This window comes from Arvicanthis niloticus, chromosome 22, assembly GCF_011762505.2.
Source record: "Arvicanthis niloticus isolate mArvNil1 chromosome 22, mArvNil1.pat.X, whole genome shotgun sequence".
NCBI classification, from domain to species: Eukaryota; Metazoa; Chordata; class Mammalia; order Rodentia; family Muridae; genus Arvicanthis; species Arvicanthis niloticus.
In genome coordinates this window covers 35753469-36041826 of record NC_133429.1, presented here as the reverse complement: position 1 = coordinate 36041826, position 288358 = coordinate 35753469, and the positions used below count along the sequence as shown (strand labels likewise).

At 35.6% G+C, this 288358-nt stretch overlaps 2 long non-coding RNA genes across 4 annotated transcripts; both read left to right on the top strand.

The window, feature by feature from the left end:
* Window positions 1-109804: 109804 nt before the first annotated feature.
* Window positions 109805-250374, top strand: LOC143435713 (uncharacterized). 2 transcript variants are annotated; one of them, XR_013106177.1, is made up of 5 exons: window positions 109805-109895; window positions 241000-241210; window positions 244915-245006; window positions 248666-248961; window positions 250203-250358. It is a non-coding gene; the product is annotated as an uncharacterized LOC143435713 (long non-coding RNA). The 2 variants fall into 2 exon arrangements; XR_013106176.1 differs by having other exon boundaries at window positions 248666-250374.
* Window positions 250375-259404: 9030 nt separating this feature from the next.
* Window positions 259405-286003, top strand: LOC143436189 (uncharacterized). Of its 2 annotated transcripts, XR_013106368.1 has the most exons (6): window positions 259405-263331; window positions 267355-267496; window positions 269848-269891; window positions 271584-271869; window positions 277210-277359; window positions 284425-286003. It is a non-coding gene; the product is annotated as an uncharacterized LOC143436189 (long non-coding RNA). The 2 variants fall into 2 exon arrangements; XR_013106369.1 differs by lacking the exons at window positions 277210-277359; window positions 284425-286003 and adding an exon at window positions 274782-275997.
* The last annotated feature ends 2355 nt before the right edge of the window (window positions 286004-288358 follow it).

Below are 288358 nucleotides of genomic sequence, written 5' to 3'. Positions count from 1 at the left end.
CTATCCCATGGACAAACACCAATCTCTGACATTTATATTTATACATATAAATACTGTTACGATTGAAAACAGGAGCCTAGCATTACCTCTGAGATGCTGTACACAGCAGCTGCCTGAAACAGAACAGATATCCACAGCCAAACATTGGACTGAGGTAGGGGACTCTTATAGAAAAGTTAGGGGAAGGAGTAAAAGCCCTGAAGAGGATGAGAACCCCACAGGAAGATCCACAGAATCAACTAACCTGGATTCCTTGGAGCTCTGAGAGTGAGCCAGCAAGCAAATAACATGCAATATATATATTTCATGTAAGTCCCCAAACAACCAAAGCAGAGACTCTCACTAAAGATGTAGCCCAACTGTAATATTTGTTCCCCAATTGGCTACTTTGTCTGGCCTCAGTGGGAAAGGTTGTCCCTAATCTGGTGGAGATTTATTTGATATGCCTAGGTAGGAGGTTTTGGGTTTGGGGCGGTATGGGGCGATTCTCTCAGTGAAGAAGGGGAGGAAAGATAGAAGGAGGGACTCTGTAAGGAGGACGGGGAGATGGGTAGCATTTGGGAAATAAATAAATACATAAATAAATAAATAAATAAGCAAATAAACAAGCAAATAAATTTAAATGATAAAAGAAACCAAGAGGATAGAAAACACTAATAGAAATCTGTATATTTATGCCACAGTTCTTACCACACTGGATTCCTCATCCCTCAGTTTACATGTTTTATATCACCTATACATTAAAATATAAAATATAAAAATAAAAAATAAAACAAAAAATGGTGGTAAATGAGATGACTCAGTGGATAGTGCAGGTTTGTCTCCATGTGGGACCCCCAACAGCTAGAGCGGAGGCTCTCCCTAAAGCTATCTGGTCCCTAACAAGCCTGCTTTGTCTGGCCTCAGTGAGAAAGGATGCACCTAGTATGGCAGAGACTCTGATTCACCAGAGGGGATAGCCCCATCCTTTCAGGAGAGAGGGGGCAAGGGCGGGGAGGGTCTCTGTGATGGGGTGCAGGAAACAGGGCAGCATTGGATATAAATAAAAAACAAAATGGTCTCAGGAATGAGCTTGTTATCTTGTTAAAAAAGATTCAGTAAGGATTAAAATTTATTTTGCCAAATTTGCTTAAATCAAGGGACTTATAGAATAGACTTCTGGTATAGACACAAACCGAAAATTCAATGAAGATTCATATTCATATTTAAGCTGGGCATTCCCTTCTGTCCCCTCCCGTGTTGGGACTAATCACTCTACAGTATGTGGTTCAGAAAAGAGAAATGGTTCAGACTCTCTGAATGCCAGTACAGCGAATCATGCATACAGTGACGGAAAATGCATTCTGGGGAATAACATTTCTGTGGTAGGAGAGAGGCAACCCTGGCTAAAGTAATTTGACTTGGATCAAACCGGAACACTCACTCATGAGAGCATGGTGTGTGTTACTCCCATTCCTCATCCTTAGTTTTCAAGCATGAGCTCTTGCTTCTCACTCCAATCTATGTTAAATACTGGGATTAAGACTTGAAAATTATTTCTTACATAATTTAATAGACACCACAATATTCTTTGTTTTACAAATGCCCCGTGTTATTTTCGGTAATGTCTACTATTATTTGGCATATACACTCGCCCAGTCCTTCAGACAGTTGCATTACCTCAGCTGAGCAGATTACAGTAGGTGGCAGCCCATGTGGTTTGAAATCCACCATTACAACCTTACATGTTTATTTATTCAGGATGAATAATAAGCTTCATTTCTCAAAGGCAATGCACTAGAAAATATACATAAAATTTTGTCTGCTGATTAACCTAACAGATAATAAAAGAATATGAGTATCATAAAAATTTTAAAAGTGTAAACGAGAAGTTAATATGAGATATAGGATTTACAAATCAAAAGAGAGAAATCAAATCACACTCTTCTTTGGTTTTGCATTAGAGGTAAATACACAAAATAGCTTACTAAAACAATGAAATTGACTACATTCATTTTTTTTTTTCTGTTTTAATCTCAAGAGGTGAAACTATAAAAATAGCTAAATGCTTGTGGAAATATTAAGGACTCTATTTGAATTATTTTGAATTTGAATGTAATTTTAACTAATACTGTTGAGCTTTGGGGATAATTAGAATGAGTTTAGCAAAGCTGAGAACTTAAATAATTAAAGAGATAAGATTAATTTGAGGAGAAACACCATTATCTAAAACCAAATATTAGAATTCTTATTAAATGCAAGGCAGTATGGAGTGGAGAATGGTTAGAGTAAAATTTTCCATTTACTTAAAGAAAAAAAAACAGATTTTCTTTTGAATAAACACAAAATTCATTCCTACTGCATTAAATGTTTTGCCATGGATATCTGCTTGATTCTTTTTTAAAAGATTTATTTTAATATTAATTTATTATAGAATGTAGTAATTGTATGATTGCATCTCCAGTTCTTATATATTGCTTAAACAGTAGTCTCTTAATTTTTTTTCTTCTAAATCACTTTTGAATTGTCAATGCACATAGAGTATAAAAGAACGCCAATTAGTTTCCTGGAACATCTGTTTTCTGAAACACACTGCATATGTGCAAACAACTTTGCCTGAGTACTTCACACAGTAGGACATTCCAACACACTGCCCAATTCTCTCATTTATTCTCCTCTTCTTGGTCAATCTTTGCTACTCCATTCCAGTTCCAGCTTATACCTGCTGCTTCCTTTTCTGCTTTTAGCATTAAAATAACACCAAAATGGTGATCATCACCTGTGCATCTCGAAAGCTCTGAAACATTCTGCATAAGTCTGACTTTTGGAAAAATGACAAATAGATTAAAATTATTCACAGATAATTACAAATCACTATCCCGAGAAGCCTTGCTAATTATATTTTCATGAGCATCATTGAAGAGAGTATGTATTTTGATTTAGCTCTAACTAGTGTTTAGATTTATTTATTTAAAATTTTGACTCGAGTCTTTCTGGAGGGCAAAACATAGTTCATCATAGCTTCACTTTCTGCTACACATGTCCTGTGGTTGGGATTTTAAGTTCCTATCTTTTCCTCTTCTGAAAGCTGTATTTTCACATCATAATTATAAAAATTAAAAACTCGAAACTGTCTTAGATTTAGGCATCTGTAACACTATTGAAACATTCACCAGAACCCATTTTGTGACCAGGTCTACGTATCTACTACTTTAAACATCTTGGTTCATGGGCAGTACCTATTTGAAACAAGGAGTGAAAAATCTTTGAATTTTGGTAGAAGAATCATATGATGTACTTATTAATCTCAGTGGCATCTTTGTCCAGGGTAAAGAGAAAGCTTTTCATCACTAGGAAATAAATAGTATTTGATAAACTATGAAAATATGAAGAATCACTCTCCACTGACAATTAAACAACTTCTGTGTTCAGAATAGAGCAGCCGGCTGCACCGTGCATAAATACATAATCACTTTTCAAAGTCTGAATGTGCTGGCTGGCTTCCTTACACACCTGAATTTGGTGAGCATTCTGTGTGCTGTGTCTCTTTGTTTAGAACTCACTTTTTGTTTGGAGCTGGGGCTAGTAAATATGATCCTCTCCCCTGAGGCCTGCATGGTGAAGGTGCCTGCTGAGGTGGGTTTCTGCATGAGAACAGATTCTCATGAATAAGGATGCCATTCATTTATTACAGTTTGGGGGGAAATCAGCAGGTCTGAAAGCTGCCTACTTCAAGCTCTGGACAAGAATAATGACACGGGAGAAAAACTGGATCTAATTTTGAATAATACGCCTGAGGATCATCTCAGCAGGTTCCCTCGCCACTTTTTATTTTATTTTTGGGTATACTCTCTGAGATTATTTTTTTTTTACACAATTGTTACAAAGAAAGAGTTAGAGAATTGAAGTTGCAAAATGCAAATATTGCTTCTCTGTTTCATCCGGACCTCTCATTTTGGGAATTAATTTTTGGGTAGTGTTAAACATTGAAAACAAGATTGAGAAAACTGAAAATCCACATACTTTGTTTTTTCTAATGTTACATAAAACATACACAAAATCACACGTGTGTTGCTTAGTTGTAGTTTGAACAAAAGCTATATTTAAATTATTTTTTTTGTCAAAAAAATTTGTAAAATTATTTTGACCATTATTTCTGAAGGAAATTTTCAGGTTGAAATCACTGCTTTTGTTGACTTTAATAATGTGTATCATATGGATTACCTAGTCATATTTATGTAGTTTCTTATACATATTATACAGATCCAGGGAATGTAAGAATGTGAAAGAAAAGTAAAAACAAACTAAGAAATTAAGTACTGTGTATGTGGTATTCAAGAAGTCCCCTTTTATGTAGCAAAACATTTTTAGTTCTATTGTTATCCTTAAGAAACCTTGAAGGACAATCTCTAAGTATATGCATATTATTACCCAATTTCTTCAATTACCCCTAAACCCTAAATGAGTACTCAAAGACTTTTGTCAAAACCTCCAAGATCAGCTAGACCCAAGTAGACAAGAGATCCTACAGCAAAATGAAAAAAAAAAAAAAAAAAAAAAAGTATTGATTGACAAATACCCCTATGTATGTCTCTGCCTCAACCCCTTGTACATGGGTGGGCCATGTGAATAGCTGTCTGTAGTGGTTGATGAGGGGAATGACAGGTCTCATGTCCATGCATAAGGAGAGCTATAAGCAACTTTCATATTCTGAAGGACATTAAAGGATGACACGCATTCCGGAGAGGAGTTACAGATTGTAAAACAACAAAATTCTTTGTGTGATTGATAGCGCGTGAAGATACTGAGTTCGAGTCCAGACCACATAGTGAGAAACTGCCTGAAAAATTAAAACATTTGGAAACAAAATGAGATCTTTTGTAATCTGCGTGAGGAGAAACCTCTGCTACAGTCTTTTCAAAAATAGTTATCTACTCAGTTTGATGACTCAACTCTATTATATGTATATCAAAACCATGGAAGTTAGACATTAGCACACAGAAATGTTGATCAGATATAAGCAAGATAGCAGCCATAAGAAGTGACATCGTTCCCCATTTCATACTGTCAAAGCCCATTTTCTAATGTAGTATTTGGCAGAAAACTTCCATAGTCAGAAATAGATAGATTGGACTTTGACATCTGGCTTTCTCTGCTACTACTCAATTCTGTTCTCATAGTTCATGAAATGCCAATCCATTACATGTAAGAATTGCATCGTAGATGTAAAGAATGAATGATGATGTCTTCTACCAGGGTCCTTTACAGGAACAGGTGGTGGTTTGGATTTAGCCCAAGGGCTATCATTTGCAGCCCCCTTCCCAATACCATTATAATTATAATTATGTTGAAAGAAAAGGGTTTGTTGAAATGATTTGAATTCAGATGGTTTCAGAGAGTTTATAAATGTGCTCAGAAGGCTGTTTTTTGCTATGGGAAAGACATTTATTTGTACTGAGTATTCTCCATGTGGCAAGCAATCTGTTAGGTGCTTTATGTACATAATTGCATTTAATTTTTATAGTTTGGCATTTGAAGAGAAGAATATTGATACAGGTTAACTGAGAAGCCCAAGCTAACATTGTTAGTAATTTTTAGATGTAGGATTGGGGTCTATTTATACCTGACTCTGCAGTCTGAGTTCTTTTCATACCCTTTTAACTGTTACATTGAACAGACAACATTGAGTGGAATACTCATGATAAAAATTTTCTTCTGTATAATCACCTCTACAGATTCAATCTATAGGAGAATTATTTTCTTCTCATATAAAATTTAGGCAGATAGCCCAGATAAACTCCAAGATGAATATATATGTGTATTCCACTAAACAGTTTGATTCTTAAAATTTAGTGATAAATATGATCTATCCAGTATAAAAATAAAAGCCATAAGCTAAATCAAAGTGAAGTCATTAACTCAATTTTAATGTAGGCTTCAAAATACTCAGCCTTAGGAAGCTTTCCTATCTCCCTCTGTATCTTCATTTTTAAAATTATTATGAAATGCTATTGCTGATGTCATGTTGGGCTTGCAAACAGGAGCCAAGCATGGCTGTCCCAAGAGGTTCTACCAGCAGCTGCCTGAGACAGATGCAGAAACTTAGAGTCAAGCATTGGACTTGTCAGGTCAGGGACCCCTACAGAAGAGTTATGGGAAGGATTGAAGGAGCTGAAGGGGATGGCATTCATGGGCTGGTCTGTGGCCCCTGGCACATATGTATCAGAAGACTGCCTTGTCTGGCATCAGTGAGAGAGGATGTGTCTAATCCTATAGAGACTTGATTCTTCAGGGATGGGGGATGAGGTGAGAGTGTGAGGGAAGTAGAGGTAGGGTGGGGGTGGGTGAGCACTCTTTCAGAGGCAAAGGGGAGGGAGGAGATGGTGAAGAACTCTGGGAGGGGGAACTGAGAATGGGGGTAATATTTAAAATATAAAATAATTTTTTAAAAAAATGTTATATATTTCATGGATGTGCAGACATGCACTGGTCCCTAAGCATGCATGTGTCCCTCAGGAAACATTCACCTGAAGAGAAGAAAGGGGGAAGAGCAATATTTCTTTTCTGTGTATTGTCCCAGCTTCTCACTATTTTCAGTATGTCTTTTGATAACACTCCATCTACTTCTTCTAACCTGTGCAGATGTCGAGATAGAGTCTGCTGACTAGAACATTCTCAACACCCCTCTATGCTTTCTTTTCTTGCTCATTCCTCTGCCTTCCTATCCTTCCAGTTTCTCCCCCACTCTCAAATATGGTACTCATGAAACTCACTAGATTTCTCCAGTTCTAAAAATCACTTCAAACATGTCTCATTCGATGGGTAGAAAGCTAGAAGCATACCCCCTCTAGCTATATCCTGCCTCTGGCTCCTGTCTGCTGAAACTGTCTAGGATTTTACAAAGCTGTGTTCAGCCATCTGAATAGCTATCCCTGACAGTTTGTTCAATCCCTGCCCAAAATGTGTGGGGCAAGCTTTTGTCTCTTATTCTAGAGTGCACCTAGACACCATCAAACATTCCTGTGCAAATACACACAATTGTATTTATTGTAAAGATACTGGCTGTTTGGTTGTGAATTGAAAATTATTACTCTGGAATTATTTACAAGACCACTATGGATCATCGGGGACTTGGAAATCAATAAGTTTATTCTATAACTGAAATGATGGGTATTTATTCATTGGCTTGTATTTCAAATAACACTGGGCCTGATGTGTAAGTAAAATATCATCTACTGTAATGTCTGGTTTGAATTTACTATCTTTAAGAAAGTCCCATTTCTACTGTTTATCTAAATTTCAGGCTCTTTCTTATATTTTAAACTAATGTGCCTATCTTGCAGAACAAGATTAATGCTGAAAAAAATAGAAGAGATTTTACAGAAATCAACTGGTGGGGAAAGCTAATACTGTCTTTTTGCTGTACTTGCTTAAAATCTTCACAATTAGCTTTTAAAATAAGTCTTTATACGCCACAGAAACAGCTACATTTGGCCACTTCAGATGCATTTAATTAAAGATGCTGGGACTCTGTTCTGGATACCACTCTGACCATTGCGAAAATCCTTTTTGCATTTCTGGGAGTTTACCCAGAGGTCTGGCCATCTCTTATTGATGACCTTGAATCTTTGCATACAATTTGTTCACGTCCAGTTTCTTCTCCCTGGTTTCCATGACTCTTATTAGAATTGTCTCCATCCACATCATACCACTAAGCATCCTAAAATGACAGTCTTCAGAACATTTTAAAAACAGTAATGGAGGTGTGGAACTAAGCAGGAATTAAAAAATACATATATATCCAAAAGCTGTTTCAAATTGGAACATGATAAAGTGAAGCTGAAATGATAAGTGCATATCAGAGAATACGCCATGTCAGAGTAATGATGGGCTTAGAAGGAAACATTGAAATTGTGTACAACGACAGTCACACAAATTAAATTCTACCACTTGCAAATACAACCAAGGACACTAAGGAACAAGTCGTGTCTACGTCTAGTAAAAGTATAAGTTGGCAAAAACAACTTTAGGGAACAATTTGATGCTCTCCAGTGAAGACAAAAGTGATCTCACCCTGGAGTTCTGCAAATTTCTTTTTAGAAAATAAGACATGAACACATGCTCGAATGTGTGACAAGAAAAACTGTAAAATTATAACTGAAAAGAATCAGTCTCGGAAACAACAAAAACAAAGAAAACTTGAGACCACACTAATTTAAAAAAAAAAAGCACAATGAATTGATTAAAAGCAATGGGTTCAAGAATACGATCTGGACCACTGAGTTTTTGACCTTGCTGTTGTATAGTTTAATGCTGGCAGGTGAATTTTTTTCTTTCAATGTTCATTTCCATATCATAAAATACACAAAGTCTTATATAAAAACAATACTAAAGATATATACAATTAAAATTCTAATGTGAAGGCAAGCTAGACAATATGAATAGACACAGCAGAGATCTAAAATAAAGCACAATGTTCAAACACAACCATTCTAACCAACCAATAAAAAGAAATACATTCATGCTTCAGTTGTACAACACACAATTGTGATCATTGTCCTATGCTCACAGAGTGAACAGGCTAGGACATACTTGAGAATGGGTAAATTTTTTTTCTACATGTATTGAAAATATTTTAGTTAGTTGATTCTATATATGAGTTAATATTCAAAAGCTTTCATCAACTTCTCAAAAATTAACTTAAAAATAAGGAATGAAAAATTCTGAAATGATTCAGATAGCTGAATTAATTTGATGGTGTTACATTACAGTGTTTTCATGTATATACTTATATTGAGATGCCTTTAGATACAAATTTATCTATGTTAATAAATGTAAATCAATGCAGGTATCAGTTGGGAACTTGATTTGTGCTTAAATCGGAATTTGCATGTCTGCTGCATGTTCCTGCCAAAGGTTGGTTCTTTGACTGGTCAATAAAGAGCCAGCGGGCAATAGCTGGGCAGGGAGACAGAGGCAGGACTTTGAGGCTTCCCAGAGAGGGAATACAGGACAGGGAGAAGGGAGAATCACCAGGGCAGGAAGAAGGAAGAAGATAAAAAACCAAGAACCATGGAAGACAAAGAACAAATCCATGTAAGAATCAGGGAAAGGAGTCCCCAGGGGCCATTCCCCTGATTGGGTCTGGGATAGCAGGAATAAATTATAGATTTTAGGAAGTAATAATTGAAGAATATTGGAGAGGAATGTGTTAGCCATGTGGAGGTTCAGGAATGGCCCAGCCATTAAGGTAGTTATGGCATATTAATAATAAGCCAGCATATGACCCACGCAATCGTCTCACAAGCAAGAACGCATGCAGGCACCAGGATCCTTCTGCAGCAAGCGTTTATTGCAATGGAAAGAGGAAGACCCCGAGCCCTGAAAATGAGCTGCCTATATACACCCTAGAGCGGTGTGTGCACTTCTGATTGGCTGCTTGCTCATTACCTTGTATTACGCCCCGGGTTGGGAAGTGACTTGGCATGCTTTCACCATTTGCACATGCGCAGTCCACTTATAACTTGCGGGAGCACCGGATGGCAGCACCATCTTGTAATGGCCAATGTTGTCACCGCTCACCGTGGCTCTCTACACCAGCATGCGAGAGAGTGTGTGTGTGTGTGTGTCTTTCACTTGTAAATCTAGAGTTCTTGGTCAGATGCAGAGCCACACATGCATCCACCAGGAGCTAGAGCAGTTTTACAACTACCGGGCATCTTTGTGTCTTTCACTGGGGACTCGAGAGCATTAAGGCAGGAGGACTTGTGTCACCCCAGCCAGAAAGTAAAGAACTGGTTCGCAGTTTACCACTGCATGTACCCAATAATGTAAACACAAGTATATATTTCTACATACATATGCATACACATACAGGAAACCCAGAATAACAATATCAAATATAGATCAGCTATAGATCCTGTTGTTCTGGTTCAGTATTCAAAATTCTGGCTCTTTAAATTATAACCCTTTTACAATTATTGTATATTTAATCCATAAGGTCAAGTTTTATAATATATTCAGTTATTTACTAATAATTTTTCTGAAGAGGCATGAAGTATAATTAAACAGATGAGTGATAAAAATAATAAGAAACTGAATACATATTGATATGTATTAATTAGTAATACATAATACATTAAAATATATTTAATGATAATTCTTTAAGAAGCTTAAAACTATTGTGGAATCTTGAAATGCTTTGTTTTTTTGGTAAGCAAATGTCAATATATTTAATACTCATTGTCTATTGTGATGGTTTGTATATGCTTGGCCCAGGGAGTGGGGCTTTTAGAAGTTATGGCCCTGTCAGAGTAGGTGTGTCATTGTGGGAGTGTGCGGGGTGGGTTGGGGGGGGGGTTATAATGCCCGTGCGCACAGGTGTGGGTCCTGTTGGGCTGTGTTGTGGTTCCCACATGTTTGTCATGGCTCAGGGAGGCAGAAATGTGAGAATTTGACTGAGTTCACTCCACACAGCTGGGTGGATGCTAGGCTGAGAAGCCCTGGGGCTCCACCTGGCTGTGGAGAGGTCTCAGCCTGAAGTCCTGTGGGGACAGAGCTCCTGAGTGAGGGTCTCCGGGCCAAAGCAGCTGACCAGGAGACTGGTGGTCTCTGTCCTTGGGCTCCCAGATGTCGCTGGGAGCCATGAAAGAACTGAGACAGAGTGGGCTTATGGGCTGGACTGGCCCACAGCTGAGAGGGGGGAGAGGGAGAAAAACTATGGCAGCACCCCGTGGGGTGAGAGATTCTTGGTTATGGCACTTGCTTTCCTGGGTCAGCTAGCTTGCTTGAGTTGGCGGCCTCCGGCCTCCGTGGAGGGAACATAGAGAACTCCTCCATAGGCGATCAGACAACAGTTTGATAGTTGAAGTTCTTCTCCACAGTTTCCCACAGTGAGGCCCCAAAGACACAATGAAGTCCATGGTTTTAAAAGGTTTATTGTCATGGCGGAAAGTGGATCTAGCTGTACCCCCAACCTCCAACCCTCCACCCCATTTCTCAGGGCATGCCTGAGTTAAATAGGGACTGAGGAGGTTCTGGGGAGGAATGTTTAATTGGCTATACCCTCTGGCCTTTAGGTATCTCATTAATATGGAAATCTCTTGAGGCTCTGCCATATCCTCTATCTGTGGAGGGGCTGGTAGGGGTGTTGTCCTACGTGACTGAAAGGCACTGATCAATGGAGGTGTTTGGCCGAGTGTCAGGAGCCTGGAGTCAGAGAGCAAGGTGGAACACCTACTATCCCATTAGGGTCCAGGATTTGAGGCCTGTGCTCGACCAGGAACCAAGCTATCCTTTCATGGTCCCACAGGAGTGTGCTTTATGATCCTTATTCTAGCTGCCTGGAAGCCAGTATTCTGCTAGCAGCTTTCAGATGAAGATGTAGAACTCTCCTGAACTGTGCCTGCCTGGACCCTGCCATGTTCCCTTCTTGATGATAATGGACTGAACCTCTGAACCTGTAAGCCAGCCCCAATTTAATGTTGTCCTTATAACAACATTATAAGGACAACATTATAAGAGTTGCCTTGATCATGGTGTCTGTTCACAGCAGTAAAACCCTAACTAAGACATCTATATATTAAAATAGTTAAAAAATCATGTATCAGAATGAGATGAAAGACTTAAGGTACTTCCATTATAGGATACCTACAGTTTTGGGGCTGGAGTGATTTTCCTTGTTGCCTGCAGAGAATGTTTTAACCCCATAACTCAGAATGCATTTGCCCTGGCAATGCATTATTGTCTTGGTAATCAGTGGGTAATGCTGTTTTTTGTTCTGAACATCCAGTCAGCTTGTTTTGTTATAATGTGTTACTATATTGGATGTACTGAACCCCTGCCATAGTGAATTACACAGGCAGGCTCTCCATGCTATAAAAGTGTTTTTCTACTGGAGATGTTCATGAGAAAACTGAAAGTTTCTCAAATTAATTTCCCCAAATGCCCTGGGCCCCAGTCATCTCCACTTCTGTGTTCTCCACAGCTTCATAGCACTGTAGGACCAGGTGAGCCTGGGTGAGTCTGTGCCTCCCCCTATGGCAATATTTTCTTTTCACAGAGAAGTGGCCACAGTTGTATAATTTTGTGCAGGGAGTGGATGCCTTTGTGATTGACCAAGCTGTGCTGAAAGATAACAAGTACAGAAACTAAAAAAGTTTAAACTTTGGAAAACTTGGTCAACGTCTCAGTGGAATGCTAGAAGAAACAATTCTTTCCACACTGAAAATCTCTTAAGTTTTACAAGTTTTGTTGAATTCCAAAGAGCTCAGGACACTTATAAAAGCTTTATTAAACTTGATCTGACTTCCTAGCCTCATGGTGAGTATGTGAAGAACAGACACATGTAGACAGAATAGGGACAAAACCAACAAAAGAAAAAATAAATCATGGCCTCAATTATGGTCAAAACTTGTGTCATGGCACTGGTTGCATGTCTTAGCTTTGTCTGTTCCAAGGTACACACTGTCATTGAAACTGATAGCCTTATGACTATTTGCCATCGTATGTTAGGCAGAGTTCTTTGTGTAGAATTCCTTTTCTCTGTATCTCTCAGTCTCTCCCCACACCCTAGCATACATCTGAGAGGTGACTAAAGAGACAAACAATCAAACAAACAAGCAAACAAAAACAAATACAGAAAACTTCGCTACAAAGATACAGAGAAACTGAATGAAATGTGGACTGAGAATTAAAAAAAAACAATTATATACTGGAAGGCGTTGAATGGATCATGAAAAGTGATTCATGTTGGAGAGAAAAGGACATAATCCTCAAGTAATTGGATTTGTGTTTATCTGAGGGATAGGCTCAGAATAGATACAAATTAAGATATCATTCTCCAAGAGGTATTACCATTTCTGCAGGTTTTCCTTTGTGGTCTGGCCAACATAACAAGAATATTTATGCATTCAACAGCCTTTGAAAAGAAAGGCAGAACATGTATAATTTTATTTATAGGCATTTGCATTCTGTATGTTTAGCATTGTAGTGCCAGTGATCCCCCCAAACACACACAGGAGCCAATCTGATGCAACCCACAGTAGGCTCTTTATTCTATTCAAGCTAGCTTGCCACCCCCCCCCCCCCAAAGCACCACCATAACACAAGAAGGTTTTGGTGGTGGGGAAGCCCTGAATATATATGGGACAAGACTTTATAGTAAGCAGTAAGCAAGGAGTACCTGTGCAAACATCTGATTGGAAAACTACTGTGGCCTTTAATATAATTGGCTGGTGCTGGGAGTCATACCATAAACTTAATTTCTGCTCCCCTCTGCATTGGTGGCCATTGGGCAGAGGGTGGGCTTGAAATCTGAGGGTGCAGGTTTGCTGGGGAAATAGTCTGGGAACACTGGTCTTGTTGAGGGTGTAACCTGGAAATGCTGGTCTTGTTGGGGATTAGCCTAGAGACTGGAGCTAGACTCAGTTTTGCCTAGTTTGCCTGAGTTCAAACTTAGTTTAGCTTCTCTAAAATGGAGTCTGAACTTAAAAGATTTGGCATCTCAGCATTCCCCGTGCTTACTGTGTGTTCAGGGTTATATTCCTCCCATGTATGTCCATTCAGGGAAGAGGGAAACAGAGTAGTAGAACAGGATGCTGGAAATCTAGGAAATCTAGGTACTGCAGTGTGTTAAGTGAAAGAGCTATTTTCAATATCTTATCCAATTACTGAAGTTTTCAATTAATATTGTGGGTTGACTTGTGGTGTGCTTGAATAGTTCCTGAGAATAAGCTTTTATATATAATCTCAATAATGCCATAACTGTTGATAAAGTTCCGTGATATTTTTAAGGCTTATAAAATTTGAGATTTTATGTAATTATATAAGTCTAATACTGTATAACACCAGAGTTCAAGTAATTTCTTCGAAATACTTTATTTTCTCTCTTTGTAGGTAGGAGGAACTTAGCCAAGCAGGCACAGCCACAGTGATGGTGCACACATTACTGATATTTCCTCCCAGACCAACCTAGAATCTGCTGGCATGGGAATGAGAAAGAAACATAAGCACAGAGCCAATAAGAGACTGGGAGGGAGACATAAAGGTTTGCTCTGTTTCTGCAGTAAACAACTCTGCTTTTGCCATTTGCCCGGCTCCCAGAGTCTGTGTCATTGACTCTGTGCCTTATTATCCCTACCCAAGGGTTTTGGTTAGTAACATCTCTTATATAGAGATCTTATTTACTTTCATAGTATAAGTTTAAATATTAGAGCTTGAATCATGTGATTTAAAAAAATACACCACTCTGAATTTATAATTAATTATCTCAAAACCATGTAAATTGTTCATCTCTGCCTATTTACATGAACTGTATATTTAATATATTGAAATTCCTAGTATGGGAGTTTTTCATGAATCTAAATTATTCATATTTACCTGTACATGCATATAAGTATGTGTCAGAATATTTTATTCTATTTTCATCATCTGTTTAGCTGGTGTCTTCTCTGTCTTATCTTGTGTGTGCGGTGTATCTTCTACAGTGGTTAAGGGACTGACCCTTGTTTGGGGTGTCAAAGAAGCAAGCAAGCAAACAAACAAACAAACAATAAAACCTAGAACCTAAGAAAGTAAGTGCTAAAAGATGATTGTGAAGGTATACTACTTAAAAGTGCTACAAAGAAAATGAAAAAAGGGTTCTTGGACAAAATGTTGTAGTACAGTGGAGATGTATAAGTCTTCTCTGATGATGTCATTTCAGCAGATAACCTGATTTATGAGCTGAGCCCAAGATCTCTCAGACGTTGGACCACCAACAAAGGAGCATACACCAGCTGATATGAGACCCCCAACACATATACAGCAGAGGAATGCCGGATTTGGACTCAGTCAGAGAAGACGCACCTAACTCTCAAGAGACTGGAGGCCCCTGGGAGCTGGGAGGTCTGGTAGTGTTGGAGATGGGAGGAGAAGACATCCCCATGAAGATGGGTGGATGAGGTATGGGATGTGGAACAGTCAGAGGGTGGACCTGGAGGGGGATAAAATTTGGACCGTAATGAAGATTAAATTAAAAAAAAAAAAAGGAAAATGAGAAAAAAAAAGAGTTGAGCATCATGAGAAATATGTGGAAGAGATGTCAAAGCTGACAGAAGGACACAACCATGGATAACTAACGTTTATCTCAGGAAAAACTCTTTCAATGACTTTTAGCCAGTCTACGGCAGTCTTCCATGTGGGGCTTGATCACATTTTCAGGTTTGTTTTATTGTTTTTCATTCTGTGTACTTGTGCGTGTTGTGTGCTATTTATTTGACAGTTTTTAAATTGCAGTGTTTATTTTGCCTACCATACTTCATTAGTTATTGCTGTTATAGAGGTAAATTTTTCTTCTTTATTTCTCTTTAAGTCATTCCAGCAAGGAGCTTTTGGCTGCCATATCTGTAACATCAGATCCTTTCATTATCAAACAGAAACTAGGGATACAATAGAGAAACAGTTCCACAGAGTCAAGATTCTTGATAGAGAGTGAAATTACATGGAAGTGACCAATATTCCTTCCTTCCCTGAGCTCCTCCCTGATATTTCTAGACTCCAAGTCTGACTTTTTCTTGTGCTTACTGTTAGGTAGAGAATTGTACCACTTTGTTTGCCAATAACCTTTACCTGGCTGTACAGGTATTCTAATATTGCTTTTACTGAGATTTTTGTTATAGCAACACTAAGTCATTGTTTTTCTTATATTACAGTTTGCAAATGGAGATATCTTCTTTTTCATAGGCTCTCTCTTTTAGGATTATTTTCTGCAGTGATCAGGGTGTATGGTAATATTGTTAAAGTATCCTATTTTTATATTTTCATACTAAAATATACTGGAAGATATTCTTATTAATATTTAGTAACTTTAGAATAGTTCACTAACATATTGGAAACTTTCAGTATGAAAGTCAGTATAACAATTGGTTTGAACAGGACCCAAATATATTAATTTAGTCCATAAATCAGTTTAATCCACTTCTATATTTTCCAGGGAGAGAAATTAACTTCTTCCTCTGGCTATTTTCTGACTTTTCCATTACTGGACAAAAAAATAAAATAAAATAAAATGCTGTTAGGTCAAATAGATTATTTTGTAGAAAGATGTTATTGATGATCATTAGAAATCACTAGTACTCACGGGTGTGCATGAATGTCTCACTTCTCAAAATATAGACACAAAATTAGGTGGTAATGAAATAGCCTGAAGGAAAAGTTTTGTGTGAGCTATGAACAAAATGCTTACAGCCAAAGAGGCATGGAGGAACAGCAAAATAAGATATACAATGTTTTAAACATGTTGCACTTACATCATTAATTTATGAGCTGAATTTGTTTTTTCTAGGGGAAGAAAATGATGAAATGTGACTTGAATGTGTTATACAGACATCGAGCAGAGGGTCCATTTCTTTTGTTTCGCTTCTAGCTTTTATGTGGCCTCCAGGTAAGATGCCGTCATAAAATTCCTTCTGGGCCATTTTATGGTTCATGCTGTCATTTTTACTTGTTTATTAGAACTTTGTAAAATCTGCACTTGAATTTATCATCCATATTCTTTACTTCTTTTGGTGGATTGTTGAGTCTGTACTTCTTTATACAAATAGCATTAGGAATTGTTTTATACTGATGTATCAGATTAACATTGAAATTACACATACTACTGTTTAAAAAAAATTGGCCTTTCCTAGGGAAATGGCAGATTAGATCAGTTTCAGGTATCACATTCTATCAAAAAAATAACAAAAAGTTTGAAATTTTAATTAAGTTTGGTTTGTAATTAATGTTAAAATGCTATCTTATTCTGACATATTTACATTTTAATAAATCCCACGTAACCAGCTTTATTATTGATTTCCTTGGAGATATAAGATGCTTAAATAATTTGCTATATTTCTAATATCTAGTCTTAGTAAACTTGGGACTTGGATTCAAACAATTTTAGTATGAAATCCTTTCTTTTTCCATTCCAACCAAGATAATACATGAAAAAAAAGAGTGACATTTGATCAAAGTGACAGAGAAAAACTTGGCTCTTCTTGTAATTATTAGAAAAGAGGGGGAATTAAATCGAAAGAAAGAAATGTGTATTCCATAATCCAACTAATCCAGAGTGATGTGAAGCTCTAAAAGGCAGAAAGAATATATGCCTAAACCTAGAAATTAATGAAAGCGGAAACAATCAAATAAAAGCTGAAAAACTGACCAATAAAAGCAAAAGTCAGTTCTTTGAAAAGATCAATAAGACACACAAGCCTTTGGCAAATATGTTCAAGAGCTAAATAAAAAGAGAAGGCACAAAGGAGAGAAAAAGCTGTCAAGATGAAGAAAAGAGGTCATGACTGCAGGTGTAGAGGAGATTAAAATACTATTTTCAGAGAACACCATACACAACTTTATACTGAAAAAGTTCCAACCTAGACAATTTTGAAGAGAACTCTAAAATGCCAGCATTGACCCCAGAAAAAAAGGAAGAAATCTGACTAAAACAATAATCTTATAGAAAACAATAAAAGTGCCTGTAAAAGATATGCCTTTAGGAAGGTCATATGGTACATGATATTTTACAGGAACTTTTACACAACGTTTGAAGCAATAGGTGATTCCAGTCTCATAAAATTTATTTTAGAACATGGAAAAGCAAGAAGCTACATACTCTATTTTATATTACTTACATATCTGTGACAAAACTGGGTGGGAACCTTAGGGTAGGGAAACCAAAGAGCTATTTTTACAGTTGAGCATTGTGACAGTCAGTGTTAGTGTGTAGGAGGAACAGAACGTTCCTGATGCTAGGGTGGTGGCCACTTTCACATTCCAATAAATGTCAGTAAATAGTGAGTGGGGCGGCTGGCTTCAGGGGTGAGGGGTATTAAGAGTGCTCCCCTAGAACTGCTCCTGGAGTTTGTGGCCTTGATTCCTCACCTGCTTACCCACTGCCGCCAAGGGGGATGCCTGGCAGGACTGAGGACTCAGGCAACATTAATGGTCAGATTTACAATCACCTAGAAGAGAGATGTTTTATATGGACAGAATAGGTATCTATACATTTAGATGTGTGTGTGTGTGTGTGTGTGTAATAGGATTTAAAGAAAGACGACATCAATTAAGGGAGCAGAGAGGTATATAAGAGAGATTGGAGCTTGAGAAGTGAAGGAAGAAATGATGAAATAATGTTTTCATTTCAAGAAATAAAGAAACATTAATTAAAATTATCTTCAGTTAAATTAGTACTTTCTGCTTTTATTGTTGGTAACTGTTTTATGCTCTTATTCTTTGTAGAAAATTATGTCAATTTCTCTTTCATGTTACCCTGCCTTAGGAGTTTACTCTGCCACTTTTACTTACCCACTTGTTGTATCTTTTGCTAATTTTTGAAAAATAGCCACTGTGAGAAAACACTGTAAAACTTGTACCCTCTTATTTCATGACTACACTCAATTGTTAAATAAAAATGAAAGACTGTTTCACTGAAGTTTATATCTACCAAAAAGTGACTGTCTGACCTCAGATTTTGCCAGGTAATAAAATGTGAACAACTAACAAAGGCAACATGGTCAGCAGTAGCATGTTTAGAGGGAACTATTCAATATTTTCTTTGCATGTAGAGTTTTACCAAAAATGAAAGCTTTGGGAATAGGAGTACATTTCAGTGGCAGAGATAGACTCTGGGTTCATTTTCTGTAACTAAAAATTACATAACAAATGCTGTATGTGTGATGTTACACAACATTATATGTAGTAAACATTTAATTTTTGAAACAATATTTTGGGGGAGGTACAGTGCTGCTATTCAGCACAAGGGGTCTCGCTCCACATTCACTATGGAACCGAGGATGGTCTCACAGTCATGGTCCTCCTATAGTGTTCTGAGTGTTAGGATTACTACTATGTTAATCATAGAAAGTTCTAGACATATATTTCTAGTGTATATGCTCCATAAAATATTGGCCAAAATTTTTCATACAAGTTATGATTTAATACAGTATATTAATATATTTAAATAAACAAATGGCTAATCATGTATTACGGGTCAAATTTCTGTGCCATATACTAATGAGAAATTTTGAAATATCAGTATTTGCATTAGGCATTTTTACATATCAGTCCTTTTGAGTATACTTTTTGAAGAATATTCCCTCTTTTCTGATCTGTCTTCAGTCCCATCCTTTCTTTCCTTTCTCTTACTCTTTATTTATTTTGAGGCATGTATGTCAATATGTTTTATGCAAACTTCACTTTAGTTTACTATGGCACAATACACTTAGTTCTAGTCAGGTAATAGGCAACTTTACACTGTGGTTTTTCTTATTCACTTTTCTTAAATACAAGATGAGTAAGTAAATGGACATTTGTGGAACATGCAAAAAAAATAATTGTAATCCACTATGTGTTCTGTCAGGAAAGTTCAACCTTATCAAATGTCACAGCCACATAATCATCTTTTGTTAAATTAGTAATCAATCTGTGTCTGTTTTAAGGTCATCGCACAGCCAAAAGATTTAAATATCTTTCTTATGACCTCAAATATTAAATTCTGACTTCAAGGAATACAATTTTTAGTTAAATAAGTCATTTCCCATAGTTTTTGGACTAAATGTAGCCTAGTTACTTAGATTTTTAAAGTTATCCAAGTGTGAGCTGGAGGTATATTTCAGTGACAGAGTAAACAACCAAACATGTTCAGGGCTCTGTACTGCAAATAAATAAAATGAGTAATAAATAAATGAATCTTATGCAGTGGTTTTATGTTTTAAGTAGAAAAATATTAAAGATTTTTAAATAGGAATTATAAGCCTTTCTCTCAAAATTGAGGTATCCCACCAAGCTGCTATTCCATAGAGCAAATGTTCTGATGCACAGATCTCCACAGATCACTTGACCACATCATAGTATTCACTCCCAAAATCTGCTTGAAGTTGAAAGAATCGGCCCCTGTCATTACAGCCCATTTTGTTCCGAACACTGTCTCATTTGTCAGAGCAGCAATGTCATCTGGAAACAGAGCTCTGATGACAGAGCTTTTTTTGTTAGCTACAAAACTAATATAATTATCATCTTTTAAAGAAAATCTGAAGCTTTTTGTGAGTGAGATGTTTTCTTGTTTTTGCAGTGGTTTTACAGCACAGTTTTTTTTTTTAAGCTACATTTTTAATTAGGGATTGGCATCTTTTAAGTCTTTAATGAGAATAACCAGAATCCAGGCCTGACCTTCCTTGAGTTGTTCAGGCAAAACCCTGATGATAGCAATTTAGTCTTCCTGAATCAGCAGGGGATACATTCCAGAAGCTAGTAGGTTCCTGAGCCTCAGATAAAACTGAACTTTACATACACCGTACCTTTTTGTATGCATACATATGCCTGATTAGGCACATTAAGAAATTAACAGTTAGTAATAATAATTGATTACTTATAATAACCTGATAAAGGTTACGTGGATGTGCTGAGGTATACAGTATAAGCAGAACACTGGTAGTGAAGCACCATGTCATTTCAGTTCCAGGAAAAAGGTACTTACTCTTTCCCTTTATAATGTCCCACTCTCTGCTTTTTTAAACACATTACCACAAATTTCTTATGTTAGCTAACACAAGTTGAATATTCATATCAGACTTCTGAGGATGTTAGAAACCATGAAATCATCTACTTTCAGTTTACCAACAATGATTTCTCTGAACACATTTCTTTAGATGCCTTCAAGACAAATGTACTGTGTTGGCTAGTACTTATTTATAGTGGTTTGAATAAGAACAGCCCCCATAGGCTCATATACTGAAATGCTTAGTCACCAGGGTGTGGCAGTATTTGAAAGGGATTATAAGGATTAGGGGTGTGAGCTTGTAGAGGAAATGTGTTGCTGGGGGTTGGGTTTTTGTGGGGAGCGGGTGTGGCGGCCAGCTAAAATGGCACCTAAGCTTATGAATGGCACCTGCCTAATTTTATGAATGGCGTCTGACTTCCTCACACACCCAGTCAGAGCCAAGTCCACAGAACTACTCTGCAGACTCGCTGCCACACAGAATCAGGCCATTTGACGTGTGCCAATGGTGTGTGCCACGTGGCAGGCTCTCAGTGACCAGGCATGGGGATAAAAGGGAAAGTAGAACTGGGATCTGGGGCTTCCAGAGAGATATTGTAAAAAGGTTCCTGAGTAAACTGCGTTGGGAAGAATCCTGTGTTGTGTCCCTCCTTTCTGTGGGTCTGAACGGGTAGCGACAGGTTTTAAAGCTTGAAACTTCAAAGCCCATGTCAAGTCCAGTGACTCCCAACCTGCGGATCAGGATGGAGTTCTCAGCTACTGCTCCAGCCATTCGTGCTGCCATGATCCCCACCATGATGATAACAGACTAAACCTCTGAAACTCTAAAAAGAGCTCCCCAATTAAATTCCCCAAATTGCCTGGGTCATTGCATCTCTTTACAGCCACACAGTGATTAAGACAGTGCTCCTTGTCAACTTGACACCTGTGAGGGGCTGTCTTAACGCTGGATGATTAGCCTCTGAGACTGACTGTGAAGGATTTCATTGGCTAAGTAAATGGATGTGAGAAGATCCATCTGAATTATAAAGAGAAACATTTTCTGTGCAGTGGATCCTAGACTGCATGAAGTAGAGAAAGGCAGACAAGCAGCACGCATGCCTCCCTCAGTTTCTGATAAACTATGGATTGTAGCACAACCAGCTCTTCCAAGCTGCTGTTACTGAGGCTTTCCCATAGGCATAGACTATACCATTAAATTTCTCCTCTAAGTTCTATTTGTTAAGGTATTTTATCATAGCACCGGGATGGCGGGGAAGGGGACAAGTCCTGTACCCAGGTCTGTTCATATCCATTTTCTTATAAGGCATGGTAGTTTATATGAAACATTATTAATGGAAAAATAATGTTTGGTATACCTGAATGTTTTTAATTTTTTTTCTTTTTCATCAAATATCTGCCATCACTTGGCATTTTCAAATTTCCTTCATCATGTCTCTCATCATTCACGTGAATGGTATAAATAAGCATAGAAGTCAGCTTATCACTATTTCTTCTGCAGTGATTTTACTACCCTTTTGTCAATTTTATATAATTACTAAACACCACCAACAGCATTCAGTGTCTTGGTGACTTTGGAAGTGTGGTACTTGAATTCAATGCAACAAGAATTAATACCTTTCTGACTCCTTGTATAGCTCTGTTTTTCCTATATTCAATACACAGATATTGATTGAACATTTCATAGTATTAACTTGCATTTCTTAGACCATTCTACATTGGCTTAATTTTTTTTTTTACCAAAAAACTATTTCTGTAAATATGGCCAAGTAGATGTTACAACATTGACAAAGAAAGAAAGCAGACCCATTTAAAAAATTTGAATTTATAGCACTCTTTTAAAGTCTTCCACAGTCTTCTGATTTACATGTATTTTAGTCTTACTTATATACCTAACTTCCTTATATATTTACCTTATATACCTAAACTTACATACTTAATATATAATAGTTATTCGTCCTTATATACTTAAACTTTTCTTTGCCTTCTAATACATAAATACATAAATCTGGATGTTATCACGTTAAAATCCGTATTGCCCTGGGTATACTCAGTAATATTGTAAGTAGACATTCTAGCTTGTAAGAAATGCAAACTCCTTTGTTGCTTTTCCCTGAAATATTGACAACTCGATTGCTGAAATACCAGTTCCAAGGATTCTGCTGAAAGGCAGTTCCCCGTTTCTGTCTTCTTCACACAGAGTCAAGGACAAGTAGTTCACTCTGACGTAGCACACAGATTGGGACTCTTGCCCAAGCTTCCTCAGGAGCGATGTCTCATTATTCCTTTGCTTCATGCACTACAGTAGAAACTCATCCATATTAACCCATGCCTACAGACATATAGCATGACTTCAGGAGAATGGAAATGATAAGAATATAAACCATGTTCTACTTTGTTCTCTAGTGTCATCTCTTTCTGTCAGTTCGGTAATCTAGATTTAAACCATATTCTTCCTTTCTCTGTCTCTTTCACTGACCTGTCTAGAGATGACATTTAGAATACTCTCCTTTAAAATGTAGTGAAAGGATTTAATTCTATTGTTTTTCTCATGTTTATTTGCTTGTAAAAAAAAATAGCATTCACCCTATTGGTCGTTTTTGGGCCCACATCATCTCTGTAGGCACTACTGAAATCCATCCTATTTTAAACCTGAAAAAGAATTGATGAACATAATACATTTATGATGTCTGTGACATATATTTTATTTTATTTGCCAGAATGGGGACACTTTAGTCTCCAATACTATTTTTCTGTAACTTTGATGGAAAGTCACCATTTTGCAATTTGGAGTAGTTTGTAGTGCTTGCAACAACAGATAGGGCACAGATGACCATGATGTTCTATTGCTCCCTTGGCTTCTGGCATTTGTAGCCTTCTGGTTGCTGAGCTCACATCTCAGGTTATAATGACCATCCATGGGTAATTTCTGCCTTTGGCCATGTTGCTCTATTGGGAAGTATACCCAGAGGAAAGTATAATAAACGTTTGCAATAAAATCACATCCACTGTGTAGCTAGCTACCTCTGGACAGAACTCTATACTTTAAAAAAAATCCCCCTCTAAGTGAAGTACCTGGGTTTTTAAGACAGGAATTCAGTAGAGGGTCAGGGTAATGACATCTCAAGCTTTACTGTCTTGATGTCAAGTTTGTCTATGACTTGTTTTTGTTCCTGGAACTTTGTCTGGAGTCTTAGTGGATTTGTCCAACTTTGAAACTTTCAAATTCTGTCATGGCATTCAAGACTCTCTAAAGTGTTTCTGTCAACTACTTAAAAACAATTTTCACAACAGTGATGAAAACATTTTTCAAATTTTCCTGTGCTTGTTTTATGTTTTTGAAAGTTGGGGAGAAAATACCTGTGAAAGAATGTGTTGCTTGATTCAAAGGCAGGGATTCAAAGGATGTAGTGACAGGGATCCGAGGGTCCTAAAAGATATGGCTTTCACATCTCCTGGCTATCTTATCATGTGTTCTTAACTTTATTGATTGCTTTGCTTGGCACCAGTTGACCTAGCATGTCACCACAGTCAACACAAACATTTTTTTCCCTCAATAGACCATCATAAATACAATCCTTGACATTGCTGTGGAGTACTTCAATTAGAACAAAAGATCATAGAGCAAGAGATTATAAGAAGTTAACCTGAGATAGACCTTGTTACCCAACAGTTTCAACATTCCTTTTCATTATGAGTTTTATCTCCCTCCTTATCAGCAGCATATTATTATAAGCATATATATGCTTACATATATTTCTTCCTTGTTATATAAGCATCTATACTGGGAGGTGATATTTCTTCATTTATTTGATTGTAATTGGGATGTATACTCTATTGATAAAACCAGAGATAAATATTCACCAAATATTTCCTGTGAAAAACTTGAGAATCATATTTAGGAAAGATCTACATTATTTTCTGTCTACTATACATCACAGATATGGATGTTTTTCCCAAGAGACTTTCATGTATTGGTGGCCATCTTGAGAAATAATGAACAGGAATTTGAATGCTAAGCACAGAGCTTTGAAAGTTTTGACATCATCAAAGAGTTTTAATGCTAAATTAAATCATTTTCCTGAGCATCAACAATTTTCTACTTCCCACCGGTCAAGCAAATTACACAAGTTCCTTCTTGTTAAATGGATCTGACATTTGGCTGAACTCGGGCTACCTTGTAATGCATTACATCCCAAATTTATTGAAAAAAGTATTTAACATAATTAAATTTAGAGCTCTTCTTCTGAACTCTCATTATGTTAGCAAAGTTTTCCTTTTAGGTCTTTATCATTTCTTTTTCCATAGAAATAAGGTTGATGAGGCACCAGAATGGCTAATTCTGGCTCATTTAGGGTGAGCTGTAATCTGTCTGTACTACTTTCAGGTGTTCTTGAGAGAAAATCCTCTGTTGTAGTGAGTGGACATCTATGCATTCAAAACTTCAAGTGCAGTGACTTCAACTGTGGAGTGAGAGAAACTGTAACCTCAATCTTCACATAATTATAATCGTACAGATTTAGAAAGAAGGGTGCCTGAATGAAGCATGGATTCTAATTAGAACTGTGCCTTTTGAACTACTTTAAAGTACCTATCTTGAAAATGGAATCCATAAGAAAGCAAATTATCATTTTAATAACAATATTGTTGTAGACAAAAGATAAAAGTTTAACTCCTGCAGAGATTTCTATTTACTGTTAAATAAATGTGAGGATAAATTCACACACACACACACACACACACACACACACACACACAAACTTTCCTCTTTGATACAATCAGCTTTCCATAGAAAAGAACTCATAGGGGAGAAAACTATTGATAGAAGCTGTTATGTCAAGGAACAGTTATTTCAACAGATATAAAGTGTATAAGGCTGTTGTATCAGTCCTTACATTGGAGAGATCTGCATGCATTTTAATGTAACATCAATATATCATTGACTTCCTGGGAAGCTGGATTAAAAGAGGAAGAAATGTATTATTTTTAATGTATTAGGTAAGTTGGAACTTAGACCTTTGGTGTTACAGGAAAATGTTATAAAGTTTTTACCAGGAAAAACATCTGAATATTAAAGTATGATACATCACAATTTACTCAACCATTTGAAACTTTTTCTTGTCCATCTCTGTAGTGGTTTGTTTATTATGTACAATATGTATTTTAATTTTCAAGGCAGGTAATAAGAACATATAAAACATATTTTTGATATTCTTATCAGTTCATATATTGGATTCTGGTTGGCCTGAAGTAATGAAGTTCTGTGTCTCTTCTATGACTTTCTAAGATACATTTAGTAGAAAGTACATTGAAAAATGCATTTCTGACATAGGATATTTGGTGACCAACACTTATTGAGAGCCACTTCATTTTATTATAACTTCTATATTACTTTAAAATTACTCTCTTGGGCATATTTCAAGTAGTATAACACTGTCAATATTTTGATTTATTACCTAAGCCAATGCTAAGTAAGTACATGTTTGATTGTTTTAAGTCAATCTGCTCTAAAATATGAAAATGTTTTAAGTCAATCTGCTCTAAAATGTGAAAATAATTAGACTGAGGATACTCAAAATAATGCACTACTACACAATTCTCATGAACAGAATATTTTGATAACAGTTTCCCTTCCAATGTCACAGAATTTATTTGCAAGAGGTGTTCAGGTTTATTTGGTAAAGCACCATTCTTGGGAATTCATAGTCCCATTACTTGGATTAAGTTTTGATATCCCTTAATAATTTGTCTGGATGAATATCAGTTATGCAATGTTTGATCCATACTTCTCGCACAGGACATGCACAATGTGATTTACCTAAGGCCTTCAAGTACCAGATGCTGTGGCCATACACTGGTTCTTAAGTCTGATTGTCTCTCCCATGTGGCAATTAAGCATTTGCCCTATCCCACCACATGGTGTTTATAACATTTTAGAAATGATGTTAGCATGGATGACATATCCCCAAGACATCTAATTGTAATGCCACTTTAGTTTCTGCTTAAGAAAGAAAATGTTAGTTCTGTATTAAAAGAAACAAAATACCCAGAAAATATTTCCTGAATGGTTTGTGTACATAGCTACTTGGTAGAGAGCAATGGAATGAGGGATGAGTAGGTCAAGATACAGACACATACCCTACATGAATTAAATGGTCAGTGGCATTCAGTATATGTCAACAAGCAGAGATAATAGTTTTATCCATCTGAAGCCCCTGTCCATTTATAAATATCCTCCCCACAAGCATCTTCACCCTGTTTAAACTCTACCATCTATAAATGATTTCTTGGGGCTAAACTTTAAGTACATTTGTTGTTATTCCAGAGGACCCAAATTTAGTTTTCAGCATTCAGTTATAACTTCAGGATATTTGCATCCCTCTTCTGACCTTAGAGGGCATATACATACAGGCAATGCATGTGTATACACACACACACACACACACACACACACGATCATAAATGAAAAATAAACCTTGAAAAAGAACACAGACAACTCAAGATGGAATTTTAACAAAGTGTATAGCATGGGTGAATACCTTGGTTATATATCCATACAATAGAGTAATGCTAATAATAATGAGAATGACAAAATCAAAAAGTGGTTATATTGTTTTGCTAAGAAAACATTACTGGATTGTGTTGTAAGGATTCATTAAAGATATAAAATAATTGCACACTAATACTTCAACTCAATTAAAACTTCTGTTTAACCTTGTTCTATTTGTATATTGAAAAAGTGCATCTTAAATAAATGAATAAATGGTGCTAGTCTAACTCAATGTCTACATGTACAAAAATTAAAATAGACCTATATTTACTACTCTTCACAACATACAAGCCCAAGTTGATCAAAGACCTCAACATAAAACTGGACACACTAAATCACAAAAAGAAAGTGGGAAATACTGTGAACACCTTGGTAGACAATTTCCTGGACAGAAGACCAATGGCTCAGTCTCTAAGATCAACAATTGCTAAATGGGCCCTCATGAAACTGCAAAGCTTATGTAAGGCAAAGGACACTGCCAATAAGACAAAATGGTAGGCTGCAGAATAGAAAAAGATCTTCACTAACCTATATCTGACAGAGGATGAATTTCTACAATTTATAAAGAACTCAAAGAGTTAAACACCAACAATACAAATAACCCTATTTGTATTGCTATTGGGGGTGGGTTTAGTTGATATTGTTGTTCTTCCTATAAGGTGCAATCCTCAGGGACTAAACCACCAAGCAAAGAGTATACATGAATGGGTTTATGGCTCCAACTACCTATGTAGCAGAAGATGACCTTATCTAGTATCAATGTGAGGTGAGGCCCTTGGTACTGTGGAGGCTTGTTGTATAATGGAGGGGTGAGGGATAAGTGCATGTGGGGGGGAGGGAGGACTCCTCTTAGAGTCAAAGTGGAGGAGGGATGGGAGGTTTGAGAAAGGGAGACTGGGAAGGGGTACAACATTTGAAATGTAAATAAATACCCCCCTCAAAAACGGGGCACATGGCTAAACAGAATTCTCAACCAAGGAATCTTGAATGACAGAGAAGCACTTAAAGGAAAGTTCAAAGTTCTTAGTCATCAGGGAAATGCAAATCAAAATTACTTGGAGATTCCATTTTATACCCATCAGAATGGCTAAGATCAAAAACTCAAATGATAGCATATGCTGGCAAGGATGTGGAGTAAAGGAGACACTCCTCCATTGCTGGTGGGAGTGCAAGCTTGTACAACTACCTTCAAAATCATTTTGGTGATTTCTCAGAAAACTGGGAATAGTTTAACCTTAAAACCCAGTTATACCTCTCCTGGGCATATACCTAAAAGATGCTCCACCATCCCACACATCACTTTGCTCAACGAAGTTTATAGCAGCTTTATTCATAATAGCCAGAAACTGGAATCAACCTAGATGTCCCTCAGCTGAAGAATGGATAAAGAAAATGTGGTACATCTATACAATGGAATAGTTATTCAGCTATGAAAAACAAAGACATCAGGAATTTTGCAGACAAATTGCTGGACCTTATCATTCTGAGTGAGATAACCCTATTCCCAAAGGGCATACATGGTACATGCTCACTGATAAGTGGATATTAGCCATCTAATACAGGATACCCATGCTACACTCCACATAATCAAGGAGGCTGGACAGGAAGAAGTGTGCAAGAAAGGATGCTTGAGTCTCACTTGGAAAGGGGAATGGAATGATCATGGTCATGGAAGGCACATGGAGGGACGAAACTGGGTGGGAGAGAGATTGCTAGGGGGGTGGATAGTTCAGGATTTGGGTATAGGGAGGGGCATGGGGGCATCTTGATGGCCATGAGAATGAATGGAAATCTGTAACTGACAAGGGGAAAGGTAGAGGACATCTCACAGAAGAAAAGGAGACCTTGGACAGTGGACATTTCCAAGAATCAATGGGGGTTTCCTTACCTGTGCCTTAAAGCATTGGGGATCTACAGCCTGGGGAGGCTGCCTCCTGTGGCCAGGCAGGAACTCTAGTGTCTTCTTCAGGGTTTGTATTCCTGCACAAAACATCATGACCAAGAAGCAAGTTGGGGAGGAAAGGGTTTACTCAGCTTACACTTCCATATTGCTGTTCATCAGCAAAGAAAGTCTGGACAGGAACTCACACAGGCAAAAACTAAGAGGCAGAAGCTGATGCAGAGGCCATGGAGGGGCGCTGCTTACTGGCTTGCTTCCCCTGGATTGCTTAGCTTGCTTTCTTATGGGACCCAGAACTACCAGCCCAGGGTTGGCACCACTCATAACAGGCCTTCTCATACTTGATCACTAATTGAGAAAATGCCTTACAGCTGAATCTCATGGAGGCATTTCCTCAATGGAGGCTCTTTTCTCTGTGATAAGTCTAGCTTGTGTCAAGTTGACACATAAAACCAGCCAGTACAACTGACACCTTCTCAACTTGACACATAAACACATCACTATTAAGTCTGAACTCAAGCTTTTTTATTCATCCCCAAGATCTAAATAACTTTAAAATTCCCACAGTCTTTACAAATTCTTACATATTAAAATTTCAATCCCTTTAAAATATCCCATCTCTTGTATTTCAAAGTCCTTTTATAATTCAAAGTCTCTTAACTGTGGGCTCCACTAAAATACTTTCTTACTTTAAGAGAGAAAATTAACAGGGCACTGTCACAATCAAAAGCAAAATCAAACTTTAACCGTCCAATGTCTGGGACCCACTCGGATTCTTTTGGGCTCCTCCAAGGGCTTGGGTCACTTTTCCTGCTCTGCCCTTTCTAATACCCACCTCGTCTTCTAGGCTCCAGCTGCCTGTACTCCAGTGCTGCTGCTGTTCTTGGTGGTCATTTCATGATACTGGCATCTCCAAAACACTGATGTCTTCTGTTGCAACTGGACTGCACTTTCACAAATAACCTCTCATAGGCTCTCTTCATGATGCTAAGCCTCAACCTCTTTGCATGACCCCTTCAGTCCTGGGCCTTCAACTGGCACCCTCAACAATGGCCTTTCCTGGCCTTTCACAGCACCACGTTCTTCATGACCCATTCATATTTCAAAACCACTACAACCTGGGTGACTCTTATACATTACCAAGTCTGGCTGCCAATACAAGTTATAACCATGACTGTGTCTGGAAGACAGCTTCTCTATGCTCTCAGGAAACACTTCACAGAAGTTTTCACCTTAGTGGGGCCAGTCTCTTCTTAATCACTGGTAATTTCTTAGCTCCAGGTAACCTGTATCAATCATTCCAGTAATGCAAAAGTTTTGTTTTTCATATTTCTGGTATCTTGTTAATCACAGCTGATTCTTCACAATCAAAATTGCAATGGCCCTGAGAAGATTCCTTAATCTTCCCTTTGAAATTTCATAAGCCAGACTTTCATAGTCTGCACTGTTCTCAACATTATCTTCCAAGCTTCTACAAAGCATCCCACAGAGCTCTTAACACCCAATGGCTCTTCTAGCCCAATGTTCCAAAGTCCTTCCAAAGTTCTCCCCAAAACCTGGTCAGGTTGTCACAGGAATACTCAACTCTGCTGTTGGTACCAATTTGTCTTAAACAGGGTTTGTATTCCTGCAAAAAGCACCTTGACCAAGAAGCAAGTTGGGGTGAAAAGGGTTTATTCAGCTTACACTTCCACATTGATGTTCATCACCAAAGGAAGTCTGGACAGGAACTCACACAGAAAGGAACTTGGAGGCAGGAGCTGATGTAGAAGCCATGGAGGGGTGATTGTTACTGTATAGCTTCCCCTGGCTTTCTCAACTTGCTTTCTTTTAGAACCCAGAACTACCAGCCCAGAAATGGCACCACCCATAATAGGGCCTCTCACCCTTAATCATTAATTGAGAAAATGCCTTACAGCTGAATCTCATGGAGGCATTTCCTCCAGGAAGGCTCCTTTCTCTGTGACAATTCTAGCTTGTGTCAAGTTGACACACAAAACCAGCCAGTATTCCTGGGGAAGAAACAGGGACACCAACCCATCCACAAAACCTTTGACTCAAACCATATCCTGTGTACAAGAAATGCTGAGAAAGAGGGTAGAACAGAGACTGAAAGAAAAGCCAACCAATAACAGGCTCAACTTGAGACCCATCCCATGGAGAAGCACGAATTCCTGACACTATTAATAATACTCTGTTATTCTTGCAGACAGGAGCCTAGCATGGCTGTCTTCTGAGAGGCTCCATTCTTCTGTGATTCAGACAGATTCAGACATCTATAGCCAAAGAGTGGACTAAACTTGGGGACTATTATGGAAGAATAATAGGAAGAATTGAGACTCTGAAGGGGATTGGCACTCCTCAAGAAAACCAACAGAGTCAACTAACCTGGAATCTTGGGTCACTCAGAGACTGAACCACCAACCAAAGAAAATATTGGACCTAGGCCTCCCTGCTCATTTGTAGCAGATGTACAGTTTGGCCTTCATATGGGTCTTGAAAAACTGGAGCAGGGTCTATCCCAAAAGCTGTTGCCTACGTGTGGGGTATATTCTTCTAGCTGGGCTGCCTTGTCTGGCTTCAGTGGGAGAGAAAGCACCTGACCTCACAGAGACTTGAAGTGCCAGTGTCAGTGGGATAGGGAGGGAGCACCCCACCTGCCCAGAGGAGAAACAGAGTGGGTAGGGGTGAAGGTTTGTGAGAGGGGGTGACCTGGAGGGGGCAGTGAATGAGATGTAACATGAAAAAGTAAAAAATAATAAATAAATGAATAAATAAATAAATAAATCTAGATAATTTGGAAAATTATAAATACTTTCTGTGTTTTGTTATGTGTAGAAAGTTGATTAAATAAGATTTCTAGAAACAGCAAGAGTTCATTGAACCCAGTTAGCTCTATGTTAAATACATAAGCAAATAGATATGTTAGGAGTAGAATTTTTCTGTGTGCCTCATGTGTGACTGTGAAGGAGAATGTATTAGTCAGACAACATATTTGCATAATTTTCATTTCTAAAGCATTTATAAACTTTTAAGTTGTTTGAAATTTTAAAAGCTGTATCTAACTCTATTACTGAAAGTATTAGAAAATGTTTTCTAAAAATGATTTGCACTTGGGAAAAAAAAGATAGTCACTTATACACACAAAAAAATGGAAAGAAAATAAAAGAAAGATGATAACCCTTTATGGTAAAAGTCTTGGAAAGATCAGAAATTCAGGGCCCATACCTAAACACAGTAAAAGCAATATACAGCAAAGCAATAGCCAACATTAAACTAAATGGAGAGAAACTTGAAGCAATCCTGGTAAAATCAGGGACTAGACAAGGCTCTCTCTATCTATTTAATATAGTACTCAAAGTCCTAGCCAGAACAATTAGACAACAAAAGAGGTCAAAGGAATACAAATAAGAAAGGAAGAAGTCAAAATATCACTATTTGCAGATAATATGATAGTATACTTAAGTGACCCTAAAACTTCAACCAGAGAACTCCTAAACTGGATAAACAACTTCCACAAAATGGCTGGATATAAAATTAACTCAAATAAATCAGTAGCCTTTCTCTGCCCAAAGGATAAATAGGCTGAGAAAGAAATTAGGGAAATAACACCCTTCACAATAGTCACAAATAATATAAAATACCTTGGTGTGAATCTAATCAAGCCAGTGACAAATCTGTATGACAAGAATTTCAAATTTCAAGTCTCTGAAGAGAAAAAAAATTGAAGATATCAGAAGATGGAAAGATCTTCCGTGATCATGGATTGGCAGGATTAATATAGTAAAAATGGCCATCTTGCTGAAAGCAATCTACAGATTCAATACAATCTCCATCAAAATTTCAACTCAATTCTTCATAGAGTTAGAAAGAGCAATTTGCAAATTCATTTGGAATAACAAAAAACCCAGGATTGTAAAAACTATTCTTAACAATAAAAGAACTTCTGGGGGAATCACAGTTCCTGACCTCAAACTGTACTACAGAGCAATAGTGATAAAACCTGCATGGTATTGGTACAGAGACAGACAGGAAGATCAATGGAATAGAATTGAAGACACAGAAATGAACCCATCAAACTATGGTCACTTGAACTTTGACAAAGGAGCTAAAACCATTCAGTGGAAAAAGGACAGCATTTTCAACAAATGGTGCTGGTTCAACTGGAGGTCAGCATGTAGAAGAATGCAAATCAACCCATTCTTATCTCCTAGTACAAAGCTCAAGTCTAAGTGGATCAAGGATCTCCACATAAAACCAGATACACTAAAACTAATAGAAGAGAAAGTAGCGAAGAGCCTTGAACACATGGGCACAGGGGGAAAGTTCCTGAACAGAACACCAATGGCTTATGCTCTAAGTTCTAGAATTGACAAATGGGACCTCATAAAATTGCAAAGCTTCTGTAAGGCAAAGAACACTGTCAACAGGACAAAATGGCAACCAATAGATTGGGAAAAAAATTTTACCAATCCTATATCCCATAGAGGGCTAATACCCATTATATAAAAAGAATTCAAGAAATTAGACTCCGGATAATCAAATAATCCTATTAAAAAGGGGGTATAGAGCTCAACAAAAAGTTCTCAACTGACAAAAATCAAATACATCAAATAGAATCATTTAAAAACAAAATGTCAAGTAGACAAAAAAAGTATACTAATTAAATCATAATACAATACCAAAGGGAATATGAGAAAAATGAGAGTAGAACTTAATACAAACGTGAGGAATAATTTCTGCTTACTAATTCATTTGGGATTATTTCGTCCCATTGGGAAGATTTGGTCTATGATCTGAGAATTTCAGATAGTGATATAATTTTTATCTACTGGATAGGACCTGGGATGAATGTAAATTCACATTTATCAATAGATCTGGGAGCTGGTGATGTATTTTGATTCTAGATCACAGGCATGAGCCCCATGGGACACCAGTGTGTTTACTAGTGAAGCTGGAAGCCTGTTATTTCTTGCTATTCTGGATTAATCCCGTTCTGTCTGCTGATAGTAGCCTCTCTAATAATTATGCCTGATAGATATGATGACATTAATGGCTTACTTGGGAGGATTTTACACCATTTTTTACAGGCTTTGTTATGCTGTTCATCAGGATAACACTCAATGGTATTCGTGTAAGCTATGTGGGCATTTCTTATTCTCTTTCTTTGTTTCTTTCTTTGTTTCTTTGTTTTTTCTTCTTTCTTTCTTTCTTTCCTTCCTTCCTTTCTTTCTCCCTTCTCTCTCTTCCCCCTCCTTTCCTACCCTTCCTTTTCCTCCCTCTCCTCCCTCTCTCCTCTTCATTCTTCTCTCTCCCCATTTCTCTCTCTCTCTCCCTCTCTCTCTCTCTCTTTCGTTCTTTCTTTTTGGAGAATGTGAGGAATCTTAGGATGATTTGGGCTTTTTTCCCAGTGCATAGTTAATGAAAGACTTGCACACTGCAGTAAGATAAAGGTTTCATGTGTCCCTTTAGGATAACATTATTTTGTTCTGCCCTTTCTTCCTGTCCTGTGTGTTATGCAGCATCAAGTTTTTCCATAAAAAAATGAAGTTATTGTATCTTAATATAGTTATGGTAATCACATCTCTAATTAAGTGATATTAAAAAACACTAAAATTGTTTAGTCCCTTAAATTTTCAATTTCAAATGTAAATACAACTCTGTGTAGGGGTTTGCCAGTAAGCGAATCATGATAGGGATTATTGGTTGCCATTCGGTGCTTTTCTTACCATGGGCAAAGTAAACTTTAAGTGAAAGAAGATTAAGTAGCTTTGTGAAGAACACAATTGGATTTTTTTTTTTTTGAGTAGTTAGTTTCCAGTGGATATTTTGAGTTCTCTTTATCACTATTTTTAACACCTTTCTTTGTTTTAAAGATTTCCAGTAATTTATACAATTTCAAAAGTGAGACTAAATAGAAGCAAGTACCATTGAAATACCATAGGATATGTGAATAAGAAGATTCACAGAAAGTTGTGAGTCACAGAAAGTGTAATTTCAGAATTCCCAGGACATAGCCCATAAACCATATGGAGCTTAAGAAGCAGGAAGACCAACGTGTAGATGCTTTCATCCTACATAGAACTGGGAATGAACAATCACAGGAGGTAGAGGGAAAGAGGGACCTGGGAGGGAGAAAGGACAGGGAGGGAAAAAAGAGGGGGCATGGACAGGTACTGGAAGGCACAGGAGAGGGTCAGGAAATCGAATGGGCACTTGTAGCAGTGGGGATGGGGAGCTGGAGGGAGCCACTAAAAATTTCCTGATGCTAAGGAAGAGGGAGGCTCCCAGGAACCAATGATGATGACTTTAGCGGAAATGCACGAAGAAGGGGAGATACAACTTTTAGAGACCACCCCTAGTAGATAGGCGCATCCCCCCAGTTGAGAAATGGGGCTATCCATGCATCTCAAAAATTTTAAGCCAAAAATGTTTCTGTCCAAAGGAAAGACAGGGACAAAAAAAATGGAACAGAGACTGAAGAAAAGGCCATCCAGAGACCACTCCACCGAGGGATCCATCCCATCTGCAGACACCAAACACCCACACTGTTGCTGATGCCAGGAAGCACTTGCCTACAGGAGCGAGGTATGACTGTTCCCTGAGAGGCTCTGCCAGCACCTGACTAATACAGATGCACATAGTCACAGGCAATCATCCATCAGACCGAGCATGGGGTCCCCAGTAGAAGAGTTATCGGAAGGACTGAAGGAGTTGAAGGGGATTGCAACCCCATAGAAAGAACAACAATATTAACTAACCAGACACCCCAGAGTTCCCAGGGAATAAAACACCAAGCAAAGAGTACACATAGAGGGAACCATGTCTCCAGAAACACATGCAGCAGAGGATGGACTTATCTGACATCAGTGTGAGGGGACGCCCTTGGTCCTGTGGAGGCTTGATGCCCCAGGGTAGGGGGATGCTAGAGCGGTGAGGCGGGAGTGAGTGAGTGGGTGGAAGAGCACCCTCATAGAGGCAATGGAGAGACAGGAGGAAGGGGGATGGCGTTGGGGGATAGTGGAGGGGAAACTGGGAAGAGGGAGATCATTTGAAATGTAAACGAATAAAAGGATTAAAATATAAATACATAAATAAAAGACTTAAAAGGTATAAAACCCTGCTTCTGTGTAAGGTTTGACTCTATATTTATAAATAAAAAGTGTAGAAATATTTAGTTTTAGGAGTCAGAGACTCTTTCAACTAAATATGAACTGTGTGCTTAGTTCTGTGACCAGAAACTCTTCTTTGTGGTGCTGTGATAGTTTTGATAGCGTCTCTACCACAGTTCTAGACCATAATGAAGTACCACTGCTAAGGTGCATTGTGAGGAAATGCTGTTGGCATTTACCCCCACTGTGAATGAAGGGAAAGGTGACAGTGGAGAGGACCTAAACTGATACAATGCAATCCACTTATAACTCATCACAGACATCTGAGTCAATTCTATACTCTTGTCTGTGATTGAATGGATGACAGATTTTCTCGCAATTTGAGCTACACTGAGTTTAAGATTAGGTTCCTTGAGATTTGCGTACAGATAATGTCACTAAAAATAGCACTGTAGTCTTTAGTAATTAGCAGAACTTCGAGCCATTGTCATGTTCCCATGCAAATTGAAGTACATTGAATTAACAGCCTTCATTTCTCATAAGTGGGCCAAACTTACACACACACACACACACACACACACACACATCATAGAATAAACTTTACTTTTTACAATAATAATCCAGCCTATTTTAAACTCAGGTTTGTCTCATTGTTAAACTCTTTGAGGTTTTCTTATCTGTACAAGAGGTTGTTGCTGTACATGGCACACCTACCTTGGACATTCAATAGGTTATAATCATTTTTTTTTCACCAATATAGTTCCCAGTTAATTGATTTTAGAGTAGGTGGGAGACATATGTACTTGCTTTAAATTCAGTTCAGATTCAGTCCAAAAATAATCACAGGAGGGTGCATTACCACATTTTAAGTGTGCAGAATTTACTGAATTGTTTTTTTGAGCATTTATGGTCATATCAGAGATTTATTTTTCCTCAGTGGTGAAGGTATAGCCTGCTTTTACTACCTCTGTTTCCCAATTATTCTTCAGTAATATTAATTACCTGAGTGTGTGTGTGTGTGTGTGTGTGTGTACATAGAGTGAGAGTGTGCTCTGTGTATGTATGCATATCATAGATTATCTTCAAGTGTCAATACTCACCCTTATACCTTGTCTGAGAGAGTTACTGTTGAGTAAACCAGACTGGTTGCCTTGTGAGCGTCTAAGAGGCCTCCTGTTTGTTTCCTATGTTACCATATGTGTGTCGCTATTCTAGACACTTGTACTGCTGTGCTGAGACTTCAGATGGATTTTTGGGTATCAGAACTCATGTTGTCAGCTTTACATGGCAAGCAGATTTACACACGGATTCAAATTGACCGATGTACTTATTTCTTCTATACTGTCTCTAATGCCTGACGTTTTTTCTCGCATTTTTTATATTCTGTTGATGAAGCTTGCTTCTATAGTTCCTGTCCAAATTCCTAAATTTTTTATTTTCCAAATTTTCTCAGGTTGTTTTTTTTTTTAATTATTATTTCTCTTTTCAGTTTTTTTTCTTTACACTATTTCTTTGTATTTTCCTGGCTTTCCTTAAGGGATTTATTCATTTCCTTCAATTATTTGTTTGTGTTTTCATGAATTTCTTTAAGATTTATTTCTTTATATAGTTGGTTTTAAGGTCTTTTTCTTATGTTTCAGCTATGTTGGAATTTTCAGGACCTTCTGATGAAGAATAGCTGAGTTCTAGTTGTGACATATTTTTCCTAGATGTTCTTGATTATGCTTTTAAGCTGCTGTCTTGGTATTTGGATTTAGGATAAAGGTCTAGGTGCCAATTTTTGGATTTGTTCTTCTTGGGTGGGTGTTTTCCTTTTTGGATTCCCATGAAATTTGATGGCTGTGTGTTGCCTGTTTTCCTGGCCTGTTGAGCTGTTGTGTTCATGGGGAATGTCTATTGTTGTTGAATTCTTGGATACTGGAATGAGTTGGGAGAAGGAAAGTTGGAGATGGTCTTTGTGATATTTTGGAGTCAGAGAGGAAAGGGAGGCCACAGCAGGTTTCCAGCTACAGAGTTGTGGATGAGACTAGGTTATCAGATCTCAGGAGCAGTAGGAGATGTGTAGTTCTGATTCTGTACTTCTGCATTCATCTATTGGTTACCCTTGGAAGAGCAGTTCTTAGGATGGGAGCTGGGTTATGGTGATAAGTGGGGCAAAGAGGTTATCAAGGGATGGTCTGTAGAATCTACAAGTGATGTGCAAAGAGATGAGGGAAGGCTACAACTAGTGTTCTGTTGTAGTTCTAGGGACAAGACTCTGAGATTGTGCCATGGGGGACAGAGAGCAAATTATATATTTCTAAAAGTGATGGAGGAAGCATATAATTGATTCAACAAGAACTAGTATACTGTGGTGAAAAGAAGGAGATCATGGAGGGACAGAGCAAGATAAGTAAGAAGAAAAATGTTTATACTTATGTGGAAGCTGATAAGTTGAAGATGCTGACGTCAGGACTGCAGGTTGAAGGCCTAGAGATCTGGCAGCATCTCAGTGTTAAGATTAACACTAGGAGTCTGAAAGCCCCTTCAGCAGATGTACTAAATCATTTTTTAAGACCTTCAATTCAAAACCATACCTATCTAAAACATACCTCCGTGGAGTGCTCTAGACAGTTGTTTGACCAAGAAATTGAATATAGTGATTTGGCTAAATTAAGATTTTTAAATGAGTCATCATGGAAACATAGAAAATAAAATAGCAAAACATAAAAATGGAAACAAACAAACAAACTCTTACAGCATGGGAACTCCAAGCATGGAAAGCAGGAATAAATTGAACTTATATTAACACAGGTTTCAATTAACACAAGTTTTATACAAGTGTTCTTCAAAGCCAGAGGGGAGATACACACACACACACACACACACACACACACACACACACACACCACACACATACATATAAGTTTCTGAGTACTGAGAAAGTGAGTTTGCCTAAAATTGTCATTAACCAATCCAAGTCTCTGGTACAACAATTACATTATACTTTACTAATTTAGATTTCACTATACATAAACCTGCTGATGTTTCTGATATTTTGTATTACTGCACTCATCTTTTCCTTTTTCTGGTCTTTTGGTTTAACCTGTTTTAAATATTTCTGATAATGAAGCATGTAGAAGCTTTTTGTTTGTTTGCTTGTTTCTAAAATCCCCTTTCATTAGTCAGTAGAGACATATGAAAGATGATTAACACATCAGATAAAAATGAAATAAAGAATAACCAATGTGTATTGGAGTGATGAATAGTAGTTTAAATCTGTAATACTTCCTAGTATTGAGAAAATCAACTTATGAATACATCATTTGAATGGATTGATGGAGATTATTATACAGAAGGGTTGAAACTCATTATTAAGGAAATAGTTTATCTCACAACTTGGTCATGACAATTATAGTTTTGACAGTCCTGATATTTAGTTGAGGTTTGGGTTATCCTTCTTAATTACTGACAGAACATTAGTCAAAATTCTGCTCAAATATTTGCTTTTCAAAAATCCTGTGTTTATTGTTGGGGGCAAAATCTTGCTTCAGTAGACAATTTTTCCCAAGTGACATAGGTAATGAAATGTTTTCTTTCTCGTTGCTTTCTTAGATTCCATGGGTGGCTACCTGTTTGCTTGTGATGGTAATTACAGACCTATATGTTTGAACCTGTGGATATACCCAGGAATATACATTCAAGTATCATATTCTCTATTGTATAAATAATTAGCCTGAGATAAAAACTATATGTCCCCTGAAATTAATAGACACAGACATAACATTCCGTTTTGAGCTGTTTGTAACATTTGATTGCAAAACATTCTGTATTATTCATCACCTTATTTACCTCCCTGTGGAAGTCTAGGTGTCTCTTGTTCTGCAGAACCATTGGAGACTAGATCTGGAGGACACACTATAGATTCTCTTGTAAGAACCTGAGTAAAGCCAAATGTGTTGATAGTTAATTTCCTTCTTTCACAACTGTTTTTGAGATGTCATTCAAGCACAAGCATAAACGTAATAAAACTTATATTATTAGCTCACTACTGCTTAAGAAGTAATAATAGTTTATAATCTATATATATAATAATTTTAATACATCGTATTAACTAATAGGACTTATAGCTATATAAAATATAATAATTTCTAATGAAACATTTATGTGTGTCTGTGTACTTTAACACACTGTGAAGTGAATATTGAGATTTCTGGCTTCATTTTGGGATGGAGAAAGCTGTAGCTTCAATTCTGTGTTTAACACAGCAACAGGGTTTTGATCAAACTGTCAGACAATTGAAATTTCTTGACAGCTGACTTAGGTGTATTCTAAAGAATGAAAAGCTCCATCAAGCAGAATGCTTGAATGTCTAGAATAAAGTAGCTAAAAGTACAATTCTGATAACATTGTTACCAAATTTCAAAAGCCAGGTGGAAAAGAGAGTGAAACAATGTGGACCCTTCAGACAGAATCAAAAGAACAGAAAATTCACTTGCTTAGGCATCTCTGCTCTATAGAGTGCAGTGAATACTCAAAAAGTCAATAAAGAATGCTAGTAGTTGTTCTTCATGCTAGGAGACTATGAGAAAATAGCTAGTGCAGAATGATGTAATGATGTAATGAAGCTAAAGCTTCCATTGAAAGACTCTGGGACAATGCTCAATGGGGCTATGTGATAGGGTTGCCCCTAGCTCTCTCCTATGTAAACTAGAGCACAAATCTAACCTACAGGACTTACAGAAGCAAGATGCTAACTGGTAAGATCTTCTGCATAGGCTAAACTCGGAAAACTCATGGAGACACGACATTGACAGAGGCATCTTCAGAGCACCACGTATGCTCCACTCTATATTGAAGATTTAAGCATAGAGTAAAATGTGGTGTTTCTGGAGACTTAAGATTAATATTCTTCACCATGTTAGTTTTTAGCCATATTTATGTCAGCTACGTCTTTCTTTGTCTCCATGCTTTTTTCTCTTGCAATGAAGATGTCTAGCCTGCTCCTTTTTAACCATCTTTTAGAAACACATAATTATTCCATGGACTGACAGATGGATGGGATTTGCCTCAGGGTAAACCATGCCTTGAATTTCATTCGATGACTTAAATGAGTTTGTGGATCTTAGACTTTTGAGTTGGAAATAAAACAAAATGTTTAGTACAACAAAGACAAAATAAATGTTTCAGGGGGGTAGGGTAGGAATTCCTGAGTTTGGGAGATTGGAGCTAAATATCTAGATTAATGTTATTGTCTGAAATTGTCATTTTTATATAAAGAAATAGGTCAAACTTCGCTTGCATTCTCTGGTACCATTTTCACTCCTCCACCATGCAGAAGGAATGAAGGACCTTGCCAGGTACTGCACCTGCCAGTCTCTAAAATCTTCAGCTAGTAAATCAGAATTCATTATAAATTCTTCCACTTGTAATACTCTGTTATTGGAGCACAAAATACAGCACGGATGTATACAAGGTCAGTTCATATGAGAGTCAACTTTATTTTAATTCACTACCAAAACCTCCAGAATTTAAATAAAAACAATTACCATTTGAGATATCCCAAACTGCGATTATTTATGAGTTTATATTCAAATTTGACAAAATGATGTCATATTCTGTATATTTAAAACTGAAGAGCAAGCAAAAGAAGACAAAAAATTTCTCTGAAAGAAACTTAATGCTCTCACAGATTAGAGATTCAATATTGTTATGAAGTCAATGAAATTCCAATCAAAATCACACCATGATTTCATTGTCGATATTGACAGAATGATTGAACAATGTATATGGGAAAAGCAAACAAACAGAGATGCCAAACAACTTGAAAAAGAACAAAATTGACTGACTGACACTTTCTGATTTAAAGACTTATAATAGTATAATAATCAAGACATCATACTATTGATGAAAATAAGAATTGTTGATCAATGGAGCAGAATAGACATTTCAGACATCGACCCAAATAAATATAGTCAACTGCTTTTCATTGCAAAGGGAAGAAGTCAAATTAATGAAGAACAGTCAGTGTTCTTTCTTTTCCTCATTGTTGTTCAATAATAAATTGTGCAGAAACACTTGATAACCATGTGTAATAAGATGAAAATCACAATATTGCATCTTATTCATAAACATAGACCAAATGTAGAAAGCTAAACTGCATAAGTACTTGGTGCACTTTTCGGATAAAAGGAGTTGTTGGATAAACAACTAAATTCAAAGTCCCTAAAAGGAATACAACAGACAAACATAAAAACAGATAAAGAACTCACAAAATAATTATGTGTTTGCTCTGTAAAATTCATTTTGAATGAAGAAAAAATAGACTAAAGATTGGAAGAAAGTACATATATATCCCATAGTTGTCAAATCATATTCATCAGGATTAAACAATACATTTAAATAACAATGATAAATCAAATTATTCCCAAATCCTAGAAATAAGATAACACTGTCAGTAAGTAGGCATTTCATCAAGAACTCCTAGATGGTATGAAAGTTGCAAAATATCTTTATTTATTGGTGACTGCAAATGAAACCCTCATCAACAGGCCATTACACATATTCCACAGTGTTGGGACGTGTCTGGGAAGATGTGGGCAAGAACTCACACTTTTTCTGGTGGCAACACAAAAACTGTGAATTAAGATTTAGAAGACAATCCCTAGATGATCCCTGATCTTCACACATTTATGTTAAGCCTAACATGTCCCACGACTGAGCGATCTCATTGACTGTTATCTATCTACCGGGATGGAAATGTCCATGTACTACTAAATGAATAAGTGACAGTTAGTGATGGTTAATCTTAACTGTCAGCTTGCCTCATTTAGAGTCACCCAATGCATCTGTCTGGGCATGTCTCAAAGGCGTTTCCTGAGATACCTGACTAAGGAGGCGTGACCCATCCTAAATATGAGTAGCACAGTGCTGAGAAGTAGGGGCTCAAATGAAATAAATAAAACAAGGAGAACTTTACAAAGTACAAACAGAAAAAATTTAAAATATAATATATATAAAAGTAATATGAGTATATCACTTTTATAATAAAATGTGTAAAAATCATTCATTTCTAGTTACCATAATAACCTACAATGAAAATGTTTAGCATTATCATTCCTTAGGGCAAATACACCTGTTGTAATATGATCCTTAGATACCGTACATTTTACTTAAGCCTCGTTGATTTTTACAGACTTATTTTTTAACGCCATTAAACTTTTAATATTTCGATAAACTGTATCCATGATAGAGCAGATTTTAAAGTTCTTCCTTAAATGTCACGTATTGTCAGCAGCATAAATTAATATAAATTAAATGGCTGGGTCTTTTATCTTAGTGATAATTGCCTAGGCATATTTATATTTGTGAACTGTTAAATTATTTAAATTTATCTATACAAGACTTAAAGCCATTGTGTGTGTGTGTGTGTGTGTGTGTATTCTACACACACAATGGAACTATATGGAGTGAAAAATCAATAGATAAATATACAAATTATAAAATATGAAATTTAAGAAGAAAATCTAAAGGCCTTGACATGATATTATGAGACAAAGCACCTCCAAAGATTCTCTTGAGTTAATTTTCTACAGGTCATTTTCTCTTGGGGATAAGATGTACATTTTAGAGTCTGTTATATCCTCAGTGAGACTCCCTGGAAGGAAGCTATTTTTAGTTTGCAAAAATTATTTGTAAGTGTTTATCTACTGGCAATATCTCTGGATTAGGGTTGGGGAATTATGTCAGCTTTTCCCAGCTCTAGGAAATGTATGACATGATGCAGACCCTACTCATGTTGCTTCCACTTCTGTGACTTGGTTATGGATCCTGTAGTTTTTATAAGGCCTTTCTTACTTGATGTTCTCCATTACCTCTGGCTCTTACTCTCTGTCTCCATTGCTGCAGATTTCTCTGAGCCTGAGTAGAGTGATTAGGTAGAGACATTCCTCTTAGGGATGAGGGTTCCAAGGTCTCTGGATTTATTCCTGTCTGCTGCAGGAGGAAGCTTCTCTGATGATGTCTGAGCAAGGCACTGATCTATGAGTATAGCAGAATATCATTATGAGTCGTTTTATTGTTATATTCATTAAGTGGGGCAGACATATTTGATTTTACCCTAGATCCCTGAAGTATCTAGTTTCAAGTTCCTGGTCACTGAAGCAATAATGGATTTGTGTTATTGTAATTTTAGATGTTGATAACTCCTCTTGGCTTTGTTGGGTGAATGTTTTATTCCTTAATTTCTGTTGCCAAACCAACAGATGTGGTGGTTGGGTGTTGCCTGTTAGGAAATTTGTCTTGGATCTTGTCAGGTGTGAACTCCAGGAGTTGCAAGTTGAATGTGTTTCTAGGTATCGGAGGATGACACATAAGAGCGTGGGTAGGCTAGAAGAGTGAGTGTCTGTGAATTGTGTGTCTGGGTGTTCCACAGGAAGTGGAAAAGCAGCTTGTTATCAGCTGTGTTTAGTCTTGTGTGAAGGAAGTCAGAGAGTGAGCAGAGGCCATAGTTGGTAGTCATCAGGGACGAGCTGTGATGAGACTGGAAATTCTATTTAGAGGAATGGAAGGTGATTGAAGATAGGAAGCTTGCCTCGCTGGTGTGCTGGGCCCCTGGCTTCCCTGGCAGGCTCTTCTGGAGGGTTCCCAGGGAATGGCTATGGGAATCAGGGGCTGTACCAATAAGATGAATGGGGAGGAAGGTAAGACTAGAGATGTGGGATCTACTGGAAATGAAGGCAGAGAAGAATGGGGAGCTACAATAGGTGGTTTGCTAGAAAGCTGGGGATGAGACCTCATAGCTGAATTTGAAGGAGAGGAAGTAGACCTGCAGATCTTCAATTAGCCTACCTGCTTACCTGTTTTCATAGACTGTGACTTCTCAAGAATCTCTACAAAAACTGTTATGAGGCTCCAGTTCTTAAAGATTCTAACATGTGTCCATGGCAACATAGATTGAGCATCATGCCTTAAACATAGAGACTTTGGGGGGCACTTATCCAAACTATAAGACTATCAGATAATAGACTGAACTATAGCTACACAAATTCCTGAAATTTAACCTATATTATAAACATAATCTCACAATACATCTGAGATTTTGTTTATTCATGTAGTTATTATAATGCAACCAACTTTTAAAGAATTTTGAATGATTTGCATTATGTCCTTCTTATTAGCTAAAAAGGTACCAGTCTGCCATTTCCCACAGTTTCTAAAAGAATAAATAGAATACACAAAACACAGTTTCTCATAGCTCACCAGGCAGCATGAGCTTCATGCTGACATTATCTTTCTTTGTCTCTAATTCCACAGGAACTATTCGAAGTAGACAGAAGTTGTGCATGCTAGTGTATGCACAATAGCCAGGGAATCTTGAGTAAAAAAAAAAAAGCCCTGAATATTTTTAAAGAATTCTCTACAAATTTGATCAATATTTTCCCAACAGATAGATATTTTTCTTTACTCTACTGAACAAGAAATATATTCTTTATTTTTTAACCAGGAGACAGTACCTATAGATTTCTAGTTGTAAGGCACATGAACACTTACAATAAGAGTAGGAATTAAGGGCTATTAGCTCCTTTGCTGACATTTTACAATCAGTATACCTTGGTGAGAGACAATACTTAAAACTATTCTCTAAACCTCTGTGGTTGAATTAGGGAAAACCTGGAAGAAGCAGAGGAGAAGGGTAATCTCACAGGAAGACCAGCAGTCTCAACTAACCTGAACCCTGAGTTCTCTCAGACACTGAGCCACCAACTAGGCAGCATCCACCAGCTGATATGAGGCCCCTGATACATGACACATATACAGCAGAGGACTGCTGGGTCTGGCCTCAATGAGAGAAGAAGCACCTAACCCTTGAGAAACTTGAGGCCCCAGGGTGTGGGGAGGTCTGGTGTGATGAGGAGAGGGTGGGGACATCCTTTTGGAGACAGGGGAGGAGAATGGGATGCAGAACATTTGGAGGGGGATAATGACTGGACTGTAAAAAAGGATTAAAGAATTAAAAAAAAAAAGAAAAAGATTAACCAAAAAGGTTGAAATGAGCCACTAAGTGTTTTCCATGCTACCCTTTTACCAATCATAATTAAATTCCACAAGGCAATGAAGACCATAGCAAGTGACCCAACCGTTCTCAGTACTCATTATCCACACTTGGGCTTTGTACCAACACACATCTTTTGCATCCATCATCTTCACTGAATCGATGATAGGAGAAATCTTGTTAGCCCCCTGATCTGACATAAAATATTACATGAAGTCACACAAAACACCTGTTAGTGACACTAAGAATATCTGTAGGTGCTTCCAAATCAGTGTGATAAAGCAGAGACACATAAAATAGTTGACTTTAGTGATTTCTTCGTTTTCCAAATTGTCCGTATAATTCATGTCCAGTTATCTATCCATACTCACCAATGGGATTGTTAGTCTTCATTTGCAGTACCATTAGTTTGTCAAGTCATTTTCTATTTCATTTTAAGTGACTAAATAATACCCAAATAATGACTAAAAAAAAAATACCCAAACAATTTAAATCAGCATTTTATCACTCTAAATCTAGCAAAACAACATTGATTTTTGTTTAAATGAGTCTCCTTAAAACTCTGAAATAGGTAATGTGATTGGTAATTAATTTCATCATTTTACAGAGCTGGCTCTGTTTTACAGAAGAGGTTTCTCACTTGATAACAGGACTAGCTCAAGCCTCCTTCTCCCACCGCCTCACACGATTTTTCTGTCCTGCCTCTTACAACTAGAAGACAGCAGTGACACCTTTTGCCAGATGCTGTCCCTTTGATCTGGGAGTTCTCAGCCTCTAGAAAAAGGAGGAAAAAATTACTTGTCATTAAAAGTTACCTAGTAAGTAATAGTCTGCTGTAGCTGTACAATAGACTATCACTCTCTTGAGTTCTTTGCAAGCCAAAAGTCTGCAGCCATGTTAAGGACAGGATAGTGATATTTATCATTTATCATTTTCTTCATTGTTATATTTCTCATGCCAAGTATAATATTTTGTTTACCAGCTAATAAGTTAATATGTTTCAGTTTTTACACTATCCCCATACCTTGTAAATCTACTGCTCTGGTTTTTGCTTAGAAATTGTTTTTCTGCGTCATGTGTTATCTAGGTTTTATTCCATAGCTCTGTAAACTGTTACCATAGGAGTGGAGAAAACTAGTTTTCCAACTTCTACATCTCTAAACTACCACTGGGCAGCCAACTCTGTCTCAGCAGGCTAACATTAGAAAAACAAACAGCCCTTAGCGTCTCTCAGTTCTAAACAAACTCCGTTCACAGCCCCTCTTTGGATGCTGGCAATAATTTTCCAGGATTTCTATGTATAGTGACTCTGGGACCAATTTATAGTCAGGTGGGCCATCTGAGGGTGTTTCTGATGCTATCTGTGAAGCTATATTTGATACAGATGCCATGTCTTCTATTACTAAATTTCCATGAGATTTCCATCCACTCTCACTGTCTTTTCATGTCTATATTTCCACAGAAAGTCCTACTCTTGACAAGACTATGGGCTGTTAGAACCACTCCCAAGTTAATGGGATGTGACAAGAAGACACATAATGCCTAAATGTTTGAGGGATATAAATATATAATATAGATATATGCCGATCTGCATTGGAAGTATATCTATGAAGGGATATCTGATGCTCCTCTGAGCTTGGTAAATAAGCACTGACATCAGAAATGACACTAATCCTGCCCTGAAGCCTAACTGTAAGTTCTCCACTCTTGCCCTCCTATTTATTTCTCTGCACAATGGATCCGTGTTTAGCTACATCAGTGAAGATAACTGAGAAGAGGCCACAGCTTGTTAAGACTTCTCCTTTGAAATAATATATTGGCCAATGTTGCTTCTTTTTATCCTTTCTTGTCACTACATTCTGAGATTATGTCCAGATTGGAGTTCACAGAGTCAAATCATGTAATTTACTGGATCTAGTCGTCATTTTAATATGTAACCTCCAATATCATTATCTTCTCAAGGACCGACTGCCTTTATCTCCAAACCACTTTGTAAAGATGAAAGGAGCCAGGCAGTGGTGGTGCATGCCTTTAATCCCAGCACTTGGGAGGCAGAGGCAGGCAGATTTCTGAGTTCGAGGCTAGCCTGGTCTACAGAGTGCGTTCCAGGACAGCCAGGGCTACACAGAGAAACCCTGTCTCGAAAAACCAAAAAAATAAATAAATAAATAAATAAATAAATAAATAAATAAATAAATAAATAAAAAGGAAAAACACCAGTGCTTTGCCAGTGAAAGCCGTAAGCCACTTGCTTGTCTGGACTTGCTGTAACCCCGTCTCCTGTCTCCCGTCTCCCTATCATCCCCTGCTTCCAATAATTTTCCAAGTTTAGTAAAGGATAGATCATCACAAAAAAAATGTATATTGAGAGAGATCATGTACCTCTTGCTATTAAATTCTCCAACAAATTAGAAGTAATCATGTATTGTTAAGTGAACTGTGAACATGTGTTTAGCAGTTTTCATGTGGTAGTCTGAAGAGCTGTCATAGTTCAGAAATGTGCTTCAAAGCAATTGTTTAAGTTAATATAGAGATTTTTTTTTTTTTACACTAAACAGCCAGGTGACATTTTAAGAGGGAGTTGATTATTCAGCAATAGCAGTGCTTCAGTGTGCATGTAACTGGATCTTTACTGTTTTTATTATTGTACAAGTTGAAGACTTAGTTAAAATTTGAGAGTCGAGGCCTTTCTATGGATGCATGCCACAAGAGTGTCAGAACCCATCCATTGAACTTTGTCAAACTGAGTGGCAGATTGGTTCATCTAAATTGAGGGTATTTTCCTCTTTTACCTTTTAATTGTGGCTCATTCCTTAAGGTGTTTTATTATAATTGTTCACAGCCTGTGCTGCTTTATTGATTAAACCGCTGTGAAGCTCTTGGTGGAAGTATAGCATAAACCATGTGATATGAGCCTTTTGAGGTTATTGCTATGCCTGCAGACAGACGGCTGCAGTTCTGATGGCTGTGATTGAAAAAACAAATAAAATGTTTTTAGGAAACTGTAATCACATTAGGCTTGATATTTCACCACTTCCTCCCTGGGTAACTAATAAATTCTATTTTTTAAAAGAAACTTCTAATTAAATATTATTATTTTGTTTTTTATTTCTTTTTGGTTAGGAAGGAATTCTATTAAAAAAAAAAAAACTCAGACCCTAGATGTAGTTTTTATATTTAGGTTTCTACTAGGTAGACAAATGGCTAAAGTATAGTCATATTCATATTTCAAAATGCTTAGGTATATTTTTTTACTGTGAGACACAAAGAATACACAGAATGTTTACCTATAAGCATTTAGATCTTCTTAGAAAACAAAATTAAGATATATGTTTCAGAATGGATCTATTATTTTTGATAATCATAAAATTACTAAGTGCATAGAAAATGAATAATTTGTCAAAAGGGAGGATAGACTACACATTTCTTAGACTTCTATGCACAATGAGATGCACACTTCACATTGCAAAGTCTTCAGGAAGGCTGAGAGCCTTCTCACTGTATATTTCAAATTAAAACACCTTCACATACTTATTCAGTGATCTTAGGCAAACTCAATTTCCATAGATCTTTGTTTTCCCAATCTACAAAAATTGGAAACAATAATGCCCTACTAAGGTAGATGTTCACACTCTTTGCTCTGCTTAACTCATTATTCATAGAGAGAAGTCTTACTGATATGTGGCCTAGAAGACAGGCAATTTTTGTTCATCAGGTTCTTAAGTAGCTTTCGATGGATGAGACTGTGCTGAATGCAAACTTGTTAGAATTAAAATACTGGCATCATTTCCCTTGGGCAGGAAAAAAATATCACTGGGAGCATTGCTAAGTCAATAGATGGTTGATGTGTTGCATATGAATAGTATCTGTGTTTAAAGAAAGCATTTAGATGGAGGAGGGGTCATCCGTACTGATGCATAAGCTAAGACTGTGGCTGCCCAGTATTTTCTTGAGAATTGATGTTGCTAGTTGCTTTGTATTCAAAAATTATAGTAAGTGCAACTCTTTGTATCTCATTACATGTTCAAGGAGAACACACGTAGTCAACTCAAAAAGAAATACTAATTTTCTCTGGTAGAAAAAGTCTCAGGATATACCATTATGAATGACTCTGACTGGCATTAATTATTCGGGCATTGTAACGTCAATATTCAATTTACCAACATTAGGACCCTTCTCTGGAAGGAAATAGCCATGATTTATCACTCTACATTAAAAAGGTTGAATGGCATTATCACGTATACATAATTCATTTTAATTAAATGCATATTCTGGAATAGCTTCTTAATGGCTATCCAATGCCTCATTAATCTTAAGTGTAACAACCTGAGATCCTTTGAGAGGTCATGTGATTATTCAAAATTCACAAGCACCAAGTATGGTGTATGTTAGGTGATCCTCATGGCATAAGTAAATGTCAAATTTAATATTTATTTATGGTGCAATTACTTCAAACAACTACTAAAGAGATAAAAAGCACATATTTGATAAGAGATGTTCTTTTCATCACCAGTTTTAAGATCCCTCTCCAAAGAACACTAAAATGCATGTTCTGCAAATTTGCTTTCAATGAGTCTTTATAGCAGATTGTGATGCACTGGTTTAAACAAACAAAAACATTTACATTTGTAGAACGGTTTCCTGTACACCTTTCGATATTAATTTATAATCAGCATCAGAAATAATAAATTGCACAGATAGTATAAAACCCTGAAGCCTTAAAAAGATAGTAGCTAGCTGGGCCAAGCAGAGGTGGTGCACGCCTTTAATCCCAGGATTTGAGAGACAGAAGCAGGCAGATCTCTGGGTAAAAGCCAGCCTGGTCAACAGAGAGAGTTTCAGGACAGTCAGAACTACACAAGGAAACCCATTTTTGAAAAGGAAACTGGAAAAAAAGTATTTGTTGGTTTAGGGATGAGAAAGAAAGAAAGAGAGTTATTATGGAATGCCATCCCTACTTTTATAGGTTAAAAGAGAAAAATAGAAAAAAAGATTAGAGTAATTGATCTGTCAATTCTGGACAAATAGCTAAAATTTTATTTATTTGTTTTAAGACAATCCGGTTCTAAAGACCCAGTTCATATTACAATAATACTCAGGTTCAAAATGACTAAGGTTCCCCTGTTCCAACTCTCTCTCCTCCTCATGTGTTAAAAATATAATTATAGTGAGTTAGTGCTATATAGCATAGCAGTTATATCTAAAGGTGCTTGTACTTAGAAATTGACCTACTGGGTTCTCTTCTCAATGCTGGAATTCATCAACTTGCTGATTGAACAAATTTTTAAATTTCTGTCTCTATGATACTTTACTTTTTTGTTGAATAGTCATACAGTATGTAAAGATTCACTAGAAGGAGTAAGTGAAAGGAAAACCATTAAATTGTTAACAAAATAACAGAGATCCAGGAAAGAGCCATTTGATGTAGAAGTAAATATTACTGTTAACTAAAGCAATTAATTGTTTTAATCTCAGAGTTTTAACAACATGGAGAAAAATGGACTCCATAGGGAAAGTTATAAATACCTTTTGCAGCAACTTGATTGGTTACTGTTAGTTTGCTGGCTTATCTCTGTAATTCTCTTTTAAAAACATTTATCTAGAAAGAGGTTAATAAAAATGTGTCATATCTGCAAGTCATGATGACAGGGATGATCCCTCAATGGTGGTAAGGATATGTAAAGAATATATTTATTGAGGTTAAAATAATACATTGAATTAATAAATGATATTTGAAAAGATTTTATCAATGAACTTGGATGATGTTTAAAGGTGATTTAAGAGTTGTGCAGCTCTAGGAGTCTAAATAAAATGTTGATTAAATGTCTTAAAACTTTTTAGAAAAAAGAAATATAAGCAATTTCTATCATGGAGCTATAGGTTATAAACAATAAAATAAGCAAACCTTATGTGTTTATCTCATGGACTATTGAAGTGCATGTCTGCAATTCTCCTTTGTTCTCAACATACCTAACCTTTTTTGTACAGAGAAGCTCTGAACCCTTGCAGTTCTCAAATCACTTTCATCAATTCCTACCTTGGCCAGAGTTTTCTGATTTCTTTCTGGGACTTCATTCTAAGTAACTATCATGCATCTCTCAATGCACTTGACAGCCTTTTAAATATCTATCTTGTGACCTAATCAGTAGTGTCTTAAGAAAAAGGATACGGACTTCAAACTAAGAACTACTTATATTTTATCAGTGTGTGTGTGTGTGTGTGTGTGTGTGTGTGTGTGTGTGTGTGCATTGTAATTTTTGTAACTGTACTTCTTCAAGGAGTTTTCTTATTTAGTCTACACTGAAAATTCTTAACATTTACTTCCATTCCTTTTGTGTCTGAAGAATATTTGACATTATCCCATGTTTTCATTCATATATTGAATATTTCTCTCTCTCTCTCTCTCTCTCTCTCTCTCTCTCTCTCTCTCTCTCAAACACACACACATACACACACACACTCATTGTAATAGTTACATTTAGAAACAATGTACTCTGCCATTGCTTGAGACACAACTCTTTCTCAACTTTTGCTAGCCTTTTATCACTTCTAATTTCCCTCATTAGTATTGGTTGCATTGTCAAATCTAAGTTCTTAAAATAAACTTAGAATTTCAATTTATGAGTCTTATTTTTTGCATTGTTGTAAATCTAATAATTTTATTTCTATACTTTGCTTTCTACAGTTGTCTACACTCAATAATTGCTTGCTTTGCCCACTTAAGTCTTAATTTTATGGTAGGTAAAAACTTTTGCTTTTGAAACTTTAACTCAAATAAAAAGGTCTTATTTTTCTTTAAGACATTACTTTCTACTTGACAGGTACTATTAGCCAATTTGTAAATAATCTGCTAGATATGCAAATAAAAGCATATCTATATTTAGTCTTCTTAACACACTTATGTAAAATAACTATGTTTCAGCCACAGAAGATAACCTAGGGTTACAAAAATACCTTCACAATCCATCTCAGACTCCTGTGGGAGACCATCAAGGGTTCATTATAGGCCACAAAAGTTGTTCAACTTGACTAGTCAATGATGCTCCTTTTTTTTTCACTGGGTCAGTCATGGGCCTTAAAGCTTCTGGAGTCATCAAACTCCAGGAAAGCTATATGAACATTCACAGTGAGTAGCAAACAGGAAAGGGAAGCATTAGTCTTTTGCAGGGGAAAGAAGAGGAACAAAGGTCATGACAATAGCTGTTTAGCAATCTGTTTAGAAATTCTAAATGCATTGCTCCTTCTGTGGTGCTTACCATCCATGGAGAGGTAGGGAAAAAATGACAGATTCCAATAATGAACAGTCTTTTTCTACCTCTTTGTGTAAAATTTATTGTATAATTAAGAGTGTCTCATCTTAAAAATGCATAACATGATTATGACCATTTCACTCAGCCACATTGATACGCATTGGGTAATTATCTTTTATATGAGTAACAATTTTACATGCCTTCCACTCACTGTGCTTAGACACTCTCAAAAATGGATGTAGACTCATGTATCTTAGGATAGGGGAGAATTGCTTATATTTTTATATGACCTTTATTACTAATGACAGTTTTAGATTTTTTATAAATATTGTAATGTACTATGTGGATTTTTCCATATAACCTAAACACAGCTAGATATTTATGTGTGCCTCTAAAGGCTGTGTGTGTGTGTATGTGTGTGTGTCTGTGTGTATGCCTGCATGTATTTATATGTTCATGGATATGTGTGTACACAGGTTTGAAGGCTAAAGGTTAACTTTGGTTATCTTCCTTTCTCATTCTTCACCTTGGTTTTTGAGACAGTACGTCTATACCTCTAATTGAACTCAGATCTTACAGATCAGCTAAATTGGAAGGTCAATAAATACCTAAGATCTGCCTGGATCCACTACCCTTCATAGGACAAGCACTACAGTTACATGCTGCCTCACCTGTATTTTTACCACGGTTTTACTTTTAAATGCACCCTGGAAACTGAACTCACGTACTCATGGCTATATGATATTCCTCCAGCCACAAGATTTATGTTTAACCATTTATATGAATTCAATATATTTCTTAAGAAAAGTTTAAACCTACAACTTATTCACGTAAAAATCTATATAATAATATCCTATTGCAAGACTCAAGATTTATCATGGAAGAGGGGACAGACACTTTGTAAAACCCAGTAGTGGCAGATAATTTCAAAGAAACAGGGCATTCTGGACACAGCAGTACAGCTGCACATGTGAACTCAAAATGGTTGCATATGACCTCGGTAAGCTCAAGCTGGGTCAATGTCCTCTCATCTAGAGAAAATATAAACACAAACTCCCTTGTATAGCTGAGGAGCTATTAGCAATTGATAGCTCCTGGGAAAAGCACAGAACATTTGCTTAAAGAATGTAACTTCTTGTATGTAGGTCAGCCATCTCCAGTGCAAGTCTACGCTTTCATGAACATATGCAAAGTTCAAGTTAGTCTTGAACATTAAACAAAGAAGAAAAGAGAAAGAGAAAAGAAGACACAAAGATGAATGGGTGGAGAAGAACTGGTGGACCTTGGGAAGAGTTGTCATGGAGGATGAGCAAAACATATTGTTGTATACCTTTCATGATACCAGAGGGTTAAATGCAAGCTCCCAAAGGAAGGTTGTAGCCAACAGTCCCACAAAAACATGACATACATGAACCACAACTGTGAATCAGCATGATATGCTAATTCTATGGGTACAGTAGTGGCGTGTATTCCTTGGTAGTAACCAATGACTCTGTGATTGGATTTGAGACCTACTTGACAAGTGAGAAACCATTCCTGGTACTTGAAACCTATATGACTACCTAGAGATGGTGAAGTCATGGGTTTTGGAGGAGAATTTTCAACTCTCAATTTATTAAATCAGCAAAATCCCAAACCAGATGGTAAATATTTGTTCATGTACTTAGAGATAAACAGTATAATACTTGTACCTTGCCAAGAAAACTGACCAAGGACCAATACAGAAAACCCAAACCAATTAAAATGCAGAATTGTGGAGCCTAGTCCCAGTAGACATGTCTGTAAAGTACTCTCATGCCTAAGGGTCAGGGATCACTGTACAATGAAGGGCATAAAGATTGTAAAAGCCAGAAGATCAGGGAGTTTGCTGTGTGATTATATCTTCTAGTAATGTTAAAAAGTACACCAATAAATTATTCACCACTTGACTGCCCAAACATGAGCAGAACAAGGACAATAGTAGTCATGTTGAAGTGGACAGGAAAAGCCCATAGATTTGAACATTACACAAAGAACTATGGTCAGCTAAGGAAGTCTAAGAGCTAGAGAAGTGGCCTTCTCCAGGGAAGAGTGCACCAATTGGTTGTCCAGTGCCAAATACTCATCTCTGAAAACCTACAAACAGTGAGTTGGAGAGGGAAGCCTAATAAAGGGAATAAAGTTTTTCAAAGCTTCCTTATTGAGATACAGTGGCTGTTATGTGGTTTCAGCACTCATTTGGCTGATAGAAATGTTTAACTGTGTTAAAAAATGGGTAGTGACAATTTGCTTGTTAGGTTTTTGTTTGTTTGGTTGGTTTTTTGATGAGGATAAGCTCACTGTGTGTCTCAGGGTCCTGGGTCCTGGAACACAGAATCTTCTGACTCTGCCTCATAAGTGCTGGGTTTAGAAGCATGTGTCACCCTCCCCTATTCAACTTTGAGTATTTTCTAGTTATGACAATACCCATTCGGGTAGGTCTGTTTGGTGTTTTAGGGATTTTCCATGAAAGAATGGACAACCTTTTGCTGTTACGGCTCATCCTATTGATTTGGTGAAATGGTTACTGAAGTATGTGGATAATTTTTGTAGACGGCTACTTACATTCTAATCATTAGGTTTTGTTTTTTTCTTCAGATTGGATATCAGCATTTTGTCAGCTATTCCAGTTTTAACTATTTTCTTCCCAGTTTAACTTTCTTTTCATTCCCTTAAATGTGTTTATCTTTCACAGAGCTTTATTTTGGTTTACTGAAATCTCAGCTTTTAAGTGATTTTGTGATTGATGTTTGCTTTGTTTTTGTTTCTAAGAATATATTGCTAAGCCCCAGGTTTCTCTGATGCTTTCTTCCAGAAGTTTTATAACTTTCCATTTACATATAGGTTTATGCTACACTTTAAGGAGTTGATCTTTATTTATTCATTCTCATTTTTAGTTTGCATGTTGATATCCAGTTATTCCATAAACATTTGTTGAAAAAACTGTCTTTTAATTTTATTTCTTTTTCAATATCTGTTTTTCAGTCTCAAGTCTCTATCTTAGTGTTTGTTAATCTACAAATCACTTGCACTTTGTTTGTGATTGTGTTATCTCCACAACTCAAAAGCTGGTAATCTGTATTTCTACATTTTCTACAGCTGCTGAGGGAGAATTTTAAACAGACAATCTAAGCTTGGGAAGAATAGTAACTCCAAGGATAAGATGGGTGTGGTAAAGAAATAGTGGTATGGAGAGAGGTACACCCTGCCCAAATTCAACATTGTTTCCCAGCTCCAGTTTCAGTCTCAAAAGTTCCATATTTAGATGAAACTTTTATGCGTTCTGATCCACTGCTGAAAATTCCCCCAAAATATCAAATCCAGAATCATATCAACCAGAGGCCAAAATCTGTTTTGCTATTTTTATTGGTTTAAACACTTAACTCACAGCTCTAAATCATCTACCTCACAAAAGTAAACAGCCTGCAATACATTTTTATAGTCATTTTAATTTCAGAATTTTGAATGCCAAAACAGAAAGATTTTATTACCGAAAGGGGTCCACCGGGAAACACAAAAAGACATGCATAAACTCACTGATTCTAAGCTTGCCCTACTTTTGTTTCTTGCCCTCAGCAGTCTCTGCCCCAATAACACCAGATACTATAAAGGGACCTCAAGAATAAAAGGCTCGAACTGTCTTCATAGTGCATTGTGTAACAATAGGACCCTTTATTTTCACAGATGCAAAAGCAGTTCAGGGATTTTCATAGCAGTGCCACAGCGATATTAAAATTTCTGAGGGCAGCTAAATGGCATGTGATGCCCCCAGGACAACAGAAGAGTGACACTCTGTCCAAGCACTATACTCTTTGAGCAGTGACAGGGTATAGGTAGGTGTGGGAGCAGGTCAGACTCTTCAAAAAAGACATTCATATGTTCAAATGAGTCAGGTAAGTCACACCCAAGACAGGTAGCAAGTGCTAATTAATGAACTTTACTTTCATTTCAGGATTTGTGTTGGAACTACACATTAGTTGTATATTGTACTCCTTGGGCAAATAAAGTCTGAAACGTGTGTTCATATAGATATTCAGTTTAATTTTGAAGAAGTTAACTGTATTTCCTTTTAAGGGCATATTCTAAAGAGAAATTAACTGTGTTGAACACTCAAATATAGAGTACATGAATAACTTGGTTTTTATACTTTTATACATGTACTTATTTAATGGCATATAGGTAATTAAAATCTCTACTCTCATTTAACTTTTGTTAAGTCAATGAGCCTAAAAATACTTAATATAAAATTTTCTGTAGCTGAAGAATGAAACACAAGTAAGCTGTTCTGCCTTAGATGGACGTTTTTAGTTACTGTGGAAAATTTTCATATTTATGAGGATATTATCAATTACCTGTAGGTCGTTTCTTAGAGTTACTGCAATTAAGACCAGAGTGATGAGAAGAGCAGCTACAAACTAGTCAGGTAATTTTAGGGCATTGACTGTAAAACAAAGGGTTCTAATTCTTGTCATTGGCCAGAAGCTCAAGAAAAACAAAAACAAAAGAACAGCAGCAGCAGCAGCAGCAAAAAACTTTGGTTATGTATTGAGAAGAGTCCAAAAATACCACCAAGTAAACATTTTTTTGTGTAATTTCTTCTTCTATTCCCCCCCCTTTACCTACCCCTAAATAATCTGACAACTATATCTGAAAAATACTGGGAGCAATCTGAGTACCTTGTGCATATACCAGTTGGACTTACCAGTGCGTTTTCTCATGCGTCACTCCTGTTTCAGTTGTAAGTCCTACAAAATACACCTATACAGTAAGGCTTGATGTCTAATACTTACTAGGATCTGATCCTTTTATGCTGTCTCTCTCTCTCTCTCTCTCTCTCTCTCTCTCTCTCTCTCTCTCTCTCTCTTTTTCCCTGTACTCCCTCCTCCAACCCTGAAATCAAATAAAAGCCTATCTAGACATATCTACCTACTTATGATAATTTTCAGTTTTTAATTTGTTAGACAAAAGACCTGGAGGCCACCTGCCTGGTGCTGCTTTGGTGGATGTTGACTTGTCTGAGACCTTAGCAATCTATCTTGCACTCACATGAAGAGAGAGATAAAACCTCCATTACTTTCAGACATGCCACTCTACCTGTATCAAAAACATTGGTCAAAAGCAACATTATTTAAATGCTTGAATGAGAGGAAATGGGTTGCAACATTTTAGTAATATAATTAAAGGTTTGTATGCTTCTAAAATGGGGTCAACTTACTCTAAAGACTGAGATGACAATTTTCATGAAATACTGATGGCCGGAGGGCTCAAGTGAACATGAAATAAGAATAGGAGGCAAACTTAGATTTAAAATATATGAAGTATTCTCAAATGGAGAGAATTATGATGGTTCTGTCTGTGTTCTGAGAATTCTGAACAAAACCTTGCAAATGGAAGAAAAAACCCCCCTACTTGTCTTAGGTTTTAAGATTGCATTTAAGATTTTTTTTGTTGCAGAATATATCGTTAAAACAAACAAACAAACAAACAAACAAACATTTGCTTGCATGGCAGGTTTTCCATGCCAGTTTTCTAGTAGTGCATCTAAGAGTAGCATTAACTCTTTTCTATTTAGATATCTTCATTTCAGTGTGATCTTTGCAAGAGAATAAAATATATTATACTTTACTTTAAAGTAGAACATCCCACACAGGGATTCTAAAAAATAGTGTGGTCCCACAAATAGCTCACTTGCTCAAATCAAAATAACATGATGAATTGGAATCTCTGTTAAGTTTTAAAGCCATGTCTGTTTTCCAATTTTGGACAAGGATTCATTCTCTAATTTTCTTTGGGTGAGAGGGATACAAGACTTCATTTAATCAACATTTATTTAGAAACTGGGAATGGTAAGCAGGTGTCTGAAGGATTAGTGATGTTGGAGAAAGATTAGACACTCAAAGGAATATAAAGGGGAAACTTAAGAGACTTGATTAAGTAAAATCTGTGGCTGTATATGTGTGGTAACTGTCTATTTTATACATTTTATTTCCATCATGAATGAATGGTGCAACCAGACTATATATATGCCACTTTGCAAGGTATAAAGTTGAAGAAAGAACAGAGTAAAATTACCTATTGAAAGCACAGGAAGAAACACTTTGTACTGATTATTATATAGAAACTTAAAAATTGAACAACAGGATTCTAGAATCAACTACTAGAATCAATCACACACAGGGAGGCTTTAATTTATTTATTTTATTTCACATTATTTATTGTTCCTTCTTATGGGATCAGCTTTTCCTGGGAAGGACCCAGATTAATCGATCTTCTGTAGTGATTTGCATTTTGTGTAAAGTTCTTTTTGTTGACGTTGGGACATGAACTGATCATTGCCTCTGAGTGGTCATTTTCCTCATTAGAATCCCAGTAAACTGTAGCGACCATAGATGATTTCTTACCCACATAGATGCTACTACAAAGTGGGAATTGATTCTAAGATGTGGAGACCCAAATACCATTGATGAAGTATGTCATGCTGAACAGTTGTTAGGCAGCTGACAAGCTAGGTTCATTTGAGAAGAGTCAACCTTGCCTAAGAAAACGACTCTATCAAAATAGTCCATAGTCAAATCTGTGGGATATTTTCTTAGTGATTGATCTGTGAGGGCTCAGTCTCTTGTGAGTGGTGTCACCACAAGCTGGTGATCCTGAGTTGTGAGGTTGTTTTTGTTGTTCAGGTTGAGCAAACCATAGAGAACAGACTAATAAACGACATTTCTCTGTGGTCTTTGCTTTAGTTCCTGCCACCAGGTTCTTGCCTTGAGTCTTGAATTCCTACGATGAACTCCCTGAATGATAGTCTGTGAATTAGAAATGTAAGCCAAATCATTGCATGGCTTCCCAAGTTGATTTTGGTCAGTTTTTGACCACTGTAATTTGAGATAAGACTGGAACAATGTCCAAACAAACAAAATCTTTGAGGCTAGCTGGGAAAATCTATTTTGTAATCTTACATTTGGAATTTTAATAATTACTCTGAAGAGTAGCAGTGACCTTCCTGAATAGGAACATCAGTATTAGTGTTGCTACGCTTGGAAGGTTTTAGGGAAAACAAGAATTTCTGGTGTCTGTTGACCACTTTCTGTGTAGATCTACGTAGTCCCAAGGAGCTCAGAGAGGGGAAGGGTAGACGAGAGACGAGGATCTGTGAGGAGAATATCATCAAACTATATTGTATCAAAATAATGGACGATGTTAAATGATGAGGTAGTGATGAAACGATGATAAAATGGGCAAATCTTCATTTGTCAGCACAAGAAATTTAAAATGACCAGCGAAAAAATGACAACATGAGCAAATTTCAAGTGCAGGAGCAAACCCCAGAAACAGCAGAACTAGGTAAAAATGTTAAACACTTGCTCCAAAGCACCAGGTCTAATATTAGAAAAGGAATAAACCAGGAGAAGGTCATTTTTCTTTCTAAATGGTTGTTATTGGATAAATTGTTTTAATAAAAAAACTGATTTAAATTTTTAAAAAGTTGTAAAATGAACATGGGAATTGTCTAGTAAATATTTGTTGAACAAATTGTTACTCTGGATTAAATGTGAAACAAATATATCTTAGTAATAAAAATTCTACCTGAAAAACAATTTTAATTAAAATTTGTTTCATACAATATATTTTGATCATTTTTTTCCTCCCCCAACTCTGCCCAGAGAACCTTTAGCTTCTTTATGATGATTTTTTTTTTAAGGCAGCTATGTATTGTACTTGTTCACACCATCTGGCTTCTTCAGAGTTTACTAGTAACGTTGTCTTAATGCAAGGATTTTGAGAGATAGTTTAGAAAGGACTCTATAAAGGTTACAGGCTTGATTTGTAAAAATGGTCCCTTCAAAGTAGAGAGGCCAAAGTAGATATGGAAAAGTCCATGAGGCTCTAACTCCACACAAAGCATTGCAGACAACTAAGGAAAGCAGAGGGAAGAGTAATAGTCTTATCCAGTGAAGAGAGCACCAATTAGTTTTCCAATACCAAATGCTCAGTCCTGAAAACATACATACAATTCACATACAGTCTGGAGCAGGTTTTATGTAGGTATGTGTGTGAACAGAAAGAACATTTTATATCATTGTATGTCCCTGAGACTTCTTTATAAGTTGGGAGAGGAAGAATTTGTTCAGCTGTTAAGAGATGTTGTTGATCCTTCTCAGGGCCAGTCTCTAGTTTGCAGCACCTGTGTCTGGTGGCTCACAATTGCCTGTTAACCCCTATGCCAGGGGAATCTGATTCCTCCTCCTATACAGACACTCATACATGCACCACGAACACACACACACATGCATGCACACATACTCACTCTCATCAATAAAAGCATATCTTTAAAACACTCATGGAATAGCTCATTTTTCTTAAGCTAAAGTGGTATGATTTCAATATATTTCAAATTTTAAAGTTTTTGTCATTATATTTCCTAATTAATGTCCAAGTAAAAATTAGGTCATATTTCATAGTTAAACTTTGCTTCACATTAGGCCAGTTAAAAACTTGGATAACTGATTACAATTGCTTCAATAATCATTTTAAGTTTATATGAATCCTTCTATTGATCTGTGTGGTTTGAGGTACATTTTTTGAAATAAAAAATTTCATATCGGTGGCACGTTTTTCCATCACAGCAACAAAGTATATCCGAAGGACAATGTGCATCAGTACTTTGAACACTTTTAGTTTTGGATCAACAAACATTTCTTGAGTCTGTATTGTTTGATTTTCTCCTTTTCTAGAGTTTATGTTTAGATAACAAGATGTAACTTGTTTCTTGCCCAGAAGCATATGGAATCCAGCAAAGTGGAACCATATTGCTGCTAGTGATCAAGAGCTATGCATAATGGAGTGGAGATTAAATTTCTACATATGGACAATAAAGTGAGAACTCGTTGTTTTTATTATTCATAGTTTATTTAGAAATACCTTGGTAAACATTTTATAAACCTGAGAACATATGCAAAAATTCAGTTTTGAATACTCCTCTATCTTAACTCATATTATAAAATCCCATAATCGTCATTTATATTAATTTCTGCTAATTTGCATTCCTCAAAGGCTAATTTAAGAATACTTTTTCAAGCCAGGCAGTGGTGGCACACCCCTTTAATCCCAGTACTAGGGAGGCAGAGGCAGGCTGATTTCTGAGTTTGAGGCCAGCATAGTCTACAGAGTGAGTTTCAGGATAGCCAGGGCTACACAGTGAAACTCTGTTTCAAAAAAAACTAAAAACAAAAAACCAACCAAACAAACAAAAAGAAAAAAGAAAAAATAACCAAAACAAAACAAAACAACAACAAAAAACCAAACAAAAACCAAACCAAAACCAAAAAACCACCAAAACAAAAACAAAAACAAAAACAAAAAAGAATACTTTTTCAAAAGTCAGTGAATTCACATAAATTATTCAGACTTTTGTTCCTAAAACCATGTGCATTCTCTTTATATCTACTACAATTATCAGTATGGTCATCAGAAAATCCGACATTGATATAGTATTATTATCTAAATTGAAGACCAAATTAAGATGTCAAATGTTATCTGAATGTCTGTATTAGAATAATATCTACAGTCTCATTAATATGGAACATTTCAATGGCATCTTTCATTCATGTCTGTTAACGTAGAACATCATTCTCTTATCGAATTACATTGGATCTACATGGAATCAGTTTATTGCTGAGCCAAAAGGAGTTGTTTTTTCTGAACAGCTTTTAATTTGGATATTGATTGCTCTGTCTTCATCTACACACTAAATAGTTTGAAAAGGCTAAGTCTTAGGTTATATTGTCATTTTAATATGCCACTAAAAGCATCAGGTACACTTCTAAAATTCTCTGTCATGTGTTAAGCATTCTGCAGAGGAAATCTCCAGAGCATCAGAAACCTAGAGATTAGGTTAGGTACATTGTAGGATCACTGTGGACTCAAGGCACAATATGTTCTATATTATATAGTTATTTGGGTATATATGTATTTTGAATTGTGAAAGTAGATGAATAATCACAATTTAAGCCAACACTAGACCTGCAAAATGATTGAGATAAATACAAACCAAATGATAGCTGCAACATGACCTACATGTTCTTTAACTGTCCTTTAACTGAGTGTTTCATGGTGAGTAGAGCTCTGGCCACCAGTGGCACCTTGATTCTGGTGTTTTGATTATTGTGCATATAGAAACACGTGAACACATGTAATGAGCACACACCTTTCTTCTCCCTTATACTTTGAGTCATAAAATACATATTTGAGAAGCTCAGTCTCATAAAATCATGAAAAAATTATATGTTAGAAGTGTTCACGAATATCTGAAGTTTTGGATAGATGTGTCTGTTGACTAGCAATTAAAACAGTTCTAGAAAATCAAAGAGGATACACTGGCATTCTGCCTTTTAGAAACAATAGCATCAAGCAACCAAATAACAAGAACAAAAAAAAGTTCTTTAAAACAGCATTCTTTCTGTCAAGCGCATGTACTTTCACAGCAGGGCCCTTAGAGTGCTTTGTTTAATTCATTACCTCTCTTCACAATTTCCAATTCTCCCATCATACTATCCTGTCTTATATCCTCTGTACTACAGCCTCTAAAGTAAATACAGAAATCAACCTAATACACTCACAATAAAAAAAAAAAAACCTTGCAAAATACCATATTTTCTCCAGGTTTTAGACACCTAGTGACTGCTCCAACCAACAACAACCGAAATTCATTTCTCTACTGCTCAGGTTTTTCTTAGATCTTCTCAAATTCTTCTTCTTTTCATCTTTTTTATTCCTTAACTATTTTCAACAAACAACTGTATCCAAAGTATGTTCTGGATATGATATATAATATGTTACTTTTAATACTCTCAATAGCTCTCTAAATACTACTCTAAAATATTACTCTTGTTCTCATTTTAGTGACAGGGAAACTGAAGATCAGACCAGTTAAATCAATTCTACAAGGCAAAACGCCTAGCCAGCAATTTCATGGGAGTTCTTTATGGTGCCTATTCGTAACACTGCATCTCAACTGTTGTTAAACTACCAGCTATAACTGCTATCATGACATCTTGCCTTTTCTTGATGATGCATGTCAATTATTTATTATCTCCCCTTTGCTTATTTATTATTATTTTCTTACTACATATTGAATACAACCTCCAAGATAAATATTCATAGTTGTTCAATGCCCTTCTTGTTCACTTGATATGATAATACCTGTAATAACAAATGGACTGAAGAAGAATTAACGGAGAGCAATGGATCAGTAAATCCCAGTTACATGAGGAAATTCAGTCAAAATGTAACAGTGACGAAGATGTGAAATTAAGAAATTTCAGATATACTGACTATACCATGGGGGGGGGCTTGAGAAACTTGGGGTCATGCCTAAAATCAGAAGGAAAATTAAAGTGGTGTACTTGGCTGGTCCATTTTTCCAGCTTCCTTTTAGAGAGGCGAGGGCCAATCATGCACCTGTTTCCCATTACATGAACTATGAGTACCTGAGCTAGCAACATTAAGCAATCTGGGCAAAACAAATTTGCATAAAATAGAAAAATGGCATAATAATTACATGCAGCATTCTGAATTTCAAAAGCATTTTAGTTCGCAGTTTTATTCATTACTCCTGTTTATAATAGAAAATACATATTATCTTTATCTTAAAGATACCAAAGTGGTGTCTTTAGATCATAGAAGTTTACTTACTTGAGAAGATTTTTGGACACTGGTATTCAAACTTGAGTCTTCTGCTTAAGAATTCTGCAGTGACAATTTGTTATTACATGACTACCCTTTTCTTGATCAATTTATTTTGTCTTATTTATCTCTGGGATGCCTCTTCATGATATCATCAGTAAATATATATTTCAGTTAGCCTTCTGTAAGTCTCATTTTTCATTTCTATGAATGTTAAGGAGGATAACTACAAACAAGAAAACACAGAAAATTAGTAATTCCATACCAGCAAAATCATGGGAAGCAAACACACACACACACACACACACACACACACACACACACACACACACACATCACCATCATCAAAATAACAGAAAGTAAAAAACACTGGTCATTAAGTTCTCTTAACATCAATGGACTCAATTCCATAATAAAAACACACAGGGTAACAGAATGGGTGAAAAAATAAAATCCAACATCTGCTGTATATAAGAAACACACATCAGAAAGACATTAATTAATAATAGACATTATAATGTATAGTAATATGTAATAAAATTATATATAATATTAAAGTATATATAATTGCTAACATTAGACATTGCTTTAGAATAATGAAAGTTTTCCAAGCAAATGGACCTAAGAAGCAAGCTGACGTAGCCATTCTAATATCTAATAAAATAGACTTTCAACCAAAATTAATAAAAGGAGATAGGAACAGACACTTCATACTCATCAAAGAAAACATTCTACGTAGATAATATGTCAATTCTGATCATTAATAGTGGGAGACTTCAACACTCCACTCTCATCAAGTGACAGGTCATCAAAACAAAAACTAAATAGAGAAATTAATGGAACTAACTGACATTATGAATCAAATGGACGTCACAGTCATCTACAGTATATTTCACACAGACACAAAAGATTATACCTTCTTCTCAGCACCTCATGAAACTTTCTCTGTAATGGACCATGAAGTTGGTAACAAAACAAACCTCCACAGCTACAAGAAAATTGAAATGACGCCTTGTGTCTTATCAAATAACCTTGGATTAAAGCTGGACTTCAACAACAGAAACACCAGAAATCCTCTACACTCATGGAAACTTAACAACTCTCTCTACTCAATGATCTCTGGGTCAGGGAAGAAATAAATAAAGAAATTAAAGACTTTCTAGAATTTAATGATAATAAAGGCACGGCATAGACAAACTTATGGGACACAGTGAAAGCATTACTAAGAAGAAAGTTCTTAGCACTAAATGCCTCCAGGAAGAAATTTGAGAATTCTCATAGCATCAGTTTTAAAGTACACCTGAAAACTCTAGAAAAAAATAAAGAAGAAGAAGAAGCAAGCATAGCAAAGAGGAGTAAAGGCAGGAAATAAAGAAAATCAGAGTTGAAATCAATCAGAAACAAAGCAAACAGTACAAAGAATCAGCGAAACCAAGAGCTGGTTCTTTGAGAAAATCAACATGATAGGCAAATCCTTGGACAAAGTAACCAAAAGACAGAGATACAGTATCCAAATAAACAAATCACAAATGAGTAATGAGACATAACACCAGACACTGAAAAATTCAAAGTATCATTAGGTCTTACTTCAAAAGCCTATAATCCACAAAATTGGAAAATCTGAATGAAATGAGTGATTTTTCAACACAAATACTACTTACAAATTTAAATCTAGATCAGGTAAACTATTTAAATAGCCCTATGACCCCTATGGAAATAGAAGTCATTAAAACTCTCCCAACCCAAAAAAGCCCAGTACCAGGTTGTCTTAGTGCAATATTCTACCAGACCTTCTAAGAACTAATACCAATATTCTTCAAGTTATTCCACAAAATAGAAACAGAAGGAACACTGCCAAATTCATTCTGTGTAGCCAGAGTCACCCTGATACATAAACCACCCAAAGACTCAACAAAGAAAGAGACTTTTAGACCAACTGCTCTTAGAAAGTTTGATGCAAAAATAATTAAATACTCAAAAACAGAATCCAGGAACACAATAAAAACATCTTCCACTATGATCAAGTAGGCTTTATTCTAGGGATGCAGGGATGGTCTAATATATGAAAATTCATTAAATTCATAATCCACCGTATGAACTGAAAGAAAAAATTCACACAGTCATCTCATTAGATCCTGAAAAAGCCTTTGACAAAATCCAACATCCTTTCATGTTAAAGATCTCAGAGATCAAGAATACAAGGTATATACCTAAACATAATAAATGCTGTATAAAGCAAGCCAGTAGCCAACATCACATTAAATGGAGAGGAAATTAAAAAATATTTCTACTAAGATAGAGACAAGACAAGGCTACCAACTCTCTCCCTATCTACTCAATATAGTTCTTGAAGTTCTAGGCAGAGCAATAAAACAGCTAAATGAGATCAAGAAGATACAAATTGGAAAGGAAGAAGTCAAAGTATCATTATTTGCAGATGGTATTATAGTACATATAAGTAACCCTAAAAATTATGCCAGAGAACTCCTACAGCTAATAAATACCTTCAGCAAAGTGGCTGGATACAAAATTAATGCAAAGAAATCAATAGCCTTCCTCTAAACAAATGATAAAGAGGCTGAGAAAAATATTAGGAAAAATCACACCATCTGTGATAGTCTCAAATAATATGAAATATCTTCGTATAACTCTAACCAAGCAAGTAAAAGACCTACGTGACAAGAAGCGCAAATCACTGAAGAAACAAATTGAGGAAGATATCAGAAGATGGAAAAATCTCCCACACTCATGTATCAATAGGCTTAACATAATAAAAATGACCATATTAACTGAAACAATCTACACTTTCAAGGAGTGCCCATCAAAATTCGAACACAATTCTTTACACACCTTAACAGAGCAATTGTAAACTTCATATGGAAAAAGAAAACAAAACAAAACAAACAAACAAAAAACCCAGATAAGGTATGAAGAGAGACAGGGTAGATGGCCAAATTGCCATAGGAATGAATGAAAATCTGCTGATGGTGGGGGTTGAGGTGGTGGGAGTCATCTCAGGAGGACATGCCAGAGAAGTGAGATAGGAGAGGCTCCCAAGTATCAGTGGAGTTGAGCTTAGGTGAGATTCACAACAGTGGGGATATGGAACCTGAAGAGGCCACCTCTTGTAGCCAGGCAAGAATCCCATTAGAATGATAGATACACCAACCTACCCATGAAACTTTTGGCCCCAAATGTATCCTGCCTACAAGAAATATAGGGACAGTAGATGAAATAGAGATGGAGGGAATGGACTAGCCACAACTGGTCCAACTAGAGATCCATTCTATGGGCAAGCACCAATCCCTGACACTATTAATGATTCTGTTCTGATTATAGACATCAGCCTAGCATGGATGTTTTCTGAGAGGCTCCACCCAGTAGCTGATGCAGACAGATATAGGGACCCACAGCCAAACAATGGATGGAGCTTGGGGACTTATGGAAGAGTTGGGAGAAGGACTGAGGACCCTGAAAAGTATAGGAACTCCTCAGGAAGACCAACAGAGTCAACTAATCTGGAAACTTGAAGCTTTCAGAGACTGAACCATCAACCAAACTGGATGGACCTATGTTCTCTCCACATATGTAGCAGATGGGCAGCTCAGTCTTTACAGGGTGCTGAACAACTGGAGTAGGGGCTATCTCTAAAACTGTTGCCTTTCTGTGGAAAATTTTCTGTAACTCAGGTGCCTTGTCTGACCTTAGTGGGAAAAGAAGCACATAGCTCTGCAGCAATTTGATGGGCCAATGTGGGGTAGATACCCAGGCAAGCCTCCAGTCTCTCAAAGGAGTAGGGGAGGGGAATCAGGGAGAGAATGTGGGAGGGGTTATTGGGTGGTGGATGAAGAATCTGGATGTAAAGTGAATTTAAAGAAAGGAGAAATATATTTACTTATATAAATTTAGTGAATAACTAAAGTCTATAAATTCACTAATTGGTAAAAATAGAAGCATATTTACCTGCAACTGTAAAGCACACTTTGAAAATTACTTTGACAAGCAAGTTGTATACATTAGCTGGGTCTTCAGATAGAACAATCTCTCATTTTCTGAGGAACTGCCAGATTGATTTCCAGAGTTGTACCTGCTTGCAATCACACAAACAAGGGAGGAGTGTTCCTCTTTCTCCACATCCTCGCCAGCATCTCCTGTTGCCTGAGTATTTTTGTCTTACCCATTGGTGTAATGTGTAATTTCAGGGTCATTTTGATTTGTATTTCCCAGATGACTAAGGATGCTGAATATTTCTTTAGGTGCTTTTGGGACATTCACAATTTCTCAGATGAGAATTCTTTGTTTAGCTCTGTACCTTATTTTTTAATTGAGTTATTTCATTTTCTGGAGTCTACCTTCTTGAGTTCTATGTATATTTTGGATATTAGCCCTCTATCAGGTTTAGAGTTGGTAAAGATCTTTCCCCAATCGGTAGGTTGCCATTTTGTTCTATTGACAGTGTCCTTTGCCTTATAGAAGCTTTTCAATTTTATGAGGTCCCATTTGTCTCATTTGCCTGATCTTAGTGCCTGAGCCATGGGTGTTCTGTTCAGGATATTTCCCCTGTGCCAATATGTTCAAGGCTATTTCCCACTTTCTCTTCTGTTAGATTCAGCATTTCATTTATGTGGAGGTTCTTGGTACTTTGGACTTGAGATTTGTACAAGGAGATAAAAATGAATCAACTTGAATTTTTCTACATGCTGGCTGCCAGTTAGATTAGCACCATTTGTTGAAAATTCCTTCTTTTTCCCACTGTATGTTTTTGGCATTTTTTGTCAAAGATCAAGTGATCATAAGTGTGCATGTTTATTTGTAGATACCCACCTTCTCCCTATTTATTCAATATAGTGTTCAAAGTTCTAGCTAAAGCTGTTAGACAACAAGAGGAAGTCAAAAGAATACAAAATTGGAAGGAAGAAGTCAAGGTATCACTATTTGCAGATGATATGATCATATATGTAAACGGTTCCAAACATTCTACCAGAGAACTCCAACACCTGACAAGCAATTTCAGCAAAGTGACTGGTTATAAAATTAAATAAAACAAATCAGTAGCCTTTTTCTACACAAAGGATAAAGGGCTGAGAAGGAAATTAGGGAAACAACATTTCTCACAATCGTCACAAATAATATAAAATATCTTGGTGTAGCTCTAACCAAGCAAGTGAAAGATCTGTATGACAAGAACTTCAAGTGTCTGATGAAAGAAATCGAAGATGAAAAGATCTCCCATGCTCATAGATTGGTAGGATTAACAGAAAAAGTGGCCATCTTATCAAAAGCAATCTACAGATTCAATTCTCATCAAGATTTTTACTCAATTCTTCATAGAGAAAGAAGGGTTCTCAACTTCATATGGAACAACAGAAACCCAGGATATGAAAAACAATTCTCTACATTAAAAGAACTTTGGGGTAACTTACTATCCCTGACCTCAATCTGTAGTGATAAAAACTAGATGATATTGGTACAGAGGCTGACAGGTAGATCAAATATCTTTCTCTAGTTTCACTCTGCCCAACCCCATTTTGAGGTGGCATATGTCACTGGCCTGGAAATATCTAAGTACACTTGACTACTGACCAGCAAGTCCCAGTGGTTTGCTTTCTAGTGAGATCTGGGATTATATGCATCCACCCCTATGGTTGGAGGTTTTTGTTTGTTTAACATGGCTTCTGAGAATGGAATTTATGTCCTTTTGCTTGCAAGAAAATACTTTACTGAGAGCTTAGTTTTTCCACTCTCTTAATGAAAGATCTTGGTACTGTATCTAAGTAAATTACTAATAATTCTCACAAATGAATTAGGTGTCATTCTTCAGAGGAACAGAACTTATATATGAGAGAGCTTTGTAGCAAGACAGTTTGTGATTTTTGTTCATGAGTTAAAGTGTTCAACTGACACAGATTATAAGAGGGATAGAGTGATGGAGTCAATGTTTCTTTCTGCATATTTTGCTCATGTGTGTTTGTATATATATCGACATGTATGCATATCTATATCTGTATCTATGTATACATTTATATCTATTTATTTGTATGGCATGTGTGCATGTATTCATGTATGTATAAATGTATATGCTCTATTAGACTGCAATAGGGACTATGTAAACCACTGTTGCCTACTGACATAATAGACATGCAGTAAATCCCTTGCTACTCAATCCCTTGAGCTGATGCCTCATCAATCAATACAATGCTAAACAGCAACCACAGCAAGGGATACACTACATTAAAATGATTGTGGCTAGTTGGGACTCTGGCCTGCTCACCCATTGCCTTCCATTGCATATCTAGAAAAGCAGATTAAGACCACTTTCTGGGAGAAAGCCTGGAAGATGTCATTGGGTAAATTCTCATAGTTTCCTGGAATCCTCTTCAAAAAATGATAAGATAGGTAAGACAGATTATAGTTCCTGAGTCCTGTTGGCAGTTTTGAAGAGTATAGAAGTACAGTCAGTTAAAACCTCTGTTGAGGGTATATACTAATATTATTTCATATTTTTAAGATGAATCATGAGACTCAGTGATACTATAAAGAAGAGTTTTTTTTTTAATTCATAGCTCTGATGCCTCATAGACATGCTGTTTTCATTTGAGTAGCTCCAGTGAATCAAATGGCAGATGATATCATGGCAGGAAAAGGCACAAAAGTTAAGAGTTCACAACACTGTTATGAAGCTGACAAGCAATGAGGGCCAGTATCATGTTTTTACCAAAGTTGAGGTCTCCAATGACCTGTGGGTCAGCTGTAAGAACAGACAACATAAGGTTGCATTGCTGCTGCCCCCATAACACCAAACTGAGATTCAAGCTTTCAACATGAGGAGGGATTCTAGGTAGGTTATGGAACTCCAAAAATGCCTTAAAGTGAACGTACTTCTAAATAGATACACCAGTGACACCCATGGTGTAAAAAGAAGTGTGAACACATGCATAGAATATCACTAAATAAAGCTATAGAAAAAGACAAGATTACACAGAGTCACCAGTGTCCAGGGGTTAAAATAGAAAGTCTGTCATTGAAACTACCTGGAGATTCTATCCTTTTCCTGATTTAAAGAGTTCAAAATTCTGAGAAGAAGGGTCATAATAAAGAGTGAAGAGTTCATGATTGAAAAGTCTTGTAATAACGATTTTCCTCACAGATAAACAGGACATTGAAATGGGAATTCCAATTTGTCAAAATGAACTATTTTGACAAGCCATTTGGCTGTATCAAGTATCCTTGAATAAGACACAGCAACAATTCCAAACTTATAAAGCCTATGATTAACATTATTTTAAAAAAAATGTATAAATGCAAAAAGGGAAAGGGGGCATGGGATAGGGGTTTTCTAAGGGGGGGATGGGGAAAGGGGATGGCATCTGAAGTGTAAATAAAATATCTAATAAAAAATCAATCAATCAATCAAAAAAAAAAAAAAGACACAGCAAATGGCAACCTGCATGAAACAATATTAAGAATGGATGAGAGCAATGTTTGAAGCATCTCAAGGAATAGGCATAATTATACAACACAGGGCTCACAAACGCACCTTCTTTTTCTACTGTTTCACTAAAGCTTGACCTCCTCCAGGGGTTACTCATCCTCAGCAGGAACTCACCGTCTCCCACAGTATCCAATGTGGAGTCAACAGTGTACCCACATCACGCTCTAAGTAGACTACCCCAGCATAAAGCCGTGGTGGGGAGAAGCTTTTTAGCATGGTGGAGATGAGAAATCTTTTCCTTCCTACTCAGATAAGGAAGAAGTGGGGCAAGATTGTTTCTGCACAGTTTACAGAATGCATCAGAACATTTATTTTATTCTTAATCACATTCCCCCCCATTTTTTGCCATAGCACAACCATGCATCCATACAGCCTAAAGATGACTCTTAAATTGATTTAAATGTTTTCTTTCCCCTTCAAAAGCATTATTCCTCATTACTAACTAAAATGTTCTTGTTAAATACCATTCTTCATGCTCACCCCTTCTCCCGGTGTGAATTTTTCCCTGAGAGGTCCTTTACACTCCTACTAGCACCATGTCGCAAGCTTAGATTCTAGCTAAATTTAAATAAAAACAGCAAATGCATCTTCATTCTGCTTTGATATTTGGAATTATATAAAAGAATTATGATTCTCGACCTGTATGTAAAGTGTTTACTGGTGTGCGGTGAAGTACACTAAATAAAGAACTGAGAAGCAGACCTTTTTTGCTATGGTCTTATATAATAACAGTGTGACATTTAAGAAGTAATCTATCCACATGGATTTAGTGTCTTCATATAGTGGAATAGAATATCCCGTATTTTGTTCATGTTGAAGGAGCCTACCGGAATCAAAATTATGTGAACATATTTATCAAACAAACACACACAAATTGTTCATTACTTATGTTACTCCGCAGCATATAATAATTTGGCACAGGCCAACATAACTGGATTCTCTTGCACAGACTTGAAGACATTGCCCACCTGTAATAAACTCTGAAAAATGTACACATCTTCAAGGAAATTTATATATAATTCCTTCCAATAACATAGGTGATGTTTACATTTTGCTAATTCCATTTAAAACTCTTCACACATTTTCACAGTAAGGATGAACAAAAGAAAGTGTGTTTGCTATGATTTTATGCACACAATTATTCTAAATATGTTTTTCCTGCAATTTGAACATTCATGAGCAACAAGACTACCAGAATCCAGCTATGTATTATGATAGCTTCTTAGAAGTTATATTACTTAGAAGTAGCATTGTAGTGAATCATGGTTCTGCTTGGAATATTACATTTGCATGCGATTTCCTATTGAAATAGAACATGTGCACATTACAATTTTTTTCCCACATTAAAGAACGGAACATTCTGGCTCATTTTCTTTCCCTTCCAACGCCATCTATGAATGGAGGTCTGACTGACTTAAAAAAGAATAACATCCTTGGAAGGCTGCATTAGATGAACTTCTACCAAACAGACCTAAGCTTTAAAGACATTCAAAACTTGCTCTGTTACTCTTTCTATCCTGTCATTTTTAATAGTGAAGAATGCATTTTAGCATACTCATTAAATTTTAAAGTTTTTAGAAGACAGAGCCCACTTCAACATTGCATCTGTGACTACTTGGTCTCATGAACTTTAAAATGAGTTTAGAAATTGATTGGAAGGTTTTGTCTATTGTTACTACATGTCAAATAATATGAAGCATCATTGCAAATTCTTTTCCTGACTTCCAAAAACAGTGAATAAGGGGCACAGATCTTTTGTCACAAATTTGTCTTAAAAATTTATTCTTTGGGGATTTCATGTATACATACAATAAAACATGATAACATGTACTAATTATTACTCGTTTCTAACTCCCCCAGGATACTCTAAAACATCCTCTCCTAACTCTTTATATTATAATATTTGAAATTAAAAATAACCAATTAAGTTCAATTAGTCCTACCCATCTTCTGGAAGGCATCCAGAAGATGGGTAACCTACCAATGGTCACCATCAAAGAAGACTGATTCTTTCTCACAAGCAAGTACCAACTTTCTGTACCTTTTTGGAAGGGTTGAATTTTTTTCCTCATGGTTGATACATACAGGTAATAGCAAGTACTGTGAATTCCTGAATGCAGTATTCAATTCCTGTCCAGTGGATAGCATTTTTCATCACCCCTTCTCTTCCTCTGGCTCTTAAAATCTTTCTATCGCCTCCTAATCACTGTTCTCTGAGAACTGAAATGAGTACCAGGAACCAGGGGTGGATTTAGATAGCCCACATAGGACCAAGCACTTAGCCTTTTGTTCTCAGCACTCTAGACAATTGCATGTTGCTAAACTACCTGCTGCCTCTTGCCCAAAGAATCTTCTCTAGCGGAGGCTGAGAGCAATCCATCTTTATGAGTAGAAACGTAAAATGAAGCAGTTTGATAATATGACCATTAGGCAAAATAAAAATAGCATACAAAATGTCAATAACAGAGACCTTAGAGTCTATGATGTTCCCAGCAATGGATTTTGACCAATATTATAGTACCAGACACGAATGTTCCTCCTTTTGATCAGGACTCAAAATCAGATAAGAAGGCAGTGAATCCATACATTAATAGGCATGCCATCATTGTACTAGTGGGTGACATTTCCTGCCTGTTGGTGCTGTAGAATAGAGGATCCAGTGATGTTTAAAGAGTGTAGCAGTCTTTTCTCCATCAGCATCTAATACAGCACCTTCTGAGTCTATGAAAGCTAATTGTCCCAGAGGAACCTGCTACTTGATTTGAGATTGTTATTTCTATGTTCTGCAGCAAAGAAATTGGGACTTGCTGTGTCGTTAACATGAGTAGTTAAGAGCATTGGAAGTACGTGATCTTGTTTTGGAAATACCCAGGGTCTCCCTGACCAAAGAGACATGATTTCAAGCCTGTCAATTGGATTTTTCATTTCATAATGTATTTTTTCCTAAAAAAGCGTTATCAGTGCATACAGTGTATCTTGATTTAAATTGCCACCTTTAAAATCATTTTGAAATTAACTTACTAATAAGGGAGTCTTCATAAGGTTTCCATATATTTTTACTTTTATTTACTAATGTCTCAGTCACTGCCTGTTGTACTAAGATTGAAGCATTCCATCCTGCAGGGAAGCTCCTTAAGCAGGAAGGTAAAGAACTCAAAATAGTTTCAGAAATTCCCTGAAGCTGACCTGATTCACTAGCCCACTTCCTCCCAGAGTAACTAATAAAGTAGTTGAGAGTGACTCTCAGAGAAGCCAAGCTAGAAAAAAAGACTCTGAGATCAGATTATCTGCCTAGAAGAAGCAAAGTAAACCTAGCTGTCTGAAAGATGTTTAGAACAATTGTGTCAGTTGGAAAGGACACTCTCTAATCTGCTCAGCTGCCTGCAGGCTGTGCAGTAAGCTTCAGATTCCCAGATTATTTTTGAGCTATTGCCAGTATTGAGATGGGCTTTGTGAAGCAGCTGACTGAGTCATTTCTGGTTCTATAAGTAACCCCTCACTCACATTCCTGTATATAACTCGAATTAAATTCAATTACTCACCAAGTTGAATTTTGGTGATATCTGGGTCTCTTGTGAGCTCTCTATCTGGGGTGAATAGATTTTTTTTTTTTTTGGTAATGTCTTCCCAGAAATTTTTGTTACACAGCACTCTACCTTTACTGCTATACCTTTGTTCCCAATCTTGCTCAAAACATTTTTAAAAGATTTATTTATCCAGCTAGATAAGCCAGTAGCTATTTAGATTGTTGTGTGACTATAAACTAAAGTATTGACGAAGCCATGATCAGAAGAATCAAGAGCCAGATAAAAATTACAATCATGCCACTTTGCTAATTGCTGTGCATTCTGAAGTAATAAATGAGCATCGTTGAAGAACGATACAATATCTTAGAAGGGTTATTTCTAATGGACCCAACACCATAACTAAAATTTTATACTATAAAAATAAAATTGTTATATCAAAAGATATGATATTATATTATAGATGTGAAAATTTTAGGCATGAGAAAATAGTCTTAAGAGAGGTGGTTAGTATCACAATGTCAACTGAATGGATTGCTATCAGTTCTTGATAATAACATTTTAAAAGGGAAAAATTATAATATGAAAAGTTCACTTTGCAGTCCCATGCACAACAAACTCCTAAGTTATGAAGATACACTCATCACAAATTTCTAATATACTGCTAGTTTTGACTTGAATGCAAAGTTTCACACCTTCTTTCCATTACATGATGTACCTATCTAGAATCAGAAGATTGGAATATTAGTAGATAATTCACAGACAATGGAAAAGCATTACATTTTCTTCCATATAAGTTTCTTCCTAAAGTTTTAGCTGTGGAGCATTGGTTCATACTACTAGGAGTTATGAAAGCTACTTTGAGCCGGGTGGTGATGGCGCACGCCTTTAATCCCAGCACTTGGGAGGCAGAGGCAGGCGGATTTCTGAGTTCGAGGCCAGCCTGGTCTACAGAGTGAGTTCCAGGACAGCCAGGACTATACAGAGAAACCCTGTCTTGAAAAAACCAAAAAAAAAAAAAAAAACCAAAAAAAAAAAAAAAAAAAAAAAAAAAAAAAAAAAAAAAAAAAGAAAGAAAGTTACTTTGAATTACAGTAGATTTTGTAAAAGTTAATTCTGTGTTGAATTGAATTAACATACCATATGCTTGATATTATATTGGTCTATTTTCATAGTAACTTGATATTTTCTGTGTAAGGTAGAAGTATCAAAGTATCATCGCAATGATGATTCTAGTGCAGGAAGGAAGGAAGGAAGGAAGGAAGGAAGGAAGGAAGGAAGGAAGGAAGGAAGGAAGGAAGGAAGAAACGAATGAAGGAAGGAAGGAAAAAAGCCATTTGGCCTCAATTGTGATGCTAATGAAGTCAAGGTTTTGCTACTTCTCAATTATCAGTATTTCTACAGAAAAAGTAACTATGTCCTAAATTGCTTGGAAAAAAAATTTTTTTGTAATATTGACAATTGAATCCAAGACTTAAGGCAGACAACTACGCTACCACTGATCCCCCTTGCCAACCCTGAACTTCCTTCACTTAATATTTATGCTGTGTTTGAAGTGGAGAGTTGCCTTTAGATATTGTCTCGTGTGTCTCGTCTTGTACTAGACACTTATTTTTGAAAATGTCATTATCATCTAAAAGCTATTCCTGAGAAGAGCTAGCTCATAATGACTCAGAAGAAAGAACTGGAAAGAGATCATGATCTGAGCAGGGGACTGTGAGTTCTCAAAATAAAATGTGCTCAATTCAGTTGTATCTTGATAATGCAAAGTCATTGCTATTCTCTATTATGAGGTAACTTGGAAGTCTAATGAAAAAATTAAACATTGCTACATGTGTTTAGCCAGCTACTTAGCCAGTTACCTCATCTCCATACCCACTTTCATTTTTTGATAATCCAGTAATCTTTATCTGATAACCTATCAAATGTTACAATTATTGCCTAGTTCCAAATATGCTAGTATTTTTACATGTAGTTTTCTTTTGGGGATGTGTGATAAAGCCTCGGATTTTATTTTTCTCTCTTCAGATATTCTGTTTGTTTGTTTTCCACATATAACATACACCACTGAATAACCATACTCAACATTCTTATATCTGCAAGTGAGGCATTTTTACTTTTAAAAATGATATTCTTTTGCTCTATGTTGAAAAAAATTATTATTTTGAACAAATTATTATTCACCTAATGAATATTTACTGATATGAAATGAACTAAACGGCAGCTAGGAAGATCAGACCAACAATCCATAAGCTTCACTGGAAAGAGCCCTCAAATGTCAAAGTACACACTGGTTGACATGATCCCTGTGTAACATTTGTATACAACTCCTGGTATATAGTCTAATTCAGTAGTTGGAGTGCAGTCGACAACCTTTTTTCCATGCTTCTAAGGATTCCATGTGCCATACTAAGCTTTAGAAAGTGTTGACAATAGAACTTTCCATGTGAATATTCACATGGAAATTGAATATTCACATGGAAGAGAATATTCACAAAGAAAGTGCGTGATAGAAAAGCATTGAAATTGTCCAGGACAGCCAGGACAACACAGAGAAACCCTGTCAAAAAAAAAAAAAAAAAAAAGCATTGGAAAAATTTCTCCACAGTGAACTCTCTTTCCCTCCCTCCGTCCTTTCCTCCCTCTTTTCCTTTCTTTTATAATATATAATTTATAGATGGAAAATGTATACATTAAAAAAAGAAGTAAGGTTCTGTTATAGATGATGGAAAGGGTACAGTGAGACATATATACCTAACAAAGCCAGCAGTGAAATAAAACTTTTATTTTAAATTTTTTATTGAATATTTTATTTATTTACAATACAGATGTTATCCCCATTTCCCCTCCCTAGAACGCCCTATCCCATCTCACCTCCTCCTTTATGCTTTTATACTATTTTAATTACATGCATGTATTAAGGTCAGTTCTAGGTCTGCTAGACCCTCAACCTAGAAATAAACTATTAAAAATCATTTACAGAAACTGGAGCTGGTGTGGTGTGTGTGTGTGTGTGTGTGTGTGTGTGTGTGTGTGTGTATGTGGATTTGAATGGTTTTATAAGATTCCATTGTGCTTCCTCTGAACTGTAAGTGGAGCAAAGTTAAGTGAAAAAAACATTTAGGCAAACATCAAAGGGAAGTCAGACATACAGTTCCAGAGGATGAGCTGCACACATTCAGTGATGCTTCTTAGCATCCAAAGGGAGTTGTCAGTTCACTGTGTGACAGTCTGGAAAGTCACTGCAGCAGGTCTCTCTTTTCCACCATTCTAGAACTTACATTGTCTAATTTAACAGTTTTCCTTATATTTTATTCAGAGAAATATTTTATATTGTGTTTGTACCAGTTTATTCACAGCAATTGTAGATTTATACACTGCTTGACCTTGTTGGCTGTATTAGGAGCAGTCTGACCTTATAAATAAACAAACCAGTACAAAATCTAATTCACATAATGGTTCAGTAAACAGCTTTATATTTACTTTGCTTAAGCATCAGGAGCAGAACAAATATATGAGATTATGTCAGTGTTTGATTTACTTTGGTTGAATCACTGAATTAAAATACTAGTGAGAACATCCAGGAAGGATTTCAAAGCATTCAAGTATATAACACTTAACTACAAAATCTCTGGACTGAGACTAAGGAGTGTGGGTAAGATTTAGTCAGTGGCTGTAGTTCACAAGTAAATCCCAGGGTGTTGTGACTATATATATATATATATATATATATATATATATATATATATATATATATCCATATTCATCAGGAAGTCTTCTCAGTAGTATTTGCCGAAGCCTTGCAATTTAGAAAGTGAAATCAACCCCAAAAGTTGAGAGCAAGAGCCACTTGCCTTACATTGGTTTTCTTTGCAAAATCAAGGTACCTTTTAAAATGCTATTATTTGTTTAAATTATTACAACTGAAGCCAAACTTCTCTAGATGATAACTCCAAAATTGCCTCCACACATAACAATAAGCCAGATTTTAGGTATAAGAAGATGAACATTAAGAAGTCTTGTCCATTTCCATCAGATGTGTCTGAAATTGAAAATAATCAGGATGCATAGAAATGGCCAGTGAATAAAGATTAAGTTAGAATTGATAGAATAAGAATATGTATAATCTAGAGTATGTGTATTATGAACTTACACTGACAGGCTGCAACAAACTTAGTGGTTAAGAGCACTTACTGCTTTTTTAGGACACCAGGCTTGGGTTCCCAGAACCCAAATCCAGGAGCTAGAGATTTGACCACCATTTCTGACCTTCACACACACACACACACACACACACACACACACACACACACACACACACACACAAACACACTCACTCATGAATAAAATATTAACAAATAAAATAAAGTTACACCATTGTTTAAAATGATTTTTCAGTAATCTTTAAATTGCAAAGTTTTTTCCTCACAAAGCATTCATTTAAATGATATTTGTATATTTCTATGAAAATAAATTAGTAATCATATATATCTTTCTTTGAATTAATATTCAAATTATTTTCTTCCTCACTCTGGGCTCCTGGGAATTGTATTTTGGAGAAAGATAAATATTGGAGTCAGGCTGATTTCATCAAAGAGTATGTATGGTCTTGGGAGAATTCTTTGAACTTTGGTGCTTGATTTTTTTTCAATTTGTGAACTCAAAATAATAAATATGCTTTTAATACTTTTTATTTTATACTTCACTCAGCATTTCTTTTTATATTTTCATTCTGCTTTTACATATTGTAGGGTATATTATTAGAATTTTTTAAATTAATACAAGTGAGGATGATATCAAGGTAATTAACATTTCCATGTACCCAAATATTATGAGATGCCTCTTAGAAAGATATAGAGATACCTCTATATCTTCTCTATTACGAAGGTACACATTCAGAGATTCCTATAGGTTGTCCTATTGTGTCACATAACAGCAAAAGTACCCATGTTCTTGAGCAGTGTTTGGATGTTAATTTATCTCCTTGATTAACCCCCATCATACCTCCTTAGTCTCCAATGACCTTTATTCAATGTGTTTAATTTTATGTGACCAATAGTCTGGCTTCTGTGATGAGTGTGAACACACAGAATGTGGCTTTCTGCTCCAGGCTTATTTCTCATAACATAATGCTCTGTTTTTCCAACCATGTTCTCTTAATGACCATGGTTCATTTCTTTCGTGAATAAATAACATTCCCTGGTATATATGTCACATTTGTTAACCTGATTATTTGTTTTCATCTGGATGGATATTCATAGTCATTTTGAATTGTGCTGCAGTAACCATGGTCATTCAGGAGTCTCTTTGATATAATGATGTCATTTTTATAGTGCGCCTACATAGTTGGAATTTGGATCATGTAGTAATTGTACATTCAGTATCTGAGGAGCCTTTCTATTATTTCCAATAGTAAATATACTAATTGTTTATTTCCCAGGGATATTGATATTTCTCATTGTTTGCATTCTTTCCATATTTATTTTTGATAGTGGTCATTATAATTGGGATGTGATAATATCTCACTGTAGTTTTTATTTGCATTCCAATTGTGCTTGTATCATTTACATAGAATTTTCTGATAAATGTTTATTCACAAAGTTTCTCCATTTTTATTGGACTTACTGGATTTTCATGTTTGGGGTTTTGGGTTTGCTGCAGTTTAAAAAATTTCCATGTTTATTCAAGCTTATTTGTCAGATTATTCTTTTGCCAGTTGAATGGTTAATGGCAATTTCTCACATTACAGATTATATCTTGACTCTGTTGATTATATATTTTGCTCTGAAAAACATTTAGGTTGATGTAATGCCATTTGTCTGAAATTACTTTTGTGTCTTGTGCATTTGAGGGTCTCAACCAAAATGATAATTGTTAAACCTTTATATCCTAAAGCATTTCCTATCCTTTTTTTCTTAAAGTTTCATGCCTTACGTTCATATCCCTGTTATTTTGAATTAGTCATCTTTAAAAGATATAACCATAGAATTTTAATCTTTAGCATATATAATATATACACAGTTCGCTGCATTACTTTTTTTCTGAAATAAGACATATTTTGTTTTTGCTGAAAATCAATTTGCTGTTGATACATGATGTGGTTTCTTGATTTTATTTCTATTTCATTAAGCCATGCACTTATTTTGCTGTTGGCATTGTTAGTTTGTTATCATTGACTTCATTTTGTTTGCCCAGCTTCTCCTAGTAATAGGCTCTGTCTTGTAATATGGTTGATATACCTAGTGACACTCCCTTGAAGAAAGCTACGTCTATCTTTATTAGTAGATATTAATTGCAGATGGCTTCTTGGTTAAGTGTGGGAGGCCGTATCCACATCTGATTTTCAGTGTTTGCACTCACCTGGCTTGAACCTGTTCAGGTATTGTGCATACTATCACAGTGTCCATGAGTGCTTATGTGTATTGGTCCTGTTATATCTGTAACAAAGTTTTTTTTTCTTGTAGTTATCCATCACCTCTAGCCCTTAAAGTCTTCCTGCCACCTCTTTTACAGAGATACTTGAGATTTGATGGACAGTTTAATGAAGACAACCTATTTAAGATTGTGGGCTCTATAGGCATTCACCCTGTCCATTGCGCTGTTGTGGGTCTCTGTGTTAGTTCACATCTAGTACAAGAAGAAATCTCTCCGAAGAGGTTTCAACATGTTACAGGTCTATGATGATAGCACTAGGATGGATATTCTTAGATGTCAACTTGGCTACATCTGGAATTAACTAAAATCTAAAAATGAAGTGCACATGTGTGAGGGAGTGTTATTTAATTTAAAATCGGTAGTCTAAATCTTTGAAGTAGGAAAATGTACTTCTTTAGTCCAGATCATAAGGCAGGTCTGAAAAGATCATAAAGCCATATGCCTTTAATCTGGGCCACACTTTCTCCTGGAAGCCTACATAAAGACATAGAAGAAAGTTTTCCTCTTTGCCTGTATATTCTTATCTTATTAACAAGTCCATTCCTTCACTGGTTTTAAAGTCTACTTCTTTGGGATTCCAGCATATACTGAAGAGGAGCTGAGGCATCAGTTTTTGTAGACTGAGAAACTACTGGATTCCTAGACTTCATGGTCATAGTCAGCCATTATTAGATCAGCTGGATACTGTAAATCATTCTTATAAATCCTGCTTTTATATACAGAGCAAGATCCACTTAGTAAGTTCTGTTACTCTAGAGAACCCTATCTAATACAAGCAGTATGTCATTAAAAGTAATTGTATTTCTTTGTTCCTATTGCATAATAATACCTGAATGGCTCTCTAACAAGCCTGAATATGTCCAATATGGAACTGACAGGATGTCTTTTACACTTGTCTCCTTGCTAAACGAGTAGATTACATTTATAATGCTAGCACAAGTGGTCAGGTTCCTTATTTAGTCACTGATACATTCCTGAGGAAAACCACCAAGGCCCATCAATCAAAATTCATTTTTTGACTAATATGTCCGTTCAGGATTTACTTAGTCATTCTAGCACAGCACCTCCTCTCTCAACCACAAACATTCATACTTTTCATTAAAAAAAATAAAAATAAAAATCACTCCTGTATAGAATACCTGCTTTCTTTCTTGCTTGCTTCCTGCTTGTTGCTGCTGCTATTGCTTGCTCTCTGCCTTTGGAGTCTCTCTCTCCATTCATCCCTCTGGGATAATAAATCATTGTGCTGAGAATTTGATGTCTAGGTGGGTCTAGTACCAACCTTCTGAGGAAGCTACCCTTTCTGACAATAGCATTAGCTTTTTCTTTATGCCCATGAACTATCTAATCTTAGGTTCCTGGGCTTTTTAGCACTGTGAGGTATGGGGTCTATCACAATGGGGGGGGCTTTAATCCAATCAGAAAGTCATTGATTACTCCCATAAATGTTGTGGCACATTTGCACCACTATATCCTGCAGGTAGATCCCTATTGTAGATAACAGGATTTGTAGCCAGTAATGCTGATGACTACCTTTCTCCTATGGTAGCTTCTAGTGTACCTTCCAGGACTTGACTGTTAATCAATAGGGATTAAGATTCTAGTTGGCCACTAGCTGCACTTCTACCTATTCAATGAGTAAGCAAGTGTTGTCTTCAGCAGTTGGGCCTTACCAGGTTACTGGAGACCAACTAGTAACCTAGAAAATAGCTTGTAATGTTTGTAGGTTTTCACTGGATCCCTTCCATTCAATGGCTCAACAAAATGCAATCCATTCCTAGCATAGATGGTGTTACTTGGTGGCTCAAGGTATCACACATTTCTTTCTTTTTTTTTTTTTTTTGTGGGGGAGGGGGAAGGAAGGCAGTGTTCTAGTTATAGATTGTTTTTCCTTTTGTCTTGAGAAACTTTAGTTTGCTTTCATTCCTGAAATCATGATTATCAAATTTTTTCTATTTTTTTTTTTGTTTTTGTTTTGGTATGTTTTCAGGTTTTTGATGGGGTAATCTATTTCTTCCTTAAATACATTTCCTGTCTCTGTTTCTTCTCCCTGGTTTTCTTGACTATAATTAAATCCTTTTTGTTACAGCATATTTCATTATACTGTGAATGCTGAGATTGTGTTGTTTACTGGGAAAATCTGTTTCAGTTGTGATGTGGCTCTCCCTTAGCGCATACATTTAATCCCTCTCACTAGAATGCAAACGCACCCTTAGTGTATACCCTTTATCCCAATCAAGGAAGCTAAAGTTAGTTTGTAGAAGGTAGCAACCATGTTTGAAAGTGATAACTAATTGGGTGAAAGAGAAAGACTTGACAGAATAGTAAATGGCTAGCTCTCAAAAGAACAGAGAAAAAAGAGAGGCTACTTAAGAGAGAGCAGCACAGGGAAAGGAAGGGAGGGCAGTTATACCAAGACAGTTATACAGTGTCAGGTTGCAGAGAGAAAACAAGCTAGGTACAAGTGAAGATAGAATGAACGAGAAGATTAGAATTTATTGCTAAATTTAGTACAAGGCCAATCACAGCAATTCCTCCAGAAGCTGAAAGAAACCAGTTTGAACCAGTCAGCCTGGAGTGTTTTTGAGCCAGAACAGCTGAGTTGACCAGCCAGTCAGAGTTCAGAAATGGCTAGAAAGTGTGAGCATATTCAGCAGTATATCTCAGAGGGTGAAAATATTTTAGGCCTAAATTAGATTTTATGGAAGCCTGAGGCATTGAGGACCAGGCCTAGGTTGGCAGGTAGCAGTAGTAGACCTCTCAGATGACAATTATTTCAGACAAACAAAAGAATGTTTACACCTTTTTCTTGTTCTTTGTAGAATTATCTTTATGTCGAGTGCTTGAATTTGATTAAGATGTGCTACACTGAGGGCTCTCTTTGATCAAATTTACCTCCTCTACATTAAACATCCTTGACTTAGATATTTATATTTTACCCAAGTGAAGGAGATTTTTTAAGTATGTTTTCATTTTATATTCATGCACAAAATTTAATCTTATCAATTTAATGCATATATCTCAGAAATTGTCTTTTTTCTCTACTTCTTCTTTTTCTGCTACTTTTTTCCTCATATTTTTTGAAAGAGTTTTTTGTAAAAGCCATCTTCAAGTGGCCAAAATTTTTCTGGGTCTAGAGACAATGATAAATGGTTGAGAATACATCCTCTTTTTTTTTTTTTTTTTTTTTAACACAACACAAAGTAAGTCCCCAGTACCTACATCTATTGTATACAACTGCCTATAACTCCAGCTCTAGGGAGATCCCACTTCCTCTACTGGCCATTGAAAGCACCTGTACTCACACTCAGACATCCTCACATAGACACAGATATACATATAACTAAATCTCTAAAACAATTTGTATGCTTAATCTATAAAATTGTTAATTTTTGTGAATCTTTGAATATGTAGTTCTAAAATTCGTGTTTGTTTCCCAATAGTTGAAGCCTATTTCTGTTGTAGTTCTTAATCTTACTGTAAAAATTTCCCTTAAATTCAACTATACAATTGTATCCTTATCTGATGAAGCTTTCTATTAAATTATTTTTCATATTCTTCAGCCATATTATTTCTTTCTTGTCAGTCACTATAGTGACCTTTTTCTTTGGAAGTTTCACACAGTTATACTTTTCAATAACTCTTTTGGCAGTTTTTTGATATTTGTTGATCTGGTATATCTGGGGTATCTATTAATTGGATAGCTTTTGTAATTTTGTAATAAATGTTTTTTTTTCTAGAAGATATGTATTTCAGTGTCTGTTTAGAAGTGTTTAATTCTATTTTGATGCTGTCCCAAAATCGTATTATTTCCTCGGTTGTAATTAATGCAGTGGGGGCAGGAATAATCAGAGTGTACTCATTCAGTCTTGATGATGGCATGTGATCCAGGATCAAAGTTGGTACCAGAAGAAATTATTTTATCTCTTAGTTTCTAAGATCATTTAGCCCCTTAATTTGTGCTATATAATGTCAACTTTCCCTTTTGGCACAAGAACATGAAATGAAGTAAGTTTTTTTTTGGCTCATTGTGTGTGTGTGTGTGTGTGTGTGTGTGTGTAGGTACAGAAAGAGACAAATGCTAAACACCTCTATCCATATATTTTAACATTCATTCAAAATGCCTTAGTGGTAAAATTTGATATATAAAAGTACTTATTTTAGTTTCTAATTGTAAATGTAACTTTTATTTCCTCTGATGAAGGGATTGGATGAGAGTTTTACCCAATGTTATATAGTACATGGTTTGGGCTGAGACCAGAGTGTTTTCTTCTCTGTGCAAACAATCCCTAGGCCTATGGCTTGAAGCTTATAGCTTTCATACAGTCTAAATTTTTGGAAGCCTAGACATTGAAGGCTTAAACTTCCTATCTTTGCTAACCTAGGCCTAGAATTCTTCAATCTTCATTAGTTACTGCTGTATACACTTACTCCCCCTTTTTTTTCTCTTTCTGAATTCTGGCTCACTGGTTCAACTCAGCTCTTCTGACTCAAAACTCCTCTTCAAGCTGACTGATTTGACCTTGCTTCTCTTGGTGTCTGACTGAATTGCTCTGCTTGGCCCTAAACTAACCTGGAAATCTGCTCTAATCTCTGGGTTTCTTTTTATTCTCTGGCATAATCTTTCTTCATCTACAACCTATCTCTGTAAAACTATCTTGGTAAAACTTCCTCCTCTCTATCTCTGTGCTGCTTTCTTAAATTCTCTTCCACTTTCTTGTCTCTTCTTGTAAGAGTTGGCTCATCCTTTCGAATCTTCCTCTGATTTGTCACTTAGTGTGGCCCTCAGTTAGACTTCACTTTTGAACATGGCTGCTTTCTTCTACAAACTAACTTTACCTATATTGTTTGGGATTAAAGATGTTTATTAAGCTGGTGTCTGTCTTCCAGCTAGAGTGATTAAGGTGTCTGGTATGTCTGCATTCCAGCTGGACCACACAGACTAAGAAGATCTTTGGATATGATCCCTTTCCAAAGAAGCCATCTTGCTGGATTAACATCCCTCCACACTGGATACATAGAAAATATTCACTAAGAGTTGGGACTTACTGAGAAATAAATGCTATACATGTTGTTTTGAGCAGGACCATGGCATCAACTAAGGCTGTGCAAGTATTCATTTTTAAATGTCAGGAAATAGGAGAAAGACTTGCTCAAAAACAAAGGGCTTCTGTATGAGTGCAAAGGGGCAAAAGGAAGCTTAGTAATTAAATATAAATCAAAGTAGCTTACAACTATGTAATGAAAGAATCAAAATTTATATGAATACATGATAGAATGTGAAATAAACCATTTTATCTAAATTCTCTGTACACAGTGGGATCTCAAGAAGTAATTAGTGACTGAATGAAAAAGAGACACCCAAGATGTTTACATTAAGACTTTCAGATTTTAGGTTCTAAAGAAATATTTTTAAAAATCTGTTTTTGAGATTATAATATAATTTCTTATAATAATGTAATATTATTTCTCCCTTCTGTTCTCCCCTTTAGGCACTCTTAGATACCTTCCTTGCTGTCTTTCAAATTCATGGTTTCTATTTTCTATTAATTTTGCAACACATATGTTTGTGTATGTGTATATATACATATGTGTGTGTATATGTATGTTTGTGTATAAGTGTATACATATAAATATATACACACAGTTTTAAAACACATAGGTACAAAAGAAAGTTATTGAAAATTTTCCATATTTTCTTAATTCATGTTAGCTCCCTTCAAGTGGAAGAATGAATTCTATACAAGAAAACAGTATTTAAACATTTGAGTCAGGAATGTGTCAACTCTCAGGAGACAGAATAAATCTTGACAATGACTGAAATCAAAGTGCTTCATTCTTGTTGAAGATGAACAACTTCACATTTAAAATGTGTCCTAGTGTAAAAAACAAAACCAGAAGCAGTAAATATACTATTTACAGCCTACTTTCAAGGTCAACATAATGATATTTTTCAGTTTCTATCTGCCCTAAAAAATTTATATGGGAAAAAACATGTATTATAGAAGACATTTATTAACATTCTGGGGGATAATACAATCATCTTTTTCTTTACACAATTCTAAGTACAAGAAAGCAAGGAGATTTTTTTTAAAAAATGTGTTGTTCTCACATATATAAATCATAATATTTGAGTAAATTTTATGGTATAAATATATCTTGTATTACACAGGGATATTTTTTATATAGAATGTATAGATTTCATGTAACATTGTGCTATCAGAATTTCATTTCAATTAAGTATATTTTTCATGTAGATGGTATTTTAAATCTAATGTATTATTTTCCACATATTTTAGCTTGTAATAGGATTAATTGAGTGTTAGACACTCAGTCAATGACATAGCACCACATTCTAATGCTTCTATTATAATTGTTTCTATGAACACATTGTGACAAAAATTTATATTTCTATAAATATTGGTTTCTGGTTTTGTATTTTTGTGGGATTCTTGTGTGTGGGAATAAATGTCTGGATCTATATGTGTTCCTTGTGGCTTTTCTTTGGTATTTTTCTTCTGTTTGTTCACTATGTTCTGTTCAAATTTGTTTGTTTTATTTTATTTTTTATATTTTATTATTATCATTTAGATGTCTGATTATCTTCTAAGGAGAGAGAAAAAGGGTATGGATTCTGATAGGAGAGAAAGTGGAAAGGGTCTCAGAGGAGTTGAGAAAGAAAAAATTGTAATCAGATCATATTGTATGAACATAATCTATTATTAATAAAAGAAAAATACAAAATAAATAAAACATTTAAAGAAAATGAAACTGACAAAAACTTGACAATGAACAATGATAATATTTTATGTAAAATATGTGTAAAATGATAGCTAATTGCTACATGAGTCATTTAAAACTTATTAAGGACAAAAGAATTTGTGCTGTGATTTGATTTTGGTCACTGATAGTTTCATTCATGGAAATATTTTTATTAAACATGAACATAAATTTCTTTATGTAGGAGAAATCTAAAAACATATAATATAGTTCTTTGGCATTGGCATTCTTTCATTTTAAATTTGAGATTATGATATCTTCCTTAACATACATGTTAGACAAAATATGAAAGTATTTGAAAACTATAAATTGTTAAATACTGAACAATAATAATGTATGAATTATAAGGTAAAATCATTTGTATCACTTGTTGGCATTTTACATTAAGTCCAAATTTCAAAAAAATCAAGACACATTTAATAAACCATGTTACCTTGTTTATAAACTGTAGTGATAATTTATAACTTGAAAAATATTTTACAAGTGTGTACCTTGAAGAAAAGTAGACAATGTCATTTATATTTAATGTTTCACATGATTTAAAATATGCATAAATTATTTAAATATAAAACTTGAAAACAATTAAGATTTATCTGCTCAAATCTAATCTAATATATATTATTTTATTTTTCTGCATTATGTGGAAACATAGTGCTTTGTGGACAATTTCCATTGAAATGGGAGCTTGTTAGTTCTAGAAAATCTTTGATAATACTTCACAGTGTTTTGACTTTGAACTCAATAACTCTCATACAATTATTTCACAGAAAACAGAAAACTTTTTTTTGTTTGTTTGTTTTGTTTTTTGAGACAGGGTTTCTCTGAGTAGTCCTGGCTGTCCTGGAACTCACTCTGTAAACAGGCTGGTCTCAAACTCAGAAATCTTCCTGCCTCTGCCTTCCAAGTTCTGGAATTAAAGGCATGTGCTGCCACCACTGCTCAGCGGTTTTGTTTTTTTTTTTTTTTTTTGAAAGTCTTGAGCACTTTATATGTGAATTAAAAATTTTTGTTTTGCTTGTTTTGTGTTGTTTGTTTGTTTGTTTGTCTGGGACAAACACCTATCAGGTTTGCTCCTGTGAAGACACCATATCCTGAACCATCTTAAAGCAGTGGTGGAACCACTGCACTCAGAGCAGCTGGGGAACCACTGCATTCAGAGCAGCTGAGGAGCCACTACACTCAGAACAGAATGTCAGAATCCCAGAAAAACCCTGAGTTCCAGGACCTCTTCAACCCAGGAGCTCAGGGTCACAGGATCACAGAGACATCTAGAGTCTGATGAGTTCTGACACAAGCAAGATAACTAGAAAGAAAGTCTCCAGTCAGAGACAGTGAGTGCAGGTAGCACTAAAGTTAGCCAGATGGTGAAAGGCAAGTGCAAGAATATAAGCAACAGAAACCAAAGTTACTTGGCATCATCAGAACCCAGTCTCCTATCATAGCAAGTCCTGGACACCCCATCACACCAGAAAAGCAGGATTCAGATTTAAAATCACTTCTCATGAGGATAATAGATGACTTTAAGAAGGACATAAATAATTCCCTTAACAAAATAAGGCGAACACAGGTAAACAGGTAAAAGCCCTTAAAGAGGAAACACAAAAATCCCTTAAAGAAATGCAAGAAAACAACCAAACAGGTGAAGGAAATAAACAAAACCATCCAAGATCTAAAAATGGAAGTAGAAACAATAAAGAAATCTCAAAGGGAGACTACCCTGGAGATAGAAAACCTAGGAAAGAAATCAGGAGTCATAGTTGTAAGCATCACCAACAGAATATAAGAGATAGAAGAGAGAATCCCATATCCAGGAGATACCATGGAAAACATTGACACAACTGTCAAAGAAAACGCAAAATGCAAAAAGCTCCCAATTCAAAACATCCAGGAAATCCAGGATACAACGAGAAGACAAAATCTAAGGATAATAGGTATAGAAGAGTGTGAAGATTCCCAACTTAAAAGGCGAGTAAATATCTTCAACAAAATTATACAGGAAAATTTTCCTAACCTAAAGAAAGAGATGTCCATGAATATACAAGAAGCCTACAGAACTCCATATAAACTAGACCAGAAAAGAAATTCATCCCATCACATAATAATCAAAATATCAAATGCACAAAACAAAGAAAAAAATACCAAAAGCAGTAAGGAAAATGGTCAAGTAACATATAAAGGCAGACCTACAAGAATTACACCAGACTTCTCACCAGAGACTATAAAAGCCAGAAGATCCTGGAGTGATATCATACAGACCCAAAGAGAACACAAATGTCAGCCCAGTCTACTATATCCAGCAAAACTCTCAATCAATATTGATGGAGAAACCAAGATATTCCATGACAAAACCGAATTTACACAATATCTTTTCACAAATCCAGCTCTAAAAAGGATAATAGATGGAAAACTCCAACACAAGGAGAGAAACTACAACCTAGAAAAAGCAAGAAAGTAATCTCCCAACAAACCCAAAAGACGATAGCTACACAAACATAATTACACCTCTAAAAACTAAAAAAATCAGGAGGAAACAATAACTTTCCCCTAATATCTCTTAACATAAGTGGACTAAATTCCTCAATAAAAAGATGTAGACTAAAATACTGGATAAATGAATAGGACCCAGAATTTTGCTGTATACAGAAACACACCTAAGTGGCAAAGACAGACAGTACATTAGAGTAAAAGGCTGGAAAAAATTTTCCCAAGCGAACAGTCCTAAGAAACAAGCTGGAGTGGCCATTCTAATTTCAAATAAAATAGAGTTTCAGCCAAAAGTTATCAAAAAAGATAAGGAAGGATACTTCATACTCATCAAAGAAAAAAAAAACTACCAAGATGAACTCTCAATTATGATTATCTATGCTCCAAATACAAGGGCAGCCACATTCATAAAAGAAACTTTACTAAAACCCAAAGCACACATTGCACCTCACTTAATAATAGTGGGGGATTTCAACACCCCACCCTTTGCAATGGACAGAACATGGAAATAGAAACTAAACAGAGACACAGTAGAATTAACTGAAGTTATGAAACAAAAGATCTTAACAGATATCTATAGAGCATTTCATCCTAAAACAAAAGAATATACCTTTTTCTCAGCACCTCATGGTACCTTCTCCAAAATAGGCCATATAATTGGTCACAAAGCAAGCCTCAACAGATACAAAAATATTAAATTAATCCCTTGCATCCTATAAGATCACCATGGATTAAGGCTGGTCTTCAATAATAACAAAAACAATGGAAACCCACATACACCTGGAAACTGAACAATGATCTACTCAATGATGATTTGGTCAAGGAAGAAATAAAGAAAGAAATTAAAGACTTTTTAGAATTTAATGAAAATGAAGGCTAGTCATACCAAAATATATGGGACACAATGAAAGCAGTGCTAAGGAGAAAACTCTAGGAGCTGGTTCTTTGAGAAAATCAGCAATACAGATAAACCCTTAGCCAGTCTAACCAGAGGGCACAGAGACAGTATCAAAATAAATAAAATCAGAACTGAAAAGGGAGATATAACAACAGAAACTGAAGAAATTTAAAAAAAAATCATCAGATCCTACTACAGAAGCCTATACTCAACAAAACTGGAAAATGTGGATGAAATGGACAATTTTTTTAGACAGATACCAGGTACCAAAGTTAATTCAGGAGCAGATAAACCATCTAAACAGTCCATAACTCCTAAAGAAATAGCAGCAGTAAGTAAAAGTCTCTCCACAAATAAAAGCCCAGGACCAGATGGTTTTAATGCAGAATTCTATCAGACCTTCAAGGAAGACCTAATACCAATTCTCTTCAAACTATTCCACAAAACATAAATGGAAGTAACACTACCCAATTTGCTCTCTGAAGTTACAATCATGCTCATACCTAAACGTCACAAAGACCCAACAAAGAAAGAGATCTTCAGAGAAATCTCCCTCATGAATATTGTTGCAAAAACACTCAATAAAATTCTCGCAAACCAAATCCAAGAACACATCAAAATAATCATTCATCATGATCAAGTAGGCTTTCTCCCAGGAATTCAGGGGTGGTTCAATCTTTGGAAATCCATCAACGTAATTCACTATATAAACAAACTCAAAGAAAAAAAAGCATACGATCATCTCACTAAATGCTAAGAAAGCATTTGACAAAATTCAACATCCCTTCATGGGAAAAGACTTGGAAAGATCAGGAATTCAAGGCCCATACCTAAATATAGTAAAAGCAATATACAGCCAGCCAGTAGCCAACATCAAACTAAATGGAGAGAAACTTGAAGCAATCCCACTAAGATCAGGGACTAGACAAGGCTGCCCACTCTCACCTTACCTATTCAATATAGTACTGGAAATCCTAGCTAGACCAATTAGACAACACAAGGAAGTCAAAGGGATACAAATAGGAAAGGAAGAAATCAAAATTTCATTATTTACAGATGATATGATAGTATACTTAAGTGACTCTAAAACTTATACCAGAGAACTCCTAAACCTTATAAACAACTTTAGCAACGTGGCTGGATATAAAATCAACTCAAACAAATAAGTACCCTTCCTCTACTCAAAAGATAAATAGGCTGAAAAAAATTAGGGAAATGACACCCTTCACAATAGTCACAGATAACATAAAATACCTTGGAGTGAATCTAACCAAGCAAGTGAAAGATCTGTATGACAAGAACTTCAAGTCTCTGAAGAAAGAAATCGAAGAAGATCTCAGAAGATGGAAAGATCTCCTATGCTCGTGGATTGGCAGGATTAATATAGTAAAAATGCCATCTTGCCAAAAGCAAACTACAGATTCAATGCAATCCCCATCAAAATTCTAAATCAACTCTTCATAGAGATAGAAAGAGCAATTTGCAAATTCATTTGAAATAACAAAAAACCCAGGATATCAAGAACTCTTCTCAAGTAGAAAAGTACTTCTGGGGGAATCACCATCCCTGACCTCAATCTCTACTACAGAGCAGTAGTAATAAAAACTGCATGGTATTGGTATAGAGACAGGCAGGAAGATCATTGGAATAGAATTGAAGATCCAGAAATGAACCCACACACCTATGGTCACTTGATCTTTGACAAAAGGGCTAAAACCATCCAATGGAAAAATGACAGCATTTTCAATAAATAATGCTGGTTCAATTGGAGGTCAGCATGTAGAAGAATGCTTATCTTTTTGTACAAAGCTCAAGTCCAAGTGGATAAAGGACCTTCACATAAAACCAGATACACTGAAACTAACAGAAAGAAGGTGGGGAAGACCCTCGAATAACTAGACACAGGGAAAAAGTTCCTGAACAGAACACCAATGGCTTATGATCTAAGATAAAGAATTGACAAATGAGACCTCATCAAATTGCAAAGCTTTTGTAAGGCAAAGGACACTGTCAATAGGACAACATTGCAACCAACAGATTGAGAAAAGATCTTTACCAATCCTACTTCCTATAAAGGGCTAATATCCAGTATATACAAAGAACTCAAGAAATTAGACTTCAGACAACCAAATAACCCTATTTTTAAAAAGGGGTACAGAGCTAAACAAAGAATTCTCAACTGAGAAAAGTTGAATGGCCAAGAAGCACCTTAAGAAATGCTCAACATCCTTAGTCATTAGGGAAATGCAAATCAAAACAATCCTGAGATTCTACCTCACACCAGTCAGAATGGCTAAGATCAAAAACTCAGGTGATAGCAGATGCTGTCAAGGATGGGGAAATAGAGGAACACTCCCCTACCATTGGGACGTTTGCAAGATAATGTAACCACTGTGGAAATCAGTCTGGCGGTTCCTCAGAAAATTGGACATAGCATTACCTGAGGACTCAGCTGTACCACTTCTGAGCATATATCCAGAAGATGTTCCAACATATAACAAGGACATACGCTCCACTATGTTCATAGCAGCCTTATTTATAATGGCCAGAAGCTGGAAAGAACCCAGGTGTAATTCAACAGATAAATGGATAAAAAAAATTTGGTACATTTATACAATGGAGTATTACTCAGCTATTAAAAGCAATGAATTTGAGACATTGTTAGGTAAATGAATGGAACTAGAAAATATCATCCTGAGTGACATAACCCAACTGCAAAAGAAAACACATGGTATTCACTCACTGATAATTGGATATTAGCCCAGAAATTCGCAATATCCAATATTTAACTCACAGACTACATGAAGCTCATTAAGAAGGAAGACCAAGTGTGGATGCTTCTGTCCTTCTTAGAAGGAGTAACAAAATATTCAAAGGAGCAAATATTGAGACAAGGTGTGGGACAGAAAATGAAGGAGGGGCTTTCTGGAGACCACTCCACCTGGATATCCATTCCATGTGCAGTCACCAAAGGTAGATGCTAATGTGGATATCAGGAAGTGCATGCTGACAGGAGCCTGATATAGTTGACTCCTTAGAGGTCTGCCAGAGTCTGACATATTCAGAGGTGGGTGTTCACAGCTAATCATTGAACTGATCAAGGGGTTCTCAATGGAGGAGTTAGATGGAGCTAAAGAAGCTGAAAGGATTTGCAGGCCCCAGGAGGAGAGCAACAATACCAGCCATCCAGAGCTCCCAGGGTCTATACCACCAGCCTGGGAGCACACAGGGAGAGACCCATGGCTCCAGCTGTACATGGAGGAGAGGATGGCTTTGTTGGGCATAGGTGGGAGAGTAGATCCTTGGTCCCATGAAGGCTCTAAGCCAAATGTGGGGGAATTTGAGGGTGGGGAGGTTGGAGTGGGGGGTAGGTGGAGCTTCATTCTCATAGAATCAGGAGGAGGGGGCATGGGATAGGACGTTCCTGGGTGGGGTGGAAATGGGATAAGGGGATAACATCTAAAATGTAAATAAAATATCCAATAAAAAATATATATATATAAATATTTTTTGTTAGTTTCGTTTTATTATTTCGAAGTTTTGCAATATAATACCATTTGCTATATTCATCATTAGAATGAAACTAAAGAATTCATAAAATATGTTGTTCAGGATAAATACACTTGATATGCAACAAATATTATTACAAGTTATTCTGGTTTTTCAATTTTGACAGAGTAGATGGCAGAACTAATAGTTCTATTAGTGAAGGAGCTAAGAAGACACTTGAAAATACAATAGTCATAAGAATTTTACAGCAAGTGACAGACAGTGGTACTTCAAGAAAATTGACTCATTATTCAGCATTATAAAGGAATGATCTATTACATCATAAAAACAAATGGAAGGATCTGAAAGGTTCTTCAATACATGATGCTGAATGAAAGAAGCCAGTCTGAAAATACAGGATGGGGACCTTTATTATGAGAGGGGCAATATTTGGGAGGTGCTAACAAGATAACATGATTTGGTTTTTGATGAAGACAGAATAATTATGGAGCTTTTTCGGGAGTCGAGAGACAATGCTTCTATTATATTCTAACGATTGATACCTTTCACTATATGCTTCCTAAACCCACAGAATATATAATACTAAGAATTAGCCCTAATGTAATTATAGCCATGGCTTGACTGGGACATATACATGAAGATATTTTTGTTTGTTTGTCTGTTTTTATAATTGGAGTAAAAGCTATTCTTCTGGAGGCAGAATTTGCAGTGTAGGAACCTAGGCATGGCTGCAAACAACTGGCATTTGGAAAAACTTTTTATTTTTTCTCAAATCCCCAACTCTAAAACTACCCAGATTAAGTAGATTTTAAAAAGAAAATTGGTGAAATATGAAAAAGGAGAAGGTCCATACAATAAAAGCAATATGAAAATTGGTATCCTTTAATGTTCTTGAATGTTATAGCTCTGTTCCGATCACAGGTTTTATAACTGATTATACTGTTCATAATCTTAAATTTTGAAGGAGAAGAGATTATGGAAGCACAATGAGGCAGGGTGGAAGCAAAACTCTCAGGGAACCTCTCATGTAGAGAAGACCCCAGTAAGCCACTTCATCCATGAAGGATGAATGAAATTAAATTTACCCATTCTCTATTGCCAGGCACTTGTTGACTGGAAACAGATGAAATGTTTGCAAATGAGTGACTACATGAATATATGTGGCTTTTCTTATAGAACACACACACACAAATAGAAATAGTTCTCATGAATAATTTATTCTAAACCTTTAGCTTCTTTGAAATGGCCCTGGATGCTGAAGAATTTGAAAATCTCCAAGGTAAGTGCAATATCAGTTAAAATTCTGAAACAATAAGTGTACAGGGTAAAATCAGGAAACACATTTAGTAGCAATACATGGGAGGGTCAGGAGGTGGAGCACCAGAGGACTCAGACCAACAGAAATCTGGAGTAATGAAAATTCAAATGTACAGTAATAACAGTAAATTTCTTTAAAATATAAGTACATTTAAAAATATGCCCTAGTAACCTAAAAATCAATTTTTAAAAAACTGTAATTTCAGAAAATAGAATGGGATTGGTATTAAAATTTGAAGAGATCAATAAACCAACAGAAAACAAAAAAGGGAGAATTGGAGAGGAAGAAATGAATCATAACTCAACCAGCCACTAAGCAGAAACAAAGAAATAAATTAAGGCTTTTGATAGAAAAAAAATCATATTAAGCAGATATGGTCAACATGGACCATGTATTCTCAAGGAAAAAAAAAAAACAGAACTGCAACTAACAAAATAATAATCTTGAAACTTTCTGTTGATTTCTGTAGCATTTTTTAAGTTTTGTAAAATTTGTATATATTAGATATATAATAAAAAGGTTACTGGAAAATAAAAGCTTTAATGTAAATTGAGTGGTAGAAAGTTATGGAAGAGTTTAGGGAAGTATTGAAGGAACTGAAGGTGATGGTGACCCCATAGGAAAACCAACGGTATCAACTAACATGGATCCCTGGAAGCTCCCAGAGACTAAGACACCAACCAAAAAGCATATACTGGCTAGTCAGAAGCCCCCGGGCACATACATAGCAGAAGACTGCCTTGTCTGGCCCCAGTGATAGATGTTGTACCCAGACCTGTAGAGACTTGATGACACAGAGAAGGGGGATTCCCCAGGTGTCACTCTTTCAGAGGCAAAGGGGATGGAAGATGGAGTGGGTAACTCTGGGAGGGGGGAACCAGGAGGTGGTGCAACATGTATAATGTACATAAATAAATAATTAATGAAAAAGGATGCACAGGAGATGATTATTTAATATCAACATTTAATTAATTAATTAATTGATGTATTTTGGGAGGGCATATATTTATACATGTATGGTGCTGTATGTGTCTGTATGTATAAAAATCAGAGGAGAGTGTTATGTTTCTTGAAGTAGAAGTTCTAGGCATTTGTAATATTGCTGGCTATTTATTTAGGTGCTATGATATGAGGTTCAGTACTCAAAATTAGAGCCATCTCCTCTAATCCAGAGACATTTTTCTAGTTCTAAAGTTGATATTCATACAACCACTAATGATAAGTGACAGCTTGTTGGAAAGGCTTGTACTTTGCATAGTTAATGCAATGAGTGTAGAACAAAGTCTGAAAGGAATGGTAAATTCAGTCTAATTCAATCTTCAGGTGAATCTACTATAATTCACCTGCTTCCTGGAAACATGCAACTCAGCAAATATAAGGTAATCTCAATACCATTCAGCTCAATGCTTCTCAATCCCAGCTATATAGCAGAGTATAACATGATACATTTCAACAAGTAAAAATCCCTGGGTACCTTCCCATATCAATTACATCAGGATCTTAGTGAAGGCTATAAGGCATACAACTTTCTTAAGAAGAACTTATGTTTATGTTGGGCTGACCTGTTATTTGATTTCAGGATCTGCTTATGTTGGTTGTTATAGCTGCTAAATCAAGATTTGAAGGAATTAGTAATGTGTTGTAAGCCATGTGTTCTCTTACATGGGTTAAGCATAGAAGTGTAGAAGTGTTCATAAGCAATGCTGATCCATTCTGTATCTCCACAGAAATAGTGATTAAAATTAATTACAAAATAATATGATCTTTTTATAGTCAAAAAGTTAATTAATATTTACTTTGGGATGAACAGTCCAAGAGGACATTTATTGAGTATGTTGTGAAATCTCAGATATTGCCTTTGTTTTATGAGATAAAAATTTTAACCAAAAACTGGAGATCCCAGGGGAAGAATCCTTAGTCAATGTTACAACTCCAGTCCCTCATAGACAGGTCTTTAACAGTAAAATTTGACCTTATACAGCAAAGTCCAAATACTTATTCTGTTTTGAAAAGATGTTGATGCTGGTCAAAGTGGGAAGATTAAGACAAAGTTTTTAATTATTTTAGTGGCTTCGTTAGGACCTTTCAATCTTTTCTTCCCAAAACTGTAATTAATCCCTTCCTGGACCTCAAACTCTCCATCTGATTGGCCCAAATATTGGCCATGATCTTTGCCCAGCATGCTAGTTTCTTGTAATACACTGTTTAAATAACTGGTCTGTTTAAACTGAGGGGTACACATTCTTTTCAAAAATAGTTAATATGCCTGACAGAAATATTGGTGAAATAGCTTCTGGTGAGATATGGCTTTCAGACTAAGATCTGGGTTTGAAAGAATGTCTAACTGTATTCCCAGATAGTATGACAATGAGAAATAAGTCAATATGCTGCACTTAGGATGTCATAATTCAACTCAGTAACAAAAAATTCTGTATGGGTGAAACTGTGTCTATTGTATTATAAGGCTAATTTTTGATAGGTGTCACTAATGTATGTTCTAAACCAGTAGCACTCATAATTACTCATGTTGCCACCCTTTCATACAGTTTTTCATGTTGTGCTTAACTCCAAACATAAAATTATTTCATTGCTACTTTATAGCTGTTATTTTGCTACTGTGATGAATTGTAATTAAAATATCTGATAAGTGGAATATATGATATTTCACCCCAAAATGATCAGTGCTCACATGTTGAGAACCTATGTAGTCCAAACAATGTATGATCTCAAAGAAATCAGACCTATGAAATTGTTCAGGGGTAGAGGTGCTTGCCACTAAACTTGATGGCTTAAATAGGATCCCTGAGCAAACATGGTAGGAGAGAACCAACAACCAAAAGTCTTCCCCTGGCCTCCACATATGCACCATGGCATGCATTGGTATTCACACACAAGCACATGCATCCACATGCATGCCCCCACACACCCATATACACACACACTAAATACTCAAATTTAAGACAAGACTTTTATTTCACTTCATTTCTTTTCATAATATTCTACAGATTTCTCAAACAACAGTTTTGCAAGAAATGTGTTATAAAGCTTTATGGGTTGTTTAGAACCACTCAGGCCCAGATCCAGAGCTTTGAATTGGCCCACCCAACACCTGCCCCATCTGTGATCTGCTGAAGTACATGAAGGGGCTGGTCCTGCAGAACCCAAGGTGCAGGATCTCCCTGACTCAAGGCTACAGCATGGTAATCAAGAGAGTCTTGATGAGACTCCATTATTCACATGTAGAAGAAGTCAGAAGCCTTGAACCAGACCAATGGCACATTTCAATGAACATTTGTAAGTAAAGCTGTTTTGGGTAAAAGTGTATATTGCCTGACATACCACAGCTTGTAATGCCACAATGAGGAATGAATGTGATTGATAAGCAGTGGGGGTGGAGAGTGTAGGAGTAAAATAGTATATGGACAGCAGAACTGGACAGGCAACAGCTATGAAAGAGAAGTCTGTGTTTGATAGAGGAGCAGATCGTTGCCAAGAGGGGTATGTGAGATGGTTTATTTATTTTAATTGTATATATAATAAAATGTATAATAAAAGTATATATATATATATATATATATATATATATATATGCATACACACACACACATATGTATTACTTTCTTTTGAAGGAGGAAAAGGGTGCTATAAGGATAGAGAACAGATATGGAAGGACTGGGAAATGAATAGGATTGTGGTGAATGATATGAAATTCCCCAAATAATCAATAAAGATTATGTTTAAAAAAGAAATCATGAAAACATTATTGATCAGAATGTTTGTGCTCCAAAAACAAAATGAAGAGGTTTTAAATACATGTCTGTGCCATATTTTTATATTTTTTTGCAAATTCAGTCAGCAATCTGAGACATCTATCTTCAATTGATTCTGAGAAGTAAGATTGTTTAAGAATAATTAGACCATATGAATTCAAATATTGAGTCTGCCCATTATCGCTTGTTACCATTGGAGAGCAGCTTATAGTCTGTGTCTGTTAAAACATGATAACATTTTACTTATTTCATTGTGCATTTTCTCTCAAAACTATATGGGAAACAAATATATATTTTATATTGTCAATAAATGGTTATTAATTCAATTTTGGTAATTGACATATTAAATATACCTAGTTAAAGTGGAACAGCATGCTATGTGGGTTGTACTACATGTGTTCCCAAACTCTCCACAATGTCTTATTAAGAATTCACATAAATGAACCACATGGTGTTCCCTTGAGTTCTGTCAGTACTTTCAACAATCCTAACCTCCTTCAATGTCACCTTGTTATAGATAATATTTCCTTTTAATTAGTAACATTTCCATCCTTCTCTTTCACTCTATTCATTTATTTATCATTAGATTGGAAATTTTATCATTAGCATGGAAATATTGAATAAATTTGGTAGGCTACATGAATATTTTCCCAGTAAAATTTTTATTTTGTATTTAAGCATATCAACTCTTCAAGACACAGCAGGAATTATTTTGTCAACCATGTATATCAAATAATATGACCTTGTAGATGAACCAATGCTCTGTCACATGAAAATTATTGCTATAGCTAGTAAATGAAATGTTCCATTTTACCTACATACTAATCAATAAAAGGTGCATAAGCAATTACAATTACATAGTTGTAAGGTTTGGGGGGTTCTTTATATTTCTGAAAGAAAAATTAGAAATTTCTGACTATAAGTCTTCTATTTTCAAAGAAATTGGATAAAATGGAATGATCTTGTAGTAAATATAAAACAAAATCCCCTTGATTGGAATTTAATCTTGATTTACTTAGCTTTTTCCCAGAAATAATTCACTTTCAATGAAATGAATGAAGAAAGTGTATTTTTTCCTTCAAAAATATATTCTGTTCTGTTATTTCTGAGTTGGAGAGAGGTAGATATAATGTTTACTATTTTTTGTTCAGATAAAGAACTGGGTTAATTTGGATTTGGACAATTAACCACAGTAATATAATTATTATGTTTAAATGCAAATAATGAAAGGTTATGGATAGGTTTAGAACATTTGATTACTGATGGAGATCCAGAATATGACCTACTTTTAAGACTGTGTCATTTTGGCATATAAGAAGAATTCTTACAACTTTAGCAAGACAGTATTTCTTTATATCTCTCAGAAAATTGATTACCATATTCATACCCATTAATGTCTCTTTCATTTTTCCAAGAGTAGACTTGTGTTCATATTTCCCTATATCCACAAAGACAGTAAGAGACAGTAATATGTCAAAATACTGATGCACTGAGAATTTGTAAATTAAGCAAGAGATTGAATACAATAAATCTTTATTTCAAAGCCATCCTATATTAAGTTACTAATGACATACATATTCAATTGCATGCAATGGCTAAAGTTCCATTTAATTAAATGAACTATTTTATTATCAACAACACACACTTTTGAAAAATAGAGGTTTGTGCTAGATATTTAGTAACCATAACAAACAGTATTTTAATATCACTAAATTTGAAAATTTCTCAGATTGAAGAAATTACTTCTGCTCATGATAATCATTGGCCAAGTTATGTGTTACCTGTCATAATCACATGCTTAAAATACTGTCCTTGAGAAAGTTAAACTTTTACATAGTGGTATCCTTTACCTCTTCAAATTTTAATGATTTTTCCTCAGCTGACTAATATGAAGAAGAAAAAAATAAATTAACATTGACAGATGTTATTAAAATTTCCCATATTTTTAATATGTCTATGATAGCCTGCTAGTCATTATGGGTGGGTATTTCTCTTTTTTCAATTGGATATTTTATTTATTTACAATTCAGGTATCATCCCCTTTCCCCATCCCTCCCAACCCCCAGAAACCCCTATCCCATCCATCCTCCTCCTTTTTGCTTTTATAACATTTTAGTTACATGCAAGTATTAAGATCAGTTTCTGATTGAGAAACTAACAATACAATAGATGTAAATAGTCATGGAACAAGAAAGAAAATAAACACAATTAGTTAAAGAACAAGCAAGGCGATAAACAACCTTCTATGATCACTCTCATGATCACTGTTTCTAAGGGCTTATCAGGATGACCAAAATATCTGAGTCAACTTCCCTGTCCTAGTCCAAAGTCATTTTCATGTCTGAAGCCTACTTCTTTATTCTAGCCTAATATTTAGATTCCTGCCTGAAATTACTTCTTTGTTCTAGCCTAAGATTTAGATTCCTGCCTGAAGTCCACTTCCTTGTCCTTGGCCAATGTCATATTCCTGTGTAGCAGCCCACTTCCTTGTCTTTGGGCCATGTCAGATTCTTGCCAAGCAGCTCCAAAGGATCTCAGACTCTTCACCTTTTTTATTTCAGAAACAAGAGTGAATCTATCTTAGGTAATTCTGACAAGAATGCCTTCCTTACCTATCATGGAATATGCATTATCAAAAGAAATCCTCTTCTGTCTTGGGTTGGTAAGATTTTGTGAAGAATCTCACATGTCCTTGGCTTGCCAGACTGTTTAATTAATAACTCTGGGGGTTTACGGATATATTTTAATCTTTGCACTTTTATATCCTTTATATTATTTCATACAAGCATTTTGATCATTTTGTCCCTCCCTCTAGCCTATTCCATGGTCCTCTCATATCTCATTTTCAAATTCATGCCTTCTTCTTCTTCTACAACTGTTAATGGCTTATAAATGTCAAGCCATTGAGTCCAGTTAGTATGCTCTTTTGTATGTGTGTGTGTGTGTGTGTGATATTGACCTCTTGGGAATGGACAACCTACCCATTCCTGACAAAAATAATTCTCTCTTCCTATTATTTATGCTACTTAAAGCAATTTAAATAGGAATGGGTTTTTATGAGCCTTTCTCCAATATGTGGTGGGATGTCCAATGATATCACTTGGGATGCACATCTTGTTCAGATAAACAGTTGGTTAAGATTTTAACATGGTATATAAAATTCATCTAATCCATATTTGAACATTGGTATAACATTCAGTCCTATCTAGAAGATACTACTTTACATCATTCCTCTTGCTCTTTTGGGTATCAAAATCTTTCACTCTCTCTCTTACTTGATGGTTTCTAAACCTTCCAATTTGGGGACAGGAACTCTACAATCAAGTATTCTTTTCATTTTGAACAGTTGTTGTTCTCCGTAATAGCAAAAGACAGAAAACAACTAAAAAGCATATTTCTTATGTGTGAAACAGTGCTTTCTTCTAATCCATCCCTGTGCCCTTGTGTCAATTGCTTATTGTTACTTTCAAGTGGAAAGGCTGTGTTCACAAAAGATGTATTTCACAGCTGGAGCAAAAACCTTATTGTTGTTGATGCAAAGAACTGGAACGGAAGGTAAGTGTGTTTCAATAGAATGATGACCATTCCCAGAGCTGATGTGTTCTTGTTCTTCATTGTGAAATCCAAGCAAATGTATGATGTCCAGAAATCTGTGCTGATATCAGAAGAATGCCAAATAATATCTGTGATTTTCTGATTGGTGTTTGTAGTGCACTTACTGTACAATTGCAGTTTTGATGTATGTAAGCCCAGCTTTAAAAAGTTTGCTGAATAATTCACTGTGTAAGTTTAAGTGTGAGCAAGAAAATTTTAACTGTACTTTCTTTTTTTCTTCTTCCAGAAATGCCCTTACAAACCATGTGAGTGTTTAGAAGTGGGTCCATTCAGGCAGAATGGGGAAATACAAAGGGAAATTGCTTAACAACCTACTTCAGAAATAACAAAAGCTTGGAGTTTGAATGTGTCTCTAAAAGTGGGCCAGGATCAGCCAGGGTTCTCATTTTATCTAAAATAGGTTCCTTAAAGCCTAAGGACTTCAAATGTGTCAAAGATTCCATGGTTTCAAAGTGTTTTTTTTTTTTTTTTCTTATTTAATAAATGTCTAAAAGCCAAAAGACACTAAAGGGGAATGGTACAAAGTTCATCCTGAGTGGCCCTAATTAAATTCTGTACTATGTTTCATATGGATAAGTACTTTAAAAGTCTTTAACAAGAAATATTGATCTTTTAAAATAATACATATTTTTTTAACATTTGTGTAATTTTTCTGTTGACAGCTATTGTTATATGTCATAGAGTTTTAAAGGTTAAAACATAATAAGTCTGATAAAAGATATTTTAGGGTATATTTGTATTCCTATTTTCAATAAGAAGCGTTTCTCTTAGAAGAATTAATAAATAAAGTAAATACACTTACTTATTTTTAAGAAATATGTTTTTATGGTTAGAGTGGATTTCTTCAGTTACATGTTAAAATTATATCAATAAACAATAAAATGCAGACCCTACTGTTGAGAAATTAGCTTGTCTAATTTATTTTAAATGGTTAATGGCACATAAACTAGAAAAGCAAGTACCTTATGCAATGGCTTCAGTCTTACCTACACTCTTATCTGGATTAATGTGCATTGTGTTTGTTTGGCCACCTAACCCCACAGCCCGTATGGAATCTCACTCAATTCAGCCTTGTTTTCTAGAACATTAGACTGTGGCTAATGTTTGACTACAAAATTGGTCATAGGTACCAAATTTTTGAACAGTTGCAAGGTTCAGTCATTGGAAACCACTGTTAGAACACAAGCATCAGAAATAATTTTTTATTTCCCTTTTCTTGGGAGGCCCTTATGAAAATTTTCTTGTGCTCTTATGGGATGTGTGTGTATGTATGTGTGTGTGTGTGTTTCTTGCACTATTTCTTTGTATTTCTTTCCTTTTGATTGTTTCATTTTTCCTCTTCTGTTTTTTAAAGATGCCTGTTTATTTTCTAAAAAGAGAATGTGAATTTGAATGGGTGCAGAGTTGGGTCTGATCTGGGAGGACTTAGAGAGGTGAAAATATGATCCCAATGAACTGTATAAAAATATTTGTACTTTTAATAAGAAAAATAAAATAATCATGAAAACTTTTAGTCTAGATTTTTTCATTAAATTATAGAATTGTGTAAATTTCATTAGAATTGAAATCAAACATGTATTCAGTTCTCAAAACATACAATATATAAAACTGGAAAACAATGTTTCATGTTTAGAAAATTTAAGATGTTGTTAAAATACTATTGCACAAATCTCTCATTCAAAGGTACATTACAAATATTGAGAATATGACTATATATAATTTTTGTATATTTAATTGCTAAGGGGGATGTTTATTGCCCATTGACAAATATATGTTTCTTTTTAATACAGTTGTTTTCTGTTTAATAGGAATGAACAAATATTTGGAAATCATCAAGGAAATATTGTATTACTTTATTTCATTAGATATAATAATATTTGAGCTTTTGATTCTTTTACATTAAATTGACACTTTGTTTTCTGTTTTATTAGTAGATTTTATTGACAATAAATCTGTCAGACAGATTGACAGATAGGTAGAGGGAAAGAAAGAGGGGAAGGGAGAGGGAGAAGGAGAATGAGAATGAGGAAGATGTGATTGTAGGAACAGTGGCCACAAAGAAGGGACTAGAAGATAAAACATGGGATGAAGGGACCTAAAAAGTGACTTTAGGTTACTTAGATCATCAAGCTTCTGCAAGAAAACTGTCACTATTTGATTCCCATATACTGGTAGAAGAACACTATACCCCTTGTGCCAAAAGAGAACATGTGCTTTCCTTACAGAAAATTACATTTTACTGAGAATATATCTATGATTTCAACATGTCTCCTCCAATATCCAGAAATGAAATTTAATCAATAGTGTCTTATTACTCAGATATAATTGAATCATGGCAGCTCCTTCCTCATGGCCAAGATTAAGGTCTTCTGAAAAGAAGATTTCATGTAGCACTATCTCTTTTCTTCTCTCATTCTCTAACATGGAGGCAGTCTTCTTCCCCACTGACAAGCAATTCCATGTGACCTTTTGTGAAGCAGAAAGCAACCCTGGTAGAACAATGGGACTTTTCTCTCGCAGATCTTGAACTTTTAAGTTTGTGGAACTATGAGAAAATAAGTACTTGTCCTTCACAAATGGCCCAGTCTGTGGCACTCTCTTGCAGAAGTACAAATGCACTGAGCGATGTCATTCTAGCCCATGAAATAATAGGAGACCCAAGAAAATATCTATTTGAACTATAAGTAATTTGATTTGATGGCAGAATCCATTTGGAAGCTGTTTCAGGCATACAACAAACATGGCTTTTATGTTATAGTTGTTTTCCTCCAGAAGCAATTCTCATACTCAGAAGCACAATGCTGCCTGAACAAAATGAAGAATACTCCTCTGAGAGGATTCTTTTGGCTTGCTTTATTTCATATCAAAATTAGAAACGAAGTGACAAATTATACCATAATTTCTCCCAAACTGCTCCCGTGGTTAATTCTAATTCCTTAACTTACTTTAAAGGAAAATGTTGAGCATTTTAAAATGAAAGTTAAGATACTAGCCCTCTAACATGAATATTATGAAAAAAAAAAAAAACATTTGGAGTTATGAAGCACTTAAATGTACAGTATGTTAGAAATTTGCCAGATGATTCTGTATTTTATACGTTGTCTTGTACTTTCAGAGTATCACATGAGAATCCCACCATCGGGGCATAATCTGTGGCTGTTTATTGGCTTGTTTGGGTTATTTGTGCAAAGGGATTCTAAATGTGACAGCTAGAAAGCATCCCACTAACTGTCAGCACATTTTGGCAGTCTCCTTTGTAATGTTGCTTCCAGTCCTGGGTCTGTTTGTAATTTAAAGAACAATGAGAAATAGGATGATTGTGCTTATCACACACAACAGAAGGACAGAGAATCTGGAGTCACATGTAGAACTACATACTGTGTTAAGGATGTGTCCTACGGATTTAAATTCTGATCAGTGTACTAGTTTCTGATGGCTCTTGTTTCCTGCTGAACCTCTTTTCAGTCTAATGATCTTATTGTGAATTGTGACAGTTGTTTTTTGTTATTGTAAATCTTTTCCTTCCTTTGTTCTATAATACTCCTAGTCTGATTCTGAATTTTTACCCACTGCTGCTTCTAGTACTTAAACCTCTCTATTGTTTGCTCTCTATCATTTTCTTTTAAAATGTATTATTTTCCCATATTTCTTAATAAATCACTTCTGCATTTTCATGGATTCTTTTCTCAGCTTAGAGATAACTCATACATCTCTTCATATGAAATGATTTTAACCTGAAATTCAGTTACTGAGAGGACATTAACATTTCTTTTTTGGAATTCTAAAAGTGAAAGTAGCTGTCAACATTTGCAAATGACCCCAAAGTCTAATTAAGATGAAGCAGTCAGAATATTCTTCATTGTGTGTTCAGTAGTGCATTTTGGTATCTTTGGTATTGGTAGAAGGATTCCTTTGACCAAGAAATGGCTGCCATTTTGTTGCCCAAAATGGGCACCATTTTGTTTGCCAGTGCTCAGCTATATGATAGGCTGCATGTACTATGCCTGCATCCCATCAGAAGAATGTGTACTAGGATTCAATAGCTGTACTAGGATTCAATAGCTACTGCAGAGACTCAGGTTTGCTTCCTACAACTAACATGAGAGTTAATAACTCTCTATGACACCAGTTCCAGGGGTTCTGATGCCCTCTTTTGGCCTCTAGCAGCTTTGAGTGCATAGAGGGCACATGCAACAAAACACTCATACACATAAAATAAATAAAACTTTAAAGAAGCATTGCCTTTTCTTTTCCACCAGAAACGTTTCATTTTGCATGATGGGCATGTACCACTTGCCCCAGTTATAATGAATATTCTTATTTCTAGGAGACAGTTGCCATTTGACAGCTTATCTTCATTAGATCTATTATCATTCCAGTCAGAAGGCCATTTTCTAGATTTTTCAAATAGTCCTGCAGAGTACCTCTGTTTTTCACTCCAACTTCCTTCCAACTTCTCTTTTCGCTCTAACCACAACTTACCTGTTTCCATATTGCTTCCAAGAAATCAGAGGGTAATTTGCTATAGTCAATTGGATTACGTATAACTTGATGTCAAAGAAGTCATAGCTGTCTAGTTACTTTATATTAAAATCAGGACAGATAATATTTCTAGAACTCACTGAAAGTGTGTTATTTGAACTTAGCTATATATCTATAATCATTTATGTGAATCTCATCTGTGTGAAGGTCATCAATGTTTAGAAAATCAGAACTCATCTCAGATGAACAGATACTTCTTGATTTGACAAGGATTAGAAATCTCTTCGGACTAGTTCCAAGAGGGATTAGAGTCAGGGTTTGAAACTATTGTTTGTTACTGGGTGTCTTTGCCATGCTGGGCACTGTTCTAAACAGTAAGCACCTTATCTCTAATCCTCATAACACCCTGCAAGGCAGATGTAAAAAGCTTCCTTTTCTAAATGTGGAAATGCAGGCTTAGGCAGTTCAAATAGCTGGAGTGAGGTCATAAAGATGGCCAGCGGCAGAGCTTGGAATCAAACATCGCATTGGTTATGAAACTCCATATGGTAAGTTCTCCAGGCAGATGTCTTTAATTGTCAATTCTTCTGTCTTGTGCCTCTGTGGGAGTAAGAGGCATTGCAGGTCAAAGATTGGAGTTAAGGTTGGACATAGAAGGGTCTATGGATTTGTAACCATTGTCTCTCAATATTCATGGAGGGTAATAGCATTTTTGATAAGCACCAATTAGGAAACATAATTGGCTTAATTATAGTGACAAATCTCACCCTGATATAAGCTAGTACTTCCAATCTAGCATTATTGTATAACATTCTCCCTCCTCTTTTGACTTATTAGACTTACATTCAATCTCTTTCTCCTTTAGGAAGTGACTTCAGAAGCAACTTCCTGCCTTGTTTATTCTTGCTCTGAATTTTATCTTTTTATAAATGTACTTTGATCAATTCTTTGAGAATTTCATACATGCATACAGTGCTTTTTGTACATATTCATTTCAACTTCTTCCATATTCTCCCAAGGTCTATTTTTTCATTCCAAAATTACTGCTTTATTTCCTTTTAAATGTTAGGAAATATATCTATAAGAATAAACAATATTTGTATATTTATATTATTCCTTATGAATTTAGACATATTTTTACAGAGCAAAAGCCATGGGATCAGAATGTTAGTAACTACAGGACACATGATTAGGTACGATTTTATTTGTTATTATTGTACTTATTTTCTCATCTCTAATTACTGTCCTTGTAAAGAAATCTTGCTTATAGTTTATGTTGTGCTATCTATTCACTGATTATATTAGATCAAAGAGATTTTGTTATTCTAGATGGAAAACTAATAAATTGTCAGAGTAGAAAAATAACCTTGAAATAGATCAAAGCAGAAATATCTAGTAAAAATGGGATGGATACATACATACTGTACATACATATATGTCTAAACACAGCCTGCTCAGTCTGTATAATTGTACTTGTATTTATTTGTATATATTTTTTCAGGGCTGTGTATTTGGTATTGAATAACCAATTGGTGTGGTCTTCCTTGAATATCCTTTTACGTGTTGCTCACAAATTAAACCAGTACACATTTCTTGTCCTCAGATTATTAGAGAAGATTATATTATTCTCAAAAGAAAAAAAGTAACTAACTTCAAAAGTTGTGTGAAGTTCGGCACAAATATTATAAAAGATTATTTACATGAAAACATTTCCAGAAAACTGAGTTAATAAAATACATGTGGATATGACTTTAAGCTCCTGCCTCTGCTAAACACATAACAGTGTATGCTATTTATGAAGGTTTTTTTAATAACCATTACTATAATGTTCTTAATTACAATTGTTATTATGTAAATTTTATGTAAATCTTAGTGATTATTATGGAAACTGGAGGTAAGTTTTATTTATATTCTATTAGTAATGCTTTGGATGAGGATGTAGGTTAATTATTAGCATTATTTGAGGTGAACTTTTAAAAATGAGAGATGAGAATTTCTGATAAATTCTCAAAAAGCATTTATGTAAATAGTAGTAAATAAATACTGTTTATGTATTTTATTTCATCGTTTTGGGGATATAATGCATTTATCATTCTATACTATACTATTTTGGGGCTGCAATTTAACCTAAGAAAGGACTTCAATTTGGAATGTAAATGGAAATTTTAATAGTACATCTTTTTTCTCTTACAGGATTATAACTTTTTATGCATGAAAATACTATAGATTAGTTTTGACTGAGAGATTCCTGAAATATTAATGTGCCTATATATGGGTGTATTTATTTTTAAGTTCTACATATAAAATATATCCTGCACAATTAACAAAAACCAGTTTATACTTTATTTTGATGTGATTTTATCAATGAAAGCTTTTCAATGGGAAAATTTTATTTGCATAATCAAAACTATATCATCATATGATTGAAATGATACCAAAATGCCTTATCTGCATATAACATAAACATTTATGAAGCATTATATTTACATTATTTCAATTAAATTCAACATGATAATGTGGCTTTAAGTTTTACTAGTTTTTAATTTTTTAGTATTGAATCAGGAAAGAGAGTAATTTTATTATTTTTCTGAACTTCAATAGATTTAGGGGATTGCTTTTGATTTCAATAAATGTGAGGTACAATAATTTTAATTTTTATCAAATGAAATATTGTGACTTTGAGTCTGACAGTTACTTTAGGTAATTAATAAATCGAGCAACACTTTTGAGTACTTGTTCCTCTTCAGAAAAAGGAGAAGAAAAATGAATAGTTTAATAGAGATTCTCTACATGTATAAAATGTTAATTATACCACATGGAGAGGACATTGTCAGCATTATTATGAGAGAGGACAAAGGACTGGTTATGGAAAACTACAAATGTTACATGAAATTCACGAGTTTGGCCTCCACCATATCATCACTGCTAGGACATGTACCTGGCATAAGCGAGGTCTGGATTCAATCACTAGCACCATGACATAAAGTTAAATAAATAAGTAAAATAAAAAAACGAATTTAAGAGTTTATGTATACTATGAGAAACAGTGAAGAAAAGAGAGTGTTTGCAATAAAGGGTTTATTAGCCGCATAACTTTATATAGTTGATCATTTTTTGATTTTTCCTATTCTACATCATAAGATGTGAACAATTAGTAAATATACTATATAATTTTACATTTTATTTATTTTACATTTTATTTATTTTAAAAGAAATGTATTTTCACTGTGTGTGTGTTTATGTGTGTGTGTGTTTGGATATGCATCTAGAGGACAGTATTATTTACATGTTTTGTAGTAGATTTTTATGCTCAAATTGGGGTTTCTGCTCAGCTTTTGATCATTCAGTTACCAGATAAAAGAAGCACAACTTTTATATATTTATAAGAAGCCTTTAATGCATTAGAACTGGGCAGATATCTACATCCACATGCTATTATATCTACTTCCCTATTAATAACCCAACGTTGTAAATTTATATGTTTTATCTGAATTGCTGGGCTGCTCTTAACTCTAATTGGCCGGCGCTCATGGTCATATATTTTTATAACTCATCTGCCCCATGGCATCTGTCTTCTCTCCATCTTCTTCCCTTTCTCTTTCTTGTAGTTCCTGACTCTAAGCCCAAGCCTGGAAACAAACAAACAAACAAAAATCACCTGTCTCTCTTCTGCCAGGCTACAGGTGGTAGGCACCTTTATTTACCCATCAGGGATAACTAGGTGTGGCAAAGTTTACACAGCATCACTTGGGTCTAATGTAGACTTGCTTATCCCTGTGTCAGTGAGGTCTTGGTGGTCAGCATTTTGCATCACAGTACATATCAAAAGACAAAACTATGAGAAAGGGTGAAGCAAAGAAAGTGTTGGCAATAAATGAAATATTAGCCCCATAACTATATAGTTGATACTTTTTTTCCCACTCTGAATCATAGTTTTGGACAATTGGTAAATATACTATTTAGTTTTACATTTCATTAATTGAAATTTTTCTTTATTTCAAAGTTTTAATATTTTGGCACACACATTTGTGTGTGTGTGTGTGTGCGCGCGCGCGTGCACAAGTGTGTGTTTGTGCATGTTTGGGTATGCATGTGGACAACAGAAGACTATTTGCAGGAGTCAGTTTTTTCCTTTCATCTTCTGGTCCCAGGTCATCAGGTTTGGTGACAATGCTTTATCACACTGAGGCATCTTCCCAGAACCTAGTTTTATATTTTTAAAATAATTTAGTTGGCATCTGAGGCTTTGGTCCAGTCTTGTAATTCGTGTGTGCCTCCTATAGAAGGGTTTCACTCAGTCCAGGAGTATAGTGGAATTTAAGTTCTTAGCAAAGAGGGACCATCGATCAACTTACCTCCAGAATATTTATGTTTTTGTCTTATATGTTGATGTTAGCTTTTAATCCTTTGATATATGTGCTCAAATTCTAATGACCAGAGAGGTTAAGTGCCTAGTAAAACAGTGAAAGTAGAGATCTCTCAAAGAAGAGGAAATAGAATAAATTTTATAGAGGGATGAAAGGTAAACTAGGATAGCAGAATAAAGAAGAGACTGGTGAGGAAGATCGGGTAAAAGAGGGAATACTAACAGTAAAGACATATGTATAATCCAATGGAATCTACTACAGTAGGCACTTTGAACCTAAATGGAGTTACCAAACAGGAAAGACAATACCCAGCTAGATACTTTATGCCACCAAGTAAGACACCAGAACCAGAATAGGTTATATTTTGCCAAATAGTTTTTGTCAGTGGGGCTCTATAAAAATTCCCAAGCATCATGGGCTGTTTGCCAAGGCTACTATTTACTCTCCTCAGCTTAATGGCCCTGTTGCTGAAATGTCAACTACATATGTAAACCAGGGAAACCAAGCTGTTGTCTCAGTATTGACTAGCATTCATAGTGTTTGAGGGGACTCTGAGGGAAAGCTATCTGAATAGAAATTAATCATTATTATCACATAGCTAAAAACCCTGTGAGCAATAACAGTGACCTAACTGAAATAAAATAAAACAAAATATAATAAAATATAATAAAATAAAGCTATTAACCTGATAATCAGGAGATAAGAGGGATTGGTGGGATTGTACCTTAGAGGGGACAGAGGGAAGGAAAAAAAGTGATATGATTCTATAAAAGTTCAGGGCTTTGCTATGCCTGACCTTGTTCTCAAATAATGACATGGAGACCTTTATATTTATTAAAAGGATTCCAGCACTATAACTGGGCAAATACTGAAATCATTTATATTTGACAACCTTGGGGAAAGTATTATACTATTTATCTTAACTTGGTGAGTTCAAAGTTCTGTACTTAAATCATTTTCTAGCATAACTTGCATTTATTAGATTGTAAATATCGTTTTAGATCTTAAAATATTTTCTTTAATCCTAAATAACTTAAGTTTAATTGTGAAATTGTAACTCTAGTCTTCAACTCCATCACAGACCTGTTAAGTACAATTATTACCCGAGTACACACTAAGAGCAAAGTAAGCAGCTCCAACAACTGTAGAAATGATGGAGACACCTGGCTTCCAAGGTTTCTATGCCACACTAGAGCATACATTGTTGGCCTTCCAGCCCAGAATATGACAGATTTTTTCTATGAAGCAAGGAATATGAAGGACTTGCCTACCTTGTCCTTACAAAGTCCAGCAGTTGATTTCTTCTATTTCCTGTTTGTCCATAGCTTGGACAACATATTGTCTGTGGTTGAGACATGGGAAGTTTCTTTCCCAGTAGCTAGATTTCCACATTTGAAACAAACTCCATATGGAGGTTCTTCAGTGCCCTTCATCTTCTTTGAAGAATGGGGATGCTTCTAGGAGCAGACATGGCTCATTGTCATGAAAGGCATTTTGTCAATAAAATACCTTTATAAGGCCATATTCTGTAGCTCGCTGAGGGTTTTAAGATCATCTATCTCTGTATAGAATATCTGACTAGGTTGAACTCTGCTTAATTTGAAAACATCTACAGGATGTTAAATAAAGCTTATTTCTTTATTTAACTAAACTACTAGTACCTAACATAACCAAAAGTTTGATTGACTACTAACTTGAATTTCTTAATTTTCCTAAACAGTTTGCAACAGCAGCTTAAATAAATCTAGAACTTCTCCTTACAGTGCTAAATGAATTGCATAGGTGCAATACTTTAAACAAGATTTTATTCATAGTGCAGTATATTGTAGCAAAAATAACCTTAAGCATGTATCAATATGCAAAATTCTAAACCAGTATATAAATATTTGGCTTGTTGGTATTCTTTAGCTTAAAAGTAGATTCTATAATCTTCCCTTTTATCCTATCATTCCTGTAATCTCCCCTTTTTAATCATTTCCCCTCTTTTTCTTTTCATCTCTTCTCTACTCTCTTCCCCTAACACTAGATAGAAAAGAAAGCATAGAGGAAAGAAAAAGAGAGAATAAAATCTCCGAATCTAACTTCCTTTACTTTGTTTGCTCCCTGACCATAACAATTAACAACTTGTGAACACCATCATTTAAATGATGACAAACACAGATTAAGCAACAAATGACCTAAAACTCCCCCCCCCATTTTTTTTTGCTAATGGTGTGTCATTCTCTTACAATTTCTTCCTGCTCTCCAAGGGTGATGTTGTATTTTGGGGATCCTAAGAAAATTTGGATAATGACCAAGTCCTGGGAGAGCTAGCTGCTGTCTGTCTCTGTGTGATGGGAAAGTGCAAAGCTTATCTGACGTCTTGGCTGGAACAATCTGTGAGGCTGGACAGTCTTAGCTAGGTGTCTTGGATTGTTCTGGATATAGATTCTTGGAAAATAAGCTATTGTGGCACTCTGAGAGGTAGGATAAACTGGGCTACTTGATTTGCATTCTTTAGTGTCTGGTCATTTTACTCTGTAAACATTTGCACATTCGAAGCTGATATACATTTCTGTATTAACTTTTATCAATATACAAAATTCCAAGGTTTCTCTGCAACATTAGAGCACATATTGAACATGTGTTGTGCAGAATTCAGGTCAAGGCAATCCTCTACTTCACTTGTTTGAACAGGTTGAAAAGCATCTATTAATTTATGAATTACAAGTCAGCTTGGACTCTATAGCCAAACTGTAATATAAATTTCCACCCATGCCTTATAATAATATGTAATAATAATTCCTAAGGACTCTGTAGCCTACAAGATTTATCAGCCATGCAGAGACATTTTTATGTCTCAGCCAGTCTCAGAGCTGTTCCCATGTAAAGGGATTACCAAAAGATTACTCATGTTGTTGTTGTTGTTTTCATGTCTACATTCAGGGCATTTTCAGGTCTTTCTTGGTCAAATCTGATCTTTACTAATCTTGAGGAAATACATAACATTTCTTCTGTTGAAAGAAAGGCAAAAATTCTCCCTCAATATAACACATCTCCCACCTTCCATTCTGAAGTTATGACATCCTTAAGATAAATAGGCTGGTCTAATTCAGCAACTTTTCCCCAATAATCCAATGTCTTTTACCAGGTGTTGTTTTTTTTTATGCTCATTAGTATTTAACAGTTTTGAATTAATAAAATACTATGTAATCTATCTCTAAGGGTCTTTGTTATTCCTTCCTATTTATTAAACATCTCTTTTAAAATCCTGATAGATCACTCTATAACTGTTTGTCCTGTAGGATTATGTGATATACCTGCAATATGCCTTATGTGACAATATGCAAAAACCATTTCATTCTATAAAAGAAATTTACTGGGACATTGTCAGTCTTAATTTGTACAGGTATTCCCACAATAGTCATAACTTCAAATAAACACGTAACTACAGAATAAGCCTTTTCAGAACTTAAAGTAGTTGCTGTTGAAGTTCTGACTATGGTACACATAATTTCCCAAACACTGTGAAATGAAACACATCCATTTGTCATATTTCATTTCTGTGGGTACCTTTTAGGTTACTGTCTGTGGGTAATGGAGTTTGGTTATACAAAGAGCAAATAGGATATTTCATTGTCTTGTTGCCAAGTAATAGAAAAATCTTTCTTTAAACATTTTCTATTAGCATGGGTTTTCTTATGAAATTCTGAAGCTTCTAGAACATTTCTTATTAATAGCTGATCATTTTCATCATTGCCTGGACTAGAAGCTCTGGTAGACACATATAGGATCTCATATGTGTAATATACAATAGATGGTTTCTATTTTGATTAATTTTGTAGTTTAATAAATTGCAAAGTTAATTCTGAATCATACAGAATAAGTTAAGCAGTTTTTATATGCAAAAGAAGTCTTTCTACATATTGAGAGTTGGTAACTATATTTAAGGGACTCTAGAAATATCTAATAATACCATATGAATGGCATATAACTCTGATTTTTTAACTGAATCTTGGGGCTCTGGGCTATTTTACTTATTATTAATGACTTATAACTTGCCTTTCCATATTGATTTATATCAGTATAACAGGTAGGGTCTCAATATATTGGTGTTCCTTTTACTCCATGAGTAAAAATCTAATAAGTTCTTTTTGTAAACTGAAGTTGCTTGCTTAAGGGTGTTTGTTGTTAGTCTCTCCCCCAAAATTCCTGTAAGCTCTTTGTCAGTGTTCACTCATAATGAAGCAATTTCAACATCAGTAAATGGTATGAGAATTTCTGCTGGGTGAATTCCTTCTAACTAATGAAATCTCAATTTCCATTCAGAATCAATTCAGAAAACCTTCCTATATATATTTTTAATTTTTATTCTGTTTGTGTAGTTAAAAATACAAATTCTAAGATACTATCTTCTTTTTGTCTAAGAATTCCTGTGGGAGAATGAGTAGAATGCAAAAATAACTAAAATGTAAGATTTTTTGGACCCAAATGATCTACATGTACATCTTATAATTTCTTTTCTACAAGAACCAATTATCCTTCAGTCTTAGATGATAATTTTCTTGAACTAGTTAAGTCCTTATACTCCTTGAAATAAATGAGTTAACTCTTGAGCAGTTAATCCAATTATGGGACTTAGGCAATTAATATTACACAACAGCTTTTGAAAATCACCAAATGTTCTTAATTGGTATATTCTATCTGTACCTTTTGTAGCTGGATATTCTGCAGACCTACCTTATATCCTAGATAATTAACAGAATTGCTTCTATGTATTTTTTTTTTCAGGGGCAAGATTAATTCTCCAAAAGGCAAAATTCTCTTTACTGCATCAAACATTTTTTTCTAAAGTATCTGCATCTGAATCAACCAGCAAGATATCATTCATACAATGGTCAATTATGGGTTGATGAAACTGCTTGTGAATTATTTCCAAAGGCTGTTGTATAAAATATTGATATAAGGTTGGTTTATTCAACATTTTTTGTGGAAGAACATTCCAATGATTCCCTTTTATTGGACAAATATTATTATAAGTAGTTATTCAGAAAGCAACTCTTTTTTTAGTAATGCTCTTTCAAAGGGATTTTGGGGAAAAAACAACTTTTAAATCAATTACTATAACATTCCGTGCCTTATATAACAAAGAAGGCAATGGGATTCCAGAGTATAAAGAAGCAATTGGCTGAAAGATTTTTGATTGCTTTCAAATCTGTTAACATCCTCCATTTTCCAGATTTCTTTTTAATAACAAATATACAAGAATTCCAGGGGCTTGTGGATTCTTCTATAATTTGAGCCATCAGCTGCTCTTGGACTATCCTAGTACCTGTAAATTTTTTGTTATAAGTTATTGTTCTACCCAAACAGGCTTGCCAATTAGTAGAGCTTTTAGTGTTCTCCCAGCAGTGGCTCCCCCACATAAAGTGGGAAAGTGCTGTTTTCTGCTCATGGACAATTTGGACAATCTGTGACTATTTCTGCATTATTTTATCAATACTTTCCTCAGGAACCAATTCTATTTTATGTCTTGTAACTGAAGTTAGAGGAATACTAATCTGTGCTTTGCAATGTTTCAATACACCTCTTCTCCATAAAGTCATGGCTGTATTATCCACTGATGACTTTAATTTCCCTATTTGACCTCTTGGCTCCATATATTTAAACCATTTTACACTTTGTTTTTATCTATGATAAAGTTACAAACCCTAGAAATTGAATAATTACCTCCCTCCCAAAGAGGCAAATCTGGAGGCCAAGATGTTGGTGATATTGTTGCTACATCTGCTCCCTCATCTACCATCCCTTCACTTTCAACATTATTTATAAATGATGTTAGCCTATGATCATCACTAGAGGTTTGCCAAAATATTTAGGTTTTGGTCCCTTTTGATGTCTTTGTTGTTGTTGTTGTTTTGTTTTGTTTATCTATTGAAGATGCTCTGACTTTGGCATCTGGGTTATTAATGTCTATGTTCTGAGCAGTGTTATGAAATTTTTCTGTGGATGAGTTTCTTTGCTGATGATCTGAAATGGCTGCTTTGAATCTGATATTGGGGCCTATGAGAGATTATGTCCTCATAAGGGGTTACTCTGGTTTTCTCTTGTTGATCAACATCCATTAGTCCAATGCTTGCCTTTACCTCATCTTCTTCATATTCCAGAAGGCTCAGGCCTTCTTTCAGAATCACGTTGGTTCTACATATAGTTCCTTGCAAAATGGCCTTGCCTACCATAATTAAGACATTTGACAGTTTGGATTTTATCAAAATCTTTAGAGATCATTTCTCCTATTAAAGTTCTATCATATGAATGGGCACTAATATTGGCTATATCTCTGATCCTTTCATCTATTGGTGCTAATCTTGCCTTTAGGGTCATGACTGCCTTTTGCATTCAACATTAGCATTTTCAAAACCCAACAATTCAATCAGTGTTTTCCTAGCTTCTGGATCTGTTATGGTTCTATTTACAAATGGAGTCAATCTTTGTAAAACATCAGTGAATGTTTAATTTCTACCTTGAATAACCTTAGTAAATAATTTAAGTCTTTTTCCTGTTTCTTCAAAGTGTCCAAAGCACTTAAAGTGTCCTTGTAATCCATGTAGTATAATGCTAAGGTTACCTAATCTTATTCAATTTGCATCTGTACCTCAGCATATGGACTTTTACCTAGCAACTGATCTTAGAATCCAATCTTATTGATACCGATGGCTCCTTTTCTCGTTTTTATTCCCTTAGCTTCTTCTCTCCACCATGGCTGCACTGTAATTGAGGACTAGGTTCTAAAATTGCTTTTGTCATTATCTTTCTAGTCTTGGGGGTTCAGGGAAATATTCTATTAAGAATCATCCAAGAATTTAATATCTGCTTCATGAATGAATACATTCAGTGAATGCTTGCCACATGGGGTAACACTCTCTATATTTTTCAAATACATCACATGTATGGAGTGCCATCGAATTTCTTCATAACCTTGGTGTAGCCATTGTCTGCTGGAACTTGTCATACAGTGACCAGATAAGCAAAAGAAAGTTTTCTAACAACCTTTGGCTGGCTTTCTTTAGTTTTTTATATGGTGGCTCTGTAGGTTCTGTTCTTAATTCCCCTGTCTCTGAATATTTTTTTTATTTATAAGTTTTTATAACTTCTAAGGCTTGTCCTCACTTTCCATCTTTATTCTTTTCTTGTATCTCTTAAGCCCTTTGCTTTGAGAAGGCATAGAAAGCTATTATGGGAATTAAGACTAAAACAATAAATACTAACATGAAAGAGTCAGACACATTACTATGTCAATTTCAGTTATTTATCTTCTTACCTTTGCTCAATTTTTAAAAGCCATTACAGCCTTACTTATTTAATATATAGCAGTATATAGGGTTAAAACACCCTAATTTATTATTTTCATTCTTATGTGTCTTATTTCTTTTAAGATTATTTAATTCTCTCTTTATGGATTTTATTAATGTCAAACTATTTCCATCTATCTATGATATTTTATACTCAGATTCTTTCTTTCTTTAGAATTCTGTAACAAATCCAAACATTTTTATCTGATCTGTTTTTTTCTTCAAATTTCTTCTTTTTTTTAATATTTTATTTACATTTCAGATGCCATCTCCTTTCCCCAATTCCCCTCCCTAGAAAACCCCTATCCCATGCTTCCTTTTCCTTTTTGCTTTTACACACTTTTTAAAAATGTCAATCAAAGGCTTTATAAGTTTGGTAATGCTCAATTAGAAGTGTAACCCAGTACCCAACCTAGGTATATCCACTATCTTTGACTGGTGGAGACACATGAACATCTGCCTCCATACCCCCTCCCCCATCTTTCTCTTTCTTTTTCTCTCTCTCATCACCTAGCTTCTCTTCTCCTCCTTCTCCTCCTCTCCTTACTCCTTCTCTTCCTCTCGGTACTCCTCCCACCTTAGCTCCTCCTACATATCACTCTTCCTGTTAAAAGAAAACTTTTCTCTCAAAATACAATTAGAGCATAATTATGCCAATTTGTACCAGTGAAGTACAAGATAGTCCTAATACCCAGCCCATCATTTTGTTGACTAACCAGAACCTCTGTCATCTCTCTTAACTAAAACACTTAGTTCTGAACCTGGCTTTTTTCTTGGCATTAAAATGAATGTCATCTGAAAACCATCCATTCAAATCTTTTCTCTCAAGGTAAATAGCCAGGATTGGCTATGAGACTGTAGGTTTTCAACCCCATCAGAAATCCAGAATGACCGAGTTAACTAAAATTATGGGAAGCACAAAGCAAAGCTTCTAAAACTTAGCCAATTTATAGAGACCGCTGAACACCTGGACACTCCCTATACTACAAAACACTGGAGCATCTGATCTTCCGCCTTCTGGCCCTGGATCATCTGACAGACCTTAGTGCTGCAGAATTATTAAGGGCTGATTACTCTGTCTAGGCATATATAATCAGTCGACTATTCTGCAAGTGTGACCTTTTCTGGACAGTAATTTGTCTGTAGATGGAAAGAGGCACCTGTATAACACATTTAGGAATACAAGGCTTAGACCCAGTCCTTCTTTAACTTTTTTTTAACAGATTTGAGATTGTTAGCCTGTGAGTTAAAGGACTATAGCAAATTCATGGCTTGGATTTTATTGTTAGGTGGTTTCTATGTTTTATTTAGAAATAGCTGAGTGGAGTTAACAGACAACAGTCCAGATTACCTTACATGGATAGTTGGTTTTCAAAACGTCAGAAGTCCACAGAATTGACATTACAAACATTTCTGTAGTAATGTTCATTTTGGTTAGAGACCTTTTTGCTCCTGACAGCTTCCTGTATTGGATTCTAAGAAGAAATTGAGCATCTTTGAAGTTACTCCAGTTGTGGTGAGACAGCCACTAGGAAAGAATTGCCTCTTTCTTCAAATTTCTGCTTCTCTGTTTGTATCTGGCTTCTGTTGTTCAGCTCACACCTCCTGGTGTTGTGCACCTCCTCCCCACAACCCTTTTGCTCACAGGGAAAGGACAGTTCTGCAGCCCACCAAGTGCTGTTGTCCCTAGGAAGCACTTAAGTTGCTGCAGCCTGAGTGGCTGGTTTCCTTCGAGACCAACCAGCCATGCCAAGCTCAGGAGAACCTGTAGCAGCTTCTCCCTGAGTCTCTGCCCAGCCACCCTTGCTGGATGACCTCAGTTGCTCTGCTTGCTTCCTGCTGTTCATAAGCCCCATTTAAGTACCAGGCAGCCAGCATTGTAGGAGCTCTTAGAAGAACTGCATTAGGACTTTCCTGATACTTGCTCACTGGTTTTGGCCCAGCTCCCATGTCCTGAACTTTTCTCTAGCTCTAAATGTGGATCTATCTAAGTTTGGAATCTATGCCTAACATATTGAATGCCAAATATAAATGTTCAGGGCTTTTCCATCCCTGCCCTTATTCCTGAATAATGACAGAAACTTTTATATTTATCAAAAGGCTTTGATCACTATAACTGGGGAAGTATTCTAACTCTACTATGCTGGTCTAGACTACTTCCCAGCCACTTCCCAACCACTTGGTATTACCTGTCATTTTATTCTCTCTCTGGCACCTCCATCTTCATTGTGTCCCCATGGTGACCCTTCTGACCCAACTGAGACTCTTGCTTGCTCATTCAGGGAACAGAAGTCCCATTCTCTTTTGTCCTGCCCGTTTATAGGCTTACCTGATCTTTATTGGCCAACCAGAAAATAATGGAGAACAATGTTTACAAAATAATGAGTCAGGAAATGCTTCATAATAATGATAATACAATACCAAGTCTGGACTGCAATCAGATCTCTGGGGAACAGAAATCAGCATCCAGATACACACTGTACAAAAACATAATTCTATCTCAACTAAAACATATTATAAAATGAAAAGAATATGTCATTTCTCATACATTGAAAACATAGGAGCACCTGCTGGGTGGTGGTGGAGTATACCTTTAATTCCAGCACTTGGGATGCAGAGGCAAGTGAATCTCTAAATTCAAGGAGAGTTTGCCTACAAAGGAAGTTCTAGGATACACATCCAGAGAAAGCCTGTCTCAAAAAAAATCCAAATCAAACAAACCAACCAAAGAAAAAACTCCAAGCTAATAACAGTAGCGACAAAATAAAGAAGAACTTACAAGAAGAAACAGGCCGGAAAATAAGATATCCCTGGAAGATCAAAGTCTAGGATAGTCATGTCATAGCTCTTTTGGGGTATCTGTCTCTGACTCTGTTGCCTGCCTTTGGATCTACTTCCCCTAACTGGGCTGCCTTGTCTAGCCTCAATAGAAGACATACCTTATTCCTAATTCTACTTGGTATGCCAAGTTTGCTTGATATCCATGGAAGACCTTCCCTTATCTCAGGAGAGTAGGAGGTGGGGTAGATGAGGGGAGGAGAAATGACACAGAAGAACTGGAGTGAAAGGAGAAAGGGAAAGTTATTATCAGATGTAAAGTAAATAGATGACTAAATAAATAAATAGATAAATACATAAATAAATAAAATATAAAAAAAATAACAGTTCCAGCGAGTACATGTGATAGCAGAACAGACAGATCTTGGATCCAAAACAGCCAGCAAGGGCTGAACATCACATAGGAACCAGGAGGCATGGGAGGAGATAAACCTTACTCATCAACAAGGGTCAGTTAATTGGATTCCCTGCTAGATTTCTTTTTCCCACCCAATCTGAGAACCTGCATTTTATCATGGAAAAGATGGGATAGCCATTTTAATCATTTCCAAAGCAAGGATTTTGTAATATTTGTATTTTAATGTTCTGCATAAATTGTAGCCAAAATTAAGCCTAGTAGGTGAAATGATCTTGGAACTTAGGGATGATGGGAAATAGAAGATTTAGACAGTTGTAGATTAGATTACAAAACATGTAACCTGTATAAAGAAATGTCTTGATCAAAAAAATATAGATGTCGTCATTGGAAATAATAAAGATTTGTTTAAATATATTATTTCCATAGAAGCTTTATCTTGTAGTCTATTTGTATACAAATACCTTTATCTTGTAGTCTTGTTGACTATACAAATAGAAGGAGCAAGAGGACAATACTAGAGGCAGTCTTTAGCCATCCCTACAGAGACTCTTCCTCCTCCTCCTCCTAATCTTTTATTATGTATTGTTTCATCATAAAAATTGCAAAGTATGTTGGGTAGTGGTTGTGCATGCCTTTAATTTCAATATTCAGGAGGCAAAGGCAGAGGCAGGCAGAACTTTGAGTGTTTGAAGCTAGCCGTGTTTACAGAGTGAATTCTCAGAGAGTCAGGGCTCCACAGAGAAACCCAATCATGAAATAAATTAAATTAAATTAAATATAAAAATAGAAAAGCAAAGTATAATGAATGTCTTTTTATTGTTCACACAGTTTCAATGTGAATGACCAGTGTGATCAGTATTCTTCATGTACACAATTCTGCTTCCTGTGCACACTGTCAGCGTGACTGGCACTAAATTCAATGCCATTGTTTTGCCACAAGAATATTTTAAAGAAGTTCCATACCTTAAATAAACTTGACCTAAATCGCTTCTGCTTTTGTACTGGTTTGAATTTTGAAAGTTCCACAGAATTTTTTTTCTCATGCAAAACATTAGTGAATAGTTGTGTGATATCTTCAAATGTCTAATGAATGTTTAACTTTATTCAATTTTTTCTCAGTTTTTCTCCCTGACTTTATCATAGCAAACTTCCCTCCTCTACATTACTGATATATTTGCAATTGGATTTGGGATCACTATTAGAAGTTTTTGCTTTTGATATTTTTCTAGAAGGTTTTCTTTATAACCGTTCAGAATATGGCCATACTTCTATCATTAAAATAAATTTGTCTTACTTTTATAATGATAGCTCTATTGATATTATTAATGCCAAGATATGTCAATTCATCATGACTTGAATAATAACAACAATAATAATAATAATAATAATAATAATAATTGTGATTTGTCAATAGATATTGTATTTTCTAGAATGTTTCTATAATATGCATATCTATTCATCTGCTAGGTGATTAGGCAGTGTTTCTGTTATTCAGACACAAACAATATTATATTATTTTTCTTTGGTTACCTTTAAAAACATAGCTAATTATTTTCTTCTACCAGCTTTGATAAGGTGACCAGTTAGGGTTTTGTTTTTTCTTATTTTGTGGTATCATTATAAAATCAGGACATTTTTGATGTGCTCAAATCCACTGCAGTTACAATTCTTAATGATGTTCCAGTTTTCAAATTTTGATGATTGGAGCTTGTGTCACTGATTTCTAAGTACTTTGATTATCTTCTCTAACTTCCCAGCTTGTTATTACGAAAAAGCATTTTTACATCTGTCCCAGATATCAGAGGAGCCATTGCTTTCTTTCTCTATTTTATAATTTATTAATCATTTTATTTGTTTACATTTCAAATGTTATCCTCCTTCCCAGTCTCCTCTCCACGAACCTCCCAGCCCTTCACCTTCTCTTTGCCTCAGAGAGGGTTTTCCCCCACCCACCCACTCACTCCTGCCTCATCCCTCTAACATCCTCCTTCTCTGGGGGGCATCAAGCCTCCACAGGGCCAAGCACCTATCCTCCCACTGATGACAGATAAGGCAGTCCTCTGATACATATGTAGCAGGAGCCAGGAAACAGCCCATGGATACACTTTCGTTGGTGGTTTAGACCCTGGGAGCTCTGAAAGGTCTGGCTAGTTGATACTGTTGTTCTTCCTATATGGGGTTGAAATCTTCTTCTGCTCCTTTAGCCCTTCTCCCAAGTCTTCCATTGGTGTCCAGGGCCCAGTCCAGAGATTGGCTCTGAATATCTGCAACTCTTAGTCAGGGGTTGACTTTCAGAGGACAGCCATACCAGGCTAGAGGAGTCATTTTCAAGAAAGCCACTGTTTTCTTTAAGAGATAGTAGTGCTTGCAGAAGAGAGACTCATTCATTGTTTAGAAGACTCATCGCTGAACTGAACTAAACTTTCAAAGGTGAAATACTTGCTTACGGAATGAAGTCAACAGTGTGGAAAAACATAATGATCCCTGTTTGTTCTCCAAAAGCAAAAAGCATGTTGAACTGATTCATTGAAACATTTTTCTTAATGAGGTCAGATTTTTGAAATTCAAGTAGTAACTTGTAAGACCCTCGTTAAAGTTTCAGACCTATGTTCTGTTACTTAAAAAAAAAATTGATATGTGAGAAATTTGAAAAAATGCTCTCAGTCTTTATTGATGGGAATATAAATTAGTATACCTATAGTGGAAAAGAGTATATAAGTTATTCAGAAAAGTAAACAAAAATAGTTACAACAATAGATCCAGCAATAGAAGGTGTATTCCAATGCCATACTTGTGTGCTTGAGTCATTGCAGCATTAATCTCAATAGCTATGAACAAACAAGGTATATATAAAAATCCTTGTCTTAAAAAAAAGCTGTACTATTGCTGATATTATTAATTAAACTGAAGGATATTCTGATGAGTATAAGAAACAAAGCACAAGGTTAGAATGATATCTGAGCAGTTAAGAACCTGTATGTACTATTCACCCAGAGGACCCGAGTTGAGTCCCCAGTACACACATCAGTGGCTTACAGTTCCCAGTAATTCCAGTTCTGAGGCCATTTGATAACCTCCATCATCCGTAGCCACCTGTACATATGCAAATGGACCCATAATTAAAATTAATAAATAAATATAAATCCTTCAAAGAGAAGGAAGTCATGCATGGAGAGATAATGACTGCAAGATCTCATTTAGATAAAGAATGCGGGAAGTAAAAGCTGTAGAATTATGAAGCAGTAATGATAGCTATCAGAAGAAAGAGAAAAAGAGTTTCTGAGCAGACTACAGACTTTCAGTTGGAAATTTGGATTAAGCAGTAGAGAGTGTTTACATCAAATGGTAACTGTAGTAAATAATAGTGAGTAAATTAATTCAAATAATGAAAACAACCAATGAAAGATATTTTCACCATAAATCTCAAGTATGCTTGTTACGTGTTCATTTATTGATTGGTCTGACTCAATTACTGTGTATTTTAAACTTACCAGAATACTACAATGTACCATATACCTCTATGTAATTATTATTTGCCAAATTAAAGATGAAATAGAATGAGTTTCTAGATCCATAAGGAATCTGTGGTAATACAAGGTAATTTTAACCTTAGCTTTGTAAACTATCTTATAGCAGAGCTTTTTGATTTTCATAATAATTAAATTCATTTTAACCAATATGAAAGAGTTTTGAGAATCTATGGTTTTGAGAATCATCTTACTCTCCTAGTTTTCAGCATTCATCTCCTATGGATATTAAACCAGATAAAAATAGTAGAGTTCTTGAAAGTCATTGTATAGATTTTGATTGTTGGCAGAGCTAAAGTTTCTTCTTTTGGGGGGATTTATTTCCTTTCCTTCACATCCTGCAGATGCCCTTCTACACTGTTTGGCAAATGATATCCTTCCATGTTGAAAGCCAGCAACATAATTTCATTTTGACCCTTTGGTTCTCAAAATGCTTCCTCAAAAAAAAAGTTTGGAGAAATCTGCCATTTTTTTTTCAGCACAGTAAGATGGGATTATTTCTTGAGCTTATGTTTGTGTCAGAAAGTATGTTTTATGCAAGAGCTCTTAACACTGTGACTAAGGAGTGAAGTTCTCTACAGCACAAGAGCCATCTAACAGCATTATGCATTTCTCTGGAGATAAAACTCTAGTGGTGTGGGAAAATAAATATGTTTCATAGATTTTAAAAAACATGCTTTGTTCAGATGACTTGAATTCCTTATTTTCATTTATTTTTTATTATTAAACTTATTCTTTGGTACTTTCTTGCATGTGTGCAAAGTGTGTTGATTACCTTACTTACCCCTGTATATTTTCTATCTTGATCCACAGATTTTCCTTTGCAAGTCTCTTTTTCCTTATCCATGTATAGTTTTTAGTTTTTACTTAAGTATTCAAGGCACACTGGGCCTTTACCCCTGTTCTATCCATGTTGCCTGTTGACAGGTTCGGTTTTGTTCAAGTATAGCGAAACCAAGTATATTTGAATGCTTATACTAACTGTTTAGAAAATGGCATTGCTAAGGTCTTTGTCTCATCTTTAGTTCTTATACTAGGTATAAGAATTTGATTCAAATTTGATGACTCATGATGAGAACTAGATATCTTCTTTTTCTACCATCTGATTACCAATGTGACTTCTGTAAAATTCCAGTTAATAGATAAGACTTATATTGAGGTTCTGGGTACCAAGGCACGAGGATAAATCATTATATTCATAGTTTCCAGAGACCCTTTATTAATATAAATGACAATTATAAAAATAGTTTCTTGTTTTGAAATTCAAATGTGGGAATCAGTTGCTATTAAAGGTATTTATTTTCTGTCCTTTGCTATGTATTCTATTTTTTCACCTGCATTCGATAGATAAGTCTTTTTGTTAGCTTAAAGGTACATAAACCTATTATTTTATTATTATGCAATATATAATACATATTAATGTATGTTTATAGTTTTCTCATATTGCTAGGAAAAGAACAGAAATCTATATTCATTACGTTAAAATTTAGGTGAGCCTTGCAATTTGATACTACTTAGTCACAGTATATCATTCTCAGTGTCGTGTTCTGTTGTAAGTACATGATTTTCTGGCTATCCTCTTTCTTGAGTATGAGTAGATCCCACTTAATAAAGATTTATTGGGCTAATACACATTGCACTTTAATAACTAGCCCATTTTAAGATACAGATGTGTTTTGTTTTTATTTATAATTTACTTTGTTCTAGTTTGGAAAACGTGATATGTGTCATTTTGGGTTAGAATCTTAGATGTAAGATTAGTAACTAAAAACCTAAACCCACATAAGTTTCAGTTACTTCCTTTCAATTTATTCTCCATAAGGTGGGTGACCTTTCCTTTTTTTTCTTTTATTAAGCATTTTATTTCTTTACATTTCAAATGATATCCCCCTTCTTGGTATCCCCTTCACAAACTCCACTTCTCATCTCCCCTCCATTTTGCCTCTATGATTGTGCTCCCCCAACACTCATCCTTACATCACTCCTCTAGTATCACCCTATGCTGCGGTATCAAGTTTCCACAGAACTAATGGCCTCCCCTTTCATTGATGCCAGAGAAGGATGTCCTCTACTACATCTATAGCTGGAGCCATGGATTCCTCTATGTATATTCCTGACTATTACAGATGCAGATACAACCAACCAACAGACTGAGCCCAGGGACCCCAGTGGAAGAGCTAGGGGAAGGACTGAATGAGCTGAAGGAGATTGCAGTTCCCTAGGAAGAACAATATCAACTAACTGGACAACCGAAAACTAAGAGCTGTTCTGTTTAAGTGTAAATGATTATGTATAAATATGTGCTTAAATATATGTCAATAGTCATTTCATTTTCCTAAGACAAGGTCCCAGAAGACAATGATTTTTGGCTTGGTACTCCTTGTATAAACTAAGCTCACCTAAGCCTACTGTATTGTCTGCCTCTGTCTTGCAAGAGCTGAAATTGAGTACATGTTTCAGTTTCATCCTGATCATAAAACTTTGCTTAGAAAACAAGAAATAATCTCATTTTTTTCCCAGATGACTTTTATATTGTCTCTAAAACACAGTGTTTTAGATAGCATTTTAAAGTAAATGTCCAGACAGTCTTTTATGCCAAGTAAATTTTTGTTGACAAAATAATAGTCAATACTACAAGTATTTGAACAAATAATGAGTTTTTATTTACGAAGGGGCCAACATTAAGTTAATTTGACACAATCTTAGAAAAGTAAAACAGCTAAAAATCTACCTGAAAACATCTTTCTCTTTAGTAGCAATCTTATTGATCAGTTATTTTGAACATATTATAACACTCAAACTTTAAGCTGAGAAAAGTTTACTATATATTGTCAATAAATGACTTAACAAACAAATCTTGTGGCTTGTGATACTAACATTGAAAAAATGTCATCATTTTATATTAAAAAAAAACAATTCCAATTAAGTCTCGGCCTCTAGTTTTATAGGAATGTTGAAATATCTGTATTTTATTTTAATATTTCTAAACATAACAAGGAGTTAAGTGTTATGGTGCTTCATTTTATGACAACTGTTTTAATGTACTGACCTAGAATTTGTTTAAGTATATTTACTGACAGTTTTACCCACAAAGACTGATGTCAGAATCCGCATGATACATTCTGTTCTCCCTTCTGGCAGTATGTTAAATGTATTGGTTTGAACTGATTGAAATCCTAAACTGCAAATTTTAGTGAGACTCACTAGAGCTTTCTATATTATTCAGTTTAGCTAGTTGAATTAAATATTGCATGAGTCCATATGTTGTTTTTCTAAATTGTATATCCCAGCCAGACTGCCATCAGTACCTTAAATACTACACTCTTGCTCATAATTTTAAGCTTTATAAAATATGTCTCTACTGAGGACTCACTTTCTCAAATCAGCCTGTAGTCCCGACTTTTCTTTCCTCATTTATTTGAGGATTGTTAAGTTTACCAAGAATTGTTGTTAACCTCCAGTAATCACTATGATTGGGGTATACTTGCTTCATTGAAAAATTGTAAAATGTTGTTTTCTGATCACCACATGGGGTTGTGCCCATGACCTCAAAGAACTATGGTTCTCTCATTTCTGGCTTTAGATTTTGTATAGTCCTACTGGTACATAGAACACGATAATAGAAGCAACACAAATTAGAGGAAATAAATGAAAACAAATGGGGTGGCAAGTGTTTACATGATGTGTGTGTGTGTGTGTGTATGTCTGTGTGTTTGTGTGTATGTGTATGTGTGTAAAAATATCCTGATGAAATCCGTCATGCTTGTTTTATTTTTATTCCTGTTGTTGTGATAAAAATTTCTTGACAAAAAAAGAACTCAGGAGAGAGAGGACTCATTTTAGTATTCAATTTTAGGTTACCATCCATCACTATAAAGAAATAAAGGCAGCAACTTGAAGAAGCTCAGTTGTATCACACCATCCAAAGCAGAAAACTAGAGAGAAACAAACCCATACATGCTTGTTATTCTGCTTTTTCTACTTATGAAATTCATGGTAAACCAAAACAAGACAAAAAGAAAATACTTGGGAATGGTGTTACTAATATTTAAGTTAAATTTTATCCTAGTAACACAATAAAGACAACCTTCTATATGCATGTCCACAAACCAACTTGAGTTTCACAATTCCTCACATCCCAGAAAATTATAAATTGTTGATAATTAGAACTAATCATTAAAGCTCTATATAATGAATATACACCATTTAAAAAAGTCAATGAGACCAAACATTGGTTAGAAAAGATCAATAAAACTAACAAATCTGTAATGACTAAGACAAAAAACGTAGTAAAACTCACTAAAATCACAAATGAAAGTGAAATAGTAACATTACTTTATATAATATATTAGGATATCTACAAGAGAGTAAAATGGGTACTATAAACAATTATATGAAAATAATGCATAATTTAGAGAAAATAAAACAAATTCCCAGAAATACAGAACATATAAAATATAAGAAAGAAAAAATGTGAATAGATCTATAACTAAAATGATTGATCAGAAATCAAAAATATCTCAACAAAGGAGAGTTTTTGATGTGATAGACTCCAGTAAGAAAATAACAAACATGGAAACTTTTCTACTTTGTTCAAGGCAATAAAGAGTAGAAGAGACATGACCTATATATCCTTCATTGTGTAAGACAAACCAGGCAGAATATTACAAGGAAAGTAAACTGAAAATATCCTTTACCAACAGTGGAGAAATTCTCAACATAATAGTAAGGCATACTCAGGAGCCTGATGCTTATGAATGATGACAGTGATCAGTAGAATATAGTAACCTGTAAGGTATAAGAATTAGAATTGATATCTTTGCAGCAATCAGGAACACTCTTATTGGAATTCTGGCCTACCTAACAAGAAGAAAATAATTCCTGGTACAGTAAACCCAGAAGACTGAAGTCATTGATCTTCTTGGGGAACACATTATGGTCACATTACAAATTAGTATATATTTTTTTTTCTTTTTGTTTCTCTTTTTTAAATTGTGTATTTTTTATTTATATTTCAAATGTTATCCCCTTTCCTGCTTTACCCCCTGGAAATATCCATCCCATCTCCTCTCCCCCTGCTTCTATGAGTGTGTTCCACCACCCACCCACACATTCCCACCTCCTGCCCTTCAATTTCCCTACACTGGGGCATCGAGCCTTCACCGGACCAAGAGCCTCCCCTCCCATTGATGCCCTACAAGGTCACCCTCTGCTACATATGCAGCTGAAGCTGTGGGTCCCTCCATGTGTACCCCTTGGTTGGTGGTTTAGTCACTGGGAGCTCTCAGAATCTAGCTGGTTGATATTGTTCTTCCTGTGAGGTTGCAAACCCCTTCAGCTTCTTCGGTCCTTTCTCTAACTACTTCCATTGGGTATCCCATGCTCAGCTCAATGGTTGGCTGTGAACATCCATCTCTGTATTTGTCAGGCTCTGACAGAGCTTCTCAGGAGACAGCTTTATCAGGTTCCTGTCAGTATGTACTTCTTGGCATCCACAATAGTGTCTGGGTTTGGTGATTGTATATGGGATGGATCTCCAGGTGGAACAGTCTCTGGATGGCCTTTCCTTAAGTCTCTGCTCCACATTTTGTCTCCATATTTGTTCCTGTGACTATTTTGTTCCCCTTCTAATAAGGACTGAAGAACCCACATTTTGGCCTTCCATCTTCTTGAGCTTCATGTGACCTATGAATTGTATCTTGGGTATTCTGAGCTTTTGGACTAATATCCACTTATCAGTGAGTGCAGACCATGTGTGTTATTTTGTGATTGGGTTTTGTCTAAGTCAGGCTTTCTATTGCTGCACAAACATCATGACTGACCAAGAAGCAAGTTGGGGAGGGAAGAGTTTATTCAGCTTACACTTCCACATTGCTGTTCATCACCAAAGGAAGTCAGGACAGGAACTCAAGCAGGTCAGGAAGCAGGAGCTGATGCAGAGGCCATGGAGGGATGTAACTTACTGGCTTGTTTCCCCTGGCTTGCTCAGTTTGCTTTCTTATAGAACCCAAGACTACCAACCCTGGATGGTACCATCTACAAGGGGCCCTCCCCCATTGATCACTAATTAAAAAAATGCCTTATGGCTGGATCTCAGAGGCATTTTGTCAACTGAAGCTTCTTTCTCTGTGATAGCTCCACCTTGTATCAAGTTGACACAAAACCAGCCAGTACAGGTTACTTCACTCAGGATGCTATCTTCTAGTTCCATCCATTTCCCTAAGAATTTCATGAAGTCATTGTTTTTAAATAGCTGAGTAGTACTGCATTGTATCCTTGACCTCCTTTTGTTGTCTAACTGCTCTGGCTAGGACTTCCAGTACTATATTGAATAGGTAGGGAAAAAGTGGGCAGCCTTGTCTAGTCTCTGATTTTAGTGGAATTGCTTCAAGTTTTTCTTCATTTAGTTTGATGTTGGCTACTGGTTTACTGAGGTATGGGCCTTGAATTCCTGATCTTTCCAAGACTTTTACCATGAAGGGGTGTTGACTTTTGTCAAATGCTTTCTCAGCATTTAATGAGATGATCATGTGGTTTTTTTTTCTTTGTGTTTGTTTATGCAGTGGATTACGTTGATTGATTTCCATTTCTGTTTATTGAACTATCCCTGCATCCCTGAGATGAAGCCTACTTGATCATGATGGATGAATGTTTTGAAGTGCTCTTGGATTCAGTTTGCAAGAATTTATTGAGTATTTTTGCATCAATATTCATAAGAGAAACTGGTCTGAAGTTTTCTTTCTTTGTTGGGTCTTTGTGTGGTTTAGGTATAATCGTAATTGTGGCTTTATAGAATGAATTGGGTAGTATTCCTTCTGTTTCTATTTTGTGGAATAATTTGAATAATATTGGTATTAAGCCTTCTTTGAAGGTCTGATAGAATTCTACACTAAAACCATCTGGTCCTGTTTTTTTTTTTTTTTTCTTTTTTGGTTGGGAGACTTTTAATGGCTGCTGCTATTTCTTTAGGGATTATGGAACTCTTTAGATGGTTTATCTAATCCTGTTTTAACTTTGGCACCTGGTATCTGTCCAGAAAATTGTCCATTTCATCGAGTTTTTCCAATTTTGATGAATATAGGCTTTTTTAGTAGGATCTGATCATTTTTTTAAATTTCCTTGGTTTCTGTGGTTATGTTTCCTTTTTCATTTCTGATTTTATTAATTTGGATACTGTCTCTGTGCCCTCTGGTTAGTCTGGCTAAGGGTTTATCTGTCTTGTTGATTTTCTCAAAGAACCAGCTCTAGTTGTTGATTTGTTGATTACTTGTATAGTTCTTTTTGTTTCTACTTGGTTGATTTCAGCCCTGAGTTTGATTATTTCCTGTCATCTACTCCTCTTGGGTGTATTTACTTCTTTTTGTTCTAGAGCTTTCAGGTGTGTTGTCAAGCTGCTAGTGTATGCTCTCTCCAGTTTCTTTTTGGAGCCATTTAGAGCTATGAGTTTTTCTCTTAGCACTGTTTTCATTATGTCCCATACAACTTGGTATGATGTGCCTTCACAGTATAATTCTTAACCATATTCTAAGTACTTATTTTCATGTCTACAGATAAATGTAGCTTTCAATCCTCACAAAAGAAACTTCCTTTTGCCACAAATGGAGACCATTATAGTAAGTCACAAGTAGTCAAACTGTAGAGAAGAATGGTTTGTGGGGTTCTAATTCCCAGTAGTTATACCTAAAACAAAAGTTCTGTGCCTAAGAAAGAGTGTAAGAGACAGAGTACCAGGAAATCTGCCCCGAGATTTATCTCCTGGAAATGACTGGGAAGCTTCACCCATGATACCTCAAGAATATTGGTGTTCAGAGAAGACCTGGAGAAGTATAACTATATTTGTGTGTGTGTGTGTGTGTGTGTGTGTATACATGTAGTTTTATATATGTGTATGAGTTAATATGTATGCTTGTGTACATGTGTGTGTTTGTGTGTGGGTGTGTGTCATAATTTTATCTGAAGAAAACACCATCATGATTTTCATAGAACAGTGTGAAATACATAGAGGTATAGAAGGTATTGGAGTGTGAAGATAGGAGGAAATGATGAAAATATATTTTAATCTAAAAAATAATGTAAATGTTTTATGTTATGATCCAGTGGAAATTAATCCTGGAATGTAAGAATGTGTTCACATATAAAATATCTATTCACCAAATTAAAGCAACATGTAAATATAATGAAGAGTAACACCACATCATGATTTCTTTTGACATTTAATTCAACATAATAAAGTGAATATATAAAATCATTCACTGGTATCACATTCAATAGGAATACTAACATGTTTCCTTTATGACCAGGGATGAGAAATGACTTCAGTTTATTTGTATTTATTAAAACTTTATTTCTGGCCTGTAATTTTGTATGTTTTAAACAAGATTCCACAAGCTGCTAAATGTGTTTTCCATATCTGTAGATGGAATAATATATATTTTAATAGCATTTATCATATGAATTGAGAACCTCAATATTTGATATATATTTCTGCAATGCTAAGTCTTTTAAATTTTCTATTATTAATATGTAAAAGCTTTTCTTAACCTTTTAAGTGTTTCTTACATCTACCTTCTCAGATGTAAGAATAAGTATAGAAGCTTGAGTATGTCTTTCATTTCTTTAAAAGTATAATTTAAATAACTTTAATTAATACTGTGTGTGTGTTTATGTGTGTGTGTGCGCACACATGTGCGTGCGCAAGTTTTGTGGATGCATATGAAGGTTAGAGGACAATTCTATGGAATTGAATTGGTTCTGTTTACTTTCATGTGGGTCCTAGTGATTAAACTCAGGTTTCGAGGATTGTACAGCAACTATTGTTACCCTCTAAGCTGTCTCATGAAGTTGCTTCCATTTTCCTGGTGTATTTATGCCTATCTGTTGACTATTTGCTGATTAATGTGTTTGCTAATGAAGAAGTTTCTTATAGGCAATGTGTAGTTGTATCTATTTATTAGGTCATTCATACTTAAGCTTATTAATGAGACCCATTTTCTAATTCCTTGTTGGTCCCTTTTCTGATTAGTTAGATTATTGCTTCCTTCTTTTCTTTTTCCTCTAATAAGTAAAGTATTTTTTATTTTTACCTAGCATAAGATATATTTTTATGTACAGTCAAGGTAAAGGCTTTCTTCTCCTCTTAGTGCAATACTCACTTAGGTTTTTTTTTTTTTTTTTTTTTTTTTTTACCAAGGGCATAGTGGGTAAGAGTTACCTTAGTTTATTCTTGTGTCAAACATGTTTACTCCTCTGTCTATTTAATATATTTTATCCCTTAGGTCATAAATACAGGCATGCATATCCACACATTACCACTATGGTATCATCCTCTTTGGGATCTCTGTGAAAGCAGTATGAGTCTAGAGTCTGCCACTAGCCAAAAAGAAGTGTGTATTGAATCTCAGCTCTGCTCTATTGTCTTGTGGATCTTATGAGGGCATGTTCCTCACAAAACCATCAGGAACTCAGGGCTCTCTGTGGCTGGATTTGACCCATCTCTGCATATAGCCCTGTCACTGTGGCCTCCAGCATTCTATATATTCATTCTGGTTCCTGTTTTAAATGGTCAGAAGCAGAATAGGTCCACGAAATGGAGGGCTACTCTGAAGCCCATTCACACTATCATTCACAATATTGGCATGAACTTGAGCACTGCATAGGATGTGCTAAGAGAGGAGGATATAGTCTCCCAGAACAAGAACATGGTTATATAAAAGTATTTCCATTATGGTTCCTGACTTTTTCTTCAAACTGATGTGCTTTTCTGTTTCTTGGTGTTTATACTAAGATGGCATATTTTCTCTAATGAAGCATTTCAATGGACATGACAGATTCTTAACACCTGGAGAAAAGCAAACATAGCATGGCAGCCACTAAGAGTTTCAGTATTGCTTCTTGGTGATCTTCTGAGATGCATACACCATCCTCCGCGCGTTCGAGCATGTACAACAACAGTGGAGCTTTTGCTTGACAGCATTATTTATTTAAGCTGTAAGCCATACCTGGAGAGTTCATGTGCTATGTGTGCTGAGTGACCGAAAGGCGTTGCTGAAAATCACAGATCTTTAAAGGTCTTGACAGCTGGTGACAGGCAATGAGAGAAGAATGTAATCCTCTCCGAATGAATCACTGATGGTTTTATGACACAAAACTGTCTTTTTTGTGAAGTGCTCATTTTAAGACCTTAAAAGATAGCATTTTGACTTATAACCTCGAAGTAAAAAATAAAATGGAATGAGAAGGGAAATCAGGGAGAAAGTTATGATTTTATTCCCACCACATTTTCCTGGAATGTTGGTACTACGTAGCTACACTGCTTTGACAATTCCCAAAGACAAGCATTTGTTGAGGGAAGCCAATGATAAACGAGTTTGCAAAACTATTCTTCCAAGAAATATATCAAAAATAAAGTTCATCTTAAGGCTTGTTGAGTATTAACTTCTTGGCAAATATATGAATAATCTTCCCTAGGGTAGCTCTTTGAATGAGAACGACTGCCAGAGTTGTTTCAATACTTGGATTCCAGTTAGTGACACTGTTTGAAAAGCATTTTGAGATATAGCCTTGTTGGACAAGGTATGCAACTGGGCATGAATTTTGATGATTCAAAAACCCATACCAGGCCTAGTGTCTCTCTCTGTGTCTGCTGCCTAAGGATTAGGATATAAAGCTCTCAGTCATTGCTCCAGCTCCAGGATGCTCTACCTCGCACCCTGATGGCATGGACTGTATTACTACCTGGAACTATGAGCCCCAAGCTAAATATTTTCTTTTATAAAAATTACCTTGGTTATTGTACTAGATGGTACAAGTTAGAGTCATCAGAGAAGACGTCTCCACTGAGAAAATGCCTCCACAAGATCCAGCGAAGGCATTTTCTTAGGCTCAGCCTATTATGAGCTGTGACATGCCTGGGCTGGTGGTCCTGGGTTCTATAGGAAAATAGGCTGAATAAGACATATGAAGCAAGTAGCAACCCTCTGTGGCCTCTGTATTAGTTTCTGCCTCTAGGGTTCTGTGCCCTTCCCCCAGGCCTGAGCAGGCCTGCAAAGTCATTTACCACAATAGACCAAGCAACAGTAGGACCTAGGAGATGCATTGCATTACCAGCCTTGGTGCCTTGGAGCCTGCTACCTGAGCTAAGAAGAATGGACTGCCTGCTGAGCTAGCCTTGACACCTTCCAGACTGCTATCTCCTTGCCCAGCCCCTGGGCTGAACTGAGAAGAGACTCTGGGGGGTGGGGCTTCCCCTTTATATGTGAAAGCAAATTATTAAACTTCGAGCCTCCATCAGAGAACTTTGTCCTGGCTTCATCTCTTCCCGCCCTTTCCCTATCTTCAGCCTCTCTTACAGGTGAACCTGGTCCAACTGTTGCTGCTGGCTGCAACAGGGTTCTGCCCTGTTTGAGTGCTTTAGTGTCTGGGGAAGCCTCATTTCTGTTTCTATAGACAGGACATGATGTCTCTCTCCTTGCTTGATATGGACCATCAAAGCTTTATCCTCATCTTTATATCCAACACTTCTCATTGCATTGGTGAACAGGATGGAACAGGAGACACATGTAGATTGCTGCGCTCACATTCAAAGAGCATTGCTTTATAGCAGTTAAAAATAGGAAAGAATTGTGGCCATGGACACATGATAAGATGAGGGATAAGTAATCTGTGTTACACATGCACAAGAGACTTACTCTTCAAAAGAAGAGGTTTTAGAAAGATCATGTAATATAAGAACTTTGAGGATATTTTGCCAAATGAAATAAACCTCGCAAAGTAGTTTATGCTTTGTAGTTCCAAATAAGTGTGCTTTAGAAGTAAAACTCAGAGATAGGAATTAGAACTGGGGCTGCTAGGGGCTGGAAAGAGAACTGAATGGTGATATTTTTAAAATTTTACTTATATTAACTTTACATTCTACTCACTGCCCAGCTCCTTGTCACCTTCAACCACAACCTTTACCCCAATATCCACCTGTGAACAGTTGGGGACTGCCCTGTATCCTTCAACTTTGGCACTGCCAGTCTTTGCGAGACTATGTGCTTCTTCTACCCTGGGGATAGACAAGGCAGCCCAGGTAGTAGAAAGTATCCCACATACAGCTTTTGGGATAATCCCTGCTGCAGTTGTTCTGGACACACATGAGGACCAAGGTACATGTCTTCTACATATGTGTGGCCTAAGTCCAGTCCATGCATGTTCCCAGGTTGGTGGTTCATTTCTGAGAGCCTCAAAGGTCTAGGTTAGTTGATTCTGTGGAGTTCCTATTCCCCCAGGGGCTGTGATCCTTCTTCCTCTTCTTCCCTAAGAATCCTCAAGCTCCATCCACTGTTTGGCTGTGGGTGTCTTCATCTGTTTGACTCCGTTGGTGGGTGGAGCCTCTCAGAGGACAGCCATGATAGACTCCTGTTGGCAAGCATAACAAGAGTATCATTAATAATGTCAGGGATTGTTTATGGGATGGGTTTCAAGTTGGGTTGGTCGTTGTTTGGTGGTTCACTCAGTCTGTGCTGGATTCCAAATTCCTGCCTATTTTGTCAAAAGGGTAAGTTTTGGCTTGAAAGGTTTTTGGTTTTTGGTTAGATTGGTGTTCCTATCACTAAACTGGGATTACTTGCTGGCCACAGAAAGCAGTTTCCTCAGACTTGATATCCCCAGTGCTGTGAGTCACAGCTAAGGACACCCCCATTGATTCTTGGGCACCTCCTCTATCCCAGGTCTCTATCTCTTCTTAGAGGTGTCCCCTACATGCCCCCTGCATCAGTTGCAGATTTCCATTCATTCTCATGACCAACTGGCCATCACCCCTGCCCCTCCCCACAGCTGACCCTGAATCCCCTCACTACCCTCCTGATCCCCTGTTCACCTAGTTGCCTCCCTCCATCAGCCTTTTATGATGACTCCATTTCTCCTTCTAAGTGAGACTCAAGCATCCTTTCAGTTATACTTCCTTATGTCTGTGGAGTCTAGCAAGGACATCCCATATTTAATGGCTAATATCCACTTATAAGAGAATACATACCATGCCCACATTTTGGGGACTCAGTTACCTCACTCAGGATAATATTCTCAAGATCCATCCATTTGCCTGAAAAATATATGATGTCTTTGTTTTTCACAGCTGAATAGTATTCTACTGTGTAAATATACAACATTTTTCCTTATCCATTCTTTCATTGAGGGATATCTAGGTAGCTTCCAGTTTCTGGATATTACAAATAAAGTTGCTATGAACACAGCGGAGCACAGGTCCTTGTGGTTTGGTGGAGTATCTTTTAGGTATATGCCCAGGAGTAGTATAGCTGGGTATTGAGGTAGAATTATTCCCAGTTTTCTGAGAAAATGCCTAATTGATTTCCAACGTGATTGTACAAGTGTGCACTTCATCAGCAAAAGAGGCATGTTCCCTTTGCTCCAGATCCTTGCCAGCATGTGCTATTTCTTGAGTATTTGATCTTAGCCATTCTGATAAGTTTAAGATGGAATCTCAGAAGTGTTTTATGTTTCCCTAATGACTAAAGACTTTGAACATTTTTTAAGTGCTTCTTCATAATTTGAGATTCCTATGTTGAGAAGTCTCTGTTTATCTCTGTATCCCATTTTTTAATTGGGTTGTTGGTGTTTAACTTCTTGAGTTCTTTATATATTTTAGAAATTAGCCCTCTGTCAGACATAAAGTTGGTGAAGATCCCTTCCCAATCTGTATGCTGCCATTTTGTCCAATTGACAGTATCTTTTGCCTTACATAAGCTTTGCAGTTTCATGAGATCCCCTTTATCAATTGTTGAATTTAGAGCCTGAGCCATTGGTGTTCTGTTCATAAAAGTGTTTCATGTACTAATTTGTACAAGGGTATTTTCCACTTTCTCTTTTTTGAGATTAAGTGTGTCCAGTTTTATGTTAAGGTCATTGACTCACTTAAACTTGAGTCTTGTGCAAAGTAATAAATATGGATCGATTTTCATTCTTTTACATGCAGTCATCCAGTTAAATCAGCACCATTTGTTTAAGAGGCTTTCTTTTGTCCAATGTAAGAGTTTTTGTATTCTTTATGAAAAATCAAGTGTGGTTTATTCTTGGGTCTTCCATTATTTCATTGACCAATGTGTCTGATTCTTTACACAATACTATGCAGTTTTTATAAGTATTGTTCTGAAGTACAGCTTGAGCTCAGGGGTGATGATTCTTCCCAAAGTTCTTAGATTATTTAGAATTATTTCGGCTATCCTGGGCTTATTTATTTTTTCCATATGGAGTTGAGAATTGATCGATTTTTCAAGATATATAAATATTGTGTTAGAATTTTGATAGAGAATGCATTGAGTCTGTATTTTGCTTTGGTAAGTTGGCCATTTTTACTATGTTAATCTCACCTATTCATGAGCATGGTAGATCTTTCCTTCTGATATCTATTTTTTTCTTAAGGGACTTGACAGTCTTGTAATACAGATCTTTCACTTAGTTAGAGTTATGTAGGAGGAGCTAAGGTGGGAGGAGTAAAGAGAGGAAGAGGAGGAGTTAGGAGAGAGACATAGAACGAGAAAGGGAAACATGGAGGCTGATGTTTGCTGTAGCAGTCAAAGGTAGTTGGTATATCTAGGTTGGGTATTGAGTTACATCTCTGATTGTATGGGCATCTTGTTATTGATCATTACCAAATATATAAAGCTTTTAGATAATTTAAGCATTAGAGGCTCATCTTCCTACTCGGCCCACATGGTTGGCGGGATGGTCTGGGCAATGCCCAGCCTTGCAGAGACAGCGTGGAAGATTGGCAGAGCCATCTCCCATGCTGATGTCTCGTGGGTGGCAGAGCTGGTGTTTCTGGCTGGACGTTTCTAGCTGTGACGTGCACATAGCTTCTGGCCGTGTGGTTGAGCTAGGCAGAGATGCTCAGCCTAGACAGTTGGCTTGACCAGCGGCCACATTTTTAAATAATTATTACAACAGAGTTACACCAAGATACCTTATATTATGCATGGCTATTGTAATGGGTGCTGTTTTCCTAATTTAGTTCTCAGTCAGTTTATCATTTGTATAAAGGAGGGCTACTGACTTTTTTGAGTTAATTTTGTGTTCATCCACGCTGTTGAAGTTGTTCCTCAGTTGTAGGTGTTCTCTGGTAGAAGTTTGGGGGTTCCTTTTCTTTTGTAGTCCAGTCTAATTAGTGTTCTATAATCTTCTTATGTTTATAGGTATCTCTTTCTTTAAGTTATGAAAGTTTTCTTCTCTGATGTTTTTGAAAATTATTATCTGAGCTCTAGAGCTGGGACTATTCACCTTCTTCTATTCCTATTTTTTTTAGTATAGGTCTTTTCATGGTATCCCAGATTTCCTGGATGTTTTGTGTCAGGAATTTTTTAGACTTAATACTTTCTTTAACTGATATATCACCTTTTTATTCTATCTCCTACACCCCAGATTCTCTTTTCTATTTTGTGTATTCTGTTGGTGATGCTTACATCTGTTGTTCCTGTTCTCTTTCCTAGGTTTTCCATCTCTAGTATTTTCTCAGGTTGTTTTCTTTATTACTTTTATTTCCACTTTCATGTCTTACACAATTTTATTTATTTCCTTCACCTGTTTAATTGTATTTTCCTGTATACGTTTAAGAGATTTATTCATTTTCTTTTTATGGGGGTCTACCTGTTGGATTGTGTTTTCCTGTATTTCTTTAAGGGATTTGTTCAGGTTTTCTTTAAAGAACTTTATCATCTTTAGAAGATTAGATTTATGCTCATTTTCTTGTGTTTAGTTTGTGTTAGTATATCCAGGGCTTGCTGTAGAAGGGAAGCTGTGCTCTGAAGGTGTCATATTGCCCTGGCTTTATTGGTTGTGTTCTTTCAATGACCTTTAGCCATCTGAATGACTTTGGTTTGTGGTTGCTCCTGTTGTAGTAAGTATTGGGAGGAAACTTAGCCTTAATAACCTTGGTCTTACAGGCCCCTGATCGGTATCTGTGGGTTGTATGGTTCAACATCTGCAGATCTGTAAGGTTCTGGATCCACAGGTCTGTATGAGTTAGGATCTGAAAATCAGATGAAGGTGACCAGAGACATGTGGTTGGGGAGGTTCCTCTGGACTATCAGCTTCTGAGGTCAGCTAGGCTTGCTCTAGAGGACTCAGCAAACAGGGAAGATAGGTGGGGAAAGGGAAGCTTACCGGTATGTTTCAGGTTCAGCAGATGTGATGAAGGTGGGCGGAGATGTGGCAGGAGCATAGAGGTCTGCCTGGGATAGCAGGATGCTCAGAGCAGCTTGGCTTGCTCTAGAAGACTCAGTAAACAGGAAACATGAGTGGGAAAAGGGAAGCTTACCTGTATGTTTCATGATCCACAGTTCTGATGAAGGTGGGAGGAGAGGTACAGAGAGAACATAGGTTCCCCTGGATTAGTAAGGTACTCAGAAGAGCTGGGCTTGTTTCAGAAGCTGAAAGGTGAATTTTGTAGAATAAGAAGAAATGTCAACTTTTTGGGATGCCTAACAACAATTTTCTAAAATCATTGAACTCAACCTTTAAAAAGTGTCCATTTTAAAGTCAATATTATTACAAGAAATTGAAAGTACCTCCTAGGTTTATCTTAAATATGAATACATTAAATATTGGCGTGAACTTTAAACTAAAATGTATTTAGTATTATTTTCCTTTCATCATTTAAAAACTAAATTATTTTATCAGCTTAATTGTCAGTAAAAATTAGCATGTTCTGATCCAACATAGTATTTAGCACAATATGTTGTCAATAAAATATTTATTAATATGAAAGAAATTATGTTTGATAACATATGTTCTGAAATTGAAAATAAAGGAATCTGTCAGCATTTTACAATTGTGTTGAAGAGTTTCTCTACTTTAAAGATATTAATTCTATATATTTAGTATATAAAACATGATATTTTATAGTAAACTTATATACTATATTTTCTCCTATTAAAATATTATTTGTCTGAGCACTTGAAGGGCAAGTGGTGCAATATATGGTTTGTTTTCTCTTAAAGTTTAAAATGAAATACCTGGATAGATTGCTTCTTATTTACCTGTCATAAACCAGTCTAATCACTTTCCCTAATATTAACACAGATGTGAAATGCTGAATTTTCTGTTTGTTTTTAATTTAAAATACCTTTTAAAGTTGTTCTTTTAAAGGCATGTAGCCTAGTATTATTAACAGTCAAGCATGAAAGAAAGAAACTAGAATTTAGTTTATAAATGCCCTGGGTTAGTCTTGAGGGCATGTTGTTGATTTCCTATTTAATTTAAAAATTACTGACTCCTCTGTCAGTGGATCAGAATGGTAGTCTGAATGGAAGTCTACTCTATTTTTCTCTTTTCCATTTCGTTAGGACTTTCTCAGATAAGAATCAGCAAAGAGAATATTAGCATTTTACCCACATTTTCTGTGTATCTTGATTACCATTTGAACAAATTAATTGTTACACTTCTCCAAACAGATTATATATTTCAAATTTGGCAAAGTATAGAAAGATAGTTGGTTTATTGATGGGGAATTTCTTGTTCTTGACATTGCATTTTGAAGATTCAGTGCATTTATTATTAAAGCTGACTTTAATAAAGATGTGCTAATGATGAGTTCACAGACGCTGTGTCAGAGTGAAAACAGACAATCTGTACCTAACTTTATGCTGATGATACAGTGGGAAATGCGTTTGCTTAGAAAACCATCTGTTGTGCATTTATGTGCAGTTCTACAGTGGGTAGCTAAATTGTCATGGCTATGTCCTTAAAAAGGCATATGCTATCAACAGCAGTCAAGCACATTTCTGCCCCTTGATGCTTCTTAAAGAGATAAGTTGGCTTGGTTTGTCATTTATTGGATATGGCATTGGTTGTCTTGAGTGAGTTATTCTTTTCTATATACATGTTTCATTACAAATTAGAAATGTTTAATGTTCAATATTTTAAACTTAAAAGTAATAGGAGGGTGAAACATCAGCTTAATCTAAAGCCTTGAGGCAGGTAAAAGAATGTCTTTCTATCCTTTGGCTTTAAGGTCCTTTAATAGAAAAGAAAAGACATGATTTTTTAGGATATTTGGTGAATCTAATGTTATATGATTTTGTTAAATGTATGATTCTTAAAGCATATAATTTTTACGTTCAGTACTCTAGTGGTCACATTATCATTATGCAATGTCCCTCTTCTTAAAGCTCATTTTAGGAAATAAGAGTAGTGAGAAATATATAACTATTGAGAATTTGGTAAGATTTTATCAATATACATTATCCCACAAGTGTAGAATACCTTAAAGCATATGTTGTGTCAGAATGGAGACCTGATCTTATTATGGTAGATTCATGCTTTTGAGGTTGTCTCTTGGTAAGAATCAGAAGTCAAATAGAAAAAAAAAAAACAACTTTTTTTAGCATCAGCAGGAATTCTAGGAGAAACTCACTGGGTTGGGTATACAGTCTCTATTTTCCTCTGCAACTATGTAGAAACAGTTGTGCCTGTGGGTACTTTTGTCCAAGGAAGACCTTTCACCTTGGCATTCTCCTGCAGCCTGCTTTCCTGATGTGGGGTTTTCACAAGAAAGCTACCAAGTTAGTATCTCCTTGGAATCTATCTCATTACTCAAGAATATGCATTGTCTTTCATTTAAGTAGTTTTGTAAGATACTGTAGTTTTTTCTATCTTTTTTTTTTCTTTTTTGGATTATTATTTCCAATTTCCTTTCAGAATAAAAATTCTCTCTCTCTCTCTCTCTCTCTTTCTTTCGTTTGTGGTGTACATGAATATACTTCCCTCTTTTTTATTTTATGAAGATATTATTTTAAAGTTCCATGTTCCCCTTCCACAGTCTCTTGTCCTTGAAAATGATAAGGAATACCAGTAATGTGGATAATATTAAATTGCTGCCTTAATTGTATTATGTATTTTAATTCTTAATGATGGGTTTGTTTAAAAGGGTTATTTCTTTCCATTCTGATTTGTATTGGATAATAATATTTTCCTTAAAAGAGGTTTACCTTTTCAGTGTGTTGATGATTGAGTAAAAATATTTTTGTGTCTACTTTATGCATAAAATTTGGTGAATAAATTAGAGTAATAAAATATTTTATTTGAACCTTTGAGTTTCTTTTTTATGTCTCTTCTTGGGAGAAAACAAGGATTTTTTTTTCAGTTCATTGGGAAGGAAAGTAAAAGAGGCAAAGAAAAAACATGCACACAAAGACAGACAGACTCAGACAGAGAAAGCTTTCTGAATGTATGTTGGAAATAGAAATTTTGGTTTCTTGTTATACAGATGTAAGCACTTTGGCTTTTTTTTTTTCAGCTCCAGTACCTGTGCACACATATTCTGGTAGCAATATTTAAAGAAGCTTGGAATATGTGTTAAATGTCCAATAGAAGCTAAAGTTAAGAAGGCGGTAGGAATCAAGTCTTGTTCTCACTTGCCTGTCAAAAATGAGGTCAGCGAGCAAGGATATATCATCTGCGCATGTGCGTTAATACAGGCGCAAGAGAGAAAGCCTCAGGCAGAGGAAAGAGCTGAACCAGAAGATAAATTCATTATTGTTAACATATGAAGGACTTTTAGTAATATGAAATGTTAATTTTTTTCACATTTACTAGATAATCTCAATGTTAAAAATACTCTTTCTTAGTCACTCTATAATATTCATATTTTTGTGTCTGTCAGAAAAAAAAGATTCCTGTAATGTGAACAAATGCATGTTTATAATGATCACAATATGATTTTCTGCTATTATGGGTACTTCTAGAATGGGGACCGATTAAACATGGTCATATAGAAACGAGCACTTTTATTCAATGGTTGAATTTTGTAGAAAACTATTTAAATAGCTCTCTGCAAGAATATGGATATATCTTTTTTTGGCTGAAACAAAATATGGCAATAATAAAAGGCATTTCAACTGTGTTAGGATTTAACAACCAATTTTCTTGATGTCTCTGAAGATAATGTTCATAAGTTCCAAGTTCATTTTCATGGTATAATGCTGTTATTAAAATTAGCATAAATTTGAAATGATGGGTAATTCGTATCTATTAGACAAAAGTCAGCTCCTAGTTAAGAAATTCTTGTTGCTGTTGAATCACAGGTTTTAAATTAAATTTTCTGATTTGCATTAGAGTTAAGGCTGTAAATAGTTTTCTGGAAAATATAATTGAGCTGGTACTGAATTTGTACATCAGATTATCCCATTAGAACATGAAGATTCTATTAATATTTGAACTATGATTGCAGAGATACAAAGGAAGCACACGAGGCAGGCAACAAATATATCTGTGATGTGCACAGTATTACTGAGTTCTTCAAAAGACTCACCAGAAAATCACAGAGGAAACTAACTTGAGTCATAATACAATTAATGTTTTCCTTACAGCTATTCAACACACACTATGGGTGTAATTGGGTAAGAGAAAATACAAAAAGAAACAAGGACTTTTATATTGACCAAAGAAAAATCATCTTAACACTTGACTTATCAAATATAGAGAGGCCTCCAACTTTTATTTGTCAGTTATAGAGAAAATGAGTAAGCTACTGGATGTGTTTAAGAGGCTTTTGATTGTGTGAGTAAAGTATTTAAGTTATTGATGCCCTGATATTCAACAGAAACATTTTAATCCTCTAACATCTTAATGATGGGCCACAGCCGATTAATATGTGAAAGCTATTGCACAATGGCATCTATAGCAATACATTTTCATGGTCTGAATCTCCAACGAAAATTTCACAATTGTTCCTGTACACATTTTCACGTAGATCCTACGCAGTTTTTAATCCCTCACCACCTTCTCTTTCTGTTATTGTGTCATCAATTTGCATTGACTCTGTCACTACTGTGCAAATGAATCTCAAATCAGGATCTCCGCATGGTACCTGTTCTCCAACCTGTATTTATTCAAGTTAGTTCATAGAATTATACCCTGAAGTGCTAGGATAGTCACCTCTGGTACAAGTGGGAAAAACCATTCATTTCCTTCACTCCAAATCCTTTGCCGCTTCTTATGTTTCTTCTCCCTGTTTATCCACTTCAATGCTCTTTCAACTTGTATTTAAAGTATGTTAGACTTTCTAGTTGAGTCTTCTTATTGACAATTTTTAGGGTCCCCTTATCTGATTTTTATTGTCACAGATTAGTGCCTTTATTATACCTTTTAATGTCTATCTATCTATCTATCTATCTATTTATCTATCTAAATGAATACACAAAATAGTTAACATCATGTCATAGTACTCTGAAAAAGAGTGTCTCTCTCACTGCCTTTGCCTTGGAATCCAATTAGAATTATTCAATGAGATCTCTAAAGAAAACATTTTGTATCACCTGTCTAACATTCTTCAAACTGCTCTATCATTTGTTAACCAAGCTGACTCAGTGGGAAGTGTTCAATAACTCCCTAAAGTAGGCTTATTTTCCATAAGTATCTGGACTCAAGAACTACTATACTATAGTTTATAAGTGGGTAATAGTATATCATGTAGGCTTTCTAATATTTATGTGAAAGTTCCCAAAATAAGAACAGAAAATAAATATCAATTTAATATGGGATGGATTTTGTATGATTGTAATATTTAACATATCTTTTATTGTATATAATAAATATTTATTAAGTGGAAGTCTTTAATATTCACAATAATAAGCCCGTGTCTTTAAACAGCAACTTTCAACTGTTAAAATAGTAATTGTAGTCACAAATTACATCTTATTTTTAGACTTGCCTCCAATTTCTTACAATTCACCTATATGCTGGAATTATGGGTACAAGTTATCATCAGATCCAGCCAAAATTCTTTTTATAGTGACCTTATCATTCATTGCTCATGGTGCTAGCTCTAGTACTGGTTTCTATCTGTGATGGAGAATAAATGTCCGTGTTCACAAGGGCTTCACATCTTCTTTTCAACATTCTGTGGTTGCTCTCTTACTAGTCTTGATAATCTTTGAATAAGTGAACATGCTTTCAGAAATACTTGGGTTTCCAACAAGTTATATAAGTCTTTTTGCTTAGAAGAGTAAATGCATATGTAAATAAACATGCATTGGAATCAGTTTATTGTAGGTTTGATACTAGTGTAGCGATTTAAATGAGAATGTTCTCCATAGGCTCATCAGTTAGAACACTGGGGGTCCCAAGATGTTGGTGCTGTTTGGAGAGGCTATGGACAAATTCAGCCTTGCTAGATGAATTATGTCTCAATGTGGGGAGACTTTTGACAGGTTTGTAGCCTCTCTGTTTTCAGTTCACATTTGAAGATGCAGTCTCTCAGCTTTCTGTTGCCAACCCCATGTCTGTCACTGGCTGATATTCCTTCCTTCCATGATAGAATCATAACACTCTGGAAATGTAACTCACAAATAAACTTCTTCCTCCATAAGTTGCCTGTAGTCATAATGTCTTATCACTACTATAGAAATGTAGCTAATATACCTGGCTACTTAAAATTTGTGTTAAATGATTTTTAGCTTTGTTTTCATCCTCTACTAAATAAGGTTAATTGCATTTCCTTTGTGATGTATTGTATAGACACGATAAATATTTTGTATAAATCACTTGGGAGTTTATAATGATTATTAATAAACTATAGATTCTAGTATCATTCTGTTTACTGTTATTTCCATAACTGTAATGTGAAAATATTTTTATTGTTTAAATAAGTTCAACAGTAAATTCAAATTCTATAAGACTTCCAAGAGTTTCATATTATATTACTTCATTTCTTTTCTATACAACCCAGCTTTGAACTGGGCTGGAACTTTGATATTTCTGCTTGGCACCTCCCAAGTACTAGGATTACCTCAATCAGTTTCTAGATGGTGCTCTTTAAAAGGATATATCTATTTCTAGAATCCTATCTAACTTTGTTGTTGTTGTTATTATTATTGTTGTTGTTGTTACATTTATTCTTTTTTCTATTTTGGCTACAGTTACCCCTCCTTCTTCTTTTCTCAGTATCTACCCCTACCTCCACTCTCATACTTTATAAAGTAAAGAAATTACATTTTTATTTGGTCCTAAATTTCCAGACTGTTTCTCAGAAGCAAGTTCAAAGCCTTATTCATAAATAGCTATCACCAAAGACTAATTATAAGCTACAGCTTTGCCAGGTAAACCTCCAGTCATGGTTCTTCCTGGATAATTCCTGCAAACCCATTTGGAAAAGGATGTTTTATGTCACCTGTTAGGATTTCGTTAACAGCTGCCTTACATTAGCTTTCTCATCACCTTACAATCAAAATCATTTTAAACTTCTCTAGGTTAAAAAGCATTCAGTCTTTGGTTAGTGAGGCAGGAATGGTTGGAACACTCTCATAGAAGCAGGGGGAGGGGGGATGGGATAAGGGGTTTTAGAGGGGAGACTGGGAAAGGGAATAACATTTGAAGTGTAAATAAATAAAATATCTAATTTAAAAGAAAAACCATTCAGTTAGTCAGTTTACTTCTTAGCTACAATCTCCTATCGTACATGGTCTTCTTTCTTATATGTCTCCTTCAGACTCTTGTACTCACCTCTTTCTCTCTATGGAACATCCAGTATATTTACCACTGCTTACTTCCAATGTATTGCCTTTTTTTTTTCTTCATCTACTTGTACCATTTACTATACTGCCTACCATACTCATGACAATATTACACCCTTGCTTTATTATTTTTTCACTAACCTGCCTGTCATAGCACCCATCCTGGTGTGTCCATCTTTCCACTTTCAGAATGAATGTGTTTAATGTTTGGGAAAAGATAAATTGAGGACGCTAAAAACAACCTAGGTCATTATATTTTAGTATTGGTTGTCACAGTTGGAGGGGAAATTATAAAGGGATGTTTATTTGAATATGATATAATAGTGTGCATAGGTGACCCTAAAAATCCCACTCGGAATCTTAAAATTTTTAACAAAAGTTTATTCACTTCAACAATGAGTGAAAAAAAATTGACATTTCCAAATATTCTTATGGTAGAAGAATGCTTAGGTAAGTTTTGTCTTAGGTTCATAGTTAAGGCACATAGTGTTTGCTATAGCTGGTATACAAGAGAACCAGGCTCATTTCAAGCTCACAGCAGAAGCTGATGTGTTCTTGAGACATGAATCAGTGAGGGCATTATGAGGCTTACATCAGAGTACCCATACATCCCAAGCCAGGCAACATGTAACAGAGGAGAATTCCTGGCACAGAAGTCCTAAGCTAACCGTTGCTGTGATGCTGTGATGGTATCCCAGGGTAATAGAAACATACCACATAAGCTACTGGCACTAATTGGATCTAGCTCAAGGAAAAGCCACCATTGGTACAGGCAGGCCTCATATGAGCTACTCAATCCTAGGAAACTCCAGTGGTTCACGAAGAGCTCTGGATACCAGACACTGATACCAGACTCTGGATTTGATGTTTGACCTGATGGGTGTAAATCTTCCTTTGGTCTCACTTTTCTTGCTATGCCCCATTTTCTCCTTTACAAACAAGGAGGTTTACATTCTGTCATTGTATATTAGAAATAGGTAAATTGTTGTTAACAGGAGATCATAAATAAGAAATTTCCACAAGGATGTAACAGAGGACTTTGGACTTTGAGCTATATTGAAACTGTTGCGATGTTGTTGTTAAGATGTTAAGCTATGGGGATGTTTGATATAGTACTGGATACGGTTTTCATTATGTGGTCTCAAGAACTTGAGGCCACTAGAAGTTGAATGTTGTGGTTTGGATAGATAATGTCTGTCATATGCCCATGTATTTGAATAGATGATACTTAGCTAGTGGGGGAAACTTGTGGAATATTTAGGAGATAAATTCCCCTGGAGGATCACTTTGGAGGGGATTTAAGTCATAGCTTGAGCCATGTTTTTGTTCGTTTTCTGCTCCCTGGTCCACCAAAAAAATGAAGGGTCCCTTATGTATAGTTAGTATTGAAGAATACTTTCTTGCATCTTTTATACACAAAATCACAAACTTGAATGATATAAAATAATATGTGAATTTGAAAAGCAAAAAATTAAACACACTAAGCATAATATTATAGCGTCTTATTTTCATTTTTCTCTACCTTTTAAAATTTTTCTTTTTATTGTTCTATATTTTGACCAGTTCCTCATGGAGTTGGGATAAAAGTGAAAGCTCTCCCTTTCAAGTTAGTGTATAGGAAACTCTACAGTTCCTGAATTCAAAGGATTCTGACCTGCATGGATATGACACCCAGACTCAAAAATTTCAGAATCAGGCAATGGAAGGAAGGTGGATGTTGAATCATCTCACACACAATTAAACAATCTGACCAATTGCTTGTCTTATCTCACTTTCTCTGCTTCCTCTTTTCTTTTATGTTGTCCAGAACCCTTTTCCGGTTCTGTTGACACACCAACAGGTAAAAATAAGACTTTTTTTTAAAAACTTCATTAGCCTAATCTGGATAATCTCTCACAGGAACTTTCAGAAAATGACCTAGTCTAGAGGATTGCTCAAAGGCATGCCCCAACACTTAGCTCACAGATGTTTTTATAGCCTGTCAAGTTGACAATATTAGTCATCATACATTGGTTGCTTTTTAACCAATGTATAAACTTTTCCAACTTTACTCTGCTTGCTTTACATGTAAGGTCACAGACATGCAACTTTCTTTGAAAAATTGTTTTCTGTCTATTCTTTATTGATTTGCTCAAGTCGCATTCTTGTTTTGATTTTGCCTTTTTCAGTGTCCTGCTATTCAGACTATTACAGAATTCCTGTAATAAGCAGATTTAACAAAAACACCTCAGAATTGCATTCTGACACCTCTAATATAGAGGAATAGCTTAGATTTCAGCTCAAATGTCTCCACTAAGGTCAGGCAAATAAAGTATAATGTTGTTTATGATGAGATGCTTTTATGACAAACTTAAGTTGACTATGGTGAATATTTATTTTCATGGGGCCTGGATGGAGTTGTCTATCATTAAAGGCTGAATAAGAAGAAAAACAAAGAAAACAGAAAATATTGAAATATTAAGAAAATATTTTTAAATTTTTTTATTGGATATTTTATTTACATTTCAGATGCCATCCCCTTTCCCCATTACCTCTCCCTAGAAAACCCGTATCCCATGACTCCTTTTTCTTTTTGCTTTTATACTATTTTTTAAAATGTTAATCAAAGGCTTTATAAGTTTGGTAATGCTCAATCAGAAGTGTAACCCAATACCCATCCTAGATAAATCAGCTATCTTTGACTGGTGGAGACATGTGAACATCTGCCTCCATGCCCCCCCCCAACATCTATCTCTCTCTTTCTCTCATCACCTAGCTTCTCCTCTCCTTCTTCTCCTCCTCTCCTTACTCCTTCTCTTCCTCTCACCTTAGCTCCTCCTACATATCACCCTTCCTGTTAAAATAAAACTTTTCCCTCAAAATACAATTAGAGCATAATTATACCAATTTGTACCAGTGAGGTACAAGATAGGCCTAATACCCAGTCCATCATTTTGTTGACTAACCAGAACCTCTGCCATCTCTCCTAACTAAAAGACTTAATTCTGAACCTGGCATTTTTTCTTGGCTTTAGAATGAATGTCAGCTTAAAACCATCCTCTCAAATCTTTTCTCTCAAAGTAAATAGCCAGGATTGGCTATGAGACTATAAGTTTTCAACCCCGTCAGAAATCTAGAATGACTAAGTTAACTGAAATTATGGGAAGCACAAAGCATAGCTTCTAAAACTTAGCCAATTCACAGAGTCCGCTGAACACCTGGACAGTCCCTATACTACAAAACATTGGAGCATCTGATCTTCAGCCTTCTGGCCCACGATTATCTGACAGACCTTAGTGATGCAGAATTATTAAGGGCTGATTACTCTCTCTAGGCAGATATAATCAGTCGACTATTCTGCAAGTGTGTCCTTTTCCGGACATTAATTTGTCTGTAGATGGAAAGAGGCAATTATTGCCTAGTGGCTGTCTCACCACAACTGGAGTAACTTCAAAGATGCTCAATTTCTTCTTAGAATCCAAGACAGGAAGCTGTCAGGAGAAGGCAGGTCTCTAATCAAAATGAACATTACTACATAAATGTTTGTAATGTCAATTCTGTGGACTTCTGACACATTGAAAACCAACTATCCGTGTAAGGTAATCTGGACTGTTGTCTGTTAACTCCTCTCAGCTATTTCTAAATAAAATATAGAAAACACCCTAACAACAAACTCCAAGCCATGAATTTGCTATAGTCCCTTAACTCACAGGCCAACCATCTCAAATTAGTTAAAAAATTTAAAGAAGGACTGGGTCTAAGCCTTGTATTCCTAAATGTATTATATATATAATACATATGTATTATATATACATGTATTATACAGGCACAATGCCTATGAGGGTACGAGTATTCATCTCACTTTTATATGAATAAGAAGATCGTACCAATGGAAACCTTAAATTTGAAATCAAAGTACATTTTGTACCATTTAAGTAATTATAACTTCACCTTGATAACAATTATACAGATTTCTACCACTAGGTTATGGCTATGAAATACATCCTAGTTAATACTCCCTGTCCCAACAGAAACACTATGTTTCCCTAGAAAGACAGCCCAATATTAACCACCTTAGTCCCCAAGTCCAGGGCATAGGGGTGCTGACTCTACATTAACTTCTTCAAGCTGATTACGGGTGTTGAGATATTAGAAGAGGGGCAGGAGGAAGAGTAAATTGATAAGCCTCTGACGCCATGTCTTCATTGCATCGAGATGGAATTCCAGGACATCAGAAGTTTGAGCAGGTCTGCTCAGCTTGCCTGATAAGTAGATACACCAAGGCTGTGTATTCTGCAATATACAATTCTCAAAACAAATTTTAGTATCAAGATAACTTTTTAAAGAGGGCTGACATTTTATTAAAGATGTTGGTTCTAACAAGGTATTTCTTTTCTGGTCTAAACTATTTGGAGTTCTGTAGGCTTCTTGTATATTTATGGACATCTCTTTCTGTAGGTTAGGAAAGTTTTCTTCTATAATTTTGTTGAAGATATTTATTGGCCCTTTAAGTTGGGTGTCTTCCCCCTCATCTATACCTATTATCCTTAGGTTTGGCCTTCTCATTTTGTCTTGGATTTCCTGTGTGTTTTGGGTTAGTAGCTTTTTGTATTTTGCATTTTCTTTGACAGTTGTGTCAATGTTTTTCATGGTATCTTCTGCACATGAGATTCTCTCCTCTATCTCTTGTATTTTCTTGGTGATACTTGTCTGTGACTCCTGATCTTTTTCCTAGGTTTTCTATCTCCAGGGTAGTCTCCCTTTGTGGTTTCTTTATTGTTTCTACTTCCATTTTTAGATCTTAGATGGTTTTGTTTAATTCCTTCACTTGTTTGGTTGTGTTTTCTTGCAATTCATTAAAGGATTTTTGTGTTTCCTCTTTAAGGGCTTCTATCTGTCTACCTGTGTTCTCCTTAAATTCTTTGAGAGTGCTATTCATGTCCTTCTTAAAGTCCTCTTTCATCATCATGAGAAGTGATTTTAATTCTGAATCCTGCTTTTCCAATGTGATGGGGTGTTCAGGTCTTGCTATGATGGGGGGACTGGGTGCTGATGATGCCATGTAACTTTGGATTCTGTTGCTTACATTCTTGTGCTTGCCTTTAGCCATCTGGTTAACTCTAGTGCTACCTGTACTCGCTGTCTCTGAAGCCTGCCTTTACAGATATCTTGCTTGTGTCTGATCTCCTTGGGGTCCAGATGTCTCTGTGATCTTCTCCAGCTGCTCTGAGTACAATGATACCTCTAGGATGACTCAGGATAAGGTGTCTCCAAGGTAGCAGAGCAGCTAGGTGTCTGCTGTTCTGGGTGTAGTGTCTCCTCTAGGATGTCTCAGGATAAGGTGGCCACTGCTCTGAGTGCAGTGTTTCCTCTAGGATGTCTCAGGATAAGGTGTCCACTGTTCTGAGTGCAGTGGCTCCGCTGGGATGTCTCAGGATATGTTGTTGGTCGCTCTGAGTTCAAATATTAAGAAATTTAACTATCAGAAAAATACATCTGTGGTAGTATTAGCAAATGAACTTCTGTTTCCTTTCAATCAGGTAGTCAAATTTCACTTAATTTAACTCAATATAAGCAACAATTCAGAGGAATTTTCTGGAGTGTATTTGTTACTTCTAATATTTTGATAACTAGTAATACCATGTTATAATTTTTCTATTGGTTTAATTTAGTATTTTTCAATGGATTATAACTAAGAAGGACACCAGAACATTTTCTGCACAAACATTCTGTACTGAGAGACTAGCTTTTGGGTGAGTTTTGTCTGTGCTGGACACCTTCTTAGCCATTGGAAATATAGGTTGCATAGATGTTCATAGATTTTAGTTTACCACACCATTAAATATAGATGTAATTTAAAAGTTTGTCTGAATATTTGAGTGGAATTATAATAATTGTTGGAATCACACTATACTGTATTTAGTTATACAAATATTATATGTTTGTATATATCATGTATGGAGTGCTGGGGAGACTTTCTGGTTTTCCATTTTGTCTCTGTTGTGCTCTGGGCCTTTTCCAGAGCATCTTCTAAAAGCTGGTTATTATAAGAGGAAGTGTGTCTGTGTCTGTTTAGACTCCCAATGTCTTGAGATGCTGTGCTGGGAAAGAGAATGCTGTATAAGAAAGGTATTAAGGTTTGCACAAAAGTCTCTTTAGGGAATAGCCAAGTAGTCTACTGCTGTAAGACAAAACAAAAGTGTTTTGGGGGGAATAAACTCAGCTGCAGACCTGGAAGATCCAGTTGAGACTATAAAGGCAGTGGTAGGTGAGGAGAAGTGGATTTGTTTTCACAAAGCTGAGGCCTGAGGATGAGGCTGTCCATGATCTTGCATAATTTGCAAATAGTAAGGAGGCTGACTGAGCAGCAGAAATGCAAGCTGAAGAGCTCAGCTTGCCTGAGGTGGTGTGAAGCAACTGAGCGAGGAAATCTGCTGTGATGGGGGACTGCACTGCTAGGAACCCACCTGTGAATAATCAGGTTTTGGCTGATGACTGTGCATGCCTTTGGGTGTTTTTGAAGCACTCATTCTTTCCAGAATAGATGCTGATATTAATTAGTTGTTCTGTAATCTGCTGCATTTCTCAAAAGTGAATTCTATTAAGCAGAATTCCCCTCAGTGTTGACATTGGCAGTTCAGGCTCCAGTTCCTTCTTGGTAATTATTCCAAGTCTTTTTGAAGTCACCAAGGCAATGTTTTGTTATATTGCCATCATTTGTGTTAATAGCGATCACCATGTCCAGCTACAAATACGCATTCTAGGATTCCTTTGACAATAACTGTCAATCTTTGGTGAAATGATTTGTTGATTTGTTTTTATTGGAATTCCTCTTCTTTTAGAGTTTGCAGGTGTTTTTAGATAAAGAAATCAAACTTACCCAAGTGGGGTTGTAGAAAGATTCCCATTGCATTCTCTGAGTTACTGAACATGTTTAGAACAGAACAGGGTATTTTTATGTGCCGAGGAAGTGGGTTATAAAGAAATCTTCTTTATTTTAAATCTGTAAATGAAACATGCCATGGTGGTATATGGTCAAGGAAACATATTCAGTTTTATTAACTGATTATTGACTGATTTGTTTAAAATAATATGTCTGCTTCTAAGAAATGAAGACATAGTAATTATTGGAAGTGGTGAAATTGTTTGTGTGGATTCAAACGTGTTTCAGTGGGTCTAAGAATATAGGTTACTTATTCCTTTATGTAGATGCCTGTTTGTAAACACGATGCATAGATATCTGAAGTAAGGTAAAATAAAAAAAAAAATCCTAAAAATGTCGCGGCCCGAGCAAAATGTTGAGGCCCCAGGCTGCCCCGCTTTTGGCTGCCACTGTATCCTGGTCCAAGCTCCCGCTCCGGTTCCGCAGGTCGGGGTTCAGCAAGAGTGAGGACGGACTGGAAGAATGGAGACCAGACAGAGTGTGATTCAATCCCGTTCATTCTTCAGTCTCTCTTCCTGGTCCAAGTCCCAAGTCTAGCTGTACTCTCTAAAGAGTCTCCCAAAAGAGTATCTCTCTCTGCTATCTGCCTCTGCCTTTTATATGTCTCACTTCTAAGCCATGCCTCTAAGTTACACCTTTAATCATGCCCTTAGGTCTTGTCTCTAAATCTGATCTCTAGGTCACACTCTTAAGTTACACACCTTTAATCTCACACACCTTTAATCTCACACACCTTTAAACTCACACACCCAAGGAAAGTCCTGGGTATCCAAAGAAAGATGTTATCAGAGTGTGCTCAGCTGTGGTAGGCTATTGTAATACAAGTCTCATGTCAGGGTATATGGCTCAAGATGGCTACAAAGCTGATAGCTGCTTTCTGCTAAAAGTCAGCCCCCAACATACAAAGACAATAAAATTTTGTTTAAAGTGCATGTGAAGAGAGATACTTTTCACATTTACTAGTGTCATCTTCTTTAATTCTGAAAAGGTAGAATAAAGTAAATCAAGTATCATAGATGTGGTTGAATACAATTAGTGAGTGGGAACACCTGAAAGCAGCATGATTTGGTAATCGTAACGTATAGAAAATGATATGAAAATATGCCACTAGAGAGCAGAAGACTTGGCCAGCAGGACATACCCTAAAGAAGGGCAAGTAAAAAAATGAGGATGTAATCCCAAATTTTATGTCTTTACACAAAGGTAGCCCTGAGGTTAAATGTCTGTCAGCCATACTTTCACAATTATATGTAGCAATAACCTACAATTCATAACTTCAATTTTTAATGGAGTTTGAAAACAAATGTTTTCACTAATTTCAGATAAATAGAAATTTTTTAGAATAAATGGCTGAGGAATTTTTGTTGTGGTTATTAAGAAGAAAGATTTGAGAATTATAATGAGATAAAGACAGGTAAGGTAACAACATGTTTGTCTTGTACGAGAACATGAGTCGGAGCAATAGAAGTAATATAAAACTATCTAAGGGTGGTGGACATATTGTGGAGACCAACCAGATCAACCAAATGTGATATTTAGGCCAGAAAATAGAGAGTAGAATCTGTATATTTCTCAAAAGAAGGCAAACAAATATATTCAACACCACAAATCACTAGGGTATTAAAATTAAAACAGTAAAATGGTACCTCACTTCAATAATAATTGCTATTATTAAAAAGACATAAAATGATAACAGTTGACAAGATCATAGAAAAGTGGGTGACCATTGCCAACTGTTATTATGGATGTAAAATAATACAGCTATTCTGGTACACAATGTAAAAGTTCATCAAAAATTAACATGGACATACCATATAACCAATAAAATATATACCAAAATATTTGGGATCTGTATCCTGTTGATAGCAACATTATTCACACTAGCTAAGAAATGGATACAACTATCAATTGATGGATAAAGAAAAGCTGGGAATAGGGAATATAGGCACTAGAAAAGCTGAATGTGGGCAATAGAATGCCATTTGGTCATGAAATTTTATAAAACCATGTCTTTTGTACTGGAAAATATTTCATCAATGAAATTGAAAAAGAAAAGACAGACACAGAAAGACAAATACCGTATGTTCCCTTTGATGCCTGGGAACTGATAAAAATTGCCCTCACAGAACTTGAACATGCAATGGTGTTTCCCAGAAGCAAACAAGTATAGGAGATAGAATAAAGGATAGAACATAGGAAAGAATAGATAAATGAGAAATAAGACATAGGCAAGCAGACGTTAAGGGTCCCTGGTGTATATTGTACAGTTGGTTACTATATATAAAAATTGTATGCTGTGTCTTACAAATCTAGAAAGGGGGGCTGGAGAGATGGCTCAGTGGTTAAGAGCACTGACTGCTCTGCCAGAGGTTCTGAGTTCAATTCCCAGCAACCACATGGTGGCTCACAACCATCTGTAATGGGACTTGATGCCCTCTTCTGGTGTGTCTGAAGACAACAACTACAGTGTACTCATATACATAAAATACATACATCTTTAAAAAAAAAATCTAGAAAGTTTTCTCAATGTTGTCACCATAAATATGTGATGAACACATGAGGAAACATGTATTTAACCTGATTTATACCTTACATACAGTGTTCATATTTAGTAATTGTTATATTTTATCAGTCAAAATCAAGTTTAAAACTTTAAAGAATAATTGGATGAGAAAGAAATAGATGTATATATATATGTGTGTGTGTATATATATATACACATATATATATGTATGAAGGATATCTTTTTAAATCAATAAATAATTCATTGTTGTTGTATATTTTAACTTGTTACTCTCCAAAAAGAAATTTTATGCTTAGTGTGGTGGCAGATGCCTTTAATCTAAGCATCATGAAAGAGGCAAGTTAAACTCTGTCAATTAAAGGCCAGCTTGTTCTATGTAGCATGTTTCAGTCCAGCCAATGTTACAGAATAAGATGCTGTTTTAAAAACTAATAACAAACAAAAATGGAAAATTTTTTATAATTTTGTTTTCTATCAATTTTTTGTAAAGAATAGTGTACGTGTAGTTATCTCAAAATAAATCAAATCACACTAAAACAAACTTTTAATATATCATATGCAAAACATCTGTCTTGGTACAGTTTTAAATTAATAATAATATTAGTAGATTTAACCCTAATTAAAATATATATGTTATAGTTGGCCAACTACCTTTCAGAATCTTTCTTTGAACTCTAGGCCTTGTATTCTGATGCACATGCATACCAAGGAGTATAGATACATGTATTTATGAGTTATGAGAAACAAAAAATATAGTAATAAAATGTCCTTTTTATTACACTTCTACATGCTTCTACACTCTGTATACTTGATCTCATTCAATCACTATAAACTACAGAGGCAGCCATTTCCCTTGTTTGATACATGACAGATTGAAGCTTCAGAGAGGGTCAACAACTTGTCATAGCTGGAATTTATAAATTCAGACAGAGACTAAACTGATGACATTCTACAACAAAGGATGTAAAATTGTTTATTGATCTACCTACTACCTAAAGCATTTATTAGGGAGTGTACTGACAAATGCTGTTACTAAGTGATACTTTGTCATCTATTACAAAAACACCCATAATTTCTTTTCCTGAACAAGTAAGTACCAGTAACAGATGAGGGTGCTGGTAAGAGCACATAGTTACAACGTGCTTTATATTTTTACGCCAGCAATGACATTAACACAATGGTGCTGATTCCCATAGCTGCAGAAGTCTTAAAGTCGCATAAAACTCAGACACATGAAGGAAAGATTTCAGTAGGTGAAAGAACTTTATTCCCTTCTTTAAAATTTTTGACACATCTCACACTGTCAATGTAGAATAATTAAGAATGAATGCCAGTGTGCCCATGCACATCTGAGTCACCAAGGACAGAGAGGCTTGCTCTTCTACCCCAGTTTTTCTGACCCTAGCTTCCTCCTGAGATAGTAGTGGGTGAGGGTTTCCAAGTATCATTCAATATTTGATCTTGTCATGCCATGGAAAGGTGGCTCTGTGTCTTTTTTTTAACTCTCTTTCATGGATGCATGATGGACCTTAATAAGAAGTCATATTTCACTTATTAAATAAAAGTCTCATATCCATAGAAAACACTTTCTAAGGACTATAAGTACTTTGCCTTTTGAAATCAGTGGTATCGGTTGCTAAGGCATGCTTCAGCACTTTCACTTGGCCAAGGTTTCCCTTTTGAAATATTTGCTTTCCCCAAATTCACCCATAGCTTTACCAAATACCATACATTGATTATTTTTTTTGTTGCTAAATGTTATATTTGCATTTCTTCATTATGGTTTGATTGTATCATAAACCATGTCAACTATTGTTATTTATTTAATAAAAGAAATATAGTGTTTATTCCTTTTCAGAGGCTGAATACTGACTTCACTACCCCAGTAGTCTACCTGGAGCCTTGTGGGAAGTTCTGTTGGTGTGGGAGAACATTTATCACTCTTCATCCTACTTCTGAGAGAGCTAGAAGAACACAACATTTATTCCACAACATTATTCTTGGGGTTCAGTAAGTCCTAGAGCCTTTGTTGCTAATTGAGGAATTGGGCACATGAGGGAAGACAATGGGTAAATGGCTAAAAGATGGCAAAGGAATAGATCCTGGGGAAGGATTGCTTATATATAGTTGATAGAAAAAGAAAAGAAAATTTTTCTACATGGAAGGGAAAGATTTGTGTTTTTCCTTTTAAATTTGTCTTTGGATTTTGTACTCTTCCTTAGCTGTACCCTGTCATCTCACCATTACCAAATCTTTCTTCTCTGGGCCTTCGGGTAGGTACTTTCAGGGGATCATTATTTCGTAATCATTTTCCTCGCCCTGAAATTACCCTCATCTCTCTTTGTACCTGACTGTGCTTGACACAAAACACCCCGAGCTTCTTAAAACCTTGATTTGTCATTGGGCTCTAGCAGCTGTTTCTAGGTTCCATCAACATGTCAAACTGTCAGGTGTGGAGACTGGTCTGTGGGTATTGCTGGTGGCAGTTCTGATCATTTCAGAAAGAAACGACCATTTTCCATCCAGTATGGTTTGCCAGTAGTCAATTGTGCAGCTGTCATCATAAGACACCACCATGCTACATCTTATGGTAGAGAATAGAATTGGATTAAAATGTATGTGCATCATACATTTGAATTTTTCAGGACTATAGGAAAAATGAATACACTTCAGGTATGTTATCTACTTGTTCTCCAGGAAGATTGTGGACACTGATCAGATTTTATATATTGGAAACCTATCAGTATTGAATAAAAATAAAGATATATATATATAGAAAATCCATGGAAGCTAGACAACTAGAGTGTATTCCTACAAATGGAAAAAATAGGTTCCTATACATTTTCAATACTACATTTAATATAAGCCTGAATTTTATTTGAATTTAAAGAAGTAGCTAAGATTTGCCTATAGTACAGAGATTGATGATCAGAGTCTCACACAGTCTTCTAAGATGTCAAATTTTGTTTCTTTTGGAGCCGTTGGGCTAGGGTTGCGTAACTAACTGCGGTCAGTGTGAAGCTTCATGGCATCTAATATTTGTTCTACTAAATATTGATCTAGATTCTTCCCTTTTTGAGGTTGAGGATATTGTTTATTGCCATATTTGAATGTGAATTTTCCATCACCACTAACTTCCATCTCACCACAAGCCTCATAAGTAATCTTCCCTCTGAAGACTCCTTTTGCTGTGGAGGTGTCATTGACAGATGCTGAGTCTGGGATTGTTTTCTTTAGATAAACAAATGCATCAGAGTTACAATTAGCTCTTAGCTTTTGAAAATTATATTTTGTCGCCTTGTCATATTAGCTTCAAGTTCCTACTTCTCTGGGTTTCATAACCTCTGAGACAAAATACTTCCTTCCTAATTTGTCAAGTGTCAGAATTATCAGACATGAATAAAATTGATTTTTATAGCAAGGGCAGCAGTACTTTTCCTTCTCTAAAGGAGTTGGAAGTTACAGGTTCACACTGTAAATAGTCTAAAATCAAAGATTCCTTTTGCTGAAGAGCAAAATGTTACAGAAGAGAGACAATTACCAGGGACCCCTCTGATCCAGAGCTCTGTCACTGCTGTGGATGATCTCAGATCCTACCACCAGATAAACACCTTTAGGATGAATAACCACACACAGCAAAGAAATCTGATTAAGGTACCAGTGTTTAACAATGTAGATTCAAAGGAGAAATGGGGACTGGAGAGCATGTTTCTGTTACTGAAGCCTAAGGCTCGCATTCAAAACCGAGAAAGGAAAAACTACCAGACGAATAATTAGAAAATAATTTTTAACTCTAACTTATTCAGCCACTGTCACATCTAATATATTTATCGAAATTTATGGATCTACTTATGTATTGTCCAAACATTTAGCTCTTAAGAGAAATTGGGTGGAAAAATTAAAAGAAACTACCAATAATCAGATTAATCTTTTTCTCATCAGAAGCAATCTTGTTTTGGCTTTAGCTCATTTTAGCAGTCAATAGTAATTGTTTGGTCTCCAACTAGTGTGTGTGTGTGTGTGTGTGTGTGTGTGTGTGTGTGTGTGTGTGAATTACTTAGTTAATTCACGTTTGTGAGTGATGATAGAAATTTACTACCTACAGAAAAAGGACAGATTTAAATTCTAGGCATTTACAACATTCCTTTCGATTACAGCTCTTAAGGAGATAGGAATGCCATAAAAATATCAATGGAATCAACTAACCGGGCCCCTTGTGGTTCCCAGAGACTGAACCACCAACCAATGAACATACACAGTCTGGACCTATGCCTCATATACAGCAGATGTGCAGTTTGGTCATCAAGTGGATCCTGAACAACTGAAGCAGGGTTATTGTGAAAACTGCTGCCTAAATGTGAAATATATTCTATCTGGGCTGCCATGTCCGGGTTCAGTGGGAGAAAATGTACCTAGCCTCTCAGAAGCATGATGTGTCAGGGTGGGGTGGATACTCAGAGGCATCAACATCCACTCAGGAGAAGTAGATGGGGAATGGGGGAAGGATTGTGGGAGGAGGTGACCAGGATTTGGGCAGTGAGCAGGTTGTAAAGCAAATAAGTAAATAATAATAATAATAATAATAATAATAATAATAATAATAATAATAACAAAACACCCCCACATTCCTTTCTACTATCTTAAATAACAACTAAGGAAAAATGTATAGAACTATATTTTCCTCTATCTCTTCTTTGTCTTCCTTTTCTCATGAATAACTTTCAAATACATCTATTTCTTCTCCTCCTCCTCTATCTATTTTTATTTCTCATTGTTCTTTTTCTTTCTCTTCTGCTTTTTCTGGCGCTTCTCTTTCCATGTTCCTCATTATTCAAATATTCAACTTAGAAATGTCTAAATTGGCAGAGATATAGAAATATCTGCTAGAATGTAGGTAAAGTACAAGAGGAATCACCCTGAAAGAAAACTGGCTCTTGGTTTTACAGCAGCCATCGACTACTAATAGTTTATAGCTAGGAATGGAACATAGGTAGCCATTTCCCTCTCCATAATGGAATGTTCATATGCCTCCATATCCATGATGGAATGTTAGCTTGCTGATTTTGTGCTGGTCTTGTGCAAGCCAAGTACTGCTACTGTGAATTAATGTGTGCTATGGCTCTGTATGTATAGAAGACACTACTTTACCACAGCCCTCATATATCTCTCCTTATTACCAGCTTTCCACTACATTTTTCATGATATGATATTACCTGAACTTGGGAAGAGAATACATATATATATATATATATATATATATATATATATATATATATATCCTAAATAAATATATATATATATATATATATATATATATATTTGTGTTTTATGTTTACAACTTCCATGTTACTATTTCTCTTCAGTGTGATTACTTGTGAATCGCAGTGTTAGCTTTTGTGCATTGCAATAAGAAACTTCTCTAATGAGGAATGAAACTTTCATTAACATATGTGAATAAAGGTCATTCTAGCCTAAAGGCAGTTTAATGCTAGGTTCATTCAGCAAATAGTGGTAGGTTCTCCCTTAGAGATAGAGGAGATGCCTATTCATGGGGTCTTAGTCAGGTTTACTGTACTAGTTATGAGTTTCTTCTATGGGAAAGGTCTTAAATCCAACAAGAACCCTGCTGTTGTTGGTTACATAAATAATATTTATGTCATTGTTGCACCATGGGCATATTTTCATAGAAGAGATGTTATTGTAGCTATGAAGATACATAGGTATGCAACCTGTTGATGACTTTTCTCCTCCCCGCTTATACTATGCTTTCTTAAACTATGCCTGCTTGTTATCAGTGAATAAACTTGTAGGTCAGTACCAGCTTGATATCATCTCCTTAGATGAAAGTACATACCTTTTTTTTTTTTAAAAAAAAATCAATAAAGTTATACAATAAAGCTCTGATGGGAAGTTTGAGAAAGTGCAATAAAAAGCCTGCATTTTTATGAAGGGTGGTTTCTAGAACTCTCTGACTCAAAAACTGAAGGGAACTATTTAACACCTGGCAGTGTGATTTTTTTTTTTGATAATCAATCATTTATTCAGTTTTGTAGAATAATTTCAATTAAACCAGGACAAACATTCTTTGAGTGGTTATCCCCTCACTTGCCCTAGTCTTTTATCCACCTCTCCACATACTTCTTTCTGCCATTATTCTGCTTTCCCTTTGAGTATGAACTGCACATTATCATCCTTCTGCATTAAGTTCTAACTTCTCTCCTTGAGTGTCCAAAATTTTAATTTTTTGCCTTCAATAGGTACACCAAGTTAAACTACATATCCACATATCAGAGAGAAAATGTGCTGTTTGCATTTCTTAATCTGGGCTAACTCACTATCTTTTAACACTCCCAGTTCCATCTTTTTACCTAAAATGTTTATGGTTTCTACTTTTCTTAGAGCTGAGTAAAATTCTCCAGCATATGAGTACCACATTTTCATTACCTATTCATTGATTTATACACATTTAATCTGATCCTGTTTCTTAGCTATTGTGAATACAGTAGCAATGGATGTGCATGAACCTCTCTCTGTAGTGTGACATGGGGACATTGGATATATGTATTAGGAATAGTAAACCTGGGTCATTCACTCGATCTATTTCTAACATTTTGAAGAAATCCATGCCTATTTCAACGGTATCTGAACCATGTGTCACTCTTCCCAACAGTTAATAAAGTAATCCCCCCCTTTTTACATATAAACCAAGATCTGCTCTTATTTGTTTTCTTAAACACAGCCATTTTGGAATATAATCATAAAGTAATATTAATTTGCATTGGCCAATTTTTGATTTAATCATTTGTTTTCTTTAGATTTGCTTTTTGAGTTATTGATCTATTGGATGTATAGTTGCTGGGGAGTTCTTCCTACTCTGTGTGCTTCCGCTTCACCGGACTCTAGTGCAGAAGATTTTTAATTTCATTAGATTTCATTTATCAATTTTGGTGTTAATTCCTCAGCAAATGGTATCTGTTCTGAAAATTTTTAATTTTGCCTACATGTTTTATTGTGACTTCTACCTGTTCATATAACAGCTTCAGAGTTTCATATTTTGTATTAAGGTCTTTGATCCATTTGATGTGATTTTTGTGCCTGGGAGGACATCAATGGATTTAGATACAAATACAGACTTAAGTTTAGACAACTATATCAACCCAATTTTTATCAAGATACCAAAAGTACTCATAGGAAGAAAGAAAGCATCTTTAATAAATGTTGTTGAGAAAACAAAGGGTTTTTGTTGTTGATTTGGGATGATTTTTTGGCCGTGATTGTCTTTGGAACATTTCTGAACTGAATATATTAAACAACATTGTTAGTACTAGTTGTGGCTACTTTAAATAATAACCCTGCCTTTCTTCCCTGTTCCTGTCTTTTCTACCATGATGGATTTTATCCCTGGAACTGTAAGCCAAAATAAACCCTTTCTGTTCAACACTACGTTTTCTCAAGGTATTTTATTTTAGAAAAAGACAAAAGCAAAAGCAGTTAATACCATGGGTAAATCCACTAGGCAAAGACTGACAATATGAGTCTCACCCCTTGCTACCCACATTAGAGAAAGAAAGAAGTGGTGTTGTGGATAACAATGAACAGTGCATAGATGCTGCTGCCTGTTGTGTTGGGAAAATGGATTGCAACTCATTTCTCTTTAATTGTTAAGAAATTAGAAGATGCGAGGAGACTGGAGAAAAGGCAGTGTCAGTGTCGTGTAAGGACTCAGAAATTAGAATTAGAGAGCACCTTGGAAGAAATTTATCTCCGTATATACATGGAAAATCTGGAGTCCATCTGCTGTAGCCTCAGCCAGTCATGTGGCCTGGAGGAAAAGAGCAGAAGCCAAAGTAGAGCAATTATAAACTTGGTAAACCATAGCCCTGCTGACAAGAGCCTATTTCAGATTGGCTCAGCTAAGCAGAATCATTGGCATTCTGGTTTAATGGGGAGATGGCCTGGTTGAAAGCCAGAAGATCACCATATAAAGCTTTATTTTTACTTTAAAAATAGTTTTCTTAATGTGTCTTATGAGTTATATTCTTAAGTACATTTTGTTATGAATATTATAAACCCAAAAGTTTAATGCATTTCTATATCTGTATCAGAAACAACAGTTGCAGCAACAACAGGAGCAGCAGCAACAGAAAAACCTTCACTGTGTCTGAAATCAACTAACTCTCCAGTGATTGACTATAAGCGTCACAGGCCTAGGGAGAATTTTAATGATCTAGCTATCAATAAGGCTGTTTTGTAATTATGAGGACAGCATAAAACTGAAAGTATTCAATTTTCCAGATGAGAACTATGCTTTTTTTAATTAATAAAGAATCCATTTTCATTTCTTTTAAATGCTCAACTTTCCTCCTGACATTTTGAAAGGGATATGATGCCTACGACTGATAATAATAACTTTCACATGTAGTCATTTTTATCACTTTATTGATTTGTCTGTTTTCTCATGCTCTTTTCTTTGATCTCATTTAGCATTTGGATATACGTTATTGATTTAATCCTGTGGTCATTTTGCATTTAAAGCTTGCATTCAGTTTAGTAGAACTGCTTCTAATATTCGGTATTAAAGAGAAGTTTTAGAGGGCCAAGTGAGTTGTCTGTCACACCTGCCTTAAACAAGTATGCATGGGCAAAGTTTGAATTCTTCCTGTGGGCTAATTAAAGGTTATTAAATATTTAGTAAATTGCAAAAATAACTCTTCTAAAATAAAATAGTTTTATAATATATTTGGTCATGATTCCTCAAGAATACGTTCATGCTCGTTATTATTATTTTTTTTTTTTTTGCACAAGAGAAGAAAATTGAGGTGGTGCTATAATTTTCAACACATGTGTAGCCTGTGATTCCGTCATTATAACACATCCAGCTCAATTTACATTCTAGAAAAGTTAGAAATCATATTGGTTTAAGAAAACGGCAGTAATAAGAGTCTATGACCACTCTAGCTAAGTGTGTGTCACTGGCTAGCATTATAGTACCAAAAATGAATTCCTTCTATTGAGCAGGCTTTAATTTCATTTAGAGAGCTCATTGTTACCATAAGTAACACCATTGCATCACTGATACTCTACGGCAATGCTAGTTTTGTGGTCCATAGGCTTTAGAGCTAGGTAGATATATTGATTCCTTACATCCTTGGCATCATACTTTCAGATACTATGAGAGCTAATTCCCAGGGAAGGAGACTTTCAGGTCTTCTGGCTATTATCCTTCAAGTCTTTTGTCTGCTAGGATTAGAATCTTGTTATTTAAAGCCTTTGTCCATTATTAGTTTCCTACATGACACTCTTAGACATAGTAGCTAATCCTTCTGCACTGTTTTTATCAGTAAAAGGAGAGGAGCAGCAGCTGGTTTTCTATACCCACAGATAACAGCTTCTTCAAAAACCTCATCAAATAAGCTGCCTTTTCAAACCCACAACTTACCAATTATACATGTCAAGTGACCATGGGGTACCCAACCCCAAATGATACATACATCTATAACACAATGTCTAAATCCATGCTCTAGGGAAAATATGAAAAAGGAGCAGACAGATTGTAAGAGACAGAGGATTAGGCTGCCTCTGGAGTGACAGTGTCTTTTAGACATTCTTGGAAATCAGCCTCCATGAGAATTACACAATATGGTTGCCTAAAGAAGACCTACATAATGACAATATCAGTTCACTATACCCACAGAACAGAGGGGGACATTTTACAAAGACTTACCACTAGATGAAGATCTACAGGCAATACTTGACTTCTGAGAGAGGGAAAATCAGTTTTCTTTAGGGAAGAGATTGAAATGTATCCAATTGATACCAATATCAATTGGTGCCTAATACCAAGTTATCATCTATAAACACATTTCATGTGAGCAGCACTAAATAAAACCAGTGTGTGTGTGTGTCTGCATGCATGTGTGCATGTGCACGTGCATATGTATGTGTTTAAATAAGAGAAGAAGCCTAAGACAGATGTTGGGACTTGTACGCAGACAGTTAAGATGAGAAATGAATCAGTATTCATGTTTGAAAGACTCAAAAATATTAAATTAAAATAAATCCAACCAGAGCCTGTAGAGAGGTGTCATTGCTTCCACTTTCCACCTTGTCAAAATTGTATCAGATTTATATTATTCTTAAAGACATTCATCTAGTTTGTACCAAAGCATGCAGTAAGAATTGCACCAACAACTTGTAGTAGAAAATAAGTTACTAGCACAATATCACAAAGGTTGTGGGGCTTTTGTCCTGAAAGCTACTGCTGGTCTGAATTCACCTCATGATTTTATGATCTGGTATTTTTTTGAGCTAAAAGATGAGATGTTGTTTTAGAACTAAAATTGATTTGAGGTCTCTCCAATCTCTCTCTCTCTCTCTCTCTCTCTCTCTCTCTCTCTCTCTCTCTCTCTCTCTCTCTCTCTCCTCTCTTTCTCTGTCTTTCTCTTTCTCCTGTCTCTTGCTCTTTTAGTAATGCGGTGACAAGCTTTTTAGAGCGATGATGAATGTAATGCTATGTTTCTGAACATGAATTTCTGTTGTGGGGGGAACCTAATTAACCAAGGTAAACTACTTCTATTCAAACACTTCAGAAAGATAGCACCAGTCACAAATGTTAAATATCTGTTATGCTTTACTTTGCTTACTCATGCATTTATTCAACACTTGCTATGGCAGTTTATCTAAAATTAGGTCCAAAGTAATTTAGGCAGCCATGCCCTGTGTGAGAGATTCTGTAGAAAGCTTTAAATCATAGTGACAGCCATTAGAACTTGCTTAAAGGAAATGCATTTCTGAATAACTACAGAGAAACAATGGAAAAGGGAGCTAGGCATATATCCACAAGGTCTCATAAGGAATTACTCAGTCCTTAGATATGTAGGTTTGGAAGAATAGAATAAGATTTATTATTTCTCACATATTTGTACACCAATTTAAAGGGAGTAATACCATGTTTTATTGAGAATTCATTCTGTGTTAGGAAAAAAATTGGAAGTTGTATCTTACTATAACACTAGTTTCTTCAGGTATATTCAAATTGAGTAAAACAAACTATTGTTGCTCTTTTATTACTGACAAGAAAATAATAGTGTAGAGATATTAGCTAATATTTCTAACATTATTACAAGAAAATCAGTGATGGACAGGAGTTCTAAATAGCAGCATTCTGATCTTAGCACACAGGTTTCTAAGTTTTGTATTTGTTTCTACCCTATCACTGATTTCTGTATATCATGGACACATTTTATTTTTCCCCAGAAGTCCCCAGAAGAAACTCAAATTCAGTATTTTATTTTTTAATATAAATTTTTTACTTTAGACAAAAGATGAGGGAAGGAATACAATTATCAATATATCACTCAATTTGTTTGTATCTCCTCACACCTGTGAATATTGCTAAAATAAACATGTATTATATATTGAGTATTTTGTATTCTATGGATATTAACCTTTGGTCAGATGTATAGTATGCTCGCTAATTTTATGTCAGCTTGACACCAGCTAGAGTCATGGTGTGTGTGTGGGAAGATATTCAACTGAGAAAAAGAAATGTCTTCATAAGATCAGACTGTTGATAAGCCTGTAAGATATTTTCTTAATTAGTGATTGAAGTGGGAGGGCCCAGATCATTGTGAAAGGTTCCAGCCCTAGGCTGGTGGTCCTGGGTTCCCTGGAAAACAGGCTGATCAAGTGATGTGAAGGAGTCTAGTAGGCAGTGCCCCACCATGGCCTCTGGATCAACTCCTCAGGATCTTGGCCTGTGTGAGTTTCTGCCCTCACTGGTTTTAACGATGGAATGGTATATGTAACTGGGGGAGGAATAAGGCCTTTCCTCCCCAAGCTGATTTTATCATAGTGTTTCATCACAGTAATATGATATAATCCATGGCTACATTTGTAATTGTTTCCCCTGACTTTTGTAAATTTTCTGCTCATATGAGTGATGAAATTCTTCATATCGTGGTGTGAATATTTTGTTTCTCATGAGTATTTGAAAATTTTATGTAACTTAAATTGATTTATTCATGATACTTCATTATTTACTTTTATTTACAAGTATTTCAAAGATGTTAATCAAGTAAAGAATAAATTCCTATCACTTCACTTGATAAATAATGAATGTGAAATAAGAACAGTAGGCTTTGAAAGGCTGCGTTCTATTCTGGGTTAATTGTTTCATCCCCCATAATAGTATTGCATAAAGCAATAAAGTGATCATTATAAACAAACAGTAGAATAAATGAACATTCTCTCATCTAACAGTTGTTTTAATTATTCCCTAGAGAAGGGATTTAGGGTAGAAATTCTAGACCAAAATCTTGTTTAAAATTGAAATTATTATCATTGCTACACTACTTCCTTCTTTTTTTTTTTTTTTGGTGTATTTGGAAATAATGTCTATTAACTTTTAGGACAGATACATGTACAAAATGCAAAACAAACCAACAAACAAGCAAGTACACATAAAAGGGCTGTGGGAGTACAGGGGTGGTAGTGGTGGTATACCCTTCAGAAAACTCCAGAAAGTAAAGCTTTCCCAGAAAACACACTTCTAATAATCTTAATTTTGAGCATCAGACAGTGAGAAAACAGTAATTAAACAGTAAGTAAAACAGTGAGAAAATAAACTTCTATAGTTGGTGTAATTAGAAATATTTTGTCATGGCATCTAGAGCAGATGAACATACAAACATGTCAAATTAACATTTCTTTTTTATTGGATATTTTATTTATTTACATTTCAGATGTCATCCCCTTTTCCCACTTCTCCTCCCTAGAAACCCCTATCCCATTCTACTCCCTCCTTTTTGCTTTTATACCATTGTGATTACATGCATGTATTAAGGTCAGTTTTAAGTTGAGGGTCTAGCAATACAATAGATGCAAATAGTCAAGGAAAAAGCAAGAAAATCAACACAAATAGTCAAAGAACAAGCAAGGAATTAAACCCAATTATGTGAACACTCCTATGTCACTGTTTCTAAGGGCTTATCAGGGTAACCAAAATATTTGATCTGACTTCCCTTTCCTAGCCCAAAGTCATTTTTTAAGTCTGAAGCCTACTTCCTTGTTCTAGCCTAAAACTTAGACTCCTACCTGAAATTACTTTTTTGTTCTAGTCTAATATTTAGATTCCTGCCTGAAATTACTTCTTTCTTCTAGCCTAAAATTTAGACTCCTACCTGAAATTACTTTTTTGTTCTAGTCTAATGTCAGATTCCTGCATGAAGCCCACTTCTTTGTTCTTGGCCAATGCCGTATTTCTTCCAAGCAGCCCATTTCCTTGTTCCTGGCCCATGTCAGATTCTTGCCAAGCAGCCCTAAAGGATCTCAGCCTCTCCCCTTTTTTTATTTCATTAACAAGACTGAGCCTGTCATAGGTTGTTCTGACAAGAATGCCTTCCATACCCATCATGGAATATGCATTATCCAAAGCAATGCACTTCTGTCTTAGGTTGGTAAGGCTCTGGCTACACTATTTCCTATACAAACTTTCAAAATCAGAGGATAATATATGTTAACATCATATTTCAGAAAGGCAAGGTAAGAATTTGAAATTTAGTGGAAGCATAACCTACAAAAATTATTAATCACAGGTGATATTTTGAATACTTAATTATACCATGATATATGTGAAAGTGTCACTTAGGTTGTCCTATTTTACTGACAAGTAGGATTTTTTGGTGAACTGAATGTGTTGAAATCCCTCCTTGAAGTAAGAAAAGTGTAGGAAATAATCCATTGCGGAAAATGGCTTAAAAGATAGATTGTATGCCATATACATTTAATAATCCTAAACAAGGTGAGAAGTAGAGGGAGGTGTCTTCAAAAGTTATGCCCATTGATAAAAATGAAGGTATTTCAAAGTCCATAGGGAGTATAAAATCAAATTATATATATGTAGTCAGAAATATGTACAAAAAGGGATAAAATGGGAAGCATCATGTCAGAATGCAAATTGTGCCTGGAGAAAAATAGTTTGAAAATAGCATGTTCAGATGATGAGGTGACTTAGAAATCAGCAAACTAAATCAGGTTGAAATTTTCTAAGTGTAAAGTTTGATGTGAGCATATCTTATACTGTAGTAATAAAGCCACAGTCACCTTCTATACTTAGGAGAAAAAAAAAACAAGTTTCAAACATGTAAGAGTATTTTCAAAACATTAGTAATCTGACTCTGAAAAATTGGTACAAAATCTTCATTCTTCTTTCATCCTACGGATACCAAGTAGTCTTATTCATCTGACAATCGCAAGTTTGTTTAGTTTCTATTCAGATGAAATCATGGCATCTAACATAATGAATTACAATGTTAGAAACATGAATTTTTGTGACTTATGTATGCCAATTTTCTGCATGTTTGGTCAGAGTTTGCATTCTAGAAAATGACAGTGACAACAGTGTAAAGTCAATAAGCCTGGACAGCAGTGTAAAAACTCTAAATATTAGTTGAAGAAAATTTCAATTTTGTTTTATTTCATATTATTCATATTGCAAAAATATATATGGTCTTTACTGTGACATGACCTTTATCTTCTCATTTTATTATTATTTTTGATATGTTACTCAAACAGAAAATTTTGATTGGATTTTCCATTGAAAATTTCACGTCGATGATACTAATTATTAGAGGATTCCAATCTAGTCCTAAGATATGTTCTGAATTACATTAAAGAGCAAGAAAGTCATAGTTCCATTTTAGATTGATTTTGTGAGGATTGATAGCATATCCAATTTTACTATATTAGCCTTATCATTCCAAGAGCATGGGGGATCATTCTAGCTTCCAGTATCTTCTTCAATTTCTTTCTTCAGTGTTTTAAGGTTTTTATCACAGGAGTCTTTCTCTTTCTTGGTTATCTCAAGGTATTTTATTTCTTTGAGGCTATTGCAAAAGTATTGTTTCTCTTATTTCTCCTACAATTTGTCATTTGTATATATGAAGGCTACTGATATTTATTAATTAATGTTGCATCCTGCTACCTTGATAGGTTGTTTATCATCTATAGAAGTTTCCTCATGGAATTTTTAGAAACACATATGTATACACTTATAAGATAAAGACAAATTGGCTTATTCCCTTCCTATTTTTATCTCTTTGATGTTGTTTAGTTGACGTACCACTGTTGCTAAGCTTTTTAGTGAAATATGCAGAATAGGTATTGAGAGAAGTTACAAAATTTCCTGACTCCTGATTTTAGTAGAAATAGTTTGATTTTATTAGCTGTGGGCTTTTGGTAAATAAATAAAAATGTTGAGAACCACACTAGTCCCACGTTCGGGTGCCAAAAATGTTGGGGCCCTCTCCACTCCATGCTTGGCGGCCACTGTATCCTGGCCCAGGCTGCCACTCCGGTCTGCAGGTAGGGGTTCAGCAAGAGAGAGAGTTACGACGGACTGGAAGAATGGCGACCAGGCAGAGTGTGTTTCAATCCTGGTTATTCTTCAGTCTCTCTTCCTAGTCCAAGTCCCAAGTCCCAAGTCCCAAGTCCTGAGTTCCTAGTTCCTAGTTGTACTCCTCCTAGTTCTTAGTTGTACTCAATTCATTCTTTTCCGAGTGTCTAATGTCTACTCCTACTCCTAGTGTCTGAATCTCTGTTACTCCAAATTGTTTTCTACTCTCTAAAGTATCTGATGTCTGATGTCTCTTCTGTCTGCCTCTCGCCTTTATATGTCTCACTTCTAAGCCATGCCTCTAAGTCACATCTTTAATCATGCCCTTAGGTCTTGTCTCTAAATCTGATCTCTAAGTCACACCTTTAAGTCACACCCCTTTAATCTCACACACCTTTAATCTCACACACCCAAGGAAAATCCTGGGTATCTAAAGCAAAATGTTATCAGAGTGTGCTCAGCTGTTGTAGGCTATTGTAATACAAGTCTCATGTCAGGGTATATGGTTCAAGATGGCTGCAAAGCAGATAGCCACTTTCTGCTAAAAGTCAGCTCCCAACATAAAATAATCATTGAAATTGGGATAAGTTAGACCTCTGAAAAACCAATATGGTATTTATTTCCTTATATGTGGATGTTGGCTGTTAAGTCTCTAATAAGCAAGCTACAAGCATTTTAACCAGAATACTAGTTATAAAATGAGGGACTAGGGGGTGATGGATGGTTCTTCCTGAGGAAGGGAAACAGAAGAGAGAGATAAGGATGGATGCCTTGGTAGACAGTAATGAGAGGTTTAGAAGGGAGGGCAAAAGAAGCCAGGGAGAGTGGAAATCTGTGAAGTGAAACCCAAAACCAACATCCTTGTTATGTTAGGGGACCAGTGTAACCCTAACACAGTAGAAACTTTCTAAAATATATGCCTGTAGGAAGGGGATTTAAATAATATTGCCAAATAAGGGGGAGATGGAATTCTAAATGGAAATCTCTCATTACCACAAAACTCACTTAATAGTATCTTTGGAAGTTCTTTTTTTCATAATGCATGCTCTCTCTCTCTCTCTCCCCCCCCTCTCTCTCTTGCTTATAGATCCTTTGGTTATATATTATGTCTTCCTGTTTTGTTCTTAGTTTGTGGGTTTTGTTGTTGTTTAGTTTTGTTGGGATTTTAAGGAAACCTGTGTTTGCAAATGTGTGTCTCAGTTAATGTGTGATGTGTTTCATGTACTTTTTTCTATTATTATTATTATTATTATTATTATTATTATTATTATTATTTCTCCTGTCTTGGTTTGTCTGGTTTGTTTTACCTTATTTTATTACTATTCTCTAGAGGCCTATATGTTTTTTATAGAGACAGAAATTATATTTGTTTGTATGGAAGAGGTTGTGGGGAGTATTTGAAGGGAATATTTGAAAATTTGAAAATCAAATACTGAGAACACCCTTATAATAAACTCCAAGTCATGAATTTGCTATAGTCCCTTAACTCACAGGCTGACCATCTCAAATCAGTTAAAAAAGTTAAAGAAGGACTGGGTCTAAGCTTTGTATTCCTAAGTGTGTTATACTGGTACAATGCCTATGAGAGTAACAATATTCATCTCACTCTTATATCACTAAGAAGCTCATGCCAATGAAAACCTTAAGATTTGTAAACAAAGTAAATTGGTGCCATTTAAGAATTTATATCTTCATCTTGATATTAATTATACAGATTTCTACTAATAGGTTATGGCTATGCAATAAACCCTAGCTAATCCTCTCTATTCAGACAAAACCACTACTTTTCCCTAGGGAGACAGCCCAACATTTACCACCTTAGTCCCCATGCCCAGGGAATAGGGGCGCTGACTCATCATTAGCTTCTTCAAGCTGATTATGGGCGTTGAGATATTAGAAGAGGAGTGGGGGGGAGAGCAAGTTGACAATCCTCTGATGCTGTGTCTTCGCTGCCTATGATTAACATTTCTTTAAAAAATGTATAAATGCAAAAAGGAAAAGGGGGCATGGGATAGGGGTTTTCTAAGGGGGGGGGAATGGGGAAACGGGATGGTATCTGAAGTGTAAATGAAAGATCTAAAAAAAAAAAAAGAAAAAAAATAAATAAACTCCACTTCCAAGTTAGGATCACTTGGGAAAATGGAAGCAGTTACCTGGGGCACTCCACTTTCTGGTTGATTGCCCACACGGTTCTCACACCAACAATCTCCAGTCAGGAAATACCAGAAGACTTACCTGTTGGTGCCCCATCAAAGCTTTGGCATTGCTATTCCTGCCTTTAAGGCTCTGCTCTAAGCATCGACTATATTTGTTGCCTTATTTTCTGTAGAAATCTCTGCTAAGTAAACTGCTTGCTACTGTGTGGGTTGGCTTCATTTGTTCCCATGTGTTTAGCAATAGACTTCTTTATTAGCACTCATTCACATAAATCTAATTTGGTTCAAATCATTAGAGAAAAAAAAAACAGCCTTTATAACTCTTATTTCTCAAGGAGCTGAGGGTCTCTGAAAGGAAAGGTATCTCCTATCCCTCTGTAAGCTACACAGGAGATGCTCAGAAACTGTTGTTCATTTAGTTGTTGAGTGGATGGACTCTAGTCTTCCTACTCTTTGAATAGTAGAACAGAAACATACATAAACTCTTACCTGAAAATACAACTTATTATTAGTTCACCAGGTTAAACTTACTTTTTTTGTGTCTTTCTATCATACCTAAAGATAATTAGATAGCATCTCAAAAATAAATAGCATCTTTTAGATTCACAGACAACTATTTATTGATGGCATTTTCTTGCTTTTCTAAAACCTTATAATTATTTGGGTCATTTTATTCTTTCTCAATACTTGCATTTTGTCTGCCTTTAATAAAAGTTTATCCTTGCTAGGCACTTAAAGATCTGAAATTATATCCTTGTTTAAAATGGCCATTGAACTGTATTCTGTTTTCTCCTACTGTTAAAGATGGTCTTTTGTTTAGAACTTGTTCAGACAGTGAGCTTCTGGTATAGAGGACCTGTCTTAAGGCAATGAGTTACAAAGTTATAAAGACATTAAATGTCCTGATCTAGTCTCCATAAGTGCACCCATATGAGCTGTGTATGCAACACACACATACTACAAACACAGATTCATGATAGTGAGCCTATATTGTTTCTATCTTAGTCTATTTTATTTGTTTATTTGGGCCAATATATAGGTTAATCTTAATTAATATAACAAATTTTCGTTAAACATGGGAATTACATTGAATATATAATTTCACATGTTTATTTTGCATACATAGTTCTGTTTATAGACATAATTTATATGCAGGTTCAATTTTAATAATTATGCATTCAGAACACAGTTATTTCTTAATTACTTTACCTATTATTTACTGTAATATGTTGTTTTGTAAGATTCAGTGGCTTTTATTTTACCTGTATAATTAAATAAAATATTTTTTGAGTGGTAAAAAAAAAAAAAACAAAAACAAAAAAAAAAAAAAAAAAAAAAGAAAATCAAATACTGAAGAAGTATTTGAAAATACATCTTCAGTAAAAAAAAAAAAAACATAAAAGAAGAAAAAAGAAGTGGAGGGATAATATGAGCTACTGTGGAAATAGAAACAGACCACACATACTGCTTATAGTTTATATTCACATGAAGGATACTATCTACCAGCCCTGTATAATTAATGTGTCTAATCATTTTGGTGCCACCTTTTCTAGCATAAAAGATGGATATAGTCTAAGTTTTCTAAAATTATCATTTCTAACACTGTTAATGATTTGTCATTCATCAATTTATTGACAGGCAAAATATTTATTTTCCAGTTCTGGACAAGGGCAAAATTATTTGGGGGTGATTAATGCTGATTTGTGTCTGTCCTCAGTTTGGCTTTGTATCTAGCTGCCACAGTTCCAGAAAAGTCTTTAGTAAGTGTGCCTCCATAGGTATGTGATGTTTTCTTATTTTTTAGATAACACTATTTTGTATCTAAAGGAAAGATAAAAATAGATACACTTTTCTAAAGTGGTTTTCTTTCATTCTTTTCCTGCTGTGTTTGAAAGTAGACATCAATTTCTAATGTACTTAGTGATCTTCTTGTCTTTAATGTAGAGTTATCTTTAACAAGAAATTAGCTTTCTCAAAAGAAATCATGTGAAACATATGAGATCACTATTTTCTGTACTTTTAGGTCCATAATATTATTTTTTTTCAGGCCGAGTATTCTTTCCAAATGGTTTTCTTTAGTTTACTGATAATTTTATGCATTCATAAAGTATTTTTAAAAGACTAGCCTATAAAACTTGCAAAAACCATTGTACCATTACTTTTTCAGGAGGCTTCAGACAAGTTCTTCAAGGAATCTTGAAACTCTCTAGAAATCAAAACCTTTAGAGACTCTCTCTCATCACTTTTCATCAAAGATAAATATTCTAGAATTTTTTTGGTCAGTATAGTTAAGATTTAAAATATAACCCTTCCAAAAAAAAAAAGGTACAAAGTACATTTCATTATTGTTACTAGTAACTAAATTTTTAAAAGAAAATTATTGGAGATCGAAAAGATGCTTCAGCACCTGAGAACACTTCTTGAACTTTCAGAATACCAGGGTTCAATTCCTAGAACTGATATTGAAGATAACAAGAGTCTACAACTTCAGTTATAGGGAGTTGAACTTGTTTAATTGGTATATGTGGGTGCTAGGCACTCATGTTTTGCATAGCCACACATCTAAGCAGAGCAATTACATTTAAAGTCTTTAAATGATATTTCTATTCAATCTAATTGAATTTTAATATGATTATTTATATAAAATTATATTCACAATGACAACCACACAGACAGTTGGCCTATTCTCTGTAAATTCCTCTATATGAGATATGTTGTCCTTTGGACATTATTTCAAACCAAATTGTTCTTCTCACTTCACTTTAGTTTGAGAAATTTATAATAATTTGGGGGATAAGTGTTTCTTATGGAGATAATCTACTCACAAAAGATCATGGTATTGGTCAATGGTTCTGTACAAAGTCAGTCAGTAATCAATATTTTCAAAATGCCTGGGGGAAAATATGTTTGTGTTCGCGTGTATGTGTGTGTATTTTAATCCTATGAATGTACGACTAGACTGTAGATATATATATGTGTATGTGTATATGTATACATATCTAAGAAACTACTTACAAGAGGATATGCTATCAAATCTATACAGGTTTTGTATTCTCAAGGATCAGTCTATAGGAACTGCCTATATCAATGATTCATTTAATAATAATGAAATTAATCATCTGTAATATTTAAATATCATTAATAAGGATAATACAATTTAATTTTATTTAATATTTACAGCATTTGGCTAAAAAATTATAAGTTCTATTAGCAAAAATGCTTCATCTGTGCTAAACACTAGTCAATGTCCAAGGTGTTCTGCGTTCAAATGGCTTGACTACTTATAGGAAATACTTAACAATATTTGAAGTTATAGGAAATAATAATATTTGAATATCAAAGATTTAGAAAATATTTTCTATCAACATCACCTTAGAGACACCTCAGGGAAGTAAAATTACATAATTTCTCTAATGTTTATTTTATAGTTAACTGTGGTCTTAATACTGTCATTGTCCTTGTGAGCTTATTGATTTTGGTAGTTCAGTAGTTCATCTTTATTCTTCAAAAGAAATATTCAGATAATTAATACAAATGTTGACCCAAATCCACTCTTAATTTTAGAATATTTAAGTAGAGTATTGTAAAATATGTGTCTAATATTACAGATTATATATTTTTGAAATTTTAAAAGAAGAAAGTATATTGCAATTTATAGTTTGAAAGTAGTTCATCAAAGGTGAATTTTATCTTCTAAACCATTTATATTCAATCATACTATGTACAGGAAATAAACATTAATTTTCTTTCTCTAAACACATAATTTCTCATAGATCTTTATATATTATTGGTTAAAAAGCATATTATGCTTTTCGAATAAGTATTAAGTGTATATAGTTAGGAGTTAAAATTGAGTTTGTAATTAACCTTTGAAATTAGCTATAATTAATATGCAAAACAGATTTATGATTCTAAATCTAATGAAAATATCTTTGCTTATATCCCTTTCATCATGATCATGGTGATAATTATGCTATAATCACTAGTTAGCTAAACATTTATGTACATGTGATTACACAGGAATTTTAGCTAAAGTTGTTTATACTGAATATGGAATTCTATACTGAATATGGATTCTAGGTGATTAGATATTTTCTCTATGTTGTATATTTAAATAGTTGTCGGCATAAAATTACTATATAGATACTATATTACAAAATACAGTTAGAATAAACTATGCAATAAATATAAAGCATATTATAACTTAAGGTAACTTAGAAAATACATTTTAAACAATCCTCCATGTAACTGTGTTTTAAAGACAGTTTTGTTTTAGATAACTTTATTTTACTCAAAACTTTTGATAACTTGCTTAACTCTTTGTAACCCAAGTCTAGACTATTGTCCTTTACGATAAGGCAGGATGTGTGTCAAGAGAGATGGCTTAGTGGTTAAGAGCACATTTTTTGTTTATCAGAAGATCTGGCTTCAGTTCCCTGCAACTACGTTGAGTGGATCATAACTCTAGTTCCAGAGGACATCACACCCTGTTTTTTTAAATTCTCTGGATATATATATATATATATATATATATATATATCCAGAATTTATATATATATAAAAATATATATATATAAATTTATATATATAAAATTATATATATAAATTTATATATATAAATTTATATATATATATAAAGAATATATATATATGTATATATATATATTCTTCAAATACACAATACATCTCTATAACATTTGCTTAATCAATAAAATATTTATGTATAAAATGGAAGCAATGCTGGCAGATAAAGAGGAATTCTATAAACACGGGGCTAAAAATCATTTATATACCATGTAAATATATTCTGAATGAGTTTTCACTATGCTGATTTTCAGGATCTTGAAAACATCTGAGTACTGGATATGAGTTCTAGATAAAAATCCATTGCAAAATTAGGCATTCTTCATTTGTTTTTTCTGTATTTCATTAACTTCTTTAGCTTATTCTGTATTTTCTAGCATAAATTTCTCTGATTTAACTTTAGAACATTACAAGTTGCTTCCTAGAGGAGCAGCATTGTCCTCTGTATGCACCTGCTGTGTTTCCAGCTTAAATTTGGTTGTTTTATTACAGTAACAACAAGGAATGTGTCATAGTGTATCCAGGCAATCTTTACATTTTGGCATGCTGTAGAATATCTTGCACTTCTCCATGTCTCTTTATTTCTGCCTCATGTTCCTGTAGAGATTAGCTCCTTCCATAGCAGGCTCCCCTCTTCACTTACCATTATGCTATTTTTTTTTCTGGTTAATATATTTTATTGGATATTTTCTTTATTTACATTTCAAATGTTATCCCCTTTCCTGATTCCCAACCCCCAAACACCTAACCAATCCCCTTCCCACACCCATGGACTCATCCCCACCTACTCACCCTCGAATTCCTGTACACTGGGCATTGAGCCATCACAGGACCAAGGGCTTCTCCACCCATTGATGTCCCACGAGGCTATCCTCTGCTATACATGCAGCTGAAGCCATGGGGCCGTCCATGTATACTCCTTGGTTGGTGGTTTAGTCCTTGGGAGCTCTGGGGGTGAGGGAAATCTGGTTGGTTGATATTATTGTTCTTCCTATGGGGTTGCAAACCCTTTCAGCTCCTTCAGTCCTTTCTCTAACACCTCCATTGAAACCCATTGGGAACCCCAAGCTCAGTTCAATGTATGGCTCTGAGCATCTGCCTCTAAATTTGTCAGGTTCTGGCAGAGCCTCTCAGGAGACAGCTATATCAGGCTCTTGTCAGCATGCACTTCTTGGCATCCACAATAGTGTCTGGGTTTGGTGACTGTATATGGGATACAGGTGGGATAGTCATTGGATGACCTTTCCTTCAGTCTCTGCTCCACATTTTGTCTCCATATTTGCTCCTATGAGTATTTTGTTTGACTTTTTAAGAAGAACCAAACCACCCACACTTGGTCTTCCTTCTTCTTGTGTTTCATGTGGTCTGTGAATTATATCTTGGGTAATTCAAGCATTTGGGGTAATATCCACTTATCAGTGAGTGCATAGCATGTATGCTCTTTTCTGATTGGGTTACTTGACTCAGGATGATATTTTCTAGTTCCATTCATTTGCCTAAGAATTTCATGAACTCACTGTTTTTATTAGCTGAGTAGTAATCCATTGTGTGAATGTACCACATTTTCTGTATCCATTTCTCTGTTGAAGCAATCTGGGTTCTTTCCAGCTTTTGGCTATTATAAATAAGGGTGCTATGAACATAATGAAGCATGTGTTCTTGTTATATGTTGGAGCATCTTTTGGGTATATGTCCTGGAATGGTATAGCTGGGTCCTCAGATAATGCTATGTCCAATTTTCTGAAGAATCACCAGACTGATTTCCAGAGTGGTTGTATCAGTTTGCAATCCTACCAACAATGGAGAAGTATGCTTCTTCTCCAAATCCTTGCCATCATAATATAATAAAAAAGGCCATCTTGCCAAAAGCAATCTACAGATTCAATGCAATCCCTGTAAAAATTCTAATTTAATTCTTCATAGAGTTAGAAAGAGCAATTCTCAAATTCATTTGGAATAATAAATCCCAAGGTAACAAAAATTGTTCTCAATAATGAAACAACTTCTGGGGGAATCACCATCCCTGACCTCAAGCTGTATTACAGAACAATAGTGATTAAAAACTACATGGTATTGGTACAGAGACAGGCAGGTAGATCAGTGGAATAGAATTGAAGACCCAGAAATGAACCCACACACCTATGGTCACTTGATCTTTGACAACGGAGCTAAAACCATACAGTGGAAAAAAATACAGCATTTTCAACAAATGGTGCTGATTTAACTGGAGGTCAGCATGTAGAAGAATGCAAATTGACCCATTCTTCTCTCCTTGTACAAAGCTCAAGTCTTAGTGGATCAAGGACCTCCACGTAAACAGATGAACTAAAACTAATAGAGGAGAAAGAGTCTTGAGCAAATATACACAGAGGAAAATTTCCTGAAAAGAACACCAATGGCTTATGCGCTGAAATCAAGAATTGACAAGTGGGACCTCATAAAACTGCAAAGCTTCTGTAAGGCAAAGGACACTATCAATAGGATAAAATGGCAACCAACAGATTAGGAAAAGATTTTTATCAGTGCTATGTCTGACAGAGGGCTAACATTCAATACATACAAAGAACTCAAGAAATTAGACACCAGATAATCAAATAACCCTATTAAAAAATGTGGTACAAAGCTAAACAAAGAATTCTCAACTGGGGGATACCAAATGGCTAAGAAGCACCTAAAAAAATGTTCAACATCCTTAGTCAACCGGGAATTGCAAATCAAAACAATCCTGAGATTCCACCTTACACCAATCAGAATGGCTAAGATCAAAAACCCAGGTGACAGCAGATGCTGGCGGTGGTGTAGAGAAAGAGGAACATTATGTTACGTTTCAGTCCTTTGGGTAGAGTCTTCTCAACTCTTACTGTGCCTGATTCAGGTCTACATCCTCTTTAATTTAAACTTCCCTGAACTCCATTATATTCCTCCGCCCTTCACTTAATGCATATCATAATCTATGTTTCTGTCTCTGCCTTTCAAAGCTATCACATAGATAAATCATAAAACATAGTGTATAATAAATACACATTTGATCCATGGACAATAAATAGACTATAGCTACAAAAGAAAGGAAGAAGCTTTCATGGTTGTTTTTAACAAATGCTGAGTTTTATACCTTGGAGAATCACAATACAAATTAGCATACTAAAGGCTCTGCATATTTTGTCATAAAGAAACCCATTTTACTTTGTTTGACTCAGAGTCTCCCCAAGCTTTTAAAATATGAAACACTCCTGTTTGTTTGATAAACAGTGGCACCAAATGTCTCACTTAGCTATTGTTATTTGGCACACATTAGCCTTTTTAATAAAATCTCATTGAGATTTTAATAGTGAAAAATATTATTTAAATCAACACTCTAATGGGGATTTGGAAAGAAAAGTTTAAAGTATCGAGAGGGTCAGATGTATTTTCCAAGTGAATTGAGTTAAGTTTGAAAAGGGAGAACATTTTGCCATTAGCTTTCTTGCCCATGGTTGACAATTGATGGAAGAGCTCATGTAGTAATATGTTTTCCTTTTGCTTTCTAAATTTGTATTAAGCCCATAGCAATTCTGCAGCAAATTTAATGATGTTGTGGGGAAAATGTCTAATATAAAATATTTTATTATAAAAGTACCAAACATTAAGGCTGTACTATATCTGCTTCTCTATTTGACAGCACAGCAAAAGGTATTACATTTGTAAGGAGAAATGTAGAGAGAAATGAAGTGCTGGCCTGACCTGCATGAGTATAACTCCCTGGTGCTTGGCTCTGTAGGATGTTTTTATTGTATTCCCTGTTTGACAAAACATAGTTTTTCATGTTTCAAGTTTGGGGGACATTTAGCTTGTTCTAGTATAATGGATTAAGTTACATGGTCTCTTGCCATTCCAGAAATGATATGTTGAAATATATTTGCTATAGTTCTTTCATGGATGATTTCAGTTTTAATACAAAAAATAGGACTGGCTTGAAAGGAAGTGAAAGTCTTTTGTTCCTGGCAACACTTCTAGGTGTTCTTATTTATAAAGATATTGAAAAACAAACTTAAATTTAACATGTTTGTCATTTCCAAAATAAACTATAAGCAAAGCAACAAACATTTTTCCTTAGATATTGGAGTTTCTGAAATATTCTTAATAGTTATTATTTTCAAGCCAATAAATAAATGAATTATATTCACCTAATCAAGCCCATTAGACTATGTGAACTATTATTCTCTTTAAAAATTATATTTATAAGCAATCGAGAGATGTCTCAGGGTATTTGCAACTCTTGCAAAGGACCCAGGCTTTTATCTCAGAATCCATATGGTAGCTCATAACTGCCCATAAATCTAGTTCCGTGAGATATAATACCCCTTTTCTGGTCTCTGAGGTCTCCTGTACATACACACACACACACACACACACACACACACACACGATATATATGCTCAAGTATGCACACACATACAAACAGACACACATACATTTAAAATATTCAAATGAACTATATTAACAAATAAAATTAAAATTTAAAGAATTAACAGTATTAATCAGATAACATGTATAACATTAAAGCAGAAGAATATAGACAGAGATAAGAGGTGTTACAAAGCTTTTGCTTCGAATTGAAATGTTATTTCCTGGATGGATCAGAGAGACTCATAAGGATCAGGAATGCCAGTAAAATTATGTTCCACAGAAATCTCACTAGATTTAAAAGATCTAAGAGACCCATCCTCTAAGATTAGCAACTGGGTAGGAAGAGACTTTTGGATGGAGCCTCTTTAAAGCTGACATTACCATGGCCATGTTAAAGGCACCAATGTCTCAAACCTGTGAATATAACAAGGCTTTAACCTGGGTCAGGATAAGAGAAATTGTAAGCCACTACCTATTTCCATATTCGATCCTGAGCCAGGGTTGAATTTAACTAAAACCAGTGTGTACTGAAAGTATCAAGGGCAGGTCCACCTCTGAGATGTTGACTTTGAATTCATAGACTATTCTGAATGAAGCAACCTGAGATGATCTCTACATAGACTGGGTGAGACTATCTAACCCACTTGCTCCTCATTCATAACTGAGCTTCTGGTTTTGCTGGCTGCTGCATCTCCATCAGAGCCCATATCCTACCTAATCCCAGCTTTATATATATATATATATATATATATATATATATATATATATATATATGTCTTTTCTTAGCTTCCTGTTGCCTCCGCATCAATCCCTAAACTGTGGAGGTTGCAGTGGTCAATATTTCAAGGCTTTAAAAGTTACATTAATTTATAAGAGTTGAATTGCCATATATTAAATTTCTTTATACTCTAGATCCTTGAGGATGGTAGTGAACTACATAAGTCTTACCTTACTTAAACTGTCTATCCCTGGGTAAATATTTTCCTATTTCATCTCTCTTGGTGATAATTTACCTGTGGAGGATAGTATTGATATGATTAACAGAAACCTAGAATGCTCAGACTTCTGCTAAAGATTTTCTGTGAGGGTGGTGAGTGGGGGAGCACCCTCATAGAAGCAGGGTGGAGGAGAGATGGGATAAGGGATTTATGGAGGGGAAACCAGAATGGGGGAATAATATTTGAAATGTAAATAAATAAAATAATTAAAAATAAATAAAATAATTAAAAATGAATATAAAATTAAAAGAAAAAAGAGGAAAAGACAAACTATATGAAGATGATGGAGGTCCTTGAAGAAAAAAATGAATAAATTACTTAAAGAAATCTAGGAAAACACAACTGTTTGAGGAAATGAGTAAGATCCTTAAAGGTGGTTCCAGGTAGAGTAACATTTTATCCAATAAAAAAAAAATGAAGCAGGTGCTCTCCTGTTCACTCTACAGTTACTACACAGAACAGCATAAGAAAAACTTCCCTGAAATCACATCAAAAATATCTTTCTGTTCAGGACTCTCACATTGTGTTTTACACTTCTCTATTTCAAATAATTCTGCATCATATTTAGCATATCTTTTTCTTCTACTGGGTGGCCCCCCAAAAATAAATTCATTAAACATAAGTTTAAAGAATCACCTCATCTTTCAATTTAGACAAACAAAGAATATAAGAATAACAATACAATTTCCTCACCTTGAGTAAAGTTAGCAAGAATCACAGAAGAAAAGAGTAATCAGATTTGTTAATTCTCTATCCTTGCTGTCACAGACAATCTGGACTCCCTGGCATATACAGGAATTCTTCACATTTTCTGGAGAAGCTTTTTATAAACTTTATATAATTCTATTTCACACTGGTTTACTATTGACTTAAGTTTTCATTAGTAACTAGTTATAGATTGAGCCTCAAATAACTCCCCTGCAGTTTCTAGTAAGTTCACAGAAAACCATCTGCTGTACATCATCTTTAAAAGCTATCTTAAATTGAGATGGTATTAGTGAAAATTCTACTTTAGTCTCTTCATTTTATACAAACCTGATCTCACCAACAAGCTTAACATGCCAAGCAACCTGTGTATTTCTAAAGGGTCTCCTGAATTTATATCTGTGCCTTGGCTAAGCTTTTAAAACACTTTTTAAGCTTTTAAATCATATATATATGATTGACTCAGTTTCCTTCCTCATCTTCCAATTTCAATACTAAGTTTTCTTTATTGAGCACTGTACTATTCTCATAAAATATGCACGGATGGGACCACAGTCCCCTGTGCAGCTCTGCAATCAATATAGCAAAGATGTCTTAAGGAATATGCCCCAAAAACCTTCACCTAACTTTACTGAGTATCGTAGTTATGAGGTTTATTGCATTGAAGAGACACTAGGACCACAACAAGTCTTATAAAGGGAAACATTTAATTGGGGCTGGCTTGCAGTTCAAAGGTCTAGTCCATTATTCTCATAGTTGGAAGCATGGTGACATGCAAATAGACCAGGTGCTGGAAAAGTAGCTTAGAGTTCTACACCTGGATCTCTAGGAAGCAGAGAGCGAATGTCATACTAGACCTAGCTTGAGAATTTGATACCTGAGATCTTGTTCCTTGTAATGCACTTCTTCTAAAAAAGCCATGCCTATTGCAATAAAGCCTTACTTCCTAATAGTGCAACTCCCTATGGGTCTATTGGAGACTATTTTTATTCAAACCACCACGCTGAGTCATAAATTTTGAAGATTATTTAAGGATGAATACATCTACACCTACACCCCCCCACACACACACCAAATCCCTTTGGGTTTATGTTATAAGCTCGATTTAGTAAACTGATGAAAATCTATTCGCTGTGCAAGAAATAAAAAAATAAAGATTTTAAAAATAAATACAGATTAAAGTGAGATTGCAAGGAAAAACAATGAAAGAAATCTTTTAGGGCATAAGAAAATGAGTTGGCATCTCTGATTTGGAAAATATTTTATCATACTATGAGGATTATTTCATCAGTTTTGAAGACAATAACTTTTGTGAAGCTATATATTATTAAAATTTTAATTTCTATAAAATATTTTCTAAAAGGTATTTTCTTATTAAATATCTACATGCTCTTAAATTTTCTTTTCTATGCAAATTAACTATTTTAATTTATTATTTGAGGATTTAATAAATATATACAAATTATTTTGATTATAACTTTTCCCCACCTCTCTGCAAACTCCTCATATATTCTCTCACCATGTTCTGCTCCCAATTTCATTGCCTCTTTAGGAAAAACATGAGTATAAGGGCATCCATTGGAGAGCACATAACCTACCAGGGGCCACCTCCTCAAAGAAATGTGACTCTCTGAACCCGAAAGCTATCACTTGCTACTAACTCTAAGCTAGAAGTGGTACCTTAGTAACCCATCCATGTTCCATGCTAAAATGTTGCCTGTATTGATTTTGTATAGGTTTTCTTCAATCAGCCTCAGGCATCACAAGGTCATGATTCCAATGGCACTGGCACTTTTACATTCAGAAAAATACTGTTTTATATAAGTGGTCCCTAACCCTTGGTTCTTATATTCTTTCTGGTATCTGTTCTGTGATGTTTTCAGATGCTTGAGGGGATGAGGTCTTACAGAGATTGCACTTGGGGCTGAGCACTTCACAGGCACTTATTCTTGTCACTTAGACTAGTTGTGAATCTCAGTATTAACTGTCTATCACTGCAAACACGAACTTCTCAGATGAGGGCGGGAAGCACAACAAACCTTTTGGTATAAGGATAGATATCCACAAGGCAATTTGATGCTATGCCCATTAAGCAAAATAATAGTATCAGGTTCAGTTATGGTCTATGACATAGCCATCCAAGTTCTTGGTTCAGTTTAGAGTACTGAAAATGAGTTCTGCCTTGTGGAGCTACATGGACTGTAACTTGTTTTTATTTCGTAGCTAACATCTACAAATAAGGGAATATGTACCATAACTGTATTTTGGGGTCTGGATTACCCCAATCACAATATTTTTTCTAGCTCCACCTGGTGAATTTTATGATGTCATTTTTTACTAAATTCTGAAGAATATTTCATTGTGTAAATATACTATAAACTCTATATCTATATATAATGTGTATATATCATTATATATTATATCATTATATATTTATATATTTATTTATATTATATTTCATATAATATATTTAATATAATTTAATATAATACATATTTTTATATATTTATTATATATATTATATATATATAGGCTGTTTTCAACTTTTGACTATAATATATAGAGCAGCAGCAACAAATAAGATTGTGGAAGAATGTCTGTCATAGGCTAAAGTATCCTTTGAGTATATCTCCTCACCAGTATGAGCTGCCATTTGCTGTATTGATCTTGGCCATTCTGACTGGAGGAAGATAAATTTTCAATGTAGTTTGATTTATTGAAATATGTTTAATAATATCTACCATAGAAGAGAATAAGCATCTAAATCAAGAAGAAATTTAACTTAATTTCATTCAGAAAGATTCTCTTTTTCCAATTAAGAATTATAAAGAACTTTTAATGGTATTAGAGGCCTCTTTATATTTTATCTTCCTATGAGAAATATAAAATAATACATGTTTTTTTTAAATAAGCATTCTAGAAAATATTAAATAAAAGTACCATAAATATGTTTTAAAATTTCCCATGTAAAATGTTTAATTTAAAATTTATCATTAGTGCTTAATTTACATAAATAAAATATTGCATTTAGTTTTATAAGTTTTGAGAGCAATTTTTTCTTGTTGAGATTTTATAGATGATATTTATTTTGTTTTGGGCACATGAAAAACTTGTATTTGTCTAATGCATTCATTTTCATGAAAACTTCCTGAAAATTTATACAGCAAATAATATAGTTGTAAACTCTGTAAAGCTGTGTTAAGAGCTGAAGTGATGCTGAGGAGTGATGTCTACTCTTCCAAAATCCATAGACAAATGCAAACCTCTTTAGTAGATCATGACATTCTAATGCAAACACAACAAGTGAAGGGTATAGAATTACATGGGACGTGTACCTGGATGATAGGATTCAGAATCGGGCTCCATGAAGTGTGACATTTGGGCAAACCTGCACTAGTCAGATGGTCAGCACAAGGATAGATGCAGAAAACTCCCAGGGACTAAACCGCCAACCAAAGAGTACACATAGAACGACCTATGGCTCCAGCTGCATATGTAGCAGAGGATGGCCTTGTGGGATATCAATGGGAGGAGAGGCCTTTGGTCCTTTGAAGGCTTGATGCTCAGTGTAGGGAAATGCGAGGGCGGGGAGGTGGGAGTGGGTAGGGGAACACCCTCATAGAAGTAGGGTGAGGGGGAATGGGATAGGGGTTTTAGGAGGGGAACCCAGAAAAAGGGATAACATTTGAAATGTAAATAAGAAAATATCTAATAAAAAAGTAAAAAAAAAAAAAAAAGATAGACACATAGATCTAAAAAAGATCAAGATGCACATGTATTGTTCGAGTTTATCTTCCTCTTTTCAAACTTCACTCTTTCGACAGCCAATCCCTACAACTCTTCCATCCTGATACACATTCTCACCATAATCTACAGTTCCGAACACTCTTGTTGCTTTCATAACCATGAGCTAAACTGTCATGGTTTTATCATCTTCTTCTTTCTCAAGTCTCTGTTTTCACTTTTTAGATACCCAAAGATGAAGAAACACTTTGTATCTAAATTTTCTCAAACATTATGTCTATCATGATTAGTAATTACTAGTTTTTCTCCTTGGGTGGTAAATTGGGAGTCATGGAAGGAAAGATTTTGTTCTGTTGTTCAATATCATTTGAGGAGGAAAATGACACTTTTACTGAAATATTTTGATAATTGTGAAGTAAACAAAGATGGCAAATTATTTACCTAACAAACTGTAGAAAATGTGTTTTTAATTTACACTTGAACTCCATAATTGCATGGATCTACTAATCATTCCCAGGTAAGCATTTCCACTTAAACTTCTCTTCAATGTCACCATTATTGGTCAGGGAGGGTTCTTATTCACGTTGCTGTAAGACATGTCTAAAAAGGCTCACACTGAACATGAAAGGAGAGTGGAATGAACTGCGTGGGTTACTGATACCTGCCTTCAACTAAATCTCTGAGCAGCACACCCTAAATCTTCCAAGGCTCAGCTGACATTTTCATGCCATTTTTTATTTCATCCAGACTAAATTTGAAAGTGTTTTAAAAGGAAAGGCAGTCTAGACATATTCCTAGTTCCCTCGAAAATATACCAGAGAATTGGAAGAGCAATCCACACACCCTTTCTCAAAGTGTTTAAAACTTAAAGATGCTGCACCATCTGAATCACTGGGCAGGTTTTTAAAACCAGTTTTTATCTCAGTCGTATTCCTTTGAACATCTTTGCCGGATACACATTCAGCCCACATTCTTAGTGTTCTGTCATTTCCACTGCTTCTGCATAATGTCCTTGAGCTTAAAAAATATGGTGTGAAGGAAATTGACTCTGGCTCTGATCATAATAGCACAAATGGCAAGTCTCCAGGTGACCCGCAGAGCCACAACACAGAGGCAATTTGCATGTTTAGTATTAACGCGCTAGCAGAAGAGACACCCACTACTGTGAGAACACACCTCAGAACACTAAGACAGAAGCACTCACTCTGAAGTGATTGTGGTATTGAATTGCAAATCTTTACTAATGTATGTTGAACTGTCGTTTTTAAGAACTAGAAGAGGTTCTGTTAAAATTATGAAAAAAAAAATCTATGGATTCACTTGGTACATTTCTTTCAAGCAAAATTATCCCATTTGTGGGTCACTTACTTACTTTTATCTCTCTCTTCTTCATTCTTCTTCATACACCAGTCCTTTATATCCTCTTCATGTTTTCATGAAATGCTGGGTTTTAATATACATTATAATACAACTGTAAATTAGAATGGGCTTGGGAAAGTAGAAATTGTACACAGTATTCATGAGTCTCACAATTAGAATAGTCATGAATTACCATGCAATTAAAATGTGCAGTGTCTCCTGGTCTTCTGAGTGTTGATGTCTTCAAATGATGAGGTCCACTGACTTCAAAGGCTTGAAGATAAGACTACATTATATGAAGAGAAGAGCTTTAAAATCTCCAGTTTCCTAAGACACCTAAAGTTCTTCTGCCTATTTATAAAACCAGTACAGGCTTTTCTATTTTGAGCATCTGTAGAAACAAGAGGGCCAGAGCAAAAAGAAACTGATTTCACAGTTATTGTTTTTCTGTGATTTGATTTACCTCATGGCTCTCATACCTATAATTTCAAGAACTACAAGATTTAAAAATTGCAGGCACACACGCGGAATGTAACATTGCACATCAGTAAATGACAGTCTCGTGTTCATACGCTTTTGCCATATTGCTGGCTACCTGCTATGACTCAGACAAATGTAGCATTTTTAATATAGTAATAGTCAATCATAGCTCTGGGATTCAGAAATGAAAACACTGTTCCCAAGAAATACCTATAAACTTTCAATTAAAATTAAGTAAAATAGAAAACTAATGTATGACACTGATGATTCTTAGACTAAATCATTCTATTAAATGCATTCTGAGACTAAACAAACTCAAATAAATCTCTGTTGATATTTTAATTTTGTATACTTTGTAATTTTTATATCTATATGATTTTAAAAGGCCTAGTCAATATTTTATTGTGCTTATGTCTTTTCTTGCTTTTATTCAGTCTTTTTTCATAACTCTTTATCTCTTTTTCAGAGATTCAGTGTAGGACACAAGTAGGGACTTCATGGTTGCCTTAGTATGAGATTCAAAGAACCCACTGAAACCCAGTGGCATTGAGAAATAAATCACTGAGAATTGATTTTGATCTGAACAGCATATGTCTTTATGCTGCACGTTTATAGAAGCTGTATCTTAAGAGACAAGAAGAAGATACTATATAGGTGGCAAAATTGAAGAGAAAATAAGTGAAGCCTTTTCATAATCTAAGCATTGATTTAGACTTGAAACAGCTAAAGGAAGGAAGGCATTGTGGAAGAAAGTGGGGCTGAGAGTTAATGGTTATAACTATGAGAACTATTTATCTTGATATTTTAGAGTTTAAATTTTATATCACTAAATAAAGTGCAGACATAAAAATAGACTGCTTTTTATCAGCTTGAATACCAATCAGGGAAAATAAAATGCCCACAAGTTTCAAATGGAAACAGATTTGGTTTAACTTATTTCTCTGGTAGTAAGCAGCCAGCTAGATGTCTCAAATCTCACTTTCAAAAGCCCATTTTCTATTGGTGATGATAAATTTGCCCCTTGCTTATACTTATCAGTGGGTGTTCAGTTGTTACAGCAGATTGGAAGTGATTCAGTTCATTTCTTGGGTATTTTCAAAAGCAGAGAAAGATTTCACACTTTGCAGAGAGCTGCCTCACCAATGGTAAAGAATATCGCAGTTCATGCGAGTGATAATTAAAGCCAATAATAACCTAGAAGTTGCCTGGGCTCTGCAAAGTTGGGAGCGATACTTTCCCATTGTACACCTGTCTGCGAGTAGAAGTTCTCTCTGGCTTCTGAGTCAGCCTGAAACTGCAGTTCAAATAGAAGCTGTTGAAATCATATTACTAAGCCATCATATGGAGAGTAAAAATGCAAAGAAATGCTTCAGTGAGGGAAAGTAGTTTACAAAAGTAGTATTTATGCAAGAATAAATTAAAGGCTATTTCTAGGTACAATGTAGTTTCCTGTATGGATGAGAAAAAAATTTAAAAAGATATAATTAAAAGATAGAAAAGATAAATGCATAACATTAAAAGGCCCAATATATTCCAAATGTCATATAAGCTATACCAAATAGGCATTATCTAACTATAATAATCATTTTATTTTTCTTGTAAATTAGTGAAACACATATATTTTGAGATATTACAAAACAGCCAATTGATATATTTCAAATAAGCTTTATGGGAAAATATTAATATGTATAATATGTGCTTATATAATATTATCAATGTGGTGGTATGGAATCTTTTAATAACAGAAATATAAAATCTAATACTGTACCTCATCATGTTACTTCTATATGAGAACTCAACAGGTTTTTTCTTCTTTTTATATGTATATGAATATATACATGGTTATATATGATATATATGAATATTTATTATATATAGCATATGATTGTCCATATGTACATGTGTTTGTGCAGTATGAGTGTGTCTCTGTGTTGACATAACATTTGCTCAACATTTAGAAGACCAAGCGTCATGTTGGGAGTCTCCTCCAATTGTCCTTCACCTGATTTAATGAAAAAACCCTTAATGAAACCCAGATCTGGTTTGAAATGAGATTAAGTTAGCCAACTTGCTCTGGAGATCTGCTTTCATTTCTCAGGTTGGAATTCTGAGTAGATTGCTTTCTTTACCTAGCATTTGTTAGGGTTCTGGAAATCTGAAGGCTGGTCTTCTTGCTGTGTGGTGAACACATTAATGTTTGAGCCATCACCCCATTGCCAATTTTTAATGATTATTTCTCATGATTATTTCACATAAGATTTTTCACCTTTATAAAAATTTGCTTAAAATTTTCCAGAGGTAATTATAAATTCTTGTTTTAAAAAGCTGATTATTTGTTTATTTGTTTGAACATTTATAAATAAATTTATGTAAGAGTTAGTGAGGGGAGTAGAATTACATTGATAAAAATTGAAGGAAAAAAGTCTCTACTTTTCAAAATGTAGCGTTTTGATAAAAACTGTTATTGAATGCACTTCTGTTTTATAAATGGCTTCTTTACAAATAAGCAATTAACATCCAAAAATATGGAATGCTACCTAAGCACTGCTTTGAATGAATTAACATCAATACCAGTAGACAGCACAAGCTTCAGTAAACTTTGGAAAGTTTTTTAATTCTAGTCCCCCAATTCTGGCATTTATAAATGCTGTCCTGCAAGAAATAATAATAATCTCATGTCATGAATAAAGTATAATGTTTTTTCAAAATAAACTACTGAGCATGATATATTAACTCCTCTTAAGAGAAAACACCCTTAACTCATGCAACTCTAATAGTCTTATCTAGGAATCACTCAACAGGGTACTTTCATATGCCAATCACTCAGATTGCTGAGACAAGATGAACAAATATATACTTTCCTATTTTATTACTTAATCTTATCTAAGAACGTTATAGAAAGCCAACATCAAGAATCTTGAAAAGGTTCTCTGGAGTCTAACTTCTTTAGTTCTTTGTATATATTAACCCAAAACTTTAGAATACCCAAGATGCAAGTCACAGACCATATGAAGCTCAAGAGGAAGAAAGACCAAAGTGTGGATGCTTCAATCCTTCTTAGAAGGGGGAACAAAATATTCACAGGAGGTAGAGGTTGGGAGCGTCTTGGGAGGAATAGAGGAGGGGGAGCAGGAAAAGGGGGGCAGGGTCAGGTATGGGAGGAGACAAAGGGGATCTTTGTCTTGAGAACAATTCCAAGCTAGGAGACTAGTCTGACATGGATATTTGGAAATTCAGGTTTAGTTAGTCTCTTTTCACCATCCTGAGTTATGGTCATGGATAGTCATGACACTTGCATGAAACTCTTAAGAGGTAAGAAGACGATGGAAGATCCATTCACAATGTCCTAGTGCCATTCATGAAATACACACTTTACTTTTGGAAAATGTGAAAATCAGGGATTTTCTGATTGTAGGTGCTAAACAGGCCAGTCAGTATCTCTTGCCAAAAGCTGAAATATATATTTTTTATGTGCCCTTTTGTTCTAAAATGGTGTGCCTAACCCCCCCCCCCCCAATTTTCAAAAGTAATACTATAACAGTACATGTAGCTGTATTCTGGCATTTCTGTTCTGTTGCACATTGAAATTACTGATTTTGGCATAAATACTTTAAGACATTGTGGTGCTTCGAATAGGTATAGCCATAGACTTCATAGCTTCATGCGTTTGGGTGCTGGGCTCATTAGGGAGTGTGGCCTTGTTGGAGTAGGTGTGATTTTATTTAAGAAAGTGTGTTACTGTGGGGACAGGCATCGAGATCTCCTATGCTCAAGCTCTCTCCAGTGTAGAATTCCAGTCTCTTTCTGGCTGTCTTCTAATTAAAAGGTAGACTGTTCAGCTCTTCCAGCCTCATGCCTGCCTGCACACTTCCATGCTTCCCACCCTGAGGATAATGGACTAAACCTCTGAAACTGTAAGCCAGTCCCAATTAAATGTTTGCATTTATTAGAGTTGTCTTGGTCATGGTGCCTCTTCACATCAATAAAACCAAAACTTAAACATCTCTCTCTCTCTCTCTCTCTCTCTCTCTCTCTCTCTCTCTCTCTCTCTCTGTATTTTAGGATTATTTTTGAACTTCAATTGCAGCTTATAATTATAATATGGAAATTATGCCTATCTTGTGAAGCAATCTTTTCTCAAGGAACTCTAATTCAATCATTTCAGGTTCTTATTTCAGCCAGACTAAATAGAATATAGGTTTTAGATTTTTCTTGATCGGTCCTGGCAATTAACTAGGAAGCAAGAGTGATGGCTTATGTCTGCATCATCATTGAAGACAGAGAGGAAGGGATGCCATGAGTCCAATGACAGTTTGATATCATTCTTTAAAAAAAAAATAAAACAAAGCAAGGCAAAAGCCATGAACCAATGGAAGATTAAACATGTAGTAAGAAACTAGCCAAAGATAACTTAACAAATAAATACAAATCTTAATGTATATAACTGAAGTATTTAAGGGGTAACTCATCAATATAACTTCAAAGTTTAATGGACCAGAAAATGTGTAATAAATAGAACAAAGTTATAAGGTAAAATGAATGGTGCAATATCTTGAGTTAAAATATAAAGACAAGAAGCAAAGATAATACAAATTTTCAAAAAGATAATGACCATATTTCAATCTGTTGACATTTCTTCATTTATCACATTTCCAGCCAAACTGATTCTTAGTAAATACAACTTATTTTAAAATCTTCATTATACTGTTTGATGGAATGAACACTTAAATGCAATGAATGCTCTTCTGAAAAATTAGATTCTAAAAGTATTCAACTTGAAAGAATAAATTTTCTAGAAAATTATTTTTATAGAAGACTATGAATCCATATGATTCTTCCAATGAATTCTTTCATGCTTTTGAAGAGTATTGTGTTAATATATTATGGAAAATAAAGAAAATATAAAAAAATGAATGTCTAGCTATATTAGTTTATATATAAAGTTGTACGAAATTAGAACAAAATATAAATAATACCACTTAGAAATGTGAAACCTAAGTAAAATAAATTCAATGATGTCTATTGTAAGGCCCCCATGAACAGAGGACCTCACCCAAAACTCAGGAATTCACGGCCACCCAATAATTCACACAGAAGGCCACATGAAAAACCAAACAATTCACACAGATGGCCACACAGACAGAAAACTGTGGGTGAAATCTTACCTCCAAGTGGGTTCTTGGAGATTAGGGTGGTCACAGTTTCCCGGTCAGGGAACCAAAAATGTAAGGCCCCCATGAAGGGAGGACCTCACCCAAGCCTCAGGAATTTGTGGCCACCCAATAACTCATAAGACACCAAACTTGATGCAATCAGCAAGAGGTATATTTTGATCAACATGTTGAGGTCAAGACACGTAGCCCATGCAGGGGCAATGGGGTCTGACCCCTGGGCTTTGGAGACAGAATTTAAAGCCAACAACCACAATTCAGGGGGGAAACCACAACCCAGGGGAAGTAAAGGAGGGTTATTGGAGAGTACCTGTGGACAGCCCCAGCCCATTATTCAGTTTGTGACAGGGTCCAAGGAACAGTCATGGGGAACATTTTGCATAGGCTATTCTCAAAGAGCCTGTTTGTAATCAACCATCTATCTTGTGGTCAGCTCTGAAACACAGAGCTCATGACCAAGCTGACTTGCACTCTTGGTTCTGCTCAGCCTGTTAGGAGTTTTTGAAAATTTTTAACCCTTTCACTATATCTATATACAATACATACATACAGATAGACAGACACACATATGTAAAATCTTGCCTTTAATTTTAAATTTTTGCTTGTTGTACTGATTTTATGATCACATCCAGTAATAATACTTTATTTTGTTTTGCAGAAATATTTTGCCATGTGGTCTATGAAGCTGTCAATCAGAACCCCTTTCTGTTCCATTGTAGTCATGGACAAATACAAAATGTGGTTTACTAGCTTGTTGTGATCATCTTGGATCCATTAGTTAAACCAAGGTGACATATTTACACTAGCAAGAGCAAAAACACAACCTTTTCAGGAATCAGTTGTAATTTAAAAGAGATACACCTCTTACAAATTGCAATCTTAAAAGACTTATGTCTTTACAACTGCAAGTCACTAATCCTCTTTCTCTCATTGTGGAGCCAGCCTACAAAGTAACTCTGCCAACAAACATAGATTGTTAAAGTAAAAATGTAGATTTAGATGTGATTGAGATTATATTTGAATGAAAATGTGCTATCAAATTCAGTCATGAGGCATAACTATATTAACCCTTAAAATTCAATTCAATTTCAAAAGAACCCACCAATTTTAACTTATTTTACCTATAACCTCATGATTATGGGGCTTCAACCAGAGCATGGTAGACATACTAATGACCATTTCATTAAGGAAAAATGACTCTCCCTTTCTGAGAGTCTGTAAACTGTCAATAGGCCTCTCCCTTCTCTATGATGGAGTGTTGATTGGCTTGATATTGTTCAGGCAATCACAGCTGCTGGAGTTTCATGAGTTAAAGTGTCCTGTCACATCCCAAACACCTCCACTATTATATCCTTTCTGCTTTCATTTGAGGCCTGAGCACCCACTGATGCTTAATCTCTGTACCTTATCTACTTGTGAGTTTCTGCATTAACCACAATCCTATGTACAAGGAAACTTGTCTATTAAGATCTGAGAAGTGCACAAATCTATGTATATAGAAACAAAATCTAGAAACTTAGAGGTCAGTTTGATACTATATTCATTTTATGATATTCTAGGTTTCTCCAAAGGACTTGGTTCACTTCTCCAGCTTTGTCCTCTGTAGCACTCTAAGCTCAGGTTGATCCACTCCGCTGTTCTTGGTGATTATTTCATGGTAAATACTCGTATCTCCAAAAACCTGGTGTCTTCTCCTGAAACTAGGCTTCACTAACAGCTGCTCATAGGCTCCCTTCGTGGTACTGAGTTTCAAATCATTTACATGACCACTTAAGCATTGGGCTGTCAACTAGAACTGAGGCTGCACCTTCACTAATGGCCTTCCGTGTCCTCTCACAGTTCCAACCCTCAGCTGCTCTTCATGACCCTTTCATGCCTTCAAAACCAGTACCACCTGGGGTGACTCTCCCACATTACCAAGTACAGCTGCATCACAAGGTACAACCTTGAATATCTCTGGAAGACAACTTCTTTATGCTCTTAGATAATACTTTCCAGATGATTTCACCTCAGTGTTGATGGTCTCTTCTTAATCACCACTAATTTCTTATCTTCAGCTAACCAGCATCAGTAGTCCTAGTAATGCAAATGTTTCACTTTAGTAGTTCTGGTATCTTGTTAATCGCAGTTGATTCTTTAGCCCCAGCTAATAAAACTACAGAATCATAATCAAAATAACAACAGCCCTGATAAAAAGACTTTAGTCTTCCCTATGAAATTTCACAAGACAGGCCTTCATCTTCTGCACGTTTCTCAACATTATCTTCCAAGCTCCTACAGAAAGTCCCACAGAGCTCTTAACACACAATGACTCTTCTAGCCTAAAGTTTCAAAGTCCTACCTAGTCCTCCTCCAAACCACTATGCTGGTACCAATTTATCTTAGTCAGGGTTTCTATTCCTGCACAAATATCATGACCAAGAAGCAAGTTGGGGAGCAAAGGATCTATTCAGCTAACATTTCCACATTGCTGTTCATCACCAAAGGAAATCAGGCCAGGAACTTGGAGGCACGAACTGATGCATAGGCCATGGAGGGATGTTACTGGCTTGCTTCCCCTGGTTTGATCAGCTTTCTTACTGATGCAGAGGCCATGGAGGGATGTTACTGGCTTGCTTCCCCTGGTTTGATCAGCTTTCTTTATTATAAAATCCAGGAATACTAGCCCTGGGATGGCACCATCCTGTTGCAGTAAATCTCCTGCCCATAGGGAGTCCATATAATAAAGACACAAGTCAATAAATATCAAATGAATGCTGCATGCCTAGATTGGGCAGATTTACCATTAAACTACACTATTCCCCAGCTAAAAGAGCTCTTAACAACTTGCGGTTTCCTAGGTCAAGGTCTTCTTCCTCTTCTCTTTCTCCACCAACTGCTCTCTGCTTCCACCAACTGCTACTCCTCCCTTCAACGGCTCTCCTGGTCTTCTCCTCTTTTTCTGCCTCTGGCTCCTCCCACTCCTCTTCCACTGCCCAATGACTGGCTGTAGCCTTTATTTAACAAAATTGATTGGACAGAAAGTTTACAAGATTCACTCCTCCCTTGTAGCCCCTCCCAGGAGTGGAATTACCATGACAACAAGAGGCTAGGGCTATCCACCACACCATCCACAAGGGTCCCTCCCACTCTTGATTGAGAAAATGCCTTACAGCTGATCTTATGAAGTCATTTCCCCAGGATTCTTTTTCTGTGATAACTCCAGCTTCTGTCAAGTTGACACACAAAACCAGCCAGTACAACTATAAAGACTACCTCAATGGTAAACACCTTTATGACACAATTTCTAATTTTCTATTGAATGGACATGTTAAAAAGATTTGTTTCTTTTTTTTTTCTTTGTTTTTCGAGACAGGGTTTCTCTGTGTAGCCTTAGCTGTTCTGGAACTTACTCTGCAGCCCAGATTTGCCTCAAAACTCAGAAATGTGCCTGTCTCTGCCTCTCAAATGCTGGGATTAAAAGTGTGTGCCACCACTGCCTGGCTCAAAAAGGTTTCTTTAATATCCAAGTGATACATTATGATAAACAAACATCTTTGTTAAAGATAATTCATTCTATCATTTGCAAACACTGACCATTACTTCTGCCTCAAGACAAGACATGTGTCTTTAAATACCCATGGGAATATTCTGTGTAGTCTCCATTTATTGATTCCATTGTTATCATAAAGAGTTTTTTATGCTGGTGCAGTTCTTCCTATCCCATTATGCTTCAAATTGTTCTAATACCCCACTTAACATATAAAACAATACTTCATTGTTCAATAATCTATGGAATGTTTAAGAAAAACACGAGGAAATTGTAATGCATAAAATAAATCCTTGGATGATCCAATTGAATTCTGCATGAGTCTATTGGCTGAATTTTTTGCCTAAAACTTCTTGGATATGGACATAATAATAGCTTCATTAAACAAAACCAACACACATATACATGTGTTGGATTTGCTATTCTAAAAACTCAAGTGCCAGAAGGATTCCTTCCCAATCCAAGAAAAGAAGAGACTAAAAAGGAAAAAAAAATCATGTCTGGTTAATGGCCTTACAAAATACCTCTGTGTCTAGAATAAGGATCTATCTCATTATTGAGCATAAAGCTTGTTATCAGCATCATTAGTTGGACACAATCCCACATGGAAGACTTCCTTTATATTTGCACAAAGTCTTGCTAACTTTGGTTGCTTAAATAAGGGAGATTATGATTCACAAAGTAAAGCTCACCTCTGTTTTAAATACACTGGAGAATGAATGTTCACTCAAATTTGAAAATAGTATTTGACTCAGTCCTTATTCATTATGTTCTTATCCAGGCTTTTGGGGCTTAATCATAGTAAAATTAATTTTTCCTGGTACAATAAAATAAAATTTAAAAATAAAAAGACATTGTATTGTAACAATAACTAAAAATCTATAATGCATGACTTTTTATAAATAAGTCAAATTATAGCAGCTTCCTTCAAATAAATTGCCATCAAGTAGCAATGGGAGAAAGCAAAAGTATGTGAATAAAATCCCAATCCTCTACTGAGAATCATAAAAGAAAAGAAGCTGAATAATTTAGGAAATTATTAACATTTCTATATATTCTTGCCAAATTAAATATAAAATGATTTCAATAAAAAGCTATTGACACGAGTCAAAGGAAAAAGAAAAAACCCACCTATGGAAAAAAAAAAAAAAACCACTCTCTCTGAAAACTATCTGGAATGAATCCAAATCATTATAAACACCAGGACATTAGAAAATAAGCATTTGGGAAAAGTTTGTCTAATTAAATATGACTTATAATGTAACACTCTGATGCATCAACATAGTATTAGGCTATAGTTATATAGGCAGTATGCAAGCATTCAAATATGTAAACACACTCAGAACTACATAAGACAGCTAGCTAGACAGAAAAATGATTAAACACAGAAATTGCTATACTGATGATTTTAAAGAAAGAACTATGAAGTAATTGTTTAGGTACTTAAAAATGACTTTTGTGTCAAAAAGAACAGCAGGTAAGTGAAAAAGTCAGTTATAGAAGCATTCTTTTAAAAATAAAATTTTATATTATTTATTTATATATATATTTATATATTATATAAACAAGGAAGTCTTGACTGCCAAAATACTTTGGCAAATTAAAGGTACAAAGATCTATGCAATTATAAACAAAACATATAAGACTGGCAAATGTGAGGATAACAGCAGATTAGCAGTTATTTTAGAAATAAAATCTAAGGAAGTAATATTTTTAATTAAAAGTATTTTTTGTAAATGTGTTCTTACTGTGGTTTGCCCCTCCCCCAACTTCTTACAGATCTTTCCTTCCTCTCCATACATCTGAAGGCACATCCTATTTCTAAATTTCTCTCGTTAAAGAACAAGAAGGCATTTAAAAATAAATAAACAAACAAATAAATAATAATATGTTAGAAAAATCAAAGCAAACCAACCTGAATGGGACAATACAAACAGATGAGCCAAAAAAAACAAAGAGCCGAAAAAAAAGACAAGAAGCACATGTAGACACAGAGACTCACAAATTGGCAAACAGAAAAATCGCATGAAAACAATATTGGAAAAAGTAATGTATAAGCATAAGATGTGCAGGGTAAGAAAACAAAAACAAAAACAAAAAAAACCCAAAAAACAAAAAACAAAAACAAAACAAAACAAAAAAAGCCTAGATATAACATTATAAGAAACAAACAAACAAATCCTTCGAGAAATACTGTGGAGTTGGCTTTGCATTGGCATTCTACTGTTGGCCATGGGTCCTGTTCTTAAGAGTGTTTTCTTTTCACCATAAAACTCCACTGGAGAAAATTAATTTTTCATTTGAGAGTAATGATTAACTAGAAATAGCTTCTGGTTTAGGTCTACCTTTATTTTCAGACATGGGTCATATATGGTCCAGACAAGAAGAAGGACAGTTCATGCTATTAAAGTCTCTGTGAGTTCATCTATGTATCAGTCTTTTACCTGAACCTATTTGTAATGTTTAAAGGTCCTTGGTTCTCTGGTGTTCTACATCTTTTATATCTTTCTGCCTCCTCTTCCAAAGGGTTCTCCGAAGTCTGACTTTCTGCATGCTGTCTAGCTGTGGGTCTCTATTTACTTTAGGAGGAAGCTTCTTTTGATGATGGCTGAGCTAGGTTGATATCTATGAATAAAGCAGAAGGTTATTAGGGATAGTTTTGTTGTATGTTTTTTAAATAGCATTTGTTTTCCCCTAGATCACTGGACTTTCTAGTCACATGTTCTTGACCACATACACAGTGTTAGGGCAGTGTTTCATCTTATTAGATTGCCTTAAATCTAATCAGATATTGGTTGGTTACATCCACAAAGGTTGTGCCCCTATGGCACTAGTGGATCTTGTATGCAAATCATCACTGTAAAAATAAGGTTTCTATATGGTTATGAGTTTACCTTTCTCTTTTTCTAGAGAGCACAGTACCTTCTAGTACCATGGTTAGTAGAGATGAAGACTCTAGGGAGATACCAGCTCAAACTCTTTGTGTTCAATGAATTATGTACATGTTGTCTCCAGCAACTGACCCTTACCATAAGTTAGTGGAAAATAAGTAATAGACTCGGCAATAGCCTGGATTGTTTGGAAGCTCCCATGGGTTCACTGGGTCAACAACTTGATTAGATGTAACTCATTCTCTAAAATGGATACTCTGTTTGGTAACAGGAGATGGCTAGTTAGGATTCCATCTTCCCCATCATTTGATGATTTCATTTACATCACCTTCATTGAAGAATATATATTTCAGAAGCTTGTAACATAGTAGTTTTCCATAAAACTCTTCAAATGGCACTTTGTTTTAGTCGTTGCTTCTAACACTTTTTTACTCCCTCTCCCCGTTGGTTCTCCTCTTCCAGATTTCCCCATCCATCCATAACCATCTATTCTGTTTCTCCTTTCTAAGGTAATCCAATCCCCCACAGAGCCTTACTCTATACTTAATCTCTATAGCCTGCAGTCTTGTCTGAATGATGGTATTCTTTGTCATACAGAAGCTTTTCATTTTCATGAGTTATTATTTCTTAATTGTTGTTCTTAGTGCATGTGCTAACTGTGTGCTGTTCAGGGAGTCCCTCTCAGTGTCAGTTTGTTCAAGTTTATTCTTGATTTTTATTGTAACAGAATAAGTGTAATTGGCCTTATATTGAGATCTTTGACTTTCTTTTAAGTTGAGTTTTGTACAAGGTTGTACGTATAGAAGTATTCACATTGTTCTACATTCAGTTTGGTATGTACCATTTGTTGAAATGCTTTTTATTCAGTGTATATTTGTGGTTTCTTTATCAAAACTCAAGTGCCCAAAGGTTTGTGGAATTATGTCTATGTCTTCAGTTTGATTTCATTGAACAACAGGTCTGTTTTATGCCAAGGCCATTTTTTTTTTTTTAAACAAATATGTAGCACAGTTTGAGTTGAGAATGGCAATACATACAACTTTTTTTTTTTAAATTTAGAGTTGTTGTAGTTATCCTGAGTTTTCATATGAAGTTGAAAAATTTTCTGTGAAAAATAATTGAGACAGTATTGAATCTGTACATTTCTTTTGGCAGGGTAGCTTTATTACTATGTATATGTAACAGGATATTTTCCCACTACATTTGTATAAACCTTGGTGATTGGGCTGTATGAGAGGTAGGCATAGAGAGGAGTCTGGAAGAGAGGAAGAAGAGAAGGAAGAAGAGGAGCTAGGAGAGGGATAGATATAGGAGCCATGGAGAACCATGGGTCCAGGACTGTCCAGGGTGATGATTAATAGCTTTTGTGAGTGTGTGTGTGTTTTTTTTCCAAGAGCTGAGTACCAAACCTGAGGCCTTGTTCTTGCTAGGCAAGTGCTCTACCACTGAGCTAAATCCCCAACACCATGATTTATATCTTAAGGTTAGATATTGGGAAACAACTCTAATTGTGTGGGCAAATCGTTAATTGAGCATTTCTAAATATATAAAGCCTTTGGATAATAATTAAGCTTTAAAGTTTCATTTCTACTGGGTACCACGTGGATGGCAGGATGGTCTGGGCTCAGCTAAGCATTGTGGAGACAGCATGGAAGATTGCCAGAGCTATCTCCCACGCTGGCATCTCGTGGGTGCCAAGGACAATGCATTTGGCTGGCCTGAGCTACAGTAGTGGCAAGAACACGCCAACACAGCGTTGCTTGTGGCCTCAGGCCTTGCCTAGTCGGGAACATGGCGGGCCCCATAACAACAAGCCAGATTGGGTGTCGCCATTTTAAATATTACCCATAACCTGTATATCTTACCAATTCATGAGCACAGAGTATCTTCACATTTTCTGTTATCTTCTGTAGGGCAGTGGGCTGTGAGAAGCAGCTGGGTGTTTGGCTGAGCATGAGTTTCGAACCCTGGAACCTTTATCGAACGGCAGGAGTTCAGCTCTGCTCCCAGGCCCTGGTTCTTTTCACTTAGCTTCAGTCCTCCAACAACCCCTCCCACAGAGAGGTTTATGACCATCAGTCATGAGGAAGGGTCCCTCAGGCTCTTCCGCATGCAGATGAGGAATCTCCAAGCTCTTAGGTCAAGCCAATAGACATTATCTGCTGTCAGACTCTAACCCACCCCAAAACTGTATATAAGGGCTCTATTTAGGGGAAGTAAAGGCGTGTGTGCAAGAATCATCCTGGTGTCTGAGAGTTTTTGTCACAAGAGCTGTAACACTTAGGAAGAGCTTTGATCTCCCCGGAACCTGCCTGGGACACCAAGCTGCCTCCTTGCCAGCTAGCTGGCTCCTTATCAGCCCAGCTGGGGCCTGGACCAGTTCAGTGCAAAGAGACAGGGGCAACACCTGGAGACCTGTCAGCGACAGGGCGCCAGAGGCAGCAGCAGGGGTAGGCAATCTCCCCTCCTGCTCGCACTCTATGTCCTTTGGCCTCGACCTCCCGTATCAGGCCTGGCCAGAGACCTACAGACAGCAGGGAAGCAGGCCTGAGTCAGCCAGGAGACAATAGGGAGCCCTCCCTGCTCTCACCCTGTTCCCAGTCAGGAGATCTTCGTGGGACACCCTCCAGAAATAGGAACCCACAACCTTCTTCAAGTTTTTTCTTCAGTTTTGTAAAGTTTATTATAAATGTCACCAAAAAAAAACAAAAAAAAAAAACAAAAAACAAAACAAAACAAAACAAAAAAAAAAAAAAAAAAACATGCCCTTCACTGCCTGGATAGGCAGGAACTAAATGCTGAATATCCCAGAGACCTATTATAGTGCCAAACAGGACTGGTAACAAACAAACAATCAAATATGATTTCTAAAGCTATTTTGCTATAATCATAGATTGGTGTTTTGTCCTGTCATCATCAGAGAGGTTTCCTCCAGCAGCATATGGAAGCAGATGCAAAAACCCAGAGTCAGACATTAACTGGAAAGAGAGAGAGGAGAGAGAGAGAGACAGAGAGAGACAGACAGAGAAAGACAGAGAGAACCCAGAGTCAGACATTAACTGGACACACACACACACACACACACACACAGGAGGGAGAGAGAGAGAGAGAGCGAGAGCGAGAGCGAGAGCGAGAGCGAGAGCGAGAGCGAGAGCGAGAGAGAGAGAGAGAGAGAGAGAGAGAGAGAGAGAGAGAGAGAGAGAGAGAGAGAGAATCAACTAAGCGGGGCTCATATGAGCTCAAAGAGACTGAGTAGCAAGTATGGGACCTGCATGGTTTACATCAGATCTTCTGTGTATATGTTATGACTGTTAGCTTAGTATTGTCTTGGGACGCCTGTGAACACAGGAGTTTCTTCTGGCACTTTTGCCTGATCTTGGGACTTTTTTCCTTCTATGTAGTTCCCCTGTCAAGCCTCAATGTGAGGGATTTTGCCTTATCTTACTGTATATTATTTTGTTCTGTTTGGCTATCATCTTTTGGAAGCCTGCTCTTTTCTGAAGAAGAACAGGAGGAATGAATCTGTGGGAGAGTCGAGGTGGGGAGGAGCTTAGAACAGTCTAGTGACAGATAATTGTGGTTATGATACTGTGTGAGAGAAGAATATAGTTTCAAAAAATTACCATCTGAAGCATGGATCAAAGAAAACTCCAAAGGAGTGGGAAAAGAAAAAGGAAGTATTTCACTTGCTTTGTTAGAGTTGCCCTAAAATTTTTGTGTTTAGACTTATTGAAACTACTGTAATTTGTATTATTTCCCTGATTTATTTTTAAGTCCATTTGTCATTTGTAAATAGTATAAAGTTTTCATGTATTAATTTTTTAGCCTATGAATTTTCTGAAAAAGTTAATTACCTGTAGGAGTTTCTAGGTGGAAATTTTAGGGTCACTATTGGATACAATCTTCTCACCTGTAAATTTAATAAATTTGATCTCTTCCTTTCCTATTTGTATTGCTTTGATCTCCTTCAATTGTAAAGACTTCAAGAACTACATTGGATAGGTATACAAAGAAGAGACAATCTTATCTTGCTCCTAATTTTAGTGAAAATGCTTTGAGATTTTCTCCATGTATGCTGATGTTGGCTGTGGGCTTGCTTTAAACTTCTTTATTATGTTGATGTCCCTGTATCAATAAACTTTCCAGGACTTTTTTTGTGAAGGGGTGCTGTTTCTTGACAAAGACCTTCTCTGCATCTAATGAGATGATCATGAAGTTTTTGTCCTTCAGACTGTACATGTTATAAATTACATTTACTGTTTACTTATGTTGAACCATGTGAGATGAAGCCTACATGATCAAAGTGGATGATTATTTCTCAGTATTTTTAATTAAGTTTGCATATATACTGTTGAAGATTTTACATCTAAGTTCATAAGAGTAACAGGTTTGTAATTTCTTTCTTTTGTCTTTATGTGGTTTAGGTATCAATGTAATTGACATTTTTAAAAGAAATTTCCTTCTTTTTCTCTTTTTTGGAACGACTTGAAAGGTATTGTGATTAACTTTTCTTTGAAAGTCTGGTAGAATTCTTCACCAAAATCGCCTGGCCCTGGGCTTTTTGGTTGGAAGACATTTAACTATTTCTTTTTCATCACAGATTACATGTCTGCTTAAATTGTTTATCTGCTCTTGACTTAACTTTGGTAGGTGGTATATATTTTTAAAAAATTTAATTTCCTTTAGCCTTTCTAATTTGATGGAGTATTGGTTTTGAAAGTCCAGGTTCTTTTTTTGCTTATAGTCCAATGGTCCTGCTTTACATGTTACATGGTCTTTTTCTCTTGTAACATTTAATATTCTTTCTCTGTTCTGGAAATTTAGTGTTTGATTATTTTATATCATGTGGAATTTATTTTTTTAGTCCAGTCTATTATGTGTTCTGTATCCTTCTTGTGTTTCTTGTACCTGGATAGGCATCTGTTTCTTTAAGTTAGATAACATTTATTCTATGATTTTGTTACAAATGTTTCTGTGTCCTGACCTAGGTTTCTTCTTTTTTCTCTCTCTTCCATACTCATATAGATTTAATTTTGTCATAGGTTCCAAGATTTCCTGGATGTCTAGATTGTTAGATTTAACATTTTCTTTGACTCAAGTATTCGTTTCTTCGATCTTGTCCTCAATGCCTGAGGTTCTCTCTTTCATGTCTTTTATTGTGTGGGTGAGTCTCGGCTCTGAGATTTATGTTTGAGTTCCTAAATTTTTCATTTCTGATTTTGCCTCAGTTTGGGTTTTATCTTGATTCTATTTCAACTTTCAGGCTTTGAATAATTTTCTTCATTTTATTCCATTGTTGCATTGTTTTCATAGATTTCAATAATAGATTTATTAATATCTTCTTTAAATTCCTTGATAATATTCATAATAACTATTTGGAAATCCTAGTCTTATGCTTCTGGTATATTGCATTTCTCTGGACCTACTATAGTAGCATTTGTGGCCTTTAAGAAATGTATTATTCTGTGTGCTGTTAACTATTTTTATGCTGGCATCTAAGCATCTGTATTTGACATGACTGAAATTTTAGATGTTGATAGCTGGCCGTACATCATTTTGGTGGGTTTTCTGTTCCTTGGTTTCTGTTGAACTTTCTGGGTTTAGGAGTCTGTGGTGACTGTGGGTTGTTTTTGTGTCCCTGCCTGTTGTGACAACAGGGAACCTTACACAGAACTTGTTCATAAGTATTAAAAATTGGATGCAAGGATGGGAATGAGTAAAAGGACAGGGGTTTGAGAGGTTATATGGGAAGGAGAAATGCTTATTGTGCCAAGAGGATCTGATTTTTAAATGGATGTGTTTAGTGGATTTCCAGGAAGACAGTTGGTTACATGTTGCCTGCAGAGACAGAGGGATAAAGTGATGAAAGAAGGCTGATTCCCTGGTACTGTGGCCAGTGGGTTTCTAGGAAGAGACTGCCTTGGGTGTTGGTGAGTAAGATAAAGCAAGGATGTAATTTTTAGTGAGTAATTCAGAAAAAACATATTTATAAAAATAAGACCTCAATAGTCTCAAATCATGCAAGTTCTCTAGAAGCCGTGTTTAAAGTTCAGACAGGATCTATCTACTTCAAAGGATTTAAATTGGCAAAGTAAACTTCAAGGAATAGAAATATGTTGACCCATTGATAACAGGAGCTTAAAATCACATGATACATAGTGGGGAGATAAGGGTGAAACGTATAACCATTTACTAGTCAACTACAGACACCCCTTACAGTACAAGGATTAATGGACATTATTAAATTATTTTATCCTTCAAAGGCAGAAATGGGCAGACTCAGAATTAAAAGTTCAGGTTAATTTTGGAATAAAGTGAATTAGAAGTGAGGAGATAAAAGACAAGAACAGCAATAACATTTGTTCATGTGTAGCCTCAGAGTAACCATGGCTTACTGTCAATTCAATTTTTATATAAAGCAAATGAACAAGTTGAATTGCAAATATAGATTTGGCTAAAGAATAGGACTTTCAAGTAAAATTTGGGGTGTGTGAAAACTATGCATGACTGTATAGTTTTTCGTGATGGTATTGATTACACTGGTTCCAAACCCTAACCATTTAATTAAAACCTTTTGCAAAAAAATTTTATGTGATTACATTTAAACATCTGATATTTTGTATTTTCATGCATGGTCATTTAAAAGATGTAATTTTATGGAAATCATCATTGTTAATATCCTAACAGCAGCATGGCTTTTTATGACTGCAGTCCTCACAGAAAACTTATGTGGTTCCCAGATTCTTTCCTTAGCGTTTTCCTCAGAAAAACATTACAACCTCCTCATCAGGAGCTTTCTAACTAATATATTTTAAGATGTGCTTCTGAAGATCTTTAGAACTGAAATCTCCTCTAGGAGAAAGAAGCAGCCATTTAGAAATTTCACCACCTTGTTCTTAGTTATTCATACCCCAGATATAAAACCTGACAAACAAGAATTTCCTCTTTGTATTTTCCCAAATTTTATAAACTCTTCTCTTAAAAATTTAGCATTTGTTTATATGTGAAAACAATAATTTATATGTATTGGGTCCGTACTTTTGCACACATACAATGGTCTATGATTTGATTCTCTATAGTTAACATAATGTGTTCCTAACACAGTTCCTCACAATGGGACATTCTTCTGAAAGAGACTGCTGGAACTCTAAGTAGTTCAGTTAAAGTTATTCTAATGGGGCTTAATCTATCATGAATGCTGTCCTTATTAAAAGAAACACTCCATATCTGGACTTATGCTTACAATGTGAGTATTTCAGAAAGATGAAGGCAGAGCTACTGCATCAATGCACCAAAATGAAAGCAAATGGCCACCGCTGAAGAAGAGAAATGGGAGAAATTCTTCTTCACTCTCCACAAAATGAAGCAGAATCCATGCTGGGCCTGAATCAAACAGATGACCTGTAGTATCTTGAATTCACACTGTGCACCAATTCTGAACTCAGCGTACAGCCTGATAATCTTGTATATAGACTTGACAATCCTTCAAATAGCTAGGCTTTTAATTAAATATCAAATTTCTTAAGATATTTACTATGAGATCATGAGGTGGATACATAGCTATATGATAGGTAGGTAGATGATATTCAATCTATTGTTTGCTTTCCACCAAAAAACATTGAACAATGTAATAATGTTAAACTTCTGGATGCTGATGAAATTATAACACACTTTTCATTATATTATACTGATTTTATATAACTTCTGCAATGTACCTAAGGTTATTAATGACAAAACTCAAATTCATATTTCTCTCTTTACAGACCACTGTTTCAGGCAATCCAATATTCAGTGATTCAAATTATCTGCCATTTTCAGTTAAACAACTTAAAAGAGAAATTATCCTTTCTATCCTTTTGGTATAATGTAAAAAAAAAAAAATCGGTTACAGTTTTGTTGCTGTTGTTTGTTTGTTTTATGCTTTTCTAGAACACACTTAAAGATTTACTAATGTAGGTGCAGTATCTTAAAAGACATTTTGGTCAAACCACTAAGATCATTAAAGTAAGTCCCACTGTGAACTCCTACCCAATCTTCACACAAGCAAAGTAATGCTCCTATAGAGTGCAGCATTAATCACAACTGTCCTTTAGCGAAGCTTTAGACAGGGCATCAATTTCAGTCTTAGAGTGAGTCCCAGCCTTTGCCTCTTTCAATTATGAACTGAATTTAAAAATGTTTCCTTTTATATATCTAAAAAATAACATTAGGATCTAAACAACCTTTAATGAAGAAAACGAGTTTTTTTTCACTAGTATAAAAAATGGTGTCATCTATGTCTGCCCGTTTCCTGCCTTACTTTCAGTTCAACATTCTACTCTGTGAATTGACTTTTGATTCATATGTTCAGTTACAGAGACACAAACCTTTCAATATGTATGCAAAATGGGACTGAATGAGGAACTCAGTTTCATCTGTATGAAAAAAGAAAAAAAGTTACTCTAAAAATCTATTGGAAACTTAAATGATTCCATGTAAGAAGAGCTACATTTTGTCTCTCATGCTTTGTAAAGTTCTTTTTAAGGATATTTTTTACTGGTCAAATTATTTTATTTAGGTACTGGTTGCTTCCAATGTGAATCTGATACCTACAGCTGACTCTGGGAGATGCTTTGAAATAAAGAAAGTGCAACTCAATTCTCCAAATCTGGTGCTGGGAATACTCATATAAGTAACAGTCAGGGATTTAAACCACTCAACATTCAACTTCTAATTATATCAACCCCCCCCCAATCCCACCACCCACCACCAGACAAACAAATAAACAAAATACGTATTTTTTTTTAAAAATCTCATCTGCAAAAGCAATTCCATAATATAGAAAACAATTAGTCTGTGAGAATTAAAATCATAACCATAAAAGAAAGAACTCTGCTTTCAAAAGGTGGAGGGCATGCATGTATGTAGTTACACTTATTTCTATTTCTAAATAGATGAAATCTACCAGCAGCTGCACAAAGAAACTCCAGATAAGTACCTGAGATTTCTGGCTCGCGAAAAGATGACAACCTGGTATGCAGAATCTTTCCCTCTGCACAGTGTACAGATGCCAGGGTGGAAATGGAAGCATGTGGAAGAAAGTAATTATAGAGAAGAAGTAAGAGAAACCCCTGAGGATAAGAGGCAGGTGTGCCCCAGTGTAGAAAGCATGCCGCTCAGGGTAGATGGTGTGAAGCTTTGGTGCTTTGAAAGAGAAGCAGGCAATCTAGAGAGAGCTATTATTTCTGCTCATTTCCCCCATTTCTTCCTTGCCCTCACACCACTGAGCATAGACAAACAACAGCTGCAGTTGAGAACCTCAGACAGCCAGGCAAGATCAAAGTTATGCCAAGACTGCTGGGTGGAGAGAGTCTCAAAACAAGTGCTTGCTGATGATCTGGACCAGATCTTCTCCTTCTGTAAACTCACTTTCGAGAAATAGATAAAGTTCGTCATGAAAGTATGTGGGAAGTGGAGCAATATTTGGGGGATGTGCTTCATGCTATGGGAAATATAGAGACCAAAGAAAAGAGGGACAAAGAATGCTACCTAATCACAAAAGGGTAACTTCCCCAGAAGCTACCTAATTTCTTGTAGGACTCAGGATCTGTGATTCTTGTTATGCTGATTGTGATTGCATTCAGGAAAATAAGGTATTTATTTTCCATTACTATAAACTACACATGATAAAGATGCCTGTGAAACATCATAAGGTTATTTTTTATTGTCCCAGACTCTAGGAGTATAAAATCTTGGTCATCAGGGCCAGGATTTCTTTGACAGCCCTGAGAATAGACATTTTTATATTTTTGAGAATCTCATGAGTATTGCATTTACATCACTTTCCCTTATCTTCCTCTGCTCCAGTACCTCCCAGGTTCCAGCTAGTCCCCATTAAGTTCATGACACCTTCAAATATTGTTGCCACACACATATAATCTACTGATTACATTTATTGATGCTTATATGTATGTAAATTTAGCCCTGACAAACTAGATGATCTACCATGCAATGTGTCTCTGAAGAAAACTGATTCTCCTCCTCTCAGTAGCCATTGATTGCCTGTAGCTTTTTATTTAGGGATAGACCTTATGAACTTCATCATATCCACCTTTGTGTGTTATCTGGTGTTAAATTATTTCGGTCTTGTTTCCGTATCCATATTGTTGAGATTTCATGGTTGCAGTTTCCCTGCCATGTCTAGAGGACACAGTCCCTCAAAAGGCAACTTGCTCATTAATTTCTCACAGTCTTTCTCTTTTTCTGTGTTTTCCCTAAACAATAGATGTACAGGTTGCATTGCAAGTATACCATTGGGGATTATGCACTCCATGGTCACTAAATTTCTTTCTTTCTACTATGGGTTTCTGTAATCAACTCTATGTGCTTACGAAGATGCTTCTTGGAAGTTATATTTGTTTTACTCCATCTTTCTCTGGGCAGAATTCCTTGGTCTATGGTTATCTGATTCCAGGCTTTGTTCTTATCTTCCCATTGCTGTCTCTTCTTACTAGGGGAAACTTCCCTGGCAGCCCAAGGAGCATATGGTGGGACTTAATGGCCAATAACACTCTACAATATTAATTCATCTGACTATGCTAATGTCAAACATGCAAAACATTTTTTCCAAATATGAGAACAATCATTTTTAAGGCTAGCTCCTAATATATTTAGGGATCCTTTTGTGTATAATACAGTAAGTAGTTACTGACATTCAGAAACACTATTATGCTAAATAAAATTTGAAATCAATATTAGGATGGGGTAAAAGAAAAGAAAACAACAAAAAGCAAAAGCAAAAACAAACAAACAAACAAACAAAAGAACAAAGAGAAAACTACCCAACAGATCTAACAACCTGAAGTAGATTTCATAATACATTTCATGAGAAAAAATTAACAGTTGTTATAATTGGTAAAATAAACAATTTATAATATATTAACATAAGTTAAGAGATGGACTATTTTCTTGAGACTTTGGTACAGTGTAGACCATGAGGGTATTATAGTCTTCCCTCGGGTATCTGCAAGCAATGTATGTGTGTGTGCATGTGTGTGTGTGTCTTACTTTTTTAAAGCTAGATGCTGTTCCAGATTGCAAGAATCCAAAGTCTCTAGTTTGTTCATTTGCTTGTTTTGTTTTATTTTGTTTTGTTTTTTTTTTTAACTGTAAATACTTGAGTCTTACGTGGTTCTTTCAATCAGAACCTTAGATGGAAAGTTACCACCTTGGGGTTAGCCCAAAGTATATTTGGGCAATCCTGCTTTTGGCACTGGGCTTAAATTGTACAATGTTGACTCTTAAGCCTATAGACATGATTCATGTAAGTGACTGTGTAACTGTCTGAGCCAATCTACAATACTCGGGTCTAAAAATGTTATGTTATTAAAACACATTGTTTTAGTGATAAAATACCTAGGACTAAAGCAAAGCAGTTATCAAGTGAGACATATGAATGAAAGAGTACCCTGAAAACTTAACAACATAGCTGTAAATTTTATTTTTAATATAGTTTTAATTGAAATAGAATTCATTCATTTTCACTACTGTTCTCCCTTGAGCTCCTCCCAGACACTACACCCCTACTTTCAAATTGATGACTTTCACTACATGTATAGATGTCTGCTGTGAAAATATATTTTCAATGATAAAAATGTTGAGCTTCATCTAATCTTATGATGTAGTAATCTCTGGCCTTTTGACTGAGTGAAAGTTTATTCTCAGTCAGTGGTCTCCAGAAAGCCATGGCTGATGTCAAATTAGAGTGTTACTTTGACTTCCCAGGGCCAATGCATGTAGAAACCATCTAAGACACATTTTGTTATATAGCATGTCAAAATTATCATAATTAATTTTAGACTATAAAGATCCACAGAAAGATATAGCCATACTGACTTTTCATATATATATTTATAAAGTCCATGAATGGAAATCCATACGTCATTTATAAAAACAGCATGACTGGATCCTTTCTCCAAATGGAGAATGTTTATTAACAGATTTCCTCAAAACTCCTGCTTTTAGGGAGAGAAAATCTGAGATGAAATAGTTGGAAAGTAAAATGTATACCTTTATTTATAGTAACGAAACATAGAAACTTAAACTCTGTTAATAATTTTATACTTTCTAGAAAATATAATTTCATCTTTCTTTTATTTTTTAAAAAATCATAATAGATATTTTTCTTTTAAAAGCATTTGATTACAAAATATAGCAATTAGCAAATAACTTTTCCTGTAGATCTAATTCCTGCCTTACCTAGCAGATCATATTTTCTTTGGTGATTTTAATTTGTCTTTCCTGGGGCATATGGTTATGCACAAGTTTTGTATAGCACAAAAGCAGTGACACCTATAGAATAGGTCCTGATTTTCACATCTCTAAGGCTCCCATCAAGGAGAATTTCTAGCTAACTATAATAGGACTTAGGTAATAGATGGACAAAGTGGGTACCAGAAGATCACATCATCAGATGAGAATATCATCATATACCTTAAAAATATCTATGTATTTTCCAAGATAAGAGTTCACGTTATGGTTGGCTCAAACCGATTGTAATGTGATAAAGGCTATTTTAAAGGACTTTACATCTCAATTTGAAAAGTTTTACTACTTGTATTTTTGTCTGTATTTTGCTAGTTTCTTTCCATTCATATCCTATCTTCTATGTACTGAATGTATTTTGATTGTTATCTCTGGAAATTCTCCTAAAGATATCTCTTAAGATCTGCATGAAGTTCACCCATGCTTTGATTTTCACATGTTAACTGCAGTTGACAGTTCAGGTGCATTAGAGCAATATTGACACATTTACTGTTAATATTATGAGTAGCAAAAAGGAGTAAATTTACTTCATTGGATATATGTCAGTTTAATATATATATATAAACTTGGTATTTAAAAAGCTGTCTTAAAAGATGTCTCTCTCCTTCTCTCCATTCATCTATTTTTTGAACTCCTTTTTGTTTTTTTCTTACTAAAACTATTTACTGGAATTTATCCTAAAAGTTTGAGGTTAAATATATATGAATTAAAATAATTTTGAGGAGAACATTTGGTAACTTTATTATTATTAAGATGGAGACAAACCAACAGATGGTTTTCTTTAAAACTTGAGAAATAGTTGTTGTTTGTTTTTAAAAAAACCACAAACAACAACAAAACAGAATCACAGGTTCCAGACCACATAAAATAATTCTGCTGACAAATAATTAAAAATGTTTTTCATAATATAAAATATATTCTACAGAAAACAATAATATTTATGATTGCATACATATTTTTAAATGTATCAATATCATAATATTTTGAGTAGTTTTTGCATTTTATTCCATTTTTGTGTTCGTATGTGTGAATGTGTTAGTGTGTGCGTGTATGTGTGTGCATGTGTGTATGTCATAGTGTTTATAGAGCTCAGAGGACCACTTTTCGTAGTTGGTTGTTTTTTTTTTTTTGTTTTGTTTTTTTTTTTTCACCTATCATGGTTTCAGAGATCAAATCAGGAATGTAGATTTATCCAACAAGTGTCTTTCCATGATCAAACTTCTTACTGACCCAATAATATTTTTAAGTAAAATCTTACATTTTTGAAAATGTTTAACCATAATATACCAGTTTGGCTACTTCTATCAGACACCCATCTGAAAAAAAGAGTAAAATTGTTTTTTAATGTTTCTCCTCATCTGCTTATTTTCTCTGCTCACTGGGCTCTGATCTCATCTGGTTCTTGAATGTGCCTGAAGATGATGAGGAATGCTATCTCAGTGAGGTTACCTCAAGGGCATGATGAGAATGAAGGATGAATTGTTTTCTGCTCCAGTGCAGTCTAAAGTACAGTGAGCATCATCAAGAGCCATGGGAAGGTCAATCAACCAAGGAGCCCATTTGAGAACCTTTCAGGAGCTTATCAAATACAGACAATAAGAAAAGACACACATTTTTAGTAAATGTAAGTAAGGGTACTGTGTTCCGATGCCCTCAGATGTTATTGAGGTAGAGGGGTAATAATAAACAATTTAACTCTAAAATTGGGTCATAGAGTTTTGGACTTTAAAGAGACCTGAAGGATTTAATTAAAATAAATTGGCTATCTTGGCAGATACCCACCTCTACCCCTAGATTAGAAAATAAGCTTTAGGAGATATAGCAATATAAATTATAACAGTTCACTTTAAACGACATTATCGTAAATCGTTAGAAGGATAAGAATTATAGCTATGCGGGTATTACATTATTAGTTTTTATTTCTACATCTGTTGGCCATATTAACTGAATTTCAATGAAAGATAAGGTGAACTCATTCCTAAGATTACATTTATAACAATGTATAACAAACATCTCTATGTGTAGATGGATTTAAGTACCTTGGAATACTGTGAGTTTCAGTATTCTCACCTTTAAAATCATAAAGTGTTAGTTTGGGTTTTCTTCATGTTTGTTAGAGATTAGAAAAGCATAATTTTTTTCTATTCTGGGGAAATTAGAAGGAAATTGAAGGAACATGGATGCTAAGAAATGTTATGAAATGTTTAAATTTTGCAGATGTGACCAAATAAGTTTAATCTCTTTCTAGAATATGGTTTCATTTGTCTGACATTGACAGTTTTTCAAGTCATTAATTAACAAATGCCCAAATCTGCTTTGGTGTAGTAAGAATTCAGCTTTGAAATGTTGTTATATAAACAACTTTTTGTTTTTATTTAAGATTGGATGGTAAGGTAAAATTGAAGTTACAAAACAATCAAACAAACAAAACAACAGTTGTGTTACTTTTTAAGGCTTCACCAAGCATAAACTCTTTCAATTCCCTTTTATCATTGGTAAAATAATATTTGAGTTTTGAATTTTGGATATTATTTTACAGGCATGAGAGGTTGAGGGAATAAATAAAAGTATAAGAAAAATGAAAGTTTTTTAGATAAAATAAATAAGCTCTAGAAAGCTAAGTCACAGGATTATAAATATATTTAATACAGAGTATTCTTGAATTTTGCTCCAGGATTGGCTCTTAAGAATTCTCTCCACAGAAAAGAAGGTGGAGATATGAAGCATGGGCATATTAATTACCTTAACTTTGGCAATCACTAAACCAGCTATGCTTGATCAAAATATACCATACAACTTACATACATGCACCAGTTTAATTTGTTAGCTTCCCCTGATAACGCTGGAATACATTCTAATAGATTTTGAATTATAAAGTGAATTCTCTTGAACTTCTAGTTGTTTGTTTGTTCACCCCTTTGGCAAAAGAAATCCAGCATGCTGAGTTTGTCTGATGATTGTACAGGGAGAATTGCCTCTGAATCTCAAGCTGTTCAAACTACTCAATAGCATTCAGGATAATCACTGCTAGCCTGGCACAGAGATGGCTCCTAGTCCTGTAAACAGTGTTCAGAACTGATGCCGTGCTCTGGAAAGCAGTGTCTGCCACATCAATCGTAGGTGCCATAAAAACGTTTGACAGGGGTTGTGAAATTGATAGGCGATTACTACTGAAAGAATGATTGACAGCGAAACAATGCAAAACATCTCTGGCTAAGGGAGATGTAGCCCATAGGGGACTGTATTTTCAACTGTGAGAAATGGTTTGTACTAGAATAAAGAGAAAATGCTGCTAGCTTAGAGATTCCTTCTAAAATGATTGTGGGGGAAAGAATAAAGCAAAGAGTACTCCATATATCGAGAAATAAAAGTAAACTGGAGTCTGCTGCCTGTGAGTAGTGATTCTCAGATCTGTAAATATATCACAATGATTAGAAGTTCATACAAAAAAAGGAGAGTTTCTTTTACACCATAGCAGACACTGGGAAGGATAAACTGAAACATCAAGTTTTGGTCTCTACACTTTTAAAAATGTCCTAGAGAGATTCCCATAATGGGTTGCATTTGGTAGTTACAGCTAAGGAATAGGCATACAACAGTCCTTGTGAAAATTTAGCTTTCATAAATAATATAGAATTTTCATTATCTTCATATCCTACATGTGATTGATTAATATTAGTATGTTATTTGACAGTAAGACAGTAATATTATCTTTTATCCTATCAGGGAGTTATGTTTTTATTTTCTATAAATGTCAAACAACATCAATTATTTTAAAACTTGATATACTATCTGTTAATTAAAGCAGGAGATTTTGCCTTGTTTAATCTGATTTCAGAGTCGTTTTTAAATCTACCTACATTTTTGGTTATGATCCAAGCCTTTAAAGGTTGAACCATCTCCCCAGTGTGCAACACTACCAGGAGACAATGGGGATGACATTAGCCAAAATGCCCAACAGTGGGGACATGGAGCAGGAAGAGACCACCTTTAGTAGATAGACAGGGCCCCTAGTTGAGGCTGGGGCCATCTTCAAAATTTTAAACCCAGAATTGTTTCTGTCTAAAGAAAATGCAGGGACAAAAACAGAGCAGAGAATGAAAGAAAGGCTACCCAGTGACCAGCCCAATTTGGGATCCATCCCATGTGCACACACCAAATCTTGACATTATTACTGAGGTCATATTGAACGTACAGACAGGAGCCTGGCATGACTGTCCTCTGAAAGGCTTTACCAGCAACTGACTGAGACAAATGCAGATACTTGCTGCTTGATGTCGGGAACCAATATGGAGGAGTTAGAGGAGGGACAAGGGGATCAAAAACCCACAGGAAAAACAGCAGTGTCAAGAAACTCGGACCTCTCAGAGCTCCCAGAGATTAAACCAGACATCAAGGAGCATACATGGGCTGGTTTGTGGCTCTGGTTACTAGCGCAGCAGAGGACTACCTAGTATGGCCTTAGTGGGAGACAATGGGTTTAGTCTTGTGGAGGCTTGATGTACCAGGGACAGGGATGCTGCTGAGGGTGGGGTGAGGGTGAGAAGGCTACAACACACAAGAAAGTTTGTAATTTTGGTAGAAATTTTTCTATACTGAGAATTCAGTACTTCCAATCATTTTAGTCTAAGTCATTTTTTTAGAGAGCGAGATGCATGGAGTCCTTTCTATGAGCAGGTAAGTGATTTTACAAGAATTAGAGTTTATTTGGATATGTAGAACAGGAGTTATTTAGATCATTGTAGGTATGCCTTTGAATGGAGTCTGTGGGACACCATCCAGACTCATTCCCTATGCATCTTAGCCATTGGTTTTATTCTGGTGCCCATTCATCCATGAGGTGTCACTTAACTTGTAATCTAAAGCTATGGAACCACGTGATCTTGTCCAAAAACTGTAAATCAAGTAACCATTTAATAAGGTGGCTGATAATTGCTATAGTGATGGAAATGACCTATTTCATTGATACCCTACTATAACTAGACCAAAATTTGAAGGTCTTATTATCTATTGCTTATTCCAAAAAATCACTCAACCCACATTCAATAGTTTCCTGTTTCTCACTTGATGTTGTACCATAGGTTTCTAAGCATTTTTCAACTTCACTCCAAACTTCCATAATTATATTTTCATTGCATCAAAGTTACTGAGTAGGCAAGTATTAAAACATTAGCAACTAAAGGGACCTTCTGAAGAGTTACTCATCTTGTTTGCACTACTTTATTTGTTCTGATTTAACTTCGTAATTACATATTCATGCCCAGTGTGGGACTTAATTAGTGATGGAAATCAATTGTAAAAATCATAGCAACAAATGTGATGTGAGATTTATATCAACATAATTTTGACTAAGTAGACTATGTCAAGATTCCGAAAGATGAAAGGTACTAAATATTTTTTTTAATGGAAAGAATAAAGTAAAGATGAACTCTTATCCTGTGAAGAATTAATTACTGGTAAGGTCTTGAATCTTCAGGAAAGCCAAGATGACATGGTACTTGAAAAAAGAGGGGTTTGTGAAATAAAGTTGGACCCACCGAGGGAATGTAACTAAGTAAAGATTGAATTATTGTGATCAATATTTTTTTATTTTCTGTAAAAACAAACAAGACCAACAAAAATCAATTAATCATCAGCCTCTATAATTCTTTACAGCAATCCAATGCAAGAAGGTTAGTAGTATACAGAGGTTCAGCTATATATCCCACATCATCGTACCGTTATTTATCTTGTGATTGAGATTAGACTGAAAGTTCTTCTCAGCCATTCATGAATTCTATTCACTGTTTGGCCATTGGCCATCCTCAAGTAAATGCTTTCCATGATTTCAGAGGCAGGAGACAGCAGGTATAAAATCAAGAAGCATACCAGGGATAAAATACAGAAAAATAATCAGCATCTTTTCCAGTTTCAACTCCTGGCATATGTAAGTCATGGCTGGATCTAAACTCAGAGAATGGGGAAATCTACTTTCTATCAGGAAAATTAAAACAATGGAGTCTTCTGAATATTAGTATAATCTACCTTGTGAAAAAAATTAAATATTTTTGTGGAGAGAGAGAGAGAGAGACAGAGACAGACAGACAGACAGACAGACAGACAGACAGAGACAGAGAGACAGAGAGAGAGATTGGAGGATTTTATTTTTTATTCAATATTCAAAACAACTTGGGTCTGTCTGCCATCAGTTCATGATCTCTTTGTCTTTTTTGTATCCCTTTGGGGCATTTATTTTAATCATTTTGAAAAATTAATGCTTTTTGTACTTGGATATGAAATAATAAAAAGTAGATGAATTTGGACTTACTTAACAGATAAAATTGACAAGGCTTCATAATCTCTTGATTATAGGAATAAACCTATAATATTGAATAAGAATGTATAGTCTTTCCCTTGACTAATTAACTATTTTTTAAGGAGAATCAACAGAAAATTTATAAACATAAGTTTAAAGAAGTAGAGTCTGAGAAAAAGTTTTAGTTTAAAAATAATCAATTCAGTTGATGCATCTCAAATATTTATCAAATAACTGGATTTTAAAATTTGAAAATTGTAAGATAATTTCTTACTTAACAGATAAAATTGACAAGGCTTCATAATCTCTTGATTATAGGAATAAACCTATAATATTGAATAAGAATGTATAGTCTTTCCCTTGACTAATTAACTATTTTTTAAGGAGAATCAACAGAAAATTTATAAACATAAGTTTAAAGAAGTAGAGTCTGAGAAAAAGTTTTAGTTTAAAAATAATCAATTCAGTTGATGCATCTCAAATATTTATCAAATAACTGGATTTTAAAATTTGAAAATTGTAAGATGATTTCTGTTTGGAATAAAAATTTAGAGTCTATTACATTTTCCAAGAGGATGTTGAGAAATGTCAAATAGCTAGTTTTTTGTGAGAAAATATCATCTGCAAACATCATGGAGCATGAAGAAAGATAATGGTGAGACTTTAATCCTGAAATCAATCAAGGAAAGTGTTTTCTTCATTGTGCTGAAAAAAGTGAATCAGGATCAGAATGAAGATGCTGTATAATTTCACTGAGATTTCAAATATAAAACTCTTATTTCATTTAGTTTATGAATATTTTGCTAAATATTCCATGTAGGGTAACTAGAAATACAGAATAAGAAGATATTTCTCAGGGATAAATAATTACTCTTAGGAGGCATGGATTTCTTTTCCAAATGATATTTTATATGGTGAGGAACTCCAGTTAATGACAGGGCATTGCCTTCTTGAAAATGTAAGTGAAGGTAGATGTTTGTTATTAAGTTAAATTTAACGTTTCTTCAGGCATATACACTTTAATGCATGTTACATATTATAAAACAGAGCAATGGTACTTTGAAGTTCAACTATGGCACCCAAGGTTTGGATTACATTTACTACTTTGTTAAAATGTTGGTTGTTATTTTTATTATTTGGTTTCAGATTAATAATAAGGGTGGTGACTGACAGTTCTTGATTATTCTATCAATGGTCCTTTCATTTGTTTTATGTGTCATTGATTCTATTAAAAAAATCACCAGTGGTCCTTCCTTCTCCTAACTATCTTAAGAAATAGAAAAAAAAAAGAAGGCAGATATATGTGTACATAGAACCATGTGGGCCTAATTTCTGAGATCTTGTCTTCTTTATTATTCTATTCCATCCTATGTAAATATAAACACTCTTCAAACCCCTGCTAGGTATAAATACAATATGTGCACTTAAAAACATGGAATGAGATCTTAAGAGAATATAGTACTCCTTGAAGGGTAGTTAGGGCAAACAGCAGCACACTAACAGAGCCTTTTGAAAATTGAACATCTGACTTGTCAAATAACAACTTTTATTGGATCTCAATCATACCAGTGATAAATTATATTTTATATGTGAATTATTGAGGTGGTATGTTGTGATATTGAACTGTGGTATGCTTAAAATATTACTTAGTGGCTTTCTTGTTGAGGATGAAGAGTGATATAATTGAGTAATTCTGATTTAAAAATTATACTGTATTGTGTAGGAACAGAGTACTCCAAACTAATGCTTAAGATAAGACACGTGTTTAAAAAAACTAAATGAAAAATTGTGTGTTGTTTTTGGAGGATTTATCCTGATCCATTTCTTAGCAATGGCAATCATGGTCCTGTGTTTTTCAGAAATGTCAGGAGGGGCAACCTTTAGGTTTCTATTTTCCCTAGATATTAGAAATGGACACAGAATGCTAGTTATCCTTTTCAACGAAGAAAACTGTGATGAGTCAAAATACCTGACTAAATAGGGAGGCTATTGATAAACTGGTAATCAAGTGAACAGCTGCTTTCATCATTATATATTAGAATCTGATATGTCTAACCGATTGAAAATTCATATGAAGTGAGCAACTATTCAGAGATGTTACCTTAAAAAATTTCATTTTTATAGCCATGTACTTGCAGCATGTACTGTGAATTATAAACACATCTTAAGGTGACATTCAAAATGTAAAAGACCCATATTGATTGTTAAAAGAATGCCTTTTCACCATACTTAAAGCCCCTAAATCTTTAATGTTGTCTTCAATATAATAGGTGATAAGTGGTTACTAAATGAATGAATAAATAAATTTCATTAAATCATTCCTCAACTCACAGTATATTCATTCCATATCGATCCAAGTAGCTAATACTTTAGACATGGAAAAATGTAATAAGCTGAGAAGAATAATCTGTTTACCACTTATCAAAGTGACTGTGGGCAATGTCTGAGAGTTAATCTTTAATTTTCAATTTTATTTCTTTAAGCTACATCAGCTCTGGACTTGGAGGTGACACTCAAAATAAAATTGGACACACTAAATCTAATAAAAGTGAGAGTCAAGAACTGCCTTGAACTCATTGGCACAGGAGTCAACTTTCTTAACAGAACATCAATAGCTCAGGCACTAAGATCAACAATTAATGAAGGGTTCTCATGAAACTGAAAAGCTTCTGTAGGGCAAAGGCCACTGCCAATGTGATATAACAGCAGCCGGCAGAATGGGAAATAGTTTTCACCAACCCTACATCCAACAAAGGACTTATATTTGTAATATATAAAGAACTTGGGAAATAAAAGAACAAAAAAAAACCAAATAACCCAATTATTTTTCAAATAATTTGAAAAATGGTGTACAGAGCAAGACAGAGAATTCTCAACAGAGGAAACGCTAATGGCCAAGAAGCATTTAAGGGGAAACGAAAATCAAAATGACTCTGAGATTTCATCTTACACATTTAGATAAGATAAAAAAAATCAAGTGACAGCACAAGTGGGCAAGGATATGGACCAAGAGAAACACTCCTCCATTGCTGGTGAGAGTGCAAACTCATATAACTACTTTGGAAATCAATTTCTTGGCTTCTGAGACAATTGGGATTATTTCTACCCCAAGACCCAACTATTCCACCTCTGGGCATGTACTCAAAAGATGCTCCACCATACTATAAGGACACTTGATCAGCCATGTTCATAGTAGCTTTTTAAAAATAGCCAGAAATTGGAAACAACTTAGATGTCCCTTAATCTAAGAATGAATGAAAAACATGTGGTACATATACACAATGGAATATTACTTAGTGATTACAAAGACATAATGAAATTTGCAGGCAAATGGATGGAACTAGAATATATCCTCCAGAGTGAAGTAACCCAAACTCAGAAAGGCATGCACAGTATATAGTCAGTTATAAGTGAATATTAGCCATAAAATATGGGACAACCACGCTAACATCTACAGACCACAAGAAGACAAATAACAAGGAATATCCAATGAAGGACACTTAAAACTCACTTAGATGGGAAATAAAATATACATCTGATGTGGATGGAGGAGGGAATGGGTCAAAGAAGTGAACAGGGGAATGGAGATGGAGGTTCAGGTTTCAGGAGTCAAGGAAGGAGAAGGCTGGGGAGAGAATGGTAATCTGTGAGGGCTCATATCTGGGATGTGCTGGACACCTTGGACTGGGGAGGCTCTCAGGATTCTATGGGGTGAACCTAACTGAGACTACTAGCAGCTGGGAACCTAGAGACAGAAGTGGCCACCTTCTGTAGCCAAGAAGAACTTCCTGTGAAGAGAGGGGGACACAGATCCACCCACAGAACTTAGAGCCAAAATTTGCCCTGCCTACAAAATGCACAAGTATAAAGATGGCACAGAAACTGAGGGAATAACCAACTAATGACAGGTCCAACTTGAGACCCATCCCATATGAAAGAGCTCATCTCTGATACCATTAAAGATACTGTGCTATGGTTGCAGACTGTTTCCTAAGAGGCTTCATCCAGTGGTGTATGGAAAAAGATGAAGAGATCGACAAGTAAACATTAGGCAGAGCTCCTGGACTTGGTAGTCATGTGGAAGAGTTAGGGGAAGGATAGAGGGAGTCAGAGGGGTCAAGGACACCACAAGACCTATAGAGTCAACTAATCTGGTCCCGTGGGTGCTCACAGAAACTGAACCAGCAACTAAAGACCATGCAAGTGTTGGACTTAGGCTTTCCACACATATGTAGCAGAAGTGCAGCTGGGTTTTCATGTAGGTCCCCCAACAATTAGAGCAGGAACTCTCCTTGACTCTGTTCCTTGCCATTGGATCCCATTCCCTAGATTTTACTGCCTTGTCAGTCCTAAGTGGAAGAGGATGTTCTTAATCTTGCTGTGCTGGGACTGGATGTGCCAAGGCAGGTTGGTGTCCATGGAGAACTTCCCTTTCTCTGAGAAAGAGGAGAGAGGTACTGGAGGAGAGGCTTATGAGGGTGGGAGAAGAAGGAGGGGAGTTGCAGTCAGGATGTAAAATGAATAAATAAATAAAATAATGAAGAAAAAATTAAGAGTACATCTACTCTGTCATCCTGTACTTTAATGAAATTTGTGTTGTTGGTACCACATCTTCACATAGAAATAGAATGAGAAATTGATTATACTATTCTAATATAAAAGATGGGGAGTCTTATCAATTTTAATGCTTAGTGTCCTATTTAAGGTAATTATGATTGTTCTGGGTTCAATAATCAATCCGGAAGACTAAGGAAGTAGTGTGTGGATAGATGTGTTGTGTATGTGGCATCTTTGCCTTTTTCTAGGATTTTCTTTTCACCCTGTATGCTCTGCATGTGTGTCACAGTAATAAATGACAGGATCACTGGGTTCTCTCTCTTGCTCTCTTAAAGAAGTGTTGAAACACCTACCCTGTGAAGCACTGATTCTGATTATGGAGGAGCATCTAGAGTTATTGGTATGTTAATTGAACGTGGTTTGGGGAAAAGTGTCATCTGTCTTACAGCATTCATTTGCATATTAATAGCAAAACTTTGTTCAGTGGAGACATACTCTGATTAAAGCACTAATGTAAGAACTTGCTTAGAGATGATATGATCTAAAATTGTGAACTGAATCATCTTAATTTCTAATGAGAAAGACTCAGACAAACTGTTTTCATAAAACAGCAAAGAATGGGGCCAGAAACATGACTCAGCTGAAAAGAACATCGCATCACTTTCCAAAGGTTTGCAGCTAGTTTCTAGCAACCACATGATGCCTCATTACCATTCATAACTGTAGCTCCATCAGATCTTTCACCTACTTTTGACTTTTTTAGATACTAGAAATATACGTGACACATATAAATGTAAGCAGAACTCTCATACATATAAAATAAATAAATTTTTAAGAACTATGAAGGAACAGTTTGGAATAACCAATATAGTGTTACCCTTACCAGAGAGTAAAGAAGGCACTGCTCTGATACCTCATACTAGACAACTGTAGTTGTATTGAGAAAATTTTTTTCCTAACATAACAGAACTTTATGCTGTCAGAAGAGGTACCCAGTATTCTTTAAAAGACAGAGAAATTTGAACCAAGAGATTTGCATAAAGCTTGAGAACTCAGGAGAGATCCCTCTTGTGACTATGAAGATTCATATTAATTATGCAAAGCAGGTAGATACTGAAGCCACTTCATGTGTCCCTAAAGACTCCCATCTGATTTTAGTCTAGGTTTTTTTTTTTTATCAGAAGGGCCCTTCTGAGTACCTCCAGTCACATTTCTTAATGAAGACATATGAGTCCATGAAAATTGTATAGTCCATATTAAAATCTTCTTCAAACATATTTTGAAAGCTATTCCCTAAATAGAGTTCACTTTTAAGAGTTCTCATTATGCAATCCAGCTGCTTCAGACTCTGCTAAGTAATCTTATAGTGACTTTGGTTGAACACATACTCAACACATGAAAATTACAATATGTTTAATTACAATGTAGTTTTGTAATTTATATTTTGTTATGTTCCCTATAGTGTATCAAACATTAATCATGGATTTTTGCATCTCTTCCTTCCAGTTTCATGTAGCACAAACTGGCTTTGAACCTACTATGTAACTAATGATTATCTTGATTGACTCATCTACTTTTATCTCCCATGGGCTGGGATTACTTTTGTGCACCACTCTGGGTAGTATTGTTTTACTTTTCTTTGATTCTTTGACATGTTCATATGTGTAGACGATGGATTTTAAATTTTGGTTAGTTTGACTGCCATTTCTCTTTTTCATCATTATCCTCCCTGATTCAAACACCCATTTCCACCAAGTTCACATCCTTATTTGATGTCTGTTGTTTTATGTTTTGTGAATTTTAGTCCATAATATTAATTTGTTTTCTTTCATGAGCAAGAATTGTTTCTCTGCATTCCTCCTTCTCCTTCTCTTCCTACTATTCCCCCTTTTAAATCTTTCTTACTCTTTCTTTTCTTCCTTCCTTCCTTTCTTTCTTTCTTTCTTTCTTTCTCTTTCTTTCTTTCTTTCTTTCTTTTCCTTCCATCTTCCTCCTCCTCTTCCTCCTCTTCCTCCTCCTCCTCTTCCTTCTCCTTCTCCTCCTCATCCTCCTCATCCTCCTCCTTCTTCTTTATATTTCATTCTGCAGCCCAAGCTGACCTAGACTACACTGAGTAGCCCAAAGTGACTTCAAGGTCATTACAATCTCTCCAGGCCTAAACACCCAGTGGTAGGGTTTAAGGTATTTTCTACCACATAAAACTAGAAACAGACTGAATCTCCAGCTCATTGGTTGGTGAGCATGCTTGGGGGGGGTGTTTCTTAAGTTGTTATTTGTAATTTAGATTCTTCTTCTCAAATTTCTTTTTATTCAGAACAGATATAAACAGAATTTTTTAAATATTTTTTCCAACTGATACTTTTTGACTAAAAAGATACTTATAATCAACAAAGAGTTACGTTGCTCTAATATATATTTTATATATTTTCTATTTCATCTTACTACCCTGCATTGATAGGAATCTACCAAATAAATAGCAAACTTGGAATAATACAGAGAAAATCACTGAAACCCTTAAGGACATCATTAAAATTCTGAGCTAAGTAGGACAGGCATAGACAATGTATGAAAGTTAGTCATATTACTTTATACTTAGAAATAATATAATTAGAAATAATTCCAAATTCTTTATGGACAGATTATGGAAAAGCTTCATAGATACTGACATGGACAGGTACTCTAAAATTCATGTGTTGGGAATTTGATCCCCAAAGGTATATCATAATTACCCTTGGGGGGGGTTAATTAAGGTGCAGTTATATCCTGAACTAGAGCCTCATAGTGTTATTATTGGATTTATTAGAGGAATAAAAGATATTGCAGCTAATTTACCTGTTTTGTACTACCATGTGACATTTTCTACTATATTATGATCCAGCAAGAATACCCTCATAACAGGTGATCCAGATGCATCAGGTCCATGACCCAAATAAAACTCTTTATAAATTACACAGTCTTAGGTATCTAGTTATAGTAACAAAAATGAACTGAGAATACTATCTACATATAATAAGGTGTCTTTTCCTTCCCCATCTCCAGACATGTTAACATTTCTGTTTTTTCATATATTGATAAATAATACCGTCAAGCAGTATCCTGTTATTTAGTCAAACAACTGGTTATCAGTCTTAGTATTTCATTCCCATTTAACCTTCTGGGAGTAAAGCTGTATCTATCCTGCATCCATGACATATCTTGAATTTTTTCCCTTCCATCCTCATTGCAACCAGTTTGTGTAAGGTCATTCTTACCCCCACTTAGATATCTATAAAAGTTTCTTGACAGGAGACTATGTCAATCCAAACATCCTTTGCATACTTGTAACAATCAACTTCATAAAGCACAAATATGGTCATGGTATTTTTTTTTTTTGCTGAAAATCCTGTACTGATTTCTTTTACTTTTGTATTAAAATTCTCAAAGGGTCATGAATGCTTTAAGGAACTGCCGTAAGGATGCTTACTACAAAAGCCTAATATACTGGACACTGAACTCTGTTCAGCATTTCTATTCTTCTTCCCATTTTTACTATAGCATATATATGCCTTCCATGCCAACCCTCTACAATTGGCTTTCATTTTACCTAAACACATGTTGTGATTTCTGTTTTCTTAATTAGCATGACTTTTTTATTTTTTCCTTTTGTGGTTTTGAAACATGGTTTCTCTGGTAGTCTTTGCTGTCCTGACATTCTCTCTGTAGACCAGGCTGGCCTTGAACTCACAGAGATCCATTTGCCTCTTTGGCATTAAAAGTGTATGTCACCATTATCAGGCCTCCCCACTGTTTAATTCACACAATTGTTATGCCTCTGGATCCCATTCACCTTCTATTAACTCTTGAATATTCACAGCTTTGCTTTGATTCAGAACTTACATTGAATGCCACTTGTTTTATACAGTGTAACTCAAACAGTGCACAGTCAAATTTACTTGCAAATTTACAAATTTACAAAGTTAACTTTGAACTTCTTGATTTTTTTTTTTCTAGAATTTATTGGTAGGAAGTTTTTACACCAATATAAACCCATGTGCCATACATCTGTATGCTTAGCTGTAAACAAAATTTTACATAGTGCTTTATATATAAAGAAATCATGTCTCCTACACAAGCCTTACCAACACCCTTGTGGATATAATGTACAAACTGTGTGTATATGTATGCATTTGTGTTCTTGTGTTTGTGTGTATATATGCTTGGATAGTGTGTGTTCCTGTATGTTGGCCAGTGTTCCTGTGTTTATATGTATAAATCCTCCTATATATGTTTATATATTTCTATGTTGGTGTATGTGTATGTGTGTGTTTGTATATATTTGTGTACCTTAGTGTAGTGACTAAAGATTAATTCCCAGTGTTTTTCCTTTGCCTTTTGACACAGTCTCTTCATTGTCCCAGAGATATCTAATTAGGCTAGTCTAGCTGGCCAGTGACCCCAAGGGTCTTCATGTCTCCAGTCTCCAATGATCAGTTATATTCTAGAATTCCACTGTAGCTATGCCTATATACGGGTGTTGGGGATCAAGCTTATTACTCCTTGCTTATACAATAGTCTTTTATAAACTTATCAATCTCTTAGATCGTTACAAGTTACTTTGTTCTTTTATCTTACTTGTTCATATTTAGTATTCAAATCTATTTTGAAAGTCACTTCCAACATCTGTTGGTTCTAAGCTCGTGTTCCAGCTTGTGTGATCCACAGTTACTTACTGTTGCTCTCACCGTCTTCTGATATACTGTTCATCATAAATAGCTTTACCCTTTCTCATCCCACCTACCCTCAATAATCCAATGTCTGCAATGTTATTTTTGTAATATTTCTAAAATAGAGATTTACTGATGCTATTCTATATTTAAAAATCAGCAATAGTCTCCAACTTTTTATAGAAGAGTCACAATTTATTAAATTTGTCAGAGAAAATTAAAATTGTTGGGGAACAAGCTTTTTTTTTTTTTTAAAATGTAATCTTTCCATAACAAAAATCAGTCCTGTTCTTCATTCCATTAGTAATAAACAGTATTTCAGCTCTTTTACCTCTTGAATAGAATTAACAGTGTGGCCTTCCCTTAGGTAATGTAAAAGATTTCTTTTAAAGATGTCCTAGGTTTTACTTATAGTAATAACATATTATAAACAACTATAGTATTATGGTTCTTAGATAAATGATATAATATATAGAGCTATTATAAGCACACACATAATTGAGTCATAATACCAATATTGCTACATATTGATATCTTGCATAATCACATGCTTTGCACTGCACTAATTTTTTTTCTACAAAATTGTAATTTTCTCATTTCTCATAACATTCTTAACTGGAATGTTAAGAGTTAGACATATAATAAGAACACAATTGTCACTAGTTAGCTCCAAAACAGGCAATAGTACTCTGTTTTAATCTTTGTCTTTTGCTTTGTCTACATATGATAGCTATTTTGAATATTAAATAAGAAAATTTATTTGTAAGTTTTACTGTATTAGGCAAAATTGTCTGCAAGCATACCACATCATCAATAACAGAGTCAGGGCCTCAGGCCTCCCCTTGAGCTGGATCCCAATTTGGGTACATCTCTGGAACTTGTTTCCCTCATGCTCTTCTGAGAGGCTCAACAAGCAGATAAATGAGTCAGATGCAGACACTAGCATCCATCTAATGAACAGAAGCCAGGGACCCATGTGGTTGGATTGAGCAAAGGCTGGAAGAAGCTGAGAAGGCCAGCCCCATGGGAAGACCAGCAGTCTCAACTGACCTGGAACCCTGAGATCTCTCAGAAACTGAATCAACAACAAGGCAGCATACATCAGCTGATATGAGGCCCCCATACATATACAGAGGACTGCCTGGTCTGGCCTCAGTGGGAGAAGATGCACCTAACCCTAGAGAGACTTAGGCCAGGGAGTGGGAAGGTCTGGTGGGATCAGGGTTGGGGGTGAGTACATCCTCTTGGAGACTTGGGCAGGGGAGGAGGTATGGGACAGGAAGTGGTTGGGGGGCAGTCTGGAAGGGGGATGAAATCTGGACTATAAAAAAGATTAAAGAATAAAAATAAATAAATTTAATAAAAAATTGCTATATTATTTGTATAATTTTTGTGTTTTTGTTTTTATTTAACTTAGAATGCATTTGTGTAGACATTTGTGTTTTCTTGTTGAGTTCACTAGTGTCCTGTGTCTGTTCCACTATGGATCTAGGGCCGCTCTGGGAGGCAGGACTCAGGAAGTTTGACTTTGCCCACCCGATGATGGCTCTGGGTGTGGGGATGAGAGTTCTTGGCTGGTCATGGGCAGCTGGCTTGGGTTTTTGGTCTCGGTGGCTGGGAGTGCAGAGAGGTCTTCTGCAGGAGATTATAGGGTGGCTCTGTATATTTTATGTGCTTGAGAAAACTAGTTAATTTAGATTCTATTATTATTACTATTATGATCTGATGAATATTTTCATTAATATAAATTGTCTTGCCCTCATATTTGACCAACTTTGGCTGACATTACAACTTCAAGCATTCCTAAACTTTACATGATAATATCTTTGCTGTGTAGCCTACAGGCTGCTCCTTACAGCCTATATGTATTAAATATTGTCTTCTCTTTATAAAAATATGGCTGTGAATAATTAAAAATATACATTGCTCTTATTATTAATAAGGAGGAGTATTTAGTCCAAATAATGAGCAAATAAACAGTCTTTTCCTATGTGAAAGAAATTTGCCCAGAATGGTACATATATCTCCATATTACATTGTCAAAAACTTAAAAAACAAACAAACAAACTTGTTATCCTTGGTGTATTGTGAAAATAATGGGATATAACTACCCCTGGGCCAAAAAGAAAAATAATGATAATATACTATTTAAGAATATGTAATGAAGTGTTTTTAAAATCTACTTTCCACACTGTGATATTTCAAGTGTTATGAGTCAAGAAACTAATACTGTCACAGTACATGGTTTTTTCTTAGAGATGTATTTACTGCAGACTCAAAACTACAATTGAATTATGAATAACAGCTATGATTTTAGAAACCAAGAATGAAAACGAAAATAGTATAATATTTAAAGGATATTTAATCTGCTTAAACCATGCTGGTGAGGATTTCAACAAGTAATAATTGACTGTATTTTAAAGCTGGAGGCAAAGCCCAAGGTACTAACACAGGCAGGTCATTAACACCCTGGTAAAAGTGTTCAGAGGACATATTATGGCTTTTTATTTGTGCAATTTTTATATTTATCAATTTCTAAAGATACTAAAATAACTGGGTTAGATAAAATATTTTGGCATAACTTGATAACTTACTAATATTACCTTGCAAATTGACCATTTTAAATTCTGTTATTCTTTTATATTTCATTTTTCTTTTTACTACCAACCTTATTTCATTCAATAATAATGAATAGTTGAAGCACATTGCTAACTTGGTTTTGGAAGGTTATGTTATCTATTAGCCAACAATACAGTATAAGGTTTATTCAAAGTTTATAAATTTATATATACTCGACAGATGCTTACTAAATGTTTTTTGGTGATGGCATTAGTAATAATGAACTTGGTATCTTCACTATCATACCAATATACTAAACATTTTCAAGATTTGGATATCTGTATTTTAGCTTTGAAAATATTGTATGTAAATGCAATATATATATATCCCCTAGTTCATCTTCATCCTTTTTGTCCTCTTGAATGGTACCATTTCACATACTCATTTTGATAGAGCTTACAAAGATATTTAAATTCTGATATATCCTTCCTTCTGTGCCTTGTTGCTTTCCTTCTGTTTATATGAAATTAAGCCTTGGCTCATTTGAAGTCTCTGTCTTCGACTCATTCCAGCACACCTGTGCTCCCCAGTATAGTCTGCTCAGCACCTACATGTCTTTCTGTCTTCCTTGGGAACTTCACGAACAGACTTAAATTTTTCTCCAAAGTGTAATAAGCATACATACTTTCAGAGCAAGTTATGTTCTCTAAACATTTGAGGTGGTAGGTATCATTAAAACGGAGTGATGGTGCTGAAGAGATGCAGAATATATTTAGACAGAAACTCAAATGCTAAAACTCACACGACTTTGTACTTGTACCCCAGGCTGATATTCTTTAAAATTTGCCCACGAGATTGGAATCAGCTCCTCAACATGGTCTCCCTGTCCTTCAGTCTGATCTGTCCTCTGTTCGGTTCATTTTCCTCGCGCAAGGCTCTAGTTGAACTGAAACACCTAATTCCGTCCACTCTCTGCTACCTCTGTAAAAACTGATGCATTTTCACAGCGGTATTTGTCTGAATTTTGCTCTGAGTTACTACTTTCAGACCTCTTTCTTAATTAGGAAATGTCTCATCTTAAAGTCATTGTATAAGTGTGGCTTGGAGATGACTTCCTTGAACTCAAGAAAAGAACGGTATACTGTGATTCCATAATAATCATAGAATTCAATGCAACAAATGTAATTATTTACTTATCCTCTACTTACACATTTTTCTTGACCAGAGTGTCTGTATATAATCTTAAATTGGCAAATTTTCATCTTTTACCTAGACATTGACATAACTTTCCTTGTATCTATTTTTAATTGCTTCCTGTGAGTTTTGTCTCTCATAATGAGATGAGGAAGGTAACTACAATGTCACTAGAAATCTTGATTCTTTCCTTTTTAGTTAGCTTTTGTTAATTTATACATAACATACAGAGGTTACTAAAAATAGCCACCACACTTCCACATCTGAGCAACATGCTGGCAGGAACCAGAGAAACAGTATGTAAGTACGAGTGCACATTACAAGAATTGATTCTGTTTATGATCTTATTTTTCATGAAAAAAGAACTATTGTTCGCAATTATATAAAATTGGACAAAAATGCACCCTGTGATCTTTATATTTTCTAGATAAAAATGAAAATACCAAGATGTTAGGGGATTATTCCCACTCTTATGATCCCAGTTCTTTGTTAAGAAAGAAAGGAAAGAAAGACTGTGCTTTCATCAAAGTCGTTTGGTCCTGATGATTTCATGGCTCTCTGTTTTAATTATAGTATAAGACTTTTTCATAGGATAAAGCTGAATAAACATCCATAGATCAACTGCTTCATCAGAAAAGAAAAATCATGTAAGAAGAACTCAGAGCACAAAAAGAAAATTCATAAGAACCTTTTTCAGTGATTTCCTGAGTGTTTATAGATGCATAAGATCAGCTCCACTAACAATAAACACTAACAATAAATTATATTCCACAGTCCCAGATAGGCTCATCTTAGGTCTTTTTCTTTCAACAGTTTTACAACATCTTTTTTTTTTTCTGACTTTTAATTGATGAAGTAGATGATCACATTTCTCAGTATGATCTAACTTGCTCCTTGTTAGATATTCATAATAGGTCAATACCATATCGCACTCAAATAATATTTTTACTACTGAGATTTTTTCCACTAATTTGCTTATTTATTCACTTTACATTCTCATTTCTGCCCACTGGGGACAGACAAGGCAGCCCAGCCGGGGAAATAAGCCCAGTTTGTATTCTTTGCACAAGCAACAGCTTTAGGGATAGCCCCCATTCCTGTTACTGGAGGACACATGAAGATAGAGCTGCACATTTGCTCCATATGGCCAGGGGCCTAGGTGCAGGCCCTGTATGCTCTTTAGTTGGTGGTTCAGTCTCTGAAAGACCCCAAGGGTCTAGGTTAGTTGATTCTGTTGATCTTCCTGTGCAATTCCTATCCCCTTCAGGACCCTCAGTCATTTCCCTAACTCTTCAATAAGATATCTCGAGCTCTGTCCGATATTTGGCTGTGGTTCTCTATGTCTGTTTCAGTCCAATGCTGGGTGGAGCCTCTCAGAGAACAGTCATGATAGGCTCCTGTCTGCAAACATAACAGAATATCACTAATAGTGTCAGGAATTGGTGCTTGTCCATACAATGGATCTTATGTCAGGCCAATTATTGGTTTACCATTCCCTCAGCCTTTGATCTATTCCCCATCACTGCATTTCTTGTAGACTAGAAAATTTTGGGACAAAAGTTTTATGAGTGGATTAGTGTTTTTCTTTCTCCACTGGGGTTTCCTGCCTGACTACAAGAGGTGGTCCCTTCAGGTTCCATATTGCAACTGTTTTGAGGCTCAGATAAAGTCACCCCCATAGACTCCTGGGAACCTCCTCAACCCCAAGTTTCTGTCAAGGTGAACCTTTCTGTGTCACCCTGCAAGCCACATCTCTCCATTCACCCTGCTGGCCTTTCTACTGACTCTGCACACACCTGCTCCCGATAGTCCTTCCTCCCCCAATACCCTCCCCTCCACATTCCCTTCCTCCGTCTGCCTCCATGACTATTTTATTCCCCTTTCTTAGTAAGATTCAACTATCTTCTCATGGACCTTCCTTCTTGTTTAGCTTCTTTGGGCCTGTGTATTGTAGCATGGGTATCGTGTATTTGATGGCTAATATTCACTTATAAGTGAGTACAGACTATGTATGTCCCTTTGTCTGGGTTACCTCATTTAAGATGATATTTTCTAGTCCTATCCATTTATCTGAAAAATTCATGATATCCTTGTTTTTAATTGCTAAATACTATTCAATTGTGGAAATGAACCACATTTTCTTTATTCTTCTTTGCTTGAGGGGCATATGACTTATTTTAGTTGCTGGCTATTACTAATAAAGCTGTTATAAACATAGTAGAACCCATGTCCTTGTGGTATAGTGAAGCAGCTTTTGGGTATATGCTCAGGAGGGGTATAGCTAGGTCTTCAGGCAGAAACTATTTCAAAATTTCCAAGAAACCACCAGATTGATATCCAGAGTAGTTGTATAAATTTACACTCCCACCAGCAATAGAGGAGTGTTCTCCATGCTCCACATCCTTGCCAGCATGTCCAATCACTTGAATATTTTATTGCAGCCATTATGATTGGTGTAAGATGGATTCTCAGGGTGGTATTGATTTCATTTTCTTGATGACTAAGCACTTTGAAAATTTCTTTAAGTACTTCTAGGCCATTTGAGATTCCTCTGTTGAAAATTCTATTTAGCTCTGTACCCCATTTTAAATTGTGTTATTTGGTTTGTTTGTGTCTAATTTCTAGAGCTCTTTATACATTTTGGATATTAGCCCTCTGCCAGATGGAGAGTTAGTGAAGATCTTTTCCCAGTCTGTAGTTTGTTGTTTTATCTTATTGACCCAGGTCTTTGCCTTACAGAAGCTTTCAGTTGCATAATATCCCATTTAGCAATTGTTGATCTTAGAGCCTGGACCACTGGTGATTTTTTTCATGAAATTATCTTCTGTACCAATGCATTCAAGGCTATTTCCCACTTTTTTTGTATTAGAGTTAGTGTATCCAATTTTATTTTTTATTGAAGATATTTTCTGGACCATTGAGCTGGGAATCTTCTCCTTCTATTCCTATTATTCTTAAGTTTGATCTTTTCATAGTGTCTCAAATTTCCTGGATGTTTTGTGTTAGAAACGGTTTAGATTTGGCATTTTCTTTGAGTGAATTTTCAATTTCTTCCATTGTATCTTCTATTACTGGGAAGATTCTCTCTTCTATCTCTCATATTCTGTTAGTAATGCTTATGTCTGTAGTTCCTGTACTTTTTCCTATGTTTTCCATCTCCATGGTTTTCTCTACTTGTGTTTTATTTATTGGTTTTGTTTCCATTTACAGGTCTTGAACCATTTTATTTATTTTTGACACCTGTTTGATTGTATTTTTCTGTATTTTTTCTAGAAGTTTGGACCAGCTAATGGAGCACAGAAATGATGAGACAGACCACTGGACTCCTTGACTTCCAGGAGGCCCAGAGTACAGAGGATTGATTGGGTATGGGTATCTGACCTGAATGTGTTGGGTGGCAGCAGCACTACTGGAGGCAGGCAAAACCATGGGCCACACCCTACAAAGCTATTTGATTGGATTCATGATCCACTTCACTAGGGTGGTAAGTGCCAATGTGTGGTTCTGTAAGCCTGACTAACAACCCAAGTCAGGTACAAATATTCCATTGGAGAACTTTTCTGATAACTAAATGGGCATAACAATAAGCTATGCTTTAAATACCAACAAGCAAAAACAGCTCTCAGTCTTAATCAGAGAAGACTTTCCTACTTATATGCAGTAGCAAATGAAAAGATTCATGGACTCCCAAGATGCAGAGAATATAGGACAGTTATGGGCTTAATCCTAACCAAATCATTTACACTACTCATTCCCAAAGCTCAGGAAACACTGTGAGAGAGAAGCAGTATGCATATAAGAGCAAGTAGAAAGGATGTAGTGTCACAGCCCAAGCTGCCCCATGTTGGGGGGCCAAAAATGTTGTGAAATGCTCTACCCCACATTTGGGGTCCAAATTGTCTCGGACAGTTCTGTCAATGTTGGAACCCGCACTGCCAAAAGCCTTGGGGGCTAAGTTGTTAGAGCCTGCACTGTCCCAAGCTGCTCCGGTCTGCGGGTCGGGGTTAAGCAAGAGACAGAGTGAGGACAGACATGAAGAATGGAGACCAGACAGAGTGTGATTCAATCCCATTTATTCTTCAGTCTCTCTTCTTCTCTCCAAATCCCAAGTCTTGAGTTCCTAGTCCCTAGTGCCTCCAAGTTCCAACTTACTTCTTCCAAGTGCTAAGTGCCTAATGTCTAATAATCTTTCTTCCGAGTTCTCTAGTCCAAGTGTCTTCTTCTTCAATGCCTAATTCCTACTCCAAGTTGTACTCAACTCTTCTGTCTGCCTCTCACCTTTTATATGTCTTGCTTCTAAGCCACGCCTTTAGGTCACACCTTTAAGCCATGCCCTAAGGTCTTGTCTCTAAATCTGATCTCTAAGTCACACCCTTAAGTTCCACACCTTTAAGTCTCACACACCCAAGGAAAGATCCTGGGTATCTAAAAGCAGATGTTATCAGTGTGCTCAGCTGTTGTAGGCTAATGTAATCAAGTCTCTCGTCAGGGTATATGGCTCAAGATGGCTTCTGTCGGCTCCCAACAGTGTACAGCTATGGAACTCCATTCACTAGATTCTGTATAATCCTCAAATAACAAGTGCAGTTAACATGTACTGTGCCCCCACACAACCAGTTCTATCAATAATTAGTGAAGGGAAGAGACTTAGAGTTTATAGGATCTTGCTCTTTATCTCTGAATCATTGACTATTAATATAATCAGGGAGGGGCTAGAATCAGTGTGCTGAAATGTATACCTACAGATGATCCCATCAGGCTGAAGAATATATCTACAAAGTCACAGTCACACAGATGATGATCCTAGATAATTTCAAGTAAGTATATCAAGACATGTATGTTACTGAATAGTAGTGGCTCATGCCTTTCATCCCAGCACTCAGGAGGCAGAGGCAGGCAGATCTATGTGGTCTACAGCATAAGAGTGTCAGGATAATCAGTGATGCACTGTCTTGAAAAAAAATGAAAAACAAAACAAAACAAAAAGACGTGTGTGTCAGACAAGTGAAGATGAGGAAAAATAATTGAGGGAAGAAAGAAAGGTGACTGTGGACTATAAGGAGGACTGGGTGAGAATGGTCAGTATTCCTGGCATATATGCTGGAAATTTCAAAGAGAAATTTTTAAATGAAACACTTCAAGAAGGTGGTCAGTAAGTCCACAGTGACCAGCAGTAATGTTTTCTCACATGCCCAGCATTTCTCTTGCCACTTTTTATATTGTAAGGTGGGGCAGGACCCTGAAATTCTTCAATCCTACATCAAAATTCCATCCAGTCCAATGTGTCTAGTGTTTTCACTTTCTTTAAAGGCACCAGTTGTAGTGGAAGGATATACAGAGGGGATGAGGGACAAAGTACAAACCCAATAGAAGTCATGGAAATGAAGCTATGCTCCATTCATCTAGACTTATTCTACCAGCACGCTTTTTGTCTTCCCTAGGTACCTGAAATCCCTTTGAACATAAAAAATTTTCTAAAGCCACAACTACAAAAACCATTTTATGGCAAATACAAAATACTAGGTAATTTTCATTCATAGCTGTAAAACAAGCATCTATCACTTCTCTATTATCCTTAAAAGTAGAGATTTAAACAAAAATAACCTTGAGAAAAAAATAGGATTATGGATGAAGTCATTTTTCTTATATTATTTATGCTTTCACTGATCATTGTAAGTGTTCATCAAGAATTCAAATTACAAATTAAATATTATCAAACCACCATCATTTTTGGACCACTACCCTACATTTGATGCCTGGAGTTACTTAAGTAGTGAGTTTATATCTAAAAGGAAAACTCATATATCTTAACTGTAAGTGATTGACTCTTTATAGAAAAGTAGATGCAAAGTGGTATTACAACCTGAGGTGCTGAAGGTCCATCTCTTTGTTTTGCCAGCTCCTTGTTGAAAAAACAAATTGTACTATGATAGGAAACTGAGTTAACTAGTGGACAATATTATGTGCGATTGATCTTCTGGGCAAAGGTCAGAGACCTGCAATAATTTTATGAAAGCAGTCATCCACTGAGAACAGGGCTAATACTTTTGGTTCCTCTCAGTGAAAAGTCAATGGACTTTGGCAACCACAGTACACAGCTTTGGTGCAAAGACAGTAAGACACTCAGCTCAGTTCAGCACTATGAGAATCCATACAAGGAATTTCTCTGGAAAAAGACTAGAGTCCATACTGAATAAGGTAGACAGAGGGGTCTGAAAGCCAGGGAACCTTTCTTTCATTTCTTTAGCTCAGATGACTAGCTTTATGTTCATATGTTGGCACTCATATTGTATTTTATAGATCTGGTAGGTTTGACTGTCTTTTCTTTATGAAGAGAAAGCATTTTGCTAAGTTACTTTCTTTTTTTATTGGATGTTATATTTACATTTCAGATTTTATCCCTTTACCACATCCACCCTCCTGCCCAGGAACCCCTATCCCATCTCCCCTCCTCCTTCTTCTATGAGGATGAACCCCAATTACCCCCCCACTCCCACCTCCCCACCATTGAATTCCCCCACATTCTGTGTCCAGCCTTCATGGGACCAAGGATCTCCTCTCCCAGCTGTGCCCAACAAGGCCATCCTCCCCTACATATACAGCGGGAGTCATGGTCCCTCCCTATGTGCTCCCAGGCTGGTTGTTTAGACCCTGGAGAGCTCTGGTTGGTTGGTATTGTTGCTCTCCTCTAGGAGGAAGCAAACCCTTTCATCTCCTTCAGTCTTCTCTCTAACTCCTCCATTGGGAACCCCTTGATCAGATCAATTGTTAGCTGTGAGCATCCGCCTCTGAATATGTCAGACTCTGGCAGACCTCTCAGGAGACAGCTATATCAGGCTCTTGTCAGCATGCACTTCCAAAACCAGATACACTGAAACTAATAGAATAGAAGGTGGGGAAGACCCTCGAATACCTAGGCACAGGGGAAAAGTTCTTGAACAGAACACCAATGGCTTATGCTCTAAGATAAAGAATTGATAAATGGGACCTCATCAAATTGCAAAGCTTCTGTAAGGCAAAGGACACTGTCAATAGGACAAAACAGCAACCAACAGATTGGGAAAAGATCTTTACCAATCCTACATCCGATAAAGGGCTAAGTAACTTTCATAGTGACGATTTTGAGGATTTTGCACTTGTGTTTCTCTTCTGTTCTTCTCAAACTCACCTTCATTTTGTCATTTTAAGATGTAAACATGTGTTCACCAGCATGGTACAATTGACACAAGAACCTCCTCATCTTCTCGCTCTCCACTGTGCTGCTAAATCTCTCCAAAACTGTGAGTGCCATTTACTATTGTCACTCCATCTATATATTTTTTTCTATCTTTAATAGGCACAGAAAAAATAACAGGGCAATCTTGGGACAATTATATATTTGTGGGAGAGTTAGGCAATATCTCGAGATTGTGATCCACATTAGTTCATTGTCCATAGCAGAGGACAATAAAAATCTATCTTTCTGGATCAGAAAGTGTTGTTATCTTGATAGCTTCATATGTTCTCTTACAATCAGAGGTAGCACTTATATCCTCTCATGACAGACACTCTCAGCTGTAATAATAAATATCATTTTTTATTGGGCAAATAGTTTTCATCACTGCCAACATTGATGCTCTCTGATAACATAAAGCTGCACAAAATCAGATATTTGTGATAGGAAGGTGGGTTAAATGTGTGTGTGTGTGTATGTCTGTCTGTCTGTGTGTGTGTGTGTGTGTGTGTGTGTGTGTGTGTGTGTGTAGCTATTGGGCCCTATTTTACTCCCTTCTAAAGAAAAAAATATGTGTATATATATTAATTTTAATCATATATATATGATATAGGGTAAGAATATAGGATATAGGAATGAATGAAAAACACAAAGACAATGTGACTTTAAGATATTCCCCATGTTGAATTAAATTAAAAAATAAAATCATTAAAACATATCTCTTATTTTAGTTTATGGCTGATATAGTCTGTGTCTATTCAGTCTTCGATCTTCAATAGAAGATACCTTAGACCCTCCACAATCCACTCATCATTGGCTTTAATTTCTCTATAAGAGTCTTATTCCTTTTATATATTTTTCAATTGTTAATTGTCATTATATTGAGTGCCAAGAAAAATTGAGTTATTTCATTTTTAATTTTATAAACATATTATCCCCAAAACAATGGCATAATTCAGTAAGAACTTACTTTCTGCCCTGCAGTGAGACTCTACTATTGTGGGTCAAGACTACTCCATTTTAAGAAACTGCTATATTGTGAAAACATATGGCTAGCTAATCTTGTGGCATTTAAAAGTATAATTCTACTATAAGGTCCAGTAGAAACTACTGTCTGAGAGATTTTTGAAAGTGCAGTGTTCTTTCTTGGGACATGGAGCACGTCTGTAGCAATTGCATTCACTGGACAGCAGCAACCCTGTTTTATTTTTACTCATAATTTATCCACAACCTTTAAAGAAATGCCATTGAGCATCCTCATTTAGACTGCTTAGTGGAAGTTCACTGGATACATTCCAAAATCTAATTACTTGGCTTAATTGAAAAACTTTTAGATTTGCACTAGGTGTCATTTTCCTACTCTGCAGATAATAGGACACCTCCTCCCTAAACTAAGCACACACCCACGTTGAGTAACTGAGCTGTGACTACCTCCCGCTTCTAATTACCAATGAAATAGAAAGAAAGAAAAATTCTCAGATTCTCTCACCTGCGGTTCTGCTAACACAACACTTCAATCCTGGAAAGGAAAGGGAAAAACTGCTTTCAGGAATTAGAAGTAACAAATTGTCAAGATACCACAAATAAATTAAAGTAGATTCTTACTGCATTTCAAAATATTTTAGCACGGTTTGTTTGATCTGTTCACAAGAATATGGTAAACCGGTAAGCGTCTCTCTCTCTCTCTCTCTCTCTCTCTCTCTCTCTCTCTCTCTCTCTCTCTCTCTGTGTACAGTCATTTGACATGTACTATTATAAAGTCCAGTAGAAACTATTATCTGAGAGATTTTGAAAGTGCAATGTTTTTTCTTGTGACATGGAACACATCTGTAGCAATTGCATTCACTGGACAGCAGCAACCCTGTTTTAATTTAATAGGGAATGTGATTAAAGTAGAAGTTAGGAATCAAACTATCTGGGCATGTACTATATTAACTTTGATTTACATTCATATTTTAAATTTTAAAGTAACACTAAACTGTTGTATAAGAAGGCAGAAATAAAGAAAACATGAACTTATATCTAATAATTTATGCCTTACATTTGATAGAACTTAAATCAAGCAAGAACCAAGTGCTATAGGACCTCCAAGTACTGGTCAATTTCACAAGCTCTTTTGTCTAGCTTTAAGGTGATAAACATTACAAAATTTAGACTGTACAGCTAATGTGTTTGCATAAGGATGTTGTGAAATGTTCACCACAGTCAAGCCAATTAACATATCTTTAAGTACCAGATAAATGTTTTTTGACTGAACACACCTATGTAGTTAAGATAAATTATCTGGGAACATTAGAACCATATAACAAATCACTGTTAACTAGAACCACATTGTTATAAATTATATCTCCAAAAAAAAAAATTCAACTTGAATCACTTAAATTTGGTCACTTGACCAACACCCCTGATCCTTATTTTCCCAGACCTTGGCAACTGCCATCCTACCTTTTACTTTTTCAAAGTTGACTTGCATTTTCTTTCCCAGTTTATCCACTCCAGGACTACTAGTACATGGTATGGTCCCTCGCATGGTCAGGATGGGTGTCTCCTCAGTTAACACTGAGATGCGTTTCTATAGCTACTCTAAAGTCAGCCAAGTTGTAATGAACTTTAACTTTCACGTCAACTTAAAATGTTAGCTTAGACCAGTGCACTGTGGAGTCCTGTTTCTTTATGCTTCTGATTGTATGGCTTGCTTTTGGATGCAGTTCACTGCTGTTACCCTGATTCATGAGAGTATCCCATTCCATACTGCTGTGGTGGCAAAAGACCCCAATTCAAACATTTATGCATACTTTCTCTTTCAACGTAAGATCTAGTCTATAGCATGTGCTTATTATACTTCAAACACAGTGCAAGCAATAGTAATGGATGCTTATTTTCCTATTATTATTTAATTACTCATAATAATATGCATATCATATATAACATTTTATGAATCAATAATGAGCCCTACATTTTTGCCTCCCTTGCAAACACATTGTGTTAGTCATAAATGGGCGCCCATTACACTACGGGCAAATGAAGATATCAGATATTAAGGAGTAGAGAAATAGCTGAGCAGTTAAGACTACTTTCTGCTCTTTCAGAGGATCTGAATGTGTTTGGTTCCCAGAACCCATGTCAGATGGCTCACAACTCCCTGGAACTCCATATCAAGAATCTCTGTTGGCAAACACACAGAGGTTGTATGTGCTTGTGCGCGCGCGCACACACACACACACACACACACACACACACACACACACACACACCACACTCACTTTAAAAAGTACCAAAAATTTGTGAGGTAGGATATGGGCTTAGTGTGAAATACTAGAAAGCTAAACTCAAGAAAGCAGAGGAAAAAACTCCCTATGCAAACCACTTTCCAAACAGCCATGTTCCTGTTGTTCCTGCAGCTGCTACTACAAGCCTTGCTAAGTTTGACCTTTCTTGCTGTACTGCTGGATTTTTTTTATTGTGTTCTAATTATAATAAAAACCATTGGATTGATTTGAATATTTCTGTAATAAAATAAAATAAAATAAAGCTTTTATTGTATTACCACTAGCAGAATCTATCTGACAGTTATCATATAGACTTTTCCAATTTACTGAAATAAAAAAATGATTTCAAAATACAATACTTCCCTGCTAGTTGTATGGAATATTTTTGTTGTTATTGTTGTTTAGTTGTTTTGTTTTTTTTTTTTTTTCATTCTTCCTTCTCTGTCCTCCAATCTAGAGTTGCCATCTCCAGACATGGGAACTGGAAAGTGAGAGGCAGCAGGAGAAATGGCTTCATTTTACAAGATAACTCCATCACCCAAAGTGGTTGCAGAAAATTCAAATCAGCAGACAGAGAAGCTGAAGTGTGCAGCTACCTACCATCTCTCTAATCTCCCACACATCCTTTGATAATTACAGGGCTCCAACTCCTTCGACACACAGGGAGTAGACAAAGGAGGGAAATCACTTTTTATAATACATAACATTGTAAAAGAATCTAACATCTGCTACAAGAGGTTATGTAATATAAAGGTTAAATAAAATTACCTCCTTTTTTTTAAGTCTCCTATATAAAATTTAGAAATTGTTCCTTGGGCCCATTTTAAAGATACCCACAGAGGGTTTACAATGAATTCATTGTCTTCAACTTGAAGAGAATTTTACATTCTTTTCTCTTCTTCATTCTCTTACTATTTAAGTGCAATAAAAATTAGAAAATTTCTCTAAGCTGTTCATATTGGTTTATGGAAGTTGACCCTCAGATTTTTAGTGTAGAAAATAACTGTCAGATTGATGTTGGTGATGGACACACTAAACCCACTATGTAGGAGATAGATATAGGCAGAGCTATGATTTCTAAGCCAGCCGGGTCTACAGAGTGAGTTCCATGTGATCCAGGGACACAGGAAAACCCTGTCTAAAAAAAAATCTGTCACTCAATTCTAATTGGTTATTCATTCTTGCCAGTCCTAAATACACTACGACAAATCTCAGGTTTCCTTAATGCCATGGAGGTCTGTTCTTAGAAATAAGTCTGATGTATACTCAAGTCCTGGCAGTTTGTAGTTACAAGTATCAGGAATGAATTAAGCAGAGAAGATTTTACTTAAGAGTTGCTAGTGTATCAGAGATGTAATATATATATATATATATTTCTAATATATATATATTAGAAAACCAAGCCTGAACAAAAGCCTCTGCAAGCAAGGCACATCTACCATGACCCCACAGGGGAATATTGCATTTAGCCCTTACACAGGTGATTTCCCCTGGTGCCACCACACTACACCACCAAGCTTCTTGAGAGTCACTCTGCTGGACCCCTCATCAATTTTACATTATGTGACTTGTAAATCTGATTTAAGTAACACTTCATCTTGGCTCTCTGTGTACTTTCCTGTGAAGAGCAGGCATCTTTTCAGCTTAGAGTCTAATCTCAACAATCATTGATAAGAAGCTTGATTTTTCAGAAAGTACACATAAGTGACCTTGATGTAGTTGTGTACAATATAATCAAATATTACCAGGCTTTCACATTCCTGAGTGTCGTATTCTTCCACCCCTTTGCTGTTTTCTGGTGTGGTATATTTTGTTTTGGAAGTCAGCAAAGTTTCCATATAGATCAGTTTACTGTACTATAACCTGAGAAAAAGGGCTATGAGCATTTTGGCTTTGGCTCAGCCCTGGTTTGGTTGAGTTGTATGTCTTCAGCCTCATTTGGTTCCACCTGTGTATATATTATAGATGATACTGCATTATCTTCCACATTCTAGTGTTATGGGAGATGCTCATGTGAAAACAAAATTTCAAGCATAAGAGTAAGGTGGACTGAACAAATAATACTGCATTTTTTCCATTCCTTTTAACTCTTCTCTGGAGTACTGGGAAAATTGGTGAGTATGATTTTACTTTCTAACCATCATTTCATCTTTTGGGATATCTTACAATTCTGGTCAATGATATAGCTCATAGGGCCTGATCTAGGTAGGATTGTACTGATTTTTTTTTCTATTCCCTGGCAACATGCATAGCACATAATCATGTTAGGAGAGCTGGTCCTCACAGAGTTGTTTCTAGGTCATCCCTTGAAGTCCTGTTTCATAAGTGTGTGGGTTCTTTAAGTTAGAGGGTCTTAACTTCCTTTTGTCTATGGTACCTAAGGTCAATGGCAATGACCTATGTTATTTGGGGGGGGGGGGTCTGTTGAAGATTCCTGACCAACAACTCTAAAGGAATACTGCTATCTTTGCCTGCTACTAAGGATTTTGTTGCAAAGTCTTGTTTGGCAAAAAAATCACTGTCACCATCATAAGTGGTATAACCTCATTGTGTGTGTGTGTATATATATATATATATATATATATATATATATATATATATATATATGCATATGCATACATATACACACACTTATGAAACAGGTCTTCAAGTAATGTCCTAGGAGCTCTCCGTGAGGATTGTCTCTACTAACATGATTATGAGTTATGCAAGCTGCTGCCAGGGGAGGAAAGAAATCATTAATGCAATCCTACCAAGATTATCCTCTGTGAGCTATATCATTTCCAGAATTGCAAGATATTAAAGAAAGTGAAATACCCATATACACACATGCACCCACACACATGAGTATTTTGAGCTGCTATCTTAATATTCCACACATGTTCTGTTTCCTGGAGTGTTATATTTTGTTTTGGAAGTAAGCATCTCCTCCGGACCTTACTGTTCTGTAACTTCAGAGAAATGGTGTCAGAATTCTTCAGGCCTGTGCACACACACACACACACACACACACACACACACACACACACACACACTTCTAATTAACCTTAAAATGATATGACTCATTTTGGCCTTTTGAAACATCCTTCTTTTTTTCCTGGGTGTTGCCCCAGTCTCCTTTCCTCAGCTAAGTCTTCCTGTTCACTTCCCCGATTTCCTTTTCCACAGCAACTTTGTATCACTATCCTGTTCTTTACTCTTCCAGCTCACTGACACACAAGATGCTCCCTTTCTGATTTTCCTGGTATCTGATATTTACTTCAGGTTGTATATTATCATCTAAAAATATGGGGTGAAATCTACTAATAACAGAAGTAATGTGGTATTTGTCTTTATGGGTCTGGGTTATGTCACTCAGTATATTTAATAGGTCTACCAATCTGCTTGGAAATTTAATGGTTTTACTTTGTATAGATGAATAATATTACAAAGTATATATCATCCATATTTTCATTATCCATTCATAGGTGTAGGACATTTACTTTATTTCCATTTTTTTTCTATTGTGAACATGGTGGAGCAGGTATCTATAGAGTGGAATATTGAGTCTTTTGGGAATATAGTGAGAAGTTGTATTGCTGAGTCATATGGTATTTTTAATTTTAGCCTTGAAAGGATTTTCCACATTGATTTTCTGATGGCTGCACCAGTTTGCAACCCTACTAATAGTGAATTAGAAAGTTTCCCTTTTCCCTACATCCATGTGACCTTTTCTTGGTCTTAGTCATTATTACTGGAGTAAGATGAAATCTCAAAGCACTTTTAATTTACATTCATCTAATTGCTAAGAATGTTGACTACTTCTGAGATTTTTTTAGCCAATTTTATTTCTTCTTTTGAGAAATCCTATTCAAGTCTACATCATATTTTAATTGGCTTGCTTATTTCCTTGACTGTAGTTTTAAAATTTCTTTTGTTAAATAAAAGCTTTCAATTCTTGGTAATTTTATATGGTATTTAAATCAATATTTAGGTATAAATAAATTTCCCTCTCTATTAGTCGATTCTCCCATAGATTAGAACTTTTAAGATGTTTATTGTTAAATAAATCATAAGCTAAACAAGACCACAAGCTATTTGTATCAGGTAGATCAAAAATTCTACTTCAACCTGTGAACTATCTTATCCCAGGGGCTCTTCAAAACTGTTATCTTTTGCATTATTTCACAGAACAGTAATAGTAAGGAAATATAGTACATGTAAAAGAGTTAAGTTTATTCATAGCACATAATTTGGCCTTTTCAACGAATTCTAGCATTATAATGATAACATCAAGCATGGAAGTACATAAAATAAACTATATTACACTTAAAGCCAACATTAACATTTAATAACAAATCACTAAAAATGGACATACAAAAATATCTCCCTTCTTGTTCTTCTTTATTTCTGTAACACTGATTTAAAAAAAAAAAAAAAAAAAAAAAAAAAAAAAAAAAAAAAAAAAAAGCTGAGTAAAACCAGCTGGGGTGAAGTGCTTTTTTCAGCTATAGATTATAGTCCCTCACAAAAGGCATCCAGGAAAAAGTCAAAGCAGGAACCTGGAGAAGAAAATGTAGTAGAGGCCAGGGAGCTATGCTACATAGTGGTTCGTACACTGTGGCTTGCTCAGTTTGCTTTTCAATACTACCAAGGATCACAGGCCCTGGGATAGTACTGAACAGAGTGGGCTTGTATCTCCCACATCAATAAAATATCCAACAGAATGCCCACATGCCAATAAAGGAAACTTCTCAATTGATACTCCATCTTTTCAGGCATCTTGAGTTTGGATCAAGTTGGCAAAAGCTAACCAGCACAATTCTCAGGAGTAAGTACTTGGAATAAAAAACAAAAGTAGATATGTTAGTCCTTCATTAACAAATGCCATTATAAGAAAGAATAAGGTTAATTACCTATTAATAGAGGGTGAGTCTAAAGGGAGTAATTTTATGACAGAGGACATTAGTTATCGTGTTCTTTCTTATATATTTTTAATGCAGTTATTTTACATGTTTCAATGTTTTGCCTGCATGAATGTGTATGTACCCAACACATGTCTAGTGCTCAAAGTGATCAGGAACAGGCATGGGATCAGCTAGAACTGTAGTCTAGGACAAGTTGTGCCCTGTCCTATTGGATCTGGAAATGGACTTGAGTCCCATGTAAGAAATAATGCACTCTTGAAAACTGGGCTTTCTCTTCAGCCACAAATAATTTGCTCTTTCAGGCTTTACTTTATTCCTTGGAGAAAGGCTCTGGCACAGAATTTGGAGTTAGACTATGAGTATCCTACCATTGTAGAAACAGAAAACAAGATGTATATAATTTCTGTAACAATCTGGACATGGGGCGTGTGCCATGCTGCATGTTTGGTCAGTATACATCTTAAACAAATTGTCTTCTTCACTCATGTGGATTCTTACAATCAAACTCAGGTCATCAGGCTTGGTACCAAGAACTTTTAGACATGAAACTTCTCTTGCTAACACAACATATATGCATCATATAGCATAATACCAGTATATCCCATCTTAGGATTTCACTGCTATCAACAGACACCATTACCAAGGCAAGTCCTATAAACCTATAAAATACAATTGGGGCTGACTTACAGGTTCAGAGGTTCACTCCATTATCATCAAGGCAAGAACAGGGCACCATCCAGGCAGGCATGGTTCTGGAGTAACTGAGAGTTCTACATCTTCATCTGGAAGCTGCTAACAGAATACTGACTTCCAGGCAGCTATGTCTAGGGTATTAAAGCCCACACCCACAGTGATAAACTTATTCCAATAAGGCCACACCTTCTAAAAGTGTCACTACCTGGGCCAAACATATACAAACCATCACATTCCACTCTCTGGTTCTCTAAGGCTTGTTCAAACTTGAGTCTATTGGGGTCATACCTAAACATTGCATAATGAAATACATTTCGTCAGACTTCAAAAGTCCCTGTATTATACAGCAGTCTCAAAAGTATTAAAAGTTCAAAGATCAAGTCATCTTCCGAGATTCATCCAGTCACTTAACAATAATAACCAAAGCAAGACAGGAAACCAGCTGGGCAAACTCCAAACTCTGCATCTTTCTGTCTGATGTCAAAGCAGTCTTCAGATTTCCAACTCCTTTGTTTTGTTTTGTTTTTTGTTGTTATTGTTTTGTTTTTTTTTCAATCTTTGATGACTGAAACAAACTTCTTTCATCTGGGCTTGTTCCACACCCTGTTATCAGCTTTTGTCAGCAGATAGATCACAGTTGTGGGATCTCAAACATCTTGGAAAGTGTCCCAGGAACTTCAATGTTACAGCTTCTTGTTTCAATGTCTGGGATCCACACATGATCTTCTGGGCTCCTGCAAAGGGCTGGCATCTCCAGCTCTGTACTCTGTAGCACTCTAAGCTCAGATTTATCTACTCCACTATTGCTGCTGTTCTTGATGATTATTCTGTAGTACTGGCATCTCCAATACACTGGAGTCTTCAGATGTAACTAGACTTCACCAATAGCCTCTCAAAAGCTCTCTTCATGGTACCAAGCCTCAATTTCTTTACATGATCCCTTCAGTCCTGGACCATCAACTGCAACTGAGGCTTCACCTTTACCAATGGCCTACCATGGTCTCTCAGAGTGCCAAGCCTCAGCTGCTCTTCATGATGCCTTCATGCTTTCAAAACCAGTACCACCTGATGACTCTTACATATTACCAAGTACAGATGCTGCAGGAGGCACAACCTTAGCTCTCTCTGGAACACAGCTGCCGGGAGCCAATCCCCTCGCCCCCGGCTTGGGGGTGAGAGAAGGGGAGAGAGAGATGCAGCTGCTTCTTCTTTCTTCTCCTCCTCCCACCGTCAGGTTCTTCTCCGAGGCAGCCCCTATGCTACTGTAGCTGACCTGCAGTCAGCATCCTGGCCCTAAGACCAGTAAGGTGTTAAGTAAATAGCCTTGTGCTATCCTAAAAACTTCTTCTGAGGATAATGGGACTGCAGGCTAGGGTGATTAACACCTGTAGGCTAACAGCAGAGGATTAGGCAACGTGGCCTTTGTTCTATCTCAGCAGGAACTGCTGGGCTCTAACTTGCAGGAAGAAAAGATACTTTAGAAAAGTTACTATAGAGTTTATTAAGTGTAAAAAGTATCCTATGAAAGCTATCTGAGAGGAAGCGTGGAAAGGTCCTGAGTGGGGAAGAAGAAAAGATTCTAACAAAGTAAAATTCTAAGGGAGAAAAATTCTAGGCAGGGGGAAAGGAAAGGGCGATGGGGTCTAACTGACTAGTCTAACTCACCATTCTAACTGCTCATTCTAACTTCCTATTCTAACTGACTCTGATCTCTTTGTCCTCAGAACTTATACATCTTTCAGAGTACATGGTCACATGTTACAAGGTTCATCACAAGTTCACACCAAATTTCAAGTCATAAATTGAAATAGAAGTTTACAACACAGAATGTTTACATGAATACCCATTAGGAGTAATTATCTAACTAGACATTCATCACCTGTTTAACTCTACAGGTTTGCAGAAAGTTTGAAACTATAACTTAAAAAATTAGTGAAGTTTTGTATAGATAAACCCAGGCAATATTTTCTCTTCTGTCCTGGTACCTATAATAAATTGTGGATTCCCTCTAGTAACCTAGGCTAATGGTTTTATGACCTCTTGGAATGTGCTCTGAGCAGGAGAAGGTCCAGTTACTATCACTCTTGGGGCAATTAACTGATAACACTCAGAAGACTGGCAGAGTTCTCATTGCAGTTTGACTATGCCTAAGGGACTTAATAGCAGTCCTGATATAAAAGAACTTAATAATCACTGATATAATTTTAGGAATTCTTATAAGATCATCATTAAGACTTAAGAAGTCATCTATTTGTCTATATAGTATCACTACAAGACAGTACATCTTCGTGGATCTGCAGAGATCTGCTGCAAAGGGGTGTGCTATTGCTTAGTGATTGTTACATATGTTTAATAATAGTAATAATGGGAAAAGCATATTAATAGTAGGAATCTTTCCTAAAATTACGTCCACCACAGCCTTGCTAATGGGGCACACTCGTCGCAGATTATATAATAATCCGAGGCAAGCATTTCAGGATGATCATCTGCTCTCATTATTAGCTTGTCCCATTATGGCTCCCAACACACAGCTTTTTCTGTGCTTTCAGAAAACACTTCCAAGAATATTTTACCTCAGTGATGCTGGTCTTTTCTTTTTTATTGGATATTTTATTTATTTAAATTTCAGATACCTTCCCCTTTCTACATTTCCCCTCCCTAGAAACCTCCTATCCCATCCCCCCTCCTCATTTTTGTTTTTATATCATTTTAATTACATTCAAATATTTAGGTCATTTCTAGGTTGAGGGACTAGCAATACAATAGATGCAAATAGTCAAGAAACAAGCAAGATAATAAACACAAATAGACAAAGAACAAGCAAGACAATAAAAAAATATGAACACTCCCATAATCACTGTTTCTAAGGGCTAATCAGGATGACCAAAATATCTGAGCCAACTTATCTGTCCTAGCCCAAAATCATTTTCATATCTGAAGCCTACTTCATTGTTCTAGCCTAAAATTTTGATTTCTGCCTGAAATTACTTCTTGTTCTAGCCTAATGTCAGAATCCTGCCTGAAGCCCACTTCTTTGTCCTTGGTCAAAGTCATATTCCTGCCAAGCAGCCCATTTCCTTGTCCTTGGGCCATGTCAGATTCTTGCCAAACATCCCCCAAAGCTCTCTTCCTCCCCCCCCCTTTTATTTTATAAACAAGACTGAGCCTATCTTAGGTCATTCTGTCAAGAATGCCTTCCTTACCTGTCGTGGAATATGCATTACCAAAAGCAATGCACTTATGTCTTAGGATGGTAAGGCTCTGTGCAGAATCTTACCTGTTCTTGGCTTGCCAGCCTGTAAATTTAATAACTCTGTTTTTAATCACCACTAATTTCTCAGCTCCAGCTAATCAGTACCAATTGTCCCAGTTGTCCTTTTTATTTTTCACTGTAAAGCCAAATCCACATAGCCAAAGCTGCCGAGTTCTACTGCATGCAGTAGCTGGAACATGGTCCCTCTTTCTCTATTATCAGGTTTCTGTTTTTCAATTCTCTCACTGCCTAAACTTGAATGTCCTAGAACTTGCTCTGTGGATTTATCTTGAACTCAGAAATTTGAATGGCTGTCTCCTGGGATTAAAGATATGTACCACCATGCCTGGACTTAAGCTTTTTCTTGAACTAGAACTTCCTCTGACCCAGGCTGGACTTGAGCTCAGAGATCTGCTTGACTTTGCTTCCTGGGATTATAGGTGTGTGCCACCATTGCCTGTTTCTAAATTAAGCAGGATAGTCTCTTGCTTTAAAGTCCCACTAACTTAATCCACTCTCTCCTAGAACACAGACTTTAGCTCCATTTCACTTCCTAATACAAATTTAATATTTGATCCATGTATTTTATATTTCTCATTTCCAAGCTTTCTATGCTTGATCAAAATATTCTTCATGAAACTTAACCAGAGAACAAGATCTATGCATTTCTGAGACTTCCTTTGTCAATGCAATTAATCTGAGTCTCTTTTCCTTATCCTTAGGCAGACTCTTCAGACAAGGGCAAAGAAGTAGTCACATTCTTTATCAAAATATCACAAAAAATAGTCTCTAGGCCACATATTTAAAATCTTCACTGAAACCTCTTGGGCCAGGTCCATACAATTCAAATCACTCTCAGTAAGAAAGTCTTCCATATTCCTACTAGTATAGCCCATTAAGCCCTATTTAAAGCATTCCACTGCTTTCCAAATCCAAAGTCTCAAATCCACATTCTTTCAAACAAAAACATGGGCAGGCCTGTCACAATACCTCAGTCCTTGGTACTAAGTTCTGTCTTAGTTAAATGTTTTTATTGCTGTAAGAAGACATCATGACAAAGGCAAATTTTATAAGGACAACATTTGCCCGGTGGTGGTGGCGGCACGCGCCTTTAATCCCAGCACTTGGGAGGCAGAGGCAGGCAGATTTCTGAGTTCGAGGCCAGCCTGGTCTACAGAGTGAGTTCCAGGACAGCCAGGACTACACAGAGAAACCCTGTCTCGATAAACAAAAAACAAACAAACCAAAAAAACCCAAAACACAAAAAGAACAACATTTAATTGAGACTGGCTTGCAGGTTCAGAGGTTTACTCTATCATCATCAAGGTAAGAGCATGGCAGCATCCATGCAGATGCGGTGCAGGTGGAACTGAAAGTTCTACATCTTCATCTGAAGGCTGCCAGCAGAATATTGACTTCCATGTTCCATGTAGCTATGATTAGGGTATTAAAGCCCATGCCCACAGCGACAAACATACTCCAACAAGGCCTCTTAAAAGTGCCACTCACTGGCCCAAACATATGCAAACCATCATATTCCCCATGAAGATTTATTCACTTTTATCCTTAAAAGCAATATTTGATATCTTACTACATTCTTTACAGAATATTTCCAGATATCTAAACATTATGTTTTCAGAAAGAAATAGCTCTCTATTATGATTTCTTTCTTATTTGTACTGAGGGTAAGCCATGTTTTACATATTTATTGGTTATTTCTTTGCTGTGAAATGATTATGTCTTTGGGTGAATTAGTATTTTAATGATCTTTTATTTCTCATAGCTTGATAGGAAATATTACCTATATTCTTAACCATTTTATTGAAGTATAATTTGCATGTAGTAAAATTTATCCATTTTAAAGATTTTAAATATACAATTAGATATTATTATCTAATTATGATCTGCAGTACATTTTATAACTGTGATCACATACTAGTTATTTAGAGGTAGTTTTACGAAATCACGATATTATAATATATAACATTTTTGTTACTATTAGTTTTAAAACTATTTTACACTGGGGCAAAATCTTTAATGTAATAACACTGCATTTAATACTATGATTTTTCTCCAATAAGATGACATGCATAATTGAAAGAATATCAAATTTCCAATTTTTAGGTGAAACATTTTATCTTCACTAAAATAGGTTTAATAATTATTGTTTTCATGCCTTTTATATTCTCATTGACTTTTTCAAATTTGAAAAATAATTCAAAGGAACTGAAAGAATGTAAGAGCCCAAGGATGGAGAGATTTAGAGCAAAATAATGTTTTTGGGTAAGACATAGCCATTGAAATTATAAACTCACTGAACATGTTTTTATCTTCACAGGCCCTGCATAAGCGTGGATTCCTTCATATTTCATCCATGATAGAGGAGGAGACCACAAGGCATGACCTTCTCTGACAGGCCATAAACACTTAATAGTTGTTGGTAGTAGTAGTTACTGTTAAGTTGCCTTCCTTCCAGTAAATAACCCCAACAATTGCTGGGGGAGGGGAAGCACTCTCATACAGGCAAAAGAAAGGAAGGAGGGCAGATGTAATATGGGGGGGGGAGGCAGGAAGTGGGATATCATGAGATGAGAGGTTCATGGAGGGAGTAACCAGGAAGTGGGATATCATTTGAGATGTAAAATGGAATGATTAATAAAAATAAAAAAAGTGCTGACTATATTAAGTGAATCACAAGCAAAAGGAAGACATGAAAGTAGGTGCTTGTGGAGAAGAAAGTTTCCTGAGTGAGGAGGGAGATGATAGTAATGATTGTGGAGTAGAAAATGGCTAGAATCCTTTTATAAATGTCTGAAACAGTACAACTAAAAACTTAGTGAACATGTTCTAACCCAGGATGAACTTCTGATTCTTCTTGCAATTATGATAATATTTACTTTACTTTCATTAGAGTACTATTTTTGTGTATTTAAAAGATTAGAATAGACAAACTTTCTGGTCATTTGCCAATATTTATTAACTTTTTCAATACAAATGTACTCTGACTTACATTAGGACTATATTTTTCATAACTCAACCTAAAATTAATATAAAGTGAAAATGTGCTAATATATCTCACCTACAAAACATTCAGTCTTAACCACATAGGACATTAGAGAGTGTAGGTTATTCATCCTTGTTATCTTTTGGTACCTGGGTGCTACAATTTGCTGTCATCAACCAGCAGCATAGCAAATATTTGAGACATAAATTTTAGGCTTGAGAAAAAGTGCACAATTCAGTATTCAAAGTACAATTTCTACAAAATGCCAATTTCTTTTGCAACAACTTGAAAATAAAACACTATATCACACCATTCATAATCAGAGACATCTGTATAACACATGCTCTACTATTTTTAGCACATTATGTCTAACTTTACATTTATAAATGTATATAATTTTGCAACAATCTACCTCCAGTTTTCCAATATTGGCATTAAATATTACAAATAAGAGATAACAAGGGCTGAGAAGAAGGGTCAGGTGGTGAAATGCCTTTGGTGCAAGCATGAGGTCCTAATAGCACATTGATTGGATCAACAGCATTCATATAAAAAAGAGGTAATACACCTGTAATCCCAGCCTTGGGGAGACAAATGTAGCAAGACTATTGGAGCTTATTGGCCAGACAGAGTTTAGCCAAATTGTTGAGTTCCATGTTAAGTGAGAAAGCTTGCCTCCAAGAAAATAAATGGGAAATGTTTGATTATAACATATAATGTTACCACTGCCCTCCACATCCATCTTTACACACATATTTACACAGATGCAGACTAACCTGAATACACCCTCCACACACACTGAGACAGTGCTTTGTGATCTTTGGTAGATATGTCTTAATTAGAAATTTTAGGTAATATGCATTTTTGAATGGCTTCTCCTATTTAGATTCGTGCTATTTAAACTTATCACTTTCCTTTTTTATTTTCATTTTATCCTACATTTTTTTCTATTTAAAAAGTAACAATATTTGTCAGTCTGGTGGTTATTTTAGGAAATAGTAACTGTGCTATTTCTTTAAAACCTTGAGTCTGTATCTTTGGAACCATCAAAGAGGAAATGATTCTCACCAGATTCTCACAGCCAGTGAAACAGTTATTAATAATTACAATTATTTTCAGTCGAAATGATTTGGTGAAGGTAGCCAGATTCCACCAATTTTCCACACCATAAATGAAGATGTGTCATTGACTTTAAAGTAGAAGGTGATTCTTTCCAGGGCATGTGCCATGGTATCATGAAGCCCTTGATAGTATATCTCTGTGACAAGAGTGCTAGCACTTGAAGACTAATAAGATATTAAAGGGTTTCTGACTATAGAAGAAATATCCTGACATCTAGTCTCCTCTATTCTGTTTTCTTCTATTTGTCTAACTTCTGTTAAAGATAACCAATGGCTTTACAAAGGATGCTGTGTGCTTTTGGTGAGAGGTTATGGCAAGGACTTGGGGTGATGGTATCATTTATTGTTTTTAAGTGATTTATGTTACCATTTCTCCTACTTTGCATAAATGAAGTGATATCCTAGAAACACTTGAAAACATCAATGATTTCAGTATATTTTTTTATTAAACAGACTCAAAGTATCAAGAGAAAGAAAATTTTAAGAACAATTATTTGAAAGAAAAGATGAGATCTCACCTTGAAATATTCATCTCATTATTTCCTTCTTCTAAGGTTCATTATTAAATGTTTGATTGACATTTTTCTCATAATAAATTCTCTAAGGACAACATTTAGCCTGTGGAGGGAACATCATTTTGAAGTATAAAAGCACTAGGTTCAATGTGTTCAAACCTTTCCTAATTGAATTCTTTGTTCTTCACGCTCTATTAATAAAAATGAGGTAGAGGAATTTTAATCCAACAACCCAGTGGCTCTGGCAAGAGATCATACCCAAAGACCTTCTAGTTCTTTCTAGTCTGGCTTTAATGACATACCTTTAATCCCTCTGGCTGGAATACAGACATACCCATAGTACACAACTATAATCCCAAATAATTGAGGTAAGGTTAGTTTGCAGAAAGAAGCAGCCATGTTTGAAAGTGCCATCTAATGGAGGGGCAGATGAAGTGATGATTCAGAAATGATTTGACCAAATGAGTCAGAGTTAGGATCCACCTAACTCTCATGGGAAAAGTACAGGAAAGAGGGGCTTCTTAAGAGCAGCTGAGAGATAAGGAGCAGAGAACAGAGGTTGTTGACTCAGTTCAGTGAATGCAGTTCATCTGGTGCAGTTGAGCTTTTTCCTGAGATCCATTCAGTTAGTATAGTTCCTGCAGTGCAGGCCAGAAAGAGACAGTGAAGCCCTAGGACAAGAAGGAGCCGGAATTAGAACAAATTGCTCTATAAGTTTGAGGCCAAGCAGAACAATTCAGTAAGAATCTGAGAGAGACAGGTTTGAATCAGTTAGCTTGGAGAGGTGTTTGAGCCAGAAAAGCTGATTTGAACTAGCCAGTCAGAGTTCAGAAAGAACTAGAGAGCTTATTTAATAGTAAGCCTTTGCTGAGATGACAGTTACTTTTATAAAATTCAAATCAGCACTGATTTCATTTACCACATTTTAATCTGTAATGTTCTTTGTAAAAGATTACATTTTGTTTATATGTGGTATAAATTAAAATGACATGTATGTTTTAAGAATAACCAAATAATCTAAAAATTATGTTGGGGGCCGACTTTTAGCAGAAAGTGGCTATCAGCTTTGCAGCCATTTTGAGCCATATACCCTGACATGAGATTTGAATTACAATAGCCTACAACAGCTGAGAACATTCTGATAATCTTGGTTTAGATACCTTGAGATTAAAGGTGTGTGAGATTATAGAGATCAGAGTTAGAGACAAGACCTAAGGGCATGATTAAAGGTGTAACTTAGAGGCGTGGCTTAGAAGTCAGACTACAGAAGACAGAACCAGAGATCAGAGAATATATAGACGGAGATCAGAGACTATAGAGGGATCATCAGAGACGAATCTCAGACATTAGGTAGAATCTGGCCTCACCCTCGCTCTTGCTGAAACCCGACCTGCAGACTGGAGCAGCAGCTTGGGCCAGGATACAGTGGCCGCCCAAACGTGGGTGGGCCTGGGCCTCAACATTTTGCTCAGGCCGAGACATTTTTTAGCCGCCCCAATGTGGGACTAGTGCGGTCCCCAACATTATTTTGGTGCCCGAACGTGGGGCAGCAAGAACAAGAGACCCAGTGACGGACTTTACTGGAAGAAGGATCTGTCGATTGTCCCAGGAATCTGCCTCGTTGAGAAAGGTAAGGAAATGGGACAAGAAATTAGTCAGCCTGAATCCAACTCTCTGTTTTGGTTTGCTTCAAGAAAGGTAATGAAAATGGGACAAGAAATTAGCCTGAATTCAACTCTCTCTTTTGGTTTTGTTATTTGCTGCTCACATGTGTTAATTTTCTGCTTTTGTTCTTGAATGCTGTCTTTTTTGTTCAAAATAAAAGGAAGTGTAAGTTAGAATCCAAAATACAACCAAAGGTTGGTGACAATTTGTCAGAGCCAGATTGTGCTGACCAAGAGAAAGAGGAAGTCAAATTTTATGATGCTGAAATGCTCCCTCCCTATGTGTCTCCACCTCCAAATGCTCCCCCAATGGAGATGGTGGTTATAGATCCCATACGGGAATTACAGGAAAAAATATCTGTTCTTAAACAACAAATAGAGCTAGAAAAAGAGTATCAGGACTTAATTAATCAGCTACAAAAATTAAAGACAGGAAAGATGTCTCAAGAGGTAAACTGTGAAAATCCCCTGGCTCCTTGCATTCCTCAACATACTGTGCATACTCACAGGCATCTGGGTAGTTACATTACTCCAAAAGCTACAACAAAAACCTAAATTGTTTCCTCATGAATTTGAAAGAGATTAAAGGGCTACAGATTATTAGAGGGGAAAGGGGGAGTATAAATAATGTAATAATATTTTATTTTAAAATTATTGAAAATTAAAAATAAAATTATTTTTAAATGATCTGCATAATACACTATATGCATAATTTTATAAAGAGAAAAACTAGTCTTGAACTCAGGTGTTTAAGGAGTATAATACTGACGATTAATTCAAAACAGAAAGTTGGGTATTGTTTTTCTTTTAATCTTTTATTTAATTTAAAGATAAATATAGAATATAGGGATGGCTGGGCTTGGTGGTGCATGCCTAGAATTTCCTATACTAATGCTGGAGTGTGAAGAATTCCAAACTAGTAATAATTTTCTAGATCCTCATAGTGGTGTTATATTTATTGAGGATATACCTTGATATCTTTTATACATGTGTGTAATTCCTTTAAATTATAGACTCATTCGATGATAAATAATAGGTTAAATGAGTCCTGTGACATTTGCTACTCTAACCAATATACTGAAAACTACTACATATCCATTTATAATGATTCACTTTAGTCTTACCAAAGATTTTTATATTGGTAATAGAATTCACTTATTTTACATGTGTATTATTACTTATTTTTATTGTTGGATATAACATTTATATTCCTTTGAATATAGGGCTTTCTGAAGAATAATTCTAGAAGTAGAACTACTGAGTACCAATGCTTCTTTAAAATTTTGATGAGTTCTGCACTAAATTGTCTTTTGAGAAGACAGTATCAATTTATATCAACTATTTATAAACTATTCATTTCTGACATTTTGAAAATATTGGCTTATTTTCTATCTCTTGCATGAAAATTGTATCTCCTTTCTATTTAGTTAATTTTTCTGATGACCCTATAAAGCTGAACATTTTTCATAGTAAAATATAACCAATAATTTTAAAATTGTATTATATTTTTAGGATTTGGTTTTAATATGATGAACATCATGGACATTGATGATGCCTATTTGAAAACAGAAGTAGTTATTTGAGCCTCTATATGAATGTTCATGTTTTCTTGGAACATTTTCTTTCAATATCTAAATCCTGGAAATAATCTTATAATTGTAAGAAAATAATCCTGTGTCAAAACTATTTTGGTTACTTGTCCAACAAACTCTCCTACAAACAGGTCTTGAGATGACATAAACCTTGACTTTTATCATGGTAGTAGGGTGAGGGACTTTCCAACTTGGCAGTTACATGACTGGTCGCCATTTGCTTGGCACACTCCTATTGGCTAGTAAGGATTTTGGCTTGGTATGAACAATAGTTGCTAGCTTGATCAATCTAATTTACAGATTAGGTACTTTCTCCTTAAGAACTAATTGGTTGTTGCTAGGAGTAGGAGTGGAGAGGCTACTTGTCCTGGGGATTGTGATTTTTACCTGGGTGACATGGCTTCTGGAACAAGTTGGGGTTTTTCTAGTAGCTGAGTTCATTCAGAAGGCAAGTTAATGGTAAAATGAAGTCTGAAAGCAAAATGGAGTTTGTAATACTAAGCTGGACCCTTTAAGGTATAAGAATAAGAGGAGGATATCAGGATTGAAAAAGGTGAAGAACATGCAAAAAAGTCCAGAAACTTGATAGTCTTGAAAGAAATCATCACTATGAAAAAAAAAAAAAAACCCCAAAAAACAAAACAAAAAAAACCCTTGAAATCAGGAATGGTGACATCTCTTTTTTCAGTCAGGATTGTTTTAGCTGTCTTGGTTTGTTTGTTTGTTTGCATTTCTGTATGAAGCTAACAATTATCCTTTCAAGGTCTTTAAAGAATTGTGTTAGGATTTTGAAGGGGATTGAACTGAATATGTAGATTGCTTTTGGTAAGGTGAACATTTTTAATATGTTACTCCTACTGATCCATGGGGATGGGAGATTTTTCTGTCTTTGGTATCTTCCTCAAAAACTTTAAGTTTGTATCATACAAAACTTTCACTTGCCTGATTAGAATTACTCCAAGATATTTTATATTATATAAGGGTACTGCAAAAAGGTGTCATTTCTACCATTATTTTTATTTAGTGCTTTTATAATTTGTATATAGAGAAGCTACTGAATTTTTAAAGTTAATCTTGTATCGAGAATCTTTTCTGAAAGTGTTGATCAATTTTAGGAGTTTCCTGTTGCAATTTTTAGGGTGACTTATGTATACAGTCGTATCACCTGCAAATAATTATAGTTTGGTTTCTTCCTTTCAAATTTGTATTCTCTTCATTTTCTTTTTTATTGGTATATCTACAACTTCAAGTACTATACTGAATAGATATAGAAAGAATGGGCAGCCCTGTCTTGTTCCTGGTTTTAGTGCCATTGCTTTGTATTCCTCTTCATTTAATAAGGTGTTGGCTATAGCCTTTCTGGTTTTTGTATCCCTAATTATTCTACAAATTCCATCATGAAGGTGTATTAAATTTTGTCAAAGTTATTTTCTGTATCTACTGAGAAATTTGCATGTTGTTTTTCTTTTGGTTTGTTAACATGGTGGATTATATTTACCGATTTTCATATATGGAACAACATCTGCTCATGTAGAATGAAACCTAGTTGATCATGGTAGATAACCTTTTTGAGTTATTCTTGGATTTTTTGTTTGAAAGCATGCTATTTAACATTTTACATCCATGTTCATAAGGGAAATTGATCAGTAATTCTTTCTTTGTTAAATTCTAATGCAGTTTGTGTATCAGAGTCTATTTGGACAATGTTCTTTCTGTTTCTTTTTTGCAGAACAATTTAGGGGTAATGGTGTTAACTCTTTGAAAATCTAGTGGAATTCTGTGCTAAAATTATTTGGACATGGACACTTTGGGGAAGAGACTTTTACTTGTTGTTTCTATTTACTAGGTTTTATAAGTCTATTTTACTTGTTTATGTGAACTAGGTTTAACTTTAGTAAGAGAAACTTATTGGAAAAATTATTTACTTCTATTAGATTTTCTAATTTGCTGGAGCACAGGTTTTTAAACTATGCCTTTATAATTCTTGGGATTTCATCAGTGTCTTGTTATTTCCTGTTTTTCATTTCTGATTTTGTTCACTGGAATAGTCTTTCTATGGATAAGATTCTCTCTCTCTCTCTCTCTCTCTCTCTCTCTCTTTCTCTCTCTCTCTCTCTCTCAAAGAACCAAAGAGTTGTACCATCAATTCTTTGTATTGTTCTCTTTGTACTTTATTTATTTCAATATCTTTTCCATTATTTCTTCCTGTTTACTCCCCTTGGGTGAGGTTACTTCCTTTGGTTCTAGAGATTTTAGGTATGCTGTTAAGTTGCTAGTATGAAATTTCTTCAATCATTTTATATAGGCATTCAATGCAATAAAGTTACCTTTTTGCACTGCTTTCATTATATCCCATAATTTTGGGTACACTCTGTACTTATCTTCCTTGAATTCTAGAATGTAAGGTTACAACATGCCATGGAAAGTGAACAAATCTCTACTTAAGAAGCATGGGTCAAGGGACCAGCAATCTCAATTAACCTGGACCCCCAAGATCTTTCAGACACTGGACCACCATCCAGGGAGCATACTATACCAGGTGATATGAGGCTCCCAACAAATATGGGCGCATCCTTGTGGATACAGGGGGTGAGGAGGAGGTAGGGAATGGGGAACAGTTAGAGGGTGGACCAGGAAGGATATAAAATCTGGAGTGTAAAAAAAAAAGACAAAAAACAAGTAAAAAATAATGAACAACTTTCAGAACAATGTATCTTATTATATATAAAAACAGACTTGGGAAACCTGAAGTATTATTAGAAGTGCATCTAAACGTAGGTGACAGTATAATTCAGTGCAATTATTGAGATATTCACTTTCTTTCACATTACCCCATGAATATCCCTTTAGTAAGATGTTTTGGTGTACCCAGATGAATTTGCAAATGCTTCAACCATTAAGTGTAGATCTCAGGACGCTAATGGTCTCAATGTCTGGAAAATCAGGCTGAAGCTGAATTCTCAAAAGTAAAAAGCCCATAACCTACTATTAATATCTCATTCTTGAATTCAGTGCTGTAAACAGTTTTCTCAGGTCAGCGAAGAGAATAACTGCTTTTCTGAATGAACATTTCTCAATGGGTAACGAACAGAGACACCATGGTAACAGCCCTCATAAGTTCCAAGAAACTTACCATAGTGTCTGAAAGTATGTGTTACAAACATGCTAAATAACTTTAACAATGTAGAAAAAAGAAAGTAAAACCTCCAAAATTCCCTGTTAATTTAAGCATTACTGAGATTGAAAACCAAAGAGTAACATGCTGTGGGGTATGTGTGTATGCATGTTTGCTTGTGTGTGTTTGTGTATGTATATGTGTGTGTTAACTTTTATGTTTGTAATTTCAGAATTTCTCCGTATCATTGTCTTGAGATCAAAAGATAAATTTTATGAATGCAAATACTAAAAACCATATTTTTAGAAGTTTAGACGTAAGTTCCCACTGCATTAGTTGCTTACTTAAAGAACAAATAAGAGAGTGTAAGTGATATTTAGAAAAAGATGAACTCAATATAATCTCTTATATTTCATCTAAGGTACTGGTAATCTCTCTCAAAATTGTTAATTTTCTTTGATATGTAATATAGAAAGTTTTTCTCAAGTATCTCAAGAGTATTTTGGTGGGGGAGGACAATATGTATTGGAATGCTTATCATTAATAAAACTGCGTAAAATATCATGATTATCATGACGTTTTTCATTATTAAACCCTTCTTTAATAATAAAAGAGGCTAGGCTCCCATTGTTTCTGCCATGTTTCAGTCTCCATGCGTACTAGCCTGGGATTTTACAGTGATTCTCCAGTTCTCTCCTCTCATCACATTGTTGGATTGCTGGGTGCTAGGATTATAGACACAGACTACTGCATCTGTATTTTGTTGTTGTTTTTAACCCCCTCCTTCACTTTGACAAGCTTAAGTCTTCATACTTGCTCTGTAAGCACTTTTAGGTGCTGAGTTACACCCCAGAACTGGGTAAAACATTGAGACATTTGAGTTTTATGTGCAGTTTTCTTGTTGGATTCCTAATTCCATTTCATAAGTTAATAAAAACACCAATCTTTTTCCTCTTATGAAGGAAACTTTTACTCCATTGCAGAATGTTGTAAGATGTCACAATTATCTATGTTTCAGTCCAAGGAAAACCAGACTTTCTTGACAAGTTCTATGCTCACTTGTCAGAACCTATGTATTTTGTAAATCTCCTTGTTTGTTTGTTTGTTTGTTTGTTTGTTTGTATGCATTGTCACTTATAGATAGAAAATTCCAGGCCAGTGGTGAAGCTGGACATTAACAGAAAGAAAATTTCAGGGTATGGCTTCAGCTCCTTATACCTAGAATGAAAAAGCCACTGCATCCAATTCTCCATGTGCAACACACAAAAAGAAGATAAATGAAAAGAAAGAGACAGTTTATTTCCAAGATGACACAGAAAAGAAATCCTCTGAGGACTTTATTGAAAATACTAAAATCTGGAATGACACAGTAATAAGTATTGGTTTCTTGATATGTATACATAGTGAAAATCAAAGTGTGCTTTGATTCTGTGAGTCAGAAGGATGATATATAATTTAAATGTTATGTCTCTAAGACATGATCTTTGGTAGATCTAGTCAGTGTACAACTGATCGGAGGCAGGATGAATTAAAGAAGGGTTAATATCTTATGTTTGTGGTTGACAGCTTCTGTGTTTCATGTTTTCTACATGAACATAAAACCAATAATTTCAGAATTTAACTTTTTATGCAGCCTGAAGAGAGCAGGTTTTTTTCATATCCAATTGAAAAGAAAAAGATGACTTGCACATGTTTTTTTCCCTCAATAAAACAACAGTTAAAATTTGAATGTTAAGTGATCATACCTTTAATTGCATGAATTCTTGCTATTTCAGATACAGGTCCAGAAGGAATAATCAAATGATGAACTAGAGAAAATGTAAGCGGGACTGTATGATATTCATGAAATACTGAATTCTTATTATATTCCAATACGTAATTTAATTAAGAGTTTGTAGGCTGAGTGTGGTGTAGTGCCACATATTTTAATCCCAGAACTGAGGGTGGGGAACAGAACAAGCCAATCTCAGTGCATCTGGTTGCAAAGCAGCCAGAGCTACATAGTTTGTATAGTGGTTTGGATAGCATTATCATATAATAATGCAAAAAGAAAAGCATATTCCTATCAAGTTCATATGAATACATAATTACTCAAATCATTAAATGAGAAAATAAATCAATATTAAAGAATAATATTAAAGCTAACCTGGGAAAAATTTACAATGAACCTGATTGTTTTTCATTCTCTTTATAATGATTGTGTTGTTGTAATGCACCTAATATAAAATGAGCTATTAAGCTAAAATTTGCCTGGAAACTGGAAAAATGGACAAGCTGACTACTGAACTTGCAAAGATCCTCCTTTCTCTGCCTCCAGAGCACTCTAGAGGAATGTGCTATGCTCTGGCTGATAGTTTTAATTATTTGTTTATTGTTTTGTATGTATTGAAGAAACTCCCTAATACATAACTGATCAAGGTTCTGTTACTTTTAGATGCTGCTCTTTGATACTAGAATAAGATGAGCGCAAATAACAAAGATATATTTTATTAGTGTAGCTTGCTATCCAGTTAAGAAAATCTTTCAGCAACTGAAGGTCTACCTATGAATTTTAACTGATTGCCAGTGATTCTAGTCAGTGATTTGCTTCTCCTGTGGAACAATTAACTTGATCACTACAGAAGCAGTAGTGGCCCATGTCAGGAAAATAAGTGGAGACACTTCATCCTCAGCAAACTTGTTCCCTCCCTTCTGTTGCAAAGGTTAGGTTCAGAATAAGTGACTGACAGAAGACAGATTGAATTGCAGAATAAGGATAAAAGATGAAGTAAACCATGTGACCACTTAAGTCTCCACTGAACATGATGTTTGTACTTCCTTATTTACTCTGATAGCTTCATAATGGCATCTGTCAATACAAAAATATTCTACTTGTTTGTGTGTATATGTGTGTAAATATATACATATATGAATATATGCAGATATATACATATGAGCATGCATACATGTGTGTGTTGGAGGTGTTGTGTTTCCAGCACAAATTTAATGTAAGCAGGTTTCTTGCTAAGACAATTCCAGTCAATTATAAATAATGGAGATAGAGAGTGAACATCTGGAGCCAGACATGGAGGGTCAAGGGAAACATCTTTGTTGTTGAAGTGGTGATGCATTCTTTCTCAACTATATCCTATTTCATTTGACTTAAGTTAATATCAGCTAATGGGATATTGCCATTAAGGTAAAGCATAACGATTATGGGTACCCAGGCTATGATTGGCAAAATGGTTAATATGTTAATTTGTTTGACACATCTTTGTGACACAATAAGATCAAAATATGATAGCATATAATATTGTTTTTTTTTCTTGGTCCCATGAAGGATGAACACTGAGTTGGGGGGGGTGGATTTGAGGGTGGGGAGGTGGGAGTGGGGGGGTAGGTGGGGGCACATCCTCATAGAAGCATGAGGAGGGGGAATGGGAAAGGACGTTCCTGGGTGGGGGTTGAATGGGGGTTAGAAATGTAAATATACTATCCAATAAAAATAAATTAAAAATATTGTTTTTTGTAGATCAACAAAAAATAGAATTTCTGAGGCTAATGATGGCTCTGCTGATGTTATTGCTTCTCTACTCTCCTAATTTGAAGGAAGGGTTCTTTGGAAAACCGACTCTGTTCTAAAGTTTAGTAGTCAAAATTCAAAGGAAGTATCCTTGAGCTCACTGTCTGTGAGAGGAAGTGGGGAAGCAAGGCTGGAGAAATGATGTACAGTGGAGAGAGAGGTGGTCCCAGACCCTGAGTTCAGCACTTGAGAAACTGTGAAGGTCTCAGCTTTTCACAAATTCTTTCCATGACAGGTAAGTAGATCTTTGTTGTTCTTGTTGTTGACATTTTCAAGTCTTCTGAATATTACATTTCCTAGAAAAAGAAGAAAGAGGGAACACTTTTCAGCTGAAGTGATTCTTGAAGGCAGTGACATCTGAGGCAAAGGATACTTGGGAGAAGGTGGGTGCACATCACTGAGTCCTACATGTCTGTTTTACAGAACTCCAACTCTTGTGGTATATTAAAAAAAAAAAAAAAAAAAAAAAAAAAAAGATGATTGATTGTAGCTGAAAAACATTAACCCTAAGTATCCTACCCATAAGCTTTTTGCCAAGTGTTCTGTCGTATTCTTATTAACATTTTTTTCAAGAAACAAGCATCCTTGTAAAATGAGACTTCTCTGCATCACCCCAGCTGCCCTGGAACTAACTCTTTAGTCCAGAATGGGCTTGAACTTAAAGATCTGCCTGCCTCTGACTCCCAAGGGCTGGGAGTAATGACAGGTGCCACCACCACCCAGCAATATTTTTTCTATATAAAGTCTACTATGGAAATTCTTCTCATTACATATCATTTCAGAAAATATTATGCATACATATAAATAAAAATGGAGTTCAAAGAAGCAAAATAGTACCTATTTTACTCAAGGGTCCATACTCAAAGCTATAAAAGCAATTTATATTCTTTGTGACAGTTAACCTATAAGGGCGATTTCACTCTAATAACTCCAAGTCAATTTATGCACAGAAAAGTACACTAACATAGTAATGAATATATATTATTTTAAAATTCATTATTATAAAACCTAAGTAAGTTGGTTAGTGCTACAGTGACTAAAGAGATTACTATATACTTATATGCTATGCAGTATCAAAGTAGTCAGCAGATCTTTTGGAATTTCACAGCTTCCTTGGGGAGCTCTGGTTGGTTGGTATTGTTGCTCTCCTCATGGGGCCACAAACCCTTTCTGCTCCTTCAGTCTTAAGAAGTTTTGTTGAAAATAAAAGACACCCCAATATTAACCACCTTAGTCCCCAAGCCCAGGCTATCTTTCTAGGGAAAAGTAGTGGTTTTGTTGGAACAGGAAGGATTAGTTAGGATTTATTTCATAGCCATAACCTATTGGTAGAAATCTGTATAATTATTATCAAGATGAAGTTATAATTTCTTAAATGGTACAAAATTTACTTTGATTTCAAATTTAAGGTTTTCATTGGTACAAGCTTCTTATTGATATAAAAGGGAGATGAATATTGTTATTCTCGTAGGCATTGTGCCTGTATAACACATTTAGGAATACAAGGATTAGACCCAGTCCTTCTTTAACTTTTTAAACTGATTTGAGATGGTTAGCCTGTGAGTTAAGGGCCTATAGCAAATTTATGGCTTTGAGTTTATTGTTAGGGTGTTTTCTATATTTTATTTAGAAATAGCTGAGAGGAGTTAACAGACAACAGTCCAGGTTACCTTACACGGATAGTTGGTTTTCAAAACATCAGAAGTCCACAGAATTGATGTTACAAACATTTCTGTATTAATGTTCTTTTTGATTAGAGACCTGTCTGCTCCTGACAGCTTTCTGTCTTGGATTCTAAGAAGAAATTAAGCATCTCTGGAGTTACTCCAGTTGTGGTGAGACAGCCACTAAGCAAGAATTGCCTCTTTCCATCTACAGACAAATTACTCTCCAGAAAAGAACACACTTGCAGAATAGTCCACTGAGTATATCTGCCTAGACAGAGTAATCAGCCCTTAATAATTCTGCAGCACTAAGGTCTGTCACATTATCGTGGGCCAGAAGGCTGAAGATCAGATGCTCCAATGTTTTGTAGTATAGGGAGTGTCCAGGTGTTCAGCGGTCTCTATAAATTGGCTAAGTTTTAGAAGCTATGCTTTGTGCTTCCCATAATTTCATTTAACTCAGTCATTCTGGATTTCTGATGGAGTTGAAAACTTATAGTTTCATAGCTAATCCTGGCTATTAACCTTGAGAGAAAAAATTTGAGTGGATGGTTTTCAGCTGACATTCATTTTAAAGCCAAGAAAAAATCCAGTTTCAGAACTAAGTGTTAGGAGAGATGACAGAGGTTCTGGTTAGTCAACAAAATGATGGACTGGGTATTAGGACTATCTTGTACCTCACTGGTACAAATTGGCATAATTATGCTCTAATTTTATTTTGAGAGAAAAGTTTTATTTTAACAGGAAGGGTGATATGTAGAAGGAGCTAAGGTTGGAGGAATACACAGAGGAAGAGAAGGAGTAAGGAGAGGAGGAGAAGAAGGAGAGGAGTCGCTAGGTGATGGGAAAAAGAGAAAGATTGAGGCAGATGTTCACTTGTCTCCACCAGTCAAAGATAGTTGATATATCTAGGTTGGGTATTGGGTTACACTTCTGATTGAGCATTACCAAACTTATAAAGCCTTTGATTAACATTTTTAAAAATTTATAAAAGCAAAAGGAAAAAGGGGCATGCGATAGGGGTTTTCTAGGAAGGGGAAATGGGGAAAGGGGATGGCATCTGAAATGTAAATAAAATATCCAATAAAAAATAAGAGGGGGGAGTTATACTCCCCGAACGGGCCCCCCAGAAATATTCCCTATCATGCCTTGTTTGTTCTCAATTTTCTAAATCTGGACACTCATGGCAAATCTGCTGCTGATCGCCTCTGGCACCCTTAGACCAATAAAAACTATGCCACAGTTATGTGGAAGCACCCTCTTACCATTAAATGGAACGGTACAGACCCAGTTCTCATATGGGGTTGAGGATCGATATGTCTGTTTGATACTAAAGAAGGCATGGCTAGATTGTTACCAGAAACATTAGTGAAACAAATAGATACCTCCACAAAGGCAGACCCAACTGTGGATAAGATGAATAACAACTGAGATCAAGGGAAGAAAGATCTCCCTGAGAATTCCCTTATTTTTTCCTTTCTAGATTAAAATAAGCCACCATTGTGTTTGCAGTTGGAAGTTCTAATCCTGATGCTGTCCTCCTGACTTGCACTACTCAGACCTTGGATGGGCCATTGACAAGAACACCTAGAGATTGGCATCACTAATCTAGAAAAATCTCTCATTTCACTGTCTGAACTGGTCCTCCAAAATCGCAGAGGGCTTGATCTGCTTTTCCTTCAACAAGGGGGCCTCTGTGCTGCCTTCAAGGAGGAATGCTGTTTTTATATTGACCACCCCAGGGTAGTTGGAAATAGTATGACCAAGATCAGAGAGAAATTAGAATGAAGAAAGAAACAGGGAATGCAAGAAGAGGGGTGGCTTAAAAACTGGTTCTCTGTCTGCCTCTCCTTGGCTTACCACCTTTCTCCCTTCCATCCTGGGTCCTTCTCCTTTTGGGTTTCAGCCCTTGGGCCTTTAACAGACTCACTGGCTTTATAAAACAACAAATTGACTTTTTGGCTTTTAAACCTCTACAAATACATTATCATAGACTTGATCTGGCTGATAGAGGCTTGGCTGAGCCTTACAATGACATATCCCCTTTAGGAGCTGCATAGAACTCAGATCTGTGCACATTGGTTCAGCATGGCATGAACGCAACATGGGTACTTACGAAGGGTATAAGGCAAAGTACTGCAGGGGGAGGACACAATTGTCTGCTTCTGGTTCCTCAAGAAGCAAATCTGATTTGCATAGGGGTTGGTGTTGGTCCTTGGACCACTCATTGTGGGGGTCTCCCTCCAAGTTAGGCTCTGCCCCTCCTCTCTAAAAGACACCAAGAGCTGCCCTAGATGTGGGAAAAACAACCCTCTGTTCTCCATGAGAGGAATCAGGTCAATGCTTCCTCACTCTGGTTAATGCCCGCTTGTTGGTGGATGAGAACCATAGGTGTCTGCCTTCCTGCCAACCTCATACAAATTAAATAAAAAGGGGTGGGGGGAGGATGCCAGGAGCCAACCTGACGTCATTTTGAAAGAATAGTTTTAGGTTTTGTTTTTCCTCAGCTATCGACTCCTGAGAAGCAGGTGGCCAATGGTCGCTGCACCCTAAGGAAAGTGGTTGCTGCACCCTGAGCCAGACAAAAACGTTAGGGCTGCAAGACATCTGCTGTGGCAGAACTCCCAGCTTCTGTGAAATTCCCCCAAACACATTATTTCCTTCCTTGCCTGTATAAATTGCCTGAGAAAATACAGTTCGATGAACCTTGATCATGAATATATAAATATATATATATATATATATATATATATATACATGTATATATATATGACACAAATTACTAATGATGTTGTATCATATAGAAAACATCATAGAAGACTGCTACAGAATTCAATCTTTCTACTCCTTAATTTCCATTTGTCTCATGATTGTTTTTATAAAACAAACCTCAATTTAGTTCAAGAATTGTAGTGAGTTTTTATATTTTATACTTTGAAGCCTCCATAACATTTTAACTAAAAGTAAGTTTAAAATAATTTCAAAACTGAGTTAGCAAGAAGAATGCTCAAAATCCTGCCTCTTTTGCCTTACTCCAGTATTCTGACGCAGATCATCTCACTAGTGCATTATTCAGTCTACAGTATTAACATTACTTACAAACTTCGGAGTACCAATTTTCAGGGATAAACTCAAAAAAATTGAATGGGAAAGTGTGAGTGGTAAGTCCAATTGCCCTCAGTCAAACTGCCATAATAATACACCTTAAAATATAACAACTGAGAATCATTTTATCTAGATAATTTTAGATTGGTAGATTCAAATATAACTACACATAGTCAATGCCATCCAAATTATAAGGCATTAAGAGATGTTTATATAAAGTTTGTCAGAAACTTCCTTTTAAATTCATTCACTAAAGGGCCCAGTCATCTTGGTAAGCCTCCCAGATAGACAGGGTCTAAGTCTAACCCAGTAATAAACATGCATGTCCACCAAATGGCAAAAGTAGAACAACAGCCACAAGTGTCAGAGTGACACAACAGGGTATTTGTTTTCTTGCATGTGGGTGTAGCTTGGGCATTTATCTTGCCTGGGGGATTGATGTTTATTCCAAGATTTCAGTCATTTATTGATTTAGTTGATAAAAATGAGGAATTTTGGCAATGTCTTTTTGTTTGTTTATTTTTCATCTATGTTGTTATTGATACAGCTCTGCTTTTAGTAACTGAATAAATCATCACTGAAAATTACTAAACTTACACAAACCATAGAAATGCCAATGCAATTTATCTTTGTTTTTTCTCAGGAAATATCTAATAGCCCTGTTACTATTTTAAATGCTACAATCTAAGTTTTATGGTTTCAGTAAAATAATCTCCAACTCTCTATATTTTGACTTGAGTAGATTAGACACTCTTTTATTTGAAAAGTATGGTATAATTTTCTGAAGTTGCTACTATCTCTTTCAGGTTGAATACTGATATGATATGAAGCTTCGAACATGAACATTGGGTGTAAGCCTGTGGAATTGTACTAAATATTAATTGAGACATAAATATTTTCAGTAGAAAGAGTCTCATGACCTTTGGGGAATATAAGTAAAAGGCATCACTTTTTTGGTATGTTTATTTAATTAATTTCATCATTAATGACTCTGTGTAAACATTATTTTCCAGCCACCATGGTCATACAGAGGAGAAAAAAACTAGAGGAGAAACCTAAATATTGGTTTTTGGCATAGAAGACTTCTCATGGTCTTTAGCTGGCCCTAAAACCTCTCCCTGTTTTGTAAAAACCTCATCACTGAAACAAGACATACACACTGATCTGATCTCTATGTGTTCCAGGGAAATTGTAGATCAATGTTTTACAATGTGTCATTATCAGGTAACACATTCTTCACAGTAGGTAATTAGCAGGTGATAATGAGAATCAAGTCCAATATTTCACATATGCCCTTAAAGCTACACTTCCCACAGGTGTGAAAAGTGAAGAAACAGAGTTACAAAGTATTTTCCCAAACATAACTTCACTAAATGCAAAGGCAAAATCTTTACAAAAGATATTACAAAGGTGGAAAAATATTTAAAAAAATATGAATCTACCCACAGATAGGTAGGCGTATAGATCATTAATATTACATAATCTATACCATGTAATATGTTTTAGACAGTCATTCTAACAGTAACAAAAAACTATTTTCATGTTAACTGATCACAAACAAATACATGGCTCATTCATCATTCTTTTCTTATGCTTCTAATTTTTCTTCCATTTTTACATGTCAAATGGTGACAAAATGTAACTGTTGAACACAGAGCCTAAATGATGCTATTGCATATGAATATTACATATAAAGATTGAATAATACTCACATATCCCTCAGCTCCAATAATACATTGAAAGGTAACAGTGACTAGAAATTGAGTATTCATCAAACCTGCTGAAACATACTGGATAGAATCTATGTCATGATTGTGTGAACAATGAGTTTGCTTCTCAATCTGAATCATTAAATTACCAAAGCCTTCTAAAGACTTATTAAAACTAGGGGATTTATAAAGACCAGAAGCAAAACACTTAGTTTCAATCAGAGTGACATGAGATTTTAAGTTTCAGACTTTGACGCTCAGTCAGACATTTTCATGCAATGCAATCAGAGTAGGTAATCTTTTTTTTCTTTCTTTTCCTTTTTAAAAAATTTATTCTTTAATCTACTTTTGCAGTCCAGTCTTTATTCCCCTCCAGGTTCACCCTTTGACTGTTCCACATCCCAAACCTCCTCCCCCCCTACCCTGTCTCCACGAAGATGCCTCCACCCTTACCCCACTCCACCAGACTTCCCCACTCCCTGGGGCCCTAAGTATCTCGAGGGTTAGGTGCATCTTCTCTCATTGAGTCCAGTCCCATCAGTCCTCTGCTGTATATGAGTTGGGGGCCTCATTTGAGACTGTTGAAATAAACAAGTGTGAACGTCTTATTAGGTGAGACAGAAGCACACTAAGAACATTGATGAACTTATACAAAGCATACTAAGAACATTGATGAACTTATACAATGTTGAGCAATGAGAATACAAAAATTTATTATTACTGTTATGCCTATTTCATTATGCTTTTCTGAGAGTCTTAGTGGGATTTACATATGTATTACCCTGAAATGGCAGAATATTAACCTATTGTAATTCCTAAATGAATGTAGAATAAATATTGAATTAGATAGAGGTCACTTCACATGTAGGATGATTTTAAATTATGTAACATAGAGTATGTGCAAGAGGAGAGTCCGGGGGGGTGGTGTGGTAAAGAAAATCTCACTGTACAGATAAATTTCTCCAGGGTACTGAGTTCTAGGTATTAAGTACCTTCCATCTCATAAATGTTTTAGTTTGTCAATGAGGGCCAGAATGTATAATACTCAACAAGGATTGAAGAATTTAGAGAAGAAACATGAAATTGTCCAGAGAAAAATATTGATCATTGACTGATATTTCTTGCATGAACAGAAAATCCCGCATATATGGCATCCTCCATATATATATATATATATATATATATATATATATATATATATATATATGGAGAGAGAGACAGCTAGATATAAATATGTATATATGATGGTTAAAAAGCTCTGAGTTATGTATGATTAAATAGTCATAGTTCACATTTATGCTGTTTTTATACAGTTAAGCCGATTATTTTACCACCTAACAAGAACCATATATTTTTTAGCATTTTAAAAGTCCATAAATGAAACTATTTCCTTCTAGACAACTCTTATTACTTTTACTATAATAGATTATGACATACCCAATGAATTGCAGATATGGCATGGCAATGTGACCTTGTATTGAATTCTATACTATACCTGTGAAAGCTACAGTTCTACGTTTCCCTTAATTGACCCACTATAATAATAATAAAAAGAAATAATTACCTTTTTTAGCCACTCAGATTGCTCACTATGAATGTGCAATTGTTATAGAAGCCGCCTATACCGAGAAAATGCCAAAGGCATTAACAGAAATCTAGAGTTCATGAAAAGGTTCTGCTTTATTAGTCTTTGCTGTTGAGTAAAATTATGCTTAATGAGAGGGGAAACAAAGGTGGAGAGACAGTACTGGGTTTTTTTTTTTTGCATAACTATGGAAACAGTTGCTAGGAGGCACACACAGCTACAAATTCATTGCTTGGACTCATTTCTGCAACCGCCAACCTTGGCCCCATTTGGACAGTTTATATGGGTATTCATTGCTGCAGATGGTCGGTGAGAATTTTCGATTATGGCTCTTCTCTCTCTTATCATGCTCAAGTTTGAAGGCACAAATCATTGTGACAAGACAAGTTGCTAATGAGAGAAGAAGTAGATGTTAATATCGAGTGAGATTGCTTTCTTGTGTTGAATTAAATATTCTTATTTCTTTGAGCAGCCCTAGCACCTTTGACAGGACATGAAATGAAAGATTTCAAAAATAACCCAGCATATCTTCAACTAGTTTATCTTTTCTTAAATGGAGATTACAAGCAAAATTAATTTTTAAGACTAGTGAGAATCTTCCTTCCACAAATCATTAGACTGTACGGTGCTGGGTGACACACTTTGTAATAGATTGTTTCATGTTTATTCGTTTAGAAGATGCCTTTGAAATAGGACACAAACAGGCTGATAATTTAGCCAGCCAACAAACAAATCTGTATTATTAATTACCACTGTCAGAAAGTGGCTTTGTACCTGATTACTAGCAATGGTTGTTGCAGAATGAATTCATGGTAATAAGAGCCTCGAATCTCTGAAAATTGCCTGACAGATTAACCAATTTGTGATTTATCCAATCAGGAGTACCATCAGGAAGTTTTGTGTTTGTTTGTGTGTGTGTGCGTGTGTTTCCCTCCCTTTCAATTGTAATAACAAAACTTGCTGCCAGCAAAAATGATGGGATTTTTAAAAACATATATATATATATATATATATATATATATATATATATATATATATAAACCAACCAACCAAAAAACCATGCATCCAACCAACCAACCAACCAACCAACCAACCAACCAATCAGCCAACCATCCCTGCAAACAACCAACCAACCATCCATCCATCCATTAATCCAATCAACCAACCAACCAACCAATGAACCAACCAACCAACCAACCAACTTGGTTTTATGAAACTAAGATAGCAGATGTCTACTAATTGATAATGCTGTTCTTTCTATCTCTTTCTCTTTCTTAAAAAGATACTTGCTACTGTATTATGCTCACTCATAATATTCTCAGCATCTCTTTATCTCAGGCTTAGCTAGTTAGTAACCATCTTCTATCAGCAACCCCAAGTCTCTCTTACTGCACACTACAACACAGTCACAGGTTCTGAGGATTATGGGAAAGCCATATCTGGGAATATCATGCCACATCACTCAGAATACAAAGTAAAATTTCAGACTCCATAATGAAATTGGCATAATCATTTTCACCAAGGTAGTCAAATGTTTTTGAAATGAGGCATCAAAATCTGATTTTACTATCTTACTTTAGTAAAGGTTGTCAGTACAAAATACTTGCTTATGTAAGCAATCTCTAATAAATTGCTACACTCTGATTTCTGAAAATAGATATGAGAAGCCATATGGGAGAACAAATACAGTGGAACAAATAAGCAAGTTACATACACTCTGTAAAAATTTATTTATATATTATATTGTGATATATATTCATGTTAGAGGATGATACATGGAAAACACTCACATACACAAACACACACTCCTATATATGCAAACACTAAGTTGAAAAGTTTTAGGTGAGGAATTGACTATAAGAAGTTTTAATGGCATGTAACAGATATAGATCACATATGCTTTTTAAGCAAACAGGATCATAATGGTATTATATCTGTAAAATCTCTTCCAATAAATACTCTCCAGAGTGAAAGTATATGCAGGAAGTAGAAATTACTTTCAATAATATCATCTCTTCTTCCTTAGTGCTACCTAAATAATGGTGCTTCACAGGGGAAATACATTAGCCTCAGTGAAATAGCTATGACCTTTGGTCAATTTAGCAATCTTACCACTCTTACAATACCCAGGAACTTTACTGATGCATGGTAATCTTTATATAGCATAATGCAGACTGGTGACGTAAACAATAATAATAGCAATAAGAATAATACCTGCTTCTCATTTTAGAGGATGTCCTTATGACCTAGATATTTATTTTTAAGTACAAAGATGAACAGTGACACAAATAAATGACTTAGATTATTAAAGACCACTACAAATATGGTTTAATAGTCATCAAAATGCTGATGTCAAATTTAATAATATATATCAATAATATCTAAAAATTCATAAGTTCGTTGTGAACCTAGAAGACTATAAATATCCAAGTCATTCCTGAGAAGAAAGAACACCACTAAAGATATCCTCATATCGGACTTCATGACTTTACAAAGTTATAGGAGTGAAGACAAGCTTGAAAACCACAAGCACACACAGTTACTAGTGGGGCAAATTAAAGGACTTGGAAATAAATAACAAAAGCAACGGACAGCTAAACTTTGACAAAGATGACAGAATATATAGAGGGATGCTGGTATAGCTGCATATCTATGCAGAGGAATAAAGAGAGATCCTATTTTTCCTTTTCATTGTCCATAAAAAATTCAATTGAAGACATTCAAAAATTTATAACATGAAATGCTAATGCCTTAGAGGAAAACATAGGCAGTGCTCTGGAACTCACTGAAGTATACAGGAATTTCTAAGCCAAAATTCAGTAGCACAGGAACCAGCCCCAGAAAACAGCAGATGAGACTCCATAAAATTAAAATGTTTCTGCACAGACAAGAAACTGTCAGTAGAACTCCTGGCATAGAAGGAAATCTTTACGAGCTGTACTTCAGACAGGGGACTAATATCCAGAATTTACAAAGATAGCTATGTCTACATCTATATCTATCTATCTATCTATCTATCAATCTATCTATCTATCTATCTATCTATCTATCTATCTATCTATCTATCTATCATCTATCTATAAACAGTCAATATGTAGGTAGTGAAATGGACAGTTTGAAAGAAGAAACGAAAATGGTAAATAACTTTCTAAAAGACTTCAGAAAAAATGTGTATTAAAATTCTTAAGTGATAGCATCTCATCAAGTCAGAATGGCTGTCATCAAGAATTCTGACAACAAATGTTAGAATGATATCAGGATGGAGAACTTAACTCTCTGCTGATGGGAGTGCAGACTAATATATCCATTATTGAAATCATTCTGCAGATTACTCACAAAAGGCATTGATTGTGAAAGCCAGGCTTGACTTTTTTTTTTTCTTTGCACTGATCACTAGCACATTAAACAGCAAGTCACTGAGTACATTTGTCACTTTGACCAATTTAAACAATGTGAATTTCTTTTTTACATTTAGAATTTGTTAACTCAATTTTTCTCTTTTTCCCCTTGATTTTAAAATATATCAGGCAACCCTATTATAATATTAATTAACATGGAAATTGTCTTGCTATCCATAAAGTATATCTTTATAAAACAAAAATAAACCCACTGACACAATTTAATTTTAGAAGAAATAAGAATTTATTTAAGATCAACAGCATCTCTCTTGAGACACAATACATTGATCTTAAAATAGTTTGTTAATAAAATCAAGAGCAATTTAATGATTTTTTGCTCGATATTATTGAATTCATCTTCTTTGAATATGTGAATTCTGATAATGAGACAATTTACATGGCTATATGTCTACAAGAACAGCTACCAGATACAGAAAAAAAGTAATAGACCATGTGTGAGCCAGTCATGTATTTTTTTAATCTAGCAAAGCTATAGTAGACATGATATAAGATTTTCTATTTGTTAAAAAAAGATGACTTTTCTTTCTTTCTTCACTACACAAAGCAGAAAACATAAAAACTGTGGTAACACATAATTAATGATTATTTAACTCATTTCAGAACAGTGTCTAAAACAATACCCATCTTAATGAAGAAAAAAATTAAAGCAAAGCAAAAAGAAAAATACCTAAACAATAACAAGATGACTGAAAGAGTAAAAAAATCTATAAGCTTTATTTTTTTCATATTTACAATTTTTCAGGCTCAATGACATTTCTAGATTAAATTAAAATTTTCAGTTGAGTATTGATAGCTATGACATTCTTATATTTTCCAATTATACCTTATGACCTGCCTTTTGTAGTTTTGCTCCCAGATTTTAAAAAGGTCAAATTCAGCTCACAGAATCTGACTAACTCTTGTCTTTAGAGAAGTCTTCTTTAATCCTATAACTTTCAATTAAGATATAATGTTAGAATAATGGGACTTAGTTAAGGGAGGTAAGGTATAGGAACATGATATTAAAGACCTTAATGTAAGAGGAAATAAAGTCCACTCCTCAACTGAATGCCTTTGGTTACTAAGATGGATGTGGACAGGACACACGTCTTATAAAACATGCTAGTCAAATGAGTATTTTATAAATTAAATATAAACAGCAATAAGAAGGCCTGCAGCAGTATTGAAAAGCAGGTCAGTTTATTTATAGTTATGCTTTCAGAATTTTAAATCTAAGCATATTGGAGGAAAATATTAGAGGTCATGGCAGATGTCGTAGTCTGTTTCTCTTGGTTGTGATAAAATATTCTAACAACAGCAACTTTACAGGAGAAAGAATAATTCGTCTCATAATTCCTGGTTACAATCTCTCATGGCAGAAGTAAATATGGCAGAAAGTTAAAGCAGCTAATCAGATTACATCTACAGTCAAGAGCACACAACAGTGACTCAATGCATTCATGACAGTGTTCCTCTGGCTGCCTTTGTTCAGCACAGAACTCATCCCATGAAGTGTTGAATGGAAAACAAACAAAACCTCAGCATTCCACAAAGTCTTGTGAGTGTTTGTGATGGTCTTGCTCCTCAGTATTCATGACAATATAAAGATTGAAGGACTTTATGAGATCATGCTGGAATCAAAGAAGGGTTGACTCTTTGTTAATATATTAATGCCGTTGGTGCCTATAGTTTTGGCAGTTGTTACTGCGTTTTTTTGTTTTTTATTTTTTAAAAGTAACCAGTTGCAATGGAAGAGTGGTCTTCAGTTTTGTCATGGTGATAGATGAAATAAGGAAAAATAATGGATTATTTTTTCAGTTAATGTAATAAAAGCTCAGCTAATTAATTGATTAGAAAAATGTCTCAGTTTGAGAAAAGATATTAATAAATGATGCTTTGATCCGACTCTACAAGAATTAAATTACTTACCAATTCATCATTGTTCATAAAATGACTTTTAATCCTAAAATACCTAAGCAGTATTTTTTCATCATTATGGTGTCCTATCTTCTATGCCTTTGTTTCTGCACCAGTATGCACTCATACCTCCTAAGGTCTGCTTACCACCTGTTCACTGATATAACAATATTCGATAGCATAATGTTCTCTTTTCTGGAATGAAATTTTGCAGTAAATACTGGGTACATTTTATATTTAAATGGAATGTAAAGCAAAGTTACTGATAAAGGCTAGTATTTTTCCCATCCTGTCACAGTTTTCCTTATTGTTTATTAAGTATCCCTTTGTCTTGAAATAAATTTCACCCAACAGTATTATGAATTAAGTTTCCAATATGTTTGAGATTAATTAATTAAGAACTGTTGTTCTGTTTAATTTATCTTTCTGTTTTTCTCCATATTGGAAGATTTAAAATAGTGAAGGCTAATCTATTTAGTATGTGTCTTAATATCTAATGTCTAATTAGGACAATTAATTCAGATAGATTACATCATATATGTGTATATATACGTTATATGTATATACACATATATGCATATATACACATTCATTACATAGTAGGAAAACATTGTATTATTCTGATGTATATAGTGTTAACAGACATAATAGATCTATATTCCTTGGGTAGTTCTTACTAGTAACATATTCATTTACTGCACCCAACTTTTCATTGTTGCTTTTTGAATATTTCTTCACATCATTGTAGCTGGGGACTTTTCAAAAACCTTCAGCAGCCCAGAAAGTGTGTTAGAAGTCAAGTTCCATTGAATCATCATGCTCCATTATGTGAGTGTTTCAAATTCCTTTTCCTCAAATTCTGAAAATATTTTTAGAGCATAATAACATTTTAGTAATTCTAATAAAATATGTTTGAGGGTGTACTTGTATCATGAAGTGCTGACACTGGGTAATTAACAAAGACATGAATACACATATTAAATGTTATTTTGTAAGAAGAATATTTTAGTATTTTCTATAGATTTTTAAAAGTAATATATTTGTATCAGATATATAAAAATAAATAAAATTGATTTTTAAACTTTGTCCTATTATTCTGGGGATTGGTTCTAATGCTGTGACTTAACCATGAGTCTGTGTGTCTCAGTGCTTAAGTTTCTTGTTTCCAGTTTGTTTTTGATCAATCAATGAAGAGCCAATGGCCAATTGCTGTGCAGAGAGAGAGAGAGAGCGTGGGGGTCGCACTTTTTGATTACTTGGGCTATGAACTGGAAGAGAGGAAGGGAGATTTGCCATGTTTAGGAAGGAGATGGATCAGACTTAGAGCTGCAGAAAAAAATCATTCAAAATGTAGGTGAGAGGGAATGCAGACCCCAAAAGAGCTGCCCAGAAACATCTTGGGCCGCAAAGATTAGGGTACCACCCAGAAAGTACAGGGCAGCAAAGATAGATCATAGATTTAGAGGATGTTGATTTAGTGGTACCAGGGGGACAATTTATGATAGCCAGGCAGGGTATTAGAACTGCCCAGCCTTTGCGCTAGCCAAGGCACTAAAGCTAGTGTGTGAGTGTATGTGTGTGAGTGTGTGTGTGTGTGTGTGTGTGTGTGTGTGTGTATTTCATTTGTGGATCCAAATAGTTCCTGGGCAGGTGACTAGAAGCGTGTGATCCACAGGAAGCACAAGGTGGTATAGCTAAACTCACTGCTACACTACTATTTCAATGTAATAATTAACATACCCTTTGATCAACATACCCTCTTCCAATCCTTTCAGTCCCTGGCAACAGACTTTCTTCACTCTATATCTATAAGATCTAATCATTAAGATGGACTATGATTGAAATTATGCCACATCTATATTTCAGCATCTTACTTATTTCATTGAATATGAAATATTCTCCTAGCACCCATAATGTCTTAAGGTCCAGGAAGTACCTATTATTTAAATAATGAGAATACTGTGATTATAATTTGGCTTTAATTTTCCCTTCCAATATACACAATAAATTACAAACATTGAAAATTATCCCTCCTTTTTCTGAGAACTCTGAGTGGAAAAGAAAAGGCTCACTTCACATTCCTCGATCTTTCCCTCCAGATAGAAGTCATACTGAGTGTGGTTGCTGCCCTAATTGCATCCACTTGAGTTTTTGTGTGGTTCTCTTTATTTATCCTAATCTTCTATTGCCTTTTCTTGAAAAGGTGTTCTCATTTATTTTCTGCTGTGCTCCCAGGAACAACAGATATTTCACTGGAAAGAGCAACAACTTCAAGGCCCCAGTTGAAACACTCAGTTTTCAAACCAATACCAAAGGAGTGTGCTTTCCCAGCTTTTATTTTCTTCATATGTTTTTGAGCCTTGATAGTTGAATGTTTGCTCTGTTCCACAAACAACTTGTGCCTATGATTGTTTATCTTGAGGTTGACACAAAACTGGAAAAGATAAAGTGTAAGTTAAATGCCATGGAGAGTAGAGTCTCACAGACTAAATTCTCTGTGGTAATAGACAGAAAACGTTCTTTTCTTTCTCCTGGTCCTGGTACTCTTGCCTTAGAAACACTGATAGGTCAGAAAATTATCATTGAAGAGATCCAGAAGCAAGGAAGGGCATAGGAGTTGATCTCCCTGAGACAGGGCATGATGAACCTGTGCAGGAGTTGATCAACACCACGGAGTACAGAGCCCAGATACTGAGGAACATTTCATTCTTTAAAGTTGCACTTGTGGGTCACCATCCTTGGCTTCTGTCCTATTCTCTCTTTTTCTAATTAGTTTCTGAAAGCATTCCTTAAGAAGTCACTGGCAAATTAGTCCCCATCTCACAGATGGCTTTGAACTAATCTCCTGCCTTCTTGAAAGTGTACTAAGATTTTAACCTTCCAACAGAATCTGTCACTGTTTATTTTATGATTACTGTTTTTCAAAATATTTTTTAGATTTCATTCATTTTCATAATTTTTATTTCCCCCTTTCACACACAAGGACACACATTCATAGTGACTAATCTGAATTCAGGAGAAAAAGTTGAAAATGTGGATATTGATTATGTCTGGCTTGACTCATATTAATATAATTTGTGGGAATACCTTGAATATTATGCTTATTTATATAAAATAAATTAATTTTGTTTCTTGTAACCATAATGAAATTTTAAAAAACAAGATAACAGAATAATATTTTCCTCAGTATGGTATTAATCAGAAAAAGTCATTGAGAACATTTCATAAACAATAGAATTCTATCATATACTAACTTATGTTATATTTGTCAACTATCATAAAAATACATACTTAATTTCTTATATTTTAAATACATATAAAATAGATCCTAACTTGGAAAAATAGG